The sequence below is a fragment of the Scleropages formosus genome, chromosome 20 (assembly GCF_900964775.1).
Source record: "Scleropages formosus chromosome 20, fSclFor1.1, whole genome shotgun sequence".
NCBI lineage: Eukaryota > Metazoa > Chordata > Actinopteri > Osteoglossiformes > Osteoglossidae > Scleropages > Scleropages formosus.
In genome coordinates this window covers 21218767-21490254 of record NC_041825.1, presented here as the reverse complement: position 1 = coordinate 21490254, position 271488 = coordinate 21218767, and the positions used below count along the sequence as shown (strand labels likewise).

The 271488-nt window shown below is 44.1% G+C and overlaps 11 protein-coding genes across 25 annotated transcripts; 3 read left to right on the top strand and 8 right to left on the bottom strand.

The window, feature by feature from the left end:
• Positions 1 to 6036: 6036 nt before the first annotated feature.
• LOC108939937 (uncharacterized) lies at positions 6037 to 12908 on the bottom strand. The gene is made up of 9 exons (XM_018761625.2): positions 12756 to 12908; positions 11749 to 12078; positions 9031 to 9321; positions 8831 to 8884; positions 8487 to 8582; positions 8224 to 8254; positions 8058 to 8107; positions 7785 to 7819; positions 6037 to 6522 (listed from the first exon to the last, which is right to left on the bottom strand). The coding sequence occupies exons 1-9, from the start codon at positions 12823 to 12825 to the stop codon at positions 6415 to 6417; spliced, it is 1065 nt and encodes a 354-aa protein (XP_018617141.2). The 5' UTR covers positions 12826 to 12908; the 3' UTR covers positions 6037 to 6414.
• An 11680-nt stretch (positions 12909 to 24588) lies between these two features.
• Positions 24589 to 29288, top strand: klf1 (Kruppel like factor 1 (erythroid)). Its single transcript, XM_018761534.2, has 3 exons — positions 24589 to 24594; positions 27102 to 27993; positions 28970 to 29288. The coding sequence occupies exons 1-3, from the start codon at positions 24589 to 24591 to the stop codon at positions 29143 to 29145; spliced, it is 1074 nt and encodes a 357-aa protein (XP_018617050.1). The 3' UTR covers positions 29146 to 29288.
• Positions 29289 to 52189: 22901 nt separating this feature from the next.
• nfil3-3 (nuclear factor, interleukin 3 regulated, member 3) lies at positions 52190 to 56181 on the top strand. Of its 2 annotated transcripts, none has more exons than XM_018761587.2 (2): positions 52190 to 52437; positions 53429 to 56181. In XM_018761587.2, exon 2 carries the CDS (start codon positions 53615 to 53617, stop codon positions 54863 to 54865), a length of 1251 nt encoding a protein of 416 aa, XP_018617103.1. In that variant the 5' UTR covers positions 52190 to 52437; positions 53429 to 53614; the 3' UTR covers positions 54866 to 56181. The 2 variants fall into 2 exon arrangements, with proteins under 2 accessions (XP_018617103.1, XP_018617104.1); XM_018761588.2 differs by having other exon boundaries at positions 52424 to 52437; positions 53432 to 56181.
• Positions 56182 to 63287: 7106 nt separating this feature from the next.
• On the top strand, positions 63288 to 75090 carry nfil3-5 (nuclear factor, interleukin 3 regulated, member 5). Its single transcript, XM_018761363.2, has 2 exons — positions 63288 to 63637; positions 72204 to 75090. The coding sequence occupies exon 2, from the start codon at positions 72804 to 72806 to the stop codon at positions 74550 to 74552; it is 1749 nt and encodes a 582-aa protein (XP_018616879.1). The 5' UTR covers positions 63288 to 63637; positions 72204 to 72803; the 3' UTR covers positions 74553 to 75090.
• A 23350-nt stretch (positions 75091 to 98440) lies between these two features.
• Positions 98441 to 114137, bottom strand: rgl3a (ral guanine nucleotide dissociation stimulator-like 3a). Of its 2 annotated transcripts, none has more exons than XM_029246833.1 (17): positions 113380 to 114137; positions 108433 to 108722; positions 107180 to 107224; positions 106891 to 107060; positions 106421 to 106581; positions 106095 to 106328; positions 105890 to 105993; positions 105677 to 105761; positions 104178 to 104243; positions 103445 to 103531; positions 103228 to 103260; positions 102823 to 102944; positions 102483 to 102578; positions 101921 to 102053; positions 101278 to 101556; positions 100604 to 100718; positions 98441 to 100415 (listed from the first exon to the last, which is right to left on the bottom strand). In XM_029246833.1, the coding sequence occupies exons 1-17, from the start codon at positions 113410 to 113412 to the stop codon at positions 100261 to 100263; spliced, it is 2208 nt and encodes a 735-aa protein (XP_029102666.1). In that variant the 5' UTR covers positions 113413 to 114137; the 3' UTR covers positions 98441 to 100260. The 2 variants fall into 2 exon arrangements, with proteins under 2 accessions (XP_029102666.1, XP_018617618.2); XM_018762102.2 differs by having other exon boundaries at positions 101921 to 102050.
• A 10713-nt stretch (positions 114138 to 124850) lies between these two features.
• On the bottom strand, positions 124851 to 133588 carry LOC108939942 (coiled-coil domain-containing protein 151-like). Its single transcript, XM_018761635.2, has 14 exons — positions 133435 to 133588; positions 133134 to 133255; positions 132773 to 132850; positions 132450 to 132629; positions 130347 to 130382; positions 130114 to 130215; positions 129701 to 129826; positions 129208 to 129318; positions 128774 to 128917; positions 128327 to 128487; positions 127822 to 127978; positions 127360 to 127509; positions 125630 to 125714; positions 124851 to 125062 (listed from the first exon to the last, which is right to left on the bottom strand). The coding sequence occupies exons 1-14, from the start codon at positions 133517 to 133519 to the stop codon at positions 124947 to 124949; spliced, it is 1653 nt and encodes a 550-aa protein (XP_018617151.2). The 5' UTR covers positions 133520 to 133588; the 3' UTR covers positions 124851 to 124946.
• A 3319-nt stretch (positions 133589 to 136907) lies between these two features.
• LOC108940001 (coiled-coil domain-containing protein 151-like) lies at positions 136908 to 144945 on the bottom strand. The gene is made up of 14 exons (XM_018761734.2): positions 144705 to 144945; positions 143333 to 143454; positions 143021 to 143098; positions 142722 to 142901; positions 141855 to 141890; positions 141533 to 141634; positions 140975 to 141100; positions 140471 to 140593; positions 140140 to 140286; positions 139150 to 139310; positions 138833 to 138989; positions 138097 to 138246; positions 137650 to 137734; positions 136908 to 137038 (listed from the first exon to the last, which is right to left on the bottom strand). Exons 1-14 carry the CDS (start codon positions 144790 to 144792, stop codon positions 136911 to 136913), a joined length of 1683 nt encoding a protein of 560 aa, XP_018617250.2. The 5' UTR covers positions 144793 to 144945; the 3' UTR covers positions 136908 to 136910.
• A 2320-nt stretch (positions 144946 to 147265) lies between these two features.
• slc44a2 (solute carrier family 44 member 2 (CTL2 blood group)) lies at positions 147266 to 169418 on the bottom strand. 3 transcript variants are annotated; one of them, XM_018762019.2, is made up of 22 exons: positions 169264 to 169416; positions 159472 to 159520; positions 158814 to 158887; positions 158519 to 158603; positions 158286 to 158370; positions 158085 to 158201; positions 157887 to 157947; positions 157357 to 157480; positions 156957 to 157040; positions 156623 to 156735; positions 155997 to 156128; positions 155727 to 155826; positions 155500 to 155592; positions 154304 to 154388; positions 153885 to 154147; positions 153375 to 153469; positions 152775 to 152878; positions 152560 to 152633; positions 152381 to 152451; positions 151838 to 151926; positions 151159 to 151243; positions 147266 to 148188 (listed from the first exon to the last, which is right to left on the bottom strand). In XM_018762019.2, the coding sequence occupies exons 1-22, from the start codon at positions 169298 to 169300 to the stop codon at positions 148082 to 148084; spliced, it is 2127 nt and encodes a 708-aa protein (XP_018617535.1). In that variant the 5' UTR covers positions 169301 to 169416; the 3' UTR covers positions 147266 to 148081. The 3 variants fall into 3 exon arrangements, with proteins under 3 accessions (XP_018617535.1, XP_018617534.1, XP_029102592.1); XM_018762018.2 differs by lacking the exon at positions 147266 to 148188 and adding an exon at positions 149513 to 150073 and having other exon boundaries at positions 169264 to 169418; XM_029246759.1 differs by lacking the exons at positions 147266 to 148188; positions 169264 to 169416 and adding exons at positions 149513 to 150073; positions 163685 to 164154.
• A 28610-nt stretch (positions 169419 to 198028) lies between these two features.
• Positions 198029 to 202698, bottom strand: acp5a (acid phosphatase 5a, tartrate resistant). Of its 2 annotated transcripts, XM_018761697.2 has the most exons (6): positions 202243 to 202698; positions 200162 to 200255; positions 199774 to 199973; positions 199115 to 199239; positions 198665 to 199010; positions 198029 to 198480 (listed from the first exon to the last, which is right to left on the bottom strand). In XM_018761697.2, exons 2-6 carry the CDS (start codon positions 200253 to 200255, stop codon positions 198220 to 198222), a joined length of 1026 nt encoding a protein of 341 aa, XP_018617213.1. In that variant the 5' UTR covers positions 202243 to 202698; the 3' UTR covers positions 198029 to 198219. The 2 variants fall into 2 exon arrangements, with proteins under 2 accessions (XP_018617213.1, XP_018617212.1); XM_018761696.2 differs by lacking the exon at positions 202243 to 202698 and having other exon boundaries at positions 200162 to 200341.
• A 1436-nt stretch (positions 202699 to 204134) lies between these two features.
• On the bottom strand, positions 204135 to 221603 carry ilf3a (interleukin enhancer binding factor 3a). Of its 7 annotated transcripts, none has more exons than XM_018761912.2 (20): positions 221528 to 221603; positions 219342 to 219502; positions 218309 to 218426; positions 217023 to 217216; positions 216745 to 216925; positions 215986 to 216133; positions 214333 to 214424; positions 213205 to 213300; positions 212173 to 212284; positions 211965 to 212062; positions 211601 to 211712; positions 211339 to 211452; positions 209926 to 210131; positions 209431 to 209598; positions 208992 to 209129; positions 208709 to 208852; positions 208301 to 208430; positions 208090 to 208137; positions 205601 to 206011; positions 204135 to 204921 (listed from the first exon to the last, which is right to left on the bottom strand). In XM_018761912.2, the coding sequence occupies exons 2-20, from the start codon at positions 219437 to 219439 to the stop codon at positions 204791 to 204793; spliced, it is 2739 nt and encodes a 912-aa protein (XP_018617428.1). In that variant the 5' UTR covers positions 219440 to 219502; positions 221528 to 221603; the 3' UTR covers positions 204135 to 204790. The 7 variants fall into 7 exon arrangements, with proteins under 7 accessions (XP_018617428.1, XP_018617431.1, XP_018617429.1 ...); XM_018761915.2 differs by having other exon boundaries at positions 208316 to 208430; XM_018761913.2 differs by lacking the exon at positions 221528 to 221603 and adding an exon at positions 221436 to 221516.
• A 2228-nt stretch (positions 221604 to 223831) lies between these two features.
• ptger1a (prostaglandin E receptor 1a (subtype EP1)) lies at positions 223832 to 267325 on the bottom strand. Of its 4 annotated transcripts, none has more exons than XM_018761921.2 (3): positions 267228 to 267325; positions 228063 to 228966; positions 223832 to 224888 (listed from the first exon to the last, which is right to left on the bottom strand). In XM_018761921.2, exons 2-3 carry the CDS (start codon positions 228921 to 228923, stop codon positions 224619 to 224621), a joined length of 1131 nt encoding a protein of 376 aa, XP_018617437.1. In that variant the 5' UTR covers positions 228924 to 228966; positions 267228 to 267325; the 3' UTR covers positions 223832 to 224618. The 4 variants fall into 4 exon arrangements, with proteins under 4 accessions (XP_018617437.1, XP_018617438.1, XP_018617435.1 ...); XM_018761922.2 differs by lacking the exon at positions 267228 to 267325 and adding an exon at positions 263794 to 263846; XM_018761919.2 differs by lacking the exon at positions 267228 to 267325 and adding an exon at positions 230926 to 231260.
• Between the last annotated feature and the right edge of the window lie 4163 nt (positions 267326 to 271488).

Here is a 271488-nt window from a genome sequence, read left to right as displayed (position 1 = left end):
CTTTCCCGGGAAAAATTCAAAATTGGAAGTACGTTTTCTACCGAACGTCTGTCGTCAGCTAACCATCATAATGGTAAAAAAAAAAAAAAAAAAATCGTAAGTCGAACCATCGTAAATCGGGGACCACCTTTATAGCCATCATGGAACAACATAACGTGGCAGATTCCCTCTATGAATTACTCTAATAGTGTATTGCTGTGAATTTGTAGCCATTATGTATTAACAAATTCGCACAAAAACACACATTGATGCGATGCTTTGTGTTGAAGTATTAATTTAACCTTTAATCCAAAAAGCAAAGCAATAAAGACAAAAGAAAACAACGTAGCTGATACAAGAGAATTCAGAGTCAAGAACCAAAAGGACGTTGTGTCCTACAGCACCAGAGCTGTGCAACTGGATGTGGGTTCAATCCCTGCTTAGTGTGTATGAAGGTTCCACGTTCTCCCTCAGCCCAAAGAGGTACGTTACCAAGGTATTGATTCCAAATGTGTGTGTTGCACGGCTCTGCTGTATAAATGAGTGATTGACTGTAGGGAGTCTAGTACAGTGTATGTAGGATTGGAAGTCACTCACACATCCCATACAGGGTCACGGGGAGCCAGAGCCTAACCCAGCAACTCAGGGCATAAGGCTGGAGGGGGAGGGGACACACCCAGGATGGGATGCCAGTCCATTGCAAGGCACCCCAAGTGGGACTCGAACCCCAGACCCACTGGAGAGCAGAACCCGGTCCAACCCCCTGTGCCACCACGCCCCCCTTATTGTAAGCCACCTTAATAGTAATTATTACAAACTGCTTTGAAGAAAACAGCTGGAAGTACAGTGGTTAGAGTTGCTGCCTTTGGATCCAGAGGTTCGATCCTATCTCTGGCTGTATAACTCCTGAATAAGGTACTTACCCTGAAATTTCTCCAGTAAATGTGTAAATAATTTTAACCTTAACACTAAGTTAGTTGCTTCGACGAAAAATGTCAGGTAAAGGAATAAATCTCACTTTTGCCACTTAGCTGTCAGGAAGGCGAATAAAATCCAAACGTGGCCCTAATAAAATTTAAAAATGCCTTTTAAGATACACTGCGAGTATTAAATGAAACTCATGAAGTCAAATACATCATTAGAATCAGGAGTACTCAAAGTAGCTATTTATGACAAGTAAAATATAGGCAAAGATTTATTATCTTACCAACAGAGAGCAGTAGACTTTGCCCCGCACCCTGTCATATAAACACAGCACAATGAGAACTTTGCCATCATGTTGTCCGTATTGCCCACATTCCACTGAACAATCGTGAATCACCCTGGATGCTGCCAAATAACCAAAAAAGGTAAAAGCAGTTGAGGTGTTGTACACTGCATCTCCACCCTTCACTGCAGTACACGTGCATGAACATGCTTAGGGTAATACCCATTTACACTCCATTGTTATCTGTCGTAATAAATCCCGATAGCAGAGGGCTGCGAGAGCTGACATCATGCTACACGGTTGAACTGGGCCTCCACCATAACAAGTGTCTATATACACCAATCAGACAAAATATCAAAATCACCTGCATAATATTGAAATATTGAGTAGGTCCCCCCATGCTGCCAAAACAGCTCTGAACCATCAAGGTATGGACTCCACAAGACCTCTGAAGGTGTCCTGCGGTATCTGGCACCAAGACTTTAGCAGCAGATCCTTTAAGTTGCAAGGTGGAGCCTCCATGGATCGGACTTGTTTTTCCAGCACATCCCGCAGATGCTCGATTGTACTGAGATCTGGGCAATTTGGAGGCCCAGTCAACACCTTGAACTCTTTGTCATGTTCCACGCACGCACGTCTGAAGCCACTTGTTCCAGGAACTGGCTGTGCACCTGCTGCCACAGTATATCCCAACCCTTGACAGGTGCCATTGTAGTGAGGTAATCAGTGTTATTCACTTCACCTATCAGTGGTTTTCATGTTTTGGCTGATTGGTGTAAAAAGTATTTGTAGGTTTTAAAACTTTGGTTTTTATGGACAGCTTTTACTAGGGTGACTCACAGCATTTGGTTTGTGCATGATGCCACTTCACAATTATTTACCCATTTATACAGCTTGGTATTTTACTGTATGAACTCAGTGTAAAAACCTTCCTCAACAGGATCATGGATTCAAAGCTCATTTCTTGGACTGCATGTCAGGAGTTCTAACCGCTACACCACCTGCTGGCTCGTTTCTTATAGTACCATTTCATAGAGCCATAGTCATACAGTGTTCCTGTTTTTCACTTCTTTTCATAGAGAGGCTTACAAGGGCTTCGTTCGACCAGCTCAGCTACTTACGTAAGGCACCTTTGTGAGGGCCAAACAATAGGTATTTCGGAGCACTGGGGGGTAGCGGCTTCTGGTATAACGTGACACAATAGAAATGATCTGATGCCTCTGAGCAGGTTTCGCGGGAGCGAGAGAGGAGGCGAGCTTCCATCGGCACTCTCGAGCATTTCCTCGAAGAGCCACTAGACCTCGCTGTCTTTAAAGTTCTCCTGAAGCAGAGGAGATGACGGCACCGTGCACGTGTAATGTGACGGAAGAACACGGTTGCCTTGGAAAAGTGAGAAGGCAACGCTGCGTAAGACCTGTGCATGGATGACTGGTGCACGTATTGACATGGGATCTGCTCGTATGAACAGGATGGTATGGAAAGTGTAGAAGGGTCTGGACTGCTCTGGAGCGTCATGTTTCTCTTTCTGTATTTTATTATTAGGGGGCGCGGTGGCACAGCGAGTAGTGCTGCTGTCTCCCAGTGTCTGGGTGGTGTGAAAGGACATGGGTTTGATCCCCACTCAGCCTATGTGGCGTTTACATGTTCCCCCTGTGTGGGTTTCCTCCAGGTGCTCTGGTTTCCTCCCACAGTCCAAAGACATGCTGTTAAGGTTCCCCCATAGTGTGATTGATAGAGAGAGTGTGTTTCACTGATCTATGGATGAGTGACCCAGTGTAAGTAGTGTATCTAGCAGTGTAAGTCACCACGGTGAATAAGGTGTGTGGGCTGATAGTAACACTACATAGAGTTCATTGGAAGTTGCTTTGGAGAAAAGTGCCTGCTAAATAAATGTAATGTACGTATTTGCTCCCTTTGTGTTTAAGCACTTCAGGACCGGGGAGGGAAATGTTTCAGAGTGTGAAAGTTTGATCATTCATTTCTAGTCATTTTTCAATTTTCCAAAAAAAAAAGGAATTGTACAATATTTCCTTTTCATTTTCTTTTTTTTTTTTTTTGAACAAAGAAGTAATGGTTAAGTATTCCTGGTTTGATGTAGGAATGCCTCGTCTCAGAAAGGAAGTGCCCTTTCCTGGAATGTAGAACAATAACGTGTTAAAGGAGCACATTTGAAAAATCAGAAGCCCAGAATGCACGACCTCAGTGACACTTGCTGCGTGGTAAAAAACACCAACAGTAACCCTCCTGACCAGACACTTGCTGTTTGCTGTGTTTGAGCAGTTGGCTGATGTCTCCTACATGTTCCTCAAGATCGCTGTTCCTCAGGAAACTCTGCGTGGCCCTAAAGGTGAGAGTGTGTCTCTGCAGTCGGTGCTTGGCAGAGAACTGTGAGGAACATGCGGTGATGCTCACGGCCCTGGGGAGAAACGCAAAGCATCTGAACCACACACACACACACACACACACATTGTCTGATCCCACTTGTCCCGAGCAGGGTCGTGTCAAGCCAGAGCCTAACCTCGCAGCACAGGACGCAGGGATACACCCAGGACGGGACGCCAGTCCATCATAAGGCACCCCAAGCAGGACTCGAACCCCAGACCAACCGGAGAGCGGGACCCAGCAAAACCTGCTGTGTCACCGCAGCCCCCCCCCCGTCTGAAACATGACATTGAAAACCTGATGTAATGGTAAAGGTCACAGGGCAGGCTGTGCTTTTGCGATACATGCGGGACTCGTTCACACACCTTTATGTTTTATACGGGTTGGTTCGCCCGGTGCAGCGGGTTTGGTCGGGTCTTGCTCTCCGGTGGGTGTGGGGTTCGGGTCCTGCTTGGGGTGCCTTATGATGGACTGGTGTCCCGTCCTGGGTGTGTCCCCTGCGGTGCCGTGCTAGGCTCCAGCTCACTGTGACCCCGCCTGGGAGAAGTGGTTGCAGACATTGTGTGTGTGTGTGTGTGTGTGTGTGTGTGTGTGGTTCATCTGGGCTAAGTATTCAAAGGTGTAATATCAGCAGTGTTCCTTTTGCTCCTTACACCTCTTTGTCATTACTACCCAATCTGTGGGGCACCTCCACACTAATACACTGTATAGAATCCATGCCCATAATTACAGTTTATCATATCTAAAATGTAGTTTTTTTTTCTGGAGCGCGTAAACGCAACATTGCGGCGATCAAAATCGAAAGGAGTGCGGAGAAGGAGCAGGTAAGCGAACAAATTTATTAATGAGCATTTCGCATCGAGGAAAATGTGTGGCGATATACTTCGGTGGTTCGTAAATCTAAGCGAATTGATAAAAGAATCGACCTTCGTTTTCGGTATCGACGTGTTTCGGAATAACCGTGAAGACGTAAAATCTTCGTGGAGATTTGAAAAAAGAAATAGAAACGTAGCAGGTCGGTCACATCGAAACCTGCTTTCTCACTTGTGCATGACCGAGGGCTTGGTGTCAAGTCATCGTCATAAAAACAAAAAACTGTAGAACACGTTTTCATTTCACTTACTTCTTATGTATCCAAATGCTTAATTACGTCTGAACATATTCCTACCAGTGTGTTTTATAAGAAACCAGAACCGCCTCTACAGGAACTCAAACTGTAGCGGTTTGAGCTGCTGGCTTTGGAGCCGAAGGTTGCGGGTTTGAATCCCACCTCGAGCTGCAATACACCTGAGTCAAGTACTTGCCCTAAATTACACCAGTAAAAATACCCTGCTGTATAAAGGGGTAAATAATTGCAGATGCCTTAACACTATAAGTTGCTTTTTCTAGAAAGGCCTCAGCTAAATTAAGTACAATAATGTAAATAATGTAGTTTCTGCATCTCCATTCTTAATGGAATATTCCGGCAACTCGAAATAAACAAACGTGCAAATCCAGCGTACGATATCGCCTTGGCCATGAATCATCAAGCTCTCTCCGAAAGTCCAACAGCCACACTTTACATTTACATTTATACTTGGACGTGTGTTTTCGGCGTATGCTTTTCTCCAAAGCAACCTACAGCTGAGAGTAAAAACACTGTATTTCACAACAGACGGGGCTCAGACACATACGCACAGCAAGAGACGTAGAAATCGGGAAAAAAGGCATACAAACGGTAACAGGTGGCGAAAGACGAATTTATGGAGGTTTCAGGAGCTCGGGAGAGAAATGGATCCGAAAGCGATGAGTTTTGAGACCGTTCTTAAATGCTCATCCCGTCACATGTGGGGCAAGACTGAGGAGGGACCAGCTATAGATTTTGAACCCCTGAAGGGGACAAGAAAGTAACCAGAGGTGGAACAGATGGATGGACCAGGTTCTCTAAGTATGGAGGTGTTGGTCCTATGACTGCCTTGTAGACTTTAACCTTGAATTCAAAAGCTTCATTTCGAAGAGTCCAGCTCACATGATAAAAGTAACTCTGAAGCATAACTTCTCTACCTGTTTTTTTGTCGTTGTTGTTATTTTGGGCTTTTTCTTTCCCTTTACATCTTAGCATAGTACTGAGGACAGCAGCTCCATCAGTCAAACTTTGACTCAGACTGGATGTCATATCTTTATTACGTGAAATAACACAGAAGTTATTATAGAGTAATCCTCCTATAACTGACCCCCCAACCCAACCCCCCACACACACCTGAAACATCTCACTGTGTAGAAAAGCATCTGACACATCAAGGATGTAAATGTATGCATTTCTCAGAAGTGGGACTCAGCGTGGAGTCACGGTCCCAATTCCATGGTTTGAGGAGCCCTCTGGTGACGTGTTCAATGAACTGAACAAGAGATAAAAACCTTCTGAAACCGAACATAACAAAATATAAAAATAGGCAAAGAGGAATCTGGATTGAACATTAAAAAAAAAAAAAACAGAACTTCTCAGGCCAGACTGGACAGTAAGAAATCCTGTTCTGCATCTATAAGGATACAGTCACAGGAATATATTTGATTGCAATAAATATAACTTTTATTATTAACCTGTGCTGTATTTGTGTCCATGGGTATAAAAGGTTTAAGGAAATAGGTGTTGCGCAAGACAGAGCAAAAAAAAAAAAAAAAGTGGAACCAAGTTTTTAAGAAAACATAAATGCATCAGACCCAGTTGCGGTAAAATGTAGAAAAAATGTAAATTAGTCCTCTGAGCATCACACCTACTGGGTCTCAGCGATGAGTGAGAAAGGTGTAAAAACAACCCTAAAAACAGATACGGGTACGGAGATCTGTCCGGGGCGAAGGCACTGCTTTCAGCGAAGCATCGAGTTCCGAAACGTGTAGAAATGAGGGTCGGAAGAGGAAGAGCTGCACTTTCCCGTGGTTCTGCTTCCTTTTTCGTCCTTGACTGGATCCCATTCCTGTGTACAAGAGACCAAAAAAGGAGGAAGATTTCTCGGCTTCACCGATCCCTCACAGCAGTAGCCAACGGCCCGGTTTATGGGACAACGCAAGAGAGTCTTCACTGCCGAACTCAGTCATCATTCAACATCGGCTGGAAAAACGCAACCGTTCAATTCGTCCCTTTTTGATCCTTCCAAAAAATACCGCATTGACAAGCAAGTATGCTCAGTTGCTCCGGCTACTTATTTTTAATAGCCCCCTAATTAAACACCTTAATAAGTGATTAATTGTAATGAGGCTGGATGCTGCTGAGCTGTACAAATGAACTAAAATCAGCTTTAGGGAACACATTTAATTTTCCATTGACACAAGCAAAAATGTCACAGATTTATTCTTGCAGAACTACTGGTGGATGCAAAATCCACATCATGGATACCCATCATACAAAAATATAAAGGTCTGGCTATAGCAAAAGCCAGGACATATAGGGGTCCCTTGTGAAAAATCACGCCCTATAACTTGGCTCCCCTCGCATTTCAACGAGCTCTTCATACACACACTGAAAACATCCCCCGACAGCACAATGTTTGTCATATACAGTAGTTGAAGGCAACGCCGTAGGAGTCAGCAACCAAAGCCGCCCTCTTTTGAAGATCTTCCTTTCTCACACACTTGATCTAACCCTAAAAATTACCCCAGAGGGTGGGGGCACAGTCAATGAATTTCCTGCACGTAAACAGTAGTGCTGCATTTCTCTTGGTTTATACGAATCTGCCCTCATTCAGCCTCCATATGGAGATTTCTCCCTGCTCTGTTAATAATTCACCATGTTGAATCAGGATTCTTAGTGCGGGTCACATGTCGGTGTCTAGAGAGCGTTCACTTAATCAAACAGATTAGTCAGGTAATTAAAGCAAACTTGAAACAGATGCGACGAAAATCTCCGCAGGCAGCAACAAGTGCTGCGCCGCATCCGCCCCGGCGGGGGGTGCGTGCCGCCCCCTGAAGTGCCGGTGCGCTACGATCTTCGTGCCAAAACCCCACAGGTGTACTCTCACTCAAGAGCGCAGGAAAGAGGAAGCGAGATGGTTCGCACACATAGACGGCAATGAAAACAGCTGCTACATGACTGTGATTTTAACGGCCGATGGCGAAAGGAAGGAGACTGAGCAACCGGATGCAAAAGGACATTCTCACACGCAAGGCATCTTTCAAGATCAGCTCGCTCGTTGTGGATATTGACGATGTTACACTTGAAGATGCGTGAGCTTTTCCTCACCTGAGACCCAACACTGACTCTTCTGAGGGTTAGGTCTGAAAAAGAGCACAACACACACACTAAAGCTGAATGACAGTCAACAAGAGGTTTTCAAAACGACGCGTTTTAGAGCTTTCTTCCGCTTTGCATTAGCTTTGGGGCAGGTGATCATTCAAAAAAAAAAAAAAAAAAAAAAAATGTTAAATGACTTAAAAAAGGCGAAAAAGCTTTTATAGACCAAAGCATCAATAAAGAAGAATAAGCACGTATCTACAAAGCAAAGCAAGCGCTTACCGACAACGTGGTCCATGGCGTGAAAATTATGCCAGAAACGGGCCTCTTCCCTAAACACAAGACAAGGCTCTAAGGAACACTTCCACTTGCAGTTAGCTTAGGAATCTGGGAGATGTTGTGTGGACATGTGCAACTCGAGTGTGTCCGTCTATGGTTGTACACCCACCTTTTCTGTCTCTCTGCCACCAGCGCTTTGACTGAAAGATAAAGACAACCAGAAGGTGAGGAGCAGTGGGAGAATGGACAGATCCGTGCTGTGGTCAAGGTTCGAGCGTGTGTACAGAGGCACAAGAGCATGACGCTGTGCTTTCTGGGAAAATGAGCTTGTACAATATTTCAACCAGAGTCAACGTGCTGAAGATCTGATGAGGAATCCAGTTAGCTGATATTGAAATGGTTGCAATGGCGGGAGGCTCATCGTGCATCTACCTTTCCAGCGGACCACGAACCCCAGGGCTGTCAGCACCACCATGACCAGGACGACTGCCGATATGGAGCCCATGATCATTGGCCAGTCTGTCGGTGCTTTTGCCATGAAGAGTGAGAGTGAGTCCCAGTTGGTCATCAGTTTCACAGCCAAAAGATCACAGTGAAAACCGGCAGCACGAGAACTAGTGACGAGGTTACAGCTTGACTGCGGTCAACAAATTGGGCGGCAAAAGACTCGTCAGTAAAGACAACCAAGACTTAGAGAGCGCTCTGTCTTCTTCCACTTTGGAAGAAAGCTTTGGTGCTGTTTTGTGAAACTTTACCCACAGATGCGTTCATATCACCTGTGTGTTCTTCGGCTGGAGGTTGAGCAGCTGTCGAAGTATTCATGGCAGTTTCTGAAGCGTACATGGAAACATCAGTCAGGTTCATCAAGTAGGTCAAACCACTGAGGGGTTGAGTACATGAAAATGTAAGTGCAGGTGCACTCGCGCGCACACAAACACACACACACACACACACACACACACACACGCACACATACTTGTGAAAATAGGAACAGCGAGGGGAGGGCTGCGCTCCGACTCCCTCCGGCGTTGGTCCAGGAGCACACTGTACTGACACTGGTACTCGTTCAGATATTGGTGGTCAGCCGGCACCAAAAAGCTGGCACTGTGGAGCATCGGGGGAGCAGTTTGTCTCTCCAAGGGGTGTGAGGAGCCCAACTGGAGGAGCAAGAACTCAGCCCCAGGATAGGAAGGCGACCCCTCGCACAGCAAGACTCTGTCCGCGGGGTCCTGACGTGCAAAGGAGAGGGTGGGCGCAGGCAACGGCACTGAGGGGGTAAAAGAATGACACGGAGGGCAGTTGGCAGAGTTTGTACCTATGCAGAGGCTCACTTCAAATGTCCTGCCTGATGATCCAAAAAAGGAACAACCAGAAGAAGTAGTCTGCTGGTCACTTCCTGAACATAACCAGAAATAAATGAAGAAAAAGAAAGAAAAACCAAGGCTGCAGAGGACCACAGGGGGAGTATCTGTCCCTCTCCCTCCCCTCACCCTTGACTGTGACATGCATAGGCTCACTGGTGGTGGAGCTGGTTTGGCCATGCACTGACAGGGTGACCTGGTATGAACAGAAATAAAAGCCACCCTTCGCACCCAATGGTGACGGACATCTCCAGGCTGGTTTGGGTGCGGTACCGAGGCAGCGGTGGGACCTGGGAAGCCATCGAGCCCTCAGCCTCAACTGCACTCTTCAGCAGGACAAAAGTGTGCAGGACGGGGCTCTGGGAGGCTGGAAGAGCGCAGTGGAAAACAGGATCTGGCGCCAATAGACCCTTCCACTAGGGGGCTCCACACTTAAAAGCTGCTCAGGTGGAGAGGAGGCAGAAGTATAGGGCTGTAGAATGAGAGGATACAGTAAGAGTAACACAAAGTGAGGGGGGGCTGGAACTGTAGACCAAGAGAGGAACAGAGTGGCGGTGATACAAGGGGGGCAGAGACACTAGTTTTAGTCATCAGATTCTAATGCATTGAATGTGTTAGTAAAGGAACAAAGACACACACACACACACACACACACACACACACACACAGTGTCTGAAACTGCTAGTCTCAAGTGGGGTCACGGTGAACCGGAGCCTAACCCGGCAACACAGGATGCAGGGCTGGAGGGGGAGGGGACACACCCAGGACGGGACGCCAGTCCATTGCAAGGCACCCCAGGCAGCACTTGAGCCTCAAACCCACCAGACAGTAGGACCCGGCCAAGCCTACTGCACCGCTGCGCCCCCCCGAGAAAATAGCAGCAAAAGTTTATTTATATTAATGGGAAAAAACTGCCAGCAAGGCATGTCAGTTTGGACGAAAGCATCCGTTAGACAACTTGAGAAAAAAAAATCAATAAACCTGCCATTAGAAGTATTTCTTAAAGGAACCGATACAGAAGCTGGCATACAAGGATGAGGTATAGCTCTAGGTGTGAATGAATGTGACAAGGGTGCGGTGAAGTTTTGTGTGGTCTGAACGGTTGTGTGCGCTTCCTTTAGTTGATGCAGGAGGTACCGGGGTGCTGCCCGTGCTTTATGACTACCTGCACTTCCTGTTCAACGGTCGCTGAGGCTCCCATTCACAACAACAGCCTTGTGTTTTTCTTTCATCTGAAGATCCCTGGCTCATTCTTTTGTGGTCACATAACCGGCCGTATTGTACCGTGCTGCACTGATCCACACTTTCCAAGGAGTATTGCCAGAGAGTGTAACATCTGTGCGCTAGTGACGGGGTAACAGCGGTTAAGGTTACACCCATGAAGCCTAAAGTCATCCTGCCCAAGAATGGGAAATGATCAAAAAGAGAGGCAAAACAACTAAGAATTAATGAGAAACAGAGAAAATAAGGACAGAGGTAAGAAAACCTCACCCCGCTTGAGTGTGAAATCAACCATATTCAGATTTTTCGTAACGCAGGAAATTGTATTGCAAAAGTATGAACATGCAGTGATTTCATCAGCTGTTCAGACATGCCAACCTACGCTCGTCTAAAGGCCTCCACGACTTCAGCACAAAAGTCATCCTAAAAAAGTAGACATAAAAAGGTTGAACTGCTTTTCCGAGAGCCAAAAATGCAAAAAGGTCCTCACTCATCTCTTTCTGCGATTGAGATGAAATGCAATGCATCTTGATTTCAAACTGTCTCAGCAAGATTCTAGTTCGTCCTGTATTTTGAAAGAGTCGAACGTTACAGCATGAGGAAGACAGCAAAGTTTGAGTCCCGGTACGAGCCAAGCTGCCATACCCTCGAGGAAAATTAACAGCGTCTACGTTTACGTGTACGTCACTTTCGGAGACAAACATCTGCTAAAGGAATAAATGTAAATGTAATTAATTTCATAAACCTAAGTAATTTTCTTATTACTGTGTATCGCCCAGGGAAGCTGCTTTTAAAGGTGCTGAATTTACATTTTTATTAACCTGAGTTATATCAGTGCTTTAACTAGCTGTGTAAGTGGATAAATCCGTTAAGTACCTTTGGATGAAAGTGTCAAAAAGTGAAAAGCCAAGCATCGAAACAGCCAGTCCAAAACCCTGCCAGCTAGAGCTGCCCTCATGCGAACAGAATTAATTTTTTTACGCATACACACGCGTATTTTACACACAAACACGTGCGGTGCGTTCACCTGGCAGAAAGCAAAAAGAAGCTTTGGAAAGCTCCCAGGAGGCTTCCACGGAGCGCACGGATTCCTCCCGTTGCTTTACGCTCACCTGTTGAATCCCTCGGCTCCAGGTACGAACTGAAGGCACTGTACACACCGTCGCTGTTCTGATACAGGCAGCAGTAGGGTTTCCACCGTGCTCCGCGCTCCCTCACCACGCTAAAGCGGGCTTCTCGGGCGTCCTGGCCGAACTCGGTGCTGTTCACCAAATCCCGCTCTCTGTAGAGCTTGAAGAGGATCCCTGCGTAACCCGAAGGAGTGCGACACAGCAGCTCCACGACACGTCCTCGAGATGCCTCCTGGATGAGCACGGGTTCCGGCAGGGCCGCTGGAAGATGGGGTGGGAGCGTCGACGAGTGCTCTGACGCACGGCCTTGAGCTGCGTGAGGGAAGATGGAAGCAATCTATTCGATGGGTCCGGTTATGGTTATGGTTAGGGTTAGGTTACCACACCTGAAAACCACAAGTCAGATGGGCAGGCGGAAGAGCCCTGCTCATAAGGGCAGTTATATCACCCAGTTGTTCAGCACCAGATAATACGCAAGTATTACGGGTGGCATGGTGGTACAGCGAGTAGCATGATGCCTGGGTGGTGCAAAAGGACGTGGGTTTGATCCCTCCTTAATCTGTATGGAGTTCGCATGTTCTCCCCGTGTCTGTGTGGGTTTCCTCAGGGTGCTCTCGTTTCGTCCCACACTCCAAAGACATGCTGTTTGGGTTCCCCCATAGTGTGTGAGTGACAGAGAGGGTGTGTTCCACTGATGTATGGATGAGTGATGCGTTGTAAGTAGTGCATCTAACAGTGTAAAGCACCACAGTGAATAAGGTGTGTGGGCTCATAACACTACATAGTATCCTTGGAGAAAAGCATCTGCTAATTGAATAAGCGTGTAAGTACTCTATCTGAAATCTATGGGCTTCTGATTAAATATAAATTAACTCCACGTTTCAGAGAAGTATACTGTCAGAATTAATATTAATGTGTACTAATAGTTACTACATGCGGTTATTGCGGTTAAACTGCTCAAATGAATGAGTAGAACAGCATGTACTCACCGCACAGCAGTGCATGGCTGAGGAGGAGAAGGAGCTCCTTAAGCGAACAGTCATGTCCAGAGTCTGTCATCCTTTGTAGGAGATCAGTTCGAAGAATCAAGTATGAGACGCGGTCTCGTGTCTGAGAGGGAAGAAAGCCCACGTGAGCGCGAGCGCTCGGCTTTCGAAAACAGGAAAACTGCAGCAACTGTCAAGGCTGTTTTTTTTTTCTCTTTGCGGCTCAGCCTTTCTTAGCCATCCCAGCGTAGGAAACGTGCAGCTGTTTGAGTAGACGTCTCCACGGTCACTCACGACTCGGACCACAAAATTCCATCCGCTTATTAATAATACGATGGCTTCAGAGAGCGAAACACAATCGAAAGAGTAACCCGATGGTGTCGATAGGAGGTAAGCGTCGAAGAGCGTCCAAGGGAAGTGGTTTTTGAACATCTCCTCGAAGGCAGCACCGGGTTCGGTTTTGAATGGAGTTTGAAACACGGTGCCGTGACGACTGTGGGCCCCATTTCCGGTCTTCTCCTTCTCAGTCTTCTGCAGCTTTTTGCCGTTAAATAAGATCAGATCTTTTTCTCGGTTCCAGCGCTATGTGAATGGAGCCCGAGAGAGACAATGCGACACCAGCATTGTTTCTACGTCATGTTCACGGCTGGGAATAGAATGAAATGTGAAAATAGTGAGAAAAAGTACATGGGCTCTCACGGTCAATAACTCGTCCCAAGTTCAGCTGCATTGCTGAACCATCAAGTGCTTCCTGTAGCTGCTGACCAGGGTCTTAAATGGCAAACTGTAGACGAGCTTTAATTTTCTCTGTAGCGACAAGTGGTTTCTGCTTTTCCGCTCTCTTGCGCATCTCATTTTTGCAGTGTCTTATTGTGGATTCACAAAGACCAACTTCATCTAACACAAGAGAGGCCTGTAATTCCCTAGATCGCACTTTGGGATGTCCTTTCAACTCTGGCGTTGATCATTTTACAGCAGGCTCATGCAGAGATTTTGGAAGAATGGCCGTTCCTAGGTAGATCTGTTCCGGACCGTTCCGGACGTTCTCCATTCGCAGAGTACGATTCTGATCGCGGTGCGGCTGAAGTTCAGAGCCTTAGGAATGGCTGTGTTACCCTGTGAAGGCTGCAGCAACTTTTCCCACAAGGTCTTCAGAAAGTTGATGTGAGCGTGGGTGGCATGGTGGCACAGCGAGTAGCGCTGCTGTCTCACAGCAGCTGGGTGGTGTGAAAGGACGTGGGTTTGATCCCCGCTCAGTCTGCGTCGAGTTTGCATGTTCTGTCTATGTGGGTTTCCTCTGGGTGCTCTGGTTTCTTCCCACAGTCCGAAGACATGCTGTTCATGTTCACCTATAGGGTGTAGGTGACAGGGAGTGTGTTCCCCTGATGTATGGATGAGTGACCCAGTGTAAGTAGTGTATCTAGTAGTGTAAATCACTGTGGTGAATAAGGGCTGTGGGCTGATAGCACTACATAGAGTTTGTTGGAAGTTGCTTTAGGGAAAAGTGTCTGCAGCATGTTGAACCTCCATAACCCTCTGTTTCAAATATGACTTTTACCATTAAGGGTTTAAGTAGTTAAATTTGTATTATACTGGACTTGGTCACCCAAGATCAGGCTAGATTGTTGTATTCAAACAGCAAACTCTAATTACCCCCTTAATTAGGCCGATTAATGTTCGGAAGTCAGTTACTTTTCCGACTCATATGACTGCACATTTCATTATCTTACACACCAAGGGGATGAAATAAAAACAATACTGGTGTCTTTTTTCTCTCTCACGCTTCATTCATGTACTAGCGGAGCTGATAAAAAGATCTGATCACATGTAGTGCCAAAAATCAGCAAAAATTGAGAAAAAGCGTTTTCACAGCGCTGTCTGGTTTTTTTTTCCCCCAAAATTATTCTCTATATCACGTTGACATCTGAAACACGTTGACCCCGCTGGCTGTATTCCCTCTTCTGTTTTACCTTACAAGGTGCTGGGGCAACGTTATTAAGACAGGACCTTCTAGCGGGAAAGTCGCCCATCAGATACATTATTGTGTCCGTAGCATGTAGCTGACATTTTTCTCCAAGTTAACGTATAATCTTAGGTTTGTGTACTAAGATACTTAGAATTATTTACCCTGCTGGGTAACTTTTGCCATGTTAATTTAGAACAGATACTTTGCTCAAGGGCACTAAGCAGTAGATGGGATTTGAACCCAGAACTTTTTGGATGCATGGCTCTGATCACGGTACCACCAGCTTGCCCATTATAAAAAGTAGCTCTGCACAATCACCTGAGAAGAGCGTTGGGTTCGAATGAGCGGAACCGTGCAGGCTGAGGGTCGGTGAAAGGGGTTTACCATTCCTCCTGTATTTAGTAACCCGTTCCCTAAATGACTCATTTTGAACTATTTATAAACTAATTGTAGGAAGAAAAAGGAGAAACTCCCCTGAGAGAACTTGGCTCATTTTGCTGATTCACTTCCACATTTTTGAGAACTCGGTTCGCTTTGCGTTCTCGGTATCTTTCTCAGAACGGATACCTAGCATGGGAATAGCAAACCTGGACCTGTCCCATGTTACTACTGCATCTCGTTGACAAACATTTTCTTTTACGCCGCGTTATGTAGCAGCGGAGGTCACGGGCGGACACGTCCGGACACGTCCGGACACCCGCCGCTGTCGGAACTCTCAGGAAAATCACTCGGACGCACTGATCTTTTACGGGAAAAAGGCACGATTGGGAAAATTAAACCACGATGACAAAATAAGGAAGAAAAAATATAAGCAATACATAGTTGTGCAACGAGAAGCACGGAAGCTCTTCCCTCCTTGTGGATTTTCCACGAGGTGGGTGTGGAGCTGCAGGACCCGGACTTGTTGAGAGTCCAGAAAGTGCTGTGGGACAAGGACGGGGACAGCTGCCGTCCAGGGCGCGAGCCAGGGCCCCAGGTCGCGGTGTGCGGGTCAGGTGGACCCTCTTGTGCAACTGGGTTGACATGGGCAAAGCGGGTGTGTTAAGAAGAGAATAACAGAGGGTTGGATATTGGCTTCACCGCTGCTTTTGTTCCATGCAGTGGAGCCAGGCAAACACACTTAGAGATAAAAAGGCCTGTAAATCCTTCTCAGCCAGTTGGCAGGAGGCAGCTAGCCAAGCACACCACCCCAGCCCACAGTCCGCACACCGGGGCACCCTTGTACCCAGCACTCTTCAGTGTGACTCCTCAGCAACAACAGCCACCACCACCGAGCACTGCCAAAGCTATCTCTACATGCATTTTCAAGAACCGCTTGTCCTGAGCTGGGTCGCAGTGGACCGGAGCCTATTCTAGAAGTACTGGGCGCACACCCTGGACGGGACACCAGCCCATCTCCGGGGCAGCCACGCACACACGCTATTTAGGGACACCAGTTCAGCTGAAGGGTTCGGCCAGGGCCCGCTGTGTGGCGGGTCTGGGGTTCGAGCCCTGCCTGGGGTGCCCTCCAGGGTGTGTCCCTTCAGCCATGCACCCTGCGTTGCCAGGCTAGGCTCTGGTTCACCGCAACCCCCGCTTGGGACAAGCAGCTGTAGACATTGTGTGTGTAAAGTACCGTATATTGAAAATGAAAACTTCCAGCTTTCCAAGAGCCCCTAGCTGAGACCGTCTCAGGGTCCTTGGGGGGAGTATCCGTCCCACCCACTATATCTATATAAAAAATTGCATGCCTTTCTGTTAAAGACATACTGAGCTGGGCATGGCCCCCAGAAAATAACCTTCTGTTTACACTGCTTGTCACCATATTGCAGAAAATATACGCAAGATATTTATGGGTATTCTTAAAATTTGTTAGTTTTTAATTTAAAACGACAGAGGCATTATTCTCTCGCTCCCGCTCATAGTTATTTAGCATTTATATTATAAATTTTCAATTCCACAACAAACACAGCGCTTGTTTGAGTTTCTAGTGTACAGAGGCGGTTCAATGAGCAAAATCAAACACCAGACACACTTTTATGTCTTCCTCTCATCCACATACAAACCCCAGAGAAAGAGAATTTATAATGCATAATATAATGAACAAACACATGAAGCAACAAACCCAGATGAAAGCGCCAACTGTTTGCTGTGATCCTTTTCCTTCCCTATGAGGCGCATTCAAATCGAACGAAATCAAAAGAAAACAAATCTGAGATCCCAGGCGGCTAACCCGGGAAGGCACTCTTCCCAAACAAACGCTCGCGCCTCCGCCGCCGACCGACAAAAGGGTGTCACCTGCCCATCTGCGACAAAGGTACACATGATTTGTTGGTTGAGGGACTTTGCCACCGCAGCACCGTGTGAGTGAGTTTCGCTGAGCGTGACCACTGACCACCGCTCTCAGCTTTCTGAACGTACCAGGGAGGCCATGTGGGGGATTTGACTCTGGAATCAGTTATTTTCCCGGTGAGGGTTATTGGAGGAGGCACAGTGGCGCAGCAGGTTTGGCTGGGTCCTGCTCTCTGGTGGGTCTGGGGTTCGAGTCCCGCTTAGGTCGCTTTGCGATGGACTGGTGTCCTGTCCTGGGTGTGTCCCCTCCACCTCTGTGCCCTGTGTGGCTGGTTCGGGCTCCGGTTCACCATGACCTGGCTTAAGACAAGCAGCTTGTGTTTTTGTGTGTGGATATTGGAGATTACGCACACGGGGATTCTTTGTGTCAAAGACAGGTGGACAGATTGAACAACCTCTACCTTCTGCCCAGAGATGACTTCAAGCCAAGGTGAAGAAGCCAGGTGTTGGTGGTGTGACAACTGAACCGTGAGCCTCAGTGTCACCTTTATGGGGGGGGCGCACTACAGCACAGGTACAATAGGGGGCGCTCTAGGGAGGATCACCACTAACGGATGAAGAACACGCATCGCTTCCTGCAGTTTGCCAGTGAAACAAAACACTTTTCACTCACTTATGGGCTGCTGCCGCAATTTTTAAAGCCAAATTATCATAAAGATTTCAAAACACATCTCCTTCATTCGGAGCCTTGATGAAAGACATCTCTTTCAGACTCAGTTCTCTCTGGGTATCCAATATACTCCATAAATGTACATTATGCCATTTGTCACAACTACTTTTGTATTTCCCATCAACTCCATATGCTGCTACTCCATGTTCCACCTGGGGGGTAAACCCTCGACACTCAGGAAGCTTCCAGCAAATCTTTACTGACACATCTCCTCGAACCCTGAGCCGTGCAGCGACTCCTCCTCCTCCTCCTCCTCCTCCTCCTCCTCCTGCAAACTGGGCTCTTTGAGGAAAACCTCCCGCTCATGTGATGGCACAGAGTGACAGCCTGACAGTTTCATACCACACGGAGAAGTGCTGAAATCGAAATAACGAAAGCCTCGACTTCGCAAGCCGCGCAGTTCCGCTGTTGTCGTCACCTGGCACAGGAAATTATATACATAAACCCAAAAACACTGACATGTTTTCCAGGTAAATGCTAACCACCACTATTTTAACATTCCGTCAAAAATATATTTTTTTTGGTAAGTAATAGGAAAATGCACAAGTACATTCCACGTTGGTTCTTAACTGCCGCAAACCCAAACCCAAAGGCGGAGGTCAGACTGCAGAATGACATATTGCAAGGGACGGACTCACACACACACGACTCTTTCTGTAAATTCATTCACTTAGCTGATGCTTTTGCTCTAAAGCAACTGACAATTATTTACCCATTAGGTCAGCTGGAAAACTTCACTGGAGCAATTTAAGGTAAGGACCCTTTATCAATGGCCCTATAGCTGGAGGTGGGATTCAAACCTGCAACCTTTGGGTCCAAAGGCAGCACCTCTAGCCGTTACATTACCGGCCATCCCTGTGCCCTGTCGTCTTTATTTGCCGAAACCGAGCGTAGAAAAGCAGTGCATCCTGCACGAATACAAGAGCATCGCGACAGGGACTACGGACACGTGTGGGAAAGGTGAGATTTAACATTCTTCACGGCAGGAGATTCTAAGAAAAACAATGCAACAAAAGGTGGAGTCGACAAGGCTGTAACTCTCCTCCTGGGAAATTATTCATGAGATGAGCGCCAATGCTGGGGAACGGGGGACAAAAATCTGAATTCCGTTCACTCCCGGGGAAGAAAAATGCTATGTGAACGAGGGAAGATGAAGGCACATTCTTAAAATATTCATGTAGTGACACATCTATAAACCAGAACTAAGGGCCCAAGAGCAAGTTCCAGAAACGGTCCTTCTAGGTTTTTACATTTTAGAACAGAATCTTTAAAACATGACTCACAAACTGTTTTTGACCTAGTTAATCTTACGGAGGCAGAAATGAAAGGCATTGTGAATTAAAACTATAAAAATATGAAAATTAATTGTAATTTGACTTAGTTTTAAAAACACCCTATGATACATTTCACACATTACAATCCCTTAACGGAAGATTTTTTTTTTTTTTTTTTTCCTCACGGATCAAAATGGATCACCAGCCCATAAAGGGTGTGCCTGTCCAACTCGACAGGAATAAATTTCTTCGTTCATCATTTCCGGTAATTAAAATCTTTATTCGATAAATAAATCAATCCTAAAAACTGCCATGCCAATAATAAAATTGAAAATAAAACAATAAAAATCAATAAGACCAGCTAATGTAAAGACCACATGGCAGAACCTTTAAAACACCAAAAAAAAAAATACTCCAAGGCTTGAAACCATACATAATAAATAATTAAACGAACTTACTCGGTAACATTCATCGCTCAAGAAGGGCGGTCCCCTAGCCTTTTCCCAGGGTGTTACCATACACCTTACCTACCATTTTTGGGTGATTCCCTTTTCGCAACACGTCTCCCCTATTGTTGTTTTAGTGGGATTGGTGAATGATAAAATACATATAGAGACTTAGAACACAACATGCACCCATAATGGAAGATACATTTTTTTCCATAGCATTTATTACCACCGTACAATGAGGGAGGCGATTCAGCTAATTTCCAAAAAAGTTAAATGAATTTGGACTGCAACTCCTGGTCGGGACAGTTAGGCAGTATAATTTCCATATATCACGTGTCCAGATTAATAATAAACTTAATTAATGTTTTCCGGTGTAGCGGGACACACAGAAGTTACCAGCACGAAGCGCAAATGTAGTGTATAGTTTATTAACTTCAGTGCAATTCATTCAAGACGTACTGGGGTGTCATGCACAGTATTTTGGTGTAAAATGTAATGAGAAGACTCAGAATATATGAAAAAACCTCACCAGTACTCCAGTGCTACAGTATCCATGAGCAAGGTACTTACTCTGAACTGATCCAGTAAAGCAGCCAGTTTTATACATGGATAAAAATGTATATTACTAATACTACTAATAACAGTAATAATAATAATAATAATAATAATAATAATAATAATGAAGAAGAACCCACAGCAATCACTGACAACACTGTAAATATGTGAGATCAGTTTTAGAACCGTTGTAGATTTATGGTCATATACAAACAAGAATGAGGCAAACGCAGCCCCAGCAGAGCCTTTCCCACTTGGCACAAGAAAACTCACTGATCTGAGGATGTGGTGACAGTTCAAACTGACAAGCTCCTGGTGCAGACAGTGGACCAACAGGGTGCCAACATGCTGGAGATAAGAGCAATGCAGCAAAGAAGCAGGTTCACAGGGGGTGTCGGGGAACGGGGGACCTGACACACCAGGGACCACCTGGACCTGGAACACATGGTTCTGGAGGTGTGAGCAAAGGCAGAGTACAGAACCCCCTGTGACAAAGGCAGCTGAAGTGGTACAATACTGTAAGCTCAACATTAAGAGCACATCACACACACACACACAGTCCCAAGGAGGGTCACAGGAAACCAGAGCCTAACCCAGCAACACAGGGCAGAAGGCTGAAGGGGGGAGGGGATACACCCCGGACGGTACACCAGTCCATCACAAGGCACCCCCAGCAGGACTTGAACCCCAGACCCACCAGAAAGCAGGACCTGCCCAAGACTGCTGCACCGCCACGCCGCCACACTCTCACGCCCCCCTAGGAGCACATCACAGCTGCTAAAATATTAAGTGAGCAAGCCCAGCAGTGCACTGATTTCAGGGCGAAAAACAAAAACAGTGCTGCGATTCATTTAACAGCTTTTTTTTTGCTCAGGACACCTTTACAATGATTTATCCATTCATGTAACAGGTATCTTACCGGAAACCCCTGGTGAAGGACCTTGCGTGTGAGCAGGAGCCATTGTAACCATCATGCGTGGAGACTGCCAGTTCCGTACTGTTTTGAAATTCAAGCAACTGTAACAATTAATAAAAGTTCTATGTGTCAAAAAAAAAGGGACCAAATACTGAGTAAAAACAACTTTTGCCAAAATTTCATTTATATTTTACTGTTCAAAAATGTGAAGGAAAAAAAAAGCGGCAAAACTGCTGTTTAACATCGATTGCCAATGAATTATGAATGAAATTTAACCAGATGCCTTATTGGCGAGTACAATATTTTGTTTAGAAAAATTATTTAAGAGTAATTAAATGACTAAAACCATCAGCTGCTGGAATTCACAGGACCGCTTCATAAGGATCACAAAACTAGCCACAAGAAAAAATGCGTACATTTTTGTGTCATACTTGATACACACACACACACACAGTTTCAGAACCGCTCATCCCATACGGGGCCACGGGGGAACCGGAGCCCACCCGGTAACACAGGGCGTAAGGCCGGAGAGGGAGGGGACACACCCAGGACGGGACGCCAGTCCATCGCAAGGCACCCCAAGCGGGATTCAAACCCCAGACCCACCAGACAGCAGGACCGTGGTCCAACCCACTGCGCCACCGCACCCCGTACTTGATACAAAATATAAGTTATTTATAGGTGGTAAAATGCTCCAAAGAGTGGGAGGCTCAATTACAATTACGTTTACATTTATTTATTTAGCAGACACTTTTCTCCAAAGCAACTTCCAATGAACTCTATGTAGTGTTACCAGCCCACACACCTGATTCACCGCGGTGACTTACACTGCTAGATACACTACTTACAATGGGTCACTCATCCATGCATCAGTGGAACATACTCTCTCTGTCACTCACAGACACTATAATAATCCATTTATAGATAATAATTAATTGATAATAAAAATTCATAGATAATAGGTATTAAAAATCCATCCATCCATCCATCCATCCATCCATCCATCCATCCATCCATCCATATCCACTTGTCCCAAGCGGGGTTCCGGCGAGCCGGAGCCTGACTCGGCAACACAGGACACAAGGGATACACCCAGGATGGGACGCCAAGCCGTCGCAAGGCACCCCAAGCAGGACTCCAACCCCAGACCCACCACACCACCGTGCCCCCCCATGGTGTTAAAAGTACAAACTTCAAATGTCCTCCTGTCAACCAGTAATTCTCCAACACTTCTAAATGAACTGTGTCAGAGTAAAAAAAAAAATGAGAGATACAAAGAAACCACGTAAAAACCCAAAGAAAAGTTTAATGCAAAATGTAATTTAAATATGGAAATGAGATAATTATTGGATGCAACAGATATTTGTGGACTCAGATGAGGCCCTCGAGTAACAAGGTTTTAGCCGCTGCAGCGTGTTTGTGCCGAAGTAGCGCGGTTCGCGTGGGCTCCTTTATCTAGAGCGGGGGCATCGGGCCAGTCGGAGGCCTGTCGGGAGCCAGGTTCCCATTATCTGGGCCCAGGCAGGGCCTTTGGCGTCGCCCTCCGCGCGCTGATAAACACCGGCTTACTATAATCACCGGCCAAGCACAGGGCTTCCCAGAAACGCAACTCACAGTCACGGAGAGAGCGAGCAAGAGAGAGTGAGAGAGACGGGGAGGGAGTGTGTGTTTTCAGCACTGAAACTTGAATGGATATTTACACGCAAAAGGGTAACACACCTAGCGCCAAACTCCCGCCAAAAAAAGCAGCGCGCTCCAAGTAACCAAAAGAAAGGACTGGAACCAGGGCTTCTTAACGTGGCATCAACGGTTCGCTCGGTCGTCCGGGGATGGGCTTCAGGGGATCCGTGGCGCGAAGGCTTCCTTAGAAAGGGACACTGGCAGGATGAAATTTAAACGTAAAATAAAAACACCGCTCCGCTATTATATAGTTCTATGTGTCTTTTTCACGGAGCTCAAGTTTCAGGGCAGTTTTCAGTAAAATTTTCAATTCATGCACATTTTACATTGATTCATTTAGCTGATGCTTTTCTCCAAAGCCGCCCACAACGTTAAGCTACCGTTTACATTTACATTTACATTTATTCATACCAGCAGACGCTTTTGTCCAAAGCGGCGTGCATCTCAGCAAAAATACAATTTGTACATTACATTAAGAGAAAGAGACATAGCTGCAGGCGTGACTCTTAAGTATACCTAGTTTTTTACCTGCCACTTGCTGCGCTGAGGTTCATCGTTCGAGGAGGTGCATAAAACACAGGATGGATGAATCCTGATAACCTCCTACCAATTTTTTTTTATTATAAGATACTCAAACGATCACATACGGTGCCGGAAAAGCGGCTGAATAAAGGCTTATCTGGGAACGCTCATGAGCTGGAGAGATCTTGGGCGAAACGGATCTGGAAAAGGTGGGTTTTCAGACCCTTCTTGAATGTAGACAGAGTTTCTGCAGTTCTGAGTGGGAGGGGATATTTACTCATTTATAGGGTTGGGTAATTTTGAGCAATTTAGGTTAGGTTGAGCAATTTAGGTTAAGTACCTCGTTCAAGATTATCAGAGCAGCAGGTAAGATTCGAACCTGAGACCTTCGGGTCCAAAAGCAGCGGCTCCAAACGCTACTCTCTCTCCCCCTTTTCTAGCATCGGCTCCTTAACCGGAAACAGCACTTTTCTTAGCGACCCGCTATTAATAGCAATTTTAATACAAGGTGCAATAACGGCATGGACACTCCGCAAAACGTGACAGACTTTCACGCAGCATTTTTCAGCACGACTTCCGGATGCACGTTCACAGAAGTAATAAACGCGCAGGAGCGCACTCGCACCCACGGCGCGCACACACTCGGCATTCACGGTCGGACACACAATAAGTGCACAGCGTGCCGAGCCAGATAATGGCCAATCGAGTGTTCCAGCAAGCGCCTGTGCTGTTTACCAGCAGACTGAGTACAGGGGAAGGTGACGCTTGTTTTTCACCGTCATCTCCACTGGCTTCACATGAGCGGAACATGTACACGGCTTTAATAACCCACACGGCACAATCCACACATGACTTCTTGACCATGGCTTCAATCGCAAGACAATTTCAAGCAGGTGCCGCTGCAGTACATACTAATGTGTCTTTAACCGTGTTTCTGTCATAGCAAACATGCCCAGGCGCTGGCGGAGGGCTGCGCCGGTGTCAGGTAGGGCACATGGACCGAGCTGTGGAGAAAACCAGAAAGAAAGAACAGGAGGAACTCTGGTACTTCAGAGGAGGTAGAGGAATCGCTCGGTCGCCAGATCTAGTCGGACACCAGGCCAGCAAACGTTGAAGAGCGTTTATTGAATATTCATAACGAAAGCCCCGCCCCGACTCCGTTTGAACCCTCAGGAGTGTCAGTCCTAAACTTCAAAACTGAGAAAGAAAAACAGAAGAGGGAATGAAGGAGACATATGTAAATGCTTTTGAACTGCGTACTATTTATTCATTCTCAGCACTTGTTACTGGCACTGTTATTTATTTATGGAAATAAATATTTAAGTCCATTTTGGGCCGAACAGAGTTTTGATCAGAATATTCTCAGAGAGATTACTGCCATAGATTATCAAGCGCCGCGTGACGGACGTTGCACGGATGGCCGTAACTCAAGCCGCTCTGCCGTCATTCAGTTCCTTCGCAAACGTTCAAGACATGAAGGTGAGTGCAAATTTTTACAGGATGTAAGGAAAAAGCAACAGGTTTTCTGCAGGGGTGGACAAAGTGTAAGAATAGCTCAGTTGTAACTTAGCTAAATATATCTTTGTTAATTTTTCCTTGGCCATGTAATGTCTTAAAGTGTGTTGTGTCGATACAGGGAATAATACTTCCGTGGTGTGTTTCATTTGTTATTGATATTGGCAATTAGGATGTTTGTGAATGCTTTGCAACGTTATTATGAACCTTTATTCAGCTGATGCTTTTGTCCAAGGCAACATCCAATGTTAACAGTGTCCAAAACCTGCACGGTAAAACAGACTCCAAATCCATATCCTTTTTCCAGGGTTTGATGAGCCAAGTTGCCGGGACATGTCATTGTAGGAATTTCCAGGAGCGATGCTTAACTATTCAAATACAGAGACGCTTATTCGTTGGCGGGACTTTTCCGTCTCTGTCTACGTCACGAATCTCGGGCCCCAGGTGGATTTTGCACTTAATTTTGTACCGAATGACATATAACAAAAACAAGCGGGCCGCATAGAGAACAAGCCATGAGCCATGTGTCCACTGTGACGTGCATTCTACTGTATCTCTTCTGGAGAAGCATGTGCAGATTTGCACTACACACACACACTGTGGGCAGAGCGGGTCTGTCTGTGAAAGCCGGATTATCGGCCCGGCAGCCGTGGTGCCAGTAACTGGCCTGCATGTCTTTCTCGCACTATTTTCCTGAACTTGAAGGCCGACTCCTGGTTGGTCACATACTGAAGATTTTATATTTTTTTGCTGACTAGCATACTGGTAATTAACACTATTTTCTTAGATGTAAGATCTTAAGTTTGATAATTAAACCATTTATATACAACTTGGAATTTTTTTGGAACGAATGATATAATAAATTTTACGTAGGTCCTATAAAAGTAGCTTCTCAAAGCGCTTTAGAGTGAAAGAACATGGTATATAAAGTACAATAATAAAGCAACCAAACAAATCCGTAATGTAAGTCAGCGTTGAAAGTTGCAAAGACGTCATCAGCAAAAGGGAGCAAAATAATATAAATTGAAAATAATGGCAAAACGTAATTAAAGAGGAAAAAATGAGCCCTCGGGTGTGTTATTTGAAGGCAATTCTAAACATGTTGGTCTTAAGCCTAACTTTAAAGGTGCCCAGAGGAGAAGAAGGTGGGTTCTTGGGGAGGGAATTCCACAGTTTATGGGCATGGCAGAAAAAACTTTGAGGGGAGGGACTTGTAAGCCGCCAGATTCGGGTGAATGAAAGTCGCGATGTTTGTGACAAAAGGGCAGATGTGTAAAGAGGTGCTAAGCTGCTTTACCATTCAAAACCCTGGTCGCTGTGTACAAATGCATCAATAGAACTGCTCCCAGCTATTTACAAGACTTGATCATTCGCTACACCCCAACCAGGCCCCTTCGCACGTCTGCTTCTGCTCACTTGGTGGTCCCGCGCACGAAAGGCGAAGCTCGGAGGTTCTCGGTTCTGGGTCCGTTGTGGTGGAACGACCTTCCCTCTGTCACTCAGAACTGCAGAAACTCTGTTTTCAAGAAGGGTCTGAAAACCAACCTTTTCCAGATCCACTTTGCCCAAGATCTCTTCAGATCGTCGATGGTGTAACTGTTCACGCATCATAACTCCATAAGCATCCCCAGACACAACCTTTATTCAGCCATTACTCTGGTATTGTACTGTACTTGTAATGGTGAGAGGGTATCGGGATTTGTCTATCCTGTGTCTTATGCACCTACTAGAACGATGAACCTCGGTGCAGCAAGTGGTAGGGAACAAACTAGGTTTGCTTGAGACTTACATGTCTGCATTTATGTCTCCTTCTCTTAACATAATGCATAAATTGTACTTTTCCTGAGTGAACTTTTGCTGTATTTTTGCTAAATGAATAAATGTAAATGTAAATGCACCGATCTTTAGAGGAAAGCACCTCAGACCCGTACAGAGTAAGGATTCTAAAGCTTACACGATGTGATCACTTGCAGATTCTATCTGCTGAATTCTGGACATGCTGGAGTTTGTACAGAGCAGATACCGACACCACACTGAGGACAGCATTTTTCAGTACCGTGCCTTCTTCTGGGACAGCCAGCAGTCTAGCAGTTAGGGACTCTGACTTATAACCTGGAAGTTATTGCCACAGCTCTATCTCCTAGCAGTGCTGTAGCGCTCTTGAGCGTGGCTCTTAGCCCAAAAGGCTCCAGTAATATCGTCCTGCTACATAAATAAGTAAAAAATTAAGTTTCATCCTATTAAGGTGCCAGATAAAATTAAAAATTAATGCTGTGGTATAGCCTCCTGACACTCAAGCTGACAAATTTACGGTTAACTTTGTCCTTCGCAAGTTTACTATTAGATGCGAGAAATGACCAACTTTGACTTGTTGAACTACTGTTTGTGCTTCAGTTGTTTGGTAATTAGTGACTTGACCATTCTTATTCTATCATCCTTCCTTCTCTCCATCTCTTTTCCGGCCCTCCAAGGTGTCCAAGTTAGACGACGAGTCTCTCGGTTTGGAGCTCGCAGAGAAAAAGCCAGTAATCGGGAGCCACAGCTCACACTACCTTGAGGTCCCTCAACTACTGAGTGAAGGAAATGTGGGAGATGAGAATGGGGCTTGCTGGGACATGGAGTTGTTTCTGTCTAACTGGGGCAGCCCATCACCTGAACTTAACCTTCTTGCAGATTGCAGCTCCCAGCGGCCTATGCTGCAGGAACAGGGTATATCATACCACGCCAATGCTTTGGATGGAGGAAGCCTAAAGGAACAGGCTGCAGCGGACAGACACCATCTGAGCAACAATGGTCTTATGGCCGAACTGCTGTCAACAGCAGAGTCGCTCAGCTCTGCAGTACCTGAGTTCTATAGCTACAGTGAGGAGCTGCAGGAAAAGTCACAACACACACTGCAACTTCCCATGGATCAAATTCCTTTCTCTCCAGGGAGCAACCCTGAAAGGAATGGTGAAAGGAGGGCCGCTGGCTTGAGCAACGGAAAGTCAAGGGATTTTGGGTACTATTATTCCCATCAAACCCCAGCTATATCCTTCCCTGATTCAAGGTTCCTTCAAAATGCGGTGACCGATACAGAAATGTCTTTAGCACTGCCGCGTCGCTACGGCCTCATCTCGGCCTATCCTCAGCCAGGGATTTACCCCGGCCAAGGCGTCCATTCCCATTTCCACCCATCGCGCCACTTTCTTCCTCCACAAACTCTCCTCCCAAGCTGCTCGGTGCCACCTGTGGGCCAAGAGGGGAAGCGGAGCAGGAGGACTGCAAAGAAGAGGGCAGCGATACACAGCTGTGAATATCCAGGCTGCAGCAAGACCTATACCAAGAGCTCCCACTTGAAGGCACATCTTCGCACCCACACAGGTAACGTGGTAATTCACATATTGGGCCTACCAAGGGGTGGAGGAGGGAGTTTAGAACACCATCAAACAGATTGTTCTGGAAAAGGAGGTCATTGCGGCTTGACCCAGCCAACATGTAGAGCCAAATCACAAAGAAAGGGAAAACCGTAGTCCTTCAGAAACCCAGATTCATTTCTCACCTCTCGCTATGCAAGACTTTATGAGTCAGCCACCTAAAGCTGCACTGTATTTGAATCCCCAGGGTTTTTGTTGAGTTCTGAATTGGCTGAGCCTCCCAGCCTACCTGGCCACAGTGAATTGAGACAGCACATCCTTCACTTAGTTGCTTTGTTTGCAAAATAAGATAAAAGTACTGAAAGTACTAACATTAATTTTTGTGACATAGAGCGCACTTGGTCATCCGAGAATTCAAACGGGTTGCACACTAACGTTGTTCTCAGTAAAGAAATACGACTACGAAGCTAAATATTTGCCGTCAGAACGGCCTCTGAATTTAAAGTCAGTTGTCCTGCTTATTTGCTGTCCTGTTCCATCATCTTTTTATGGTGTGTTTTGCATCAACACCGAAAATGCTAAATTAAAACCACATAGACACAACATCTTGCAGCAGTGTAGTAATGTAATGTAATCATAGAAAAGACTACGTGCAGCTACCGGTGTAATGTACACGGTTCATGTGGTGCAATGTGACAAACTGACTGTACTCTAGAATCACGTGTCTTCATTTAAATCTCTCCTTGTATTGATGTAATGCACTTTTTCTGTCGTTCTCTGAGATGTACATCCCTTTGGAGATAAGCGTGTGCGAAATGAATAAATGTACATGCAAATGTAGGAATGAAAACATGTTTCCAGGGGTAAAAGAAGGTGCAATAGCAGCTCCAGAGTGAAGCCCAAGTAACATATAGCAAATGATAAGCATAACTAACAAATCTCGTGTTTATTTTATTCTTTTTTTTTTTGTTTATCCGTCCCAGGTGAGAAACCATACCATTGCACCTGGGAGGGCTGCGGCTGGAAGTTCGCCCGTTCCGATGAGCTGACCAGACACTACCGCAAACACACAGGCCACAAGCCCTACGAGTGTGTGCTGTGTCAGCGTGCGTTCTCCCGCTCTGACCACCTGGCACTGCACATGAAGCGGCACACCTGAGGGCCACTGGCGAGCGGATGCATGCACACGCACACCTTAATATACACTCTACACATGCACAAACACAAGGGACCACACTTCACAGAACTATGCTACATTCATACAGACACATACAGTTTTACAAACTGTGCATAGCACACACACACACACACACACACACACATACAGGTGTATATATGCACACATATGCAAATATGAAACTACAGAAAGCTGAAAGACGAACAAAAATAAATAGTAAGTGACTCAAGAAGTGATTATATAGCCTCGCACAGGAGTGGACTGGGATTATTCTCAGTTTACATGTCATCTAAAGCCAACATCGGCGGACTGCAGCTGTTTCCACACTCACAGCACTCTTCGCATCTTGGCAAGGTAGAGGAGCGAGAGGAGACCAGTACCCACCACGACGACAGAATGGAATAAAAGAGGACTGTACTGTATGTCTAAGCCTTTCGTACAGGCGTTGGGTAGTACATTAGCAGATGGAACGTCACGTTGGGAAAAATGACTTCAAATCCCATGAGTCTTCAACAATTTCTGAGTAGGTACCATGCCAGACGTGTTTCGGAATGAGCGCAGTAACACAGGTACATGCAATGAAGAACACAGTTCCTTTTCTATAAAGTCACGGGCATTACACGAGTAATACAAAATTGGTATAATTGTGCGTACAGTAAAATGAACCCTGTTTGGCCAGCAAAAGAGTTCAGGTTAAATGGACCGCAGGACTTCAGTGCACCACTGTAAAAGGAAGGCAACGGATGGTGACTCCAGTTATTGGCTTTGTGCTGGAAAATCAGAACACGGTCCTGGACACGAGGGTCTCAGCTGCGCAGCTCCTCTGCGTCGCTCAGCCCGTCGCCCCGGTGTCCGAGCACCCACCGGTCGAAACGCCGTCTTTGTCGTCTCATTTTTAGAGAAATGTGTGTTTTCTGTAAGAAGTCACAAAAGAACAAAATACTTTGAATATTTAAGTACTTTCAGAAGATATTTTATTACGTTGTCAGCTTTTCTTCGCCGGGTTTAGTCTGTCAGTTATGTCGTTTTTTAAGGCCTCTGCTTCAGCTTTGCAACTATTTTAAGGAAAATAGTTTTTTAATTTGATATTGGAAAAGTAAATGGTAAACTGCAGCACCTTTTGGCTTCTCAGTTATTTGTCAGGGGATGCGGAAAGACTGCTGAGGTGTCACAAGTAGGCCTATGCAGCAGGGGGCGACACGGCACCGGGCTGTCGGGCATAACGTGAAACTCTTGCGGTTTAATCTCCTCTTATGGTTTAATCTCCTCAGCGACACTATGAGCAGCACCACAGCCAATGATTCATACACGCTGCTGGCTAATTAAACAGTTTCGCTTACGTAACCTGTGGCGTAGTGATTCACGCATTATATAATGTGGTCATGAAGCATATTGTTGTCTCACATCTAACACATGGTGGGGCTTGGAAGACGTGACCCAAAACTCCAACGACCGACCCGCTTTTTCCGAAGTGATTTGCACATCTTAAATTCCAGGTGGTGTAGTAGTTAGCGCTGCTGTATGTAGAGTCAGAAGTTGCAGGTTTGAATCCCACCTCCTGCCGGAACACCTTTCAGCAAGATACTTATCCTGAACTGCTGTGTAAATGGGTACGTCACTGTGGCATTTTAATGTAATTACAGTGATTTTATATCCTGTTGTGAAGAAAGTCACTTTGGAGAAAATAATGAGCTGAATATACATTTGACACTGAGGGACAAGGTTAACTGGAGCATCGAAAGGTTTTGTTACATGTCTGTTACCTTAACCACACTGTAGGTTACATGGTGTGTGAAGGAACGCTTGCAGCGACTTGAGGTGCAACACATGCACATCTTTCACTGCTGGAGAAAATAATGTGCAATACCCTGCTGATAGATGGCTGGTGTGCAAGAGACAGCAGGTAACACAGAGGTAAGCACAGAAAACACACAGGTAACCACAGGTAACCACAGGAAACACACAGGAAATACACAGGTAACCACAGGAAATACACAGGTAACCACAGGAAGCACACAGAAAACACACAGGAAATACACAGGTAACCACAGGAAACACACAGGAAATACAGAGGTAACCACAGGAAAAACACAGAAAACACACAGGTAACCACAGGAAATACACAGGTAACCACAGGAAGCACACAGGAAACACATGGGAAATACAGAGGTAACCACAGGAAATACACAGGTAACCACAGGAAACACACAGGTAACTACAGGTAACCACAGGAAATACACAGGAAACAAACAGGTAACCACAGGAAATACACAGGTAACCACAGGAAACACAGGAAGCACACAAGTAACTACAGGTAACCACAGGAAACAAACAGGTAACTACAGGAAGCACACAGGAAACACACAGGAAATACACAGGAAACCACAGGAAGCACACAAGAAGCACACAGTTAACCACAGGAAACATGCAGGATCCAGCTGCCAACATTCAGGTGCCAGCAAGAGCACAAGTCAGCCCAGTCCTGAAGTAGAGGTTAAGGTCACTTTCTAAACCATGCGACAAGCTCTGCACCAAAGGCGGGCACAATTATGGTATCAAATATATTTGTAAACACTGCCAGTTCTAAGCAATTTTAAGTGCAGCACAATATGTAATTTTCATACTGACACTGCTTTTTATTTTATATCACTTTATGTTATGTAAAAAAAAAACACTATGAAAAAACCATGAGCTGTGAAAATAGAACGCACCTCAACATCAGCTTTGGTTTTCTGAACTCATTTAAAGAAAGCAAAAGTAAGAAGATGGGAAGGAAAGGAAGTCTTGAAATGCCTTAAGGCAGAGAGACATTCCAGGCCCTCTGGGAGAACCTTGGGATGTTTAAATAACGACTCTGGTCCCGCTGGTTGGGCAGCAGCAGCCATGGGGACACTATGAAGAGGAGAGGGAAGGAAGGAAAAGGCTCGCTCCATTTGTCATGGACATGGCTGTCCATTCTGCAGGCATTGAGAGGTGGGTTGTGCTTCAAGGGTGAGTGAAATATTCTGTGATCCCACCACAGCCTGGCCATCCCAAAACATCATCTGGCCTACTTTCTTGTCCAAGCTTAGCTGCACCAAAACAGAGCTGTGTTAAAGCCCAGGCAGGTACCCGCAGAAGAAATCATGGAGAAAGAAACTCTGATCACCACAGTGGCCAACAACACCAACACAGCACTCAGAATGCGACTGAGGCAGGGATCCCACCTGTGGCTATGAGGGAGAGAGAAAGGACAGTGGACTTGAAACAGAGGATCTGACAGGCAAACAAAGCAGTCTGTGTGTGTGTGTGTGTGTGTGTGTGTGTGTCTGTGTGTGTAGTGTGACACGGGGACAGAAGTCTACAGTGATGTCACTATTCCCAGAAACCCTGTCCTGAAGCCACCTCTTGCTGTCCTTCCGCCCCCTTTCATGCTCTGTCTCCCCATCTTTCTGGCCTTTTCTTTCTCAGACGGAGCAAAAATGTATTGCTACATTCGGCAAGGCCAAGCCTTCTGTCCGTCTGCAGCAAAAGTTTGAATTTGTCTGGATGATTACATGATGAGTATTATTACTTTATTGCTTAGTTTCATATTTATGTAAAGCAACACATTATAAGGTTACTTGTGCTATTTCGACAGGATATTTCACTGGAGCAGTTCAGGTTAAGAGCATTACGATCTGTTCTCACTGGTAAAACAGCCTTAACGCAGCCTTAAAACCTACAACCTTAAGGTGCAGGTTGTCCCAGAAAGACCCAGTACAACATAGTTTGTTTGCAGCAGTTACGCAAAAACATGCTACAGTTGATGAGCTCCTAACTTAGATTTTACACTTTGGTGCCCCTGATCACATGTGGTGTCCATCCATTTTGCTTCAGTGTATTTGTGTTGCACACTTTAGCTGTCATCACTCAATTTTTTCAGCCGTCCTCCAAAACATAGTCCCTGATATGAAGGAGAGCAGGTAGTGTCGTGTTCGTGGGCTTGGACTTGTAACCTGAAGGCTGCTGGTTTAAGTCCCACAAGTGCCTGAAGCTTAGAAAAAAAAAAATTCTGTGACATATTGTATAAAGAAAAAAAAAAATCACATGCCATTCTTTAAATTCAAACACATTTACCGCTCTTCCCAAACAATGAGGAGGCCTCACAATGTGAACTAGCCCACGTCTCGTCTGAGTTCCCGGAAGTTCTATTTACCCCGGAGCAAGGTACTTACCCTAAACCGCCCCAGCTGTAAAAGTAGGCCACATGCTTTAAGTTCCTTTGCATACAAGCATCAGCTAAGCAACGCATTAACAGCGAAGCAGCCCATCTCTGCCAGCCTCCTTTTCAGAGAATAACAGAAAAGAAACGCAGAGCAAGCAGGAGAAAAACGGCGTGCTGTCGGTAGTGAAGTGCTCTGGGGACACCTGTGGGGACAGGCACCATAGAAACACAAACTGAACCGAGCTGAAAAGAGTTAAGTGTGCGCCGAAACATATGACACTTAAGTCTCTTTCTGCTGGCCGACGGTTAGCGGGCATTACGGGCACACGCGGCACAAAACCAACAGTAATGTAGATCTGAAAATCACAGAGTAATTGGATGTGATTTAAGGTCATCTTTGTACACAGCACTAAGGGAGCATTCTGGGACAGAGCACACAATTAGCCAATGAGGACTTGTTTACCACGCTGACTGCCAACGGTGGCCTCAGGTTGAACCGGTTGCTTGAGGACAGGAGTCGTTCTGGGTTAAGCTCCAGATACGAGTCTCTGGAAACAGTTTAGCTGGTGAAATGTTGTGCAACAGCACTGACGCTAGGTGAAGTCCGGAGCGATAGGGAGTTCGGTACACTTGCACAAGCCCTGGACTTCACCGCCCACTGGCACTGAGGGAGAACATCTGCTAATTTATCTCGGGCACGCACACAATGTGCCTTACATGGAAATAAAAACAACTGTACATTCATCAAAGTGGCTGTTACTTTTTCTGCTAGAGGCCCCCGCACGTGTAGATGCCAACCAGCAGTCACATTTTAAGGTAAACATTTACCCAGAGTTAGGCCAGAACAAATGTTTCACTCAGCGAGCTTGAGCAAAGAAAATACACGTTTCTCTTGTCCATTAACCAGCATTCCTTTAATATATCATAATACGTGTCACTGTTTTTTCGCTGTAATGTGCAACTCAGTTTTTTAAGTAGCTGATAGCTGGGAGTATGCAGCAAAGCTCTGCGTTAATCACATTTAAAGAACAGAATCCATCTGTCAAGGGACTTCATCATGGTGTCACACATTCAGATGCTACAGGGCTCTCATGTTGTGGTGAACACCTGAACCCTTCATGCATATAAAGCAGAACATACTGTAACTAAATAAATCATGTAAACACGAGCTCTAAATGACAGAAAAACAGACCATGCAAAATAGTATTTTACTTTATCTTGCCAGGGATCCACAAATTGTGAGATGCTTCGCTGTTCTCAGAAATCTTGAAACATTCCCAAAAACAGGAGTCAACTAAATTAAGTGATATTCAAATTCAATAACAGGTCAAAATATTCAACTACAAATGTAAGAAAATATAAAACATGAAATATTCAGTAACTATTGATTTCCCTCAGTCTATAAGAAGCACGAGGGCTTTAAAGAAAAAAAAGGTTTGTTTTAAAAATGAATTTCATACAATATTTTCTCCACTGAAAACATAAAGCTGTATTTATTTGTGGAAAACAAGGTTTTTAGTTTACAACACTTGGAGCAATTAAATATGACAGAGTGACAGTGTGACTCATGAGCCTCCAGTATGTTTTCAAGTGAGGGCAGATTCTTTTTTTCAGAAAAGTAAGCAGTCATATTATATAATTATGCTATTCCCTGTCTAGTATCATAGGAATACTGCTGTAACCTGGTCCTCACATTGGTTCATTTGAGTGTCTGTGGGGAAACAAGGAGGGATTTGATGAGGATAGTTTAAATCACATGGCTTCATATTTGTAGTTCAATGTATGAATAATGTGATGCATTGAGGAAATGAATATGGCTGTGTTGGAAATGCCATATGCTAGGTGTTCTTAACGTCTGAGGTGTGCCTCCCCAGCGGAGAAGCAAAGGGGATGCAGAGGAGATGTAAATCGCCTCATCTTACATCTTGATTGGTTCATTGATTCATTTGGAAGACACTGGGCAGTGTAAACAATAAGATTAGAGAGAAGATGATGCATGTGATGTCAGGGTGTTACTGTTATTCTTTATTTACCTGATAGGTTTATCCAAGGTGACTAAGAATGTCAGGTTGGCACAATACAAAGGTGGTCACAAGGTTTTAATTTGTCAATATTTACTCCTACATATTTCAGTAAAATTACAAAAAAATGCATAAACTTGGGGGGTGGTGTGGCAGCATGGCGGGTTCAGCAGGTGCCTGCTATGTGGCGGGTCTGGGGTTCGAACCTCGTTTGGGGTGCCCTGCAACAGACTGGCATCCCATCCTGGGCATGTCCCCTGTGTTGCTGGGTTAGGCTCTGGCTCACTGTGACCTTGCTCAGGACAAGTGGTTGTTGATGATAGATGCATAAGTTTGTATAATGTTATCTTGGCCTAGTAGGATGATTAGGACTCATGCAAAGAACCAGAGCAGCAGGAAGCACAGTGGTTAGAGCTGCTGGTTTTCACAACAAAAGTCCAAGGGCTAAAATCCCTGCTTCTGCTATAGTACCCTTAAGCAAGGTACTAAACACAAATTACTCCAATGAAAATTTCCCAGCAATATAAATGGATAAATCATTGTAAGCTGCTTAACATTGTAAGTCACTTTGGAGAAAAATTTCCAGCTAATTAAATAAAACTAAATCTGTCTGCTGCTAAGAGCAAGCAAAGCTGAACTGTTCCACAGAAGGGTCTGAGGAACTGTGGAACAAGACGAGTTGTATGCTAAAGGTTCAAAATAGTACAACGCATTCACAGGGTCAAAAGGCCAGAGATTTCTAAGTTACACACAGCGGTTCTTAACCAGTGTTTGTTTATGCCTGGTAAGGTTCCAGGTCTCCATCTCCATGTTCATCAGGGTTACTCATGCCTGTGCTCTAACAGCCCAGTTCATTGTGCTCATATTCCATGTTCTTACATTTCAATGAAAAGGGAGGGAGCAGCACTAATAAAGCCTGCTCCTCTGTCTGCTGCAACAGCTCAATATTTCTTTTTTTTGAATGTAATATTTACTTTAAAATACCTCAGCAAAAAAATCCCCTTGCTTGCTCCAAACACTCTCCACAATGGCAGAAACATTATCAATCATTTGACATATGTGTAAAAAATTACAAGGATGGCTGAGGCCAAGAGTATCTGGCTGTGGGCTCGCACACCACCGGTGCTGTGACAACCGCACTGGGTAACAGCTGTCTGCTTGCTACTGTAAAAATTTACACATATCAAAAACCAGCTTGTACTTTTATAATAAACCTTCACAATCTCACTGAAACTAGTTCTTTTAATGTCAGCAACAAAACTCGGATGAATATTACACAACTAGAGCCCTGATTTAACTATTAGAAATCCTTGGACATACATTGGTCATGCCTCAAAACCAAGCACTTACTAAATGGCAAAATTATTCAGAAATAATTACATAAGTAGAGTTGTGTATTTTTTATGGTTTCTTACAATGATTGTTTTAGTTTTACATTTCATTCTGGATGCAGATCACCACATAGCCATCTTTAAATTAGACAATTAGATCAAAGGAACATGTAAATTTTTCATGTAGGCTATTGCATTTGAATTATTCATTATTACTGCTGCACACTATAGCACCCATTGTTCCAGCCCAATATTTTCTGGAAACATTCTGCTCTTTCTGCAGCTGTATGAGTCAGTTTCATAGCAGAGCAGCTTGGGAGCATGTATCAAAACAGAGATTTGACAGTTATTCCATTTGATCTTGACACATAAATAAAGCTCAATGATTTATACTTCACTTTGGTTGGTTGACTATTACACTTTTGCCCTGACATTTCAAGCAAGTTATAGCATATTTTTATCATTTCAGCTGGAGGTTGACTCAAACGTCATATGATAAATTTCCAAAACTAATTGTACTTTTGATTGCCACTGTGTTTTATGTCAAATGAGGCTTTATAAACTTAATATTATTGGCAAGTTTTCAAAAAAAATAATTCCCACAGACACACATTGTCTGAAACTGCTTGTCCCATGCGGGGTTGCGGGGAGTCAGAGCCTAACCCGGCAACACAGGGCATAAGGCTGGAGGGGAAGAGGACGCACTCAGGGTGGGATGCAAGTCCACCGCAAGGCACCCCAAGGGGGACTTGAACCCCAGACCCACCGGAGAGCAGGACCCAGTCAAACCCACTGCGCCACCACAGCCCCTCTAAAAATAATACCAGATTTAATCTGATAAATTAATAACGATGAATTAAAAATAATCAGATTTATGGACTTTAATCTGTAGTTTGTAAATAGCTTTTGTTGTTGCAGAATACATCTACAGTACACACACACACATTTTCAGAACCACTTGTCCCATACGGGGTCACGGGGAAGTATTTAGTAAAGGAAAGGACTATTTTGGAAGTTGCTGCATCGACCTGTAGTACCTTCAAAGAGGACAACATTTATTACACTAAGCTGGGCCGTACGCTCTCAGGCATAAAGCCCTTACATAAACAAATTAATAAAATACGTGTCATTGGTTCCGTATTCCCGGTGAGCACCATGTTCTTGTAGGTCACTGCCGCAGAAATATGCGGACCTGACAACCTGGAAGTACGTCTGAGCTGCCTCAAAGCCTGTGACCCCTTTTTACATTCACTCCTTCCAGCCAAATAATAACTGCACAGATAACGGACCGAAAGCATCATCTAGTCTGTGCAAAAGAAATCAAAATTGCAGGCATGCTGCAGACAAGAGCACGTGTCGAAGTAGGGAGGGGCATGTATTACTTGTCAATTATCAAAGACGCTTGTGTTTCTGAAAGGCGCTAACATGGCAAGCACCACTGAGGGGCCGGGTGCCAGGAGAGACTCCAAAATAGGAGGTGGCTGTTAACTGGCCCGTATGACCCAGATCTGGCTTTGTTGCAGAGAAAAGAGCACATTAGGCTAAGAGCCATTCGCAGAAAACAGAGGCCGCTTTCCGAGAAAAAAGGTGGGAGGAAGAAAAACTGGGGCACATGGACATTGGAAAAAAACCAACAGCTATTATTTGGAGAAAGGTGCTACAGCAAACATACCTTGACTCATCAAGGACATGGAAACGTTTACAAATCAAACAAACAGTTTTAAAAAGTTGTGGTCATTCTGCTCATTCCCTTTGGTGTTCCCCCAAACGCCTTTTGTATTAATTTCGGTCGTCCTGCCAGGGCGTCTGCCATTCCAGTGTTAGGAATTGAGGTCAGCAATCATAAAACCATGTAAAAAAAAGTTTCTGTTGGACGAGTAAAAAGAAAACAGCGCTGTTTCTTGTAGTCTCCCTATGTGGAGATAATAAATTGTATTACTTGCCATAATGAACTGAAATGAACTGAACTGAACTAAAAGGGACAACCATTAAAAAGAATTGCAGGCAAACTTCTGAACTGAAGTCAAGCTGAAGGAGCCTGTATTTCTGAAAAGCTCTTTAAGTTTTCTGTACAGAATGGCAGGAGGGACAAGAGGACACAGTCCCAAACGACATATCAATATTCACAAATTTGTAGCTAAAATATACACATCAGGTAAAGGAATCTAAGGAAAAAAGAGAGAAACACGCACAATTTTATAATGCATAGTTATTTAGCTACAAATATCATTAATAATATTCTTGCAAGCTCTTCATATCTCATGTGGGACACATTCGATCGAGGTCACATTACATTAGACTAGTGCGAAATCCACTGTCAGACCTTAAAAAAAAAGAAAAAAAAAACCTATTTTAATATAATTTTCCTAGTGACGAGAGGTCTCGCGCACACATTTCCCCCAAAATAATCTGCCGGAGATAACATATTTTTTTCGCCAACACTTTAGAGGATTGTATGTAAAAGCAATGTTTTATTGTTTATGAGTGGCACTGAGAAGCAGCTGACGACGTGCATTAAAACAAAAATAAATAAACAAAATCGGACCGCTTTTTTCCCGCCGTCACACGGGAGCCGCAGCACTGATACCCCGGATGCGCGAGTGTGCCCCAGTATTACAGTTCTAAAATAGAAACGATGGCTGTGACGTAGAAGCGACCCGCGCGCCGAGGGAGTCGAAAGTTCCAGGCGTTGGTGCGATAGGCAGAGACAGGAGCGTTCGCGCGCTCCGCCATTAACGTGGCCTGTCTGTATCCGTCCCGCTGGCCGCATGCTCGTCAATACGCTGCATTATGTAAGCGTGCAGCGCCTGTTACATAACCCGTCATTTCCTCTCTCTCTCTTCCTCGTCCCTCAAACCCCCTTTCTCTTAAATTTTACATAAGCTCTCCTACGTCGTGATCTATAAAAAGGATTTTTTTATTTAACAGTGGCATTTTAGCACAGTTCTGACGTACTTGTCTTACCATATTTATTGTGAGCTAGGGAATTTTTTTAAAATAGCAATATGTTATGAATATCTCATGCCCTATACATTTATATCCCCTACACGAGTATTTGCCTTCCTGAAGCCTTTTATCCCAGTCAAAAACATGACTGATTTTTTCACATAAAATATCCACACTTCTCCATGGTTCAGACATGTTCAGAATGTCCTCTATGGTTCAGACATTCTTGCTGAAAGTAAACCATGTGGCTTTCTTTTTTTAACATAGCCTACTGTAACAGTATGCTGTCTCTGCCTCCAGAAAGGAGTACAGAGCTAATGTCCATCCATTATCAATAAGAGATCCTCCAGGGACATAGTAGTGGTCCGGAGTCTATCCCAGAGACAGGCTGCTTGTCTATTACAATAATTCACTCATTCGCTCATGCACACACTCTTTGGGCAATTCAGAGTCACCGATCCACTTGAAAGACATGTTTTTGGACAGTGAGAGAAACCAGACCAACTGTAGGAAGCCCACGTGAACATGAGGAGAATATGCCAACTCCACACAGACTGAGCATGGTTCACATGTCATAATATCAATGTCAAAACCCAAAGTCCAGGAGCTGTGATTCATTAGCACTACTCATTACCATCACAAAAATAGTGTAAAAAAAATTAAATGGATGGATGGTTGTCATCAATAAGAACAACTGACTTCTGAACACCTGTGCTGGTTGACACAACCTACACCTTCACCCTTGTCTCTTTCCAGATTGTCCATTTAGGGATGGGTTGTGGTTGTATCTCAATGAATGTAGTTAAACTTTATTTTAGGTTACACCTTTTTCAAGCAAATAGTTGTGATTTCATTATAGGAAGAATCTTATTTTTAAAACAAGTTAGTTCTCAGTCTCGCTACAGTCTTGGTGTTACTGACCCTGGTCTCTCATTTTGCAGGAGGAACAGGTTTTTCTACCACTGCTGCAAAGACCATAGCTGCTGTCACGTACCTGACTTGTACCTGAATTCATCCATCTAATGGTCCTGGAGGATTTGTGGCAATGTAAGATAAGCATGCTGCCAAATGGTAGCCTGTCATCTTGTGAGCACAACTGACTTATATCCCAGACTTACAACCCTCTTCCACTGTAATGACCTTCCAAGCAGCACAATAATTAAGGACCTGCTGTGGTAACCAAAAGTGTGTTGCTAAATACTCATTTACTGTCATATTTACATTCATTCAACAGACACTTTTCTCCAAAAACAGGAAATACGAAAGTGATTTTGATAAATGCTGTGATGCAAATTTATACAAATTTATATAGTTATTAGCAGATCAGCAGAGAACTGTTTCCAAAAAAGATGTGTTCTAGGGGATTTAGCAGTTCTCCGTGGAAGAGAGAGCTCATTCCACAACACTGGGGTGAAAACTGAAAACTTACAGACTTTCGCTGTTATGGAGACGTATATGAGGATACAATGACAAAGTTCAAGCAGTGCAGATTTTTGTTTGTGTACTCAGCAATTCACAGCCATCCAGGGACCAAATCCAATGAATTGCATCCAAGTCAAAGTCCAAGTTCTCGTCCATAGCATGTCTTCAGCATACTGTTCTTATTACCCTGTCACCTTTTCAAGTCTCCTTATACTCAATTGCCCACATTTACATGCTTCCATGTATCACTAACTGAATGTATCACTCTAAATAAACTCTGCACTTGAGTTCATCACCATCCCCTACTCAGTATGTTTATAGCAGGGACCCTCAAGCTGCAAGCGCTCTCCATGGAGTGTAGCGCTGTTTCTGGAGTATAGGGAGTGATCAAGTCCTGTAGGTACTGAGGTGCAGATCTACTGACCATCTTGTATGCCATAGCAGATGCTCGATCTTGACACTGGCAGCCACAGGAAGCAAATGGAGAGAGATGAGAACTTTTCTAAGAAGAGTTCTTGTTGTTTTACTTTTTAGCAAGGTGCTTAACCAAGACTGTTTAAAACATGTTTGACCTTCTTTGACCTTCTTTGACCTTCTTTGACTGGACTTAATTGAGAGGGAACAAATAAACTCTGCATTAATCAACATTACCTTTTGACTCAGTGGTCAGGCAGAATAATGTGACTGTGAACAGTGTACACTTAAATACTTATTGTCAGTTTTTGGTTTTTGTATAATTCAGTGTGTTTTTGTGCTAGAATGAAGTACTTTCAATGGCTTTTCACAGAGAGAGCCTCTCATTAGCCCATTGACTCACATCGCTATCAGCACTCACGAGTTCAAATGTTCTCCTAAACATATTGTCACATGTGAACATTGAAAAAAAACCCTCTGGAAAGCATGTAAAATGTACCACACAGCATTTTGTTTTGTTCGATAAGGCTGTCAGTGCTGGTCTCTTGTGGAAAGGGTCCCAGCGCTGTACAGAACACACTGCCCTGGGTGCCATTGTGAACTGAATGACCTAAGAACGCGGGTGTCCAGCAAACCGGTGCCAAGCCCTCAGTTCTGCAGTCACTCCATACCAGGACACCTCAGGACAATTATCTACCCCAATTCCTCCACAGCGAGCACAATAATTGCAGTATAAAGTCAGGTCATCCAGACCGTTTTCTCCACTCTCTCACCCTCGCTATCTCATCAAATTCCTGTATAGTCATCTAGGTCACAAAGACAAAAATTGCTTTGTGTATGTCTTTTTTTTTCCTTTTTTTTTGGCATGATGGGGGACAATTGCCATGTTTATTTAGGTATCAATTTACCCATTTCCCTTGGGCTTAATTAGGATTCAGAATTTATTTTGAGACCACAGCCCAGCTTTACCACATGACTTCACAGCCATAGTTGCACAAATGGGTCTATGTGTTCTGGTTCTGTTATTCCACCTGTGACTTGTGTGTGGGACTTGAACAGTTAAAATGCTGTAATGGGGGGCAAGCTGTATAAAAAGTTGAAGGAACGTGAAGAATTGAGTTCCTTGCATGGGCTGTCATAGCGTTCCCCCCCCCCCCCCCCATCTCTTTCACCTGTTACACAGTTAATGAAAAACAAATAAGGAATTATATTACAATCATAGTGTAAAGGTAAGCAAAGGAGGACTATCTTGTTATGGTTTAGAAGGACAGCATTCTGGGACATGCTGTTTTCCACAGTGAACCTTTGCTTACTCATACCGTGCTCATTTTTGACAGTTTTGTTGTCACTCCCAGAATCTGCTGGTTTTCTCTTAATATGTATGACTTGGTCTTGGCCTTACTGCCTAAGCTTTCAGGTTTCCATCAAAATTAGTCAGACCTGTTTAACATGATGTTTTGAGACTTCTCAAGTCACACATGATTCAGTCTTTAATATCAAATCATAACAATTAAGTGTAAATTATTGTGCATGTATGGCAAACTGCTGCCCCCACAATCTATTAGAATCAAATCACACCAGCAATTTGCTGCATTAGGAGTCATTTGTGATAGATGTAGAAGGCTTATGGGAACCTATCCATATCATCTCTGTATTCACCCGTCTGTAGACAACACAAAGTTTTTGCTTATTGATCTTCTTTTAAGCAACAGTATTCCTCCTCATTTAACATTAAACGCAAGTTTACTGTTACTATCTTATTTTCTATATCTCCCACACAAATCCACCTGCTTTGGCTCCACATCCTAGCAACCAGCAGTTGTTGCTGCAGTAACATGGTGATGTAAGTGTGGGCCAGGAATAGCAAAGGAGGAAGGAGGTCCTGTCTTCAAAAATCCAGTTCAATTTGCAGTGGTTAACACTCCTTTATTATTTTGTGAAAGCTGAAAGTCAAGGTGAAGAACTCATAAGGTTCCCAATTGTGCAAAGGTGCTGGCTGTTTAACAGTGAATGTGCATTCATTACTTGGCATGAATAGAAATATATATAGCTGACAACATAGTCAACATGCAGTATGTGTGTTTAAAGAAGGGTTTTGTTTCCCAAATACATCATACTAAAAAAGCTGTACCTTAATTGTTTTTAAATTGAGCTGCTATCATTGAAACAATCCCATGCAGTGAAAAGGCTCAGAATGTAGCAGAGTCTTGTTATGAAACAGACTTGGAAGTTTACAGAGTGAGTCATGGTCTATTTATAACAACCACCATACATGTCATACATACATTTATTGTGTCAGACTTTAGAGAACATAGACTGCTCCATCACTTTTCCTCTCCTCTCAAGCACTAGCTCACACACACTCACTAAGACCCTACGCATACAATTTTTACAGAAATTTCTTAGAATTAACATATTTTACCAATGACATGTAGCAGAAATAATGGTGTACCATTAATATAATCAAAGGCATGCAGTATTGTACTCAACAAAGGTTTTTCAGAAAAGGTTGACCTTTAAACTCTTTTAAACTTTGAAACTTTAAAAAAGGCACTAAATAATTTTGACAGTAAAACCTTTAAAGTCAAGTTTTGCAGTTGAATCCTTACATCAATATACGAGAAAAAAAAAGAATTATGGCAATATTGGTCAAAGAACAAAAACATTAAATTAGAAGAGGACTGTTGATATTCATGGTTTGGAAATCTCAACCAGCCATGCATTCAAACATCCATTTTCCACATAACGTATCCTAGTCAGAGTTCTGGCTGAACTCAATCATACAAAAATCTTACTATATTTAGAAATGTACTGAGTCTAATCACCTTACCTAATCCTTTATCCCTACCACTGCCAAATATTCCCTTTGATTTGGAACTTAAACCTCTATTTTCAAACATTTGCAAAATTGATGTTATTTTCTTGCTGCATGGTGAATATCAACAAAACAACCATTCAGTCAAAAAAGTATTTCATAAAGTATTGCATGGACATCCCAAAGCTTGTTAGAATACAATGTCTGTCTACAGTAAGGACAGTCAGTTCCATTAAAATTGTAATTCAAAGCTGCTTTCAAGCTTCACCAGAGACAAAAAAGTTTCCAACTGACAAGGAAGCAGCAGAAAGCCACTAACATTTTTGTTTAAAGAAAAAAAACATGATTGTTTGTTTTTGTATTTTGTTAAGGCAATAGTGCCATGCCAAAACCAGCAATTTGCACATGACAGTAAAAAAACTAATGCTGCTTACAGACACAATCTGTAAGGAGATTGTAGGCAAGGAAAAACCAAAGCAGTGGAAGAAATAGAACAGGTGAAATGCTGTTAAAGGATCTCTAGCTGCACAGCGGGAGTTACACTTTTTATTGTCTGTTTTCTCCGAGGTGCAATAGAGCACTCAAGTATAGCAGCACAGCAGTGGCAGTTAATCAACCATACGACACTGGGGCAAGCTATACTGTACTGAAATGCAGTCAACACAAAAAAATAAAAACTGTGTCTTACAGCCAAGGAAAAGAAAAGCAAAACTCCATATTGATTGCAGAAAATAACTTTTACACTGAGCTCAAATACATTAATCTTTCTAGTTAAAATCAACAGACAACAATACTCAAATGCAGATGAAAACTCACTCTGTAGTTAGACAAGACAGAACATCAGGGGAACAGTTGCCATCCCTGTTTTGCAAGTCTAAGGCTGGCTTTCATATGGATCATAATCAAAGTAAATAAGTACTACAATAATGGGTAACAGTGACAGAACAGAATGCATCAGAGGGTAGTTCAGTACAGTACAAATTACACTATGTATATAACAGTTTCTGGCTATTTCTAATAGATTCATGCATAACAAGAAATTAATAATTACATAGAGGGGAAGTGAAGACATTTTGGGAAGGTTTTACTGTGCGTCTGCTTTCATCTCCTTATTTTTACCATCTACATCTGACAGCACTTCTCCACTGGCAGTTTCTACGCCTCAGTTGTCTTAGATTGTTACCCAAACTGCCATAATGTGGAGTCTGGACCTTTGCCAGAATGCAGGATTAGATAAAGCTTCAGAAAAGAGGGGGGCATTGAAGAACAGGAGTGAGGGCGGTTAGGGTTGATCGGGTTGGGGGCAGGGTTTGTATAAGCCATTTCCCTCAGCTGACCCACAATTTCTGTACAAAGTCAAACAGGGCCTCTGCACTTTCTGCTTTGTCTCAGTGGGACACGAACCTCGCTCATTCTGTCGAGGTGCTCTACGGGTGCGCGGTGGGCGAGGGTTCGGGGCAGCAATACCACCTCAGCTTCAGCACATTAATCAGGTCAAACAGATATACTGCAGCTCAGCAGAAAAAAAAGACCCCCCAGAACAGAATGTCTTGGCTGATGGTTTTTTTATAGTACTCTTCCTAACAAAATCAACCTGGTGGATATTTTTACAAGAAAAAGACCTGCACAAACATGCCCAATGTTTTCCACAAAACGGTGGCATCAAACAAGCAAACTGTGCTTTAACAATAGTGCGTCTGCATCTAAAGCTCTTTGTCTGCGTTAAAAGCATATGCATTGAGTTGTACGTTGCTTTGAAGAAAAGTGTCTGCTATCTGAATAAATAGAATGTAAAATAATGTTGATGACTCATGGAGTCTACCCTGGAAACACAGGGAATTAGGCTACTCAGAGTACACCCTGAATGGGATATAAGTTTGTCGCCAGGTAATATATTGATTGACTTTTACAATTCTTTCTGTTTGGCTTTATCCTTGACCTTTATTTAACTGGTTCCTCTTCCAGGGATGAATTATGGTGCAATCTGTAATACAAAAATGTACTTGTAATTATGTAGCCAGTTATGCAGCAGGGTATTCTTACCACATCATTTCCAGGTTAGTACTTTGCTTAAGGATACGACAGCAGGAGAAGGGTTTTAAACTATTAACTTTCAGGTTGCAAGAGGACAGTCCTGATCAATACACTACTTCAGCAGAATCAACATAACTATAGCTTTCATACTGAGGTGGGATGAATGTATTTTTCACTGTTTCAAGAAATGAACTACATTCTGCAATCCTTCTTTATTGTACTCTAGTTTTAGTGAATAATTACATTTATGTGTTATTTACCAGTTTTTTTTTTTGTCACTAACAAAATGCAATTCTTTGTTCTTCTAACATGCTTCAAACATCTAGACCAAAGGGCATAAATTCAATTATTTTGAATTATTTTCCAATAAAAGGATTTGCTGTCAACTCAGCTATCACACAAAACAATCTTTTCAGAAAGTTAATTATCACGGAAATACCAATGAGTTAGTGACGACAATAATATGTATGCAAATTGGTTAGGATTTAAGTTGGCAAATGGCAACGTTTGGTCTTCTGCATAGGACATGGAATTTGGGATTTTTTGTGCGGCTCCACATCTCAGATAGCCACTGATTAACTATTTCCTGTGTTCAGTCTGGCATCACACAGCAGGAGCTTTGCAAAAAGAATCTGTCTTGGGGTAAACTGACCTGGAGTGATAATTTTTTGGCTTATCAGGTGCTTTAAGAGATGCATTTATACTGTTCAAGTACAAAACAATTATATCTTAAACCATATTTAAAACTATTTAACACAGCCAAAACCTTCCCAAAACATACAGTGTGGACAAAATAGCAGGAACACCTAACAATACATTCATATGAAAGACATAATCAGGATATGGCCACCCTTTACCTTCAGAACAACTTCAGTTCTTCTTAGAATCCTGTCATATAAGTCTTGAACTGAGTGTACTGGGATATTGCACTATTATTCTAGAAGATAAGCTTCCAGTTCTTTGAGGAATGAAGGAGGTGAAAATTTACATAACTGCCCATAAAGATTCATTGATGTTTATAACTAGTGATTGAACTTCACCCTGGTGTTGAGGAAACCATTCTTGAATTTGTTTACCATGAGTAGTGAATAGTGCTTGCATCATAGGGTGGACCTGGCCCCATAAAATGGCCTCATATTCCTTGGGTGTTATATGATCATGCAAAGCAATCATCTTATTTAATGACTCCCTTGAGATGGGTGTTCACACCATTATAGATGCCAACCCTGTTTACAACTGGCAACAGACACTGTGGGTTGAAGGTATCCTTTGGAAACATAAGCCCATCTGGATGTGGGAAATAGGGTTAAAGATGACTCTTCAGACCATATGACCTTTATTCCATTGCTCAGGAACCCAGATTTTTGCAGCCCATCTATAAATTCCAGCTTTGTGAAGATGACAAACTGCAGTCTGAGACTGGGAAACAAAGATGTTCCCTGAATTATGTGGTAATTTTTGAGGCTGAACTTGTACTTTTTAGCAACTATCCTGTGAAATGTTTGTCAGTGGGCTGCAGCTTGGAACCACTGTTCCTCTTTGTCCATGTTTGTCATATACTGTTGTTATTTCTGAGACTGTTTCCCTTAACACATTAAATAATTTTGGCAGATTTTATGACTGATGCACCTACAATTTGGCCATGATTTGGCTTCTGTGGAACACATTGTTGTCACATGTTGCTTTGAAAACTTACATATTAAAGGGCTAATTGTCAGACCTCTTTCATACTGTAGCTGACACATACTGCTAAATGTCTGTCAACCTGATACGACTCCTTTGCAGCTGTGTTTGCAATAGTGATTTAGTTATTTCACAGTTAGATTCCTTTTTCAAGTGGTCTTTCTGTGCACCGCCTGTATATATGTGCTGTAAATCTACATGACTTCCAATCCCAGGCTGTTCAACCATAACATTATCTCTTCTGAACATGCTGAGCTGGTTGCTATATTTCCATCTAATCTAGGCACAATTATAACTTTTAATTAATTTTCCTCATTAATAGTTAAAAAGTTTATGTTTACTATACAGTAGGTGTTACTAGCAGGTGTGTTAGAAGAGATCTTTCATATGCACCGTATATCAAAAAAGAAGTAGCCATCTGACAAGTGGGCTTTCTCCTTGATAGCCAAATTGATTTTCTGTAATTATGAAGATAAAATTCTGTAATACATCCTTTCATTAAATAAATATAAAAAAATTACTGAAGTGTTCATTTACGTTTATTCATTTAGTAGACGCTTTTCTGCAAAGCGACTTCCAATGAACTCTATGTAGTGTTATCAGCCCACACACCTTATTCACTGCGGTGACTTACACTGCTAGATACACTACTTACACTGGGTCACTCACTCATACATCAGCGGAACACACACACTCTCTCTGTCACTCACACACTATGCAGGAACCTGAACAGCATGTCTTTGGACTGTGGGAGGAAACCAGAGCACCCGGAGGAAACCCACGTGGACACAGTGAGAATGTGCGAACTCCAAACTGCCTGAGTGGGGGATCAAACCCACATTCTCTAGCACCACCCAGGCGCTGTGAAACAGCAAGGCTACTCAATGTGCCACCATGTTCAATATGCAATTATTTTTAAAAGTTGCCAGTAGCGAAAAAGAACAAGTTAATTTTGTCTCCTGTGTAGAACCACAAGTGGACTTCACAGCCTGTGGTGATGGAAGCAAGTTCGGGGTGAAGCAGGATGTTTAGTGCAGTATGTCAGCAGCCTTGGTTATTATCCAGGCAAGATGGCATTAACACAGATCGCTAGATGAACAGCTGTTCAGCGATTCTGCAGTCATAAATGTGAGTTCATCAGATGGAGCTGCTCTCGAGAGATTAAGACTCCAAACCACCGACTGCTCCGGTCTTGCTGTCACTATAATTTTGGGTCAGTGGTTGAGGTCATATGTTGCATGAATGGCAGGTATTTCTTGATTTTACATATTTCAAAAGGCCTTACATAGCAAAAGTTTTTCATTTTTACTATACATACCGCAGCCTTCAAAAAAAAACACCTTGTGAATACTGCCTAGGTGCCAAGAAAAAGTAGGCAGCCTCTATTTATATCCTTTTCTTATCTGCTTTCTTACTGATGCCCTTACCATTGACCCAAGGGACATAAAAAAGTTTGTTTTGGTGTTCAAGGAGAAGAATAATCCTATGCAGTCCTTATTCTGGCCTACACTAGAGCTGAAGTCCTTGACAAGGTGACTGTCTTATCAAATGTACATGGCCTGGGGTTACTGCTCATGCTGAGTGTTAGCGCAGGTTCAAATCTGCAGAAAGCAGAGGGCCTCCTGAGGTGAAACTGGATCAGTCACGTCCTCAGCTGCCTTATGTAACCACTTTAACTCTTCTTACTTCAAGTGCTATTCTATGCCCATCTTTGCCTGCATGATAAAGGATTGTCGACGTGCTTCAGTAATTAATGGTTATGGACATCATAAGAGGAAAAATGCTTTGCACGTTTACAAATCAGTTACCATGTTCTGTTGCGTGTCCATTGTACACTGTGGTCTAGGTCAAAGCTTCCAGATGATGGCAAATTAAGTTCATACATTTCAAGTTGAAGTTATTCCCTTCAAGATGTGGACTGCTTCTGATCCGTGGCTAGCAACCCAAAGTGGCTGAAATCTTAACTCAAGTCAAGACTGAGTCTTTATGTGGACTGGTAAGGAGATTGCTTGCATCAAAGCAGTGATTAACTCCTGTAAAAAATCAATCTGAAGCCAGGCGAGCTATAGCATCGGATTGGTTTTTAACTCAGATCAGACACATGGCTCAATCTGAAGCAAGAGAATTAGTTTAGGAATTTGGCACCAGTGGAGGTGCTGTAGTGGAGCAATATGTTTAAGAGATTACTGTAAATGGTAGAAATGGGAGCTAATAGTGCCAGTTCTTTCCAGTTTCAGGTCAAATCCATGTTTTGGTCATTTGGGTCTTATACAACCAATTTGTGTCAAGGAAAAGGGTACATTATATGTTTGGAGGCAATACAGAAGCTGCACGAAGGCCACGGTGTTCGGTAATTTCATACAGAATTAATAGTTAACAGCGGACCTTAAATATGAAGTTGGTTAGACGCACAAATTATTAATGAATGTCAGAAAATGATATGGATTCATTTAAGGTCAATGTATAACATAATTGCAGCAAGAGCACTTGTAACATTAATTATAATGCATTTTTGCTAATAATTCATATTTATATGCTATCCACTGTGGGATATACATGTAACATAGGTATTTGTTGTTTATCTGCAAACCTACCTCGCATAGCTCAGTTCTGTGAACAGATGGATATTGGCTAAAGGCAACTGAAGCGTGTTCAAGGGCACAACAGCAGTCCCACTCCTTCCCCCTCCAAAAAGCAGTTTGAACCTGACAAATCCAGGGAATTATCTGCTACACCACCTGCTAACCCCTCCTCCTCCTCAACAACCAAGATAAATAACATCCATATGGACAGCACTGACCCAGAGTTTGCACTGGTAACTGTAGTTACTGGTCCACCTGTGAAAGTCCACCTGATCTGGATAGGTCATTCATTATCTTCTGTCTTGGATAAATCCAGCAGGTGTAAGGCTGGGAGACTCAATGCACAGTATTGATCCTAAAAAAACCAGGGAATCCTAGCCTTGACTGATACTGTCATTTGGAAAGAATGGGGATTAAGATTTGATTTAGGGGCTTCCCTTGACATGTGGAGCACCAAGGAGGCAGGTAGAAACAGTGTCATTGCAATGATTTGAGTCAAACATGATGAGGATTAAGATTAGTACAATTTACATTTACTTTTACAGTTATTCATTTAGCAGACGCTTTTGTCCAAAGCAACGTACATCTCAGCAAAAGTACAATTTCTGCATTACATTAAGAGAAAATTGACAGTTGACCCTGTTACTTCCTTTCTTGTCTGCTGTCCTTGTTCCTGGGGTTTGTCATCATGTAAAGGAGCTGGCTTGTAAGGTGTCTTCTCTATTCAACATAATACCCCTCATGGTTAGAGTGACTTTTCCTTAAAAGGGTCAAAATGCCAACTTCACGTAATTCCACTAAAGGAATATATGCATCGTGTAAACTGCTTCTGTCAGTTTTAATGCTCAAACATAATTCGGGTTACATCTTTTTACTCTTTTTAATTAAGATGTCCAGTGAGGTTCACTGTATTTTTGTTATGTACCTTGCTCGTAGCCCTTCCTGGCACTCAAGTTGGCAACTTTCAGACTGCAAACCCCTCTCCTTCGCCACCCTGCCACCTACTGGCCTCCGAGCAAAAAATGCTAATAGACACAGCATCTTTGTCAGCAATGAGAGAAAAGTAAAAGTCATGAAATGCAGGAGTGATTCTGGATAACAGACACAGCCTTCAGAGGAGAATGGGTGGGACAGGAATGTTTATCTTAGGCCACGAGGTTGTGACCTGTTTACATTTGTTAGGGTGGGCCCTTCTCAGAACACTGTGCTCTTTGGTCTCCATGTGGAACAACTAAAGAACAAACCAAAAACCCTGGAGCCTGGAAGCCCATCCATGTGAAACACGCCATTCAGGACATGTGATCAAATGTCTTACACGGCTCCTCCAGCTAAATATTCTATACATCTCAATACATGAGATGCGTGACAGTGAGATGGAGAAGAAAAAAACATGAAGTTATTACTTATGACTTAACGGTTACGGGGGAATTATGCTGATGAAGGCTGGGGGCGGGGAGAGAGGTGCGATGGAGGACGGAGAAAACACGCTGCTCCGCTACCTCACTCGGGATTGGAGGGTTTCCCTGCGGGGGCGGGCTCTGAGGCGGCAGAGGGGCGGGGCGAACCAGGCCTCAGCGCTCGGGCCGCGGGGTTCAGTCGAGGTGAGGCTGCGTCCTCGCCTGAACCCGCCGGCGGAAGAAACAAATAGGAGCCGCAGCGTTCGGCGCGCACCAGAACGAGGCGAGGCGAGGCTGCGGAGGAGCGCGAGCTATTGACCGACCCGACCCGACCTAACTTAACCCAACCCAGGCATGTGTGCGTGCTTCTTTCATAATACAGGCGAAAATAATCACACGTCCTTTGCTTAAGTAACTGCACAGGAGTTTCTGTCCGCACACAGGTAAGACCGCCGCCTGCCAGCCTGGCGCACTCACTCACTGTGACCGGTTTTACTCTCGAGCGCGATCGTGCGCGCGCCGGCTCTCGCAGTTCACACCCTCACACTCACTGACTGACCTGCCGTGCGTTGCAATGCCGGGAGATCATTTAGTTCGTTACATAGTGATGAAAGTAGGAAATACTATACTTGCAGTGTCAGGAGTGATGGGGAGCGGTGAGCTTTTTTTATTGAACCCAGCCCGAGTTCCTAAGTGCTCATGGTGCGTTTCGTTAAAGACTAGAGTGTGTGAAAACGGAGTGTTCCTGAGTTCCCGGCAGGATGTTGACGCGCTCCGCGGCGCGATGTGCGCGAGCGGGACGCTCCTGCTGCTGTAATGTTGCGTAACGCGACAGTCAGCAGCGCGCGAAGCGCTCGTCTCCCGCGTCGTTTACCGTTAGCCAAATAACTGTGCGCGCAGCGTGCGCCCGTGGGGCATGTGTAGTGTGCATGAAGGCAGTGAATGATAAGTTTGGGTGAGAGCAAAACGCGTGTCGTGCGTTTCAAATTGTTCAGCACTCAACTTTATTTCAAGAGTCTCCGTCAATAACATTTACACAGTTGTAAGATCATATGCTATCTAGCATTTGCCATAATAATGTCGCAGTTGCCTCAGGATTCGGAATAACAGCTGATGAGCTTCTGCCATGAATGAAATGGAGCCATAAAAAGTCATAAAGCCAGATTAATTCTACTTCTTAGGGTATGAGAAGTTCCTTTGACAATATAATCCAGTAGTAAAATGTGGATATCTGTCACTTGTGTGATTAAGTCCAAGTAAGTTATATAAGTTTACCTATATGGATTTAGTAAAGTTTACTTGTGTAGGTTATAATTAGTATACACTTGTACTATAAAGATGCTACTGGGTTACATAACATTGTGCTGTAACAGATCTTACATAACATGTAGGGACATAAATCTCCTCACAAGGGTTCTCTCTCCTGTTTGCCAGTAGGTGGAGCTGTTGGTGTGTAGAACCGGGGTCTCTTCGGGAAGGACATTCCGGCAGTTCTAGCAAGTCAGACTTCTTTCTCCCCTTCATACCATCATTGTCGCTGGCCGAGTCCTTCGGACCCACCGAGTGTGTGCAGACCTCGCAGGACACACTGAGTGTGTGTTAGAGTTGGATATACAAGACATGATGGACCCAAGCACTGGTGCGCTACAGGAGCTGGTGTCACCCTTGCCGTCGTCCGCGGTGGTACCGGAGGCGGCGCATTCCGACGGAGCAGCCTCCTTCACGGATGAGGCCGTGTCCATCCTCACGTCCAGCAGCCTGCTGGCTCGCTCCCTGCTAGGTCGCTCCTCAGCACTGAAACGCAAGGAGAGCCCCAGCGCAGGCAACATGGCACGCCGCAAGCGCGAGTTCATCCCAGATGAGAAGAAGGACGAGGGCTACTGGGACAAGCGACGGAAGAACAATGAGGCGGCTAAGCGCTCACGGGAGAAGAGGCGCGTCAATGACATGGTGCTGGAGAGCCGTGTGATGGCGCTGCTGGAGGAGAACGCCCGGCTGCGGGCCGAGCTGCTGGCGCTCAAGTTCCGCTTCGGCCTGGTCAGAGAACCGGCTGATGTGCCGGTGGTGCCCATGTCCACCACTGGCTGTACGTCAGCGCCATCTGCACCACGATACTTTGTACCCCGTAGCGACGGGGGCCACCCTGCTACGGCAGCCCCGCCCCCGGCACCCCCACAAGGCTGCTTGTACGGTGGGGGTCGGGGCTCCCGGGATGCCGGTAGCCTGTCTGAGGACTCTGGTTTCTCAACCCCTGGCAGCTCCAGTGTGGGCAGCCCTGTGTTTTTTGATGACCGTATGAGCGAACATGGCAAGCTGTCCCCACACGGTGGGGAGGAGCCCGGGTATGAGCCACACCCCTGCCCCATGGGGGTGGATGGAGAGGGATTCCCCAGCGGCACTGGCGTGGGCCACTACTCCGGAGACCTGTCCCGGGAAGCGCCTGGGAGGCTGGACTCTGGGGAGGGCATGAAGAGCCTGCCCCACAAGCTACGCTTTAAGGCAGCAGGTGGAGCCGATGGCAGCGAAGCAGGGGGGGTGGGGTCAGAGAGCAGGCGGAGCCCCATGCAGCCAACGGGGATGCGGGATAGCGCAGGGGTACCTGTGAGGAGCCACACCCTGCTCAGCAGTCCCGAGGGTCCGGGGATGTGGCAGCAAAATGCACGGGAGGAAGGGCGCGAGGGGCGCGTGCTTCACGAGCAACAATACGGTCTGCAACTCTCGGGGTACGGCCTTGCACCCCCCCAGAACCAGGTGGACTCTCACTATCACATGGAGAACCACATTCTGAAGAGCCAGCTGAGCTCCCTGAGTGAGGAGGTGGCCCAGCTGAAGAGGCTCTTCTCCCAGCAGCTGCTCTCCAAGATGAACTGAGGGCCTCAGAAGGGCCCAGTGGCACTCTACCTCTTTTGGCAGAAGTAAACTGGACTGTGCAGAGGACAGGGGAGAGAGCCAGCAGTGGTGATGGGAGTCACTGAAGCTACAGCCCTCCTAAGCAAAGGCCCGGAACACAGAGGGAGACCCCCTCGAGAGACTTCTGGCCATTTCCGATGCACCGTCTGCAAACCGAAATGCCACATTCGCATGTACACCCAGGGGCTGAGGATCAAAGCCCAGGATGAGAAGCCCCACTTCAATACCTCACAGCCAGTTGATGCTGACAGCTCATACTTACACGCAGGACATTGTCACGGTGGGTTGGTGTAAACAGAATCAGTGTATTATCAGCTTGCCTGCGGTTACATTAGGAGCAACATGTTCATTTTGCCTATAACACTGTACCGTTACTACTGTCTCTGCCGCTCTCTCACTGTAAGGACTAATGATATAAGAACACCACTCTCCTCCAAAGCCCCTGCTTTACATATTTTACATGCAGTGACTTTCCTGTCCAATAAGGAAGCTTTCTGAGGCTGTCATATTCATCTTAATTTAAAGTGATAGCGCTTTATTCTCTTATTCTATGTTTGGAGCGATTCCGTAGCGCTGGTGGAGAGTAAGGGCACCACACAAATTGCAGGAATCATTCTGACATTGCTGGAATTTGATCTTTAATGCGTAAGAAGCAGCTGAATTTAGGACTTGCCTTGCACTTACACGCTGGTGTGTGTGCGAACATTCAGCAACAGTAAATATCTGTACAGCCAGTCAAAGCACCCCAGCTCAAAGGCAGGGTGAAATTTAATGCTTATTTCACATGAACTTTGAATATATTTTGGGGGAAGCCTTAACAGTTTGGCTGGATTTGTGGTGAACTTGTGACAGAAGGCTCTGTGAGTTTCCTCCAAGTCAGGAGCTGCAGGATCGGCAGGTGCCCCTAAAGGATGGCAAAGGGTTGTGCTCAGGGCTCTGGCGAGCGGGGGAACGCGACCGCTCTCACGCAAGCGAAGACCGATTCACCGTGACACAAGGACGACCGTTGCTCCGGCTGACAACGCATTGGAATGTCTCGCTGCTTTCTCGTGACGTAAAAGGACACTCAGAGCCATGACATACTGTACCACTTAAAAATAACAACAGTATGACACCAGAACTGAAACATTAGTGCTACACATGAGCCATTGGAACCAGAAGGAAAACACACTTTTTTTAAATCAACCCTTTTGTTTCTTTAACATTACATTGTTTTACCACTGTGGACAGTCTTTTTCATATCGGTGTTAAAAGAGCATATTGTTTATTTTATTTAATAGCCATGCACTGTTGAAATCAATTTTTTAAATGTGAATGTCTTGTAATATAGTACTGTATATTTTCTGAAAATGTAAATAAAATCTTTTTTTTTTTTTTTGGGCAATGTTTCTCCCGAGTTTGAAGTTTACACAAAGCATAACACTCGTGGTTATATAAAGTGAGCTTTCGTTACATAATATTTACCTTTTTTTGGAGATAGAGAAGTATGAGCCACGTACTCGGCTCTGTTGAAGTGCCAGTGATCTCTTTAGCCGGTTTTACTCTGCTGTTATGACAGTTTTTGGTTCATATGTCAAGATGGTGACATTTTGCAAACTTGGGTTTTTAAGGTCAGCGTGAAAGTCATCGATGAGGATGCATAAACAGATGTCAGCATGGGACAGCGGCTTGGTGATGGGAACGGTGGCATCGCACGAGGCCTGTTGCAGATGTTTTCTGCAGGGCTTCTTCATCTCGGCACAGGCTGCGGAAAGCAAACCGAAGGCACTGCTCTCATGCCCCAGTCCTCATCACGTCGTTTCAATCCCGTGGGCTGAAATACAGCACCGCTACATGTCAGTTCACTGATTCGGTTCAGCTTCATATCCTCATTTAGCAAGCAGGGGTTACCACACACTGCTATTTCTGTCTCAGTTTACCTCCAACACATCAAAATTTTATTTGGATTGGGGGGGGGGGTCACGTATTGCACAATACAAATCACTACGCATGTAGGATTAGGATTAATGGGTGTAAACGGCTATCTGTCAAAAACAGGTGCTTGATCCACATCGTGAGCTCCGCCGATGTTTGCACAGGGGACAGAGGTCCGATTCTGGACAGGGCATTTGACACCGCCGTTTTTTTCGTTGCGCAGAATGTGCTGCAAGCAGAAAAGCATCTTAAAGTTCAGGCAGAATTTGGGGTTCGTTGTCAGTGCTGTTTGTTCACCTCTGTTTCTCCTCCCTCTGTTTTAATGCAGTCTTTGGGTCCTGTAAAGACTCTTTATCAAAGTGAGTATGAAATCTGCAGTTTCTGTGTGCCAACTTTTTAAAATTATTATTTTATACGCGGCACAACGGCACAGCGAGCAGCACTGCCGTCTCACAGCACCCGGGTGGTGCGAGAGGACGTGGGTTTGATCCCTGCTCGGTCTGTGTGGAGTTTGCATGTTCTCCCCATGTCTGTGGGTTTCCTGTGAGTGCTCTGGTTTCCTCTCACAGTCCAAAGACATGCTGTTCAGGTTCCCCCACAGTGTGTGAGTGACAGAGAGAGTGTGTTTCACTGATGTATAGATGAGTGACCCATTGTAAGTAGTGTCTCTAGCAGTGTAAGTCACCACGGTGAATAAGGTGTGTGAGCTAGTAACACTACATAGTATCCATTGTAAGTTGCTTTGGAGGAAAATTGTCTGCTAAGTAAATAAATGTAAATTATGTACTCACACATGGCTAATGTCTTTATCTAAAGCAACTTGCATATTTACCCATTTAAATTGCTGGTTGATTAGATTAAGCACTTTGCTAACCAATGTAATGGGGTGGGGGGCACAGTGGCACAGCGGGTTTGACTGGGTCCTGCTCTCCGGTGGGTCTGGGGTTCGGACTGGCATCCCACCCTGGGTGTGTCCCCTCCTCCTTCAGCCCTCTGGCTCCCCGCGACCCCGCTTGGATCAACCGGCTTCAGACGATGTGTGTGTAACGGGGGGGGCACCTCCTGCAACCTAAACCGGTAAAAATCTACCTGCGAGTCCTGTAACTAAACACCACAGTACCTGTAACCATCTACATCTTTTACAATTATATAATTTTTTTATGCAACACAGTAAACTTGTTATGAGTATTCCATAATTATTGGTTGTATAACAGTAGATTCTCTTTCTTCTGTACATAGTTATGAAGCTGCATTTGCAAATCTGGGTTTTCTTCCTTTATTCCCTGTGAAACACAGTGTCATACAGAGGTGAACAAGACTTACAGACCAATCTTTCCCTCCCCTGGGGACCAGGTGAACTTGTATATCACACAGATGAGCTCTGCTCACCAGCTGTCATTCTATGTGGACCTTAGAATTGGGCAAAGGGCCCAGTGTGATCTGGATATCCCACACAGACTGCTTTCAATATCAGCTACTCTGTTTAAAAAACGTAATTTTAGAAACGCTGCATTACATTTGTCCATATGACAGCAAGTGAAGTATATTTTAGCTCTTACTGTAGAATTTTCAACTGTCACCAGTATCTGCAAATGGATGCTATGAAAAGGGCATTATTAAGGCTACCATAGTACAGATGAGAGCTGGTAGGAGGTGGAATCCTGCCACAGAGTAAGACTAAAGTGATGGACGATTCACCAGTTTCTATTTTGCGCCAGCTCTCTGAAATAATACAGACCAGCTACCGCTGACAAAGTATTTAAGAATGGTATAAAGGCAGTTGGTCCGAAGTCTGGTGGAGGGAGAGAATAGGCAGGGCCGAAAAGGGGGTTTGCTAAATGGCAGGGGTGATTTTTTGGTTGTTTTTGGCTGAAAATTTTGAATTTTGGAGTCCACAATTTTCAAGTTTATTATTTTCTTTTTAAAAGGGCCATGTTCACAATTTTGTTGTTTCCGAAAACCATTATGTTATTTAGAAGTCTGGTGTTTGATATTTTTTTAACACTATACGTGCACTTCTCCCCCGCAGTCAACCATACGAGGGGAAGAAAAAGAAGGAACAGGAAAAATCAGAAAAATCATGGAAAAAAAATGTTTTTTAAAACATTGAATATTTGTTCAAATGCATTTTTTTCAGACTGACATACAGTATATGCTGAATAAAGTCTTCTTGTAGTCTTCTTGCAGGGATTCAGTTTTTCATCTCACAGGTTACAAGTTCTACATTTTAACCATTCTAAAACCCGTGCAGAGCTCTTGCAATATTGCATCTTTTAAATGTTTTCTTACTACATGAACAAATCACTATTACGAGAGTGCATTATCACTGAAAATCATCGGAATATTACAGTAAAAGTGGAATCGGAGACTTCAGCGTGACTCCTGAATTTCCCAATAAAGGTGGCGCATTTCCACATGTGTAGAACCTGGTTTGACAGATAATCTGCCCTAATAAAATGTATCCCACAAAGTGTGTTTCAAGCATTTTAACAATAAAATGATCCAAAGGTTTAAGCGTTTCCTTAATTGGACACCTTCTGACCGTTTGTCCTCTCTTGATAAACATGGAGAGTTATGCAATTTATTTCCATGCATTGAGGCTTATGCTGAACTTTCATACACCTGCAGGAGGACTTACACGGCCACTTTTCAGCAGTGGGTGGAATATGCCATTGCAATGTGCAAATTTACACATTTTCTGCAGTACTGCATAAGTGTCCCCCCACCCCAGTTACCTGAATGTTAATGCATGTTGAAAACAACGAATGCACTCTCAAAACATGTAGTAGAGAAGCTGGTGGAAGGCAGAATATTGACACATAACTTGAATGTTGCCAACTTAATCCCAGAAAGAGCCCTGCTGTAGTACTCGTGAACAATCTGAGTCACTCCAGTAAAAAATATCGCTGTTACAACTGATTAGGGTCTGGTTTATAGTGACGGCTTTGCGACAAGATAATCATTGCAAATGTACCGGACATAACTCTTACTCACAACTGAATGACACATTCTACAAAACATATTTTTTTATGTTTTTTTTGCAAATTGTATTATATGCTGGTTATTGAAATTGTTTAAGCTCAAACGGGTTCTAACGAAGAAGACCCGCGACAACATTCCGCCACAACAGTGTTTTTGTTCTGACGGGTAAGGACCAGCTGCTGTGGATACTCAGCATAGTCCACCTAACATCTCAGCGCTTATCTCTGGGCAAATGAACCTTTTTTCCCATTAAGTGGTTTGCGTTTTTTTCCTCACTCTCCAAGCCCCACGAAGTCCTACAAACACCGAGTCATATTCTTTAAGCACTCGCCACGCCGCGGCCAGGGTACGAGTGAAATTAGTGAAAATTAGTTGCTCGTCTCCTATTGAAAGGAAAACCGGATGACATAACACCGCCCGACAACTCTGCCCTCGCTGATATGTGACGTCCGCTCAATGTCGGGTCTCCGAAATGATGTACGAGGTCTCCGTGGCACACTGCATTGAAGGGAGCATGAGAGGCAGCCATCTGAAGAGTCCTGTTTGCTAGAGCCACTCGTACGAGCCTGACGAGGGATGTTAAATAAGTGTAAGTCGGTCCTTTGTCTGCACCCCCCGCACCCTGCCCTGGTCGAAAAGCTTGTTGCTAGGCAGGCGTACGGTGCGACCGTTGCCACGGGAACGCTTGCAGACGCAGCTGGGTGAGAGGGGTTGGGGATGGGAAATTCAGAATAAGCACTGGGGCAAGGAAGGGTGGGGGTGGGGGTGAGGGGGAGCCAAGTTCAAGTCCAACGTTTCAGCTTTGTGTTCTTCTTGCCCTCTAGGGAACAAAGGCACTGGGGGAGGGGTTGATCAGAGAGTAAGGTGCGTGGCGAGGAAAGGCTCGCCCTCTTTCTCATGCCTTGGATTATATGTTAACTAGGGTCGGCCACCGAAAGGGCACAGGACAGACACAGGACAGAATGGAAAGAAGAAGACTCAGATCTCCGCATGTGCCTCCAAAAATACATGTTAAAATATTTCTGCATTTGCCAGGGATGTCAACTGTACCTGAAAGCAACCGGAATCTAATCCATCCCCAGAAATGCACTAAAAAAGAGAGAGAAAAACAATCAAAATGATATTTGTTCATGAAACAAGTAGAAAATGATGGTACAAATAACTGGCAGTGACCATTCTGATAATGGGTGGCTTTAATAGCAAAAATTATCCAGTACTACATTTTTGGTACATACAACCCCCCCCACCACCACACCACATCTGGCCCCACAACTCACACACACACACACATATATACTGACATGAATACAAACATATTCCTCCTCCTTCTGCTTGTTTCGAATCTCGCAGAGTCAGCGTGAGGTTAGTGTGTGACCAAGGCACCCCACTGGGTCTGCGAGATTGCATATTTCTGGTACTCATGGACACGACCAACACCATGCCCCACTGCCGTATCGACGAAAAGCTGCTTCCTTGTTTCTGCCGTCACGTTTGGAGGAGTACGGAAACACGATATGAATACGAAACAGATGAAAGCACCGACACTGGCTTCCAGGAACAGCGCAATTTCTCGACGTTAGCGCAAGCTGCGGAAATTAAACTTACCTATTTGTATTGAAAGCGCCGTTTCTTCATTGGGCAATTGTTTTTGCAACACTTCCATAATGCTGGTAACAGATGTTGTGTCATTATTTTCTAACAAAGAACTGACTTAATCATACATACAAAATGGAGTTTATTACTGAAAAGGGAATTGAGGCAGAATTAGATAAACCACCATGCTGTATCAGATTTCACTGTAAAAAAGAACTCTTTTGGCTCAATATGAGGCATGGATTATGGATGGCAACTCAGTGTGTTCTATGGTGAGGTGCCATTCGATGCAGGAAAAGAAAATGTTTGGCCCTTTTGTAGTTCTTGGATGAAGCTGGATTTTACTCAGTCTTCCAGCATTTAAAAATGGGCTCGAACCTTGAAGATCTGGTTCACCGGTTCATTTCAGTCTTGACCTTTTCAAAAAGAAAAGAGAGTTACCACTGAAACTCTTTTAAATATGAGCTCTATCTCTGCCCCAGACAGTATAACTTTGAATTTTCAGAGGGTAGTAGTCTAAAGCATACAGCTGGTTGTGGGCTCAAAGCCCGCTTTGAAAGTACGAGTGTGAAATCTTCAGAAACGTTGCGTATTATAGAAATGTGAGCGGCTGATTGGTTACTTTAAAATGTTGCTTGAAACAGTTAAAGCCTATAAAAAGCTTTAATTGTACCTTTTTCAATTACATGAAAAGTATCAGTCATTACACTACAATATAAACACAATAAATCAAATAATATGAATTATAATCACAGTGCTACCAACACAATATGTAATACTGTGTTTTTTTTCCAAACAAACAAATAGCAACTTCTAAAACTTCAGCAATATGTGATTGTTGAATTATCATCCCTGATGACGTACAAGAACTACTGTGATCTTCCGGTGGCAGTGACAAGAGGGAGGTGAAGAATCTCGCTCTTGTCATAACCAAAAAGGCAATTGAATTAAATAAAAAATAACCCCTCATTCAAATAAAGGATTTAAATATGCCAGAAACGGTTACATTATTTTTTAAGCAACATACTGTATGTTCTGTCACAAAACCTGAAACATTTGATCTTTGAGATTTAATGGCATTTGCACAGCTATATTATACTGCTGTAGAAAAAAGCTGAATTCATATGTGTTTTGAATATGCTTGCAGTGCTGGAAAACAGTAATGAAGCCTTTCAGAGTTTCCTCTAAAATCATAGTTATTTACCTTCACGCAGTCTGTCATTAACTTCTGAAATGCTACTCAATAGTGTGCATGCCTGCCTGTATGTGTGTGTGTTCTTCTAGTAGATGCAATCTTTTATTGTATTTGCAGCAGTGTAGTATATTATAAGATACAGTAGTATCTAGTACTGTACATACCAGAGAACTCAAATCTGTAGATAATGGACTGGATACCAACACACAATCGACATATCACTATAAACAGCTGTTACTTCTGTTTGCTATCTTTATTCGACTTCATAAAGTACTGTAACGGTTTAGAAGTGAAAAAAAAGAAGAATACAAGTCCTGGCCTTAGTTACTCGGTATCCACTTCCTTTTGCAGTCTTACGAAAGGACTCCCCTTATTAGGCGTTTCATGCCACGCCCATCGCCACGCCCACCGACACGCCCCTCCCAGAGACCCAGAGGCACACGTTCAGCAACAGTCGTCGGACAATACCGCGCTCGGGACGCGGGACGTTTGCTGGGGGACTCATTCAGAAAGATGCACATTTCCCCCAGTGCTTTTTCTGAGTCTCCCCCTTTAACCAGTACTTGCACTACGTACTGTACGTTTATCTGTGGCCCATATCTGAGTTACCTTGGCGTCGTGCCGATCCCCCAGTCCCCGCCCACAGCCCCGCCCCTAGCCCCGCCCACACCCTGCAACAGGGAGAAAACCAAAGGAAAAGAAAGGGGGAGAGGGGGTGTGGGAGAGAGAGAGCGAGAGCGAGCGAGAGAACAAAAACGTGACTAGGCACCAAAGTGTTCTGTTATGCAACTACTGACCTACTAACATACATATCGAGACAGAAAGAGAGAGAGAAGTGGAGCAAGTGGTCAACATAACACGAGGACTGAACGCGAAGGGGAGACACGGGACGCGCACGGTAGAACCGAGGAGGACCACGCAGAGCCCCGCGGCCGGTCAGTGAGTGGAGAAGGACCTGGCTGCTTACACAGGACACCAGTGAGGAGAGAGCGCGACCCGCGGGCACGGCGACCCAACCCTGGGGATCTTCTTGCTTCACGCCACGGACGGTACGTGCAGCGTGTTTGTCGCTCGGCTCGGTGGCGCGCGCGCGGCCGTGCGCACAAAGCCGGCGATGTGCGCGTTCTCGGAAACCGGTGACAATGAATGCCGCGCGGCGTGTCGGGCTCGGACACGCGTCCGCCTCTTTGTTCGCGCGCGCCACCCTAACCCGTCCGCGTGTCGAGCCGATGCAGTGTACAGACGGGTGGCTATTTACCAGGACGGTGTGTGTGTGTGTGTGTGTGTGTGTGGGTGTGTGGGTGCTTAACGACACCTTTGTCACGCGTTCAATGAGTGTCGGGGCGAGGCGCTCCGCCGTGGGCTTCCACGGATCTCCGTGGGGGTGGGGGGTGACATTCCTTTAGAAACACGCTGGGGAGCGCGCGCGCGCACACACATCAGAACACACTTCGCCATAGCGGATGCTCCGTCTTTAACATTTTTTGGAATAATTTGAGCTCGATAAAACTTGTTTTGCCAGCTGTGTCGTGGTCTTTCCTGGGGGGTGAGGAGGTGGATCATTAGCACTTGAAAACAGGGCAAGTACGTCAGTCTTTATTAAAAATAAAGATGCTGAATAGAATAGCACAGGTGCGCTAAGTATTTCATGCCTTGGTGGTGGTGGTGGTGATGATGATGATGATGATCATGTACTCTGCGCTCCCAAGAAGTGAATGAAGTGTGAAGTCGCGTCTCCACGAGGACAAGCTCCATTGTCACATGGGCCCGGGGCCTTCTGCCTAGATTTATGCTGGAGGTTGGAGGGGGGGCGCTTTCGATTTTTCCCCAAAATATGTTTACATTCACTGTGCGGCGAGGCAGCCCGACCTCCCGCCGATGTCTCTTGAGCAGCACGTGCACATGATGTGGGCAAGATGCGTGTCCTTTGTGACGCAAGGGTTGGGACAGCGGCGCTTTAAAAACAAGTCGTGTTGTCTAGACAATCACAATGTGTGTGGGCTATGGTATAGTTTGTCTCGGGACGACGACCCCGCGCGACGTGTTGTTGTGCTCGTTCACGCGCCAGATTGTAATGAAAGTCGTTGCTGGACACTGCTCGGGGACGAGCTGCAACGTTGCAACATTTGCTGGGCGATCGCTGCCTGTGAACTTGGAAGGGGATCGGCGGTGAGTCATAAGTATGGGTTCGAATGAGAGGGGGGGCGCTTCCTGAAGGAGAGCACGTTGGATCCGCGCGCTCCGCCCCGCTTCCCTCCTGAACGCGGACTGCAAGATGTGAGCGCTTCTCTCAGTCCTTCTCCAACTCGTCTACTTCATTTCCTCATAGTTGAGTGACGCAATCCCAAAAAAAGCAGATCAGAAGAGTGGGACCGTACAGTAAAGCGTGGACAGATGTGCCTCAAACTTGGTCTTGGTAATTAAATAGTAATTTCAGTGACCCTTTATTAATTATGCATTCAGATGAGCGTATTATATCCAAAGTAGCCCCTCCAATTTTCACAGCAATCAGCATTTGGGGTGTTGGATTTGAATATCAGAATAAATACCTCTGCAACACTGCAGGTGGCGTAGTGGTTAGAACTCGCTCCTTACAACCAAAGGACCCTCCTTTGAATCCCTGCTCCGGGACTAAAACAATAGAGTAAAAATACTTTTTATAATATGGCGAAATGACCCATCTGTATGAATGGAATATAACTGTATGTAGTATATTACACAAACCTCTCAATGAAAGTCCCGCTGGAGAAGAGCATCAAGTAAGCGAATAAATATAAATGTGTTTGGGTTAATTCATAAATTTAAATCGCAAATGTAGAGAAGAGCTGTCGAACACTAACCAAAGATCAAATGCCGAGCCGAACAATAACTGTGTCCTGTTTCTTGGCTATGACTTAATTCTCTTGGATTGCGCTTGTAATCTTATTCTCTTAGGTGCAACGTTTTAGTTCATTAAGACGCTCTAAATGTCACACTGGTATTTTAGTGACCCTCAGCTGCACTTGGCCTTTTCAGCTTGGCTGGCAGGGCAAGGTGGGCCCGGTGCAGCGGGGGGGCGTGTAAGGGTGCGGCACGATCGGCGACCTTCTCCACAGCCCGTGCTGCAGCCACACGCGAGGCGCCGCTCTGCGTGCAGCTACCTGGATTTTTACGTTGAACCGTATCCAGAAAGCATATCAAAAACGATGCTCCTGCGGCAAGACGGACAGCAAAACTTCGAGGGCTTGCTCGGCAAAGTGCGTTCTGCCCCTCTTCGCTTTTAGCCAACGTCTCGCTTCTTGTGCTGTACACAGATAGTTCGACTGCAGGATCCTGCCCCTTATAGTGTGTAGTAAACATGTTGTAATTCGGTCGTACCAAAGTGCTCCTTCTTATATATAAATTAGGGTTTTGACATGGCCACACTGTGGACTTTACTTAGTGATGTTGCGCAAAAGCAGGGTTGTTGAGGGCTGGGCAGCAGGAGGATGCTGCTGGTGCTACTGTTCAATACAGATTTCTTAGTTTGCGGTCCATGTCTTACTGACTGTAGCGTCCTGCTTCATTTCGGGACGCTGACCCCCCCCCCCCCACCAAGCACACAGGTACATCACGCTTCCTTCTCGCCTTTTGTGGGGTTGCATAAGAAATATAATAATCAAAATCCAATTTATTTGTGCCAGGGAGATGACGCAACTCACGGAAACCCAAAGCGTGCGCGACACCCATGACCGCCAGCTGGTTGCAGCTTAGCCCAGTTGGCACCGTCGGCTTGGACACGCAGGTCAAGCAAGTCATGTGGGAGAGGAATGGGGAAGTTGAGCGAGAGGGAAGGTTGGATTTGACTCTGGCCACTGCCCCACGACATTCGCCTTGCGGGGATTAGAACTGTTCAGAAGTATTTGCTCTACTTTCCGTGACCTCGAGTGGCTCGGGGGACGAGTCAGTTCTGCATGGGTCAGCGACGGCCACTTCTTTTTAAAGCATCACGTAAATGTGAACTTATAGGACTGTGTAGCACTATTTTTATTCATTTATTAATTTTCTTGATTGTTTTCTCCAAAGCAGCTTACAGTGATTTATCCATTTATACAGCTGGGAATTTTTTTACTGGGGCAATTCAGGGTAAGTGTCTCGCTCCAGGGGACTACGGTGGGAACAGGGATTCGAACCTGGGTCCTCTGAGAGCGAGAGCACGGCTCTAACCGCTACGCCGCCCGCTTTCCTGATGCGGGGCTCGGACGCCACTGGAGAAGGAATCTACAACTGCCGCCGAAACGAATGTCAGCGGGCAGAGCTGAATGTGTGCGTTCCGAGTCCAACGGACCATCGCTGCTGACTCACCGGTCAGACGAGTGGTGTCGTAAGCATTGGCCGCACGTCACGCGCAGGAGCAGAAGCTTATTTTCCGACTGCGGTTACTTTTCCAAGACAGGCCGCGGATCCTGCGGTGAAAGATTCGCCAGCTAAATTACATCTCGACATGTCGGCATATAGCTCGCTTCCCGTTTAATTTAAGATGACTCACGTCTTATATAAAGAGAAATTTTAGTGTGAATTCAATGAACATTTCGCATTTTTCGCTGCACATAAACGCTTTGTTACAGTTGCCCTCGCTGTAATTATGCGTATAATTTTGTAACCGTGTTCTTGCAGCGTTGCTCTGGCATTATCGAAGGCTTGTTGCCCTCGTTCCGGCAAGTAAACATTGTGTCACTCCTTGCCCTGTACTTTGTGCTCTCATCTAGCGGCGTCTGGTTTTGCAAGAGACGTCTTAAGCCGCCGTTTAATTCCGAGTTTCCAGACAGGCTCAGCAGGCGCTAGGGCCTCCGCGAGCTCCTGAGCCGCGTTGTCTGCGGGTTCCCTCTCCGCACGCGTCCCGCAGCCGCTCTTTCCTTCGGATGCTGGAGAGCCCAAGGCGGCTGGGCGGCCGCGCATCCCTGGAATGACGCGTGCCGAGGGGCGTGCTCTTCCGTTTTTGTTCGGCCACGTGTTTTTGGGTTTCTCCGTTTTCTCTTTCTTCAGCGTTTTGGCCTCCAGAGTTTCTTCCGTCTTGGAAAGGGAATCCAGGCGTTTTGCGCGAAGGTCCACCCCTCCACGTGCATGGGCGGGGCATGGCACGGAGACGGGCGGTGCGCCGCACGTTGGCCGCTTTGGCACGTAGTCAGGCGGGCCGCTTAGCGCCCGCACGATCTCTTCCTGTTTGATGTGGAGCCGCGTTTGAAACGGCCGCCAAGCCAATTGCCCCGTGCTTATCGTTTCCTTGTTTTTGTTATTTTGGTCAAGTTCTCTGCATGATGTCATAATGGCAGTTTCCCCTTCGGGATTTATGAGGTGCAAACTTTTGCCCACGGGTTCTGTTCTGGCCCCGTGTCACGTCGCCGCTGGCTCAGAATTGAACCCGTTCGGTTCCTGCAGACACGGGTTCGAGTGGAACAGACCTCGCCGATACCGACGGGTATCAAAAGTTCGGGCTGGTGTCGGAGGATTTATTTCAGAAGCCGCGTTACTTTGTGTATCATTTTAAAACCCGAACTATCAAAGGCTTATCTAATAGTTATATCGGGGTTCTGTTAAATTTGCGCGTGTTGCAGCGTGGAGTTTATATTGGGCCGCTTTCTGATTTTCTTGGCTGTGATGTTTTTGGGCAACAGAGAACGCAGCGTGTTGGAAAGCGGGGGAGATGTTCATGCCTCGCTCCGGCTCATCCGAGCGAGAGAAGAAGGAAGCCGACGTGCGCGTTCGGTGACGTTGCTCGTTTATTTTTTTCCCCCCCGGTTTGCTTAAATTCAACCTATTTGCCCGTGCGTTAGAGAGCATTTGTAGGATTAATGTTCGGCGTGATTCGTCGATCCATAAAATGTAACTATTTCCGTTGCTGACGTTTCTTTTGTGTTTATACCGCAGTGCTGGTAAAATTCCTTCCGTCTCGTCCAATCAGATCCCTCCGCAGCGCCTTCCTGCCTCTCCCTCTCGCACTCTATTTTTAGAGGCTGCTCTAATTCGCTCTCTCCCTCATTCTTTATCCCTGTCTTTCGCTCTCTCTCTCGCTCTCTCTCTCTCTCTCGCTTGCTCGCCCGCTCGCTCACTCCCTGCCTCGCACGCAGTCCTACTGACCTATTTTCCAGCAGAGCGCCAAAACTGAAACTGTTGTTTACCGTGCCATCCTGTTTCTGGGTCAGTGGGACACATATTTCAAAATCAAAAACGTCTCTTGGACTTGATCGCCATCACCCCCCCACCTCCCCCCCAGTCAGTTTGCGGGTTGTTGTTCGGCTGGGTCATTAGCTCTCCCCTCAAATGACTTGTGCAGTTTTAGAGAATTCAGGCATCCAGGGTAGGAAGCAGTTGGACATCTTATTCTCTTTGTTTTGTGTACATCACAAGGTGCAACGTGGGTTGGGTTTGTTGGACGTGGGGGACCCGTGGGCTCTGGACAATTTTCCAGTTGTCATTCTGAAGCTTGAAAGATAACTTTTATTTGGGGGCAGTAAATACAAAAGGAACACGTCGTGCTCTAGTTATGTAACATGCTCTGACCGCTTAGATAACGGTCAGATAAAATATTTGCCGGACGAATGTCGGCGCACGTTCGTAAACAACACGTCTGCATCGTAATTGCGATAGTCACGTGAAAGGGTGAATAAAAAGACTTGATCATTACACTGTATTTCCATGATACTAATTTCTGGAGAAGTAATGGAAAGCAGTAGCAGCAGTATTTTATCCTTCTTAGTAAATAATCTAATTCGGGTTGCGGTTAATTGGAAAAAAGTCAGGTACGCCTGGTACCCTGCGTAAGAACTTAATTGGGACGGGGAGCTAGTTCGCTACTCGGTCCATCAATGCGAAAACGGTGGTGTTGGACAAACCGACCGCTGCTTTGAGAATCGCGTGTCTACATTTGTAACTGTTCGTCAGTTGTGAAATAAACGTTTGTTTCCTCTGACTCGTAAGTTGCTTCGGAGAGAAGCGTCCGCTAAAGGGAATGTTTAATGTGAATGTCGGCAGCGGCTGGGTTTTTCAGATGCGAACTGCGCGGTGAGCTCTCGTGCTCTATTACTGAGCAACTTGTGGAGACCAAGCCGGTGAGCCGGGAAGCCTCGTGCGCACGGCCGCATTTTCGGAGTCCCCTGGCAAAGGCGTTTATGACTTGTTGCAAATAAGCGAGCGCAGTAAAGAACCTTGGCCAGAGCTACAGCGGGGAGTCGGGGATGCTCAAGGTAGCACTTATTGTTTGTGACATCTATATGTTGGCCCATCGGGTTAAGCCTTGGCACGTGACTGCAGTTGGTATGCTGACTGTTTTTATGGGAAAACAAAATGTTTCTCAAGGTTTGTAACGTAAAAGTTCATTATTCAGAGGCTTGTAAGCCAGAGCCCGGCTGTGCTGTATGTGACAGCTAAAATAAGAACTTTTATTGAGTCCAAAGTGCATTGGTCCAGCAGCCAGTGGGATTGTAGGGGTGGACAGGAAAAAGGCATTCGAAGCCCCTTAATCGGGTTCCCTTTATCGGATTTGTTTCCCAGCAGTGCCGAACAATAAGTTAATCAGATGTTGAGTTGTTTGGATGCATCATGTCACACAGCTGCATGCCATCCTAGAATCTTGTTTGTCAGCTGGCTTCACCAAAGAACGCAGAAAAGGGAACATCCAAACCCTCTTCTTATTAAACTCATGCTTGCTCTGAGGGAAACCCCCTCCTTGTGTAATTTTTTTGGCCGGCGCTGTTAGGAAATTGGAAGCATAGCTGAGGTTGTTATGCACGCGTGTATTTTCACTGGAGGAAAAACAGGTCTTCTTGGAAGTGCAGCGGCCCGCTCCGGTTCCTTTTCCCGAGCACATCGCAGCTGGAATCGCGGAGTACGGAATAACAGATGCAGACGGATACAGGAGATGACTCCGGGCGATTCTTCGGCTTTCTCGTTTGCTTACCGGGGTACAGAAGGTGGGCCGTGTTTCCCGTAGCTGCTGGAAGCGTCTCTGGGTTGTGTAATACCACGCTGACATAACTTGGCCGCATCGCAGCCTGGAGCCCGGGGCGATTTCGACACACGTAAGAACAGATTGGTAATCACTGACAGCTTTGCTTAACAGCCCTCGTTCCCAGTCAGCGAGGAGGGAACGCGCTAGTGTTTGGCAACTTGTATTGTAAATACATTGGGTGTTTATTATTTAAATTTCTGGGGGGGGGGGGGGGTTGGGGGCGAAGGTGAGCTTGCTGTACTCTGCCCTCTTGCTTCACTCTTATTAGCACAGCCTGGAGGGGCACACAGCACTGGCATTCCAGTCGCTGTGGTTACGTGAGGGTTTGCTGCCTCACACAAGAGGGCCACAGTAAGACCCAATCCCCAGCCCCTCCTTCCTCAACTGACCTATATTACGTAACCCCCCCCCCCCCCCCCCACTCTCGTCCCGCTACCCTAGAGTTTAACCTACTTCTCCCTTCATCTGTTTCTCATCTGCCTTCCTTGTTCTCCTCCCTCTTTGTTCACCCAGCAACGCATACAATAGCTATTCTCTAGGCTCCTATTTGTTGTTTAATCTTAAATGTGCCAAAAGCTTTGCATTTAAGGTAGAAATACACGGTCAGTGCAGGTTACTGACATTTTATTACAGGACTAATTCACTGCGCACTCTGGCATCTGCTTTTTCTCTGCAGTTCGGTTTCCCACCTGTAACGTTGGTACATACTGTATGAGCATCTGTAGCGAAAGCAGCGAGATTCAATACCTCTTTGGCCATGGAGGGGCAATGGTCATAATTCCAGAGCCTTTGCTGATAGACCTCCTTCTGTTGTTATGCTGTATTTGTAGTAAATTTTATACTGTTGGTGTCCCAGATGCATAGAGCTCATGGAATGAGATGTTCCGAGGTCCTCGGAGGTCATTACTGTGCCCACTTCTTAACTATGCATCACTTTTATGAGAACGGGCTTAACATAGAGTAGGTGTAACTTCCATAAGTGTGGAACATGATTGGCATTTTAAATTTACAAATACTTACTGTAATTTCAGGGTGTGTCACATCGGCAAGAAATTCAGACCAAGGTTAAGTGTGAAAAGCAAGTACTTTTTCTGATTAAAAACTTCATAGATGGCTATTGTACACTAAATATTTTACCAGTTAGTGGCAGAATGCATGGGGATAATTCATTATCGATAACCATTTATCGTAACACAGGGTTGTGGTGGTCCGAAGCCTATCTTAGAATTATAGGGCCTTCGGCTAGGTAGTACATTGGGAAATTTGGCATCATCAGTTCACCTGACGTATGTCTTTACAGCGGGGGAGAAAACAGGGAAAACATGCAAGAATTACATAGACTGAACTTGGTGGAAACCCACTTTGAACCCATGTTGTTTGTACAGCCCATGGCTTTGAAGCACCTGCTGTACCATTGTACACAAGCCTTCCTCTCAGAATGGGATAAACTACAAGCACTCATTCGAAACAAGTTATTGATTATAACAGGAGGTAGTCACAGTCTTGTATGAAACTGAAAAAAAAAAAATTGATTTTTTTTTTTAAAAAAATCGTCCCTTTAACTAAACTTCTCTTTTAAATGTTGACATGTTAAAGTTTGTAGCCTTGCACGCTTAAACAGTCCCATCTCTCTTTCTGTCTTCCCTCAGACTTCCTGGTGAGCAGCAAGACGGGGAACAAAAACGTCAGTCAGGAGCGTCTTTACAACCTTGTTATCTGCAAGACATCCCAGAGCAGTTGACCTATTCTCCTGTAAAAACGCTTCTGTGAAGGCCAAACTGCCCATAAAGTGGTTGTGTTGTCTACACAGCCTCCTGCTGATCTATTTGGTGGACGAGAAAATTTGGAAAGTTCTGCGGCGTCACCGTTCATCCGAAAGCCTGTTAAATGAGGAAGCTTTACGTGGAATTCCACCTCTTGTTGATCTTCCTAGCCAACTTAGACACTTGAATATCTGTGCATTGAAAACAAGGAAGGAGGAAAGGAGCCCTACAGCAAAATCAATGAGGTTCCTTTCAAGAGAGGCTCAGATATCTCATCGAGAGTATTTCGCTGATCCTGCGACCTAGAAATCCAACCTGACCCTAAGCTAAGCAAGAAACTTAACTGCATGACAACACTGTTCTTTTTCCTCTTCTGTCCCATCAGTTTATAGATTTTTTTTTTTTTTCTTTTTTTTTTTCCCCTGAAATTCCGTTTCCAATGTCAGCTGGGTGCATCTATTCCAACCTGGCCTCTGCTATAAAGCAATGGAAAGCCTGAATTTGCTTGTCCCAGTAGTCAGTTCCAAAAATATTGACAAGTTGGAAACCTTCTCTAACTATAATCAGAGTCTCTCGTCACCCAACAGCAACCTTTCTCGTCCAGGTCGTCTGGTAAAACCGAAGCCCAATATGACCTGCCGTCGTAAGCGGGAGTTCATCTCCGATGAGAAGAAGGATGCCTCCTACTGGGAGAAGCGGCGCAAGAATAACGAGGCAGCCAAACGGTCCCGGGAGAAGCGACGCCTCAACGACATGGTGCTGGAAAACCGTGTGATCGCACTGAATGAAGAGAATGTGAGACTAAAGACAGAGCTCTTGCAGCTGAAGCTGAGGTTTGGGCTGATCAGCACTGCCTCCTACATGGAGAAGAGTCAGCAGATAGGCAGTGGTAGTGGAGGCAGCACAGGTGGAGTCTCCTCTGCTGGGAACCCCTTTTTTTCCGGCAACAGCTATTCGAGTGCCTCTCAGGTCATGATGAATTCAGATTCTTCAGAGGCTGAGCAGTCTGGACGAGGGGACAGACACACTTTGCTGCCAAAGTATTCCCCTCGTGGGTCCCTCTCCGACATGTCGGATGGCTCTTCCCGAGACAGCCCTGAGCCCGTTACCTATGGAATCAAACAGGAACATGCTGCTATGGATGTCAGTGGCCTGGAAACGGAGATGGGAGGTAGAGTATTTGGCATCCATCGCAGTACGGGCTCCTTGGAACATCGGCATGCCCAGCAGGACATGGAGTCCATCGTGGACTACCACCATGACCACGAGACCACGTCAAGCACCTCTCTCCCTGCCCCAGCACCTCAGAGGAGTGTCATCCTCTACCGTTCCAGTAGCACCTCGTACCCCGTAAATTCCCAGAGGCTCCAGGATGTAGAGCAGCAATCAGCCACGCAGTCGCACCAAAATACTCCCGCTACCCGTCACACCCAGCCCTGCAAGCCGGAAAGCTCAGAGCCAGTGATGGAAGTGGCAAAACAGCTGGAGATGAAAACTTTGGACTCTCCACCTTATACATATGCTCAGCACCAGCAAGATTGCGAAACGCAAGGGCACTACGAGTACCCAAACCATAGCACCCAGAGGGAAGATGGTTCTGACTCTTGTGCCCCGGACCTCCTGAACAGTGTAGAGGAGGGCGAGTCTCAGTTGTACCAGCAGCATCACTCCTACCTCAGCCCCATGGATGAGGAGCCTCCAGTGCTCACCTATGAAGGTGACCTCGGAGCCGAAGGATACTACCAAGAGCGCTCTTCCTCGGCTAAGGACACCTCCTCCAGTGATGGAGAACCCCGTAGCTCAGACAAGGAAGCTTCAACAGACGATGAGTCCCCTTCCTCATCCTGCTCCGACATGGGCAGCTATCACCAGCACTTGTCCGCTGTCAATCACCCTATGTCCCCTTGCACTGCTGCATCGCACAGCCAAAGCGGAGAGGGCCAGGTGGAAGTCAAAGCTACGGCCTTGCCCCACAAGCTCCGGCTTAAGTACCGAACCCTGAGCAATGGCAGATCGCAAAGTGACACGTCGCCTCCAGCTCCGGGCATGTCAATGCCCCAGCACCCCTGTCTGACTGTTAGTCAACGTAACCAGAAGGCTAATGATGTCTCTAAGGAGGTGAGCCATTTAGCCACATCACAACAAGGGGGCGAAGGAGTGGGTCGCAGGAAGGAGGGTGGAAAGAAGGGGTCCGGTGGTCGGAACATCCGAAATAAGAGACGTGATCTCCAGTGAAAGACTGGACTGCACTTGCTTGGGTTGAGGCTCTCTGAACCCTTCTTCAAAAAATCTCCTGCAAATCCTCCTTTCTGTCAGAACTTCATGACTCCTGTGGGTCCCCCCCCCCCCATCCTTCATACATTCACCCTCAGCTGGATCTTTCTCATTTCTTAACACTCACATGTGGCTAGATTCTTTTTTTCTCCATTTAGAATGTAGAAGCTCTTCTGGATCAATGAAGCCGTGTGAGTGAGAAGGGGAATGGAACTCTTTGTCCATTAACATTTTTTTAAATAGATGTTAATAAAAATCTATAGCAGAATTAATTATAGCATAACTGTTGGTCTTTCAAAAGAGAGGCTGTAATTAACTTCATGTGACTTACAGAGTTTCCATACTATGGTTGGTGGTCATATTCATAAGGACTTAGTGGGTGGCCACCCCGTGTTTTAGCCACTCTGAATTTCTGAATTCTGGGAACATATTCTTGACCAAAGAAGTAGCTCTTTTCATGAAGAGTTCCATCCTTCTTCCTTAGTCTTTTCTTTCCCTCCCCTCCCCAGCATTTACTCCTGCACCCTTTAATTTTTCAAGCACTTGGATTGTACATTACTGTGATATAAATATACATACTATATTTAAATATATTTTAAGAAAACAAAAAAGTTAAAAACAACAAAAAAAAATACAAAACAGAGCTGTAAAGGAATGTGCAGAAGGGATGTCAGTTTGTCAGTGTTAGAGTTCTTGTACAGTTCTACAGTATCGTGTGTTGTTACAAATGCCACTTTCAGCAAAACCACCTTCAGTTTTGTTATTATAATTATGGCACTATGAGCTCTAGCTTTCGCAGCAGTAGATTGGTTTTATCAGCCGCGCCACCGTGGACTCGGGCAGACTGAAATCACTTGGCTGGTCCAGCCCTGCTGGAAAGTAAACGTTGGTGAGTAGTCCTCATTAGCTCCAGCAGTACCGAGATCGTTCGGTCGACACTTCCGAGGACTGGCAGATGGTGGAATTATGAACGACTATAAATAATCATGCAAATCAAGACAGGAATAGTTGTCATAGTGCACGTGGGAAATGTTTAAAAGATTAACCCTTTAAACCATTGCCATGTGACCAGAAGTAGACTGGAGCCTTTACAGCAGGGGATTCTGGGAAACGGCTGTCAGGGAGTGCTTTCCTGAAGACCGCCTGCCTTTCTATCTAATGCAGCTGCACTGTGCGTTCATCTATCCCTGTGCGTTTATGCTTCTGTAATTGCCGCAATGGCAGATGCAAAAGGAAGAACTTCCGCAAGCATGTTCGGTTTTAACACGTCCGTTTTAAGTGTTTTAAAAAAAAAAAAAATCTATGCGTGAACACGATTTGCAACCGCACTAAGACGGAAGTAGAGGGAGTTGCTATCAGCGTACAAATATCATACCGAATGACGTTGCTACTGCATGAAAATGTTAGCCTAATGCTCCCAACAGCTAGTTTGACCTCAGACCACACAAACTGTGCTTCAAGCCTCGCGACCAGAACAACAAATTTGTACCGGTAATTGTGAAATTGAGTGAAATCTAATCTCTCATCAAATTCGGATAAAGATACAAGCTACCTCAGTAGAAACAAGTGCTTCAAGTTAGGCGGTACGCATGCACTGATGCTACGTGCAAACGGTGACCCTGAAGTAGCTCGACAAACCAAGGCGCTTGACTCCCAGTTGCGGCTGCCCAAGATTTCTAAGCTCGGTTTTTTTTATATGCAATGATCACAAGTAGCCAGAATAATCGCTCGAATTAGGTTCCAACAATTCACACGAGGGAAAAAAAAAAAAAAAAAAAAAACAGCTCACTTTTGTGAAGGAAAAAAATGTTATTCTGTCTAAAAGGTGCCTCCTCCTTTTGTTGGCTTTGCCATTCTTTGTCACGTCTGGGTTGGAAGCCAGAGTCTGCACTGGATCGAACTGTTTCCCAATGTCGATGTTGAGTGTTTCACTTTTCAGGTGCCTGCCACTGGCCCTCATGTATAAATGTAAAGTTTCTCTCTTCGGACAGTGTTGTAAGGTTTATTTTGTAATATTATTGTTTCGGTTTAATTTTGAAGTTTTCTGTTATTTTTGTCTTTATATTCTTAACTGTGACGTGTATATGACCCATCTCCCGTCCCCTTCCAAAGCAACGTTTTCGGCAGTGCTGTGTGTCCTTGGTTCCGAGAAAACGTGTCCTGTTCAAAGTAATGATGTCGGGGGCTGTTGGTGGCATCACCCACAAACCCCCCCCCTTGGGGAAGTAGGTAAAGACACTAACGTCAGCGGTGAAGATGGGTGGACTTCAAAAAAAAATAAAATTGTTCAACTTGAGACTAATCCTACGCTTGAGTCCTCATTTTGTCTTCGTTGAACGGTGGAGTTTCTGAGATTCTGTTCAAGCAGTGTGCGAAGGCCATGTCTGCAGTGCTTGAAACTGACCCAACGGACGCATTCCACTACCTGCTGCTGGAGATCCCCGATGGTTCTTCTTAACCGTGAGTCACATCAGCCGGTGCTTTTGGAAGTAAATGGGGTCCTATCACTGAGTCAGAGAAGAAAGACAGATAACCTTCTGTTTTTCACAAATTCTTGGCATCTGCTAGGCTATCGAACGTATTTCACTTCGGTAGAATTATGAACATGACCTCTTCCCCGATGTATTTGCGCAGCAAAAGTTTGAAGTCATGTTTTAAGAGTGAGCTGTGCCTGGTAACGTGCTCCCAGTCCTCTCATCCAGAGCTTCGCCTCTCCCTCCGTTTTCCTGGAGAGCCTGCAGTTCGCTGGAAGGAGAGGAGCGGCAGTAACACGCAGGCGGGCCGTGTACCGGCAAAGCCCCCGGTTCGCATTCCTGAGCTAACTGTGGCCTATTTTCAAGTCCCTATCATCCCAAGCGCAGACTTGCTAGACAGTGTTGGGCATGGGCACACACACCCACCCACACCCACACACACATGGCCCATGGCCCACTCGGTCTCTGTGTCACTGACAGACACACATTCTCCCAACAGCTTCTTTCAACCAGAATCACTTCTTCTCAGTCTCTCTGAATATATGTGTCAAAATGAATATTTCCGAGTTAAAATTTAATTTGCATTCAGCTGATTCTTTTCGTTCAAGGTGACTTCCGTTATGCAATATTATCCGTTGGCTGTTGTCTCAGACCTACGAGCAGGAGTTTGGAACATGGTGATAATTTCCACTTTCCACCGTCCAGAGAGGTGAGCGTGGTATGAATTGAATCCGCGCTATGAGTTGTCCGTCCTGAACCCTTCTTCCAAATTTAATGCCGCAGCTGTTAATTTCAGTTATTAATAAAAGAGCCCGTCACTTCTGCCGCCAGCATTTCTCCAGCCTTGCGTAACGTTCTTCAGCAGCTCTCAAGAATGGCTAAGGGTGCCGTACTTCAAAACAGCCCTGCTTAACACTGTTGTTCCTCTTATTTTATTTTTGTACCTAAAACCTAAAGTGCAAATTTTTGGCAACATGCTGTTAACCACTGACATACGGAGTATTTTTTTTTTTTTTTGAGCATATGAGGATACGATCTCGTGTAAGAGTGACAAAAGCTGTACTGCATTATAGCAGTAACTTGGACAATTTAATGTAGTGTGAAATGAACCTTGCACAACCGGTCAACTGGAATTCTGGGAGTGGGATGACAGGGGTTATTACTGGTTTTCTGCACAGCCTGAAAGCGGAAGAGGTCTGCGTTCATGTCCTCTGAAGGACCGGGGCCCGAGGGCCCGGCGCACTGCGCCACCCTGAGCGCGGCCTGCATGCGAAGCAAGCTCTTCGAAAACGGACGCCTTCCTCCCGCACTCCTCCTTTCGTCAGGCTCGTGCTGAGCCGCGGCCATCGGTGCCCGCGTGAGTCACGGCCAGCGGCGATCCACCAGTCGCCACGACACCCATGGCGAAGAATTTAAAGTTCCAGGACGGCCGGCGCGCCCGGCGGACTCGGCTGCTCTTCCTCGTTCCGTGGCCTTTTGGACCCAAGCGGAGCATGCGGAAGCTCCTTAAAAACAGGTCAAGGGAAAAATAGGGCACTGGGTGCGGAGGGGGCAGTGGAACGGAGAGCAGGGCCGCAGGGAGAAGGCGATGTACGTCACAGGGCAGCTTCTGCGGAGTAAACGCTGACACGCTTGGCAGAACGGGGCTCTCGGGTTACCTGGCTTTCCGTCGGAGCCACGGGACGAATGTGAGAGAGGCCACCAGCCGGTGACATGGGGCCACCTGCGTCCTCCAAGAGGCTTGACATTATTACCATGACTTTTGAGGGGGATATGAGGCACGTAGTTGTCGACACCCTGCTATTTGTGGCTGGACGCAGAGTCGGATAAGTCAAAACGAGCGCGAAGAGCTTTGTTTCTTGCTGGGCGATGAAACGAACCTGAGAAATAATGGCACGAACATCATCAGATGATTACGGAAAATTACGATATAAAAAGCAATCCGCATAATCAGATTTGCAGCTGGTTTTTATATTTTTGGTTTCTTATACTGTCACTAAATAAAGATTTTTCCCAGGAAATCCTTAACTGTGTTACTTTGGACGGCTGTGTTCGTAGACAATACGTTACGGGTTTTCAAGAATCCCACATAACAAAAATGTGCCTTTTATGCTGCCGTATTATTTTAATGTTGAACACATCTGAAGATAAATGTAAACACACTGCATAAGTTCCGTGTTAGTTTATTTTGCAGATTTCATTTTCTGCCATCTAATCATAGTGGATTTTTGGAGCACAATCATGTTGTTTGTCTTTGCCTTGGGGAGATACATCACACTGATTACACTTGGTTTCTGATTAGATAACTAAAATTTAGACAACACCATGGTTCAAGACACTCTCTCTCTCTCTCACACACACACACACACACACACACACACACACACACACACTTGCTAAAACTGCTCGTCTCAAGCAGGGTCACGGCAAGCCGGAGCCTAACCCGGCAACACAGGGCACGTGGCTGGAGGGGGGAAGGGACACACCCAGGACGGGACGCCAGTCCATCGCAAGGCACCCCAAGCAGGTCTCGAACCCTAGACCCACCAGAGAGCAGACACAGGCCAAGCCCGGTGCACCACCACACCCATCGTGGTTCAGGATTCCTTCAGCTAAATCACATAATTGATGTTACGTAAACTGTCCCTCATGGAATATCTACCTTTGTGCTGCATTTTGTCAAACAAAGTATTAAGCAAAAATGCGGACACTGCCCATTAACAATAGTGCGTTTCTATTTCTTGGCACAGTTGCGACACGCTTTCCCAGCACTGTAACTCCTCCTTCCCCCCGGGCCTTGGGCTTCGCCCCATATTCCTGGCACCCGCAAGCATCAGAGCCACCGGTATGTCCGTCGCACTTACTGCCTGACATAGCTGGCCGGCGCTGGACATCCGAAGCATACGGCAACCTGGTTACGCAACCAAGGTGCTTTAAAAGTAGGTGAGAGACCCAAACACTGTGTGGGGCGCAAGAACAGAGACATTCAGGGCGGGGCAGCGCAGAGGGGCTGGGCGCTGTACGGAGCACCTACTCAGAAAACAAAGAGCTCACTATCTTTCGCTCTCAAATTACATTCCCGTTAAAGTGAGACAGATCCTGGTTCGATTAAAAAAAAAAAAAAAAAACAGTTGTGTAACACTACTGGGCTCGAACGTACGAGACTGCTGTTGCATCAGTCATGCAATTTAAGGGAAATGTGGGGTTTGGCTCCATGAGAAAATGTTAGGCATGTGCCCAAGACTCCTCGGTCCAGTTTTCCTTGAATGAAAACCACAGAGCAAGGCCTCGAAATGAAATGCTGCACTGTTTCCAATAGGAAAAAGGATGAGCAGATAAAAAAAATTGTAAGAAAACAACGCGTGAACGCACACACACGCGTGCGTAGTCGTTGTTAGATCCTGCAAAATCCGGATATTTTTCTTAAAAAAAAAAAAAAAAAACATGAAAGCGTCAATTGTTGGACACATCGCGGTTAAAATATCCAGGGATAATTTCGTGAATGATTTTGTCGTCCCGTAGCGGAAGGCGGAAGGCCCCGGATGATAACGCGCGTGAATTAGTCACGTTGACAGATTAAAACAAAAGAATTCCGGACTGTTCCGGCTCATTTCGGCAATCCTGATCGTTGGCTGTTTCGTGCGCCTTTAGTCTCAGCGGCAGTTTAACTCAAACCCAGTGTGTGACTCCATCACAGTGGATTACAGAATGATTTAACCCTCTCAGGGCCAAATTAATACTGGCAGCTGGAAAAATAATTACCAGCTGAGGCCAATTTGCAGCGTCTGCTTGGAAAGGGCTAAAGGAGAAACAGTATTTTAATTCGAACGCAAATCTGTCCTCGGTAACAATGCAATATAATTATGAAAGAACTCCCACGCAGTTATGAATTCCCCAAATCGACAATATTTGTACTGAATGACAACACATTTAAAGTCATGCCGCTACAAGCATCGAGACTTCAGGGGGCAGCCTGTAGTGTAGTGGTTAGAACACCTGCCTTTAGACCCAAGGGTTGCAGGTTTGAGCCTCACCTCTGGCTGTAGTACCCTTGAGCAAGGTACTTACCCTCAATTGCTCCAGCAAAATTGTCCATTAGTATAACTAATTGTAAGTTGCTTGGGAGAAAAGCATCAGCTCAATGAATAAATGTAAGCCTGCTGATTATGAACAATTACTTTGAGTGTTTTAGGCCCGGGTTGTCCTAGGATCCAACGCAACCGCGGGAAACACGGAGCCTCGGCTGCTGCTGTCGAAGATGGGCTGCAAACAGAGTTCTCCGCGAATTGGCGTTGCTCTCGACTTTCTCATAGAGTCCGCTGCATCCGAGCACATCTGTAAAATGCACGTTGTTGGCTTGCTCTTGAGCGTGTTTAAAGCCAGTGGCTTCGGGGCAGAGTGCATCGCACCGGCTGCCTCCGTTCCCAGCGTCTCGGGGTGAAGGAATGCGAGAGAAACCCTCGGCGCGGCCCATTTGGCAGCCGCACTGTCAGGGAGACCGGGTTCAAAGTAGAATTACAGCTGCTGTAAAGCCTGATTCTCCTGCTTGTGTTTTTTTTCCTTTCTTTCTTTTTCGTTTGGTGGTTAAAAAATAGGTCACTTTTCAAACTGTGCAGAGCTGGGGTACCAGAAAGGGGGAGAAGCAGGGAATATGATTAAGAGGAGAGGAATGGAGAACCGGGGATGCGAACAAAGAGGTAAAATGTCTAGCGGTCCCCTAATAAAATAAAACCTCAGCGCACCGGAAGTCTTCATCTGGATCTGTCCTGACTGTCCTGCTGAAATTGGGCATAAAAAATAATCTGTTCAGGTGGTGTGGTGAGTAGCGCATCTGCCTTCCATGTGAAGGAGTCAGGTTCAGATCCCACCTCCTGCTGTAGGACCTTTGAGCGAGGTACTCATCCTGAATTGCTCCGGTAAAAATTGCCCAGCTGTATAAATGGGTAAATCACGGTAAGTAGCTTAACATTGTAAGGTGCTTTGGAGGAAAGCCTCAGCTCATTGAGTAAATAACTTTTTAAAGGGACTTTTCAATAAGTGCTAAATAAGCACATGGGCTTTTGCGGAGGGCCAGGGCGTGCGGTACAACTTGGCAGCGGGCAGGGCTCCAGTGGCCGAGGGGGGGGGAGGGAAGGGGTGGAGCGCAGAATGTAGGTCAGTAGCTCCCCTTTCTCCGTGCCGATCTCCCCCCCTCCACACCACGTCCTCCAGCAAACATGTTTTCTCAGCCGCGACCCGGCGTGAACCCTTGCTAGCCGGCTGCTGCTTCTTCACCGGACTGGGCGTGCGCGAGGAAAGGGGCTTGGTCGAAGTAGGTCATCGCAGTTCCAGGTTGTGGCCCTGCTCTCGTACCCACCCCGCCGCCGCTCCCCTCTTCCCAAGAATCCTGACCATATAAAGCTGCACTCAAAGACTGAGGAGGGAAAGAAAGCCCTGTCCCAAATTTAGGAATTCTCTTTTCAAACACTTTGCCTTCCTCTGAATTACATCAATCGCTGCCTCATTTACCATCATTTTAAAATGAACGTGGCGGGAAAACGCCGAACGGACGGAAACCTGTACCGAGTCAGAGATATTGGGAATCGTGTCTGCGTTCAGGGACGTGGAACGAGATCTGGGAACTGCGAATTGGTCTCAGCCTGTCATTCGGCTCCTGGAGGGTGATTCAGGTTCAAACCTGGACTTGAGTACAAACCAGTACTTTATATTTGTTTAGCTGATACTACATTTTCAAACAGCTTCATCAAACTTTGAATGATTTACACATTTATACAGCTGGGTAATGTTGACCGCATCAGATCATGTAAACACCATGAAGAAGGGAACTACAGCATGAGCAGTTTGACTCTATGTGCTTGGAGTGCAAGGCAGCAGTTCTAAGCACTACGCCCCCTACTGTCCTGCTATGATGAGTGCAGAGATCTGGACCGATATCACGTAGGCTCACGATGTGGAGAAAAGGTTTGTGCTGTAAACTCCAGGACAGGCTTGCCATGCTAAGGTATGAAGTTACGTTTGGGCTTTATTCTCAGCTGAGGCTCCTCTTGGCACAAATGATTCATTCCCTGTGATGAACACTGCAGAAATAAAAACAACGCATAAGTTGTGTTGTTGGCCACGGTTTGTCAGCGCAGCAGGTCTGGTGGCTCACAGTCAGGAGCTGCTGTGATCTAATTCACCAGAGCTCGTCTCCCCTAAAGTGTACAAGGTCCAAGCCACAGTATGTACCAGGCAAGTCATATTATATGCGATGAAAGTCTCAGTGTGTATCTTGGAAGTGACGGTACACACCATTAAATTCATAGCGCATAGCGAGAAGGCCGCGGTGTGCAGCATGGATGTTGCTGGGTAAGCTATTTCCGTGGCATTTTTAGGTTGGCTGTGAGAAGAGTCTGCAGCTTTGATTTAATACAACTGTGTTTATGAAGGCAATCTGGAGTTCTGAAAGACTGCATTTTTCTTGGGTGTGCAGAAGTCCTTGTGTAGAGGACATATGGAATATTGCTGGCCCACCTGCTCATTTACGTTTATTCATTTAGCTGATGCTTTTCTCCAAAGCAACTTAGAATGTTGAGGTTACGATTATTTACCCACTTATACAGTTGGGTAATTTTACTGGAGCAATTCAGGGTAAGAGGTGAGGCTCAAAGCTACAACCTTTGGGTCCAAAGGCAGTTGTTCTACCAGCAGTAGCTCAGGCAGCTATAGACCAGTCCCCTGTCCTTCAAATGTTGCCAGTTCTGCTGGAGTTGGCCGGGGCCACTGTCCGGGCCCCAGGAGTTGTTTCTGGCCGAGTCTTGGCCAGGGGGGCTGCGGTGACAGAATGCTAACAGGCCTGATTTTTGGCTTCGGTGACAGCCAGACTTCGGGGCTTTATTTTTGTGGGACGATGCTGGAGCTGGACAAAGGAAGCATTTTAGCCACTCGAGGTTCACCCTGTCACACCCTCCCTTTGTCACAGTCCGACAGGCTCACCGGGCCCAGAAGGCACCAGGGAAGAACGAGGTACCAAATTGGCTACCGGATTAGTGATCTCAGCGAGATGTGAACATGAGAAGCAAGAGGATGAAGGAGATATGAACAGGAAGAATGTGTCCTCTACCTGATACACAGCTCCAGCGGGAATTTAAGTGTCTCCTAGAAGTTCATAATCAGAGGTGAGAACTGAGTGAGGATGAAGGGTCATCAGACTGTAATGATTCAGGGTCATGTTTTGCACTGGTACAGAGCCTTCGGCATGGGACAGCCTGGCAAACGGAGGCTTTATGAAAAGCACACACGGTACTGAAAAACACTGATTGTGTAGGAGTGTATTGTGGGTGTGGTCAGTACACAAACTTACTGCACTCGGGGGGTGGGGGGCGGGGGGCGTTACTTCAGATGCGGTGCATCAGCTCTTCATCGGAAACTAAAAAAATTGTTATTTTTTTCCGACATTCTATGCAAATTTTATGAAGGCTGGTATTGTTAACCAGCATGGCTGTAATAAAATAATAAAGTAATCTGAAGTATTTAGAAAAAAAATGTGGCCTTGAAGTTATAAAACAATGGCCTGAATGGGTTGATAGGGGGTATGATTTGTAGGCTAATGGAAACTCTTTTATTTCACTTTTAATAAAAGTTGATGAAAATTTAATTCTTATTGCATGGCTGTAGAAGCAACATATTTCTGACAACACAGTGAATACACTTTTAGACAAAGTAAAATGAGATTTCGTAGAAAACACTGATTATGTTGTGCTCACTTGTAAAATATATATTCTCAGTTATTTCAATTTTGAATGCACATGCTGTAAATATGCCATGCATGTAAATGTAAGCAGATTTAATATTGTTATTATTATAATGCTGTTGTTTTGAGTGGTACACCACACATCACTTGTTGAAAAAGTTTTGCACGTTGAAGTACGTATTTATCTCATAAATAGTGTTTTAATGGCTCTATGTTAAGGGGGTATGGTGGCACAGTGGGTTGGAGCAGGTCCAGCTCTCCTGTGTCTGGGGTTCGAGTTCCACTTGGGGTGCCTTGTGATGGACTGGTGTCCTGTCCTGGGTGCATCCCCTCCCCATCCAGCCTTATGCCCTATGTTGCTGGGTTAGGCTCCAGCTACCCATGACCCTGTACGGGACAAGTGGTTTCAGATGGTGTGTGTGTGTGTGTGTGTGTGTGTGTGTGGCTCCATGTTTCCATCCCACTGAATCAGTCATACCAGGCAAGTTAGGACTTTTAGAAGAAATTTGATAAGTAGAGAAGTCCAGAATTTCCTACCATCGCAGCACTACAGAGGTTCCAAAAATACATTTTTCTAATATATGTTTGTAAAAGGGGGGGTGCGGTGGCGCAGTGGGTTGGACCAGGTCCTGCTCTCCGGTGGGTCTGGGGTTCAAGTCCCGCTTGGGGTGCCTTGCGACGGACTGGCGTCCTGTCCTGGGTGTGTCCCTCCGGCCTTACGCCCTGTGTTGCCGGGTAGGCTCTGGTTCCCCGCAACCCCTTATGGGACAAGCGGTTCAGAAAGTGTGTGTGTGTATATTATTTGAATCTACAAACCCTTATTTATGGATAGGAGCACATCCCTTTTTTTCTCTAATCATTCTCAAACGTGGCGCCGGGCAAAATATTGGAAACGGAGAGCAACAGAAACGCAACTCAAGATCTTTAGTAAGTAAAACAAAGTCACAAAAGAAGGCATACAGGTTAATCGCATTAAGATAAATACCAACTACCAAGTGAAATTCCTTTTATGGCCTTCCCAGTGACCAAATCTAAACATAATTGCAATTTAGGAGCACAAGGTGTAGAAAACAATGACACCTTCACCCCACACCCGGGGGCCGTGCTCCTTATTATCATGTTAGTTGCTTAAAATTTATATGAATCCTGTGGACAAGTTATTATGATCTGCACACCTGATTCTACTTAACCTACTTGGTTTAACCGATACGATTGGGCTTCACTTATTTTTGCACCTGCACTACTTGCGTCTTTCCGCAAGACGCATCATTTCCTCTAAAGCAACATACGGAAATTGTGATTACACACTTGCTATGTCCTGAGAAACGCTGCTTCTCATTAAATAAACGTTTTGCGGTAAAACTAAAGGACGCAAAGGCTTCACATACTTTCAAGCAGCACTGTCTATTTACTTGTAATACGTATATATATATGGTATAATAAATATGTATTATATTATGTATTATATAAATTATTAACATATATTATTAGGTATTATATCATATAAATATGTATTATATATTATATATGTAGGGGGGTGCAATGCGGGGTCGTGGCTGGTTTGGCCGGGTCCCTCTCTCTGGCGGGTCTGGGGTTCGAGTTCTGCTTGGGGTGCCTTGTGATGGACTGGCGTCACGTCCTGGGTGTGTCCCCTCCCCCTTCAGCCCTGCGCCCTGTGTTGCTGGGTTGGGCTCCGGTTTGCCGCCACCCCACTTGGGACAAGCGGTTTCAGACTGTGTGTGTGTGTGTGTGTGTGTGTGTGTGTGTGTGATCCTTCTTTAACGACATACAAAACCCTTACTGTAATACTGTAACTTTTTGCAAAAGGAATGCTTGGAAATCTAAAATATGCTCTTTCCCGTTGACACTAATGCAGGAGATATTAAATATCCATCTAAAACCAATGTTTTTGTGAAACATCCAAGTGCCCAAGACTTTTGCACAACACTGTACATACACGCAAACAGTAGTCGGTACAGGTGCATCTGTGAGACAGAACTGATGCTGATATCCACCGAGAGGCAAGCTGAGAAAAATTCGGTCCATTGACAGCTGGTTCGTTCAGAGCAATATCCAAATACACATTCGCACACGCAACATCGTTAAAATACGAGCACAAAAAATGACTTTCCGCACCGCGACACTAAACCGTCGGTCGGCTCTCGTTCAGTTCGCAACGAAGCGGAGACGGAGAGGAGAGAACGGCCCAGGCTCCCGCTGAAGATGGAAAGCAGCGTGAAGTCAGCGGTCTTGTCTACAACGCCCGGCTCATGCTGAGGAACATGTGCCGGCGGAACCCGCAGCCCGATTATCTCCTAGATTTGTGTTAGCGACCCCATCTGCTCGCCGGAGTCCGGCTTGCCGAGAGCACGGCGCGAGCGGCCGCATTTCATCATGTACTCTGAAGGTACTTTCTAGACAAACGACGAAAGAGGAGAGACTCCACGACTGTTTGGCAGGAAAACCCCCTTGACGAAAGCCACAAACTGTCCAAATTTACACTTTAAACAACTCTTGACAAGCTGCTGCCCAGTCAGTGTGACACACACATCTTCTGAAACCGCTTGTCCCAAGGTGGGTTGCGGTGAACCGGAGCCTAACCCAGCAACACAGGGCATAAGGCCGGAGGGGAAGGGGACACACCCCGGACGGGACGCCAGTCCATCGCAAGGCAGCCCAAGCGGGACTCGAACCCCAGACCCACCGGAGAGCAGGACCCGGTCCAACCCGCTGCGCCATCGCACCCCCTATTCAATGCGAGACACCTTGCAAAAAAAAGAAATAATTTAAGCTAAGCTGTATGGGAGGAGATGCGTGCAGAAGCAGGAGAAAGCTGCGTATACACACGCCTCTGTCTTTCTCCCTAGCAGACTAGCAGTCCCAGAATCTCTCACACACACACACACACACGCGCGCGCTCACTCTCACATCGGGCGTTGTGTTGGAGTTCTGCGGTCATCTGTCTTAACTTCCCGCTGTGAAATATCACAGCGCAAGTAGCGCCATCGCCAGAAGCACTGAGATGAGGGCGGGGCGGCACGTGGCAGGAGGAACGCGGTAACTGTAACTGACAGAAACAGCAGCACTTAAATCACTGCAGAGAGCAGAGAGGAGGGTGCGCACACCCTGAGCAGCCCTCCTGGATAATCTCCGCACCTTGGCTGTTGGACGGGGGCCATGTGACCGGGCGCTCACACGGAGCGGTGGGGTTGCTGGAGCCCATTCGCCGCCCTCCGTGGCCGCGCTCAGCCGGGATCTCCGCCAGCTCCGCTTTACCGCCTCCGTCCGGCCGGCTCGTCGACCGCGTTCTCGGTGCGTTTCGTCCGGCTCGTTGACGGCTTTGTTCGGTCGCGCTCTGGACGGCTCGTCAACGGCTTTCCCGCTCAAGCTCTGTCCAGCCTGCTGACCGCTTGTTTGGAAACGCTCAGCAGAAGTTGTGGACCTTCTATCTTGGCCTTCTTGTTCGTTCTCATTCTGGGCAACTTGACATCTCTCAAAGCAACAGAGTGAAACAGTGCTTATACATGCACACACACACACACACACACACACACGCACATAGTGGAATAAATATTGGAAACACCAAATGCCGCATGAATTTAAAGCAATTAATAAGGAGTCTGAGAGCGTTTTGCTTTCAGAACGACTTGCCAAGTGAAAAGGGAATTCTAGACTCTTTTTACAGCAGGTCATTGATGTTTTTTGTGCTAATTCGAATATTTACCGGCCCACACAGTTACTCACGATTCAGCTGATACCTCGCAGTTCCTGGGCTGTGGGTTAGATGTGGGTTTGAAAGTTGGTTTCCACATCCGCCCTGTGCTCTTGTGGGTGTCCTCTGGATGCTCTGGTTTCCTCACACAATCCACAGGCCACGTCGGAAATATATAGCTTGCATTAAAGGGCACCGCAGTGGTGCGGCGGGTAGCGCTGGGGCCTTACAGATGCAGAGCTGGGGTTTTGGATGTGAGTTCAAATCCGGCTCGGTCTACGTAGAGCATGCATGTTTATAGGGGCTTCCTTCCACGTGCCACAGACGTCAGTTTCAGGTGAACTGGCGAACTTAAATTTCTCTTTCTGTTTGTATGCGTGAGTGAATGAACGAGTGCGACTGCCTTTCTGTGGACTGGCATCCCACTCATGGTGTACTCTGGCTCACCCTGGTTTCAGGATAGGCTCTGAACCACCACAACCCTGCATTAGCGTTAGGCAGTTATTGACAACTGATGGGTGGACTGCTCGTGATGTTACTGTCAGCCTTACCCAGGGGCTGCAGTAGTAACAGTGTAAATTAGTAATTTGCTGCAAACAGAGTTTAATGTTTGACATCAACATTTTGAGGATGATTTTTCTCAGGATGCCGCTTTTGCCAGTTAGCCTCACAGACAGGCAAGGAGGAGGGGGTGGAAGGCGGGACCGACGGCACCATCCAGGGAGGTCTCAGCATGTAACTCCTGAGGACGCTAACGGAACGGGACAGAAGTGGAGAGGAACTGCTCCGATACGTTACCTGTTCCGAATTCTCGAAGACAAGCCAGACAAAGGGGTAGATACCAGCGCCGTAACCTTCACGCAGCCTCGCCCTGCCTACAGCGCAAGGCTGCATGTCGGCCCGCATGATAACATCGGCAATGACCTTTACAGTCTCTGACGGGGACCGAAATATCGCTTTTCGAATTCCCCATTTCGAGTATTATCAGAAGCAGCAGAGTGCCGTTCGCAGATACGAATCGAAGCGAAGGCGTTAATGCAGGCGGCGAGCGGTCAGCCTCGGGTGTGTGCGGATGCCACGTGTGAGATGTTTGCGCGGACCCGAAGCCTGGAGCCGCACGCTCCGAGGCACTGCGCTCCGCTCGGTGGGCGGCGGAGCAGAGAGCAGCGGACTCCGGATCAGCGGCCAACGATGGCGCGATCGACTGCAACACCCCTGCAATGGGCATGAACAGCAGGTCGCCCCGCGTGTTTAGCCGAACCGGTCCTCCGGCGCATTTAATGCCGGAGGAGTTTCGGGCGGCCGGTAAACGCGACAGTATCACAGGATGGGGAATCAACAGGAGCTCAGGGAAAAGGGTGCAAACTTGGAAGAAAAACGATTCCTCGAAGTTCCAGACTGGCGTTTTTTCCAGGAAGAGGGAGTTGTGTGTGTGTGTGTGTGTGTGTGTGTGTGGTGGCAGTAGCGGAGGGATGGGAGGCCTCGCCGCACAGCGGGGGGAGTGTCAGGGAGCTGCAGGGAGGAGGAGGGAGGGAGCGAGGGGCCACGTGAAGGCTGGGTGCACGGAGTGTGGCCTTCACGTGTGGGGAGAAAGCGTGCCGCCGCCCCCCCCCCCCAGACACACAGAGACGTACTTGGAGAGACGCACATGCGTACACGTACACAGATATGCAGGCACACATATATACACACGCCTCCCTGTTTCTTTGCTGTCTTTTCTCAAGGTTTTCCTAATTTAATGTGAGAAATTATTCGCGACTCCGTCTCGCCGGTAGCGGATAACAAACAAAAGACATTTGGCTTTTCTTTAAAACGCCGAAAGAGCTTCGAAACGACACTTTGTCTGCGTGGGGGTGCCTCTGTAATGTCCTTTCGTACGGGTTTACAGTCATTCTTGACGGAAACGTCCTCTGGAAACATACAAAAACCGCTGTGGTTCGATAAAAATAATATACAAATTACAGAAAAATGACATTTTTCTCATATTACCCATAGTATGTAATATCTTATTTGAGCATTAGAGACTTATTCAGTGAGGGGGTGTGGGCGCAGCGAGTTTGACCGGGTCCTGCTCTCCGGTGGATCTGGGGTTCGAGTCTTGGGGTGCCTTGTGATGGACTGGCGTCCCGTCCGGGGTGTGTCCCTTGCGCCCCGTGTTGCCGGGTTAGGCTCCGGTTCACCGTGACCCCACTTGGGACAAGCGGTTTCAAACAATGTGTGTGTGTGTGTGTGTGGGTGACCAGACTTATTGAGTGCATTTTCACTTCTCGGAGACAGAAAGGGAGCTCAGTGTTGGCACACGGGGTACGTCTACAGCTCTGACCACCCTTCTGACTGTAAACGCAGCGGCACCGTCGCCTCTTTTCTCATCAGCATTCACACACCGAGCGCCACCACGCCTCACACAGCGATGCACAAGTTCATACCTTCTACCCCAGTCACATGCACACAAGCTTTCCCCGAACTGATCTAATAATACACACACACACGGAAACCGCTTATCCCAAGCGGGGTCGTGGCGAACCAGAGCCTAACCTGGCAGCACAGGACACAGGGCTGGAGGGGGAGGGGACACACCCATGATGGGACACCAGTCCATCACAAGGCACCCCAAGCGGGACTCGAACCCCAGACCCGCCGGAGAGCAGGACCCGGCCAAACCCCCTCCGCCGCAGCGCCACCGCAACCCCTTTTCTAATAAAACACCCAACCATAAACATAACAAAGGTACCTGCTGCAGCCGTGAGAAAGGTACGAATCTCAAACCAATGCAGAGGTACGTGGCCGGGTAAAAACAGGTAAGGCAGCTTCTCTTAACCACACGTCTTCACATGCGGAGTCAGATAACAGCAGGAACCAGAAGGGCTGCGGTATGATATTTGCAAAGGAGATGGCCACGTTTTCTATAAAAGCCGACGACTAAAACCCCCAGGGTGTAACAGCAGCGAGAGCCACCTTTCCGTATATCTTATTTTAATCTCGTGTTTACAGAGGAAACTCCAGGTCGAGACCTTCTCTGGCCTTTATGCAGAGGAAGTGGCCCGCTGCGCTTCAGCGGGCCTGGGGAGTATCCAACGCGCTCATCTGATAAAGAGCGCCTCCCGTGTGACACATCGCACGAGCTTTGAGGCCGGGCCGACGGCACGCGGTTCGGAGGGCTACAGAGCCGCAGCGGACGCCAGGGCTGAGGTCACGACCCCTCCCCGTCCGTGTGCTGCTGTTTCCGTCCTGCCTCTACCCTCTGCGACATCGGCACATCCCCGAAGGGCTTTGGGTCCTGGATCCAAGACGCCAGTTTTATCCTGTTCTAACATTAAGATTTTTTTGCTGTCCTCGGCAGCCCCCCGTACCGTTAATGGCTTGCATTTCCATCTGTGACTCTGACACTCCTGCCACTTGTCATTATTGCTGACGTTTCTCGGTTCGTGTCCCCTCGCATTCCGCGAGGGCCTTCTGGTAACAGGTAACGGACAGGAAGGATGCCTTACGAAAACAAACTGAATTGAAAATCATCCATCCGTCCATTATTAATAACGGCCCGTGCGAGGCAGAGTTTCCGTGGTCCGGAGCCCACGGGGCAATCACACGCTCCGGGGCAAGCTGGAGTCATCAGTTTGCCTGCAACACAATGCGTTGGACTGCGGGAGGGAGCGTTATTATGGGATACGCATTAATATGGGAAGGGCATGCAAACTTATCACAGACCGAGCTGGATTTGAATTCACATGCAAACCTGCACTGCCCACTTGCCCCACTGCGCTGTCCCTCAATTTGAATCGTTTATATCTCCCACACACACAGACACACACATTGTCTGAGTCACTTGTCCCATTCGGGGGTCGCGGGGAGCCGGAGCCTAACCCATCAACACAGGGCAGAGGGCTGGAGGGGGAGGGGACACACCCAGGATGGGACGCCAGTCCATCGCAAGGCATCCCAAGCAAGATTCGAACCCTAGACCCACCAGAGAGCAGGACCTGGTCCAACCCACTGCGCCACCACACCCCCCCCCTTTCATATCTTCCAAAATGACCTAAAACATATGGCAAATACTCATGGCCTGTGCTATAATATTATTTATTCTCAGCTGGATGCATTTGCATTAGTCTATAAACGCACTGTGAATATGTGACACTTGTGTGATATATTGCATCACTGTTTGAGGTGCGGCTGTCAGGGTGTAGATACAGAGCAGTGTGTTTACAGCCAGAGTGGTCAGAAAAGTATCTGTACACCGTGTGCCCTGGCTGATCCACCTGTCTGTGGCTCTGGGGAGTGCCCATATTAGCCACTGCAGACAAAATGTACACTGGTCATACTGACACGCACTGTCTCACACACACACACACACACACACACACACACACACACACACACGCCCATCCATGCCCGCCCTGTGCACACCAGTGCAGTCAGTCAGCTGTTCCTGGATTCGCTCACGCCTTCATCGCGGCGTCTGCTCTGACTCATCGCTCCGATTCGCCTCCCTTTATCAGCTAAACCCGGCGTCGTGAGTCACCCTCTGATTAATACGTGCTGCCGTTCGTACCTCTATCCTGCCTCCTTTCCCACTGCGATTTCGCGAACCCAAGTCTCCGTCTGTGTGTTTGCATTCATGCGTTCGCTGGATAATATGCTCAGTTGCAACCGTTTCATGAAAGCGGTCTGAGTCATACTAAAGAGAAAGGAGGAGCGATAGACGTAGAGCCGTTTATCTTCGGGGGAACAAGGTATCATTATGATTTAGGGCCTCTCCGCAGCAGTCATGTGGGAGATCCGGTGACTGGCTGGCGTCGGTGTGCCGGGGGGTCGTTTCCGGGACGGTCGTCCGTAGCGGTCGTTCCCGCTTCATCCGAGACCCTACCCCCGGCCTGGTGCTCCTTCGGCTCCCTCCTCTCTTCTTCCCTGCATTGCTGGGCAGTGGTTCCGGGCAGACCCGAAGAGGTCGGTCCTCCTCCTACGCACCCAAAGCACCAGCTCTGCGTCACCGGCAACCCGGAGGAACCGCACCGGAGGGAGCAACAGCACCTTTCACCTTCGCAACGTGGTTCTGCTGCCGTCAACAGCCAGGACGCACAGAAGGAATCGTCACGAGCCGCTCGCGCTGCTGGACTTACGTTGTCTGGAACGTCGCTTTCGGCTAAAGCTTGCCGAGAAGCCTGTCTTTCAGCTCTCGGCTCAGGGCTCAGATCATCAGCTTCCTGAAGATCCCAGCAGCCAGCGGGGCTCAAGGTAGCGAAACGTGAGGAAGCACGCTTGCGGCCAGAAAGATATGGGGTCAAGTGCCGGAAGGGGCCCCGCTTTGCTAACCTCAAATAGGGAACCTGACCCGGTAATATACCCAACTGTAAAGATGAGTAATGTGTAGGATATGAATATGAAAAATGAGCAGGCTACATGGCTCAATGGCCCAGAAGCAGGCTGGTGACGCATTTTGCTGCAAGAGAACAAAAGCTGGGTTTGTCACGTCAGTAATTAGCATGTCGGTCGCAGAGCTCCAAGGCCCACGCTGACAACAAGCTGACCTTCAGTTAGCAGTGAATCCACACGGTCCTGAACCGGGCCACGCGCCGCTTTTGTTCGGTCGGCAAAGACGGGGAAACGTCTACGGATCCCGCGCATCGGGCGGTACGGACGGAACACATTCACGCTGACTAGTCGTGAATTGGTCTCATTTGTTCACCAAATAGAAAGTTGAGAGGGCTCGCGCCCGGACACTTTTCGCCTGCCCTTTTACTGTAGCGCGCTGTCATGATGCTGGATTTCACATCTAAACAAAACCGCTGTTGTCTGAGACAGGATCCTTGCGTGAGATCAGCAGACCACCCTCCACCATCTCCTGAGCCCCGCCATCCTGGGAGTGGACCACCCCGGTCCATTAAACACGATGCGCACCCTCATACTGCCCTTGGATGGGACTTTCTCTTTACCACTGTGGATCCTACAGAGCTGGTTAGGGCCACCAGGTGGCGTAGCGGTTAGTGACTCTGAACGCAGAAATGGCAGGTCTACATCCCACCTCCCGCTATAATACTCTTAGACCAGATACTGGCTTGAAGTCACCCTGCTGCATAAATGGGCAAAGAACTCCGAAAGCATCGGATAAACGAACAAACGTAAGGACGAATTACGGGACTTGTCCAGGTTCGCGTGTCCAGCTCTACCTCTTTTGTCTCAGAGAGCCGAGCAGCTTGTTTATCTGGTACGGACAACATCTGAAAAAACATGCAAATGGCACACATGATGAACGTTGGTGACACGTCTACATTGAGGTTAGTAGGCAGAGATCCTGTTTATCTGACACACATTTCACAAGGTTTACTCATAGCTCTGACTGGACATGGCATTAGCTCCTCATCTTTTCTCTATGTCACATGAACCACATATATCATTTGTATTAATGTGTGTGTATATGGCTCTATGTGTCTGTGCGTGCGTCTTTGTGGCACTTCTTGATCAATGCCGTCTTTATCGTATTTCCCCCAACCATTATGGAACGCGTTATAAAAATCAGTAAGGGCCCTGTATATAAAAGATATTGAATTTAAATGAAATAGATTGATACATTGGTCTCTGATTTGAGCAACGAAACATGAAAAACACACACAGTACATGTACTACATGCTGTCACTGTTACTGCACACCCTTCACATTAATCTCAATTTCAGTCCTGAAGTGAAATACATGCGAGACAAGCGAGGAAAGAAAATTCCCAGCTCAGCAATGTCCACATCTGTACTATAGTATTACATCTGCCCTACAGAAGCCTTGTGTATGTTTCCTTTACCTTCCTTCATCAATTTCAAGACTCTGGTTACGGCCTACAAGACCATCAACAGATCTGCTCGACCGGCACCTACAGGACCTGATCACTCGCTACACCCCAACCAGACTGTTTAGGTCCTCTCCTTCTGGCCCCATGGTGGTCCCACGCATAAGGGGTGAAAAAACAAACAACATTTTCTTGGAATGCACTCCCTCTCTGCCTCAGGACTGCTGAGTCCATCTCGATATTCAGAAAGTTCTCAGAATGCATCTCTTTCAGATCCACTTTTCTCTTGATGTCCTCAAGCACCACAAACTTACCTTTATTCATTTAGCTCACGCTTTTCTCCACAGCAGCTTACAATGTTAATCTATCAACAACTATTTGCCCATTTATACAGCTGGGTAATTTTCCCAGAGCAACTTTGGGTAGGTACCTTCCTCAAGGGTACTACAGCCAGAGGTGGGGAGCAAACCTGCAGCCTTTGGGTCCGAAGGCAGCAGCTCTAACTACTACACTAGCAGCTTGCATCACATCACCTGTCATGATCACCTTTGCAGCACGTACGGCTTTGGGCTCCGATGGGGCAAAGAAGGATTCTTGGACAGCATTCATGATGAACGTCTATTGGAACACTGGCATCCAGCGAAAGGTATCGGCGACTCCCCAAGGATAAAATGCTCTCGGCCCAAGGACACTTCTTCCGTTGTGCTGGATGGCGACTTTTATCTCGGGGGGACAATCTCATGGCTGAGAGACAAACAAATACGTGTCTTTCTTTTGGATGGAATACAGTACATACAGTAGGTGAGGCCCAAGTCTGGTGTATCTACCTTTGTTACCTGCTCAGGATCTCCTACCATCCAAAGTTCTGGTGTCACGAAAGCAGTGCTGAAAGCATGGGAATGTGCTGTTCAGAGAAAAGTATTCAAGTGAGGATAATCAAGCAGTTGGTAGTGTAGTAGAGTTGCTACCTGTGGACCCCAAAGTCACAGGTTGGAGCTTCACCTCCGGCTGTACTCTTGAGCGAGGTACTTCCCCTAAACCGCTGCAGTAAAATTACCCAGCTGTATAAATGGGTAAATAATTATAACCTAACACTGTAAGTTGCTTTGGAGAAAACGTGTCAGCTAAATGAATAATATGTTTTTTCTTTCATCTCCTGCCCAAGAAAAGGTGTGAAAACGAGCGGAAAGGCAATGCAGCGAGAACAAAAACCAGGAATGGCACCAAAATGGGTCGATGCGCAATGCGTTTGCTCGTGCGCACCGCCCTGTTTATGAGAAATAAAGCGTTTATACCACGTTCCCGAACGCAACAGCGTCCGAAGCGATCTGATTAAGCGGTTATCGAAACGTTTCATTCGGTCGTAAAAAGCGATCTACTGCCATCTAGTGGCCGCTGCACCACAGCGCCACGCATCACAGCCGCCCAGTTCTGACGTGTAGAGGACCGGTCCGACGCGCCTCACACGTGTCTCTGTTTCAGAGCTGTGGCGACACCTACAGACCAGATGTTGTAAGTGTTCATAATTTACTCCACATCTACTGCTATTCCGTGCCACTTCTCAGAAACAGCTGTTGATTGATTGATTGATTGATTGATTGATTGGTTGATTGATTGATTCTCGATAACTGCCTGTCCTAATGCAGGGTCACAGTAGCCACACCTTACATGTCAAGCTTTAATTTAGGGTGTAAGAGGGGTAACTGTCTAATTTATTTAGAGGGTAAAAGGGGTAACATTGGTTGTTGCCATCCGTGATTAGAGCAGCTACCTTTGAACCAAAAGGTCACGGGTTTCATTCCCATCTTTGGCTGTGCTACCTTTGGGCAAGGTGTTTACCCAAAATTGCTCCAGTAGTGTTACTCAGCTATTTAAATGTCAGTAATTATAAGTACTATGACACTGTAAGTTGCTTGGGGGGCATTATAAGGTAAACGTAACTTCTCCAAACCGTTGCTTCAAACAGTTGCACCGTTGCTGCAAACAGGCCTTCGTTTGTTTGTGTGTAACACCTGCAGTTGTACCCACCGGCCACTGGGGGGCAGAGCTGTGCTCTCACGTAGCCATCATGGGTCAAGGTAAAGTGCAGGAACCTCTCGTTATGCTGCTCTCTTCTTAATTCTCTATCAGTGATATATTAAGCAGACTGTATTTATTGAAACTCCTTTTTGCAAATGGGGGTTCCATATGTTTGTAATAATGATTGTGCTGTTGAAAGATGAATTTTTTTTTTTTTTCCACTACGGCCTGGGTGTCTCAGTGAGTTATGGCGGGATAAAAACTGGTTCCTAGTGTTACGAATATTCAGTTTACACTTTTTTGAAGACAGTTTCCAAAAAATTCTTTCTTTTTTTAATAGCATTTTCTTCCCTTTAAAGCTTTCTAAAACTTGTCTGTCTGAGTGTAAGTGGGCAGGGAAACACATGCAAATCTTAAGTCGGCAGTAAATTTTAATAAATGTAGTAGGTTTTTTTTAAATTTATTCTAGATTTATCTGTTTTAACAAAATCCAACCCGTTAATAAATGGACTGCCATCTGTGTTAAGCTTTTGTTGATTTTCAATTAGTGGTAAAGGTGACTTTTGGGGGGTTTGTGGTGGTGCAGCAGGTTTGGCTGGGTCCCGCTCTCTGGTGGGCCTGGGATTCGAGTCCTGCTTGGGGTGCCCTGCGATGGACTAGGTGTGTTCCCTCCTCCTCCTGTGCTGCCGGGTTAGACTCTGGTTTGCCACGAGCCCACTTGGGACTAGCAGTCCCAGCCACTGTGTGTTTCTGTGTGACTTTGGGCTTATAAGTAAATCAAGCCCATTTTTTTTCTGCATTGCAAGCTCAAAAGGTGCAAATGGTTTCCACTACAAATGTAGAAAGAAAAAAGGAGAAAAAAAAAACCTTTTGCAGCTGCTATTTCAGGTAATGCTAAATGTACTGAACTATTTCTTATTTCGTGAGAGACTGGCATCTCATCCAAGATGTACTGACTAGCTGTGCCCTGTGCTTTTGGGATAGGCTCCGGACCACTGCAACCATGACTTAAACATACAGCTTATAATGGTGGGTGGGTGAGTGAGTGAGCAGAATTTTATTTTATTTTTATTTTTTTTGGTAAATCAGTGAAATAATACGGAAGAAAAACTTCTGGAATCAACATATTCTTTTATTTGCCACTTACATTAAATATTTTAAAAACAATGACACTTAATGCCTCATGTGGTTATATAAGACTACAAAGGTAATTAGACATAAACCAAAAAAAAAGAATGGAAACACTGGAGACGTATTTCCGTGGCCCTGTTCGAGGCTCAGTAGCATAGAAATTTAACACAGTTAACAAAGCCAAAGTACCCCGCTCAAAGCTTGACTCGAATACCAGCTGAGCTAAACGACAGACAAACTGTATCCGTCACAAGCACATTCCTAAGACACATTCTGGTTGGAAAACACTTCACTTCAAGCATCTCTTCTGGACACCTTTGTACTGCGCATCACCATGGAACCGTATTTGACTGAGTACAGTATTCCTACCGGATCTTCTACGTGAGCTCATTAAAGCAGTGTCATTACTTCATATCTTACAGAAACTAGTGGGACTAGACACAATGGACAACAAACGAAGGCAAAGTGAAATCTACTGGGACTTAAGACCGCACTGCTGTGTGTGGGACAGCAACCAGTGAATACCGAATGAGCAATGTTCACCAGCCCAGCTGTGCAAAGCCTTGTTCGGAAACGCCAATCTGGAATTGCAGAAAAATGACACTCCAACAGATGCATTTCTCTGCCCTTTTAATACGCAGATCCGTGGTTATAACAGTACCACCAGGAAAGAGGTGTAAAAACACTGTTCGCTTATAGTCGTGGTTACTTCAAAGACAGGAAGAAGGACTCCAGCACTGTGGAAAAACTAAAACTATACATTTCTCACACTCACTAACACTGAAATGCAACACCCTGACAGAAACTCCTCTTGATGGTGGGAATGATAACTGTTGCCCCACTGGAATCTTTCATGTTACACAGCATCTGCTGATCCCCACGTAGTGACCTTCTGCTTGAGCGAAATGTTGCTCATCCAGTTTGGCGGCAACTCTCCATCTCCTTCGCCACTACCACCACCCTCGACTACAGGACGCTCAGATCCCGCCTTTGGCATTCTCAGAATGCACATCCGCATTCCAGCTTGGAAAACAATACTGCATCGCTACATTTCTGGTTTTTTTTTCCTTTTTTTTAAATAAATTCCTTGCCTGCGGCATTTTTACTTGAGCTCGTTCTTCGCACCAGCAGGGAGGCTGAATAGAGCTGTGCGTGGATTGTGAATGTCATTCCTCAAACACAGCATACGCATTTCTCCAAATACTCTTCAGCTAGTAACCACATTGTTACCTGAACAACGAAAATGACAAAAACAAAACCTTCATAAGTACCGCGTTCACCATTTAGAGTGCATTTATCGTAGATGTATCCACAGCAAGTGGCTCTGACACAACTAAGGAGATATAAATAAATAGTGTTCAAGTTAGTGGGGGGTCTATTGAGTCTATGAAAATCACTCAGTTCCAGTTGCCTCCTGAGACGTCCAATGGAAGTTTCATCACTCCCCATCCTCAGACTCGCATCCATGTACATATGTTCTTCATAAAGTGCTTCTTCATTCAATTATTTACAAGGTAAATTCCTGCTAAATAAATAAAATGTGTCCTTCGGGATGAACTTCAAGTGTGCGATGTGCTTTGACTCGTCTTGCACGTCATAATATAAAACCACTGTAAAGGCTTGCAAGTTTCTAGTAGCGTGTCATTCTTTTTAGACATTTGAAAGTTATTCCGTTCATTGTTTTGTTACAGTCGTTATCATTCTAAGCTAGAAAATGTAGAAACATGCACACCCCTAGTTGGTGCATAAGTATGATGTGTTCTGTAGCTTTTCTGAGCCAGTCTCTTCCACGTTCTTGCAGGAATTCCTCCGCACCAGAGAGGGCGCTGTCACTTGGGGTGATGCCACCCAACCTCCGCCCCCGATCCACACCCATATCCCGGTGGTTTCAGGTGGCTCCTCCACTTCTGGCGCAGGATGAAATCGTAGTTGGCCGAGGTGCACATGGCATAGAACACATTGGCTTTGTCTGGAATTCGCAGCTCTGAGACGATGAGAAACGCGACATTAATACAATATTCATTATGAAGCACACAGCTGTGAAAAATAATAATTAAATTACCATCAATTTCTTTGGTCACACCTTTGAAACCAGAAGCAGAAATACAAGGTGGAACCTTGTTCACGCTCTCTGTGTGAGCATTCTCTTTGTGTAGCCTCCCTGTCCCTCACCTTTTTCATGAGGCAGAATCTGACAGAGGGTGAAGTCCTGGAAGCTCACACCCTCCAGGCTGTGCTTCTCCAGGGCCCTCTGGATCACCTGGGGAGTCTTGTCCTGACTGGTAAGCTGAAAGGCAAAGAGAGACACTGCCTTGGTTAGGGCAGTTTAATGTGACACTTGAAAGCAGCTCATTTTAATCATCAAGTTTTGTGAGGTGAAGTCAGCATTGGGAATAATAATTTGGTAACTGGATATCCAAACAAATGGCTGGAGGTTCAAAGCCACTTAATCCCTGATTTTCTGCAGGAAGTATATGATGTCAATAGATGGCTGAAATTATAGGCTAAACTGTTTACTTTAGATGAGACTTGAGCAAGCCACAAAAGTTGTTTCTTTGCTTGCTGGGCTAGGAATGTGAAGCCTTTCTTCAAGGTGCCTTACAAAACAAAGTTAACAAGTACTTGTGATTTTTTTTTTCTTTTTATTCCATGTTACATTTTCCAAGAGAATAGTACTACCTAAACCAGACTGCATTAAAGGCAATTCTTGTTTTACACAATCAGACTTACAGAATGAATAGAGCATGCACCTGCTCACCAGCCTTTGTATCCCATCCCACTTCCTCCCAAACCAAAGTTCTGCATGCTTTTGTGCTTTTTTTTTTTTTTTTTTTAAACCCTCTTACCAGTATGCTTTTGTAGACATTGCCGTTGCTGCTACACTCCACGCTGACCCGCACAATGCAGGAGTCGTCCACCTGCCTGTTGTACACTGGCAGATTGACCATAGAAACAGAGCGTTGGTGCTGACAGGTGGGTCCAGGATTGGGGCCTGAACCTTGGGTGGCTGTAGAAGGCGTCAAGAACTCAGACTGGGAATTAGCTGAGGTTCTGGAATGGGGTGAGGATTCAGGGCTGGTGGAATGGGTGGTCTCAGCCATGTCATGGCAGGAACTGGGAAAAGACTGAAGATGGGGGGGTGGACATGAGCATCTTTGGGAATTCAATTTAATGTGTGTGAACAGGATTAGAAAGAGCATCTTAGTGGACTAAGTGCCTCTGTGGGAAACATGAAGGCAGAGCCAGTTTCAAGGGGAAGGTTATCACCCTATCTCATTGTCTCTTTATTTATGACATCAGTAAGTCATCAGCATGTCTCAAGAAGAATGGCAGAGTCTGTTTTTTGACTATGAAGGGCGCTAGGGATGGACATCATCTGGATCAAATGTGGTTTAAGTGCTGAGACAGTGAAAAGAACTGAATCTGGAAACCAAAGCAACTCGAAGACGCGGCAGCTACAGAACAGCCACGCAGAAACGAGCTGAATACCTTGGGTCTAATGGGTGAGGACCTTGGGGAGGTGAGGTCTTCCATCTCCGAGCCACTTGAACCGGAAGAGGACACACTAATCTGGTCAGCATTGGCCTTCCTGTCTGATCCTTCACCCACGGCAAGCAACCTGCTGTCCCACACATAGGTGAAAAAACACCAGTTAATACATTTACATTTCTTTATTTAGCAGATGCTTTTCTCCAAAGCGCCTCCCAATGGATACTAATACTACTCTGCAACCTCCGACACAAAGCTGTTCAAAATACACAAGTCATTAATTATGTTTATGTTGCTCAGTTAGCACTTTGTACTCATGAATACTACAGTAATAGCCATGACTGTGGCTTGAACTAGCAACATTCAGACTACAAGTCCATGTAGGCTGTACACCCCTGTGCCTATGAAAATGATGACTATGATAACTGAGCTTCATGAAAAAGCCATTTACAAAGAACAAAGCAGTGCATTATGAGAAAAAAGAAAAACACATCCAGAAACATTTAGTACTAGTGAGTAGAGGACCAATGCTGGAAAAAGGACGGAAGACATGGGGACTTACGAAGCAAGTTTCTTGGCGAGGAGACGATGGCTCCAGAAAGGGGGAGAGTTGGGGCGGGAGTCTACTGGGGGCTCCAGCTCCTGAGAAAGCTCATGGCTGTGGGACAAAAGGATTCATTCAGATTTTATTCAAACTGTGATAATTCATAGATCCCACCCAACATGCCTAGACCTTCAGCCTCTTCATTAGCATCTTCACCCACATATCTACCCCCCCATCACCAAAAACTATACACCTCCTCTTACTTCACAACCTGGTTCCTTCTTGTTACACACAACTGAATGCAACCACATGCACCTGGCCCCACCCGCCTCATACCCTCGGCCTGTCCTTCGTTTACCTCTCTTGGTCAGACAGCAGCCGGAGCCCCCGCAGCCAGGTGGTGACTCGGGGCTGAGGGGACAGATTGTACTGGGAGCAGGAGGCCTGCAGTTGTCGTATCTGGGAGAGGATCTCAAACTCCTAAACAGAAAGGGACAAAGAGAATCATGGTCTGAGTCACCAGCAAGCAACCGCAACAGGTTTCCCTCATTGTAGCAAACACAATGGCCACACAAATGCGTATGAACTTCTCTTGTAATATGTTCTGGCAGTTAACCAGATACACACCCCAAAACACCGTGAAAATACTGTGACGTCTCGACAGCTGTACCCACATCTCCGCAGGACACCACTATACATGAAGCTATGACTGGAGCCATTGAGGGATTTAAAGAGTGGATAGATATGGACAATAAACACTTACCCTCCTTCGTTTCTCGAAGTTGATGAGCCCCCCCTGAGAAGCGAACCAAAACAGAGGCAGAGAGAAAGGAACCCATGTCATCAGTGTGGAAAAGAACATTAACCACGTTAACCACACCCCACCGCACTGAGCGGAGACCATCTCGCTGCACTTGCACTAAATTCTGGTGTGTGCGAGTGAGGCCTGCTGCTGGCTTTACTCAAGTGTGTACGCTCACCTCCAAGACATCAGGCAGCGCAGTGTCCAGCATAGTTAGAACAGTGAGGTAAGTGCCCAGGTAAGGAACAGTGCCACCAGTCGTGCTCTGCAAAAGGGGAAGAAAGTGCAAGTGTTCAGCAAGAACAAAAACCACACTCTTCATCCTTGTCAACTAGGCCATTCATACCGCAGAACGAAAGGGAGATGATAAGCACCGATTTGAGTCACATGCAAAACATACAAAAGCCGCAGTCCTGCAATATAAACTTAGGGTTATTATGCAACAAAATGGAAATAATGAACATTTGTTTCCACGGCATGTAAATCATCATCAATAAGGAAGCTGAAGTCTACCAGAATGGAAACTGGGGCTTTCCTTGCAGAAGAAGATTAACATAAAATGCTCAAAGTGCTTTTAACAGGAGTTAGTCTGAAAATAGAAGGCGGTTCCGAAGAAGAGGAAATGTTTGGCAGAAGAATAGGGAGAGCTTCTCTGGCACTCGATCATGGCTGCTGGCCTCTCCGCACAATTTTTACGTTTCACTTTGTGAAAAGTTTTTTTTCATTCTTCTGCAATGAATCAACGCTCGGTGATGCAGACGGAGGTTAGCGAGATGGTGACATGGGTCAGAACACTCCTCCGGGATTGCTGAAATTCTTCAGAAGCCGTTGGGTGAGAAAATTGCATTCGCGCACAACCTTCTGTGTGCCGTGCCTGTGTTCGGAAGAAATTCTGCGGAGGGCAGCCTTACCATCTGTCTTGTGCAGATCCTGGGAGGCGGGTGCACTGCTTCGCCCTCCACTGACTGGCCCTCATCCTACAGGAAGAGCAAACGGTGTCACGCTTCTTCCCGCATCCTGCAGCTGTTTATACAACTGAGCTAGGGCAAAAATTGGAAAAACTCCCAGGTCTGGTCTGCTCTTCACATGTCATTGCCTGTTTACATGTGTCAGCGAAGCGGGGGTGGTACCTCTAGGTCGGTGTGAGTGAAACTAAGACACTAATAACCAGCCCCGACTACTAGACACCAAAAACAAAACGTTCCCGCCACATTTACCCCGCATGTGGTATTAGCCTGCCTTGACACTATATATATATATGTTGATAGGCTGCACGAGGAATCAACTCAAGAAGACGGCACAGGACAGAAATCTTCGGTAAACTACTGTTGGCGGCCTGTAGCCCTGCCAGAGTGATAAGCAGAACTAACTTTTGAGGTTTGTGTTCTACTGAAGTCCTCCTACAAACAAGAAAGATCAACAGACAATGATTGAAAAGCATGATTTCGAAATATGTTTAACGGGACCCATCCAGAACTACATGAGACTGTCAACGTTCAGATGTATAACTGAGAGCTTGTTCTGGGTGACTCTTTGTTCACTTGCACGTTCTCAGGGACTTGAAGGTAGTCCACCGATTGTCCAAAATCAATCACTCAGTACAAAACACTGGGAACATCCTGCTCACCCATGACTGTCAAATTGCTCTTTGACTTGAAGGACAGCATGCCATGTGGGGTTGAACCGCTCGTCAAAGCTTTGACAGCAACGTGAGTCAGAGAGTCTAACACCTAAGGCTGGAAGCTGCTCCTCATGCAGCGATTCCAGTGATTCCACCTCTCCAGCAATGTCTTTAATGGGACACCACCCACTCTACTAAATGGGGTGAATCACGCAGCCCATGGGCTGAGAAGCACTGCTTGTGCTTGGTTTGAATTATAAACAGCTCTCATTGTGAAAGTTATAAAATACACCCAAGCACACCCTGCTCATCCGCACACCAGAAATTCCTCGGTGTGCTCAGTGTGTGCGTGTGAGCATGTGTTTGTTTGTCCCTGTTTCTACAGGGACGTGAAGACGGTTTCACTTTTGTGTATGCCTAGGGCAGACATCACAGCAGATATTGAGAAGAAAGGAACAATTCAGTGTAAGAAATTCCTGGTTTAAATCTCAGAACGCAATTAAGACCCAACCCTTAAACAAGCCGTATAACCTGAACTGCATCAAGAATGATCCAACTATATAAAGTTTCACAAAGATAAACACTGCTAATTAATTCAGTTACTGAGAAAAAGTAAAAATTGCAGTATTATGAGGTAACTTTCACAGGTGTCATGGCTCTGTAAGGAGACTCATCTGACATACGTGGACATTTGCTTCAGCTTGGACATGACCCTCTGGCAGATGCATATTCCTCCACTGAGACATTGTCTACCCTGGCTTGACAAGGGTTTGAAGCGAAAGCTCTCACCTCCTGCAGGATCTCCCTGCTGGTCAGCACACAGTTCTCATCGGGGAACGTCTTGCACAAGTTCTCACAGGTGGCAATGAACTCCCTGCAAGAACAGAGAGGATGCACCCACTACTGCGGCAATGTCTTTGAGTGGCTAGATGAAGTCAACAGAACGTAAGACTGTATGTTATGAAACTACCTGTCACACTTCAAGAGAAGCGCCACACCCACCTGCCGACAGCTGCCCAGGTCTTCTTCAGCCTGTAAATTGCATTGGACTGCAGGGCTGACAGGATGGCCCACAAGGAAGAGAAGTTCTTGAGCTCCCTGCACTCCTGGATGGTCCAACACAAGCAACTGTTGAGTTCTACAGATATCCTTGGCTTTTGAACACCTTTCTCTTTAGATGCTTTCAACCCCTGAAGAGCTTGCTAACCTGAGCCACGCTGATCCATTTCTCAATAATGCGAGCCCTCTGAGCAGGGCCAGGGGTGGGGCAGATCACACCTGCAGGGCAGCACAACAGCGAGGCGGTGACCCAGCCGGTAATGGTGTTGAACTGGGCAATGGTGGCACGGACACTGGGTGCCAGGCTGCGGTTCTCCTTCTTGTCCCGCTGGGACCAGACGCAGCCCAGACAGTGGAACGGAACAACCTTTACAAAGAGCTCCTGCAAGGCAGGCAAGGACAGAAGGTCAGAGTTGGGATCCTGCACCGCAGGTGTGAGAACAAGCCTGACGATGGAGTGTGAGCCACACTTACAGCATCTAAGCGGGTGAGCTGCTCTGCGATGTCTCTAGCAGGGAAGTCCACAAAGTCCTCCAACTCCACTGCACTGTCCCACAATAGCCTTGATTGTGTTGGACCGTCCTCGTCCGGCTCCTTAGCCAGCAAGTCTTTCCCTTTGGGGTTACTATTTCTCTCTGGGCAGAGAGAGTCAAGGCTTACAGTAGATGTAATGATGACATTTCATCTAATAATGTCTAACCTCAGACTGCTCCTTCAGCTCTGAGACCGAAAACTCTGCAGTCTTGTAATACAACAGATACTTATGGCACAGTGGGTCATTTTCATTATTAGAAGGTCACCATTTTTCATTGTTTTCATTATTCAGAAACGGAGGGAAAAATAAATCTGTCATTCAGAGTAATAAGAGCTTTGTACCCTTTCTGTAGCTCTTCCTGTAGCTCTAGAGGTCATGTTAATAAAATAAATGGCAGGCAGACAGGCACCTTGTTCCTGGAACTTCTTAAGCAATGCTTCGGTGTGTCTGGCCAGGCGGCGGAAGCACGGGCGATGCAGCAGGTGGGCGGACAGCAGCCGTAGGGCTTGGTGCTGAGGGGGCTCCCGGAAGTCCTCGCTGTACTGCTCCAGCCAGGTTTGAAGCAGGGGCAACATGGTGCTGTATGGAGGGAATAAAAAAACAGCCATCGGATCATCTGCGGTTTCAAGCGCAGGATCTCATAATAAATTTTTTTAAAAAATTATAAAAATGAATAATAATTAGTAAGGAAATCTCACCTCTTTTGGCAAGCACAGTTGTCCAGCTCAGAAATCATATCATCCCTGCGGAATTGACCAAGAGACAGTGAGTTTGTCTTGACGTACCAAGGAGCCCAATTGTACCCGAACAGGATTTTGCAAATGCAGAAGCAAAATCGATTCAGAAGCCTGAAAAAGCCTAACAAACACTACACTTTTGTTCTGAATGGGATTTACATTTTTCTTCTTACATGGTTAGTCATACAAGTACTTGTATGAAATATAATTTATATTCCTCTTCAGTATGAGGGATATGTTTTGGGGTGTCTTACGCTCTAGCCCAGGTATCTTCACCATCCAGATGAAGTTCAGTGAGCAAACATACCAGAGACTACCTACAGCACATTGTATGGATATTTGCCAGTTTAACTTCTTTCCAGCAGCTTTATTAAATTCCCATATTTATTCCGCATCACTGACATTCTTTGAAAACCTGTTGGATGCAACAGATCACGCTTTCCACGTACAACTTGGCAAGTATGTATGGAGCATACTTTATCCTTTCAATGAGGAATTCTCATTCTAAGCCACACCAATCACCAGCTTTGCTCATCTCCAAAACAATATTCTTTCAGTGCTCCCTGAAGACAAGAAAGCTAATCCTCCCATTCATGCTGCTGTCTGAATGGAGAGGTTCTTCTCTTCTTAGCCACTGAAATCTATCCAGACTTTTAAAAAAGAACTAAACAGGTAACAGTAAACAAACCACAGCTATAGTGGTGGTAGTGTAAGCAGCGGATCGCATTTCCAGGACGCACGTAATGTACACTCAAACTTTCCAGGACTACAGTTCTGCTTATGATATCACAAAGACGGGCAGCACAATGACACACCGCTATTACTGCTGTTGCGGGTTTGAATCTGGCTCAGTCTGTGTGGAGTTTGTATGTCCTCCCCACGTTCACAAGGATTTCCTCCAGGTACTCTGGTTTCCTCCCACAGTGCAAAGAAGTCTGTATCAGGTGAATTTGTCCATAGAGTGTGCATGTGCGAGTGAAGCAGTGTGTGTGATTTCCCTGCAATGGAATGGCATCCTGGACAGGTGTACCCTGCCTTTTTGCCCTGCATCGCCAATATAGGCTCCAGACCACTGTGACCCTGAACAGGATAATTATTATTAATGATCATTATTGATATTAGATGAATGGCATGGTGAAATAACTACATTAGCTACTGAGAGAGGAACAAAGAACATTTGCAGAAAGCCTGTCTCGCAGGCTGCTAAGCCATACCTTTGGAAGAGCAGCTCTATGAGTGTGCTGGTGCTGGTAAAAGCCCGGTACGTGGACAAGAAAATGTGTGCGTAGTCTTGCTCCTGACATGCTGGGTCCAGCAGGTGGGTCACCAGGTGCTCAAGGGTTCCTGCTTTCAGTCGCCGCATCTTGCAGGTACGGTACTGGATGAAGCCTTGGTTCATCCCGGCCTCTTCAGGATCAGGGGACACCTGGACGGGCTCCCTGCGCAGGGTTATCCCATAAACTGCACCATCCTCCACCTCCTCTCCCCACTCCTGCACTGGATCCTGGAGAACGGAGGAAAAGAAGTGGGTATTGGGAACGAGGAGACCAGCGCCTTGATCACACTGCCAACTGGTGTGCAGTGCACGTTCTGCTCTCCACGCTTCTATGTGCAGGGATGCACTCCTCAAACCGAAACTCTTTAAACTACATATTTGCATACATTACTGCTGAATGACACCCTTCAAACATGCATACAGGGCACATGACACACTGGCATGCTGTTCCACAGGGCTATCGAGTCATGCCCCTTGACGGCTGCAGGATCTTTAGATTTTTGTCGTCTCTCAGAACTCAACCGATGAAGTGAAATTGTCATTCCAGCAATATTTTCCAACAAATTGGAAATAGCAGCTGATTTCAACAGGCGACGCATCATCGACGCTGAAAGCCTCGGCACTGCCAAGCCGGAACAGTGAGATGTTTCAGACACAGAGGGATTTCACCTCCATTCCACGGAAGCGGTTGAGCTGACTGGAGCGCAGTAATTATTTGGTGCGAAAGGTCCCGGTGCCACGTTCACAAGCGATTACAGCGCATACACAGGATATCATGGCCATGTGGGTGTGCAGCACCTGATTCCATGAGCAGCAGCACCTGACCTTCTCATACCACACATGCGGGACACACGTGGTTTTGGTTTCTCGACCGCTGCTAGACAGGTTTGAAGTGCAGACCCGACATACCAAACTTGCATGACCTTACATGCCGAATTTATAAGAGCGGGTGAGATTCGAATCCTGAAGAAAAATTCAAGCCATTCTGAGAAAAAAAAAAAAAATCACAGAAATAATTTGCACTTCAAACGTCAATAACCGCGGTGTCTTTTGCGTGAGCTTGCGAAGCAGCCCACAGTGGAGAACTGGATTGTGGGATTACAAATTCATGCAAAAGTGCATCAGAGCGAAAGACGGCTCAGCGCAGCATAAGCACCGAAAGCGCCAGAGATCAAAGCTGACGCTCATGTACTATTCTGCTTTGAAAGCCATACAAAAGGATCAAGCTGTAGATGCACAGGACTCATCAATAAATCGTAGCGGCTAGAGTTGTCTTGCAGGAATGACAAAGCTCCCAATTAAATCAATGCATATTCATGCACGGCAAATAAACGAGGGAAACGCAAACAAAATTGCCGAATCGAGCAGTGCACCTCCACACAGAAATTCGGGATTGCCACTCAGGTAGCCAGACAGAGACCGACAGACAAAAACATTACTGACTGAATGTTATTGATCTTCAAGGGAAATTGCACGAGGCTACAGGAGCACACAAGGCAGCAATAAATAAACGTGAAAGACTAAATCACAGCATAGAAAAAAAACACTTTATTATTAGAAAAACAATTACAGTGGATTGTTATCCTATAAAAACAGTACACTAGACTAAATTTACACACACATCTAACACTGATGGTCGAAGTTAAAGCGGTTAAATAAGACCACAGTGTTAGGTGTGTGTGTAAATTTAGTCTAGTGTACTGTTGTTATAGGATAACAATCCACTGTAATTGTTTTTCTAACAATAACGTGGTTTTCTTCGGAACTCTGAAGATAAATATAAATTCTGTCATTCTTACAGTAATTTAAAATGTTCTTAATCCTTGTCTAAACTGCCTGTCAAGTAAAGGCACATTGCAGCAGCAAGTCTATTCCTGCACCTCTCCTTTTACTTTCTATTAGACTTCACATCATCTTTTTCCTAATCTTCTGCTTCTGTCATGTTACCAAAAACGTAGAGCAATTTGAAAATGTCAGATCTTCACATAGTTTGATAAAGGTTTAGTTTGAACACATTACATTAAACGCTTTAAGATCAGCAGTAGATTTATGGTTCAGATCCTCCTGAGCCAGCAGAAGATAAGGCCAGCATCAACACCGAGAGCAATCTGCGGGAATGACATCTCGGACTGATTTGCAGGCGGCTCTCGGTTTCAGCCTGTCGGTATCACATTTTCAATTGACTTGACGTTTTTCATTACATTTCTGCATCAGCTTCGTGACGCAAAAGCAGGACTATCTGAAAGTGGTTTGAAATCTTTTCCGCTCCCTAGTGAGAAAATAATGTTCCGTTACATGATGCAGGTCTCGGGTGTTAAATCGACACCATCGAGAGTTTCACCGTAAGGCAGGAAGGGTGGTGTTGAGTTATGAAAAGTCCTGAACAGTATCAAGTGAATCCACCTGACAACAGAACACATGAAGCCAGAAATTTTAAGGGTCAGCTTTATGTTTGGCTTTTGTACTTTATGGATTACAGATTTAAGACTGATTACAATAATATTCAAAGGAAATACACATTTCTGTGCTCTAATTATTCCCAACAAGAGAATTATTGAATCCCGTACCTTAGATCTCGGCATAATTCCTTTAACAGCCTTACAAAATCTTTCCACCTCTTTCCCAATAATATATAGTTTCAGGTAAACAGATGACAACAGCCAGAGTGATTTAACTGGGCTCTTGTTTTGTAAAACTAAGGCCTTTGCCAAAGTTCCTGGGTATCTATTCATAGAGGATACTTAAACTTTTTAGGCCACATGAAAATTCTAGAATATTTTTAAGTGGAAAATAAAATAAAAAATAAAAGAATATAAAAACACGTTGCCCAAACAGATTCCTATCTATACTGATTGTTGACCGTTTCATCACGTAAGGACACACAATTTTAACACCTGCAGTTATAGCCAGACACCCTGAGTGACTACTACACTACCTTCCCTCCTAGTTCTCAGCACTGAAGGGGAAATAATATCACTGCCAACAAACATCTTGCAAAAATCAGTCCAAACACCACTTCCTCTAACAATTACCGGAAAGCACCGACGTAGCCCGGAAGCAACACGCTACAGACTGTTTTTTCAGAATGAGCCGAACGGTCAGGTTCAGCTGTGCCAATTTTTGGAGCCGGCCACATCGTGCTTCAGGACACAGATGTGTAACCTGAAAGCCGTCAGGTCATCTCAGAATGAACCCTCAAGCCAGGTACTTAACCCTTAACTGTCCTTATAGAAGATGTAACTTGCTTCCGACGGAAAAGTTCCCTTGGCAAATACAATCTGTTCTATGACAGTACACACACAGTCTGAAACTGCTTGTCCCATACAGGGGTTGCGGGGGGAGCCGGAGCCAAACCCAGGGCGCAAGGCTGGAGGGGGGGGAGGACACACCCAGGATGGGACACCAGTCCATCACAAGGCACCCCAAGCAGGACTCGAACCCTAGACCCACCGGAGAGCAGGACCCGGTCCAACCCACCGTGCCACTGCACCCCCTTCTATGACAGTACTATAAATAATAATAATAGTAATAATGATGTAAGCTTGCTCTCCAGGAGCACACAGTGAACCTCCAGTGTCCTGTGTCCATAAGCTCCTCATTAAAGCATCAGGGTAGTGTTTGAGTCATGCCCACATTATACAACACTATCCAGTGGGAAGGGAACAAGAAGCAACTCGTATCTACTGTAGACGCAAGAGTGGCTAAGGTCACAGAGAAGAGCGCAGGCTCAGTATGGGTTCGCCAGAGGTGGAGCGATGCACAGCCATTCGTGTGGAGATGCCTCGGCACCAAACAGACATCTGTTCAAACACCTGGTCATCACGTGCAACCCCAAAACTGACAGACCGTCCCTAAGTGTAGCAAACTGCTTTTGGATGAAAATATGCAGGTGTATCGCTTCGGATAAGAACATTCGCAAAGAAAAAGAAACGTGAATATTGCAGCATTTAGACATTATTTCAATCTACAGTTGGTGTCAGGAGCACCGGGTGAAGCCTGTAGACGGATGCCATAGCGAGCCTAGGATCACTGGAATGAGCCTTCTGTTGGTGCCTGCATTCTTCCATACTGTATTAGTAACAGGCTGAATAACTTTGCGTATAAATTATATTTTAAACTAGTCAAAAGTATTTGGAAATCCATGTGACAAAAGCTATGTGGCAAAAAAAAAAACATTCCTCTACTAGTTCAAACCTGTATAATTAAAAGGAATATATTACTGTCACATTACTGTAATTATTGTTATCAATAATTGGAAGACTGCTGATCATCTACAATAGATTTATCACTAATAATAACAATCCATCCATCCATCTAATCTCAAAAACCACTTGTCCTGAGTGGGGTTGCGGTGATCTGGAGCCTAATCTGGAAGCACTGGGAGCAAAGCTGATGGGGGGTACCTCTCTGGACTGGACAGCAATGCACCGCAGGGCGGCCAAACACACACTTCCCCCATTCAGACTTTACGGGCAGTTTATTATCACCAATCGACCTGAACTGAATGTCTCTGGATCGTGGGAGGAAATCCACGCAAACTGAGCGGGGATCGAATCCATGTCCTCTCACACCACCTATATGTTGTAAGAGGCGACAGTGTTAATCCTGCACCACTGTGCATGTCGCCCTTAGCACAATTACCTATAATAATAATAATAATAATAATAATAATACATTTATTTAGCTGATGCTTTTTTAGTTTTTTTCCCAAAGCAACTTCCAATGAACTCTATGCAGTATTATCAGCACACACACCTTTTCACCAGGTGACTTACACTGCTAGATACACTAATACTGGGTCACTCATCCATATCAGTGGAATACTCTCTCTCTGTCAGTCACACACTACTATAATAATAATAATAATAATAATAATAATAATTACCATAGTTATCTTCCATTTTCCCATGTCTCGCATGCGTCCGTGGCCTAAGTCCTTCAATTCAAAGTTCCCGTTCTTAAGGGTTAGTCGCTTCCATCTTCCTCTTCTTGACTTTATCCTATTCTAATAATAATTCTTGTGTCAGCATGTGAGCTTCCACTTCCCGATGCTTATATATAGGACGTGTGATGCCGAGAGAAGTATTTTAAATATGATAATGTATCTACATTGAAGTCCGTCGCTTAGTTAACGCATCTGCTAAATAAAATTAAATCGTAAATATGACGGCTCAATCGTCATAATAAAAGCACGGAGGAAAAGAGCGGTCCAATGAATGGAGAGATGTTGCAGTCCACTGTTGTCATACTTAAAAAAGTGCTGCCGAGGAGGCTGAAATGAACGCGAAAACTCACAGTCCGCGCTGTGCCTTAATGGCACTTGGTCGAGTCTCGGTCTGTGCGAAGGTCCCCGCGCCACCGTGAGCGCACCTGTTCTGCGCGCGACGCGCCGCCGCACCTGCGCTTTAGAAGTGAACGTGAGCGCGCGCCGCCGGTGGGAGGTGATGGCGCGTTTGATCGCGTGGGACGAGGAGGCCTCGCGCTCCTCCTCGGATTCGACGTATCTGCTCGAGGGCGGACTTGGCGGGGAGTTTCCCCACCTGCGCGCTTCTGCACACAGCTTGTCCAGCGGGAAGACGCTGAAACCGTTTGCACTGTAAAACACCAGTAGGAGCCGAAGAAAAGTCTCTAATACCATGTTTAAGTGAACCAGTTGCAGCATTTAGGTTTACGAAAAATAAAAGAGATTCACTGACTACTAACCAGGATTCCTTATGAAGTTCAAAAACTCCAGAACTACGTGTATTGAACGCTGTTTACGAGCACTTTTTGCACGAAAGAAAGTGAAAAACATTGCCTCAGCCCTTTGTTTTCGCTCTCGTTAACCTAGTAAGCAGTGTGTTCATCTAGACCTTGTCTCTGGCACTTCACAACTCAACTTTTTATTCAACGTTTGTAGCATTAATGAGTCCCTGAGCATTTGACATCTGGTAAAAAAAATTCAGCAAGTGTTCATGAATGGAGTATGTAACTAGCCACCTTGCACATTAACTTAGAGGCATACAATAACAAAACAAGAAATGTCTTTTTTTTCTCATTTAGCTTCATGCAGCCGACACTCAGTGAAGCCTCATTATGGGGTGGGGTACATAGTGAGCCCTTGGGACATGAGGTGGAAAACACTATGTTCAACAGACTGGAACACTGAGTACACACACACACGCAACAGACACTCATAGTTTCTGCAAGCTATTGTCCCAAGATCTGGTGCGTTCCCTGTGTCCCTGTGATGTCAGAGCGGCGGTGCTCTGAAGGTCACAGTAAACAAACCTGTTTTGTTCTTTCAGACGCTCTAATTCATCTGTGCTTTTCGGCTGGGGTGCGGCTCAGTGATGGGAGTTACCCCAAACACACATTCACGTACTTTTCTGTTTCCATGGTATTTCACTACACTGTAAAATAGCATCAGGTCAAGAGGAAAAGTTGAAAAGATGTCACCTGTTAAGAAAATGTGTCCTAAGGCACTTTAAACAGTAGATTTCTTAAAAAGAAATAGCCCTTTACAGAAAACAAATAAATATTGCCTTGGATACTTTGGATAATTTACTTAAGAATCACAAGCCTGCAACTATGTCTGTCTTTCTCCTAATGTAATGCACAAATTGTATTTTCTCAGAGATATCTGTCGCTTTGGAGAAAAGCGACTGCTAAATGAATAAATGTAAATGTAAAATGTACTTTTAACGAGAAGAACTTGCTTTAGACATAAAAAGAAATAATCGATTATTATGATTCCTTAGGCATCATTAATATCTTTCTGTTGTATTGTACTCTATGAAGCCCCCAGGTGCCAAACCCTCATTAGGAGGTTTTCGGGCTGTGAGAGTGTAAAAGAGGACCTTTGTTAGCTAACGAGAGATCAAGAACTTATTTTTCATGTGGAAAAATAAAACTTTTCCCTGTTCACCCAGTGGGACTAGTTATTAATATAGCACCAGAGTGACTGTGAAGCAAGGGACACTGTGATTTTTAAACCCTAACGAGAACCATAAAATAAATTCTACTGAACGGACTTTTTTTATATTCATTTCAGAACTAAAACTTCATTATGCTTCCTAAAGTTTTACACACATTTAAGTTTTTCCATGTAAAATTTTACATATTTCTAATGACAATCATAGTCACTTGAGAATTTGTTGACTGAAAACTACAATAGCAGAGCTGCTTGCATGTATTAGCAGCTGGGTGTAATTCAATTTTAATTGTAAAAACTATTCATTAAATAATCATTGATAGCTTGGATAAAAACAATTAAAAGGAAAAGATAAATTTAGTGAAACAATTGTGTTTTTAAAAGCGCCTGTGGATTTCTAGAAAAGTCTAAAGGTAAAGTAAAAACAGGTGGGTAAAATAAGAGTAATGTTATTTTATTTCCTGCCAAAGGTCCATACTGACCATGCCATGGTGCTCTTTCAGGAGCTGGAAACTGCGGAGCCAGATTCCAGGGTCCAAGTCCAGCTGAGCATCCATGCAGTCCATGGGCCACAGGGACAGACTTCTCCTCATCTGGCCCATCCTGGCCCTCAGAGCCTTCTTCCCTCTGATCAGCATCAGCAGAGACTTGCTGCACGCTTTCATTTTTCTTAAGCAAAGATGTTGGGATCTTGTTCACATCTCAGTCTGGTTACAGAGCTGCTGGTTAAATATTGACATCCACTTTCAGCTTTGGCCAAAACAGATTGTATCGGAAATTATGAGCAATACTTATTTTTAACAAATGTAGTCCAGTGTATATAATATAGTAGTGCATATGTAACAGTTTATATGTAAAACATATGCCTTTGTTAAATAAAAATTATTTTTAAAATTAATAAATTATTAAATGATATTTTAACTATGTGGGGAAAATTAAAGGGTTATAACAATAGCAACAGCAGTAATAATAATCATCATCATTGTTACCACATTGTTGTCATCATCAACATCAAGTACATGAAACAGTGGAACTACATGCTTGAAACTACATTGCATGCACCTCAGTACACATACTGGCAAAAAATATTTGCTTATTTTCCTAATATTTCCATGATATAACCCATTCTGTACATTTATCTTTATACTGTTAATACAGTGTTGTAGAGCAAGAAAAAGCTTCACACCTTTCAATGTTTAATTTGTCTCAATGATGTCTGCTTTTTCAGTCATGTTCAGAAAAGGTTAAGTAGCCTACATTTTCATATTTACATATTTTCTACTCTTTTCACAATTGGATTTACTCAGTTTTTCTAGGCTTTAAAACCTCTAATGTACTGGCAAGCTCTTAGAAAACACAACCCTGCCGAACCATAGAAACAAAATATGAAGAGATTTTTAATCTCACAAAAGTTCACAATGATAAAAATAGATGACCTATTTGGAAATCTGAGGAAACAAAGGGAACAATCTGAATATACCAGAGTAAGAATTCAAACTCCACCTATATGGCACTTTTGTTACTCACTTCTTTACGCATTTTCTTATGTAATGCAAAAGAGAATCTCAAACCACCAGACAAGAAAACTGGGTTAAGAATTGTTTAACTATGTATCTATGGAGCTATTACATCCTAAATATCACAATACTTGATATGTTATTGCTTTAGATTAGACATAATATTCTTAGAAAGAGAGCTCTGCTGTGTTTTATGCATAGAACTGTTGTGTAAGTTCACTTGGAGGAATTTCAGATGATTATCCTTTCAAGACAGTAAAAACAATCTGGTTGCTTTTACTGCTACAGAGTACAGCTCTGGTCAGTATTATTGGCACACTTGCATTTTAGGTATATCATCTAACACCTCTTCGGAAAAAAAGTGGTAAGGGAAACAGCATTGATCTACATTCACTCATTTGTTTGATAGAGAGCATCATAGGAAAACCAATAAAAATTAAAAAAGGGCATGCATGGAAATAGCATAAAAACTGAAATGTTGCCATAGCACAATTATTGGCACCCTTTTGAAAAAGTCAAATCTGTTTGATTAAAAGATCCAGATTCCCACTGTGGTCAAAATTAGACTCACCTGTGATGATTGGTAATGCTTACATTTACATTTATTCATTTAGCAGACGCTTTTCTCCAAAGCGATGTACATCTCATAGAAAATACGAAGTGTACATTACATTAGCAGGAAGAGAAACATAGATGCAGACGTGTGATTCTTAAGTACAGTTAGTTTGTTTCTTCCCATCATATGAACCAATGTTTATCACACAAGTAGTTGCATAAAACTTTATCCAAATATCGCCAATTCCTGATCACCTTCCTAGTAATCTTTTTTTGAGATAGACATAAACATTATTGTTACATGCTTCACATGAATTCAACAGTGAATAATGGCTTTAATGTTTTAAAAACTGCTTTTACACTGGTGAAGATGAGAGCTTTCTGAGACCATCAGAAAAACTTATTACCAAATGTAAAATTTCAGAAGGGTACAAGGCTGTCTCCAGAGACCTTGGCATCCCTGTCTTCACAGTTTGCAATGTGATTAAGAAGTTTACAGCTCAAGGAGCTCTCAAAAACCTTCCAGGACAAAGTGCTAACAGGAAAACTGATCAAAGAGGTCTTCAAAAGTTGGTGTTAACTCTTGAAAAATATCCAAAGAGCTTCAAGCTGACCTGGAGCAATCTGGAGTGAGCTTTACAGGCAAAAGCCAAGGAAGGTTCTGCTATTGAAAGACAAAGATAAAAAGCCATGACTAATATTTACCAAACCTTAACAGAGAAACCAGCATCCTTCTGGAAACATGTTCTGTGGACTGATGAAGCAAGAGCTCTTTGACAAAGACAGGTCACCAGTGATTTATTTTAAAGGCAACAAAATTAAGCTTATAAGGAAAGGAAAACCCTACCTACAGTTAAATATGGTGGAAGTTCCATAATGTTTTGGGGCCACTTTGCTTCCTCTGGTACTGGAGGCCTTAAGCATTAAAAGAATCATGAAATCAGAGTGAAATGTGTTACCCAGTGTCGGAAAATTTGGTATGCGTCAAACATCATGTGTCCTTAAGTATGACAGTGACCCAAAACACACATCCAAAAGCAAAAAAGAATGGTTAAAAAGGAACAAGTGGACTCTGTTAATTGACCAGCAATGAATCCTGCTTGAAATGTTTTAGAAAGAACAGAAATCTGATACTGATAAAAAAAAAGAATGCAGCAAATTTTCAATAGCTGGAAAAAACTGGAAATGAACAGTGGGAGAATCCCCCAGCAAAAAGGTGCAAGAAGCTTAGAGATGGCAATGACAGCCTTCAGATGTTTCTTGTAGCCAAGTCTTGTTCAACCAAGTATTAGGGTGCATTTAATAGCATCCAGGCCATATTTAACAATCCTCTTATTTCCGAAGACAAAATGCAAGCGTCCCAATAATGTTGGCCAGAACTGTATGTCACTACAAGTTTAATTCAGCTTTATTTCCACTATTCTCACAGACACACAAACGTTACAGAGGTTACTTACCACACAGTCCAAGTCCAGATCAAGGAGTAACAGCCACTGCTACAGTATTTCTTCAAGGTCCCACTGCACATTTCTCATATAGTATCTCCCCCGTCTAGGGTGTGTCCCCTCCTTCTTCGGCCTTGCGCCCTGCATTGGCGGGTAAGGCTTCGGCTCGCCCCGACCCCGTTCAGGACGAGCGGCTGGGGACAGTGTGTGTGTGTGTGTGTCTGTTCCCCCGTGTACAGCCTGTGTGTGCAGTAGCAGGTGATTCCCCAAGTGAAACAATTTTGAAACTGACTCATCTCCAGTGATCTGTCAGAACAAATCATTCCACCTCATGCACACGTTTATTGAACTGAAGGTCCATTTTGCTCATCCGTTCTCCTACGTGTCGTACTAAGCTGTCTGCAGCAACAAGTGAGTTTCGTAGTGAAGCGTGTTAAATCCCTACGTCTGCAAAGGGCGATAAGGTTTAACCAGGCAAACATCTGAATCCCTCTTGAAATAGAAGAACAAAAGAATTTTTTAAGAAAATTAAGTACAGGTACTATGACTTTTTGTGTAGAACTCCCAGACTGGACACTTATGGTTTAGGGGTAACTGCTCTGCAACGTCTAAAGGTCCTGTTACTTTCCTGTGTTTTTGTGAGGCTGAAAAGCAGAAAAAAATTAGGCTGTCTTCTAGAAAGGTTTAAAGGACAATGGTCCCGTCTCTTTCAACAGGGAAACAAGAAAAGATGGGAAATTCTGCTGTTTTTCCTAACAGAACAGGGATATTTCCATGTTCCTCATACGTTCATATATTATATACAGTTTAAAATATTTAGCTGTCAATGAAAGGCTTTTTTTTCCCCCAGAAATGACAAAAATTTTTGAAAGTTTTCATTTTAGGATCCGTTTTTCTCAAAAGAAAACATCCCTTTTTTTACTGTTTCAAAACTTAGTAGTAAAAAATGTTGTTTTATTAAATCAGTAATGCAGTTCAGGACACTAAGTTTACATCTGCTCAAAAGTGCAGGTTATGAAACCAAAACAAATGCCAAATGTTATGGCTGATTTATCGAGTAAAGAGGATGTGATACCAGCCGAGCACCAAAAAAGAATCTTTTGCTCATGCAGATAATTTTGGCTACTGAAAGATGCAGTGGACATGTATTATTGTCCTGCATTATGGAATTGTCTAAGTTTAATTCACTGTGTGTTTTTGATCTTTATTCGCTCATTTACAAACCATTATTGGACCGCATTCTGTTGTCCAGAACAAAAAAGGCTCAGACGGCATGTGGGTCTGTAGTTTGAAAATTGAACAAGCCACTTAATCAATTTTGACAAGATGAAAAGCAAATTATGGGGGAATACAGCACTATGCACACAGATCCTACTGTATCCACCGTCTTTGTACAAATAAATCATTGTGCAAGATTTAGGACTCTGTGTTTATTAACCTATTTTGGGTTCAAATCAAAGCATCTAATTCAAACAGACATTAAGGTTTCAGCTCCAGTAATCAGCAAGAATGTGACAGAAAATGTTCATCCTCATCTGATGCTGAATATTGAAAAAAAAAACTTGAGTCGCACAACAGGTTTGACAAGGCTCGCATGGTGTCGTTGCATCTAAAGCAGGGAACATGTGATTTGCTGTAGAAGAAATGAGGGACGTCATCAGAGAGACGTCACCTAAATCAAATGTTTAATGCACACCCTTAGTTCCAGTGTAACAGAGAGGTGGGGTGATATGACGATAGTAAGATTTTCTGGAAAATCTTTAGGAATAGAGTAATAAAAAACAAATACACAAAAGTCCTAGCAATGAATGTATGCCATAAAATCTGTATATTCTAAGAAGAAATACTGTTGTAAAAAATTCAAATTGCAAATATATGAATTTGTGCATTATGAATAAATTAATACATTGACACTATGTACCAGAACAGAAATTGATAAGAACTGCTTCATATATGAAGAATACAATCACAATTTTGATTAAATTAATGGAGATGGTAAAGCCATTCTCTCTACTCTGAACATCAAAAAATTAATAAATTGTATTTATTGTATTTATCAGGCATGCTGATATTAAAGCAAAACAATACAAAATTCTCACTGGAATATTCCTGGCTGCTTTATAGACAGATCACACTGAGATTAAAGTCTATAGACATCCTTACAAACCCATGTCAAGAAGACCTGACATTACTGTATTGACAAGGACCGTGTTATTTTTAAACATGTCAGTTTATGTATCTTTCTCAGTCATGCATGTTATTGTTGAAAATAGAAAATGTCTGTGCAGGCAGTGGGTTGTGTGGTTAAACTTGTTATGTTTGTTACATCAAACATCACTCTCTTTGAGATGCACAGAGTACACAGTATATTCAAATGTGTTCTTTTCTGCACTTCTTTTATTTGTTTGTTTAGCAGATACTTTTCTCCAAAGCAACTCACTGTGCTAAGCTACTTGCAAATATTTACCAATTTATAGAGCTAAGTAATTTTACTTGGGCTGTTCAGAAAAAAGTACATTGTTCACGGGCACTAGAGCAGAAGCAGGACTCCAGCGGGGTCCTTCAAGTCCAAAATAGTGGCTCCAGCCTCTGTGCTGCCTGCTGTGCCCTTTATATAATGGCTTGACTTCCATGGTGAAGGACTAAAGATTGTCTAGAACTGGACACATTGGTATATCTTCAGTCTTCATCTTGTATTCAGTTTCACTACTGCTTTAGCCAACGAAGCACATGGAAAACATTGTTCTTTTTAAAATAGTCTGTTTCAACACAAAAATTATTTACTTTTATTTATCAGAAACTTTTACCAAACTATATCAGGTACTATAGCAGGAACTAAATTGGGCGGCATGTTGTATGTTGGATATGAGGGCAGCAGTATAATCTGAAGGTTGCAAATTAAAGTCTCAGGAGGGGACCTCTGATTAAAGTCTTTAGAAAAATATATAACCGGGCTGTAAAATTTTCACTGTACTGCATAATGGTTTTTCCGACGAAGTGATAAAATCTCACTGAAACTCTCCACATCTATTTTCTGCTTGAAGTCTGCCATCAGATTAGTAGGGAGCATGACTAAGAGCAGGTGATTTCCAACATGCTCTGCAACAAAGAAGTGTGGTACATACTTTTAGAAACCAGGCTCTATAGGAAGAGTCCACGCGTACTGTCCGAAACCACTTCTGCCAAGGAGGGTCAAGGCGAACCGGCACCTAACTCGGCAGCACGGGGCGCAAGGCTGAAGGGGGAGGGAACACGGCCAGGATGGGACGCCAGTCCATCACAAGGCACCCCAAGTAGGACTCAAAACCCCAGACCCACTAGAGCGGGCACAGGCCCAACTCACCATGCCACCGCACCCCCGTCACTGTGATTAAGTTAAAAGTTAAAAACATAGATTTTTATACCTGTATGAAATCTGAGCTGTGTCCATTGCTAATTTACAAAAATACAGTATGAGCTTAACTGGAATAGTGCACAGTATACTCTATATTAATGATTTACATGAGTACAAATGCCTTGCTCTACTAATATGCCTGTCCGGAAGAGTGTTTAAAAATGTCTCCAAGTGTATGTCATAGGGGGGTGCGGTGGCGCAGTGGGTTGGACCACAGTCCTGCTCTCCGGTGGGTCTGGGGTTCGAGTCCCGCTTGGGGTGCCTTGCGATGGACTGGGGTCCCGTCCTGGGTGTGTCCCCTCCCCCTCCGGCCTTACGCCCTGTGTTGCTGGGTAGGCTCCGGTTCCCTGTAACCCCGTATGGGACAAGCGGTTCTGAAAGTGTGTGTGTGTGTGTGTGTGTGTATGTATGTATGTATGTATGTATGTCAGTCAGGGACACCAAGAGCTACAGTTCTGGAAATTCTGGTGATAGCAACAAAGATAACAAATTAATCAAACTCCAGAGTCAAAGGCATGAATGACTTTATCTCACATTCCATAAGTTCTTTCCCAGTCCTTACTCCAAATAAACAATTACACTGATTTACACTACTGCTCAAGAGCTAACTGCCTTATTTGTACCTCCTTAATGGTAACCATGAAAGCATTATATCAAAAATGCTTGCAGGAACACCCAGATTTCAAACTGAACAATAACTGTGTAATGGTGAATGTGAAGGGGAAAGCATAGAAATGCATTAATTACAGGCTTTGCCTATGAGAAATAGTGGTATTCACCATCAGGAAATGGTTACATGATTCCCCTGTCAGATTTGCTGTCACCTGAGTTGTGAAACTATTGCAAGCATGATTGCATTGAATTCTGTTTTTGGTTCATAGCCTTGTGGGCTCACCACTCACAAGGTAAAGCGTGAAGATCAAGTGCAATGCCTGTCAAAGGGTGGAAACAAAGACAGATCTATATGGTCTAGTCACACAAAGGAAATTGGCTCTTGAGAGATGCAATGTTACCACACTGGTAGAGAGAAGCTCTAGTTGTAGAAAATTACAGATTAGATAGAGTAGGTTATACTTTCACACACAGTATACTGTAGGTTCTGGTCCCAGACTTCTCGATAGGAAAAGATCTCCCTCTTGCTTTGGAGTTGCTCTATGTGAGAGGCCCCACTCAGGTGTGGGGATTCCCACTAGGAAACAGGATGAATTTGTCCCAGAGGGTGAGAGAATAACCTCGGTACAGCTACAAGTCACACTGGGGAGCAATCAGGCTGTCGTGTGTGTTTATGTGAAAAATACTAGCTGTACAGTTTCAAGGCTTTCTAGACACTGTGGATGCAGTGACAGAGAAGGTACCATCTACGGATTCTATTGTCCTGCTGGGAGATTTCATTGCACAGAGGGGTAACTGTAAAAGCCTGGAGCTGTGAAATTGGGAAGAACAGCCTACCTGATCTGAACCCAAGTGATTAGCCATAACAAACTCCATGTTCAAGAAGAGTAGATTACAAAGGTACTTAAGAGTACCTAAGGTTAAAGCTTGATGATCAACTCTTTAGTGTTTTGGCTAACCTCAGGTCTTTTGTTCTGAACGCTCGACACTCAAGTAAAGAGGGGAGCTGTACTGACAGCCAATCATCAGGTGGTGTTAAGATAGATGAAGAAACTGGGGTGTCTACTATACAGACCAGAAAGGTAAATGCAAGTAGAAGGTGTGTCCTGAGAACATGCAGTACAAAACCCTTGCTTGGTTAATTGCTGTTTGCAGATGTGGTTGTTAGTCTCACTTAAATTTGATCTTCAACATGCACTAGAGTGGTCTGAAGCTGAGCGGGATGCATTTCGGGTGAAGATCAACACCTCTAAATCTTTGGTGATGGTTCTTTAAAGACATAAGGCAAGTTTTACTCTGCATCCTGGGGTCCTTTTGCAAAGCAGGTGACTTGCAAGGTAGACTAACTGCAGTATTCTAAGCGCTGTACAGAACTATGAGGTTGAAATCAGAGTTGTGTCCTTGGTCAAAGGTCTCAATTTTCCAGTCTTCTTCACCATCCTCAACTGTTGTCACAAGCTTTGAGTAAACTCCAAAAGAACAAGATCATGTGTACAAGCAGCAGAAATGAGATTCTTTGACAGAGCAGCAGGATTCATACTCCATGATAGAACTGCAGAACTCACTGGTCAGGAAAGCTTTTGGAGTAGAGTCACTGTTTATCAAGATTAACAGGAGAAAGTTAAGGAAGTTTTTGGCATTCAGATAAAATGCTACCCAGGTTCTTCCTGCAGAAGGTCTAGCAAGCATGTCGCCATGCTTATACTGGAGATATTACATCTCTGGGCTGGCCTGGGAATGCTTGGAGATCCCATAGTAGCAATTTGAGATTGTTATTGCATTAAGGCAAGTATTATCTATCTTGCTTGGGTTGTTGCCACCATGACCATGACTAGGGAAAGTGGTTTTAAAATTGATGGACTGGTGGAAATAACCAAAAAGGAATCAAACTTCAAAGGGAAAGAGACTTTATTTTCCAGTGTAACTCTAAACATGACACTATGAAGGACTACCAAAAAGAACACTTTCATGCTGGGCTTGCCACTCGTTGACCCATGAGTGGTAGACTGGTTTGCTCTAATCCTTCTTGGTACCTGTCTTCTTCTTTGTCTTGGAATCTATGATTATTTGGGACTGACGCTTAAGCTCGGCCCGGGTGATGACATCACCCTTGTCGTCCCCAATCTCCTCTTCTGTCAAGTAGGTAATAATAAAGAGAGGCAGTGAGTAACCAAAAAGTAAAGTTATCTGCCAATTCCTGATAAAAAAACAAATGCTTTGGGATACAGCTCTACTCAATGGACCACTTCCAGAATAAAACTTGTCTGATTAATTGCTTAAAGCTGGAAAACCTACATCTACACCAGCCATTACTAAATCAGGTTTTTCCAAGGACATTGGTCAAAGGGTGAGTTAACAAGATCATTATGTGATCTGTTGAAAAACCTATTATCTTTGACAAGTAACTAAAACCTGAACCATTAATTACTCAGCAGCACCCAAGTCAATGTCCCATGCAATGCATGCTGTTGCTGGCCATCAACTACATACCAGCTGACTGCATGAGTTCATGTGTTTGCTGAAAAAAATGATTGCCCTTCATCTTCCCATCAAACATATTTCCCTTCCTAATGATGAAATAGCTGAAATTTACAAACAATGTACCACAGTACACAGATGTACAGTCTGGATCTCTCAAGGAGGATCACACCCACCCCATGCACATTGTTAAAAGTCATGAGATCTGAGGAGTGTCTCACCTTCGTACAGGTCCTGAGCATGGGACTTTGGTAATAGTATACGGATATTGTATTCTGGGAGCTTCCCTTCAATGCTGGTGTAGAACTGCAAAGCCAGGAACAGTGGACAATTGTGAATCAGCAGTCAATGATCAGTATATATACAGTTCAACTGTCATGAAAATATTGAGGAAATGGTGTGATCCAGTAAACCAAGGTACAAATAATTTTTTTTTCAATTTGCAAACATTAGTACAAGTAAAAGAGGTTTTATTTATTGATAATTCCATCAGCGTGTCCATCCAACAATCACCACTTGTCAAATGCAGGGTCACATTGGTCTAAATGTTTATCCCAGAAGCCCAGAGCATGAGTCAGAGCATACCCTGGGTACATTCATTCATGCATACACAAACTAAGGGCAATTCAGTCAACACACACACACACACACACACACACACACACCTTCTGAACCGCTTGTCCCATACAGGGTCGCGGGGAACCAGAGCCTATCCGGCAACACAGGGCGTAAGGCCGGAGGGGGAGAGGACATACCCAGGATGGGACGCCAGTCCGTCGCAAGGCACCCCAAGCGGGACTCGAACCCCAGGCCTACTGGAGAGCATGACCTGGTCCAACCCACTGCGCCACCGCACCCCCCATTCAGTCAACAATTGATCCAAAACACATCTTTGGACAGTGAGCAGAAAGTGGAGCACCAGGAAGAAACCCATACAAATATGTGGAGAACATAAACTCTGCACAGACTGGGCCAGATTTGAACCCACATCTGATCCCACAGCGCAAGTGTAATTGTTTTTAATAAGCATTAAAGTACTAAACATTAAATTATCATAATTGTATTCATAATGTAATACATGACTACAGTAATCCCCCAAGATACACCCGTTTGCATTATTAGAATGCAACTTTGCGGGGTAGCATGGTGGCACAGTGAGTAGTGCTGTTGTCTCACAGCGTCTGGGTAGTATGAGAGGACATGGTTTGATCCCCGCTCAGTCCGTGTGGAGTTTGCATGTTCTCCCCATCTCTGTGTTGGTTTCCTTCCACAGTCCAAAGAAATACTGTTAAGGTTCAGAGTGTGTTCCACTGATGCATGGAGGAGTGACCCATTGTAAGTGGTGTACAGTACTATCAGTATAAGTCGCCTCAGGTGAATAAGGGGTAGGCTGGTAATGTTACAGAGTGCTCATTGGAATTTGCTTTGGAGAAAAGCATCTGCTAAATAAATGAATATAACTTTACAAGGAGTTTCATGCCCCTACTTCAACTTGAGAGGCATTTCTTTGTTTTTACGAGGACCAGATCTGGATTTTGCACACCTCCCAACAGTTGAGCAACACAAAACACTACATTTACATTTATTGACTTAGCACATGGTTTTTCTCTAAAGCAACATGAAATGATTGTTACATACTTAGTGGGCACCTTTATCCAAGGTAACTTACAATGCTACATCCACTGCACTATGGGTATTACAGGCTTCAGTCATAGACTGAAGAGTGTTTCATTGTATTTTTAAGGTGTACATCAAGTCTCAAAATTCAGGAAAACTTTTGTGATGGTTAAGCAGGCCTACATATTACTCTGCAGTGATCTGATAGCTCCCAGCCTCATTTTGGCTGCAATAGCAACAAAATCAAGGGGTTTTCCTCCGAATGCTACGCTCAAAAATTTACAGGGGTCAAATGTGTCCACCAGGTAACCAAGTGCATGCTGAGTAAGCTCACCTCTTCCTTCTCCATTTCTCCCATGGCTGCATCAATGTTCTTCTCCTGTAGCTCCTCCTGCACAATCAGGAGCTTCTGCTCCACCTGCATCAGCAGCTCCAACACATAGTCCTCTGAGCTGGGTTCCAGCTCCACCACTGGGGTGTCCGTCTTAATTTGTGGATATAAGCAGAGAGCAGGAGAAAAGACATTAAGAGGGACAAAACCAGAGTAGTATCAAGATGACTTAGGTGAAATTGATGGGGTGCTCAAAAATCACGCTATACCGACCTGCCAACCGCTGAGGCTGGAAAAATACTTGTTACTCTTTTTTTGCGTAAACAGCTTGTTTTGATAACACTAGTCAACAACGCAAAACACACAGCTCACACTGTTGACAGACCAACAGAAGGCTGCGTCATGATGTGCTAAGTGGAAAAATGCCCAGATGATGTGTAAGTGAGTGCTCGGTCGGTAACGCACCGGAGTGATGTGCTGCAGCTTGTTGCTAAGGATCTCCACAACTCCACGGACCATATAAAGCGTATCGGTCACCCGGTCTAGCTGCTCCCTGGCCTCTTTCCGTCTCTGCTGCTCCCTCTGGAGATTGGCCTCATACTCTTCCAACATCTGCTGACGACTGTGGGAAAGCAAGAGGATCTCAGCACACACATTAGATTCTAACACCCAGCAGCATCCGTGCTCATGCTCTCGTCAAATTCAAAAACCATTCCTCGGTTTGAACAGGCAATTTCAGGATTCAATTAAGCCTCCATAATCGCTCTAGTTATACAGCTGGGTAATTTTACTGAAGCAATTTAGGGTAAGTACCTCACTCAAGGGTACAACAACTGGAGGTAGGATTCAAACCTGCAGCCTTTGGGTCCAAAGGCAGTAGCTCTAACCACCAGCTGTTCCTACTCTCATATGTATTATATGTCTTGTCCACATTATACACCAATGCACCAGTACACAATGCTTCCCTCACCTGGACAGCCTGGTATCCCCAGAATACTTCATTTCCTGGAAGCGGGCTTGCAAATGGTCACGCTGTTTTTTCAGATGCTGCAGAGTTCTCTCGTTCTCCTCCTTCAGGTTCTCCAGGTGCTTCTGAGTCTTCCCCTGAGCAATAAACCTCTCCACCACCTCCTGCTCACACACACATACACACATGCAGAGATTGATGACAGTACAGCAGTACAAATGTCAGGAAGGTGTGTACACTCCATTGCTCAGAAAAGCAGGTTCATTACATGAAATCAATTCCAAGAAGGGCTTCATTTAAAAAATCCACAGTGTATTGACAGCAATAGGTCTTCAGAATTACCTGCAGGTGCCTAGACAGGATTCATCACTTAACAAAGAAAACACTTCCGCATCTACAAACCACATGTCAATGTATGTATGTTTGTATGTGTGGCTCCCAGGCATTTACATGTGTGTCTCTGTCGCCAGTGGCTTCCTTGATGCGCTGGAAGGCCTCCTCTATAGCAGAGATGGTTCTCTCTTCCTCTCCACCGGTGGCGCTGGAATGGGACTCGCTGCTCAGCTCATCGGCGTGCATAGCAGCTCGCTGCGCCTGAGCAGAAAGAACGTAAACAAGACCGCAGCAGCTGACCGCTTGCTTTGTGTGCGTCATAGTAATTTCATCTGAACAAATTTTCATGAGAGAAAAATGGCTTCAGTATGGAATTTTTACAGCTGTAGCGCAATAACAACTTGGCAGGTGATGGAGGGGGAGCAAACAATTTTAGCAATAGAACTCAGTGAAGCACTGCACAAATATTGGGGTGGCAAATCAGGCATGCTTAGACCCTGGAGAGACACATCCCCCATGACCTTCTTGTTACACCCTAGACTTCTCTGCACCTTCTTGGTGTGGGCCTTGCACTCCTCAGCCTTCTTCTTGTACTGGGACAGGATGCTCTCTCTCTCCTTGTGCTCCTTGGACACTGACTTCTCTTGCTGCTGCAGCTCCACCTGGACATGAAGGAGAAAAAGAGAACCAGGTAGGTGGGGGCACACAAAGGCAAAGAGCAACACAGGCACAGACATTCACAGAATACTTGATGGAATCCTTACAACTTTACAGGTTTCTATTAAATCTTAAAAAATATACCCTATATGTGAATAACTCAACTGCTGAATGTTATATTGCTTATTGTATTTTATAAAATTGCACGCAGACAAGCAAAACTGGACATAATAGTCAACACTGGATTTATCTATGAAATATCCTTTATTTATAACTTTAAAACTTAATTCAGAAGAATTAATGATCAGTGTATCAGAAGTAGTAGAGCAGTGCCATGGGTATACTGGGTTTGCTACAAGCTCTGATGCCAACACTGGTTAAACTCACGTAGGCCGCATCCCTGGACAGCTGTGCATCATTGTTCATGACCTGCAATTCACGCAGCTCCTGTCTCTGCTTCAGGATCTCAGCCTCCAGGGCATCCAGCTGAGACTGGTAAGTTAGACTCTCATCCTGCAAGGGAGAGAATGTGAAAAGGGTCCATCAAGAGTGAAGAGGATGCTGATCAGTCAGTATTTGGATTAACAACATGGAGACAAGTGTAGCTAAAAAATGTTACTTGCCTCCACTTTATTAAGAAAAAAAATACTTTAAATTTAAAAATTTTTCTTTGTAAACTCTGAGCCCAATCCCCCACTCTAAAGATCCCCGAACAGAATAAACCACAAAGCTTTTATAGACTTAAGGCTGGGGGACTCCAAATCAAATAAGATCTGAGCAGACATACTATGCAGGGCTACCTGCAGATGGCCCTTGATTTTCAGATATCCCCTCATGATGTATTCAGCCTCCTGATACTTCAGTTGGGCTTTCTCAAGCTGGTTCTCCAGGATACGTAATTTCTGTAACACAAAAAACGTGCACACACAAAGGCAAGGAGCCAGACATGGAGTAACATGAGGAATGGTGAACACTGCTTACACAAACACCTCAAACACTGGGGTTTTGTGCTGATAGAAGAAGTGTCTTTGACCTGTTGGGGTTGGTCTTCAGAGATCTCTCCTTCAATCTGTGGACAAGGGCAACATGTCAGGGACCATTAAAAATGTAGAGCTCCCATCTTTATAAAACACAACACAACTCCTCCCATGAGTGTGTTTCAAAGTAAACAAGTCCAAGTGCTTGAGTGGGATGCACCAGTTCCTGGTCTTTAATAAATAATGTCATTTGGACCCTATGTGACACATGTGCTATGGTATAATCACAGGGGATAGATCACAGGGAATGACAGGGTGATCTCTCTCTAGGCCAGTGTGTAAGCAAACCCCAATGAATCCTCTCAAAATTTGCACACAGAACCAATGTTTACTGCTGCCAGTATGTTTTGGGCCCCCCAATATCTGAAGAGTTGTTGTATCACTGTCAATCACTTTTCATATGAGAAGTATTCCGTTCATTTAGTGTTGACTGTTTTACAACTGTTTCAGAGTTACGCTAACATCTAAACTCTCTGGTCACTTTATTAAGTATACTTAGCTATTATTAGCTAATATTAGGTGGGACCTCTTTTGTCTCCAGAACAATATGAACTCATCAGCAAGGTACTGGAAACATTTCACAGGGTTTTTGGGCAATGCTGGCTTGACAGCTTCACTGTTTCTGCAAATTCTTTGGCAGCACATTTATTCTGCAAACATCGCATTTCACCTCATCTCGAAGATGCTCTGTTGGCTTGAGATTGTGCAGGGACTGTTCAGTCCACTGGAGTACAGTAAAGGTTCTTTTATGTTTGTAGAACCATCCTCAGATGATGTATACTTTGTTACATGATGCACTATAGATCCTGCTGGAAGTATCAGCTTGAGAAAGGATGCACCTGCAGGTATAGGTCTACCAGGATGCAGGCAGTCTGTGACATTGAAACAATGCTCAGATGTTACTGAGAAACTTAATGTGTGCCAAAAAACATTACCCATACCATTACACCACCACCACGCTGTATCATTAACAGCAAGCAGGAGGAGTCCATGGATTGATTATTTTACGCCAGTCTCTTACTTTGCCATCAGTACGCTGAAACAGAACCTGGGATTCGACAGACCAGCCAACATTTTTCCAGTGTTCAGTCATCACCAGTTTTGGTGCTGCAGGTCCACTGGAACCTCTTATTCTTGTTATGAGCTCACAACAGATGAACTTGGCATGGTCTTCCGTTGCTGTAGCCCATCTATTTCAGGACTCCAAGTTGTGCACTCTCTTGTACTTAGCTGTTATCTTGTGATCTTCTTGTTAGCTTTGACACATCTGGCCATTCTCTTCTAACCTCTTTCTTTAACAAGGGGTATTCCCCACAGAAGTGCTGCTGAGTGGATGCAGCAAATTCTAGAAATATAGTGGGTGAAAATCCCAGGAGGGTGCTGGCAGCAAAAACAATCATGCCATGTTCAAAGTCACTTAGATCACACACACACAATGCTCAACATTATAGCAGCGGGGGGGTGGGACCCTTCCCAATATGTAGTATTGTCTTCATTCTTTTTGTGTTCCTGATGGCTGAGTCACTGGAGCGGGTTATTGTGTATTTGTTGTCCAATGTCAGTATGTCTTATGTCATAGTCGATGTCCACCATGGGTTTGGGTATGTTTTGAGAAGGAGAACCAAGGGTTTGTGCTTATGTTGCACCTTGTAGCACATGAAAACAAGAGCTTGAAGCACAATCCTTGGCTCCCTGAGGCTTCTGTTGTCACAATATACTGAGTCAAAATCACATGTCTCGTTAACTGTAGGGTGTGAATTGTACCTGTATACAGCCAGGTTTACATAATAAGATGACTGGTGAGTGTATTTAGTTGACTCCAGTGTGACTTTGAGTGTTAAGTCATTGACAATGAATTACTCATTTATACAGGCTGGTCATTTTTACAAGAGCAGTTCAAGGTAAGTACCTTGTTCAGTGGTACCACAGTAGGAGATGGAGTTTGAACTTGGGTCGAGTGTAAGGTGCCTGTTCTAACCACTAGACTCCATGCTGCCCCAACTTATTCACAGGTGCTTATTATTGGGCCTGTGTCTTATCAGTATTGCTGAGATTCCCTTCTTAGCAAGGAAGCACCACCACGCATGTGTACCATGTACCTTGTCCTCCTCCCTTCTGTCCTGTGCAGCAAAATGGCTGCCTTCACGCGCGGACTTCGCTCTGCAATATTGCAGCTTCAGTTCCTCCAGGTGGCGTCGGCGAGTCTCTGTTTGGTGCTTTACGGCATTCAGTTTCTTCACTTTATCACAAACTTTTTGGTCAAGTTTCCTGAGCGCTTCCTGTCCAGCAGAGGAAGACATAACCAGTTTAGTAGTTTCTCTGTTCGTACTGCCTGTGACAAAGGAAAGTTTATGTTCTACTTTCTGTGTTCCTTATACAGCAGAATATAATTTAAACATAGAAATAATCAGAAAAGGCTCACCTCCCCTGATTTATTCTTCAAGCCAGATTTTTCCATCTTTCTGTCTTGAAACACATTGCTCATCATCTGTTCATCCTCCTGAATTGCAGCAGACAGCAGAAATGAAGACGGAGATCAGGGAACCCGACTCAGACCAATGGGTTTGTTCCAGCTCAGCTTCTCTACAGGTATCACTTTGTTAAAACTAGCCAGCAGCTGTCCATACGCTACAGGAACTGTGCTATGTTCAAGATCAGGGGTGACATATTAAAACAGTGTTATGAGAAAGTAATTAATTGTCAGGGTTATGAATTTTCATGACCACAATGGACTAGGTACACATAGCTGTACTTTTTAAAACTTTTACAATGAGGATACGCACAGTGTGTGTTTCAGCCAACCTCCTACGCAGCTTCTCGTTCTCCTGTCGGAGATTGTGTATGGACTCCTTGTTCCTCTTCATCGTGGCCTGAGAGCTCTCATAATAGGCACTTTTGTCCCACTCTGTCAAAAATATATTTATCCATATATTATGCATATATATTTAACTGCATGAATTCTAGCGGATAGATATTACATTTTTTAAGAACTACCTACATAAAATAGACGCTTTGCCCTACTGTACATTATCAGTAACGAGGTGTATCACAAACAGCTATGGGGAAAAATTGATAGTTGCATACCAAGCAGCTGAATTTTCTGCTGCATCTCCGCTATTTGGTCATGAAGGGGAAGCTTATTGTCCTCAGAACTGAAAGGGCCTGGCATTTTGACTTCTAATATGAAGCAGTGCCTTTCAAAACGAAAGAAAGCTCTCTATCTGCCTGTTGTGGACGAGAAAAGTCTCAATAAAAGCGTAGTCCTTGGGTTGCCTAGTAACCAAAGGCGGTCCCCAAATTTAATACTGGCTAGCAAACCAATCAAAGCCTCCGATTATTGTGACGCCACATGTTAGCCGTTTTTATTATTATTTAAGCAACAAACAACAACACAGAACACGAAACACAATAAGAGTACGTATGACATTTCACAGCCGTACCAAAAATAGAAAGAACAACATCAGGGGTACGTATTACGATACAAAATTCACATGAAAAAAATATTAAACGGAATGAACAGTGCGCCTCGCTTTCATATTTTTACTTGCAAATAAGAATCATTACATCTAATTTAAATTTGAATTGTTCAAAGGTAGGACTGTTCCCTGACCATTTTGTATCATATCATGTAGTAACGTACTAATATGATAGTTAAGTCAATTCGAAAAATATTTTCAATGAAATAAAAGTTTACCATCACATCTATTTTTTTAATTAATTACTATCAATATTAACCTCTTTTTATATAACATTGCAGTTCAAGAGTTTTTAGCAGGGGAAACAAATGTTGAATGGTTAGGGCTACTTTCACAAAAAATGCATTGATCGGACAAATACTTAAATCTTCGCAGGAGACCAGTGAACCGTAATTATATGTAAATATCGAGGTTCAAAGGGCTCCGTGACATCACAGTCAAACGGAAAAACCAGCCTGTGTGTGAAAAAGCGATTGGCGACCGCATAGTTGCACATTAATTGTTGCATATTGTAACGGCGCTGAGAGGAGTCATACCAGCGTCGTGTAAATAGATAGTTGATGTTAGTGTTCATGTGTGTACATAGTTGTGTGTGTTGTGCTGATTGGTTGTGGTTTTCTTGATGTTCGGTGTTGGAGAGGGGAATTCTGGGAGTTCCAGGGGTAGCCCTTAACCGTGGGGCGCAGTAGCGGAGCTGGGAGTGACCGAGGGAGATTCTCGACTGTTCTGCATCTTTTAGTGCTGTCTGAAGCGCCTCTCGAGTCTGCTAGTGAAAGCTATGATATATACTTCTTTCGTGGGGTTTGTTTGATTGTGGATTTTAATGTATTGTATTAGTTGTGTATTATTGATAACTTTATCAAATAAAGTTTGTAAAAAAAAAAAACATATTTCTAATAAAGAGTATTCTCGTTTTACCCTGACTTCTGAGTAGGCTAGTGTCTAGTAGTTCTATGGGGGATGCTACAATATTAGTAAGATAGACAAATCAAGGACGTATCCGCAGAAAACCCGTTTGGAGAAGATTTCCATTCAGAGGGGTGAACACACGTACTCTGTATATTGGTTCTGTGTTCTGTCTCTGGTCACCAACCATGGAGGAGGTCGAAGCGGCGGCGCGTGCTGTGTATTACTGACACGGTTCGCCACGAAGAAAAGTGACTCGTTACTCCGCACAGCCCACCGGGCTCTCTAACTCCAGTAGTCATTCTTCCTCCCTCAGACTTATCGCACAGTAACAGTTCAGCATCAATTGCACTGTCCACGGGTGTCCCAAGTAGCAAGAATTACAAGTGGCCCTGCAGGACATATGCAGTTACGATGAGGGACACGTGACGGAATGGAAAATGCAGCGTTTCTAAATACTAAATTATTGAGGAGAATTATCTGCCCTTTTGCCGTGAACACTCAGGACGATTTTTGAATATGAACGGTTTACTAGGCTGAGTCCGCGTTGTCAGAGTTCGTGGACAGTCGATTAAACTCCTCACACTAGTACAACCTCGAAATAACAAGGTTTTTAACATGTATTTCCAATGTATCGTCTGCGAATGCGGAAATTTCTCAAAGCCGGTTAAAAGGAAGGCTACGTTCTGGGCGTGGATGGATGGTGATATTTTAAGAATACAAGAAGCGACGCGTTTCTGTCGGTTTCTTCTTGCCTAAACACTTTTGGTGCAAATGAGGAGTGTCTTGCAACATCCAGCGAAGAAATTGTGGTGTGAGTTTGTAATAAACCGCAAATTTTCTCAGTGTTTAGAAAGCAAGTGCTTTCTGTGTTGGAGGGGTGAAGGTCATCTATCTATTTTACATGACGGGATTATTATGAGATTAAAGGTGTACTGTTACTTTAAATGAGTGCCCTCCCTCACTTAGTGGTAGGAATCATGTGCTGAAAGTGTCACTGTTCTATGAAGTAAGTATGATTTTGCAGATGAGAATTTAACAACTCCTTTATTTCTGGCATGTCGTAATTTAGCTAGAACTGCTTTACAGATTTTGGTGCAATTTTTGTTATTTAAATTATTACTTTTCTCATTTATTTTGATCTAACTCAGCATCAGCAGGACTACGGCTAGCAAAGAGAGGTTTCCTTAAGTAGGAAAGGAAGAAATGTCCTGTATTTTTTGCAGAAGGACAGAGACATTTCAATTTCTTCTCCTAAGGGCTTGGAGTATAAGAACAGTTGATACACACTCCCTCACTCACTTTCCTTAACTGCTTGCCCAGGGCCCCTTAAGGCCACAGAGGGTCTACTCTGGGTGGGACCTAAATCCATCGCAGGGACAGTTAATAGTAGTGATTCTGATTTGTTTTTTCACCATGACTGCTAGAACCATTATTGCCACAATAAGCTCTTCTGAAAACAGAGCAACCAAACAGGCTTTGTGAATAAGCATGAAATGTATCAGAGGATGAGGGGTGTGGTGGCGCAGTGGGTTGGGCCATGGTCCTGCTCTCCGGTGGGTCTGGGGTTTGAGTCCCACTTGGGGTGCCTTGCGATGGACTGGCGTCCTGTCCTGGACGTGTCCCCTCCCCCTCCAGCCTTCCGCCCTGAGTTGCCGGGTTAGGCTCCGGTTCCCCATGACCCCATATGGGACGAGCGGTTCAGAAAATGTGTGTGTGTATCAGAGGATTTCAAATGATAACTGAAGGTCAGTAATGCAAAGACATTTTTCAAGCTTCGCGAACAGTCCGAACGTGCTTTCTATTTCCACCTTCTAAAATTTCATTTCAGTAACTACAGAAAAATCAGAAAAGTAAATAATCCATTTAATTGTGAAATTGAGGTTCCTTCTTTTCTCAACATGTTAAGACTGAAGATTTTGAAAATAAAACTTGAAAATGCCTTAATGCCATCAGTGGTATGCTACCTACAATAGGATTATGCGCTGACTCTTTCTTCAACACAACTGAAATATGTTGCTCTTCTGCATCCTGCAAATTACAGCCAGAAAAGGATCAAACTTCAGATGGACAGAAAGTGACTTTATTTTCTGATATGGATGTAAAAATGACACCGAGCAAACACCAAAAAGCACATCTTCCTGTGCTTCGTGTTATCCTCTGACCAGAGCGGGATGGTCATAACTTGCCCTTTTTCTTCTTGGTACGTGTCTTCCTCTTTGTCTTAGAATCTATAATTATCTGAGACTGGCGCTTGAGGGCAGCACGGGTGATGATGTCGCTCTCATTGTCCTCACTTTCCTCTTCTGTTGGGGGGTTGGTTATTTGGGAGGACAGGTGGTGAGTAAACAAAACACTAAAGTTATCTTTCAATCCCTGATAAAAATATGGTGTTTGGGATACAGCTCTAGTCAATGGTACAGTATCTCAATATGAAGCTTGTCTGGTTTAACTGCTTAGAGCTGGAAAACTTACATAAGCACCAGGCCTTACCAAATCAGGATTTTCAAGGCCATTGTTTTCACGGTGAACAAACGGGGGCATTTATGTAACCTGCTATTTTCTTTGATAAGTCCTAAAAGACAGAGCCTTGAATTTCCCAGCAGCACCTAGGGTTGTGTCATCTGCTGCACAAACTGAAGCTGCCTGTCAACCACATACTGACTGATCCTCTGAGCTCAGGAGTTATGAACAACATGTTTTGTTTTTGCATAACATAGCAGAATAATTGTTGTTTTGTGATTAACATTGCTCGTGATAACCGCATTTCACATCCTACTTACTACGGTACAAAAGAAAGGGATGTACATCTGAAAGTGACAGACAAAAACATAGACACAGAGGCACAAAAATACACTTGTCTGACCACAAGCCACACTTGTTCTTATTGCCATGATGTCTGAATAACACCTCTCACCTTCGTATGAGTCCCGACTCTCCACCCGGGGCAGTCGGATACGGATGTTGTACTGTGGGATCTTCCCTTCAATGCTGGTATAGAACTGAGTAGCAGGAAAGAGTGAATGACTGTGAGTCAGTATTGAGCTGGTGATGAATGAACTTTCCTGTCCGTTGAAGAGAGCACTTGCTAAAGGCACGGAAAATTGATTCAGTGTCCAATAATTTCAGGTCACTTATTAAAATACTGTGCAAAAAATGCAATCCAGAATACTAATGTACAACTGCTTCAAGCTCAGAACACGCAATAGCTGCTTAACTGGATTTCACTCATTCGGATAATATGGCCAGGTTTCATTTTGTATTATATATTATAAGGGGCTAAAATGAGGGGGTGTCAATCATGATGCCACACACTAAAATAACAGGAAGCAAGCATGTCTGAAAGGTAAATAAATGTTCTCACTTCTTCCTCCTCCATCTCCTTCATGATGGTATCCATGTTCTTTCCTTGCAACTCCTCATGCAGGATCAGGAGCTTCTGTTCTGCCTGTGCCAACAGTTCCAACACATACTCCTCAGAGCTGGGGTCCAGCTCCACCACCGGAGAGTCTGTCTTCATTGAGCATTTAGCCAGAGACGGAGTAAGGACATCAAAGGGTATGAAACCAAAGGAGAGTAACAGATAAGTTAAGCTAAATGGACAGAATACTCAAAAATCACTGTTTCAAACTCAATATCAGAGGAATATATACACACACAATGGTTATAACCGTGGGGTCGCGGCAAACCGAACCCTAACCCGGCAACACAGGGCGCAAGGGACACACCTAGGATAGGACACCAGTCTGCCATAAGGTACCCCAAGCAGGACTTGAAACCCAGACCCACCACAGAGCAGGTCCTGGCTAAGCCTGCTGTGCCGCCGCACCCCCCTGGGAAACATGACTATTTTAAACCCTAAAGAAATAACTGGACCTCACATTTCAAATGTTTTCTATACCAGCTTTCTAAACACACAGCCTAGAAAAAATGAATTTGCACATTGCCTTGCCCTATAAACTGCTTGTTTTTAAAAAACAGAGTCAGTCTGCACGTTTATAGTCCAATAGAAAGCTGTGTCATGGTGTCCTAAGTCGAAAAATGCCAAGCTGACGTGTGTATATGTGTGTGCAAGTGTGTATATGGGGTTGGTAACAAACCAGCAGAATGTGCTGCAGCTTGTTGCTGAGGTGCTCCACGCCACTGCGCACCATCCGAAGCATGTTGGTCAACCATTCCAACCGCTCCCTGGCCTCTTTTTCCCTTCGTCGCTCCTTCCGGAGGTGGCCCTCACACTCTTCCAGTGTCTGCTGACGACTGTAGGAAAATAGGAGGCCCTCACACCTTAGCACACACATGGAATCCTTACAATCAGCAGCATCTGAGCTCATGCTAATAATAAATTCAAAGCCTACTTATGATTTTCACACCTTGTACAACTTATACACCTGAGCCAATACAGAAGTTATTCCCTCACCTGGACAGCTTGGCATCCCCAGAATATTTCATTTCCTGGAAGCGGTCTTGCAGCTGGTCACGTTGCTCTTTCAGCTGCTGCAGAGTTCTCTCGTTCTCCTCCTTCAGGTTCTCCAGGTGCTTCTGAGTCTTCCCCTGAGCAATAAACCTCTCCACCACCTCCTGCTCACACACACATACACACATGCAGAGATTGATGACAGTACAGCAGTACAAATGTCAGGAAGGTGTGTACACTCCAGTGCTCAGAAAAGCAGATTCATTACCTGAGATTCATTCCAAGAAGGGATTAATTTAAAATATCCACCGCGTATTGACAACAATAAGTCAGAATTACCTACAGATGCCTAGACAGGTTTCATCAGTTAACACAAGTATCAGTCTGTGTGTAACTTTTTCTATGTCTACAATCTACAACGGTGAAAAAAATTGTGAGCCCTCTCATCTGGATTTTTGCATCAATGGCTCCTAAAATGTCACCCAATCTTCATTTAAGCCAAAATAATATGAGTCCTGTGTAACAAACAAATTTCACATTTTATTGCCTTCACATTACCATGGAGAAAGCCACTGTTCTTTCCATAGCACTACTGGAAAAATGTTACGTGGACAAATTAAGCAAAAGTTGAACTTTTTGGTAAATGCAAACAGTGTTATGTTTGAAAACCACTGCACACCAGCACCAAAGAGTAATAATGTGGGGCTGCTTCGATGCTAATCATACTATATTATACTCTACTAATTATGACGATTGGCATACTGTACTTTTTTCCAGTTGTTCAATTACGGCATGGCAATGTAAAATGAGTGCTGTTTTTTGAAAAACACTACTTATTTACTGTTATGGCTTCAAATGTGATCAGGTCATATTTTCAAAGCCATTTCTGCAGAAATCCAGATCATTCCAAAGGTTTCACAAACGTTTTCTCACAACTGCATACATACATCTTCCTGTGTGTGTATGTGTTGCACTGGCCCCAGGTGTATCTACCTGGGCATCTCTGACACCAGTGGCTTCCTTGATGCACTGGAAAGCTTCTTCTAGAGCGGAGATGGTTTTCTCCTCCTCCCCCACACCAACTGCACTGCGCTGGGCCTCGCTACTCAGCTCATCGGCGTGCATGGTAGCCCTCTGGGCCTGAGGAGAAAACATACAAACGTGACTTCAGAAACCAACCCCTTGCTCTGTGTGCTCACTGTAACTCCACCTAGACTGATTCCTATAAGAGGGTTTAAAAATGGCTTTAGCACCATTTTTTGAGCATGATTTCCTTTTCCTCCTCTCAGTCACATTTTCCTGAAAGCACAGGAAATACACCCACCCTTCTCTCTAGCTTCTTGATGTGAGCTTTGCACTCCTCGGCCTGCTTCTTGTATCGGGCCAGGATGCTTTCTCTTTCCCTCCTCTCCCTGTACACCAACTCCTCTTGGTGCTGCAGCTCCACCTGAACATGGAGGACAGAAAGAGAAGCAGGTAGTCATAAACATAGGAAAATGGATGAAAAGAGCAACTTGGACACTGACACTCACAGAACACACAGGTTCTGTCACTGCACTTTTACAGGACTCTATTAAATCTAATAAAACATACTGTACATGAAAATAAGTTCATAAGTGCTGAATGTTTACAGATACATTTTTGCTTCCTTTGTTTTAAAAAATTCTGCAGAGAAACACAATTGCATGGAACTTTGTTAGCATTGTCTATCTATGGAATTATTCTATAAAAAATTTTCATTTAAATTGATGGTTGATGCGTCAGCACTTGTAAGGCAGAGGCGATGGGGTTTATTCTAGGCAGTGAGTGGAGCGGTTGTTGTGCTCACCTTGGCCATATCCCTGGACAGCTGTGCACCATTGTTCATGACCTGCAATTCACGCAGCTCCTGTCTCTGCTTCAGGATCTCAGCCTCCAGGGCATCCAGGTGAGATTGGTAAGTTAGACTCTCATCCTGTAGAGAAGAGAGAAACTAAGAGAGGTTCCAGAACTAGTACTGGTGGGCAAAGTGCCATCGCATCTAGAGAGGCCATCGTTCGAAAGGGAGAAGGGTGTGATGACCGAAGTTCTGCACTACTGACCACTAACAATCCCTGCATAGTGCTGAGAAAAAAATTATTATTCACATTCTAAAATGTTTTGGCCCAGCAGAACTCAGCATTCAAACTAGTTTCTTTGTTAGAAGTACAAGTAAAAGCTTTCCTTGACCTCATTAGGAAAAAATGAACCTCTGGCTGAAATTTATTTTTTTCTTTTCAAAGTTTGAGCAAAATCACCCACCCACAAAGATCTCCCAACAGGTCACAGAATAAAGACAGAACTTTCATAGCCATGAAACTTCAAGTAAAAAAATAATATCTGAACAGACCGTGTATGCAGGGGTTACCTGCAGATGGGCCTTGAGTTTTAAATATCCTTTCATGATGTGCTCTGCCTCCTGACACTTCAGCTGAGCTTTCTCAAGACGGTTCCCCAAGACACGCAATTTCTGTAACGCAAAAAACACATGCACACACAAACACAGGGAGCCAGACATAGTGCCACTGTTTACACAAACACCAGACAGCATTCACACAGAACAAACACTCGCATGACACTTGCACGATGCTTTCTTTTCCTAAACTTTTGGTAGTTTTACTGTGGTAACATAATACTGGTAGCATGGTAAAAACTCTGGTACTGTGCTGATGGGAAGAAGCGTTTTTAACCTGTTGGGGCTGGTCCTCAGTGAGCTCTCCTTCACTCTGTGGACAAGGGCAAAATGTCAGGGACCACTAAAAGTCTTTATAAATCATTACAGAACCCATTCCAGGTGAGGGTGCTTCAAAGTAAATATTGGGTTTCCTCACATAATAGATGTAATTTCATCCTGAAATTTACTAATAAAGGGAATTACTTTACAATGTCACCAATTTCAATGATAAAAATAAATGTGTTCCTGAGTCATAAAAGATTTGTTCATTTTCTTCGCCAAATGTGCACACTTCCAGCCTCAGCTCTGAAACAGAAGGAAGATCTAATTCAAAACCAAGTCCAAAAAATCTGAACTTTTCTGGAAACCTAAGACCACATGTTCAAAATCCCTGAGATATACAGTATAGTGCTGAAAAAAAGCATTTGCCCCTTTCCAATCTTCTCTATCTTTGAAGGTAAGGTTTTTACATTAAATTTGATCGGATCATTTTTGCCAGTTCTACTAGAAATGAACAATGAATTTATTCATAGTGAATCAACGGATGCACCACCTTTAGCTGAAATGACTGCAACGAAACAGATTCTACAGCTGTTGTCTCAGATCTCTATAGAGGAATTTTGGCCCACTCTTCCACGCAGAACTGCTTCAGCTCAAGCGACATTTGCAGGTTTAGGAACGTGAACAGTTGTTTTCAGGTCTTCTCGCGACATCTCGGTCGGATTCAGGTCAGGACTTTGACTAAGTCATTCCATCACTTTTATTTTCCCTCCTTCTTTTTTATAGTACTGATGTGACATTACTAGTAGGCATTGTATGGTTATTAGTGCCTCTTTCCCTGCTCGTAAGTTTGTCACTCACTATCAGTGTGTGCACCATATACCTTGTCCTCTTCCTTCCTGTCTTCAGCAACAAGATGGCCGCCCTCACATTCCGACTGTGCTCTGTTGTACTGCAGCTGTAGCTCCTCCAGGTGGCGTCGGCGAGTCTCTGCCTGGTGCTTCAGGGCATTTAGTTTCTTCATCTTGTCACATACTTTCTGATCAAGGATCTGGAGCGTTTCCTGTGCACCAGGAGGAGACACAACCAGTTGAAAAAACACAAATGATACACATCTCCAGTCTAAAACCTACTTGTACCTTATACAGTGTGTGTAGCATTTAAATTATGAGGAAACCTCACCTTCCCCGATTTATTCTTGAAGGCAGCTTTCTCCATCCCTCTGTTGTGAAATGCATCTTTTACAATCTTTTCATCCACCTGAATTGCAGCAGACAACAGGAAAGGAGATGGAGATCAGTTAACCCCGCTAAAATGACCAGCTTTGCTCCAGCTCAGATTCTCTGCGTGCGGTTTTGTGAAACTAGTCAACTGCTATGTCATGGTTTATTCTTATTTGTCAAATTCTAAGGCATGTTACAACTTGATTCATCTTACAAATTTCCAGACTAGGCTGCTATGCGGTTTTCACGCTTTTTAAAGCACGATACATACGGTGTGTGTCTCAGCCAACCTCCTTCGGAGTCTCTTGTTCTCCTGTCGTAGATGGAGTATGGTCTCCTTGTTCTTCTTCATTGTGGCCTGAGAGCTCTCATAATATGCCTTTCTGTCCCACTCTGTTGGCCAAACACAAGTTTATTTTGAATTGCAGAAATAGCGTTGCAATTAGGGACTCCATACTGTTTGGAAATTGCTTTATATTTTTGTCCAGACTGATGAGCAGCAGCTACTGCGTCTCAAAGATCGGAGACAGTTTTTGACTTTGAAATGCTGTGCTAACGCAAACCTGAATGCTCCAGGTGGGAAAGTGTCTGCTTTTTCTATATGTAAAATGGCACCTTCTGATGACCAGCTACTCCTGTGCACCTGACTAGCACACCTTGGTAGTGTAGTGCTGCTACCTGTGGACCCACAGGTTCAATTTCCATCTCTGGCTGTAAGACCCTTGAGAAAGGTGCTTATCCTAACTTGTTCCAGTAAAATTACCCAGCTGTATAAGTGAGTGAACAATTGTAAGCTTATAATAACCTTAACATTGTAAATAACTTTGCAGAACTTGGTTATAATTGTTTGATAATATTCCTTTCTTTCTTGCTCTCCGTCACACACACAAACATATTAATTCAATTATAAATATTCTTTTCATTTTTCATAATTGTGCAACTGCTGAAAAGCCTATGTGCAGCTACTGGTGTAATGTACACTGGATCATGTGGTGCAATGTGACAAACTGACTGTACTCTAGAATCACGTGTCTTCATCTAACTCTCCTTGTATTGATATAATGCACTTTTTCTATCATTCTCTGAGATGTACATCCATTTGGAGATAAGCATCTGCTAAGTGAATACATGAAAATGCAAATAAGAGTAACTTTTATTTCTTTTACTGAACTGCAACAAATAAGAGTGTACTGTCCCAAACTGTCTGTCACCACTGGCTGGCTTCCTCAGGTCTGGGGTTCGAGTCTCGCTTGGGGGCCTTACGCCCTGTGTTGCCGGGTTAGGCTCCGGTTCCCCGCGACCCATGGGACAAGCGGTTCAGAAAATGTGTGTGTGTGTGTGTGTCCCAAACTGGCAGCTCAACTGAGTGGGTTACTCACTTACTTTACACACTTCATATAATACCCCACATAATATTATTATGATGATCATGATGTCTTTGAATTGCAGAAATCACAGTTTTGCACTTGATACTTCTTGGAAATTGCTTATTATTAGTTATAATTATTTTAAGTCTTAAAACATCATCATAATTCATACTTTACTAAAATTTACTAAAGCTAAAAACTACAACAAATCTGCTGTTACAGTATAGAGCATCGTAAAATAATTATGTACAAAAATGAGAATCAAGAATTACGTACCGAGCAGCTGAATTTTCCGCTGCATCTCCGCTATTTGGTCATGATGAAGGGGAAGCTTATGGTCTTCGGAACTGAAAGGGCCTGGCATTTTGACTTCTAATACGAAGTGATGTATTTCCAGCCGAACGGGAAAACAAAATCATAAAGAACACTTTGGCTGCGGCGCGCGAGAGAAGTCGCGAGAAAATGTAGTTCGCAGGAAAAGCGGCTGCGGACGCGCAAGCAGCGCTCGGGCCCTTCGGTCTCCAGGCAAACAGTGTCCGTGCGCATGGTTACCGCTGCCCGCTGCGTTCGCCGGTGCGGTCGATGGGCGATTCTGCCGCTGGGGGGCGCTCTCTCTGCGACGTGGACCGCGGAGAGGTGCGGTGTGCTGGAGCTCAGAGAAGGCCGGTCTGCCTCAGAGCGCAGTACGCACTTCATCGAAAGTGTCGTACATGTTTATTGTTGACAGAGTGCATGCTTGTCTCTGCCTTTATGTTATTTTTCCTGTTGTACTCTCATTTTGAAAGCTGATGGTTAGCAATTGTGCAGTTTGTTGAAGTTGTGGTTTAGAAACTGAGTAGTAGAAGAGCAATGGAAGCTACAGGCTACAGCCTGGTGTCACTGACTGAAGAAGTTTTGTTTTTTTGGTACACACTCAGTTTTGTATGAGCGTGAACTGCGTTTTCACAAAGAAGAAGGCTGCCTGACATAATAAAGTTTTGTTGCTTTACTGGACTGGCAGTTTCTGATGTGTATTTAATAATGAGTCAGGTAACTGAGGACAGAATCATGCTCTTCCCCACACGTTTACATTCTTTCATTTAGCTGATACTTTCCTCCAAGGCAACTTACAGAGTTCAGCTACCAACAACCATTTACCGATTTATACACTTGAGTAACCTCGCTTGACAGAACGACAGCAAACCTGATTGAAACCTGCAACCTTCAGAAGTTCAGGTCTGAAGGCAAAAGCTGAAACTGCCGCACTATCACCTGCGTAAATTTACAGCCGATTTACCGTACATTTATTTAAAGCAGATACTTTTCTCATATTCAGTGAGTACAAAAGTGCATTTCGCAACAGCTTTAGATCCAAACATACAATTATCAAAGCACATTCATTCATTTCCCTGACGGTTTTGTCCAAAGCTACTTATATTTTTTCACTCATTCCTACAGCTGGGTAATTTTACTGGTGAAATTTAGAGTACGTTCCATGCTCAACAGTACAACAGCTGAAGTGGGAGTTTGAGTCTGTCACCCTGGGTCCAAAGATAGGCACTGTAACCGCTATGCCACCAGATGCCTCTGCACAGTTTATTTACATGATACCACAGCAAAAATATTTGTACACATTACTCAAGTAAGTGGCTATAGAAATGAGAGTCAGATTGGAAACATCATGACAGATGATGCAATGAAAATGTATGGAGTTGTTTTGAGAGAAGTGGGTGTGGAAGAAATTGGGTTTAAGACAAAGCTTTAATGCTACAAGGGATTCAGCAGTTCTGAGGGACCAGGGGAGTTCATTCAACCATCAGAGCCAAAACTGAGAAAGTACAGATTTTCAGCTTTGGACCCCTCGTGAGTGATCAAGTGGCCATAGGTGGAGGAGGGTACTGTTGCTGGGGTACAGGGTGTGTAGGTATCAGCATTCACATTTTTGACCATCTTATAGGCCGTAACCAGAGTCTGGAATATACCCCGAAGACCACTGAAGCCGGTAGCTGCTCATGTTTATCACTTTGTAAGATGTAGGGTTGCCAAGAGAGGGCCGCCAGTGGAGTAGATCCATTGCCTTGTAATCTGGTTCCCAGTTTGAGTCCAAATTGCTCCACACAGAATAACCTTTTGTATAAATTGATAAACTCTAGTATGTTCAGTATTATACAAATACTATAAATTGCATTCAGTAAAGATGTCTAGTGAGAAGAGTACTCTATAAAAACTAAACTGAACTAAATGACACCTGAATAATAAAAACTTAATGAAAGAAATTCATTTATATATATATATATATATATATATATATATATATATATATATATATGAATGTCTCTAAAAGTCAAAACAAGGGACATGAGTCGTGAATAAAGGGTTCTGGATTCAAATGAAAAAAGTGTCCGTCTGGGTTTTAATATGAATTGTTCCATTATAAAACAAATTGTTGCAGAACAACTGTAGAAGTAAGAATCAGATCTGGTCTCTGAATATTCCAAAATGCAAGAAAATTTAAAATGACAAAAAAATAGGAACTTATGCAGCAAACGAGGTAAAAACATGCTATTATTTGACAACATTTATTTAAAATACAAAAATACACAGAAATCCAGAAAACATGTAAAAAGTACTGTACTGCTTTGCTATTACCAGAGGGTGCAGTGGCATAGTGGACGTGGCTGGGTCCTGCTCTATCGCAAGTCTGGGGTTCAAGTCCTGCTTGGGGTGGCTTGCAATGGAGCAGCAGCCTGTCCTGGGTGTGCCCCCCAACCCCAACCCCAACCCCAACCCCTCCCCAGTCTCACACCATGTGTTGCTGGGTTAGGCTCTGGTTTGCCACAACCCCACATGGGGCAAGCTTTCTCAGACAACGTGTGTGTGTGCTATTACCATGTTTTACAGATCTGCAATTTTGAAAATGTAACTTCTAGTAAACACGTCACACCATTTTAAGGCAAAAGCGTATAACCATTACTTAGAACAGAATGTCTCAAGGCTACAGTAATAATATATAGACAATTTATTTACAAAGCTCAAGAAATATCTGTTTTAGACTAAAAGTGTACCTTAAATATTTGCCAGTATTTGTGTTGTTAATGGCTTTTAATCCCAAACATTGTGCTTGTATTATGGTGTAATATTTCCACAACTAAAAAATAAGTAACAATTGCAAAGCTGAAAATATGCAGTCTCTTATTACAGTGTGCCATATGCAAATTATGAAAAAATATGATTAATTGTCCTGATATCACTCATATTAAAAACCACATTTCTTTGTGCATACTAAAACAAGGACACAGCCCATACAGATAATGGTTAGATCCTTTTTATCACAGTGGTAGAAAGCTGTCTGTTATATTTAAAAAATATATGTCTTAATAAATGCACTTTATACCCGAAAAACTAGACTGGTCCCAAGAAACAATACTTGTGGTTTTCGCCAGCATCACACAGATCTCCACAGAAGGTGCGATACTGCTCTTCCTACATATTGCTGATACGGAATGATACCTGTAGCACAAAAGACTCTACATGGTGTATTCTTACAAAAGGTGAAGACGGTTGCAACAGAGTTAATTGTTCTTCAGAAGTATTGCTCTAATGGCAGCTGCACCGGATGGATTTAGTCTCCGATCCCGAACCTCAACTCCTTCCTGCCTCCAGTAAAAAGAGGGTTAATCCACAGCCTTGGCATCGTTCCTCTTCTTCAAGACCTTCAGAAGGCTCTCCGGCATGTAGTATGGCCTCTCCATGCTCCCGTCGTTCCGCTCCAAGTCCTCCACTGTCCCGGTACAGAGGGGAGAGGGGTACGGGATCAGAGGGGGAAGACGTAGGGGCAAAGGGTAGAAGGCAGATGGTGAGGGAATGAGACAGATGGTAAAACATTAAACAGATGAATGTATTTGTTATGCACAAAGTTAATATGAAAAGATCAAGAATTTGTTTCAGTCAATTAATGCAGTTAATTCTATTAACATGCTAAAACTCTACGTCTACATCTCTTCACGAACAGATCTAGAAGTGCCAACACTCACCCGACGTATGAGCTTTACACCAAACTAAAAGCACCCTTTCCATTCCCAGCTTGGACTTTGATATAAAGCAGGGTACTGCGAATGGAGTCAAGCCGAAGCCAATTCGCGGAGACCACTTGCATGGTTTTCGTGGAAGTGGTTTACCATTGTTTCCTTCCACACATGTCTTTCGACTGTGGGAGGAAATCCACCTGAACACGGACAGAACATCTAACTCTAGGGACAGCTGGTAGCGTAGTGGTTAGAGCAACTGCCTTTGGACCCACAGGTTCAAGCCTCACCTCTGGCTGCAGTACCCTTGAGCAAGGTACTTATTCTAAATTGCTCCAGTAAAATTACCCAGCTGTATAAATGGGTAAATAATTGTAAGTTGCTTTGGAGAAAAGCATCAGCTAAATGTAACTCTACAGAACCTGAGCTGAGTTTAACCGAATATCAAACCACATCCTGGGTGCTGCAGTACATGGCATGTACTTGGTGTCACGAGAGGCTTTTTGTCCTTTTTTTTTTTTTTTAAAGACACCTGACTTGTTCAACATGCTGTCAGACTGCAGAAAGAAATGAAAGAAAACAGATCATAGAAAGACAGTAGGCTTTAATATAGCACACGAAAGGGCTTGTTGGCCACATGCAACAGGACAAGCTGTCAGACAGAGGAGCCCACGGCACACGGCCTGTAGATGGGACTTTGCTACAGACAGCAGTGGGACACTCCAAGGCAAATATGTGTTACATACAGTATCTGAAGCCCAGCTCTCGCTATTTGGCGCAGCGTGTATTGTTCTCTCGCGTCAGATTTTACCATTTGGCTTCAGCTGGCATCAACGCAAATGCAAGGAACACGCATGTGTCATTTGTGTTCTTCTGTAAAAAGTGTACAAACTGCATTAGTGCAAGCAGTATTTTTGCATATGCGGTATTAGAAGGATCAAAACAATAGGGACTTTATAAATAGACAATGGGTATTAGGCACACGTCCAGCTCAGTGTCACAAGCACTTGGTCATCTGAGACTGTTTCAGATGGAAAGAAGGGGGGGGGGGAGAGAAAAAAAAAAAAAAAAAAAAAAAAAAAAAAAAAAAAAAAAAAAACTTGGCCATTCCATTTATAGAGCTTCCTTTTTTCAAAATTAACAGGAAAATATGTAATACCAAACATTTATAAGGATAAAACGACACAATGAGCGTACAGTTCCTGGGTCCAATGACTCCTCCATCAATTGCGTGAATGTATTCCCGCTCTAGGAAGGATAAAGGCAACCCGTGTCCATTGTTATTCCTCACTGTGCTGCTGCACGGTGGAGTTCCTGCTTCCTTCTGTTCGCCAGGCCTGCACACCTCCTCTCTTCCAGGATCACATCACTGCGGCTTCTCCTCGCCTGATTCTTGAGGTTTTTCAGCCTCCTCCTCCTCCCCCTCCTGCTCCTGAGCCTGCCTCTCTATGACCTGTTGCTTCATCTCTATGTCCTGGTCTTCCTCTCTTTGCTCCTGTGCCTCTGCCTGCGCCACATCCTCATCTTTCCTGGGTTCTTCTACGTCCTCATCGGTCTCGTTCACAGACAGAATGTCACGCAGCTCAGGTGACATGAAATAGGGCCTGTCGGTTGACCCATCGTTCCTCTCCAGGTCCTCGCCTTGGAAGCGTGCGCACGCACACACGTATGCGTGCGTGATTTAGAATGACCCGAGGACAGGGCAGGACAAGGCAGGACGGAAGAGGAAAAACGAAGAAGGGAGGAAGGAAGAGGCATGGAAGGTTGTACAGCGCCATGGGAGTGAAATCAAGCGGGGGAAAAAGAGACAAAGAGAAAGACAAAAGTGAGAAGCAGAAAGGAAAAGGTCCTACACAGACACTTCAAGCCGTTACACTATTACAAAGCAGTGAGAAAAAGCTTCCTATGTAGACTTGTAGCTCCTGTTACGAATATCTGACCTACGACTTTGAGGATATGAACATTTCCAGGTTTGTCTATTCATTTATCGTTTATTACATTTCCTTCACCTGTCTGCTCTCTACTGCAGAGCAGAAAATGGCCTGGAGTTCCAGATTCCAAACTCTAGAAAATTTTAAGCTCATTTTTCCTTTATCTCATGTTTTTCACCTCTCAAATAATTAGAAGGATTAAGCCGTATTATTTAGCTTTCATTAGTCGTGACGCAGTGGGTGCACTTACGAACAATTCCAAGTTACGAACTGACCTCTTGTTGAGTTGAGGTACAAGTGTAGAGGGGTTAGTAAAAGGAAAGTTCAAGAAGCACCGTGACTAACAACACACTTGTACAAGCGACGTGTAGCGTTTACAAAACACTCGGTACCTACAACTGGATCTTATGCGAATTTGTGGAACGTACAGTGGAGACATTAGAGACGAAACGTTTAGAGGCACCTTTTCAGAAATGAAACAGCTGCTCAAGTTGTCTGTGATGATTTTAATTTTATAACCATCACCGCTGCAGATACCGCACCTAAACAGACCAACTCTTGGGACGTCTGAAAAACCCACATCCCATAGGAATGAGGATTTCCCTTCGAGAATCGCGTCCAAAAGCTCTCATTCATCCGTGGGAGAATCCCTGACGCCTGCTCATTCTACTGAGGTTGGCTCTAAAGTTGTGTTCCACGGTCTATATGCTATACTCTCCCTTCGAGGGCCACCTACACTTGTGAGTCTGTGGGGAGATCAAGGCAGCCAGATGTAAGGACATGGGTGGGACTTACAGAAGCAGAGGAAGAGTGTGTCCACACACATGGCGTACACGCTGAAGAAGCCATGAGCGATGAGGTAGGAGCCGACCACCACCGTCTGAGGACAAAGACCAGCACAGCGTTACTCTGTGATTCACCACAACCATGTCGTCCAACCCAAGGAGAAGACACTCATCAGAGACGCATAACAACTGACTGAAACAATATCATACACGTCTCTCGATTTCATTTGTCTGCTGTGTTTATAGTTATTATTGCTGTGGTGTATTTTTATTATATGAATTACACACATACTGTAAATATGAATGCCACCAACAGCGGTACAAAGAAATAAAGAGTCAGACTGAAAAAATAGCTGGGGTCTTCAAACATTATCATCATCATCATCATCATCATCATCATCATTATTAATTGGTTATAACAACTGGTTAGACCTGCTTTTGAACCCAAAGGGCGGAGTCTGAAATCCCACCTCAAACTGTATAAAAGGGTAAATAATTGTAGGTTGCTTTGGAGAAAAGCATCAGATAAATGTACAACACTATTTTAGCTTATTTTGCAGTTGCCTCTTCATCCTGACCGGGCACTCTTTAGCGTGAAAAACGAGGCACGTCATCAGTAATGAATTTCAGTGTAGTGCGGCAGAGTAAAAACCTTTCCACAAGCTCTGATCACCACTTCTGCCACTTACCAGAATCGGTACCCAGTAGTAGTTAAGAGTGAAGCCTACATCCTCAGTGGCCTTTATCCTCCCCGAAAAGAAGAAGAATGAAAAAATCCCTGGGCAACGACAACAGAAGTTGGGGTGTCACAGGTGAACACAAAACATAGCAGTAATAACTGGGTTCACCTGAGCACAGTTGCCGGATTGCGAGAAACAGCGAAAAAACACACTTTGTACTTTGCATCTGAACTGGAAAAACAGCGTAAGGCTGTATAGTGTAGTGTCGAGGTACTTTAAATCACCTGATAACCCTATGCTGAGAATGAATTCATTTTCAAAGCGCACCGTCGTACAAGAGGGCGAACCAGACAGCTGTCACATATATTCTGAGATGTCGAAGGGACGAGATGACTTCTCACGTCGGACTCATCAGGCTTTTTTATAGTGGATCACAAATCAGATCTTTGTTTCTATGTTCCTCGTGCCCACAGATGATGAGGGAAAAATACGATGGCTCATTTTGTCTAAAATGATCATAATGATCATCGGTGTAACTTTTCTGTCACTCACCAACAAGGCCGACGATTAAAAGCTTGCCCAGAAAGAGCAGGAAGTCTGTCACCTTGTCCAGCACAGCCACCCTGAGGACCCAAGGATGCCCAGGATGAGCGAAATGCAGACTGATGGAGGCACTCTGCAATACACCCTGTCTACAGCAAGCATTCAGGGCCATTCCTTGAGGCTCTCACCTGACAATGTTCCTCATCAGGAGGAAGAAAGCATCCCGGGCAGATGAGCAGAAGTTCTTCCCATATATCGCCATCTGGAGGAAGACAATGGTACGTGACGCAGGCCAGCTGTCCATCAAACAGGCCAATTTATACCATTACGACAACTTCTTACTTGCCATTTGTTTAATAACTTCGCCACTCTACACGGATATGCACACACACTACACACATACCATGATGTAGGCATTCCTGTTGAGAAACTTGATGAATTTTTCCAAGCACCAGAAACAGCATTTGAGACAGCTGAGCAGGAACTTGGCAAACTTGTTCTGGGCTCCTGGGAGACAGTGGACAAACAAGGAGAGCACAATGCTTTCATACAAACACCAGACTACAGACAGCGTTCTGCTTAGTAACCCCACTGATTAAATGCTTTTACATGTGAGCTGAACCGAGTTTAATTTCCCTCTAGAATAACATTTGGGGAGGCTCAGAAGATGCCACAGAGTTCTACTCTATCACCAAACACCTTTTCATTTGCATAGTCACTAATTACAGGATTTTTTCAGAACAACAAATACCAATGCTGTGCTGTAAATGGTACATGCTGTTCCACTGTGGAAAAAAACAATCAAAGGGTGCTACAATAAGTTTGAGTGCATACAAGCGGAATGTACAAAAACCCCTGACAGAATACCCCCATACATCGCTTGAATTTCATAAGCAATTTGAAATGTGACAATGAGCAGGATGTATTAAAGCAGTTTATTTGTCATGGAAATGTGTCATGGACTTATGGCCGCATTCATCTCAGTTCCCTACTCCTGCCTCACCCTTCAGTTTGTGGTCAAGGTATTCCAGCAGCACCCTGATCACCTGGACAATGGACAGGATCAAAGCTCCGAAAGCCAGGGAACCTGTGTGGTACCTGAGCAGGAGGCAGAGAGCTGAGGTGACGCAATGATGGAAATGGGAAATACACACAGTTAATTAATCCATTCATTTACATTGACCACTTTTTGGGGGTGGTCACAATTATTATAATCCCGGGAATCACTGGGGGAATAAGGCTGGTTATCTCCTGGACAGGACACCAGTCCACCACATGTCAATCAGTCACAGAAACAGTTACTCAAAGAATGTGGGTAATTCAGAGTCACCACTTTACAATAGGAGTATATCCTTATAGTGTGCAGACGAACCAGTTGCCAAAGGGATGCTATGCAAACACAGAACAGGTTTCACTTATTTCAGTGTATCAGACCCAAAAGCTCTGAACAATTTCAGTCCGGTCAGAATTAGCCAGACATACGGTCACACAAAGCATTTTCCGCCCTGGGTACCTGAGTGCCCGTCCGAGGGATGAGAAGATGGGGAAGGCTGGCAGGTCATCAGGCTTCTTCAGAGCCCAGTAGTAGGAGGCGAAAGCTCCTGCGAGTGTCACCTGCCCCAGTGCTGTCACAAAGTTGGCACACCAGAAGAAGAGGAAGAGGTTGTAGAACTGGAAAAGGATGAGGTACTTGTGGTAGTACGTCTCTCCTCCGTAGAAGGCAAACAGACACTGGGCATCGGGGCAAACGGCCGAGATGTTGGAGGTGTTGAACGTCTGGGAATGAGAGGGGGATGAAGGCTGAAGCAAGGCGTTCCTGGACATGACTTAAAAATCCACACTAGGAAAGAAATATCTGCCAGAACTCATTTGTCAATTTATGTCATCTAGGTGATAAAGTAACAATCGTGGACCCAAAGTAGGAGAACTCACCTTGGGATCACAGGTCTCACGGGAATGTGGGCAGTCTGTCTCATTGAACACCTTGTAGACGGGTTCATTCGAGGTGGAAAGGAAGCTGAAACGGTCAGTTCAGGAACTCGGCTCAAGGAGGGACAACGCATTCGTTCAGATGTGCGACAGGACATTTAAATTTACATGGCTTGCAAACGATACTTTTGCGCTCCCTCCGAAGCACGACACCTATATCTTTAAAATAACGTAAAGCAGCAAGCATAGACACAAACTCAGATCTGGGCCTGGATACCGAGCTTAGCTTCCACAGACAAAGGCTCTTTCGCAGACAGACCAATCTTTCGTACTGGACATACGCACACACATCCCTTGTCCGAACACTAGGATGCCCGAGGTATTTGGAACCCCAGAGGTTCGTTTTTCTCCCCTTCTTCACATTGGGAGTTTTTTTGTTTTCCTTTCCTCAGCTGTCACCTGACATATCCTGATAGTTAACTGTAATTGCTGCTTACTCTGTACTGTATCTTTCCCTGGAACTTTTTGTTTTCTTTTTTCCCGTGCCCTGTATCGTAAAAATAATCGGAATTGAATTTAATGGAATCTGCATGCGGTCAGCCATTCGCAGCTTTTCAGTCTACAGGTTGCTCATTTTATGGGGTCATGCACCACACTTGGAGGAAAGCGCTACATATCCAATCTCTCCTATTGATCACTAACTCTCAGGAACAGTAGGAATTACTGTTAAGCGGGTCCATACTCCTATTCCATTTCAATGCGTTTGACTGACATTTACTGACTGTTTGACTGTTTACAAGTCAATTCTGTTCTGTAACAGACAGAAATTTTAGAAAAGAAATAAGTTAAAAAAAAAAAATAAAAATAAAAAATTTTCATTAGAAATAAGTCAACTGGAAAAATGTTTGGAGATTTGAAAATTAGCTCATAATACAAGGAGTCAGTATATTTCCACCTCCTTGTTGTTGAGCTTCTACAAAGTACAGATTCATCAGCTACAGAAATTGCTTTATTTGCGAAATAAAACAATTCCTGCGACGAAAATGAACAGAACACAGCAGGTCATTGCTAACAGTCAGACACGTGGGTGTGAATGTCTCCACCGATAACAAAGGTCCTGTGTTACACTCTACAGGAGATCACATCCGCATGGAATGTGAGGACAGTGGGGCCAGAGGTTCGACTACATCAAAGGATACACGGCAGTGATGGCCCAGTATGCAATCACCAGGGCGACAAGGGCAAACGTGAGCAGAGGGTAAAAGAGTGAAGACATCACATAACCGATCGCCCTGTAAGTAACCAGATCAGGAGGCATGTTAAAAAGGCATTTGGAAATTAAACTGCATCAGAAAGTCCTTATTGATGCGATTCCCAGTATAAAAATCCACCATTTCACATGCGCAGGGCTGTCCCACTGCCTCACCTGCTGGCCTCCTTGATGAGGGCGATGGCAATAAGGATTCTCTTCCTGAGGAAGATGAGCAGCAGAACAATGATCACCTCCAGGATGCACAGAATGATCACTATGGCAAAAAAGCGAGGGAAACAGAAGCTGAGCTCTTCACAATTACTATCTAATCTAACAATCCAGTTACGTGAAAGGTTGTGGGAGGACTGTCTTACGAAATTCCCGGCAATCACTGCTGTGCCGAAAAGCTGTTCAAGGTGATCGAAGACAATGATTGAGACTCACTGAAAGCGAGCCAGGTCTGGCGGATCTCCAAGTAGACGGCAAAATCGGTCTGCAGCCCGATGTCTTGGAGGGTGATGTCAGAGCCTGGCTGCTGCTTCAGTCTGGCGTACTCCATGTAGCAGTGGACAATCCCTGCCGTGCCAAGCACAGAGCAGCCATAAGAGGGAGACACCAGGGAAGACAGAGCTGGATTAGAAAGGCGGTGGCAATGTCTTCCTAGGCTTTTTCATGTTGATCTGCACTGCTCGGTGCCATTAGATATCACAACCTACATGAAAACAGTGGCGTAAAGATACGAATGCAAGAAACACAACATCAGTTAGAACCAAAATCTATGGACCTATATGGACAGGCCAAAATAACAGGTGCCTATAACTCTAAACACAAATAATTCAAGGATGGAATCAGTTATATATTTTGAATTTTAACTGCCTCTTTACACTAAGTTATAAAGAAAAATTGAAAAGAAACCTTAAAAAACCATAACATGCTTCTCAATACCTTTACAGTACAATATGAAACATACAAAGAGTAATTTAATATCAGTGGTAATTCTGCATTGGAACACAACGGTAAGTATTTTAATAGATTAAAGGCAGCTTTAGTGTTCTGGACCTATATCATACCATATCCAATAACAAGGATGGCCATGACGATCATAACCCAGACCATTATTCCAGCCAAGTAGCGCATGAGGATGATGAAAATGAGGCTGACGACCATGGCAATCACCAGACCCCTGCAATAAGACGAGGCAGGAGAGAGCCAATGAGACATTCAGAATGTATTACATCACTATCCATTTGCACTGCAATCCATTATTTTATAAGTGCATTAGATGCAAATAATATCCCAGAAAGACGGAACTGAAATTAAACTAAAAGCGACTGTGATGTCTACAAGGTCTGCATATTGTGCTGGGTGGTCCAAGTTGGCCAATGCAGAGAGGGCAGCACTCACAGAAGGATCCAGTACCAGGACCGAGTGTAGTCCTCAAAGATCTTCATGGCCACCAAACGGAGCTCCTTAACTTTGTTAGAACTCCTGCAGCAAACACAACACCAATGAGAACCCAAACTCTCTGGACCTCTGTGGGAGTCTGATCTGAGTCTGTATGTTAATACTAATAAATCTGAACACAAACAACTGAGAAGATGATTGGAGCAAGAAATTACAACTGTGTGTTTTGAATTTTAATTGCCTCTGTAGAGTGACAAAGAGCAAAAATATTAAGCTTCAAAAACCATAACATAGCGCACAATACCCACAGAGTACAACATCATGACCTCTTATCCTGTAACTTGTATTACTGCACAAATAAACCCAACAAGTGATACATGTTTAAGAGCCAAAAACCAACTTTGCGCCTTCCAGGAGGTCTGTGGAGTTTATCATGTCCGACCCGTCATCAAACACGGTTCTGTTGCCCACGACGACCGCACCGGCTTTGTTTTTGCCGAGAGCCGGGAAACACCTGTGTGTAACTGAACAGGAGAAGAGAGGCCACCGAATCAAGAATAGTTCACAGCTGTCGCTCAGTTCTATTCATTTAATCATTTATTTGCTTCTTTTCCAAATACTTGAAGAAAACACTGTTGGCACTATCCATTAAAATGTTTCTCCTTCACTGTTTATCTGCTTATAGAGAGTGACATTTGCCTAAAATATGACTTGTTTTCTCACACGAAGCTCTGCGGGAGCCCATACTAAGCACTGGTCATGATGTTTCTTGGTTTCTTAACCACAGCACTAACTGAAACCTACTGAGCCCTCCCCCACCCCTCCACTGCTGGTGAATAGGAGGAAAAGGAGAGAGGAACAAGAGGACAAGGCAGAGACAGATGGAGGAAGGCGGGGCACAGGCTGGGGTTAGGAAGGCAGATGACTCACAAGGCCTGCTGGGAATAACCATGGCAGGACACAGGCCATCCTTCAGAATCTGAAGAAGGTTCTGGAACATAAAGTGGTCATGCAGGCCATTAATGCAACAGTGGCATCTCCATCAACCCAATATTTGTGAGTTTATTAAGATCACATATTAATTTAATTTACGATATTTATTCACTTCGATCCACCTCCTGTGCTCACCGTTGTTGAAAGGTCGGTCCCTTCCTTGCAGTAGGCCTTGTAGTAATCCTGGTCGTTCTTACTCGAAACGACCTTCTTCAGGGTCAAGAACCGGTCAGGACACTTTTCCACACAGATCTGACAAAGCGTACAAGCAAATGGCACAGCAGTAAGACAAAACCCCAGCGAGGAGTCATCGGGGGGCGTAGGGCATTGCGTTACCTGAGTGGTGGGACACTGGAACTCCAGCAGCACCAGGGGGCTGGCACACTTCATGATGTTGAAGTAAAACAGAAACGGCTTCTTCCTGCAGCACATTTCACTCGGTTACACAGAGGTACACGACGCACGGCAGCGCACACACACACACACACACACACCATCGAGGGGCAGCCGGAGGAGCGACACATGAGGACAGCTGTTTCAGAGAACAGGTGGGACGGGGCCGTACTTACTCCAGCCGGGTACCTGCTTGGCCACAGAACTGACCGCTGCTGTCTGTGGGGTAAATCACCTTCCTGGGGTCACCCTGGGACCAGGCTAATAAAAGAGAGGGCATTGGTGTTCATTTAGAACAATAATTAATAATAATCCTACAACGAGCACATGCATAGGAGAAAAACCAACATGTTATTTCCCACTGTAGCCTGCATCAAATTTGCCTTGAAATACATACATAAAAGTAAACTTTTCAATTAAAAAAACGTAATATTCCTTGTTTTATGCAAAATGGAAGAGCAAAATTCTCACCCACTATCCCCACCACAAAGTAGCCCAGCAAGGCCAAAACGAACAGGATGCAGCAAAGGACATCAGTGCAACCCCTGGACAGGTGAGACACACGAACAGGTGACATGTTATGCTGTGACACTATGTTGCGTACATTCACAGCGCTACAAAAGACGGCCGCGACTTGAAACGGTCAGAAAAAAAACGACATTTCTCCTTACTGTACGTTGAATGGTCTACGAACACTGAAAGGTCAATGGGAAAATGAGCTATTGTTGGGTATCTACAGACTTCTCTACAAATCTTGGCCCCTCCCACCAGGTAAACTCATCTTTTCTAACCACCTCTCTTGCGCAAGAAAACAAACGTCAGTCTACGTGTCCAAAACCGTGTATGACTTTTTTGTGGTTCTCAGTAGCACGTTACTCCTTTAAACTGCACAGCGGTGCCCAGGAAACAGTCTGCAGGTCAACAACCTGTTCGTCAGTTATTCAGTGCTGGTCAGTGGGAAGAGCGTGTCCCACGCCACACCGTGGTCAACGTCCTGCCCTATAGAAGCCACAGGATGCCTTAAACCACCACTTCCATTACCGCCACCAGCAATAGCATGGAGACTGCGGGACACACAAGGTGCATCATGTCTCTCTCCCCTTGGCGAGGGATTGGAATGGACTCTTACCGATTATAGATGGGACCTTTGAAGTTGGGGTCGAACTTCCTAGCCTCACCTGTGCAAAGAGAAAGAGGAAAAAGTGTCATCTTATGGGTGACAGGAATCAGCGTCTGCGGCACTAAAACCATCAATAACGCAGTAATCCTGATTTCACATCACCAGTACGGGTGTGTGTGTGTGTGTGTGCGACACACACTCATATTTACACGTATCCTGCCAGTCCACACAAAAGATGGTGTATCAAAATGGACCTGCTATAAGAACTTAAAGTGTCAGGATGGCGACTGGCCTTGCTGCCTACTTTAGGCACTCAGGCGTCAGCAGTCAGGACTGAATGTGGGCCTGCAGCACATCTACGCCAAGTCTGGTTTTGAAGGTCGAAGGCATGTCTGAAATATATTCATGCACTTTTTCCATCCACGTTTATGAGAAAAGTGCTTCTAGTCTGTTTTGGACTCATTTCCTGTGAACCGTTATGCAAGATTCTTTAAAAAAAAATTTTTAAAAAATTAAAAACCTGACATTACCATCTTTTGAAATCCGTTTGGACAAAAAGGTCTGAAAAATATTGATTCAGGAGCTACAAACAAAAGGTATTACCAGAACAGATAACAACGGAAAAAAAATTCTGTGTACTAATGATAGTAATTTAGCGATTACTGTCAGGGGAATAAATGTAGGGAGTCGAGGGCTGATTATACAATATTTTGCACTCTGTTCCACTCATGTAAAATTGTATCCCATCCACAGTTGCTGAAGCTCCTTGTCCCAAGGAGCTGGAGCCTAACCCGACAACACAAGACACAAGGCTGGAGGGGGAGGGGGAGACACACCCAGGACGGGATGCCAGTCCATTGCAAGGCACCCCAATCAGGACTCAAACCCCAGACCCACCAGAGAGCAGGACCCAGTCAAACCCGCTGCGCCACTGCACCCCCTTCGTATCACATCCTTATTTTGGAATTTGGGCCTGAATTTGCCCCTGGAGCTTTATATGACAACAGTCTGCAGGCTACAATATGTTTAAGTAGTTCTGATTAATTTTATTTGACACAGCTGCTACTCCTGTATTGTACGTAAATGTCTGTGTACCTTACAAAAAAAAAAAAAAAAAATGTAGGAAGGTGATCAGGAATCCTCTATTCTGAGTTTTATGCACCTACTGTCACGCCACGCCCTCGACAGCAGACGACCGCACCCGCCGCTGATCAGCAGGACTGGGTATAAAAGGAGCACCGTCACCACACCGGGTTGCGGAATCTTACAATGTCATCCTGCCTGACTTGTGATTCAACGATCTACTGCCAGTTCCCTGTTCCCTGTAGTGCTATTGCTTTTCCTGGTTTCTGACCCCTGCTTGTTCCCTCGGTTACTGAGATCTGCTTTGCCCTGGATAACGATGTCTGCACCTTGGAAGACCCACACCTGTCCCCGACCTCCGTTTCTCTGCCTTATCCCGCGACTGTCCCAGAATAAACGTACCCGCACTTGGGTCCAAACCCCCACCTCCTGTTTCCCACCTCTGTTCGTGGCACCTACTCTCATACGATGAACATCGGTGCATAAAGTGGAAAGAAACAAAGTTTACTTAAGAATCACACGCCTGCAATTACGTCTTATATCTCTCTGAGATGTACGTCGCTTTGGAGAAAAGCGTCTGCTAAATGAGTAAATGTATGAATATAATTAGCTGAAACCCTGTAGACATTAGCATGACCCTCTCTTAAAAAAATTTACATAATGTCGGCAGCAAACACAATGATCACGTAAAGAACAGTAAAAAAAAAAAAAATGTACAATTGTTTAAAGAGGATCCCCTTAAAACGTAAAAATTTCCCGCTAAGCTCAGACAAGCCTATTTTGAGTACCGTTATTTCATTCTGTGCCCGTTATAAGAACTCAACATGACATAGCTAGAAAAACTCAAAAAAGAGAACTTGCATGACTAATACTTTACATACACACGCACACATTTTCTGAACCGCTTGTCCCATACGGGGTCGCGGGGAACCGGAGCCTACCCGGCAACACAGGGCGTAAGGCCGGAGGGGGAGGGGACACACCCAGGACGGGACGCCAGTCCGTCGCAAGGTACCCCAAGCGGGACTCGAACCCCAGACCCACCGGACAGCAGGACCCAGTTCAACCCACAGCACCACTGCACCCCCCACTTTACATACAAACTCGTTCTATTCATGGATGAGTTACAAGAAATACTGTAACGAGCCACGTTACTGGGGAGTGTCATCTTTGAGTGGGAAAATGGGTTTATTGTAAATAGTGGGGGATTGTGGGTAAAATAGAATTATGTGTTCAACCGTTGTGGGAACTTACGGGGAATATAAGGGGGTGAGTTTGTCAGGCAGAAAAAAAATTGAAGAAAAGCCTGAGAAGGGGTCTTTTAACTTGTATGGGTTTTATTTGCATAGCATTTTATCTACAGATTTTAATGGCCTTGTTTTATCAGGTGATTCTGTGCACTTTGAGTTTTTGTAGTGATGACTACTCATATGTATGTCTTTTGTATTTATTTGTCTGTTTTTAGGGGTATGATCAAGTTTTATACTGTAATTTAGAAGTATTTCATGTATTCTGAAGGAAGCATGTATTATGATACGAATGGTTGTTTAGTAATTTTGTTGACCAACTGTAGGAAAATGGTGTTGGGTTTGTTTGATTGTGGATTTTTAATGTATTGTTTTGGTAGTGTGTATTATTGATAACTTTATTAAATAAAGTTTGGAAGAAAAAAAAAAAAAAATTTCCTTGTGTTCGTGCCAGCATTCCAATAAACGTTCACAATGAATGCTGTCATTCTTTGCCCCGTCCGAACCCCGTGCACAGCGTGCTACAATATGTATCTGAAGGCAACTGCTGTCTACTGAAATGCTACTAAAGTAGTAACATATGAAAGTGGGTTATTCACTCATGAATCAAAAGAAGAATAAGGCTGTGTGTACACACTGCTCACGTCTGTTACATAATATGGAAGAAACTAATTTCTATTTCTATATTCAACAGGAACTACATTCAAACTGAGCCAAATTATTAAACATATCTGTGTTACATACTGAAAATTATGCACATCAGTGTCATCCAGTGCAGAAATCACACACACATTATCTGAAACCGCTTGTCCCATATAGGGTCGCGGGGGAGCCGGAGCCTAACCCGGCAACACAGGGCATAAGGCTAGAGGGGGAGGGGACACACCCAGGACGGGACGCCAGTCCATCACAAGGCACCCCAAGCAGGACTCGAACCCCAGACTTGCCGGAGAGCAGGACCCAGTCAAACCCACTGCGCCACCGCACCTCTCCTAGAAATTAAACAAAGCTTTAAAAATTTGGACAGCTGCTCCCATAGTCATTTGCGCTGTTGCCTTTTGACCCAAAGGTCGCAGGTTCCATCCCCACCTCTGGCTGTAGTACCCTTGAGCAAGGTACTTATCCTAAAATTGCTCCAGTAACATTACCCAGCTGCATAAATGGGTAAATAATTGTAACCTTAACATTGTAAGTTGCATTGGAGAGAAGTGTCAGATAAATGTCAATGCACATATTTAAAAATGCGACAAGTACCCAGTAGAAGCAACAGTTTGCCTGTCGTTTCCTTTGCTAGATCTGCAAAACATCCTGCTGTGGCTTTTCTCACGCTTACATACTTGCTAAGATCGTGGAGCATCTGCTCAGCGTAGTAAACGGCTTGATTACATAAGTTCAGCAAAGAACCTGCAGTCCTTAACCAGCGTCTGAAAACATGGGCCGAGCTCACAGGTCCCGCAGGTGCTCGGATGGGTGAAGGGCGTTCATCTATCTGCTGCAGCACAGTTCCACTTTGTACACACATGGCTGCGTTCATGATCCCGTCTCTCTTATTGCAGCTGCCGGCATGTGCCGCATCCTCTCCGAGAACGTGTACGCACACACACAATGCCTAAACCACTTGTCCCATACAGGGTCGCGGGGAGCCAGAGCCTAACCTGGCAACACAGGACGCAAGGCTGGAGGAGGAGGGGACACACGTCCGTCGCAAGGCACCCCAAGCGGGACTCGAACCCCAGGCCCACCGGAGAGCAGGACCCGGTTCAACCCACTGCGCCACCATGCCCCCACCTCTGAGAACGGTTAACACAAATACGAAAAAAAGGCTGGCACGGTCGCACAACGGTCAGGTGTGAAGGATGCTGTAAAAAAGAACCATGACCCATAACTCTTACCGTTTTTCTCCTTTGGCATCGTCATAGTACGTTGTTCTATGTACGCGTTTACTTAGAAATGAGCAGCCTTTACCGATGCCACATCTTCTTCCTTTACACGGTTTCTCGGTAGCTGTAGGAGCGAAAACACGGTGCGTTTCTGAGGGCTCTCGCTGAAACTGCTCACTTCCTTTTCCGGCAGAGTCTCAAGACACACAACCCTTCGCCCTGAAAAGGACCGAGTCCTGCCCTCTTTCTACAAACTGGCTTGCGTTTCGTTTCCAGCTCACTTTCCTCCCCCCCATCTTCTCAAGCGGCGCTTCGGTTCTTCCCCCGATGGGAACCGAACGCTCGCTTTAGGGTCATCGAGAAGGGGTCTTTGCCAAGGGTTGGACTGAACAAGGTCTGTCAAAAACACGGGTTAAGCGGTGTGTCTCGCACATATGTTGCGGACTTGTGTCCCCCATGCCCCGCAACGCCCCCCACTTTCAGAAGGCCGCAGTGTTGGAGCAGACCCCCCCCCCGCCCGCTCTTCGAGACGCTGACTGCACCCTTGGCTCGCAGTTTAGCGCTACCCTCCAAGACCGTCCACGGCAGTCTAATTTTAGCATGGAGCTCGATCCTTCGAAAACAATGAGAAAACAGCAGTTCTGTCTTCCGCCTTTACAGTAAGAACAAAACGTGTCACTTTCAGTATCAGCCGCCTGCCTAGCGTGCCCTGGGTGCCCTCGTCTTAAACGCCGGAACATGTTCTTTCCATCGAACCCCACGCGTCAAAAAATAAACTTCACAAGGAACGTGCTCATTTTTATGTCTTTTTTCCCAGTAAGTCACAAGCTGACACACTGTTGCTCCTCCTTAGAAATAATAAGCCAAGTAAAGCACCGGTCATCTATACATGTCCCTCCTTTACCAGCAGCCAACACCGGTTCTGCTTTTTGCAATTGTCGCACGAATTTAGATTTAATGACGTAATCGTTAAAATGCCTGCGCCGGGATTCTTCTCCCGTCAGAAGACGTGCGATGATACGATCACAGAGAGTTGCTTACGAATTACGAAAACTGCCTGCCTTGGTAGGATCCCTCAAACAGCTGCTACAGCCTGAGACATTTCACATTCACAGTACATTGCAGAAGAAGCAGGTGAGCGACACCTGGGAGAAAAGACCTGGGGAACGGAATCAAATTGAAATACCCATTTCGACTGATCAAATCACAACGTCGTCGTAATCCAGAACGAATGAAAATGCCCTTGAGTGCGTAGAAGAACACACCGGATGCATGGGGCAACACCCACATTAAGGAAGGACTGGATCTTCATCAGGCGAATGCTGATGAATTACATTTACTTGTTTGGCTGATGCTTTTTTTCTAAAGTGACTTCCAATGAACTCTACAGAGCGTTACCAACCCACACACCTTATTCACCGTGGTGACTTACACTGCTAGATACACTACTTACACTGGGTCACTCATCCATACATCAGCGGAACACACTCTCTCTGTCACTCACACACTATGGGGAACCTGAACAGCATGTCTTTGGACTGTGGGAGGAAACCAGAGCACCCAGAGGAAACCCACATAGACACGGGGAGAACATGCAAACTCCACAAAGACTGAATGGGGATCGAACCCACATCCTTTCGCACCACCCAGGCACTGTGAGACAGCAGCCCTACTCACTGTGCCACCCATATGGATATGCAGAAGTACCACACAGACCCAAAACACCCCTTTTGCACCTCTCTCCAAAATAACACACCCCTCCACAAGAATCACATTCTCCCTCTCCTCAGAAGAAGTTTCACTGCAGTCTTTGACAAATGTCCTAATGATGATAATTAAACCATTAAAATCCCATACGGTTCTCCATAGCAGCATGAAACATCACAGTATGCAAATAAAATAAATTTTTATGCATACTCCATATCCAGTGTAAAGGATTTGGAGAAGGAAAGAAGAAAAAAAAAAAAATTAGTTATTTTTAAAGGATGAAGTGAAGAACATCATAAAAGAAGCTAGTCTTCGTGTCTTGAAGTGTCCTTCACTACAACGATCCCAGAAAGGATCTCTCGTTAAACATGATCTAGAAAACATTCTGAGGATTTGCTTGGAAGACACGTTTCTCGTCGCAAAGGGGACGTTCACAGAGCCTTCTTCTTCGACGCAGAAGAGCTGCAGGACCCAGAGGGAGGGTCCGGTGAACGCGAGACGCCGAGGACTGCAGGGGGGAAAAGGGAAGAAGGCGAGGAGACAACATCCACAACTCTCTGACAGCTTCGCACAGAACTCCCGTGGTCCGGCGCCAGAAACGAAACCGAGACCACGCGCCAAGGAGTTCGTTCGCTCCGTTCGCAGCCTTCCTGCCGCTTCCCTTCCTCACGCGCCACAGAAACGTCACCCGACCGCTTGGCCTTCCGTCAGTCATCGCGTTTCAACACGCTCGCTGCGTGCCACGAGCAACACCAACCGCGGAACTGCACGACACGTCTCGCGCGGAACCCGCCGGCACGTCCTGCGTCCGGGTCGCCGCTCCGCCTCCACCGGCAGTGGTACTTCGGTGCTCCCCGCCCACTGAAACGCTCATTTACACTTCATAGTAAACAACCGTCAGCGGGCAAGCAGACACTTCTTCCCTACATTTAAGCGGAACATATGACTGAACAAGATGAAACGGACGCAGACTTGACTTCGGTGCCGTGACGTGCGGTGTCAGACGAGAGTGCGGCAACAGGGCCGTGAGTCACCGGGGGAGGAGGGACCGAGGGTTTTAGCGGGAGCGGAGCCACATGACTTGAACAAACACACACGTTATCTGAAACCGCTTGTCCCCTACGGGGTCGCGGGGAGCCGGAGCCTAACCCGGCAACACAGGGCGCAAGGCCGGAGGGGGAGGGGACACACCCCGGACGGGACGCCAGTCCATCACATGGCACCCCAAGCGGGACTCGAACCCCAGATCCACCGAAGAGCAGGACCCGGTCAAACCCACTGCGTCACCCCGCCCCCTCCGCTTGACTGCCAGTTCCTGAAATGAATTGGCGCCTTGTGCAAGTGGACACGCCGGGCACTTGCAACACGGTACCCAATACAGGCTCCGCCCCGCTGTCGAGAGTTGCCTACGGAACCAAGCCCCAAAAACTCAAGACCCCAAAATGCTCCCGGTGTGTGGATCTACCTCTGGAGAAAAAAAAAAAGAGGAAGAGGGAAGGAATTTCTACGTGAGCTTCTGCTTCCACATGTTCCAGCTTGTTGGTGCCAAAGCAAGCCCTGCTCTGCAAAGCCCTGCCCTTCCCTTCCATCGCTTTTCCTTGCGGCGCGGCGCGATCGGGCCTCACCGATGCGTCCGTGAGAGGACTCGCAGCGGCCGGCGCCAACAATGGTTGTCTTTCATCGCCTTGCCCTGACCGTTCCCTCTCTCCAGCTGACTTGAGCACGCTGTGCTCCTCGGCCCACTCCAGCCAAAGCAGGAATGCACAGACCTCGTCAGTCTGCTTTCCGGACCAGGTCCATGTGTGCCACAGATGGTCATAATGAAACCACGATCAACAGGGCCTTGAGGCCTACCCACAAACCACCGGGCCTCTCTGATCTCTGATCTTTCCTTGAGCGCACTGGGACTGTGGGAGTAGCTGCAGAGTCAAGGTCTCAACCAACACTGTCATGTGAACCAACACCGTAACAACTAAATACAGACAGCAACCTTCCTTATCTGCGTCATTCTTCTGCTTCTAACGGGGATGCTGAGAGGATCCCCAAAACACACAAATTCAGTTCAAATTATTTAGCATCTCAGCACAGTTAAAACCACAATTGCGTGAAGAGCAATTAAAGCATGTTATTTTGAGGGAACAAAGTTGAGTAGAATTTTATTCTAAGCAAAGAAGCCATAAGACGAGGGTGGCATCAGAGCGAGGAGCGTACTTGAGCGTGTCCGCTTCTGTGAAAGAGAGCTGGAATAGGCCACTGCGAAACATGACATTTAGCAGACACTTTCCTCCAAGGCGACTTCCAATGAACTCTATGTAGTGTTATCAGCCCACACATCTTATTCACCACGGTAACTTACACTGCTAGATACACTACTTACACTGGGTCACTCATCCATATATCAGAGTGGAACACACCATCTCTGTCACTCACTCACACACTATGGGTGAACCTGAAGAGCATGTCTTTAGACTGTGGGAGGAAACCAGAGCACCCAGAGGAAACCCACACAAACCGAGCGGGCGTCGAACCCACGTCCTCTCGCACCATGCAGGTGCTGTGAGACGGCAGTGCTACTCGCTGTGCCACCGACACGTTTCTCCAAAGTCACATACAACGTTAAGGGCCTTACGACGATTTACCCATTTATAGAGCTGGGTAATTTTACTGGAGCAATTTTTAGGGTAAATATCTTTCTCAGAGGTACTACAGCTGGAGGTGGGATTCAAACCCGTGCCCTTTGAGTCCAAAGACAGCAGTAGCTCTAACCACTACGCTTCCAGTTGGCCCGGACCCACATCAGACACAGTGAGGAGTGGTGTCCTGCGCAATGGGGAACAAGAGAATAGAAACGCGTAACAGCGCAGAGCTCCAGGTTCAGGGTTTGAATCCCGACTAAGCCCTGTCTGCGAGGAGTCAGCATGTTGTGGCCTTTTCTGAGTGAGTCTCCACCCCATTGCTAAGACATGCGGTTTACAACAATTCCTGAGCGTATGAGTCCGTGTCCAGCGTCCAGGATACACCCCGTGTTTCCTGCGAGGGGCTCACACTCTCTCCTTTCTCCGACGAGCAGTCGGCGCGAGCGGATGGACGTGCGGCACCGGTGCACGGCTCACAAGGGTTTCACCTGATGCGGTTTCATAAGGTTTGAGAAAGGGTTAGAGGAGAGCAGGCGTGCGAGAACACGACACACGCTGCGCATCATCTAGAACGTCCCGGGTGTGCGTATGGGGAGAAGGAACACTCAAAGTCATTCGGAAGGCCACAAGTCACATGTATGGAAACTTAACGTTGACTCAACACTCAACAAGACACCATGATTTAAAAAAAAAAAAAAATCACATTTCAGGAAGGGGATTTTGTTAACCGTGACATTTCGGAAGTGAGGCCATATCATATGAGGAGAAACACAGAATGGCACAGCAATTAACATCAGGATCATCATGATCGACATCAATCTCTTCTTTGCACTCATTCATTACAGCAAGGGAGGGTCAAGGGAATACAAAGTATATCTAAGTCACATGACGATGAGTTGTTGTACAAGAAAACTGCATTACATTTTAACAGCAGGGAGCAAACAACAGTAAGTAAGTGATACTCGTGGAACCGAGAAGATCCCGCGGATCCCAGACACGCCGTCCCACGCGTGGCGAAAAAAATCGCCTGATCGCACTGGTCACGCACTAATCATTAATACACTTCGCAGTAACACAAGACGAGCCTGCGTGTGTGTTTCCATTCCCCACCCGGCCCGGGGTCCCCACCCACCAGCCACCCATCCACTCATCCATCCACGGCGGCGCATTGTTTCCACGACCCCGCCTTCCCTTCCTACCACCCGCAGAAAAACAAACTGGGGAGCAGCACGTCAAAGATCCTCTTACCATATTTCGACGAGTCTTTCTTTTCGTCGGGATCCATAGCGCAGGATTCTTACACGCGTGTCCGAAACACTGTAGAGAAGGAGCGAAGATCTGAGAGCCGCTATTGAGCTTAACGTGATTCGCAGCAGCGCCGCCACCGGAGGGGCCGGGACACACGGGCTGTCCCGACACAGAGCGCCTTCAATGGCCAATGACCGCGCCCTTACTTTGATTGACACGGAAACGCACCAATGATTGGAAGGTGTAGGTGGGGACTCTCGAGTACTTTTCTTCGCAGTCCTGCGCTGGAATGTAGACAAAGCGCGCACGTTTGTTTTTTTGCGCGGATGGGGAACGAAGCGCTTTCCAAACTTGGAAACTGCGCACCGAAGCGATTTTTCTCACACTGCCTTTTGATCTGTGAATATTTTAATGTTTCTGCACATGAAGGGTTTCAGAAAGTCTTTGGAAAGAACTGGCAAGTCTGATCATTTCTAATTTTACTTTGAAGACTTTTTGCCAGTGTCCTTCACTAACCGATTCATAAGTTGAAAAGTCTTTTTTTCAGTAAAGAATACCTAATACATTCTAAGACCACATTTGGTCTGTATTCATTATCGTTTTTTTATGAAGAAAACAATCTGTCTGCAATGTGCTGGGCTGTCACCCAACTGACAGTTATTCATTCATTCACTAAAGTCGCGGTGGTCCGGAGCCCATCCCGGAGTCCCCCGGGGGGGGGCGCTAAACCCTGGACGGAACGACATTGTACATATTGTGTGACACATTGTGGTGCACCTATGTTGAGCATTACATGAACCACATGGATGAACTGTCTGTAGCAGCATGTGTGTTAAGTCAAGTGCACTTGAGGGGGATTGCTCACACCTAATTGATCGTGGTATGGTGTGTGTGTGTGTATGTGTGTGTGTGTGTGTGTGCGCGCGCACGCATCCTGTCCGGGGTCACTTCCTCTTCTGTACCTGATGTTACCAGGATGGGCTCTGGATCCCTGCCTCCATGTGCTGAATAAAACTGCTAAAAGACTGCTACTCTCTTCCACATCTGCCCGCTTGGTGGTCCCACGCACGAAAGGTAAAGTGCGGAGGTTCACGGTTCTGGCTCCGATGTGGTGGAACGACCTCCCCCTGTCACTCAGAACTGCTGAATCTCGGTCCACATGTAATAAGGGTCTGAAAACTCACCCCTTCCAGACTCACTTAACCCATGACATCATGCCTGTTAAACAATGGATAAACCTTCACACAACTACTCCTGTAATGTAATGTAAAGGTTTATATGTATCTCAATAAATAAATGAATACTAGGAAGGTGATCAGGAATCGTGAATATTCGGATAAAGTTTTATGCAGCTACTCATGTGATGAACAGTGGTTCATATGATGGAAAGTAACTAACCCTACTTAAGAATCACGCATCCGCATCAACGTCTCTCTTCCTACTAATGTAATGAACACTTTGTATTTTCTAGAGAAGTATGTTGCTTTGGAGAAAAGCGTCTGCTAAATGAATAAATGTAAATGTAAACAACTGTGTTCAGATGATGAATGAACATGTCCAGAACTGATGGTTTAGAAAAAGATTGCAGTGGACTTGGGAAATAGCAAGACCTCCTCCCTTTGTAGAAATGCTGCTTCAGAGCATGCTGAATCTTGAACTAGTATGACTCTTTGATGAAATGCGTCACTGTACTGTATGAAGCATTAAGTACATGTACACATACACCATCTGAAACCGCTTGTACCATATGGGGTCGCGGGGAGCCAGAGCCTAACCTGGCAACACAGGGCGAAAGGCTGGAGGTGGAGGGGACACACCCAGGACAGGATGCCAGTCTGTCAAAGGCACCTCAAGCAGGACTCAAACCCCAGACCCACTGGAGAACAGGAACCGGTCCAACCCACTGCGCCACCGCGCCACCGCGCCCCTTGCATTAAGTACATTATGAGTAAAGAATATAACTAAATTTGCCTCTCAAGTCCCAATTCCAAAACAATTTCACATCTTATTTGCGGCAGTGATATGGGTATTTGGTCTTGTAGTGTAGAACTGCTGCCTTTGGACCTGAAGGCCATAGGTTTGAATCCTCCCTTGAGCATGGTACTTACTGTGAATTTCTGTAGTAAAAATGACTGAGCTGTACAAATGGTAAATAACTGTAGGTAGCTTAACATTGTTAAATGCTTTGAAGAAAAGTGTCAAGCTCAGTTAATCAATGGGTTGTTTTTAATAGTTTTCTGTCTGGTACGCATAATGGGTGGATGGGGGCAGCATGGTGGCACAGCGAGTAGTGTTGCTGTCTCACAGTGCCTGAGTGGTGTGAAAGGATGTGGGTTTGATCCTCGCTTAGTCTGTATGGAGTTTGCATGTTCTCCCCGTGACTGTGTGGGTTTCCTCAGGGTGCTCTGGTTTCCTCCCACACTCCAAAGACATGCTGTTCAGGTTCCCCCATAGTGTGTGAGTGACACAGAGAGAGTGTGTTCCACTGATGTATGGATGAGTGACCCAGTGTAAGTAGTGTATCTTGCAGTGTAAGTCACCTCGGTGAATAAGGTGCGTGGGCTGATTACACTACATAGTATCCATTGTAAGTCGCTTTAGAGAAAAGCATCTGCTAAGTGAATAAATGTAAATGATTTCACAAGATGGTGATGAACCACAAAGGCATGATGTGTGGAAGAGTTGCAGCTCAACTGAGTGCTGAGAAAATCCGCACAAAAGCCACAGCCTGAGCAGGCGGTGCTGTGCGCTCACTAGGATGACTTTGTATGTGTTTCCCAGTCACACACTGCATGGGTTCCGGTACCGTCTCCTTCCACACACAGGCTGCAGTTTCAGGCAACCGATAAGTGTCAGGCTCAAGTATCCAGGTTATGGCACCGATGTAACAGGTGTGGAACTACTGGGGCTCAAATGCAGGTCTTCAGTTACTGTAAGTCACACAACAGACAAAGTGCTTGTCACGCTACAAGGAGCAAGATGACACAGCCACATTTTGCTCCTGCCTGTGCAGCTCACGGAGGAACCGTTTTCTGTAGCCAAGGCCACTTGCGGCCAGCCTCCTTTACCGCGGTCAAACGCAGTGACAGGTAACACAGTGACTAAGCGCAAGTATTTCTACCACTGAACTATGACAGTAAAAAGAAGTGATTGTCAATACAGAGGACTTGCATGCAATCCCACAGATCACTATGTTTTGTGAGAGGAAATCACCGCTCACATTACTTCAGGTAGGTTTTTTTTAAAAAGGACATCGAAATGTTTGATAACCGGCACTTCGAGCAGCAGTTCATTTGCACACCGAGTTGCATGCATCAACATCCCAACATCCTATGTTTTATAAATGACTTTAAACAAACGTTCAAGTTCTGTGTGTGCCTTATGTTATAATTTTGCATTTATTCCTTCTTGTTATTATCATGGGATAGAACCTATAAAGGGGTAAATAATGTAGCGTAATGTAATATAGTGCGTTGACGATGAGTCGGAAGTTGTCAGTGTCTCGCAGTGTGGTTAGTGGAGCTGCGGTGCCAGTGAAGCTATTAGACAGGAGAAGAGAAGGAAGCAGATATAGTGTTACATACTTGCTATTGTCACTGCTGGTAAATTATGAATGATGGATCATCACCAAGCTTCATACCCTTCCCATGTCTACATGTGTACCCACTGGGCAGGGCTAGTAATGCGCTCGCTGTGTAAAGTTACCTCGCTCATTCTGCAAGACATACCAGTGTTAGATTTCCAAAGTTCTTGGAAGAAGTGATGAGAATGGAGCGCACTGCCGGTACAGCTTCCTACCAGTGGAGGATTCAACACCATCTCGCATCTCATTTACTGAGTTACATCTTCCCAAAAATTCTCTCTCTCACATACACACACACAGTTCCTATCTAAAATGAATAACATTACAATATGAGCCAAACACATTTAAATGTACATGAGGTTCTATATTTGATCATTTACATATTTTAACTTCTTAGTTATTTGTAATTTCAAATATCATGAATATTGAGACTACGGTGATAACTTGTTTGCTTGGTGGCTTCCCTGAGCAAATATTACTTGTAATTTGGATGTTCAAGCACATATCAATTAAGAGATCATTCCAGTGTACTGTAATTGACACCACTTTACCCCAACATACAGTGTGTCCCTGCAGACTACAGTCACACTGCACAGTATAGTTTATGTATAGTGTCTATTTAATAGTCTCAGCTGCTAGTGTTGTTGCAGGTGAAGCCCTCTAGTGGACAGTACTGTGAATTACCATAAATTGTATATATTAAGTTATCTAAATTACACCTTCTGCTGGAAAGACCAACAAATAGATGCTGCATCTATTAACATTTACAACGCATACATCCCGTTAGAAATTTAAAATGTCCGTGAATAAAAACTATTTTTTAACCTTAATTTGGCTTTTTTTGCTCAGGAACAGGACTCTCTTTTCACAGAGTTGACATTTGCGCGTCTTTTTTTTATTCAGAGATAAGTTCATGTCATGTGATTCATAAAGTAACTCTCCAGCTATTCTGAATAAAAAGAAATCCCTAACCGTAAAAACATTTTTTGACAAAAAGTTTGCAGTTCTGCCACATTCAACATGGCCGCCTTTCTATGTCATTAGAAGACCGTCGGTTCGCGAGCGACGGCTTATCAAACCGATATTTCATTGGTTGACTGTGATGGCGTATAAACAACAGAAGTGGCCATTGGTGAATGGTGGAGGCGTATGAAACGGTTCCGATTTTCAAGTGTTGCGTTTGAAATTAACACAGAGTAGGAGTATGCAGCACAATAAAATTCTTTCAACATTACTAGCAATATAACCATCCAATATCATGTGCAATTGTTTTTAAACTTTAATATAATAATGTAATATAAGGTGTAATTTCATGTGCCGTGTCACTTTCTGCCTTCCATTTTGCTTTCTTACTTTTTTTTGTGTACTTTTTTAAAACTTTTATATTTAATTGTTGTGGTTAATCTCTTTGAGCAATCTCTGGCACAAGAATTTCCTTTGGGATGAATAAAGTTTTATCGTATGGCATGTGTCTGTGGCTACTGGACTGGTACACCTCCCTCCATGATCCTGTCGCCCAGTAATTCCGGGATAGGCTCCGGACGGCTGTGACCCCTGGCCAGGATTATAAGCAGTTATTGTAAGGGCCTCCACTTGGACCTGAGGCCAAGAAGCTACTAGTTCTTGCTTTTGCTTGCCCTCCCGAATCGCTCTCTAGTGAAATTACCCTCCTGCATTAAATGGTTAAATGCCTGCAACCTCAACACTGTAAGCCGCGTTAGAGAAAAGCGTCAACTAAATAAATCTGTAAAATGTAAAATGTTCCGCGTCCTCTGGAGAGAAGGAACAGGTGAGGTGCGGGTTACACACGAGTTTCGGGTTCTGACCGCAGCGCGTTCCTTTCGCGTGTCTGTGCACTTTCTCACCAGCAGAGGGCGCTACAGCCGCAGGTTTCCTCGTGGAGCGCAAAGCGAGCACAGCAGAAGGGACGAAGCCGGCATTTGGTCATCAGTCGAGAGGACCGAGTCACAGCTCCTTAAACTTTCAAAAATATACGAGCTGTTGGGATCTCAGGTCCCCACGAGGTCCATGTGTGGATTCTGAGCAGAGTATCGCTCCACTGCAGCTGTTGATGCTGGTGCAGAAGGCCAGTTCCCTCCTGACATCTCACTGCTCTCTGTGACATTGAGTCCCAGTGGGGAACTGTGTGTGGGTCTCTACTTTGAAAGCAAAACATGGAAATAGAAATCATCATCATCGTCACCATCTCTTCATGACCTTCTCACAGAATGTCTACGCTACGCACGGTTAGGATTAGGTTCAGCTGAAATGTTCCCAATGGCTCAGTGGTTACATTTATTCTGCAGCTGTAAGGTTGAGGAGGATCACAGAAAGTCACTGGCTAATTTTGGGATTTACTTAAGCGCTGCAAATCCACATTGCTTTCCCCTGTAAAGTAAAATTTAAACGAAATGGGTTATGGAAAATTTTCTGTCTCATGTATTATATACATATAATTAAGCATATAATATGTGTATGTAAAAGTACTCACATTATCATAAATGTGTTTCATGCTTTGAGACATCATATTTAATGCACTCTACCATTAACAGCTGAAATATTTTGTTGAAGTAAAACTCCATGAATAATAGGTAATTTTGTAATTTAAAGTGCTTTCTGGAATAAAACCTTTTTCAGTATCACGATTGGGATTGTTTTATGTTCAAATATCAATATAATGGAGGGCATTCATTAGAGCGTAAACAGCTGCATGCAACCCTGCTGTTGTAAAAGATTAAGGATGCAATCCACGTGGCATTTCGCCGACTGTACCCGTCGTTTTTAAGCTGGGTGGGGGGAAAAATGCTTCACTGGTCGTTTTAATTTACGTGACTCGAAGAATTTCACATTAGCAAACACAATTACTAATAGGTGATTTTCTATTTTTGGCAGAAAAGTATGAAATGATGTAGGATCCAGCAAAGGATTTGACCATTAATCAACTTTAATGCTTATATTTGTTGCTGTGCAGAGAATATCCAAGACTGCTGAATATGCTGCATACGTTCGGCCGAAACCGGAACAATTCTTGCCCGTTGAGGGGTGGAGGCGCTCACTGGGCAGGACCAGCAGGTTTGTTCAACAAAATGTAAAAACATGAACCATTAACTTCCAGTGATTATAAATAAAAGAGAAGGTGCAGCGCTACATATTCGTATCAGATGTTTCTACAAATAGCTGCACATTGTTTGTAAACTAGATATACACTTCATAGTTATCATAATAGATTCCCAACCAACACCTAGAAACTGTCTCCCTAGCAATTATCCTCACCTCACTCCCAGCCCCCACTGAGCTCGTACCCCACTCCATAATACCACTGACCACTGTCCTTCACGGACTCCGCTGTGATACAAGAGCTCCCAGCCATCTCAACGGCTGCAGTTTTACTTCCGGTTTGCACCTGATTTCTCAGCTCATGCAAGCATGGGTCCAACTATCTGAGCGCTTCCTTTTCTTTGAATGCATGCGCAAATCCTGATCAATGTTCTCACCAAGGGGATGCGGTGGCGCAGTGGGTTGGACCGCAGTCCTGCTCTTTGGTGGGTCTGGGGTTCGAGTCCCGCTTGGGGTGCCTTGCGACGGACTGGCGTCCCGTCCTGGGTGTGTCCCCTCCCCCTCCGGCCTTACGCCCTGTGTTGCCGGGTAGGCTCCGGTTTCCCGTGACCCCGTGAGGGACAAGCGGTTCTGAAAATGTGTGTGTGTGTTCTCACCAAGACAAATTCCTTGTATGTGTGAACATACTTGGCAATAAAGCTCGTTCTGATTCTTCTAATGCGCCCAGAGGCTCTGTTCTCAGGATATATAAGGCATTTTTCCCCGCACCGTTGTTCTACAATGCAACAAAAAATGTGTATTTAATCTAACAGTGAACTCTTCACAATAGCTGTCTTTTCATATTTTCAAGTACACCAGTAAATGCTCCTTTATAACTTTCATGAGTTGGCTATAAAATCAATTTAATTATATAAAAAAGATTAAAGAACACTACAGAAGACATCAAGTAAATAAATATAGGGCAAGAACAACTAGTATATTGACTATTTAAGCTGGATATACACTAATGTAAGCTTTGAAGGCAAAAGTTGGACTTTTCTCCTATGGCCAGGTTCCAATAAGCAGGATCCTAAAGACAAATGAAAATTGTAGGTTTAGGTGAATATAACATAAAGTTGTCAGAATGTGTTCAGTAAGATCAGCGAACAACTCTACATAAGGGAGCAGTGTGTAAAAGAAGCCAATGCTGCACATCATTTCCGCTCTCTGAAATAAATAAAAGCGTCGTGGGAAGCAGTGCCATCGCTTCAAAATATTCTTCCTTGTTTTTGTGGAAAAGCCTAATGCGAACAAAATGTTCCTGGCTGTTTTGTTCAGGTTGTTCATCACTTGTGTTGCACATCTGATGCATAGAAATAGTTAAATATTTGGGAAATTTTGGTTGAGTGGGGAAATGTGTACATCTAAAGTGAATTGATAATATTTACCTGTCCAGTTGACATGTATTTTTTCACAGTTTTCTGATTAACCTGTGCTGACTGCTGAATAATTTACTGGAGCAAAGCAGGTAAAACACAAATTGCTGAAGGCCACTGCAGTGCAGCTTGTCCTGGGACACGAATCAGGAGCTTTTGGGTCTTTGGGTAGTACTGTGTTTATGCTTAATTACTATGGCATTACGGCAGTAAGACATATCGTTGCCAGCAGCAACTGCTGTACGCTGTATTGTTGTGCATTTGATAAATGAACCATTGATTGATCGATCGATCGATTGATCGATTGGTATACGCTATTTAAATGCAGCTACACAGTGCGCTGTCCGCATTTAAGTAACACATTAAACACAGAAATTCTATTTAGATTATGGGAGAACAGGGAAACACAGGAAGTGTTACTGGCAGTGCCTGAAAAAGAAAAAAAAAAAAAAAACAGGTTTTTAATCTCATCTTTAATCACAGTGGAAAGACTGTAAATATAAAAAATAAAACTTGAGTGTGAACCATTACACGATGGTTCTAAATGCTTACCTGAGACCAAATTGCTTCAAATCCTCAATCCTCTCTCAGGTCCCGACCTTTGGGTTTTGAAACCAAAGGAATGGGACAAAGCACGAATAAACATAACCTCATATGTTGGGCTTTTAAGAGGAGGTGCAGAAGGGTTTAATCTCTAAATGGAGGAGATAGAGCTTGACCTAATCAGACTTGAATGCTATTAATGTAAAAAAAAAAATTATAATGCAGTCAAGTTATTATGTAGAGAAAGGGAATAAAAAACTCTACTTCCATTGTCTACACATATTTGCATTTATTTAGTAGATGCTTTTTTCATGTAGCGTTATCATTGGCATTTAAAGCAACATAATGTTTACTGTCCAGATAAACCAATACAGATCGGTAAAGGAGCAGCTTATCAATACCTATATACCATGTTCCAAACTTCTGAACAGTCTGATATAATTCAGCCATCAGTGTTTTCCTTGTCAGTAGAGATATCATTATATTGAGTCTTTCTGACATCCAGAGAAACCACAGATGCTGCAATTATAAAAGTAATGAAATATTTGCAACACTTTGGACAACTTCTTCAGTGATCATTTCTCATTTATTGAGATCCATATTATTAACATAGTGTTCATTTTATTATTATTTATTCAGCTAAATATTGTCTTCATGCAAACTACATGTAACCAAGAATTTTGCATTTCATTGATTTATACATCTTGAGATTTTCAAAATTAATCAAAGTTACATAAAGCAGGTAATTGTACATCCGAAGGACTAGCTTCAGATTTCAAACTGCCATCTAGTTGATTAAAACTGAGCAGTTTCTCTGATTGTAATATTCAAATAATATAAATTAATTAGGTCAAGAGAGATGAAAAAGTTGATGGTTGTCTGGGGAATGGAGTATGATTTCCTTGAACGGCCAATTAGATAGATGACCTGAGCAGATCATTTTGTTGACCACTGACAATTAATTAATATATTTCCTGTACACCTCGTTTTTACAAGGGGGTTAGCGGTGTATCACCGAGGGTAATTTACTTCTGAGCCAGTGCACAGGTCAAAATTGTTCAAGTCCTTGCAGTCAATTTTGGATTGAAATCCCTAATACGACTTCACGCATAACCCTTCTCCTGGGAAAAAAAAAATTGTTTATGCCGTCATTTCATGCAATTTAAAAATAAATGTAATCAAAATCCCTCACAAATCCATATAATCTCTTGTAGTCCTTTAACTGCTGGAGCTTTCACATTTTGGACAAGTCCTGAGAGAACCGATGAGTAAGCATTTTGTAATTGGAGATTTTATGCCAGAATAGCCTCCCAGCGGCGTGCCTAAGGCATCAAGGATCAGTTTGGGATCTTGTCTCCTTCCTGGTAAGGAGTCTTTGCTTTAATACGTTTCCTAACTCCTGTATATTACAATATACGTACACGGGCACAGTCGTTACAATACACTCTTCACTCTCAAAATACACCAATTAAATACACACATTTTGGAATAACCAAAAATACTTTTTCAAATGATCTTTTTACACAAAATTTATAATTATTTCACTAATTTTCTTGTTTTACTGATACTTTTTCATTTATCTGACACTCTAGAGCAACTTACAAACTTAAGCTTCTTACAAAATTGCATATACATTTATAGAGCTGGGTCATTTTTAACTGGAGCAATTCAGAGGACAGATTACCACAGTATCTCATGCCCCAGATGTTTGGCATATAACAGGCCCTAGACTGTTCTCCGTGTTCATTTTTGATTTGTTTTAAGTTCCCTCACAGAGCCCATAATGAGTCATTTTCAAACAACAAAGTGGACTTTACCTGTTCCAGGGATCACTGGGTAACTACTGCTGTGTAGCGGAGATGGAGACAGAAAACGCTGTAAGAAAACTGGCTCTCTTTAGCATGTATAGTTTATTTATAATGCAAATGCTGTAATACAGAACATAGCATGACAACTTGGGCAAATCTCTGCAATGCATTACTGACAAGAGGCTATGATAAAAGTCAAATTTTGTCATTTGCCTGGAAGAGTCTTTACCCAGTTGTGTCATGTACCCTTATAGCACTCATTGTTAATAAGATCTCATTGTCTCTTAGATGTGTTCTAACCACTTCTGGAAATATAATAATCTACAGGGATGCATAAAGTTTGAGTAAACTGGAGACTAAATTCTCTTAGGTAGGTATGAGCAAATGAGCATGTGTGTGTGATTGCCTTGCATTAGACTGGGATCCTGTCGAGGCTGTACCCTGGCCCATACCCTAAGCCTTCAAGATAAGATCCACACCACCATGACCCTGCTGCAGACGAGCAGTCATTGATGATGAAGGTATGAACAGATGGATAAATGGGGTGACAGACAGGTGCAAGGTTGTGCGTACACAACACAACAAACATGCACTTGTACAGGTTGGAGTACACGGGCCTGTAAATTTTACCATGCAGAGTTACGAGAAATACAACATACTGGCGGCAGTAAAAGCGCATCCCCTGCGAGGTTATACTGAAAATAGGAACATGAACCGTACTGTTTCACAGCCCTTTCGAGTGTTCAACCCTGGGGTTGGTGGCTTGTATTCAGAACAACTGTTCTGTCTTTCATGGCATGAGAGAAGGGGAAGATGCTGATAATGAGGTTTAGCGAAGGACGTTAAACCACTGACCTCTCCTGACTGCCTCTGTCGGTACCTGCTTTAGAAGTGCAGCATTACGAAAGGCCTAAAGCCGGAATCCAGCGCATTATGTAAGGGCACATTAAAATATCGCTTCGTGCTTTTTTCATTTCATTTTGCCTCCTAAAGCTAGATTAACTCGAGGCAGCGGAAATACAAAAAAGTGCCCAAGCAGATTAAACTTTTTTATTATTAATGAGGCTATTCTTAAACTTCAGCTAAGGCGCTGACGGTGCAAGTTATATTCGCTAATCGTGTCGGAAAACACTGCATGTTAATTGAGGAAGTTTGTGAAAAATTGAGATTATTCCTCAATCTGCTGCTCAGATGTGTACACACACATACACACACACACACACAGTGACTGAAACTGCTTATCCCAAGCGGGGTCGCGGCGAACCGGAGCCTTACCCGGCAACGCAAGGCACAGGGCCAAGGGAGGAGGGGACACACCACGGACGGGCTGCTGGTCCGTTGGAGGGCACCCCGAGCAGGACTCGAACCCCAGACCTGCTGCGCAGAAGGCACCAGCTGAACCTGCCGCACTGCCACGCCCCCCGGCCTCTTTTTATTATTTATTTAGCTAAAGCTTTTCTTCAAAGACTTTTATAATGTGAGTTTTCTACAACAAGCTGCTGTTTTTCCTGTATCAGTTCAGGGTAAGTACCTTGTTCAAGGGTACTAAGTAGGAGAGGGGATTTGGGGCCTCTGTTTGCAAGGTAACGGTTATAAAACCACTAGGCCACCTACTGCCCCTATTTTTTACATTAATGATTCTTCACTTCTTCACTGTACTGCCCTTGGCAACTTTGTTTTGTTAGGAATGAATTAAAAAAAATGTTTTATGGACAAACCCTTTCTCCCAGCCTTTTAGAGGGTGAGTTTTCCTACTGCTGCAGTACAAATACAGTGCTCTTATAAAGCTTCTTGTTTTTCTGTTGTAAAAGCTGTTTGATTTACATTATATTTTATTTATTTATTCAGCAGACACTTTTCTCTAAGGCAACTTCCAACAAACTCTATGTAGTGTTATCAGCCCACACACCTTATTCATCAAGATGACTTACACTGCTAGATACACTACTTACACTGGGTCACTCATCCATACATCAGTGGAACACACTTTCTCTGTCACTCACACACTACAGGGGAACAGCATGTCTTTGGAATGTGGGAGGAAACCAGAGTACCTGGAGGAAACCCACACAGACACGGGGAGAACGTGCGAACTTCACACCGACCGAGCGGGGATTGAACTCACATCCTCTTTAAATAACCGAACTCATATCAGTATGTGTATAACTTTTTTGAAAAGTACTGAATCTACTCTTTAGGCTGTGACCTGTGATAAAACGTTGGAAGTACAGTACATCCATGTTATGTGGTTATGGCTGTGATCATAAACTGCTTTCAAGAACCATCTGTCTCTATCCAGAGCTTTTATTAAAAGACAAGCTGACAATCTGACCTTCACCTTTTTGCACCTAAGTGACACATGCAGTAACCAGCGTGTGCAATGACTTTTCAGGTGACATTGACTGAAAAATACATATAAAAAATGAAAAGACTAGGATGTGCAGTTATTTCCTGACAGGTTTTGCGTCACTATTATTACTCACTCAATCGCTCTTGCTCTCTTTTGTTAACTGTTTGTCCAGGTCACGGTCAAGGAGGTCTGGAGCCTAACCTGGAATCAATGGACACAAGGCTGGGAGGAGTAAACTCTGGACTTGTCCCCAGTCCATGACAAACCATTATTATTATTAAATCTTATTTTGTGACAAAAACACTGAAAATGAGAATACTATTCAGATTCAGTCACAGACCCTACAGTGGTATTGACAGTGTTAAATTAAAAAAAAAAATTATAAATTTAAAATTTAGTAAAAATTATTATACTAAATTCAACTGAGAGTGGAGTTCATTTGGAAACCACTGTCAATTTTAATGCGACTTCAAAACCCTAGTTGACAAGTGCTCGTGAATCACTAATTGACCGGTTCCAATAGTCCTCAAGAACAGTAAAGTTCACTGTGGTGCAAAGACACACTTTGCAACGTTTCTGATTCACAAACAACATCAGTTACTGAAAAGGCAGACACTTTAGCCTGTGTCAAGTTTAGGTTAGTAGGTATGTACATCTGAGTGTTTTCCCACTGATCCCTGAGATCAACTGCTCTACAAAGCATGCACATAAATTCATATACAGTACTGCATTAAAATTATGTTTCCTGTACATAAGTGCTGAAAAGCATTAACATATGATCATTATCACAGCAACCAACAACAGGTGTCCCGTGGTAAAGAAAAGCCTTTCCATTTAAATCTAAGATTTATATCTATGATATAAGAACACAAACAGGGCTGTAACTCCCAGTATTCAAGCAAACCTAATATTCCCCCCAACATTTATACACAACTCTACTGATTCAGACATTTTCACATTAGGTTTGTTTGTGACGGTGGGCGAGTTGGTGACGAGGCGTGGCTATGTGCAGGAGAGAGGCGGGGCAACAGGAGGCATCCAATCAGTGAGGGCGGCTGGCCATCTAATCAGTGAGGGCGCCTAGCCATCCAATCAGTGAGAGCGGCTGGCCATCTAATCAGTGAGAGCGGCCGTCCATCCAATCAGTGAGGGCTGCTGGCCGTCTTGTCACCGCCCACCGATTTGAGTGCCGTCGCCGCCGGTTCTTCGCATTTCAGAACCGCGGAGAGCGACAGGCGGGTGGGCGGCGGTAGCGGTAGGAGAGGAGAGGAGAGGAACGGAGACGAGAGGAGGGGAGACGCTGGGCTGATGTGTGAATAATGCACTGTTCCGTCAGTGTGTATGTCAAACATATTTCATTTCTGCCGTTTACAGTAACTCCCCTGCCGCTCTGCTGAGAAGAATCAGAAAACTTTTTTTTTTTCCAGATGGAATAACTTCTTCAGAATTTCAAGAATTATGCTTTACAGCCATCGTTTTTTCTTACGAAATAAATTGGTTTCTTCAAAAACTTTAGGTATGTTTCCCCATCTTTTTTCATTCTCTTACTGTTACTTTCTATCTGCATCATTTACTTACTTACTTAGTTACTTACACCCCTCCTAGGGCATAGACCAGCAAGGGCTCTGAAGGTATCTCTTCTGAGATGTCTTCAAGTTTCCTTGTTGGTGTTTCTGTAGCTATCCCCACGCCCAACCCTCCTCCTTTCTCAGGCAGGCTTGGGACCATCCATGGCGAAGTTGCATACGTTATTAACAACCAAAATATGAGTGCCAATAATTTACTGTTCGCTCAGGAAATTAGTATAGAAAGTCTATGAAGTGTTTTCCAGCAACGATTTTACGCTTAGAAACTTCAGCTTAATATTTTGAAAACTTTACACGATCTGCTAATACTTAATATTTTTCTGCTGTTTTTCATTCCACAATTTCTGGTTGCTTCTAGGTATGTTCTGTGTACCACGGTCATCAAATTACTGCCAAATTTGCTAGGTTGCACAAATAAACCTACTGTGTCCTCTGACAGTGATCTGTTTAACTTTTCACTCTTTTCAGGGCAAATAGGTTTGGGAAAGACCAAGAAATGAAGGAGTTGTGGAGAAAGTGTGGAAGTAACATTGCCCCAGTGACCACACCCTCCTTTTCCAGAATGTAAGGCAAACTGGGGACAAAAACACAGTCCTGCTGGAGCGGAGTTCACCGAAACCCTTAGGATCATCACCTTAACTGCAATGGAGTCAGTGAACTTCACCAGCTTCAATCTGACCGACGAGGCAGGCCACGCGTACCAGTACTCCTTCTCCAATGAGGACCCCCTTTACAAGGACTACAAGCCGCCAGCACGGGATCTCATCCAGCTGCCCAAGGCTGTGCTCTACTTGCTCATGGCTGCCTTGGTGGTGGTCGCCGTCGCCTACGCTATCGTTGGTCATCTCATCAAGGACCTCGCACATGACATTGCAGGTATTGCTAAAGAGATCAAAAGCAGGCCCTGCTTTGAGCTTTGGCTATTTAGCACATAAAGCACATTAAATGCATAAGAATTAGGAGATACAGGTGGAGATACAAGTTGACGTTATAGACTGTCAGACCTCACGTGCATGTGTCTCTAAAATTCACACAAAAGTAAAACCCCAGCTGTCACATGGCTCATTGGAACAGGTTAAAAAGGACAAAAAACTGGGCTCATTCTCTTTCACTTACTCCTTGTCTTGGTCATGGTGGTCTGGAGCCTATCTCAGGTTCACTGAGCACAAGGCTGAGGGGGGTACACCCTGGGCAGCATGCCAGTCCATCACAGGGCAGCCACATACAGACAATCACTCACATATCCACACACTACAGGCAAATTTAGCACCGCTAGTCTACCTGAACTGCATGTCTTCAGACCACGGAAGGAAACCGGAGACCTAGAGAAAAGCCATGCAGACATGGGGAGAACATGCAAACTCCACACTGGCTGAACCAGATTCAAACCTATGCCCAAGCAGGCTGTGCGGTGGCAGTTCTATAAGCTGTGCTTCGGTGCCACTTGAAACATCACACTGTTCTAGATTTAAGCATACGGCTACTTCGTAGCATTTTGTTGTCTGAATGAGTAGACAACACTTCACATTCATTGACTGACGTATACTCAGCTACAGGCCTGTGTCTTTCTCAGCGTGTAGGCTATTCTAAAACTGCTGCCCAGATCAAATTCAAGACCCTGGTTATTGCCTACAAATGCATCAAGAGAACTGCTCCCAGCTATTTACAAGACTTGATAATCTGCTACACCCCAACCAGACCCCTTCGCTCGTCTACTTCTGTTCGCTTGGTGGTCCCGCACACGAAAAATAAAGCACGGAGGTTCTCGGTTCTGGCTCCGTTGTGGTGGAACGACCTCCCCCTCTCACTCAGAACTGCAGGCACTCTGACTACATTCAAGACGGGTCTAAAAACTCACCTCTTCCAGACTCACTTTGCCTATGATCTCTTAAGTTCATGTAAGGTGTAAATGTTGATGAACCATAACTTTATGATCATGCCCAGATAAGCCTTTACACAGCTGCTACTCCTGTATTGTATCTAAATGTTTGTGTATCTCAAAAAAAAGTGTCAGAAGGTGAGAAGGAATCGTCTATTGAGTTTTATGCAGCTACTTGTGTGATGAAAATCGGTGCATATAGTGGAAAGAAGCTAACTTCACTTAAGAATCACATGTCTGCAACTTTGTCTCTTTCCCCTAATGTAATGCACAGATTGAATTCTCTGAGATGTACAGTACGTCTCTTTGGAGAAAAGCATCTGCTAAATGAATAAATGTAAATGTAAATGTAAAACTCAGAGGTAATTTGTAATGATCACTGCACCAGATTATCAAAACAATTACCAAAAATTTGAAGATACTGGACATCTCTTGAATATGATTTAATGACTCAAAAAAGGTCTGGGGATCTTAGGTAGCTGAAGGACACCGATACAAATTAATTTCCAGTGGTTTATGCTTTAAATGATCTGTACAAAAGGTCAAAATCTGAGGAGTTTGCCAGTGAAATATCACCTTTGCTCTTTTGCAGACTGCATACTGGGTCCAAGTGAGGATGACCCCAAGGAAGAAACTGACTTTAACACCCCCAAGAACATGCCCAAGGCTCTGACCCACTCGCATCCAAATGCCTTCCATGTGTGGGACCAGGATGATGTGGTCATCCCAATGTCTCCAGAGGAGAGCCCCCAGGCGAGCCCCTCACTGCTGGCTGTCATCCCCTACATCCCATCCTTTTTCCCCACACACATCACCGGCAGCCCTGCGCTCAACCACTGCATTCCTATCTCCATCGAAACCTAGTGCTCCAGCGAATGTGCAGTCACGTTAAGCCGAGACTCGTTTCTGAGACATTAAAACACATTTAGACATATCGTATCAGCATTTATTATACTGCACTTTGATAAGATCACCGCACAGGTAAATGTTATGCTGCAGCAGAGATGCGGAAACACTTTGCCATAATTAGCTGCTCATCATTTTCATCTGAAAATGGTGAGTCTTAAGATGAAAAGAAGAGAAGCAAGATGACAGAATGGGGAAATTCATCAGACTACAGGAGAGGAATTTTCTTAGGTTTATGCATCATGCATCTTGATCTAGATCCCAGCTCTTCAGTATTGGTCCCAAAAATGTGAGTTCACAAAGGATTCCCCCAGCTTAAATTTGGGACAACCTACTACCTGTGTGCCAGTATGTACAAGGTGTACAATCAAGAAGAGCATTTGAATGGAAACCTTTGCTCTTGACTCTGCTAATAAAGCAGTTGTATTACTGCACAGCAAGGATTTTGGGGGTTGCATGTTTCCAGCTCTTTTCATTTTCATCAATCTGTGCCAACTGAGGATCATTTTATTCTTCACAGTAGAAATAGAGGTCAGACTGTATTAAAATTCCACTTCTTAATATCAAGATGATTGCCATTTTCAACCATGTAATAGTAATGTCTTGCAGTGTTATATTGACTTTTTATATTCTTGAAAAACTATTAAAGAACTGATAGAATCGTGTTTTGAGTTACAGATCTTGAAGAATTAAGATAGAAATGAAATACTGAGATGATCAAAGTGTTTGATGACACTTATCTAAAAATAAAAATATTATGGAAAGAAAATTTCCATTTGCATACACACTTGCTTACTTCCAGACAATTTAATCAAGTTATTGCATCATTGCTTGGACCGTTGAGAAGTCCTCTGGAGGGCTTTTGGCCTTCGCCGTGTCATCTAAGGTTGCAGAATCACATGCCTCCAGCTAATTGAGATTGATTTTTAAACGTTATTTTTAGATTTCTGAGGATTGTCTTAACTCAGTGTCTTAAGTCGTTTAGCTAATTCAGTTCAGAGGGGTTGATCGAGGCGAAGGGGTACGACCTTCAACCTTCCTGACATGCAGCCAAGTCAAAACTGCAGGTGAATAACTACGAGTAGAGCCTTGCATATGAGAGGTTAGTCAACAGTGTCTTTGTTACACTGATTAAATATTTATATGCATTTCATGTTCATTACAACTTTATTTTATCATATGTTGTATCCCTCTAAACAAATTGTAAGTGACATTGGATAAATGCAATGTATGAGAAACTAAATTATAGTAATGGCTCTAAACAGAGATTTCTGAGTCCCCAAAGGAGCAGAAAATGACTTTAAAACTTCAAGTTCAGAACTTCAAGCACTTCGGTTGCTTTTTGTCACATGCAAGCACTTTTCTTCTTGTTTTGTTGCTGCTGCCATTTGGCCTAACCTTGAGACCCAGAATACATTTGTCAGATAAATTCATGCTTCTGAAAAGAGAGATTATGGAAAAAAGATTACACACAGATTATGGCAATGCAACATCCAGTTATTACTGAGGAACCGGAAAATGCATTAAACGACGATTAGTCGGTCTCAGTGACTTATCTAAATGTAAGATGTGTTCATGCGTAACAAATCAAACAGAAGCACGTCTTGGCAACTACAGTGGAAAATCTTCCCGGCAAGATGTTACAACTGAAGAAACATGGTCTTTATAGTTGGCTGTAAAGCCTGTTTCGCTCTTCCTGCCTTTAGCGGCTTTCCTACAAAAGGGGTTGGGAGGATTCTCTGGCTCTACGGAAATGAACACCCTCACATGCCCCTTACTACATGAGCAAGAGGTCAAGAGATTGAGCCTCATGGGTACAACACAGACCAATATTGGGAAGAAAGGGGGCAACAAAGACGTGACAAAATGTGACAAGCTGTCAGGGCAGCAGGTAGAGTGGTTGTCAGTGCTGTTGCCTTGTACGCTGAAGGTCTACAGGTCAAATCCTCAGTGCTGCTGTAGTACTCTTGATCAAGGTACTTACCTTGAATTGACACAGTAAAAATACCCTGCTGTTTAAAGAAGCAAATCATTGTAAATTTTCTGCAACTTACTGCTTCAGTCCAAGGCATCATTTCAATAAAAGGCCAACATTAGTGGTGTGAACAAGTGCCAGGGATAACAGACAAGATGTGATGTGATAAGGGGTGGAGGTTTCACACTTCAACAGACTCTAAATTTTCCCCACAATGTGGTCCTTACATGGTCAGGTGAACTGGTGAACAGACAAAAGAGTTTAAGGTTGAAGTATGGTTGGAGATTTCACAGCGATCTGAGTAACCGAGGACAGAAGACATTATTTGCAATTTTGGCCACTGCTGTTTTCAGAGTAACACAAACAGATTGTGCCCAATTTTAGTTGAATGAAAGTCTATTTCAATCCCATGACATTATGGGCTTGGAGGCTCAGTGGATCGGTGTAGTGAGGCTCCTTTGAATCGATGCATAGAAACAATGAACAATGAGAGAAACAACAGTCAACGCAAGCTTAGACTTTCAGAGCATCTTCAGGAATTTTTCCTTAAGACTTTTTAAGTTATGCTTTATGGTGCTAATCTGTACTTCTATGAAAGAACTGCCATCATTGCTGCCTCCTTGGTCTTCACAGAGCAGTATACTTTACATGGGCCCAGGTGAGACCACCAGACCATGGGGACCCAGTAGATACCCCATACCTCATGGAGGTGTTCTCTCTCAGTTCTCCTGGTCTTAAATTTATGCATCATTTCTCCATACAAACAGTCTGAAAGTGGATAATGGAAAGAGGGGAGTGGGTTACGTGGAGGGAGGAGTTCAATCCCCAAGCCCATACTATGGGATGACATGACAGACAGTGAAAACTGATCAAGGATAAACTGTGTTCTCACTGAGACGTGGTAGAGAATCTAGAAGGACCAGGCAGAGCAGAGTTATTTCCCATCCTCAGAGTGCACCAGGCAACCAGAACCGCACCTCCAGAAAGGATTCATCGCTGTAGTTCATTCAGTAATGATTCATTTCGCTATTAAACGTTTCCCAGCTTGTTGAGATCTTAGCAGCGCACATTTAAACACTATGTAAAAATGTAATAATTACAGTGAAAAACTGTGCTCGTAACAAAAACTTTTCCTGACTGGAAGCTAATGTTTTAAGCATTTCATGCCATACGGCTGGCAGAAGGTTTTAGAATTTCAGTCCATTTGTATGTGATTTGTTTCGGCAACATTGATGGACTCAGTCTCAGCAACAATGGACTTTTCAACTATGATGTTTGATATATCCAGGAAACACTCACACGCACTTCTATTTAGGTATCGACTCGACAGGACTTATTATACTTATTATGTATGTACATATATATGATACAACATTTGTTATGTATGATATAGATGATAATGAGTAAGAATAATGAACTGATAGAGGTGTTTGTTTGATTTAATCTTCTTAACTCTGCAAGTTCTCTACCCATTAACCCCCCCCCCCCCCCCCCCCCCCAGCTTCTTCCTCAGGATTTAAGAGCAATTAGCAAATATAAAACCTCATTAGATCTAATGAGATTGTACTTCTCCTACCCCTGGCAAACACTGCCAAAAGACACGCACACTTTACCTTTTGCGCTAGTCTTTTTCAACACAGTGTCACTTTCATGTTGAGATTTTAGAAGCCATGCTGCATTAAACAGTGGTCAGGAACAGACACAAACAAAAAGCAGGCAAGTATAGTGTGTGAGCGAGAGAGAGTGTGTTCCACTGATGTATGATGAGTGACCCATTGTAGGTAGTGTATCTAGCAGTGTAAATCACCGCGGTGAATAAGGTGTGTGGGTTCATAACACTACACAGAGTTCACCGGAAGTCACTTTGGAGAAAAGTGTCTGATAAATAAATAAATGTAAATGTAAAATGTAAGTAATTATGCTTTAATGAAGGTTAATGTGACCACTGGTGCACAAACAAATAATTATTAAATTACTTATGATAGAGGATCGGAACAGAACTGTGTGCTCCTAACTGTAACTTGTAACCCCCCCCCCCCCAGTGCCAGTAGTGTATCGCAGCGTATCCTTGTGTGTAAAGTGCTGTGACATTCTGGGATGAGCCCAACTGGGACAGCAGAGGTGGACATGTGACGAGTAGATTACTGCCATTTGATGGTCCTTCCTGTTCAGTCAGCACCCTGACCTGATCTGACCAGATTATGGTGCACTTTCTAATCGCTAACAGACTGCAGGTGAGGGCCGTGAGCACAGACACCGCTGCAGGGCACCAGCCGATGGAATCCAGCACATGACACAGGAGGTCACATGACACGGGAGAGCGGGTCACCGGGGGCTAACCAGCAGCTTTGTTCCAGAACACTCCATGCCTGTGCTCCACAGCCTTACACTGTGGGCGTACACACCCTGGATTTAGAATTCTTTTAATGTGGTATTTATTAAACCCAGTACAGGCAGTTTCCGCTTTACGAACGAATTCTGCGTCCTCAGTCTGTCTTTAAGTCGGATTTTGACATAAGTCAGAACAGTTAGGTATGGTGGGTATCTAATGTCAGTTATTCAAATGTTTGTCTTAGTATATCACATATCATGTACCTCTCTAGAAGGGGTGCGGTGGCGCAGTGGGTTGGACCACAGTCCTGCTCTCCGGTGGGTCTGGGGTTCAAGTCCCTCTTGGGGTGCCTTGCGATGGACTGGTGTCCCGTCCTGGGTGTGTCCCCTCCCCCTGTGGCCTTACGCCCTGTGTTACTGGGTAGGCTCTGTGACCCCGTATGGGACAAGCGGTTCTGAAAATGTGTGTGTGTGTGTGTGTGTGTGTGTGTGTGTGTGTGTGTGTGTGTGTGTGTCTTTCTATGCATAATATACACACACATTTTTGGAACCGCTTGTCCCATACAGGGTCGCGGGGAACCGGAGCCTACCCGGCAACACAGGGCGTAAGGCTGGAGGGGGAGGGGACACACCCAGGAGGGGATGCCAGTCCGTCGCAAGGCACCCCAAGCAAGCAGGACTCGAACCCCAGACCCACCGGAGAGGAGGACTGTGGTCCAACCCACTGTGCTACCGCACCCCTGCCATCTTTAAAATAACAATACAATAATAATATTAATAAAACAATGTAATGATAATAAATGTAACTACAGTATTTATAATAGAGAGGGACATAAAAAGAGATAATAAATGTCACTACTGTCATGATGAACAGAGGACACGGAGGAGGCTGGACCCAAGTGTAGGATCGTTAATTCAGAATCAAAGGATTAGACGTGTTCTCGTGGCTGGGGATGGGCGAACGGTTGATCAATCGGTGAACTGAACAGAGGCGAGGATCTGAAATGATTTTATTGTTACCTTAGGGTGACAAAAAAATTAACTTCCGGTCAGTAAGGGGATCGTTCGTAAGTGCAGGTTGTATGTAAGTCGGATGTTTGTAACCCGGGAACTGCCTCTATTATTAGGTGGTCTGCTCATAAAAACACACACACACATACAGTTTGAGACCACTTGTCCCAAGCAGGGTCATGGTGAACTGGAGCTTAACCCGGTTAAGTAGGTTAAGCTCTGAACAGGATGAGGGTGGTGTATCCTGGCAAGGGGTGTAAGCAGAACTACGTTGTACAGAGGAGCACATCTGACTTTTAAAGGCGGTAAACAAGATAAATGAGGGACACTGTGCCACTCTGGTCCACAGCAAGGGCCCTTCTGAGGGAGGTCCACGGTGCGCAGTCCTACTCCTCCGTTTTTCCAATGTAAGGAGAACACAGGAAGCACCACCTACCTGGTCGAGACCTTAGGAGAGTAGGATCTCACCCAACTCACAACAAGATTACATCTTTTTACCGGTGTCTGACGAAACACACACCTGACAGTTGAGCTGTAAAAGTGTTGTAAGTGGAAATCGAAAAGAAATATCCATATAGTTCTAGTTGTGATGCATAGCTGTATATTATAAATATAAATAAACGCATAGAAAGAAAAGGTAGTGCTATCGGGTTTAAAATCTGACACGAGTTATGTGAGCCCTCTATCCAGAGGTTCGGCATAGACTGGGTAGTCTCTCCACATAAAGACTCTTACATAAATGAAACTGAAAAACCTTTTGCATTATTACTATGCGCAAGGACAACTTGTGCTGAATATTTTTAGATTTTAAAAAGCGAATGGAGTCTGGATTGCAGTTCAGGACGCGATTATGCAAAGGTTTTGAGTTTGTATTAGTCAACCAGTGCAGAATACCAAGTAAAGGGATCGTCTGAATTAATTCACAAATCCGGTAATTCATCATATTTTTAATATTATTATTTTTTTCGTTATCTAAAAGCTTCTTATTCCTATGATGAGATCACAGAAAAATTAATCCGTTCCAAGTTTTCTAAGTCTAGTCTTGGGGATTATAAAATTTTCTTTTTTTCCACACAGCCAGTTTGTAGTTACACGTTATCACTAACATAGGCATGAATGAACTGAAGTTAAAACAAAGATACTGTGGAGATCCCAGCATTCACAAGGAGACGAGACTGTAGGACGCTGCAGATGTCTGCGGTAAAATGAGTACAACATGTACAACAGCATCATTAAAAACCTGACCATGTAAAGGTTTGGAAAGGGAGAATAATTTTAAAAATTTAAAAAAAAAAAAACTCATTGCACTATATGTTTCCCTTCAGTCACCCAACCGGATCATTCTGTCTAAGACGACCACGAAGAACCATACAACAATCTAGAACTAGAATATTATTTGTAGTTAATTATGGCCTTAAGGCTGAATACCAGCAACCAGTCCATGACAACAAAGATGCACAGAGAAGGAAGGGGGACAGAGAACAGCAGAGGGACACCACTACATCAGTCAACTGTGATACCAGTAAACCCAAATACCAGTAAGCTGCAACAACAATAGACTGGAAAGCAGTCAACAAGGTGAGTAAACTAATTGCAAAACGCTCGGTTTACTCATGTGCGATGTGGCGGTGTCAGTGTCATGAACTTTAAACCAAAGCAGATGAGAAAATTGCCTGCTACAGTAATAAGAAGTTTGTAGGTTTTTTGTCTCACCATCTTTGGCCCGTCAAAGTGTTTCTACATGATCGCTTTATTTGAACTTCCTTAAGATTTTCAACAAGATCCTGTTACGGTCATGAGAACCCATGGTGTTACAGGGGTTACAAAAGAAAACGACGACATCTTTAAGGAGCAAAAAACAAAAGATCAACTCATCATCTCAAATCTTCATTACTTGATGAGGCACCACGGAAGAATAAAACTATTGAAACTCGTCTTTAATTGTGACAAACTCTTGAACAAATGAGAAGCATAATGAGAAATGTTGCCAGACACCATCATTTCACTTAAAATATTTTATTGCTTAGAGTAGATAAGATGCTCAACAACAGTTAAATGTTTGAGATGTTTAATAATATTTATGCATCACTTCACATTTTTTACCCATGTTTCCAAGTTGCTGTAAAAAATACAAGCATGTACATTTGATTACAGCCATTTTAAATCTGGGTGCATTAAGGTCACAAGATTTTTTTAAATAAAAATGTGATATAGTTTAAATTTGATGTTTATCTCTAAAAACCTAAAAATAGACTAAAAGTCAAATTAATGTTTATGACTGGTAGTTTACTTGAGGTTAAGTAATTGAAATCAGCCCAGATGTCATTGATGATTGGGTTCATGAGATTGACTCAGCTGAGGTCAGCTCAGGCCACATGTCTGGCGCTGTGGCCCGTCACTGACCCAGTCACAACAAATGGACAGTAGTCTTAGAACCCCCGTCAGGCCATCTGGACACAACCCTGGGGTCACTTCGGAAACATGCAAAGACACTCAAAATTCAGACAACTTCTCTTTGCTATGAAACGCTCTCTTTCCTGCATCTATGACTTTAGTTCATTCACGCTCCTATCTTCATCGAACGAATCCACACAGCACCTTCTGAAATGCTCCAGCTCGTCCTCAGAATTATATGACAGCACCTTTCTCAGTCGTGTGTGTGCTTCAAATGCAACTGAGAAAAAAAGCTTTCTTTTACATAATCTATTCTGTACCATCCGTGCAAAACCCAAAATGTGTCACACACCCCCACAACCAGTAAACACTGTTCCATCAGCAAATCCTATCACATCCTGCGGACTTCACTGTGGTAACATGGTGATCTGGCCTGGTCCTGGTAACCCCTAGAAGAGCTTCCTCAGCAGGACTCCTGATACCCTGTTGTTCCAGGTTACACTGAAGCACTTCTACTCCCTCCACCTGGCAGACAAGTGTCACTACCCTTGACCCCCAGCGGAGGTCCTGTCATCATGACAAAGTCACATTGTGCCCGTGACTGCGCTGCAGTTCCAAGAGTGAACGCATGAAGGCCAAAATATCATAGACCATGTTGAGAGCACTAACCCCCGACCTCAGAGGTAATCAGCCTGACGTGTGTGAATAGGGCCCCCCCCACCAGGAGTGTGAGGCTGACAGCACAGGCCTTAGGTGATCCCTTGCAAATATGTTCCTAAAATGTCTCAAAATGTGAAGCTTCTACTGTTGAAAGGCTGAAAATGCTGACCGTGCCAAACATGCAGAACAAACTGCCACAAAATATCGGACTTGGCCCAACTGAACCCTTCTGCATATGTTCTGTGCGTGGAGAAGAGGCAGCAAAGCAGCCCTGGACCCTCAAAGATGCCCCCCAGCCCCTCGCTTTCTTCCCTTCTCCAGATCCCAGAGTTCTTTTACCAAGACTGCTGTGTGGTTCATTTTACATCTGCTTTTCGAAGGACCCCATAGTGACACCGCACTGTTTGGGAGACGACGGAAAACGGAAGAGAAGTGACCGGAGCTGAATAAACTGTGTCCTCCCCAACCTGGAAGGTGCGGCTCCAGTAGCCTGGGCGCTGATGAATATTAAAAATTGCACTAAAGCTTCATAAGGCCTCCCTTCTGGAGCCCTTCCATTTGGGACATGGAAAAACACCTTGGAGACATTTGGCATCACAACAAATGTGCCTTACCGCCTCTCAGATAATGCCTCATGGACAGCTCATAGTCTTCTAGAAATATTTATGCATATGTTAATATTAAAGCAACCGCAAAGTCACACTCGGAAACTGCGAGTTACATGGCTGTAAGCAGCGTGACCATGACGTACAGCAGCACCGGCCACAAGTAGGCCAGATCTTACGCTGCAGATTGACACAACACCTGTACACGTTTTTTTATTGCAATAAAATGTGAATGACCCGAAGCACAGACTTTGCGGTAGAGATCTTACCAGCACTGCGTGAACTACAGTCAAGCCTTGCGAAAGTCTGCAGACCCCTCAGATTACAGCAGCAGAGGGGTGTAAAATGCAGCAAATCATTTATTTCAAATGCTCCTGTCAATAAATGCACCTGTGATTTCAGCTTGTATTTCTAGCAAGTGTTAGGTAACACAAGCCCAGAAATAAAAAGCACTGAAACAGAACACACTTCATAATGGTGATTATTTTGTGTATTAAAGAGGATGTTTTCTATTGTCCTTCATTAAGTCCACACACACACACACATTTTCGGAACCGCTTGTCCCATACAGGGTGGCGGGGAACCGGAGCCAACCCGGTAACACAGGGCATAAGGCCGGAGAGGGAGGGGACACACCCAGGACGGGACGCCAGTCCATCGCAAGGCACCCCACGCGGGACTCGAACCCCGGACCCACTGGAGAGCAGGACTGTGGTCCAACCCACTGCGCCACTGCGCCACCGCACCCCCTCATTAAGTCCAATTTAAAAAAAAAAATCAAAAAATAGAAACACTATACAAATACACAATTCAACATCTGCAAACAAAAAAAAACATGATACCAACACACAACTCAATCAATGTACTCGAAGTTCGTTTCTGAGTAGCATCTGCGCGACTTCAGCAGTGCGGAGGCGCAGCAGGTAGCGCTGGTGCCTCACAGCTCCTGCCTGGGCTGTCATCTTGAACCCGGCTGCCTGTGTAGTTTGCACACTCTCCTCATGTTCACGTCGGTTTATTCCCACAGTCCAAAGACATACGCAGAAGGAAACGATGGAAAAGCCACACGCGTACCGCCTTTACTGTGAAAAGCACAAGCCCGACTCTGCACTTACATACGGAACAATTAGCTTGTGCTGCCCTCTGCTGGTGAAAATGAGAACTTCAACGCACCAGGTAAAGAAAACAGGGATGTAAAAGGCAACTAATATTTTATTTCAAATGCCTCTGCCAATAAACGCACCTGTGATTCCAGTTTGTATTTTTTTGCAGCAGTGTAAAACTGTGTAAACAGCACCTGCTGTAAATGAGATCTGACAGCTCCGAGTTCCACTAGAATTTGTGACGGGGTAGCTGGAAGTGCTGTGGTTAGAGCTACACACCTCTGGCTGTAGTACCCTTGAGTAAGGTACTTACCCTGAATTGCTCCAGTAAAAATTAATCGGCTGTATAAATGGACGACTAATTGTAAATCCTTAATTTTGTAAGTCGCTTTGAAGAAGAGTGTCAGCTAAATGAATGAACATATAAATGTAAGTTTTGGATGTCCGGCAGTACGTGACGGTAACTCAGCAATCCACTCAGAGCCACATGTTCCAGTGACCGACAGTGCAGCCAGAAAGGGTCAATGACCAGTGACCTCAGTGACCTCTGGTGCTGCTCTAGAAATAGAATTGTTCAGCAGAAGACTTCAGCTGCTGATTGTTCTCCTTCTATACATGGATTGATGGTCTATCTTTTGTCCAGAAACAGACTGTCACAAAAAGTCTTCTGTGCTCTCACTCCTGCCATGCAGAAGCAAAAATGCAAAGTTCACACATTTTTAGCCCTAACCAGATTAAAAATATGTATTCCATAAACTTTCCCTTTAAAATTTGACACGTGAGAATCTAGTTTTATAAATAACACCTAGATTACCGTTTAAGACTTTTTAGTAGATCTTTCTCATTATTCTGGTGTCAATCACAACCTTGGCTACACATAAATGTGGCTCAGAAAATAGTCTTTACGCATGGAGAAATGGAATGAGCATCTTCTAGGGTTCACTTACATATACAGTACACAACCCAACATTTGCAGGGATCAGGGTCCTAGGAAGACACCTGCAGCTTGTGTGGCAAATGCAAAACAAGGGCGATTTATTCGCTGTATGGACGTCGTCAGCTTGGTTTTTAGCTGCATTTTGTCCAGTGTTGCAATGTCCCTGCCCAACATCAAGGCAGTTTGCTGAAGATTAGGAATTGATACTGGGCACATTTGTCATAGATGTTCTTAAACTGGATGCCAGCCAAAACTTTCTTTCCTCTGCAGTTCTCAGCAACCTTTATAGAAGGTTTGCAAGTACATACTTCTACCGTATTTTAAAAAAGGAAGGAAGCACATGGATACTTTAAAGTGTGCCTGAGGCAGCCCTTTATTCAGACACAGGTTGTGCAATTGTTCTTCAGATTCATTTCAATCTTTCGTTGAGTAGAACATTCATTCAGAGAAGCATTGCATCTTAATTTATAGGTATACAATTACTAAATTAGTACAACAGTTGAAAAATTATTTGACATAACTTAAAATCAACTCAAGTAAAAGAAGAATCCTGTCTACCTGTAAAACCAAAGATTTTTTTTTTTTTTTTTTTTTTTAAATCAAGCATGATTAAAGTGGTCCCTCATTTGATAGCCAAAAATGTAATCTTTCACATAAGTTTGAAATTAATTGGTTTAAACTGGAAGTTCTGTAAAGCTAGTGTTTACCAACTGCATTTTCACATCTCTCTCTCTCTCACACTGACTGTGAAGTTTTCATCTCTCAGCGCAGGCATGTTTGTACGATTGTTTCCGGTTGCTGTCCTTTTCCATGCTAGATGTCAGCTGAGTTGGAGTCATCTGGGTCCCGTCGGGACAGTGTTGTGCGGTACAGAGACGACCCCTTAGCCTGGATGTAGGTGATGACCATTTGCTTCTTGGTGACCTCCACGTGCACAAAGCCACCCAAGGTAGACTCCTGGCCACTGAAGAATTTCAGGGAGCCATGGGGCACACAGTTGCGGTGACGTGTATCATCCTCCATGAAGTTGCCAGCCCCACTGACCACATAACCCACACCGGTCTCCTTGAGGTACTGTGGGGAGGGAGGGAAATCACACTGAGGTATTGCGTTTGATTTTCTGACCAGTTTCTCTGAGAGGTTAAAGGCAGTTCCAACACTAATAGTACATCAGTGTATTAAGACTAACAGATGGCTCCCTAGCCATTAACCTGACTTGGGAACTGGTAGGAAGGGGGGGATCCTGCACTAAACAAACCTGCAGATTGTGATCATGGCCACAGAAGTAGGCTGTGGCCTTATACTTGATCAGCAGGGGGCGCAGTCTCTTCAGCAGGCATTCTGTGGGGCCATGCTCTGAGATTGACCACACGGGGTAGTGGCCAGCCACCAGCAGAAAATCAGACTTGGAAGCGGCCATACGCTGTTCCAGCCACTGCAGCTGCCGGTTGGCCTCCACGGCGCTCACAGGACCCTGCGGCTTCTGGTCTTCAAAGTCATCCGAGTTCCCGCACAGCAGCACAGTGTCCACCATCAGGATGGTCATGGTGGAGTCTGTCCGCGGCACACGGAAGTTCAGCTCGTAGTAGTAGTAGGGGAAGCGCCTGAGGCCAGAAGTGCAACAAAGATTGATTGAATGATGAAAAAGGCACAAAGTCAGGACAGAGTGGAGGACAGGAAAGAAGCCAGGAAAACAGGAGGTCCTCACCATCTTTCTGAAACTCTGCTGTACTGAATCTGGGCCTTCACATTACCAGCATGGTCATGGTTCCCAGCAATTACATACCAAGGGATGTTCAGAGACTGTGCTGTGAAGACATCCGCAAAGGTCTCCTGGCAGAGGAAGAAGTCACTGTTTTAGTTTGATTTACTATGATGAGTTTAGCCAGCAAGCTGTCACCAAAACCATCATTTAGCAGTAGCTGAAAAACAGAATACAATCCATTAGAACATAACTGAGCAGAACTCCATGAAAATGGTATGTTTGCCTGTGGCAGCCTGGTCATAACATATTCAAAGGAACTGCCCTAAAATCAATATGAAACTCTGCTTGACAGTACTGCTATCTTACCTTCTTTGAATAAGTCACTTAATCAGTCAGGATAAACAAAACTTGTAAGTGGCCATAAGTCCAAGACAACACAACAAACCTCCAAACAGCCAACCTAACGCAACTGTGCCCAGATTATCTGAAACTGACATATCACAGTGCTCATTTTCTAAACATGGCTGTGCTGTGACACCTAGATGACTGACAGTTTTCCTTCCCAACAAACATAACAAGCACAAACACTGTGCACATATGATCAAGTCAGGCCTGTGTCATTCCGCCACTTTCTCTTTTGTCTAAAAATATGTTGGGCCCACCTTGAACCTCGGGTCGTTCACATCTCGAACCCCCTTGTAGTAGAAGTTGTCACCCAGCGCCAACACAAAGTCAGCACCCATCTGCTCAGCAATGCGACCCATCTCCTTTGCAGTTGCTGACTCAATGGGGGTGAAGAAAGGAGGATTGGGAAGTCCTCCCCAGTCTCCTACTGCCAGGAAGCGGATCGAGGTCCTGTTACCTAAGTGCGACCAACAACACGGTCAGCTTTCTCTGTTGTTCCGTGAATCAACACCATGAACCGTGCAAAACACGCAGCGAGACGCCACGCAGTAGCTGAGGACTCTATGAGCGTAACATACTGGGATGGGTGAGTGGACTAGACCATGCAAGTACACTAATGTCTTTGAAACACTGGGAGAGACCTACTGTGTTCATCATCAAGGTCCATAAAAGAGCCTGGGTAGCAGAAGACCATCGGGACAGCCACCAACACAGACAGGAGGCACATCAACACAGCCATCTGTGGAAGCCAAAACAGACGATAGACACCCATCTCGCACTGTAAGGCGATCCAAATGACACACGTTTGCTCACCGCCTACGGGTCTTTCTCCTCTGGAAAGAAGAGTGATAAAAGCACAGCTTTGTTTTAACATAAAAACAAGCAGAAGTTCCCAAATTCAATAAAGCTTTTGTTAAGCTAACCAAGGACTTGAACTCTCAATCCTTCCACAGCTCTAGGTCCTTAACAGTAGAAGGTCAATGACAAAGCTACACAACATAGTTAAGTCCTCACAGGTCATCACAACAATTTGCTTCTCTGATAAACAACTCACTTTGGGCAGTGAATGATCTGTCCTCTACTCTTATCCCCAGTCCGTGATCAGCGCCCTTTCTCTCTGCAAGTCCCACAGAGGCACCGTGCTCTGAACTGGCCCTTTTATCAGCTCCTGAGCCACGCCAAGGTACAGATAAAGACGGACACGGCCAGGCCAGGCGGCAAGTGCATGCCTGCGTGCTGCTGACCGTGAGTCAGCGCCTGCTCCAAACAATCACGGCGCACGTGACTGCAACGCATCCCGATGAGGGAAATGCTACTCAGTTTGCACAATTGTTCCTTTCCAGCCAACCCCCAGTCCTGTCACAAACCCACAGTCTGTACAGCATTTCATGGAACATCTGAGCCAAAACTGAACCAACAGCACGGACCAAAGTGTAGCACAAGGCAGGCCTTTAAAAAACACCTCATTCCAACAAACTTTACCTCTACCGCTTCCGTCACCGTATCCTTCACCTATCTGAAGGGGAAAAGGTTTTAAAAGGGTTTATTAAATTTGCTACACGAACACATTTACATTTATTGATTTAGCAGACACTTTTCTCTAAAGCAGCGTACATTAGGAGAAAGACGCGATACTTAAGTACAGTTACAGTACTTTCCACCATACGAACGAAATGTTCGCCAAACGAGTAGCTGTACAGAACTTTATCCAAATAAAGATTTCTGATCACCTTCCTAGTAATTTAAGAGATACATATAAACACATGGTACGAATCTCAGCGTTTCAAAAACGTCCAAGCCATTTCCCTCGTCAGATCCGAACGCGAAACCTCCCGAATGCGAGAGCTCGCCGTTTTTGACAGGTCACCATGACCAACCCGACGACGTTCCCCTCAAACAGCCAGACCTTCACATGTAGGTGTGCTCCTTTTACCTTGTTTATGCAGTATGCCAGTCCCACCCTGCATGTGCACACACAGGACTCACACCAGGGGCATGAACCCTTATCTGGAGCTGGTGGAGCTGTTAGTTAGTGTCCCACCTCGTTTATTTCTAATAACTCTGGGCACGAGACAGCAGGGCGGCAGCCAGCAACACTATGGAAAAAAAAGCACAAAGGACGGTCCTTTCTATCTCGCCAAGTCCTTTTTTTTCCAGGAACAACTGTTTGCATGTCTTCAACTCCATCCCCCCCCCGCAGGAATGGCAATTTTCCACTTTTGTTATACATAGTGTGGGGAAAAGACTAGAGTTTGAGAGCAGAGGACACCTGCCGCCCATAAGGGGAAGTTCGGCCTTCGCGAGGCGCTTCTTGTGACAAAACGCACGTGCGGGACACGGCGCGAGACACGTGGCTCACGTGACCGGGCAAACGCGTGCACGTTGTGGAGCTCGGCGGTGCGGATCATCGCCAGTTTTTCAGCAAAAGTAGTTCACATTTAAAGTTACTGAACTCAGCACTAACGTTTATAGTTCACAACTGCCTCTACATTTTTTTTTTTTTAAAAAAAAAAGAGAACTCGGAATACTACTTGCCAACCCTAGAAAGATATTTTCGCTTGAGGTTTTGTCGGCGGTGTTTCGTTAGTGGCCAGAGTGTTTTGCAGACAAAGAATTATAAATTATATGTCTGTGAAATGATGAAAAAGAAGGTGAAACGCACCACAGATCATCTTTCATATAATTTAGATCACTCGAAATATGCCCAATCAATGCCCGTGACTTACCTGTAGAAAGAATGACGTTGTTTTAACAGGTAAAAACACAGGATCCTTCTTCACTTTATGATATCGCTTGATTACAGGGATTATTTAGCGCCCGCCATCTTGAGGCTTTTCGGTCAAAAAAAGTTCAACAAGTATGCCGAACAATTTTTTGCTAACTCAAAAACCCTTTCATGCGCTGTCGTGGGAAATACATTTTCATTCTTTTCATTTCGAAAGTCAAACTCCGAAAGCGTAATGGCCCGAAATCTCCAAGCTCCCCTCCCTGGGCTCGGCGTCGACTTGCTGTGCTGAAGCGCAATAGGACTTAAGGATTTGCCGACGTGCAGAGAGCTCCTTGAAACTAAACCAGTGTCACACTGTTCCCGCTTATTTAACCACATAATGTAATCAATATACCCCAAAACCTGATGGGTAAATCGATTTTAAAAAAGGGACGTGACCTCCCACGCCTGGGCCACGCGGTGGGCAGTGTTAAAAAGACTTAGGAAGCATGACATGAACATCTGACGTGGTGGAACTGAGTAGGACGCAGATCAATAGCTACTGGCTCATCGATTAGCTCCAGCAGCTCAATACCTTCCTTGTATAATCGACTAGTGAGACTATGGACCACCCATTCTGTTTTTTTCCCCCAATACCATTTAAAGGTTGGATTATCAACCCTTTGAACGGTACGGGTAACTGAGCCACTGAAACAACTGAAAATAGGAGTATTTAAATGACATCTTTCTAAACGCAGACTACGATGTAGCTGGGTGACGTTTGGATAAACTCAGGGAATTTAGTTGCAGATTTTGGAATGATGATTAAGCCACCACAACAGTCCTGGAACAAGGACGTTTATTCACGTAGCTGACACTTCTCAATGCACCTTCCTTGGTGTTAAGATACCTAGTTAACTGATTTATACAGCTGTGTTCTTCTACCGGAGCAATATCGGAAGTATGTTGCTCAAGGGTACTATGTGGGATGCAAGGGCAATAGTTTCAGCCACTATGCTATCAGTTGTCCCAGTGAACCGGCACACAGCCCATCAGGATGAACCAGCACAGTGGTTTGACAGAGTGGAGCAGCAGGTAGAGCTGGTGCTTCATAGGGAAGGGGCCGTGGGTTCAGTCGTGGGTTCGAATCCAGCTCAGTCTGCATGGCCTCAGTCGACGTGTCTTCTTCCCACAGTCCAAAGACATGTATCTCAATGAATTGGCAAGTAAAATTTTCCTGTGTTACATTGATCTGCAGTATGAATGACTAGTGCGTTTAAGGTAGTGTTTTCAGCTTGGGGAAAAAAACATGTTACAAATGCAAAAATACAAAAGCAGTAACCTGTGCAGTGTCTTGTGCAGAGGAGCATCTTGAAGAGGTGCCTGGAATACAGATGCTGTCAAGTTTCAAGGTTAGTGAAACAGTACAGTACATGGCTCCAGAGGATCTTGTTCAAACCAAGTTGATTCAGAAAATGGCAAATTTCGTTCAGTGGCTGAGTTTTAAAGAATTTACAAGGTGGTTCTAGAGTTTTCATTTGTGTTTGTGGGAGCACTAGGGTCACTTAAGAATCAGACTTTTATAAGTTTAGGTTTTAAGACTAGGAGGGAAATAGGAATACCAACAGGTATTATCAAATGTATAGTCATATACTCATGGGAATATATGCATGGAGCTAGCCTGGCACCTTCCGCTTCTAGGATAGGCTCTGGACCCTTGCAACCCTGACTTAGGCAGGTCGTTACGAATAGTGAGAGTATTTAATGGGGACTAAAATTCACAAAATGTAGTTCCTCCAAAATAAAAATTCTTTATTGGTACACACTACATACAAATTAATACATTAATCAGAAAACCAAAATGCTTTTCTTTTTTTTTTTTTTTTAAAAAAAAAAAAATTCCTGCTAGCATCCTTAAGGATGACTGGCTTAAATGTCAAACAAACAATCATATATAATAAAATAACTCAAATGTTAAAACATTGCAAAAGAAGTTAGTGGGGAAAGTTTTCAACCGTAAGGCATCCACACAAGCAAAATCAGCCTATATAGGAGGGTCATGTAAAAAGGAAATCACAAAATCCTTTTTTTAAAACTTAGAACTAGGAAAGATTTAACTAACATAGTCAACACTATCACCACTGATCTGTCAAGTGTTTTATGGGATTCTGGCCATCATCCTGCAGATTTAAATTTTATATTGTAATGTATGTACGTGCTGATATGAGCATGCCCAACATTGATATTACAAATGGTGTTACTTTGTCAGAAATGGAAATTAACTGTAGGACTGATTGACAATTACCAAAACAATTTACATGTGCTTTACAGCCTCATTACAGTAGGTGGACTTAAATGCATCTGTAACAGTAACTGCAGCATAAAAACTTGAATTTCAACAGAACAGTGCTATGCAAACTTTGCATGGAGCTTTTAAATGCTGTGTTTTGAAAGGCTCTGCCTTTCTACTAAATGGAAGAGAACAAATAGCACAAGCAAGCCATTTAGGCTTTTGAAACTGGGATGGAAAAAGTCATGGCAGCAGAGGGCTCAATGTCTTGCAGGGTCTATCTGTACTGGTAGTTCATGCCAGACTCACCCCTCCCATATCCTACAGGGCTGTGGAAGGAACCCTGACTTCCCCCATAATTCTGACCAGAACTGCCTTGTGTCACAAAGTTTGACTGACTGCTGTATCCTGTGAACACAAAGGAAGACAAATAAGTTGAGTTGGTTAATACTGTGGTCTGCCGGAAAACATCAAAATAGAAAAATCCCAGATGTGGCTATTGCGCCAATCTCACGGTAAAGACCTCTATCCTCCTGAGACCCAGCTATTCATTTACATTTACTCATTTAGCTGATGCTTTTTTCCAAAGCAACTTACAATGTTAAGGTTACAATTATTTACCCATTTATACAGCTGGGTAATTTTTACTGGAGCAATTCAGGGTAAGTACCTTGCTTAAGGGTACTATAGCCAGAGGTGAGGCTCAAACCTGCCATCTGTGGGTCCAAAGGCAGTTGCTCTAACCACTACACTACCAGCTGTCCCAAAATCTGTTTGGTCATTTTCCATCCACTCAGAGGATAAGTTTATTTCCTAAACCATTGGTCATACTGTTTAGTCCTAATGTACAGTATGCAGAACATTCTACCCTTAAAAAAAAAAAAAAAAAATTAAAAAGATTGTTAAGGGTAGGGCTAGGGCAACTTTCTAGAAATCCTGCAAGTATATCCAGAAACCTTGATTTTCCTGGGTCTCAGGAAAATTTAGTACTCAAAGGCCTTTGTCTAATATTCTACTGAGCATAACATTCAGTTTAAATGCCTTAATATCATCCTTTACCCCCCTGAAACAGAACTTTGCCTCTCACCTTCATAGCTATATTCCTGGTTGGTCCCTCCCCCTGTCACCTGACTGGGGTAGGCTGTGCTATAACTGGGGTAGCCCCCACCTCCTTGGTGTTGGCTGAAGCTCTTCTTGCCCTGGCCAAAGCCTTGGCTGTACGAACTATAGGCACCTTGTCCTGGGGTAGAGGTGGCCTGGTAACCCCCTGCTGCAGCACCAGCCGTTCCCATTGCCCCTGTGTAGGGCTGCTTGCCTCCTTGGTGAAGAGGCTTCTTGTTGATGTTTTTAGCAGGTGGATGTGGGGTGGTGGAAAAACCATCATCGCTCTGGAAGGAGCCACATCCACCAGTGCTGCTTCCACCTGACGAGTTGCCTAGGGAGCCCATGGTCCCAGAGGACTCACCATCATTTGCTCCACTTCCATTGTTGTAGTAACCTAAAATAGAGTGTTGGCAGTTGAATCAGATAGCACATCTAAGAGTTTATGGGTTTTAAACAACCACTTTGTCTTCCATGAATTCTTTTGACATAAATGCTTATATTTCATATACCCAGTAGTAACTGTTCTATTAGAAAGTGAGACCCCTTCTTCCTTAGGATGTTCAGATGAAACCATGTTATACTTCAGGACAAAACATCAGCAGATTCAAGTCTTTTGGCTTCTGCTAGTAAAGACATTATTACAGAAGAAGGGGGGGGGGGGGGGAGAAAAAAAAAAATCCAGCACCAGTAATATTTCACTTGAACAAATCTGATTGTGGGGGTATTGCACATTTCAGGATTTGAGATTTAAAAACTAATGCTCTAGAGTTAATACAACAGCATGCATTCATCATGTGAACTGACATTTATTCATTTAGCTGATGCTTTTCTTCAAAGCAACTTACAATGTTAACATACCTACAATTATTTACCCATTTATACATCTGGGTAATGTTACTGGAACAATTTAGGGTAAGTATCTTGCTCATGGGAACTACCGCTGGAGGTAAGAATCGAACATGCGACCTTTGGGTCCAAAGACAGCAGGTCTAACTACTACGCTACCAGCTGTCCCATATTTATGCAGTGTCATGGCTGACTACTGTCAAAGAAAAGCTGGACATCTCACTTTGATAGTTATTAAAATGAGCAGAGGGTAGCTTATGACACTACATAGTGAGCAGCTTGACACTTCTGTAGCAGTACACTAGACAATGCTGTTATACAAGCTCATGAACACTCAACGGAGCCACAGGGGGCAGGGAATATTAAGAATAAAAACATAAGAAACAACACTGTTAAGGCATTTCTTACAATTAAAACAATGCTTTAATACAACTGATAGACCAGCAAGTCCTGATTTCCTGATTTGAAAGCAACATTAAAAAGCCCAGTAAGTCTCCATCCTCCCTGTACAGTTTTGACTCCATCAGAGAACAGTGTTTCATGTTCCACAAAAAAAGGCAGTGGTTTGCAAGAGGTCCCGTTGGCCGATAAGGTTGGGTTCCATAGTGTTGACAGAAGTCCTTGAAGGAACATGGCATCCAGGAAAGGATTTTAGTTCACTTATAACAAAGGGAGTTATTATGAAGCTCTTTTCTTTACACGATTTACAGTGGACTGGATGCTCTATGACGCAAAATCGTGGTAGCCATAGCAGTCTGAGACAAAGTCACCTAAAGAGTGAGACAGAGCAGAGAAGAAAATAAATTACATCTTCTGCCATAAAAAGGCACTTGTCAAATTGCCAGTTTGGAACTGTTTGTGTCTTTTTTCTTTTAGATTTCTCTGCTCTGGTCGCCCTCAAGATGGCCTCTTCCTCAGAACAGTTGTTAGGGGAGGTTTCAGGTTTTCAAAGGGATGGGGGATGCATTTGAGTCCTGCGGCTTAAAGCAGAGAAATATAAAACTATAACACAACCTTTAATAAACTAAGGAACATGAAGCCTTCATGAGATCTCCATAACCCCACTTCAGTTTAGAAACTGAGGTTCTGGAAGACCACTGAATTAAGGAACATTCCCAACTCTTCCATTAAGAACTGCCAAGTCCTTGTTTAAATCAACGAAATTAATACAATTTTTAAACAGGCTTTGAGGATATTCAACACTGCATTTTCTATTTTAATAATAACCCTTAACTATACTGCCTGGTGGATGGGAAATTAGAACTGGGTTAACCAAACTAAGATTAAACTCATTCGTGTCTTAAAATCAAACTTATATTTACATTAATTCATTTAGCAGATACTGTTCTCCAAAGAGACTTCCAATGAATAATATTTAAACCAAAAAAAAAAAAAAATTATTTTTGGCATGTGATGTAAACTGTTACTTTTCTGAAAATTGGTATTGGTGGCTGCAGCTTTGGAAAGGACTCTTGATGTGAGGTAATCTTGAGCAATTTCTCTACTTCCCCACTGAGTCTGCTGTGCAGAACACCTCACTCCCCAATATCAACAGCTGTAGACCACAGAGCCAAAAAAAAAAAAAAAAAAAAACGTAGAAAAGGAACATTTTAAAAATTCACTTACTATATCCAGTGTTGGCACTATTCCCATAGCCATATGTTCCATAACCTCCTGCAGAGAGCAATGAGAAGAGTACAGTGTCAATCCTTAAGACAAAACACTGAGGACCTATTTTCAGGCTGAAGAGAAAAGCTGTTCTGTAGTTTCAGCAATACGTGGCAGTGCTAGGGACATTGATGTTATTACTGTGCATGAGTTTCATCGTTTCTAATACCTTTATTATAGCCACCTGTATTAGCGAAACCTCGACCCCTGCCCCTGCCACGACTTCCTCTCCCTCTGCCTCTAGGGTTGCCTGTTGGATCTGGTGGAGGTCCGCCCATCATGCCATATCCCAGATTGTGCTGTGGTGGTAGAAATAAGATCGTTAATTCTGTCTTCAGATCAAAGCTTGACCACCTAGTACTTGTGATGAACGTCAATCCATATGGTGAAGGAAACTAACTGTACTTAAGAGCCACATCTACAGCCGTGTCTCTTTCCCCTAAGGTAATGCTCAAATTGTATTTATGAAATGTACATACCTTTGGAGAAAAGTGTCTGCTAAATGAATAAATGTAGTACAGTTTAACTGCTAAATGAGATTATTTTGCAGCTAGAGGATGAAAGGACCTCAAGTTACCATGGGAGGTGGTTTCTTTTTCTTGGCTGCATCTGCACTGGCACCATCAGGGAAGAGTTGCTCCAAAGCAGCAAGAGCTGCATAGGCTTTGGCTACTTTCTTGTTGGAGCCAGTGCCTTGGAACTTCTGCCCGTTGATCTCCACCTGTCAATAGGGGATAAATACCTCTTAGCCAGAAGTGGCACAAACTTACTCAACATGCACAAGACAGCAGCAATGATCAAAAAAAAAAAAAAACCGTTAATGAAAGATTAAATAAACATTTTTGATGTCCATACCCTACCTCCATGACAAAGCGCTTGTCATGGCTGCCCCCTGTCTCAGAGATGAGTTCATACTTCAAGCCACGTTGCTTCTCATTCAGCTCCATAACAGGGTTCTTGCCGTGCTTGGTCAGGATGGGGCCTTGCTGCCTGGAGCCCTAGAGAGCAGACAGGAAGGAACCCAGTGGGAGAGAGGAGCAAGTCAGGCAAAGGCTACAAGTGGGTATTTCCTTTTACAGCAGTGATGAATAAAAGTTGAACCATCCAGTACCCCAGTACTCCTATACCATGCGTCAACATGGGATATTCTATGGAATCACCTAAAGGAAGATGTCCATGTTTTTTAGACATCCAGTGCCAGCTTCCATTTGTGAAAATAATTTTTCTTATACCAGTAAGTCCTGTAAACTACTGCAGCACAGCAGGGAATGGGAATGCCTTAAACAGCATCTGAATTACCTCAGAACTATCTGATGTTTCACATTTACTGGTGCTGCCCAATGGCATGTCAGCTGCCCCAGAAGCTGTGGGCTGGGGGTTTGTCTCTACATCTCCAGTCCCCTCTTCATTCTTTGTTTCAGCTGTCTTCACCTCCACACCTGTGGGCAGCCCCATATCTTGTAGGACCTGGGGTGGAAGACATACCAGTTATCAGTGGATTATATGGAGCCAGACAGAAAAAGCAGGCTAGGGTTTACAGTAAGGACCAGAGGAAATGCTTAGTCACACACATCAATTTGTCAAATTAAAATCTGAATACACAACTCTCACCAGAACCAGAGTGCAGTCATGTTACAGGACATTATCACCGATATTGGATCAGCTTGGTTTGAACAGCAAGCATTTAACAGGAGCATATCCAGTTGTGAGACACATGAGGAAATGTACTGCAGTCTAGGCAACAACCAACTCCCCTAGCACCAAGGTGACCAACCCCTTTGTGAAAAGGCTCACCTTGACAGCAACGTGCAGCTTAGCCGTTCGTTTTGATGGCCCTGAGGCTTCATAGTTCTTGCCATTGACCTCTACAGCCATGGTGAATACAGGCACATGCACAGGTCCCGTCTGAGAAACCAGCTTGTACTGTAGACCTGGTTTCAACTGGTTTAGTCGCATCAGAGCATTCATGGCCTGTGGTGGTTCAGACTTCTCATCAGAAGCTGTATTGAGTAAGGGAAAACCATTCAGAAAATGCCTTTCAACATATCCAGTGCTGTATTTACCCCTTTCCAATTTTCTATTTCTGCAACACCAAATTTGATCAGATCTTGTCATCAGTTCCAGTAATATATGAAAGAAGCCTGAAAAGGTATTATGTCTTGTCACTTCTTTGGTGTGGACAATAATGAAATGTGTCACAGTAGGTGTGGGGAAAAAAAAAAAAATAAGTAACTGGTTGTGCCAACTTGAACTGCAATGACTGGAACTAAACACTTCCTGTAGCTGTTGACTAGGGTATCGTAATATTATGAAAGAATTCTGGTCCACTCCTCCATGCAAAACTACTTCAACTAAGCAACATCTGCAGGTTTTCAAGTATGAACAGCTCTATTCAGGTCTTGTCACTATATCTCATCAGGGCAGCACTTTAACAAGGCCATTCCATAACTTTAGTTTTTCTCCCCAGCGTTGTGATGTTGCTGACAGGATCATTGTCTTCCTGTAAAACCCAATTTGTAACATTATGTGTCAACACAATGTAACAAAGAGGTTTCCCTTCATTACTCACTCTGTAGTACTGTATGGCCATCATTCATTTCTTTTGTAGCAATTACATGTCAAATCACAAAAGAAATACTCAGTGTTTATGTATTAATATTAACAGCTAACAAAAAAACAGTAAAGACAAAAATTAATGAAAACGCCACAAATGAAGTCCCTTTCGCTGAATAAGCTGATGACATTTGCATAGTCCAAACAGGGTCTATGACCACAGACTTTAACAGACAAAACTAGCAAACAAGAAGTAATAGATGTTGGGAATTAAAAGAAGAAGCAAACCATAATGGTAAACAAGAGCACACTTCGTTGCTCATGAGGTGTGCGAAATCCAAATTTGATCCTTATATATTGCAAACCATTGCAGGTCCCAAATGTATTCAAACAGCTGTCTGTAATTAACCCTTCATTAGGGTGAACAAAGTTAGGGGCAATTCATGTTTATGCATCATCTTTCACTCCTGAAAATGACAATACTGGTTTATTCCCCCCCCTCAGGCTCCATTTACTTTACATATACTAAAAAAACTTATTAAATATAATGTCAAAAAGCTGCAACAGAGAAAACTGTAAAGGGGGTAAAAGTACTTTCACAGCACTGTACAATTTGTATTAGTCCCACCAAATAAAAGGACTTGAGAATCTTACATTTCTTCTGGAGCTTCTTTTTCTTCTTGTTTGGGCATTTTTCATCCCCCCCCTCATCTTCCTCAATAGTCCTCTTCATCGGACAGACACAGGCCAAGCTAGGGGGAATCTGAACTATAATGCATGACAAGCGAATTCAGTCCCAAATCCAACATCACTTATTTCACAAGAACTCCAAACTGCCCATTTCAGTTCAAATTAAGCAAAGAATTATGTAAGGTTCACCCTGTGACTGTGGGCCTTCTATACTGTAGAAATTTACCTATGTAGTCAATAGGGGTTTCACTCCTGGCCTTCCTTGGCATCTTGGAAGGAAGGGGGTCCATTCCTAGGACTTTGTGAAGCTGCCCAAATGCAGCCAGCCTCAATGCATGCTGAAGATTTAGAGACAATAAAGTTCTATTACCTGCATATTCTTCCACATTCTACAAAGAGGGAAGAATACTAAGCTGCAGCAAATTTAAAAGAAACAGGCTGAGTCCATCTTGCATCAAGTGGAAGGAAATCACACGCTGGTGACAGGAGTCAAGGAGCAGGTAAGTTTACAGCTGTCAACAACTGTGACCCTGTCCATCAAGGCAATGGGGACAGCATAAGGAGGTTGGCATTATAGACAAAGGGCTTACCTGTGCACTTTGCGTGATGTCCTCCCGCTGCTGGCGGTTTAGGTGACCGATTGCATCTGTGGGCTCCTTCTCACATGGATCAAAGATGCCCGGACCATCTTAGGAGAAAAGAACAAGCACCTACTTTACTTCGGTGTTACAGGACTTTGGTATAAATAACTAATAAGGACTAAACACAGGCACAAGCATATGTAGACTCCAGGCGCACCTGCCATGAGGATTCCAGATGCCAGACATTCTAGTACCCGTCGAAAAGCTTCTCCAGCCCCCATTGGCCGGTTTCCAGTTCCAATGGCCTTCTCACAAAGCAGCTCCAAGGGCTGTGCAAAGGCAGAATTCCAAAATTTACTTAATGCTTTTAATGGCTCCACCCAAGTCTGAAATTTCACATTAAATTGTGGGCATTTTGACAGACTACATTGCACATTTTGTAACAAAAATTACTCTTGACACCTCGGCTCTAACTTTTTCCACTTTATTTTTTTAAAAACTGGAATACATAGACATTTTGACCTTTACTGAATGACTCTTCAAAGACATGAGGCAATCACATTTCTATTGCACTGTATTCTCCATTATTAACAGCATGAATTCATTACAAAGTAGTTAACTCAGTCATTTTTCAGGCAAGTCACTTCACATTGCAAATAAACATACAAAACAGCCTCAGACCCATGACCAAACCTTATGAGGTTAACAGGCTATCAGACTGGCCACAAGTCAAAACCACGTTCTCTGCCGGCAGCCCTTCTCTCCTGTTAAACATCCAGCATAAAGGGCAGAAAATTTTTCAGACTACTTCTGATGCCACAGTATAGACATGCCTTCAGCTGGTTTTCATGTGTTTCTGAACAGCCCATCAAAAACTTTAGTCAATCAAAGACATGCGATACAAGCATTTTCCTGCATGCCTGCTTATGGTGGGTCTCAAACTACAGCTGAACAAGAGGTACCAAAGCAACAGCACAAATAACCATAATGTAACTGACAAAATTAAATGCAACTGTTCATCAAAATACAATAAAGAAATTACTATCAAAAAACAAAATTACATGGCTTCTATGGATGGTTCCATGCAGCTTTGCAACAGCTGAACTGTTACTAAAAGCAATGTTTCAGGACAATGGATTTCCACATCTACCAACAGATACACATGACCTGTAAATGTGACTGCTGTTAGACAAACAAAACTGAAGTCACAGCTAGAATGGGACAAGATGGGCCTGAAAGAGACACTTACCCATGATCGCAGCGGAGTCCAGGTGGGGACCCGGCAACACAAGTCTCTCAGAATACGGATAACAATGACACAGGACTTCAACCCGTTGGCCCTAGCCTGTGGAAACAAGCAATGCAAAAGGATGACAGTGCCCACTTAGCTAGAGTCATTCAAGAAACACCAACCAGCACATGTCCATTGCCTGCTCTCGGAGGAGCTGACAGTGCACTTGTGAGTCCTGTCTTAAAGCCACTGGGCCTGGTAATGCTGAAGCTGACAGAGGTAAACATAGGCGTCTGCCACTGACTTACTTTCCTGACAGCATTTTGCATCTGTGATATGATCAGGGCTTGAGTTCTTTCTGCAGTCATATTTATAAATGAACTTATGCATGATACAGCATTGTTTTGTGTAGGATTTACTAATTTGTTTTAAGGCAAATAAAATCAGCACAAAAATGCCTCTAGTATTAGCCTCGCACAGTCAATGTTGAACTCAGTAGGGAGGGCAAATGTCTATGTGGTGTGACAAATTAATGCTGTAGTGTTTATTAGTCAAATACCCTACATATTGACAAAATGAACAGTTGTGTAAGGTGGAATGACCTATGAGCAGACAAAGAGCTGCAGTGGAAGCCGAGACTGGTGGAGTTCTGAATGCACATTATACAGAAACACCACTTGAAAACAAAAAAGAGCAAGAGGCTGAAATGATCCACTTCACATCTGCATGTATGCCTACTATAACAGTGATGGATGTTCTGATGTTAATGCAAGGACAGCTTATAAAAAGCATCAGCTCTTGCTACTGATGTGGGGGGAAGACACCCAGCACAACCCACTTAAAATATTGCACCTGGATTCAGCACGTGCAAAATATTCCAACACATCATTCAAGCAGTCAAGATTTATTCATTTAAACCATCTGTTAGAAATGGCCGTAAAAAGGAAGTGTGACTTAATGTGGTTGCACACTTTGGTAAACAAACAGCAAGGCAAACCTATAACTCGAGAGCGGGGGGCATCCACAGTACACTCATTTCAGACAACCCAATAAGTGATACAGTATGAACGGTGAAACATTTCAAATGCACTGAAATGGCAGAAAGAGATAACACTACTTTAAGGCAAGTAAAGGCGAGATGCAAACCTGGAACCACTTGGCGTGGCGGAGAGACGCCAAGGCAGTAAGGCATTTCTGCCTGTCCAGAGCATCCGGGGGATCGTTGCCTGATAGCGTTTCTATTGGCGGGTGGAATAAGAAGACAAGGCACAGTTTGACCAAGGGGGTTCTGTCACACGGCCAGGGGGAGCAGGCAGCTTTCCCAAACTTCGGGAGGGGAGGGGAGAGGAGAAAACCCTCGCAAAAAAATAAAAAAAAAAGCTACGATTGGAACTGTGCCCATCCCACCGCAAAGGGAAAGTACAGAGCTGGAACTCACTGTGGTATGGGCCATTAGAGCCTTCGAGATCAGAAAAGACTCGCTGTTTGTGCAACGACACAGGAGCCAGTCTTTCGACCAGTCAGTCACAGCACAATGCACCCATCAGCATTCTCTCAGGTGTATGAAGACTATAGCTTTATACTGGGTGCAGTATTTTTAATGAAAAGCATGTGAACCGGAGGGGAGGTGGGGGATGGTGGTGCAGGTAGCTTGGTCAGGTCCCGCTCTCTGGCAGGTCTGGGGTTCAAGCCCTGCTTGGGTTGCCTTGCGACGGACTGGCGTCCCATCCGGGGCGTGTCCCCCTCCCCTTCCAGCCTTGCACCCTGTGTTGCCAGGTTAGGCTCCGGTTCGCCGCAACCCTGCTTGGGACTAGCGGTTTCAGACAGCGTGCGCGCATGCGTGTGAACCGGGGGTAAATCCCCCTCCCCTTTGCCCCTTTTTGGGTTTTGGGTGTGCTGCCTTGCCCTTTCCGAGACAGAGAGCGTCCAGTTGGTCAAAGGTCCAGCGTCCCTAAAAATTGACAAACTAGAAGGCTTGATAGAGAGAATCAGATTCTGAACCACAGGCAGCAATAATTAGATGCACAAATGCATGTTTAAAAAAATAAAAAAAAAATAAAAATATCCAGTATACACTGCAGCAAAAACTAGCACCACGGGCCTAAAAGTGGCCTCAACTCGCAGCCTGGAATATAGATAACGCAAGGCTCCAGTGAAATTCCAGAACTAAGAATGCACTACATTAAATACCTGACAAACAAAGGTGACCAGTCACAAAGTGTGAAAATGTATTTAAGAATGTCTTGCCCTACCTCTGGACCCCTCAGAAAACATCAGGAAAATGCATTAACTCCTCTCATTTGTTTGTTTTTTTTTTTTGACTGTGACTGGGTGAATTCCCATTTATGCATGCAGAGTCAAAGTGCCTCTACATTATATATAACCCAGGCCACCCTCCATAACAAATTAAGTCAGCAGCCTTGCTGGGGCTAATGACCATAATACGACTCATTTTTGCTGCAATACAAACTGTTGGGACAACCTCAATCTAAAAACATGCAATCACTTTTTTGTTCTTTAATTCTCAGAAAGCCTTCAAACTGTATCTATCTTGAATCTTGCACTATAAGGAAAGAGAAAATGTTTCCCCCCCTCATACTCTTTTTACTGTATATTGGGCCATCAAAACTACTACAAGATAACTATGAATGAACTTAAGCTGTAAACATAGCATAGTCTCCTCCCTGCACTGCAAATGTCAGCCAGCTCTGTTGAAGGCCCAATAAACAATATCTTCCTGGTGAATGTCTTCTGTGTCAACCCTCAGCTTAGCCAGGGCCCTGGAGAGCGCGCGCCTACCTCTGGCCACTGTCCCATCAGCCTCCTCTCGCACGGCTGGCGAAGTTAGGTAGATTGTGAGCTTCAGCACCAGCTCCTTTGTGCTCTTTACAACGATGGCGGCGTCACGGGCAGAATGGCTGACATCGTACTTGTCATCTGTGATTGCCTGTATGGTGTTTGGTGGAGCAGATGGTTACACTGGCATTGTGACGTGAAATTATTTTTTCTGATTAAAATTGCCTACATTTTGCCATCAAATTTACATTTAGCAGATGGTTTTCTCCAGAGTGACTTCCAATGAACTCTATGTAGTGTTATCAGCCCACACAATTTATTCACCAAGGTGACTTACACTGCTAGATACACTACTTACACTGGGTCACTCATCCATACATCAGTGGAACACACTGTCACTTACATGAACAGCACGTCTTTGGACTGTGGGAGGAAACCCACACAGATACAGGGAGAACATGCAAACTCCACACAGACTGAGTGGGGATCGAACCCATGTCCTCTCACACCACCCAGGCGCTGTGAGACAGCAGCGCCTACTCACTGTGCCATTGTGCCGCCCACTTAATAAACTATAAATTTATTGGAATTAGAGTTACTATTTAATCCTTTATTGATTCAAACCTTTGCAGTAATGGATATAATCTGTTTTCAATATTTTGCCCTCAAAACAGGTAATGGTCAACAGATAAGTGAAGATCTTTCCAGATGTATAAAGGTTAGAATGAAAAGACTGGATGCGTCAGCACAGGGGGAACTTACTGATAGCTGCACTGTGAGGTTCTCTGCCACCTTCTTCAGCAGGGAGATCGTGGGCTTGTCTTTGCACAGAAGCACCAGCTCCAGGTCCAGGTCCCCCTTCAGAAGGAGTCCCTTGGCAACCAAGCCTACCCTCATTACACCACGCAGAGTCCGCGTTATCTGCTCACAGGGCTTTGGCTCACTTGGGAGGAAAAAAGGAAGGGGTTTTACAATATACGCCAGTAAGAGAGGAGTCATCTCATGTCCCATTTGGCTTTGGCTACATCACTCTACTTCACCTGTCTCTCTCGCTCTCCCTCTCCTGCTCATCCAACCAATCGGAGACTGCCTTGAGAGCACGCTCTACGTGGGACACCATGCTCTGCACAGCCTCAAGTTCCTCCTGAGTGGGGTACACAGCTGAGTGTTTCGCCATCACATGGCGATCATCATTGATGAAGATCCGCATGGGTCGCTGGCGGAAAGGAGGGGGCTGCAACAGAGAGAATAATAAAGGACATTATGAAGAGTCACAAAATGCAGTCAGTCAAACTACAAAAAGTCACAGAAAAAATAAACAGCCAGGAAGTACAGGTAGCAGTCGAGTTATGACATATGTGATTTGTAACCACCCAGGCTTATGACAGCTGCCCCATTAACTATTAATGGTGATGAACATTGGTGCATATCGTGTAAGAAAAACCAACTGCACTTAAGAATAACACGTCTGCAAGTATGTCTCTTTCTTTAATGTAACGCACACATTGTATTTTCTATGAGATATCTACTGTTTTGGGGAAAAGCATCTGCTAAATTAATAAAAGTAACACTATTTTCAAGTCCCAACATTTGGTCATAATGTCTGATGACAACCACTCCAGCTCCTGAACATAATGTCAGCTGGCCACGCTGCTACAAAGGCACCTATATTTTTTACTGAATGGGTCTCCAGCAATGAATCCTTTACAAAACTTTGTGATTCTCTTCAAGTTAATTTTATTTCAAACAGCAAACAAGCAAAAAGTCATTATTCTGGCACTGCTGAAAAACATTAAATGAAACATTTTAGAATGAATAATGTAGGACATTTGTGGGGGGGTGGGGGGACCAGGCCCATTGTACAACATAGCATTCAAGCATGTTTATATATCCTTATGGGTCACATAATATACAGTAAGGGGATTTTGAACTTATGACTAAGTTCACCTACAATAGGGTTGTTGAAATGGAACCCTGCTGTAACCCAAGGACCACCTCTATACCAACAGTTAACATATAAAACAGGTTTCACAAAAAGGATTTGAAGCTGCTTATAAGACAGATTTACACAGTTTACATTTTAATGTTAATTACAGTTCTGAGCCAAATGTGTTTACTGATTCAGTTTGGACAGAATGAACCAAGCATCCTCTTATATTGCTTACAATCTTAGGGCAAAATGTTCAGTTCCAAATATCCAGTGTAAGGTAAAATATAACTAGCTCTTACAGAACATAGACTCAAAGTATCACACAGTATGGTAGAAGAAAACAGCTAAAACAGTGGTGTACACAGTATGGCAGGAGGGTAGCGGGAAAAGATTCACCATGACAGATTGGGAGGGACCCTCCTCAGACTCCTGCACAGTAGTGATGTACTGCAGGTTAAGCCCCCGATGCTCTGCGTGGTAGAGGCACTCGTACCAGTGGAGCAGTTCCTCGTACCTAAAGCCAGGAAAGAAGAGACATTTCACCAAGTCTTGTACTACCTGTGCAGGAGCACAAATGGAGTACATTTTCAGCATGATTCACCATGGTCAAGTCAAAGGACAAGCCCTACTGCTTTTACTCTGGGTATGATGCATCAAAATGTTCAAGTAAATATACTGCTGTATATGTGTAAATTATTTACAGTATAGAACTGCAAGCTAAGCCACTGTATAGCTTTCTTTGCCGGCGGGGACCTCTTTGACACACTTATCCAGAGCAAAAGCTCAGGGCTACTGTGGTACAACCAACTCAAGTTGGTTATTTGTCACCATAAAAAAGTAAGGTGTATGTTCAAAACCATTTTAAAGTGATTCTTGTGCCTCCCCAAATAATCATCATTTAGACACTGGCCATTTATGTTTTTTTATCCCACAAAATGACTAACACCGCTGGAGCAGACACAGCAACGATTATTTTTGCTGAATCTTGAGCTCATTCAAAATGTACCTGTAAATCAAAGCAGAAACCATGTTTCTGAGTACCAAATCTTTGTGAAAGGATCCACTTAGAGAAACATGAGGGTGAGTCTTAAAAAGCCAAAACTACATTAACCTGTTCTCAGAGGAAAATGTGTGTTACTGTAGTGAGATCCAAAGTCAAGAGGCATCAGTATCATGTTCTGGACTGGTGCCCAGCTCATTTACACACTGTTCAATGTGATGAAGTGAAACATTTGCATGTCAAGACAGCTTAAGAGTGACAGCCTCTCACAAGAGAAATATGTATACACAATTGAAAAGCACTAAAACAATTCTCAATAGACTCAAATTTGAAAATCCCAAGAAAAACCAATTCCACTGCTAAGCAATGATTCTTAAAAGTTAAATCAGTGCATATACCCTCAGCGTGAGACATTTCCCTCGCAGTTACCTATGGAGGTCCTGCGGGTGAAGGCTCTGCCCGTGCTTTATCAGGCTGTCCCAGTAAAGGAGCTCCTTGTATGCCTGGCGCTCGTCCCAAAGCGCCATCAGTGTCAGCTTGGCCTGCTTAGCAAAAGCCCCCCTTTCCAGACCGCAACCACTGCTCGTCGCCTGAAATCAGACAGGTCAGCCTTTCAACCCACAAAAGTGCAAGGCAACCAGGCAAAAGCCTGCATTTTAGACTCTTCAATAAAAATGCATATCAGTCAAGATATTTAACCAAAAACTGAAAAGAAATTACTTAAAAATAAGAGAAATATGCCATTTCAAATCTTATTTTAACTCTGGAACTCCACCGCTGCCTTCAGGTATTGTTTGCAAGTTCCCTAGTGGATTGCTATGGATAGGGATACCAACCAGTACATCAACGTAAAAGGAGTGCTTTCAGGCTGCATAGAGCAAAAGTGCAATATTGACCAGTGTTTCCTAAACAAAATTAACAAACGAAATCCTACGGCTGGAGCCATTTAAACCGATTTTATAACGCGTGAGGTACGGCACAGAAGGACTTCTCGGTAGCACGAGAGCGCGAACACACCACGGCTTTAGGCAACGTCACCGAGTGCTGTCACGACTCGCCATTCCTGCGAATCCAGAAAAAAATAGATACAACTTATCCCTGGAGAATTCAGTGCTAAAAACAGAGACACCCAGAGCTACATAAGATAGAAACAGATTGCCCAACAAATGACTTCATCTGGGTCTTGGTGCAGCAGACCTGGTAGCTTCATATGCCATCCCTCAAACACTAAAACATTTCAATCAGTAACACCAAACCACAACTGAGAAATCGCACACGTTCAGGCTGCACGCCAGCTACTGATGCTGGATAAGAGTGCGATGACACGGCTCGGAAGTAACGGAAACTTAACCATCAACCAAGAATCCCTCATCAGAAACGCCACACAGAGGACTGACAAGACAATTTAGGCGAAGGCTGAGGGTCCTCCATCGGAAAAGGGTCCGCAGCTCTCGACGCAGGACTGGGACCGCGCATCTCCAGGGCGTCTCGGAGACACGACCCATCAGCCGCAGCAAAGGCAGGAGCTTATCGAGTGGATATGAAACAACAAACATGAAACGTCATCTCAGAGCACAGAGATGGAACAACCGACCGCAGCATGATGATATATAACCTTCAGTACGGCTGCGCAGCTCACCTACACCCTACAGTTACAGCCTTTCTTTCCTCAAACGCTCACTGCTTGGGCCCCAGAGGAGAGCACACCTGAGCTCCAGATGAGAGGGTGTTTCAAATATTTATGAGGAGCACACTGATTTTGCTATTCCATGCCATGGTTACCTGGGAGACGGGAGGATGCAAATCATGACAGCTGCTGCGGTTTTCTCGCACACAGCCAAGGGTTCGTGGAAATCAGTCGACATCCATCAATTGAATGATCATCAAGTACTGAGCTCTAATTCGACGACTGACGGACACACTGCTTCGAGATTAACTTAAGCCTCTCTCCTCCACCACTTGAGCCCCTTCGAAGCTGCATTTCCCCCCCTACAGCTGTGTGACTATGCCTATGGGCCATGGGTGACAACGGCCCGGGGAATGGAATAAAACAAACATGTAGATGTGCGGCCTGAAGGGCAGGCCGGGCGGTGGAAGCTCCGTCTCCGGCTCCGCTACGGCGCCATTTTGCCTCCGCACCTTGACGGACGAGCGACAAAACACCTTGAAAAAGCCGGCCGGCGACGAAACCCTTCTGCCACAAGTGACAAGAGTCACAACACCGACTGCCGTTGGTGCACTGAGAAACAGTGAGTCACACACCTCCAGCGAAGTTATATAAAAATGACCAAACCTCAGCAACACACTGCCGCAACAACGGCGGCCCGGGGGGACGCTAAGCTTCACCGTTTCGCCACACATTTCTGTAACTGTAATAATAATGTAACTATTACTCCGTTGCTGAAATCTAATTTATTAGTTATCTGGTCAAGACTTGACTCAAGTCCCAGCTAATTTTAGCGAGCGAGCAGCCTCCATCTTCGACCTGCTTCGAGCAGGACTTCGAGTTACTTCGCAAATTACCTATTAAATTAGCTAGTAAAAAGCCTGGAATCGCTCATTTTGCGGCGCTTCCGCCGCGTTAACTGCTCAACTTCTCAATTAATAAACGATACCTGTTAATTGTGTCTTCACTCTTTAGGCGGAGTCCAGCTCGACGTTATTCAGCCCTCGCGCACGGACGAGCCTATGGGATCCGCGAGAGACGGGGCGTCATGCAACACGTGAAGGAGATTGTGGCGAATCCCGGAGCGGATTTAGCCGGATGTGACGTCACTTATTTGACGACGCTTCCGTTGCGCTCAGAGTTGCTTTTGGTGTCGTTGTTGGCCCTCGATATAAAAACATGGAAAGTGAAATCTTGCTTGAACTGAAGCTAATATTCCTGTTAATTTCATTCGAGCTTAATACCACCGAACATTGTTTTTGAGTAATTTAAGACATTTTTTAAATTTCTGTGGGTGTGTCTTAACGATTTAAATTTAATACGAATGGTTATATATAAGTCAGTGTATTTTGTTTATTTATCGAAACTACTCTACAGTGCGTTAAATCAACAAAATGCGATAGTATGATGTTTTGCGGTAATTTAGTTTGAGAACAGGTTAGGTATGGCATATAATATTACTGTAATAATGTTATTTGCCCGAAATTGTGATAGTAAAGAATTAGAGAACGTGTTGGGGGAAAAAAAAAATTGTGTTAATGCGTTGTCATAATTTTTCACGCATCAGAATGGCTCACCAGCCCACCAAGGGTGTCTGTCCAACTCGACAGGAATAAATTTCTCCATTCATCATTTCCGATGATTAAAATCTTTATTCAATAAATAAATCAATCCTAAAAACTGCCATGCCAATAATAAAATCTAAAAAAAAAAAGAGTAAAAATCAATAACACCAACTAACATAAAAAACTGCATGACGGAACCTTTAAAAGACTAAAAAAAACATACCCCAAGGCTTAAAACCATACACAATAAATAATTAAAAGGTAACATTCACCGCTCAAGAGGGGCGGTCCCTTGGCCTGTTCCCAGGGTGTTACCATACACCTTACCTACTGTTTTTGGGTGTTTCCCTTTTCACAACATGTCTCTCCTAAGGATGGAGGATCTAAAGCGGCACATTTAAAACCATGTTTTCCAGTATGAAGTAAAAAAAAAATCTCCAAAGTGGACATTGGCTTTGTCGCAGTTCTTTTGTTTTCATGGATGTTAAATCCTCAGTTAACGTTTAAGTTCAGGTTGTTGAAGAAGATTATAGAAATGGCCTTTTCCGGGGGGGTGATAATAAAAGAAACAAAGATTAGGCTGTTTTTGTTATCTCCGCTTTGATTTGTTGGGGAAACGGTGCCAGTCGTCTGCTTACAGTAATTTCCGTTGCAAACAGTGGAAGTGAGTCTGAGTTCCATCGTCACTACACAATTCACTGGATCGCAGAACAGTCACAGGGTCAATAGCGGGGAATTAGCTTCAAATGAGAGTGAGTGATTCAATGAAGGATGAAGGGTTATTTTGCTAAACATAAGCTCCAAAGTACACTCCCACCACAATTTTTTCATACTTTTTCTCATGATGTTATAACTCAAGTATACTGGATATGAATTTCACATTTCTTCTAAGGCCTCAGTGTGTACATGCCCATTTATAGATACCAGCATAAATACTCAGCTGTTACCTTAAAGAAATGTTGAAATGATGAAGCATTTAGAAAATACAGTCACTTGTGATTTTCTTTTTTTAATTAATACCTCCTGACTTTATCATTCCAATGCTTTGGTCCATTATACTATAATATAGTCTTTTAAATGGCATATCGAATGGGTAAGATGAGTAAACATTAACTTTTGCTTTTGTAGTTTAATCCCATAATTAAAATGAAAACTGAAATGTTACGTAAAAATGAAAAGACTGCCGTAAAGTCATCCGATGAAAATTTGATGGAAACTTCATGCTTATCCCGCTAAGGCCATTCTCTTCAGCTTCATGTTTTTGAGATGCACAACAGTGCATTATGTCCCAATCAGCAGTCAACAGCTTAGGAACTTCACTTTAAAAACTGTGCACAATGAGTCAAGAATGATGGATGTTAAAACGGAGGCTCGGTAGCAAGCGAAAAATATTCAAACAATTTTTCATCTGCGACATCTTGTCAAAGAAATTTTCCACAGCTTGGATTTGGCTTCCATGAAACAGTGTGCTGTGTTGACCTTGGCCTGTGTGCAATCCACTCGCTTGTTTATAGTATGCCTTGAACTGAATTAGGCTGTTATATCCTTCTGTTTATATGTTGAGAAGGAAAATATGAATTGTTTAAACATGATGAATATATTTTTTTTTATTTAAAATTAATAGTCAATCAATTTACATGACATAACTTACATCCCCAAAGAACTGGGAAAAAAAAAACACTTGGGCAGTAAACATTGTATTTACAACATGTATGCATTTTATATACACTAATGTACACAAAACAGCTTTTTCACATGTCTAAAACATAGCCTTTACTTTTAACTTAGCATTCATTTTTTATTTTCAGTTTAAATGACAAACAGCACAGGCTGCTCATGAGAACTAGTACTTCTCAGTAAAGAGTAATGAGCCTAAGCTTCAAAAATACTTGAAAAATTCAAGAATGCACACAATTTAAATATAGTGTCTTAAGTTTGCAGCGTCTCTGGCTCTAACCATGTGGACCAATGGCTGTGATTGTGCGCAATCTCATTGCCAGGTGTTAGTCAGTGGGTTGGAATGAGCTGGAGGCAGGTCCTTGGCATCAATAACAGAGATTAATGCTGGCCAACCCACACGAGCCACACCCTCTCCATCATTTTCAGGTGTCTGGATTCCTCAGAGAGCGGAGGCCACGTCTCGTTATCTTCGGGGACGTGCACTCTTCATTGAGTCTGCCCATGCTGTCTTCAGGTGGTGAAGCTGCCGGTCAAAGGGGGTTGCGTGTAAATGCTAGTGTCCTGTCCCAATATCTCTACCCATCTGTATAAGTAGAGCCATTGTTTGCCATGCAACAACAGAATCCGTCTTGAGTCCAATTCCTGTTTATAGTACACACAAAGAACGGGGACGAAATTTGACTATTTCAGTAGAGTGGCTGGCCGGAGACAAAGCAAATAAAGGGAAAATGCCTCCTCGCTCATCCCATCACCATCCCTCCCAAGCAACCTCGCCCTGGGGGCTGTTTGTGCTTCTCAGATCCTGTTTACGGCATTCTTCTCAGAGCTCTGGAAGGAGCTAACCTCCCAACGGCGGAAGGTGCTGCCCCTCAGGTCTGCCTGCTGCTTGGTGATGAAGTAGATCTTCCTCAGCACAGCCCTCCGCAGCAGTATGTACACCCAGGGGTCCAGGATCTGGTTCCATGATGCCAGACGGACCCCCATCACCATCAGGGTCTTGTAGACGTCCACATCCTCCCCAAGGGAGCTGCTGTAGGAGCGCGTCACCGACATCAGGCCAAAGATCTGGGAACCAGAGACACTGCCCTGTTCAATACTTATTTCATTACTGCAAATCCTTCATAAAAAAATTAAACACCACAATGAAACTCTGAGTGAAATGCTTCCGTAACCTAACTGTTTCTTTGAAGAGGAACACGAACAGGAACACAGGGAAACTATACAAAACATTCATTCATTCATTCATTCATTCATTCATTCACGGTCACTCACTCAATACTGTTAATTGCCGGTCCAAATCAGCCTTGTGGTGGTTTTGAGCCTATCCCAGAAGCACAGGGTGCAGGGCTAAGGAAGGTACACCCTACATGGGATGTGATGGGTGGCATGATGGCACAGCGAGTAGAGCTGCTGTCTCACAGCACCTGCGTGGTATAAGCAGACATGGGTTTGATCCCTGCTCAGTCTGTGGGGAGTTTGCATGTTCTCCCCGTGTCTGTGTGGGTTTCCTCCGGGTGCTCTGGTTTCCTCCCACAGTCCAAAGATGACATGCTGTTCATGTTCACCTATAGTGTGTGTGTGTGTGTGTGTGTGTGTGTGTGTGTGTGTGTTCCACTGATGTATGGATGAGTGACCCAGTGTAAGAAGTGTATCTAGCAGTGTAAGTCACCTTGGTGAATAAGATGTGTTGGCTGATAACACTACATAGAGTTCATTGGAAGTCACTTTGGAGAAAAGCATCTGTTAAATAAATATAAATGTAGTCCATTGCAGGGTATAAAACATATGCTATCCAAATAAATGAACAGTAAATCACGAGCGGTGCAAACACTGTCTGCAATCCAAACAATGCTAAATTAAATTCGCTTATGAAACGCTCGAAAGTAGCCAAAATCGTGTAAATATGACAAGTTTACGTCTTTCTTCACCACACAGTGATTCAGTGTAAGTTATATAAAAAAGATGATAGTATGTTTCATATGGGACAGCTTTCCCCCGAAACAAGGAGTGTCACTAGGATCACGAGTATAAAATTCATATAAAATTAAAATTCAGACTATTTCACAATGTTTTCCAGCTATCCTATAACTTTACTACAACGGTGCTGTGAAGCATCATTTTTTTAAACGAAAACTATCTTGGCAATTTTTTAAAAATCTAACATTTTATCAGCTTTGATTTTATTCCTTATTCGCTCCACTAAGAGTCAAGCTGATGATCGTATATGAAGAGACGTGAATGTAACATACACACAAATGCACACACTGAAGCCCCCCGGTATTGGTTAATTACAAAAACATGGACAAGCAGACTGTCTACCTTATACTAAACATAATAGCGCACAGATTCAAAAATTCATACATCAAAAAAACATACTGTGTTTCCAAAATGTATTTTTGTTACACGAAATATAAAAAATAACAAAGCCACATACTCAAAATGTATAATAATACAGATACACATTTAAAGTAGTTTGGTATGATTTGGCTGCTTTCTCCGTTTTTGTGTCCCATTATGACCCTTTGAATGATCTTCTTTTAATTTTTTTCCCAACACTTATATATTCCATCCGGGGGGGTGTGGGGGGCGCAGCGGGTTTGGCCCGTGCCTGCTCTCTGGTGGGTTGAGGGTTCGAGTCATGCTTGGGGTGCCCTGCAATGGACTGGCGTCCCGTCCAGGGTGTGTCCCTTCCCCCTCCAGCCCTGCGCCCTGTGCTGCCGGGTTAGGCTTCGGTTTGCCGCAACCCTACTTGGGACAAGTGGTTTCAGTCAGTGTGTGTGTGTGTATTCCATAATAGGACAGTAAACAGCAACCGTCCAGATTTTCTCCATCAAATAGTCTCAAAATATTTTAATTTCTTCTCTGTGTGTCAGTAAGACGTGATTACTTGGGCAATTAGTGTCCCTTGAACTTGTTGTGAACTTGTTGTGAACCACGAGGTGTCTGGAGTTATCAAACATCCCCAGCGGCTGCAATCTGCTACCTTCACTTTGGCGTGCTTCCTAGTGACACAGCCGGTTACGGTAAAACAAGGCTGAGAAGCGTAGCGTGAAGGTGTGCGGTGAAATCACAGACTCAGAAGCACTGGATCCCTGTATTTTAAACATATAATTTAAAAATACTTTGTTTTAATCTCATTGTTGGCTGCTGCAGCTGCATGGGATGTTGCAGGCTGTGTTTATCTTTACTTCTGTATGTTTGTGTTAAGCTTATTGCACAAGCCAAACACAACTGAGTATCGCAGGTTTAACCCTCTGCTTTACTATTTAAAAAAAAGGATATGGCAAGGTTTCCAAAAAAGATTTTCAAGTCCTAAAATCCAAAGAAATCAATTCATAAGCACACGTTTTTTTTTGTATCCCTCTTAGACAAGCAATTCAAAATCCTGTGTGTACTTGATAAGAATTAAGTTAATGATTTAATTCCCACTGTTTGCATGATGATGCATCTGCTGATTGCCTTAATATGGACAGTACTAATATTTTGATTTCACAACCGTTTGTAAAAATAAGATAGAAAAATGCTTTTTATGAATTCATAACGGGGGGGGGCAGCAGGTTTGGCCAGGGCTCGCCATGTGGTGTCTAGGGTTCGAGTCCTGCTTGGGGTGCCCTGCGGCGGACTGGCGTCCCATCCAGGCTGTGTCCCCTCCCCCCTCGGCCCCGCGCCCTGCACCGTCAAGCTGGGATCCGGCTCGCCGCGACCCCACTCGGGACAAACGGTTGTAGACATCGTGTGTTTGAATTCATAACCTTTTCATTTCCTTGAAATCTAGTAACACACTAAAAAACATCTTATGGAGAAACAGTTAATGGCTTTTTCAGCTCAGCACAAGAAAGAGGAGAACTCGTCATGAAAATCCATTGAAGCCCATTCCCCTCGAACCTCGCTGGAGCAGCTACTCACCAGCAGACACAGCTGGCCCTGTAATGTTATTGAGCTGCGCAGCCAGAGGAGCCTAATTTAATTCCAGTTGTTTGAATTATGGATCTCCCTAATCTCCCAAATCCTAATTAGAATGTTTCAATGGCGCAGCAATTCCTAAAAGGAAAACAAAAAAATTGAATTTCTGAAATCCTAACCTTCTCACTTCCTTGAAATGGTGTCACACGCAGAAGAACGAATCCCACTGAGACATGGTCAATGGCTTCTTTCAGCCCGGAATAGGTAACATAAGAGCTCAGCACGAAAATCCATCGAACGCTCTTCTCCCTGAACCCTGCTGGAGCATCTACTCACCAGTAGGGGGCTCCAGCAGATACACGATGTGACCATGATGCCTACGAGCTGTACCACCATCTCGATGTCATGGGACTTGGCGGAGCGGCGGTTGGAGAGCTTTCTCCTCAGCCTGGCTAGTACCAGGGTGAGTCCACTGATGGTGTTGCAGACCAGCGCCACGGCCAGCGAGGCCAGGCCCAGGCCAGAGAACAGCAAGACGAAGGCCACATCGCTGCCCCTGGTGTTCTCCAGCACTTTGATGAAGCACCAGGTACCCGGATACTGGTAGGTGTAGGCGCCCAGTTGGAAGCTGGGCAGCAGGGCAACAAAGAGCGCGGCCAGCCAGATGGCGGACAGGCAGAGTTTGGTCCGTGTTTTGGTGACCAGCGCGGCGTGAAGCAGGGGCCGCGTCACACCCAGGCACCGCTCCGCTGCCATGGCACAGCCCAGGAAAAGCGGGCACAGGCCAAAGAATACCATGCTGCCACCAAGGAACTGGCACAGGGCATCGCCCGAGTCATGCGGCAAGGACACTCCGCCCGAGAGGTAAAGGTGCATCACCAGGGCACCGGGGATGATGTGCCCCGCAAAGTCTGTGAGCACCAGGGAGCTGGCGAACAGGAGGAAGGTGGCCTTGGAGCGCCGGCGCATCTGGGCGTAGGCCTTGGCAAGGATGATCAGTGCCACGATGTTGGACAGGACGCCCAGGGTCATGGAGAGTGCGGCCGCCATGGGTTTGCCAGTGTCTTGCGCACTCTTCCCCGCCGTCAGGTTGTCCCGTCGGGCCACGGCTGACATGAGCGCCACGCCTTGGCTGTGGTTGGAGAAAGGCCCAAGCGCGGCAGGGCCCGACACGTTGGAGCGCTGCATGGATAGCATCACTGGGCGCGGACAGTCAGAGCCCCTTTGCAGAGAGGGGACGCTAAGGAGAGGAATAGGACACTCGATCAACCAATCGATCAATACGCAGAAAAGTAATCACGCAGCATCGTCGTGAAAAGTGAAACGCAAATCAACGCCAGCAGCCAAAGTCATCCGTCCCCTACTGTGTCACAGACGTGACGAAACGGAGACATGCAATAATACCCATCTGTCCTGTAAAAACCGACCCAGCGCTGTGAAGCATTATGAAATCATATTATCAATCATCATATTATCAATCAACAGCTTTTACTTAAAAGTATCACTGTGCCTATTAATAAGCATAGTTAAGCATTGTAAATCTTGGTCTGTGGACAAAAATTTACATTAATAAAAATACAGCTTGGATGAAAGCATTATATTGTGATGTCACAATGCAGCTGTTGCGCCTTTGTTTCGTTTATGGCATTTTTCTGATATTTCTCACAAACACAACAAGTGAACATGCCAGGGGCAACGCGTTAAAACGATGAAGGAGGCCTTCATCCCTTCGCACTGGATTTTGCTGCATTTAAAGGCCATGAAAACGCGGCCACTGCGACATGCGCAGAACCGCATATGATTTCACATATTTACACAGGTGGTTTTTTGGAAGAGCAGCGTCCAGCGGAAATCCATCGGGGCCCTTTCCGTGACCTTCAGGTCTGCAGCAGGGCGCTGTTAACCGCCACGTTGCCTTCAAGCATTACTTCTCTCGAGACCAAAGCAGAAAATGTACAGTTATGTTTACTGCTCAGCCTTCGAATCAGATTGAAAAGGACAAGTTGTAACGTGTCCTGCTGAAAGTCCCTGGAGCGGAGTGTACATTCCACCGAGCTCGGCCTCCAACATCACACCCCGGGGCAGCGTTTTAAGACATGACGCCCGCACAAAGTGCAAAATGTGACTCGGAATCCATAAATGATTTTTTTTTCTATTTTTTTTTTTACCCATCTGATACAGTATATTGTTGTTTGTGGCCAGAAAACAGCACCTTTGATCGGCGAATAGACACATCACCAGCACAGCACTTGCACATAAGTGCTTAATAATTATTCAGTCAGATTAAAATGAAAAAGGTCTTCTTTGCCTTGAGGTTTTTGTAAAAAAAAAAAAAAAAAAAAAAATTTATCAAATTATTATATTGTGATGCAATAATGGTTCTCTTTTCACTTTTGTAAATGAAAATGTTGTAATATTTCTGAACGCTAATGAGGAATATGGCATTTTAAAAATACATTAAAGGCAGTAAGGGAATTAGTTTTCCGTGCAACATGTGACATAAAATCCAGTTGTAAAATTGGCCGTTTCCTCGCGCAAAAGCGATCGATTAATCGATTTCAATTTACTACGTCATCCCATCTAAACCGCTGTTTTAGCAGCATAACCGTGTACTTTTTTTATCTGAAACGCGCCTTCCATCCATCCTTCCACAAATCTTCTCATTTCAATCATAATGTCATGAGAGTAAAAAAGTGAACATTAATTTAAATTCTTTAAATAATATGGTCCACCTAATCTACCAGTAAACACTCCTCGGTCGCAATTCATTAAAAAAAAAGATAAATAAACAAATAAATTTGTGTTTTCTGAATTTAAAGAGTAGTGGCATTATTAGCAAAATAATTTACAGTGAGATTACTAGTATTTAAGCAGATAATTAATAATAACCGTGCGAGAATAGAAAGGTTTCAGATCCGCACTGATCACACAGCGATGACGCCAACGACGAATTCTTGAATTGGGTGCCTGTGTGTGTTAAACAGGTGGTCGAGCGTGTGCGGGATGCCCTTCACGCGCACCACACGCACGCTCAACACACGCTCGAGCGCGGGACTCACAGCAGCGCACCGCGTCCGTGTCGCGCGTCACGCGCACGCCAAGATAGATAAGAAGAGTCGCGTCCGTCAGTCACCGCGCGCGCGACTCACTGATAAAAAGAAACTTAAGCTCTGAAAAGGAATTACACGATTTACAGTACCTGCTGCTGCGTTTCAGAGCTGTTTGCGGGATTTAAAGAGCCCATACCAGGCACTCGGGGCTGAGCTGGAGTTTGGATCGCTGCGAAGTTCGGGAGGCTCCACGGTGACAGCTGCTCCCGGGCTTCCCGGGTCGATCCTCTGTCCTGTCACCCTGCTGAACGCAGCGGACCGCCGCGTCCCAGCGCCGCACAGCCGCGCCGCATGTTGCTCCCCCACCCGCTGCGCCCCAGCAGAGCCCGGCTGTTCCTGGACAGGCCTGGCGCTGCGGGCTGCACTGCGGACGGGACGTGGGAGGACCGATGCGCAGCGTGCGTGTGAGGTGTGACGAGTGATGTGTGTGAACCCCACTGTCCTGTACTTATTGCTCTCGGGTCCATCACTCGTCTCATTTATACGCGGCGTGTGCGAGGAGCGGCCGCTAGGGGGCTTTGCGAGTCACACGCAGCGCAGCGGCGCAAAAGCGCTCCGCGCTCACAGCAGAGCTCCACACCTCAGCCTCCAGGGCGGCCTTTCCCTTCCACGCTGTGATGCTGAAATGAGCACATCTGCACAGGCAAGAAGGACCGAGAGGAGGAAAATACTTAAGCGGTCCAGCTGTTTACGTGCAATGGCAGCGCTTATATTTCTTGCAGAGTTAACCTTGACTTGCATGAGAACGCACGCGTCGACTGAAACTGCTTACCCTTAGGAGGGTCGCAGCAACACAGGGTGCAAGGCTGGAGGGGAAGGGGACACACCCAGGATGGGACGCCAGTCCATCGCAAGGCATCCCAAGCAGGACTTGAACCCCAGGTCCACCAGAGAGCAGGCACAGGCCAAACCCGCTGTGCCACCACATCCCCATTGCATGAAAACACACACACACACACACACATTTTCAGAACCGCTTGTCCCTCACGGGGTCACGGGAAACCGGAGCCTACCCGGCAACACAGGGCGTAAGGCCGGAGGGGGAAGGGGACACACCCAGGATGGGACGCCAGTCCATCGCAAGGCATCCCAAGCAGGACTTGAACCCCAGGTCCACCAGAGAGCAGGCACAGGCCAAACCCGCTGTGCCACCACATCCCCATTGCATGAAAACACAAATGAGCAATTCATGTGTGAACATGCATGGGGGAGGTGGGGGGGGGGGGGGGTGGTCAGTGTCAGTATCAGTGCAAATGGTACCGGTGCCAGATGGTGGTGATGATTCTAGGGGCCTGATTCTATATAAGGGGAGGAGAGCAGAGCAATATTCTTGCAGAGGGCCCAGAATTCCCTGTTACACCCCTGGGGAGTGTCCCATCAATGCCCAAGCGAGCCAGATCTCCCCCCGCTCCAAAATTTTTGCGCATGACTCTACGCAGTACTATTGCTAATATTTTTTATTCCCCCAACACCTGACAAGTTGTTAAACTTCTGGGCATTTGCTCAAGAAATGGCTGTCATTCATCAGGTCATAGTTACTACTATAAACTGCGATTCTGGAAAATAGCTTTGCTGGCATATCTATATAATGAAAAAGAAACTGAGTGGGAACAGGCAGCCTAATGGTAAAGGCAAGAGAGCTATAAATGATACATGAAATATTTACATGCAAAGCAACTTCCAATGAACTCTGTGTAGTGTTATGAGCCCACACACCTTATTCACCAAGGTGACGTACACTGCTAGATACACTACTTACACTGGGTCACTCATCCAAATATTGCGCACAAACATCGCCAAAGTCAATACTTCAGTAAATCGAGCAGCCTTCGTTATGATTTCTCTGCACGTTAACATAAAAATGCTGCAAAGGATGTTCTTACACTCAGCTGTAGGGCTCAGAAAATGTTGACAGGCTTACGTCCATTGCCCTCCTAATTTGTCATATGAATGCTAGGGCCCAATAACTTCTTCCTGATAAGTTACCTATGAGTAAAGCCTGAGGACTGAGGGAGGGCATTGTGTGCAGCACCACGAGTTCATCCTCGTTGCTGGCCGGCTTTTACTCAGCACATCCCTGTTTTACTCCATGCGTTGGATAAGTTATGCAGGGCCGAAGCCTCCTTGCATTCCTGTGGTGTAGTACTCACACATTCCTAACAGTGCTCTATATTTAATGGTTTGATTGCTTGTGCATGTGCCTCTTCATTGCATGATGCTCACGCACTAAATCCCTTAATAACACAGACACTTTCATAAATAAAATTGTACACAAAATCTAAAAAGCCTTGCATGTTTCCTCTTAAATGTTATAGCACTTAATTAAAACCAAACTGAGTCCCCACAAAAATTCCCAGACATGACTGATGCTCCAAAAAAAGGGGTACGCCGAAGGTCACAGGCACAATAGCTGAAGATTTTCCATGATAATACTGCACTCGATTCCTTAACCAGTATTTTTAGCGTATAATTCTGAAGTTCAGTTGTTTGTTTGCAGCTCTTAACCCCCCCAGGAAGCTGACCGCAGCTCAGTCATGCATACACGTGCAGCCAGCAGGTCATAGGCTCCTGGTCTTTCGGAGCTACTGTGAATCAGCCAGTTGAGATACCCTAGCGATCCATCCCTCCCTCCTGTGGAATAGCGTCACTTTGCTCTGCTGCCCAGGAGTTCCAAGTTACAGAGTAAATTACCATGATTAACATGATCAAAAGGGGTAAGCGAATAAATGATTTGACAGCAAACGTTTTGGAAGTATACCAAGTATAGTATAGTGCATGATGTTCTGCAACAGCCTCTAAAACACTATGCTATTTAGTCATGCCAGTCAAAGCAAAAACACAGGTGGAAAATTTGTCTTAATTTCCTGCATGACTGAAAACAACTTCTAATTATGACTGCATGAAATACCTTCTTGTCTGCAAAGTACACACACGTTAACTAAAACTACTTATCCCATGCAGGGTTGTGGTGAACCAGAGTCTAACTCAGCAGCACAGGGCATAAGGCTGGATGGGGAGGGGACACACTCAGGAAAGGATGCCAGTCTACTGCAAGGTGCCCCAAGCGGGACTCGAACCCCAAACCCACTGGAGAGCAGGATGTGGTCAAACCCACCGCACTCCCCCTACACTTGCGAAGTAGATTATGTGAGATTTTAACATGTTGCTAAGATATATGCTTGCAGAAAGCTTTTAAGTGTGGAGCATTCTTAAATCACTGCAATACATTAAGTTGTCACACTGAACTAATGAGTTTGCTTACTTCTGCAAATTAATGAGCATCTTTGTGTAGGGGAGGGGGCGAAGAACAAAATACCAAATATGCACAAATATAAACAATTTCTTAAATTTCTCATCCCGGTTTGTTAGTCCAGTTCCACTGAAATCATTTCGGTGGTGAAATTAAAGCTATGAGTCATTTTATAAAAGCAGAACATGTTCTCTAACCCAGTGACAGCAAAATTAGTGTGACCGTAGAGGAGGACTGCCAGGAAGCATCGAGTTCCCATCAGGAAACCAGGATGTAATGTTTGACCTCAAAAGACCCCCTGCGCAGGACAGCAAGGAGGTGAGAAGGAAACTGGTAATTTCTGGTAATTGGTAATGTCAGAAACACACACACACAGCAGAGACTGGCTGAACGCTTCTAGTTTGGTGTGACTGGTATTCACCAGACATCCACAGTCACACCAAATGAGAAATCCTTCAGACCCATACTAGTTTCTTACTAGAGGCTGCTACTCAGCTCACTGTGGATATTCATATTAATTCAGTGACTCACTCACACACACACACACACACACACACACACACACACGCACACACACACACACTGTCTGAAACTGCTTCTCCCATGCAGGGTCGCAGCGAACTGGAGCCTAACCCGGCAACATAGGGCACAAGGCTGGAGTGGGAGGGGACACACCCAGGATGGGACACCAGTTTGTCGCAAGGCACCCCAAGCGGGATTCAAACCTCAGACCCACCAGGGAGCAGGACCCAGTGAAGCCCACTGCATCGCCCCCCCCATTGATTCCAACATGTTAAAACATACATAATTCAGTGCAAGTTCATATGGAAAGAATATGCCAGTATGCCCACTTTATTGCATCATTTCACTGAAATATTCTAAAAAAAATCCATAAATTGGATGTACTGGGTTAACAGCTTATATATGAAAAGGGTCGCAAGAGTTCTGAAAATTGTAGTAATACATACACAACATTTACATGATCCACATACTGCAGATCTTTCCCACATGGGAAGGGGGCAGCTGATACACTGCTGGTTTCCACACTGTACTAGAAACGCAGTTTTCTGTTCATAATTACCTTATCAAAAGTACAACATATAGAATTATTTATATCCAACACTACAGAATTAAAACAGTCACTGACTTTTACTGCTATTTGATTTTTGCTTTGAAATTCAATTTTTTTTAAACTCTAAAATAACACCAATATTTTTTTGATAATGAATGTTATAAATGATACTACATGTAGAAATGTACGTTCATCAATGTGGGTTGAATGTGTGTATGTGACACGGACTCCTGGCTTACTGCATACTGGTTTGCACAATGTACACAGATGTACTTAATTCTGTACGTATGGTGAACTGTCCCTATAGAACAATATCTGACCATGTACGTGAATTTCATTAAAGTGATGTAATTAAAGATTTATCCAGTGAAATTACGATATAATGACAGGACTAATACGGGCTACTGAAAAGCTGCAAACGAAGAAGTAGGAGTATTTGTCAAATTAAGGCTGCATCAGTCCTATGATCAGGTGACTATCAATATATCATATTTTACATTGATTAGGGTATGAAAGGCAAAAACTGCTCGTGAATAAACACGCATTGTGAGGAGACTGCTACATACACTTCAGACCTAAAATGTGCAACTGCATGCAGATTCATCTAGATCATCCCTATGTGCCATATGAGTCCATTTAACAAGAACTGTTCAGTTATTTCGCAAATTTCTCACTTGACGGCTACTTTTATATTTTTGGACAAGCAGAAAACAGAGGGCTTCTTGTCTTGAGGCCGACAGCTTAGAAAATATGTCAAATTTATATATTGCAGTCTTCACCACATGTGTTCCAGACATGGTGCAGTGTGCTGGAGATACAGTAGGTGAGTGTGTTTATTTGACTTAATCAGTCAGCCTTGGACTAACACTTGTGGCTTGGAGGAAAGTTGTCTGAAACATGTTATATACATCTCAGTTTTGAAGAAAGAGGGAGAGAATGAGGAAGAGGAGAATTAGTTGTGCTAAAGCCATATTTATTTCAGGTTATGATTGTAATGATGCTGACTTTTCTACCTCTGTTTTCCACCTAAAATCTCTCAAAAATCAAATTTGCTGTGTGTGTATATGCATCCATTTTTCAGCAAAAGTTATTCATCAGAAAGAAGTGATTCCTTGGCATGCAGTTGTATTGACACGGCTACATTAACAAGACACTCAACCACAATGGCTGTGAAATAAAAGATGAGGATATCATAAGCAATAACTACAAGCAAACGTATTGCTGTGTTCAGAAGACCCAAATAAATTCACACCTACAAAGTGAGAATGGTGAAAAAGTCTACACACCTCTCGTATGCACAACGTTTATAAAAGCCAATTGAACTCTTTGGCAGAAGAGTAGATGTTCAGACCGAAACATCTAAACCTTCCAAGCTTGATGGGTGAGAAGATTTGTTTCAAAGCTTTGTGTGAGGACTCCTGATCTGATAACACATGCTGAAAGGTACAATGACCACATCCAGGAACGATGACTTGCCACTGCATGAAGCCCTTACATCTAACATCTATGAGAGGTTAGGCTTAAGTCTTGGAGTAGCACATTTTTGGGATGTTGATGTTGGAACACGAAAACCAAAGCTGAGACAGCTCTGTTCTGCGGCCACAGCGCTCGGACAAGAGGAGCACTAGTCAAGCGCTTGGCGGCAGAAGGCGTCTTTCCACATCCCTCCATTCTCCCTGTAATTATCCCTCACTTAGAGTTGCCATTTGGCCCCCACACGCCAAGGGTCCTCCAACACCACGTCTGGTTCATGATATTCCCTCTCTGGTCTCTTAGACCACAGAATGAACCCAAAAACCACAGTCTCACTCCTTGCTCAACCTGCTGTGCTTTGAATGTGTTCCAGCCAAAGAAGAGACGGGCGTTTTGAAAGGGGGCATTTTGAAAGGGGTGTCTACAGTGCAATTTGGAGAGCTTTTCATAACACTTAGATCTCAGTACTGTGGTAAAGTTTCATTTCTCTGATTGTAAGATAAAGTTGTCAAAACATTGCTTTCAGTGCCTGTCATTAATTTTCTCAGACTGCCTCGAAAGTTTGTTTCAGTTCTCTCCTTTTTCTGTTTGCAGAAGCCCTGGAAACATGGTACTGGTGGTTGAGGATTCCCAATGGCAACCTCAACGTTACTGGTTCAGCTCCCTCCCAAAGCCCTCCACTTACAACAGATAGTGAGATTTGTTTTCCAACACCATCTGCAGTTGTGCAGGTAAGTAAGATTGTAGATAGAAGTATCAGCTAAGCAATGACCTAACTACGAAATGCAAAAGATAACAAGTCATAGGCTCCAACAGAGTTTTGAATAATCACATCACACCACTGTCCAATGCTTGACTGATACTCAGCTATTCACCTGCTTGCTCTTTTCAAATTGGTTTTAGTTACCACTGATCAAAAGCTGGCTTCGGTGCTCCAGGAGAACATTTGTAAGCGATACCTCTATTTCAGTTGTGACTTTCAACTGGTAACCATTTACATTTATTAACCCATTTATACAGCTGGGTAATTTCACTAGAGCCACAAGTACATTGATCAACAGGACTACACCTAGAGGTGGGATTTGAATCTGCAACCTTGGGTCCCAAAGCTAAGAGTGCTATCTGCTATGCTACCCACTTCCTCTAAGCACATGCACACACTGAGTGAAGCCGCTTATCCCAAGCGGGGTCATGGCGAGTCAAAGCCTAACCCAGCAACATAAGGTGCAAGGCTGGAGGGGGAGGGGACGCACCCCGGACGGGACGCCAGTCCACCGCAGGGCACCCTAAGTGGGACTCGAACCCCAGACCCATCAGAGAGCAGGCACAGGCCAAGCCCACTGCACCACCGTGCCCCCGTTTTCTTTAAACAACCGCATAATAATTATATTGACAAAAACATCCGTGTGTACCATTGTAGATTCAATCATACTATGGTACTTCAGTGGTGAGGAACACAAAGAAAGAGTCTTGAGGTTGGCAGCCTGTCCAGAGGCACCATGGGCTCAATAAAGGTTTAAAACAAACACAACACAACAGCAGGACATAGTTTTACAACACCGTACCAGGACATATTCTGAGTCAAATATCATGCTGTATCTACCATCTGTCTCTTAAATCCACATGATGATCAAAATAGTCTGGGATGTCTGTGTATGAATATGCAGATCAGCATTCAGGATGGACATTGATAAACGCATGACTAAGACTGGAACGAAGCTTGTTTGTCCTGGAAACATAAAGTTTGCCTCACTGGCAGCTGCTCTTGGGTTCTTCAGAGTAGAGGCCGTCAGATGCAGACAGTCTCTTGATTTACCCCACAGCTGGAATATTCCTCTCCCCATAAGATATGCAAGTCTTCCACTGACCATATATTTTACATCAACTGTGGAATTCAAATTTGCACATTTATCATGGCTCGATGTCTCCAATCTGGTTGAAATCAAGCAGAGAATTTGGTTTATCAATTTGTGGCTGCCTGAACTGCTTTTTTACCTTCAGATTGAAAGAACAGTTTTTAAAGGCAATGTCTAAATGAATAATGTTGAAAATAGAAAAATGATTATTGGTTGAAGAACTGAGAGCTCTTCAGATGTATCTTATCGGAAGTTATTCAGCCGATGCCTCCAGCCAAAGAACCATACCGTTGTTTACCTAGAGTATTTAGACAGTAGGGTTCTTCACTGGAGCAATTGAAGGTAACTACCTTCCCTAAACATAATCTGTAGGATGACAATTTGCACTGGCAATTTTCAGATTATAGGGTGACACACAACCGTTGTGCTGTCTGGATCTGAAGATGTCCTTCTCAGATGACTTTTTACTTGGAATATGTAACAGATTCTCTGAAAAGTATGTGACGATGACATAAAAAATCTCTGTCCTAACTGGCAGTTCTTCCAGGAAAACCTGAAGTTTCACAATACATTTAACTTGTACTTTCTGTAGAGGAAAACCTATATTTTCTTCTAACTCTCATTATTGACAGACAATGGCTTTGCAAGACAGAAATACTCTGTACACGTGATAAATTGAGTAATGTTAATCAAAGCATCCAGCAAATTCCCAAAGCATAAAGAATTGTTTGCCAGAGGATTCAAAGCCGGTGTGTTTTTTTTGGGTGTTGACAGCCAACACCTCTTGTGAGCCTTGGGCTCCTGCCATGCTCAGAGAATCATTGCTGAACTGAACCCTCAGTCATGAACTGGTTTAAGTACTTTTATATCACACTTTATTTTATGAGCACATGAAGTCTGCATAACTAAAAGGGATAGTTTTCAAAATACAATTGTGTGACAAGATATATAGACTTTCTTCAGATTTATATATATAAAAAAAAACTTACATAGGGCCTTATCAGGGTCTTTTAAAGTTTAAAGTCTTTAAGTGGTTCTGGTCTTGGAAAAATTTCCAATTTTGTGTAAAATTGTCTAGATTTTTTTTGGAGCGCAGTTTTTTTATAAGAATAAATGTCACCCTACTGCAAATTATTGTAAGTAGCTGATTTGTAAATTCGAGGAGGTACTGCTGGGGGACTGGTGGAATTGTTGTTTTCTCTGGAAGAGAGAAAGCTGTATAATTTATGCACTCTTCTCTTTTTAGAAAGTTATGTTTTTATGCTGTTTTGGTTTGGATTGGCAAATACCTTTTATTCAGGAGGTGATACTTTTGTTCTTTGTGCCAACATTTTCAGGGGGGTTTTAAAGTAGATGTATGAATTCTTCTTCAAGTTTACAACTGTATATTTTCTATGTGGCTAAGAGTTCATATTATCCTTTGCTACATAAAGATAATGGTCTGAAGCCCAGGTAGTGAAGAACAGTTGTGTAGCATGGTCAGTATTCGACCAAGTTTTAGATCTGGTAATTGCCCGATTGTTTCTTGGAGCACCCCTCATGGTGAAACACATTTCACAGAAGAAGACAGGTTTAAAGCCAAGATCCCTTCAGTGGAGGCTATGAGCTTAGCTACGTTGACCCGCCAGGTGCCTGCAGGGTGCTGGCTGCCAGCAATGAAAGCTTTCATAATTCTCGTGCTTAGAGGGTGAAATATCCTTAAAGGACTCAGGGGGAACAGAGTGGAGCATTCATGAGGATGGTGGAACCAAGGATGGAGAATGGCAGAGAAGCATACCCGTGCATCAGGGAAAATTAAAATTGGAGGGAAAAGGCTGAAATGGTTAGGAAAATTCCAATTTAAGTGTGGCCAAGGGCAAATATAGCATTAGAAAAAGCTTTCGGCTGCCTGTTCCAGTAAAAGGTCACTAAGAAACCATCAAAATTGACAATCTTTATCTAAGAGTATGAGGCTTGAATGAATACCTTGCTGTTAAAGCATTAACACATTTAGGACTTGCCGGGAATGAAATTTCTGTGAGATACACCGTACTCTGCTGCATCAGGATGCTCAGGAGGATTTTCTCAGATGGACCCGTGATTGCGGATAAGAGAGACCGAGGAAGGGATGGATTTGAAGGGTATAAAGTTAAGTGTTTAAACTATGCTGGTGCACCCTGGATTCCTCACAGCCACACAACTCGCTAATCGAGACCGCAAGCATATTACAATGTCAGTGCTTTTGGAAACCTTCCTCTCCAAAACACAGCCCGCTGGGGGGAGGCCAGTGTGGTCAGAGGTCTGTAAAGGGGGGGGTGAGGCAGCCGGACGCTCACAGGGAGGAAATAAGAGTTCTTGGTCAGGCACCAAGAGAGACATGGTTTTAATTTTGGCACACTAACTGTGCTAACTGGGAACGCTGAACTGGAAATTATCATCCGGCTATAAGTCCAAGTAGTTACTGGTGTCTTCTGTGTGAAGATTTGTATAAAAATGTGTGAGTGAGGTGATTGTAAGGTTTTACAAATCTTTCAGACTATCTGAATCTACCATGTGTGGCAGAAGGTTATTTGAATATTTGCCCCTGATATTTTTTTTAACCTTTTAAAACTATATAAATAAACAAAACCAAGAGGACGTGCGACTATGCTGTCCGCACTCTCCGCATTGATAATGTAAATATATCTATTTTTACACAAACAGATGCTCTGAGCACAGCTGCATTTTCCTGTAACTCGAGCGCTAAAAGATGGGAGCATTTTTTTTCTAAATTTATTTTTACAGTCAAATATAATTGCATGGGAGTGAACTTGCAGGATGATAGAAAAACCATGAGCATAAGCAAGAGAGATGGAATTAGTATTTCTGTTACCACTTTTGTTCCTAGGAACTGAGTGAGTGAAATAAACAAAGACAGTGGAATAAACTGTAAGTGAAGTGAAATTTATGAGAGAAATAAATTGTCAGTTAAATGAATTGAGCCAGGTATATTTTTTCTTTTTGGTGTTATGTCTCTGTGTCAATAAATGAAATTATTCAATAAAATTGGTACTAGGCATGGTTGTTCAACTTATATGTAAGCATAATATAAAGTGCAGATGTATATATATATATATATATATACGTATACATATACACACACACTGTATATATGCATGTATATAAAAAAAAAAAAATTCCCCACTTGCCCCCTTTTGCGGGCGGTCTTATTCCTTCAAGCTCGGGTCCTCTACCAGAGGCCTGGGAGTTTGAGGGTTCTGCGCAGTATCTCAGCTGTTCCTAGGACCGCGCTCTTCTGGACGGAGATCTCGGATGTTGTTCCCGGGATCTGCTGGAACCACTCTCCCAGCTTAGGGGTCACGGCCCCAAGTCTTCCGATTACCACGGGGACCACTGTTGCCTTCACTTTCCACATCTTTTCTAGCTCCTCTCTCAGTCCTTGGTATTTCTCAAGCTATAGCACTCCTATATATATATATATATATATATAGCATATATGCATATATACAGATGAATATTTGTTGCTCCATTAGCAACAAAATGATTTATGGAGGTAAAAGGAAAATTTGATTATTTGCAAATCTTTTACACTGCTGTTACTGTATGGCATAAATAGACTGTCTTGACGCAAGTCCATCCTGAAGCTCAACCTCAACAAGGTGGAGCTTTGCTACATCCAACACAGACACTTGTCTTATGCTGACTTGTCTGTCTCCATTAACGGTGTAACTCCCTATAACACTGATACCGCTAAAACCCCGGGCATCAGTTTTCACATCTAGATCACCATTTCCCTCCACGTAATGTATCAGTAGTAAGCAGGAACATGCAGATCATTCCTCTACAGTATTAACATCACCATGCAAATGCTGGTTTGGATCTGAACTGCTGTAACTCCCTTTGGCTGTGCTTCCAGCATCCTAAGACTTCTTGAGTCCTTCCACCTAGAATGTAATTTCCTGTCTAGTCTTTAGCTGTCACCCTTCTTTGTATCTTCACTGCAGTTAACTCCAACTAGGACTAACATCAAAACATTGGTGCTGGCTTATCAGGAAGTAAATATTGTTTAAAATGGCAAACTCTACAGAGCATCCTAAGCTTCAATGTCCACCCAGGACACTCCAATCAGCAAATGCAGGGTGTACAGTGTTTCTGACCTTAGGCAGTCAACCTTATAGAATTACAGTTTCCCCCAAATGGAGAAATGCATTCCAGCTATCCTGGAAGATGCCAATGGCTTGATAAGACACTGAAGACTCACTTTAAAAGCTATAGTACAATATTTTCACCCCAGAATTAAACTAAGATGTAGTACTAAACTGTACTTTCACAATGCCAGTACTAATTACTGGTGATCTATGTTATTTAACTTAATTAGCATGGAAGTCCTACACTGCTCACGTAGAGAACATTTGTTGGGATGAGAATGTCAGGAACATGAACAAATGCAAATAATGGGAGAAGAGCATAAACAAAACAAATGAAAGAGTGAAAGAGTCAAGAGCATAAGATGACGGTCAACTAAAACTGACCATGATGCTCTTAAGCTGTATGCCTTCCAGCCTATGTGAGGCTGACCACTGGCTCCAGGTAGTTTGGGTAACTAAAGAAAACACCTGAAACAGACAACCTCTGTCCCTCAGCTGAGCAGACCATTAACCACAGCCTCCTCTTCTGCGTCACAACACAGTCCGTTTCTTCGGTGGAGACTGTTAAGAGTCTCCTATAAGGACAGAAGCCATCGTATCACTGTGGTGCAGAAATGTAATAGTTCCACCTTGTGGTCAGCAGATACATGGGATAGCCTCCGAACCCTCATGCAATTAGACCTGTTCCTTCCTGCAGGGCAGCTATTACAGAAAAGCCCCGTGCCAGGAGGCCACAAGATGAATCTTGATGTACATCTTAATGGGTAGCTAACTTGGGCACCTTAATGAACTTTAATGAGAACTTGCTGTTCCTTCCACAGCCCTTTGGGATTGCAAGTTTTATCAGTTCATTTTTTGTGAGACGCTGCAGACAAATGCTTCCATGCTATTTTCAACTCAAAGCATTCACAAACAGTTATTGAAGTAACCACTTTGATTTATAAAAGAAGATATTAAAAAATTCCATATCCTTGACCTTGTTGCCTACAACTAGTAACATCATTAGTTAATGATACCTGAGTTGTTATCAATTTAAATGTATTATGGATGGTGATTTATTTTTTAAAAAAGAAAAAGATTTAGGCCTAATATAATTGGGAAGTACCATACAGTTGGGCTCTATTTAATTTCCTGCATTTAAATGTTTCATTTTATATTATTGTTCATTATTTCACACTCTATTGGGCTCCATTAGTCTACTATCACATAACTGCTATCACTATGATTGTATGTGATTTCATCTGAAATCTTCTGGATAACCTTTTCTGTGAAATGGTCAAGAAATTTATTCTCACTAATACAATTTTTAGCACCTGCTTAAAAAATGTTAAGGTGCTCATATTAAAGGGGTTAAAAACCCAATACAAATTTAAAAAAAAAGATAAAAATGTATCTCTTTCGTGTGTCAAGCTTATTTCTTTGTACTGGTATTACTTTCTGTGATTTTTTGTTTCTTTTCTACGTGATTGGGCTGCAGTTGTAAAGGAAATGTTTATATACAATGTACGAATAGTGTAGTATGCTAAGTCAGCACAATGCAGTGTGTACAGTAGCCGTACAGCTCCAGGGATGGGTGACTGAATTTGACTCATAAATGATGAGTTCACTTTTGCACCCATTTCTCTTACGGGTTTCATCTCATTTTCCGAAAACATACTATTCTGGTGAAGGTGAGACTCCAACCTGCCCGTACCATGTGTGCCCTGAACTGGCCCCACATCACCACTGTTTTGTCTGGACAAGTGGTCTGTAGAAATTAATGAATCAATAAATATTTTACAGAAAATGATAACACCTGACAAAATCTCTTTCCTTAACTATACTGCACATGTGGAAACTTTTCTGTTTAATGAGCGACATTCTGCATGAAGCGCTGACCTCGAATGACCTATTCCCCGAAAGCCAAACCAAACAGTGAATGCGGCACTCGAGCAAGTAAAGAATGCCTTCTGCCATGCGTGCAAACCATTTCGATCCAGTAGACTTTACAATTTTTGTAATGTACACTGAACTGGTGCTCTGACACCTTCATCCTCACATTTTTGCCACATCATGTATGAAACCTTGAAACCTTCAGGAATTATTTTGCACAAACGTAGTTATTCTGCGGAAATGTCTTCGTGTACGTCAGGAAATCCCGACAGCAACTCAAGCAATGGGGAGGACTGCGGGTTAATTATGGCAATAAAAGACAATATAGCTTTCCTGTAAACTGCTGCTCTCAATTTATGAAATAGAAAAATGTGGTAGTATATACATTTCAAATATTGGGACATTACCCTCAGAAATATCAACTCTGCGCCCTCGACAACCCCATAGTACGACATGGCTTGTCAAAGAAATAACGATTAATGTCATTTCCTGGGAAGTAATTACTGACAAGTTGTACTTCTTAAAGGTGGACTTTCTCGCCACCCCAAGATCGGGAAATGCACCAGCAGAGTGATGAGCGACGGATGTTTCCAATCATTTCTCAGCTAATTGCTGAGCATTGGCAGCATTCCCTGTACACAGTCACCATTAAAAGTGAGAAATCATCTGTTAAAAACATAAATCAGCAGGCGAGAAAGGATGCTTTCTGAGTAATGTATGCTCATGGGTACAAAGAATATTTCTGACAGCTAAAGTGAGCAATTATCTGAGAGGTTTGCTCTACTGGGAGGCAAACAAAGGGCCTGCTGTTTGGCTGTCAAGGGACACACAGGTTGTTGTTGAACCACTGTCCACGTATTCTACCGTGGCGTGCGGCTCAGCATAATTAAGACACACTTAAACGAGTCTGAAATGACACGGAAAACGGTTATTGAAACTTTAAAAAGCCAGATGGTACTGATGGCTTCCAGACTCTGAGCAGCAGCACACAGAGGGGTGGAACCATAATGAAATAAAAAGGGCTCAGTTGCACTATGTGATTAAACGCTTTCTGTTGGAAGCAAGACTGCTACCCTTTTGAAATCATCGAAAGTAAATTTAAAGGTCATTTTTCATTAATAAGTTAACATGAAATCCCCCTAAAAAAGTCAGGTGAAATAGAGGTGTAATGTACTCTGGGAAGAACACCTAGTACCCACATATACTACTTTTTCTTAGTGTAAGGACAAGCACAATAACTTAATTTAGATAAAGTGCGACACGTAAAGGAACAGAAAAAATGGCTGATTAACTATGGTAAAAAAATGCATGTGAACCTACACAACTGTCTTTTGGCAGAGATTTGAGTTCAAAAAACTATTACAGCTGAAATAAAACCAAATTCCACTGGAACAAAATGCATGTATGTAAAAAAAAATAGACATATTACCCTAGATATCAGTAGGCTGGAGGATCTGGACAACTCTTGGAAACCTCTATAAAAACAATCTCCAATTTAACAGTTGCAACAAACAATCTGAAATGACCAGCACAGGGACAATAGCTAATTTATTCGATTCTAACATCAATACATGTTGCTGTCATTTGTTTTTTCCAATATGTGGAAGACGGGATGTTGAATTGCATTTGGCCATGGGGTATGGAAATTTTCGAAGATCATACATCAAGACCTTAGAAGATGAAAATGCTTGGAAATCACCTTAGCAAAAAGCAAATATATAATAATTAAAATAATCTCTTTCCTCCCATTCACTGTCTCAAATTCCAGCCACCAGAGGCAAACACATAAAAATTCTTTTTTCGATTTTCTGGATTAGGCCCTATGTGTCACTGTAGATAATTAAGATGTGCGATGTAACATGATTAAATACAGGAGGTACTCGCATTCACACTCCAAACGTGATCTCGCAGCTGGTCGGCATTTCCCCATTTGTGAAATTCTCTGTGTAAGTGATTTCTCGGTGTCTTGCGACTCTCTGCTTTAGCCAGAGTCCTCACTAGAAGCAATGTGACATTATGTTCCTGGACAAGGACCTGGAAGTTCCCACAGACTTCCCCAGCCGTCTCTTTGACAACTAATGAGCGCTTCCCAGGAGTGAAAGTGCAAAGTAAAGCCGTGCGAGGACAACCAGTACAGGGGTTTCAGGTGTAAACAAGCACACACACACTTTCTGAACCACTTGTCCCAGAGGGGATCACAGGGAACCAGAGCCTACCCAGCAACATAGGGCATAAGGCCAGGGGGGGGAGGGGACACAGAATGGGACACCAGTCCATCACAAGGCATCCCAAGCAGAACTTGAAACCCAGACCCACTGGAGAGCAGGACCTGGTCCAACCCACTGCACCCCTTTGAACCGTTTGTCCAACACAGGGTCACAGAGCCTACCTGGCAACTCAGGGCGTAAGGCCAGAGGGGGAGGGGACACACCCAGGACGGGACACCAGTTCACCGCAAGGCACTCCAAGCAGGACTCGAACCCCAGACCCACCAGAGAGGAGGACCCGGTCCAACCCAGTGCACCACTGCACCCCCCGCTATAAACAAGCAGAGAATTACAAATTAAACCTCAAATGACAACATCATCAAAAAAAAAAAAAGGTCACAGTTCTGCCTTAGGGTAATGAAAGACAAAACGTTTCCATTCCAAAAGTTTCGAGTTTTGCATTTTTAAATGCAGCTTGCAAGCTAAATGCAGTAACTTCATTATCTAATAAACCTGCATAAGTCTGGTGTATTTTACAGGTTTAGGAATAAAGGCTTAGCATTTCACAAGCAAGTACTTGATTTAAAACCAAACATTTGGCAGTGTTAGGTTAGAGCTGCTACCTTTGGACCCAAAGGTTTGTCTGTCCACATGTCAGAGCAGAGCCTCCAAAATGATGAGAGAATTCACTCACACACCACAAGAATGAAAAACAGCTTCTTCCCCAGAGCTGTGAAACGGCTGAACACTGCTTAATTTTTATTATATTATATTATATTACACTGTATTATCTATTTATCTATTCATTTACTGTAATATCTGTTTAAACTGTTTAATTTCCTATTTTTAGACTTTAGTGTTGTGTTTTATATGGTTCTCTAAGGAACTCAGGGAATACCTCTATAATTTCATTGTATTGCACAGCAGTACAATCACAATAAATTCTTCAATTCAATTCGATTCAATTCAGTTCAAGGTTGCAGGTTTGAGTTTCAGCTGTAGTATCCTCGGGCAAAGTACTTACCCTAAATTGCTCCAGTAAAATTACACAGCAGTTATAAATAGTTATAATAGTTATAAATTACTATATTATTATATTATTATTATAAATAGTTATAATAGTTATAAATTACTTTGGAGAAAAGTGTCAGCTAAATGAATAAGTGTATTAACCTGAGATTAGTTCACATCTTTCTCCAAGGCGAGTTACAATGCTAGATACACAAAAGCAAGCTATTTACATTTACATTTTTTCATTTAGCAGACGCTTTTCTCCAAAGCGACGTACATCGCAGAGAAAATACAATGTGTACATCACATCAGCAGAAAGAGACATAATTGCAGACATGTGATTCTTCAGTAAACTTAGTTTCTTGCACCGATGCTCATCGCACAAGTAGGTGCATAAAACTCAGGATAGCGAATTCTGATCACCTTCCTACAATGTTTTTTTTTTTTTTTTTTTTAAAAAAAAGTGCACACACACACTTTCAGAACCACTTGTCCCATACAGGGTAGCGGAGCTTACCCAGTAACACAAGGCGTAAGGGGACACACCCAGGACAGGACGCCAGTCCATCACAAGGCACTCCAAGCGGGACTTGAACCCCAGACCCACCAGGGAGCAGGACTGTGGTCCAACCCACCTCTATGGTACACAAACATTTACACACAATACAGGAGTAGTGCTGTGTAAAGGCTTATCTGGGGATGATCGTAAAGTTACGGTGCGTGAACATTTACACCTTACATGAGCCATTTACAGTTATCTACACAAAACAATTTTCAATACCTTCTCGCACACTACCAGCGAGTCACCAGTTCAGCTAAAACGCATGTCTTTGGGCCGTGGAAGGAGACCCACACAAACATGGGGAGAACATTCAAACTTCGCAGAGACACAGCTGGGTTCAGAGCTATGTCCAAACCAGCATCTGAGAGCTGTGAGCCACCAGTGCTACCTGCTGTGCCGCCACATCGCAAAGTGTCACCTGCTGCTGTCTAGTGCCTGATAAAACCTCAACAGGGTACAAAGAGCTCTATAAGCTTTACTGTTTTCCATTTTAATTTGTTCTCCTTGTTTCATGGCTTTGAAGCAGGTGACATGATGTTTACATATTTGTTGTTAAATTTCTGAACAAATTTACCTGAACGAACATTCAGTCTATAGACGGCTTCCAGTCCTACAGCCTCCGCTCTTATCTCTGTCTTTTTTGGACCACATACCTACAATTTGATAAGGCTATTATTTAATACAGTTTGGTATTTAGAAAATCAGCAGAAAGCTATTTTTACTGATGAAACAGTAGGGTTTGCAGTTCTATGTACTGAATAACTAACGTAAGGTCCACTGGTATAAGAAGCAACTATGATGGACTTCTGTACAGTGGAGGATCGTGATGTGGTCTGGAAAGTCATCATTTTTACTGACATCATCTCCTTAAAAAATGGATGCGCGCACATGTGGAGACAGTTCAGGGAGCTCTCTGGTACTGAGTGTCTGGTTCCAGCAGTAAAAGGTTCTTGTGGTCATATAATGGTGTGTGCTGATTTGCCCAGAGTGGCCTGGACCCACTCATTCCATTAGATGGCAGAGTTAATGCAGTGTGATGCGTTAGCATACAGCGATGCTGTGCTCATCATCAGCAGTGCTGTGCCAAGTGGAAGAGGAAGCGAACAGGACAAAGCATTTTTGAGACAACGAGAGCTTGTCACCAACATACAGCTGACAACTCAAGAAACATTCACACAATCTCATGTGACACTTGTAATTTCTCAAATTCTCCATAAAAGTCACGTACAGCACTATGTTTTAATATGTTGCTCCTGCCAAAGCAGCAGATTTGCTTTTGAGAAGGGTGCCGATGAAGCGTATAGTTTAGCAAGCTTAATTATTAAATTGCACACTTCTTGTTAAAGCAAAAATAAAGACAAAGTACCAGGTTCTGTTGCTTCTGCACCAAGATTATCCAAAATCTCACAATAATGTGTATTTAGAAGTTGACAGTTCCGCAATTTAATATGTTTCTGTAATAACCTCAATGGAACACAATACCTGCAATGTTTTTCCCAACAGTTTTCTCTCTCCGGTGCTGATGTTAATTTTTTGTACACAACCTCCAGCCTCTACATAACACAGGACACAAGAGAAACTTGGTCTTCAGCATTTAAATTATTACTTAGTAAACGGGAACAGAAGGTTAATAGCAGTGATTTATTACAGATAAAATTAAGTACCGCTTGCCACCTTTGCCTGACTTTACAAAGACACAAGTAATTTTCTCATTCAGTCATTCTTAACATACTCTTGCAACACTTCATTCACTAAAACGGAGCAAAGTCATCATCCAGGTAAAAAAAAAAACACTGGCGAATTAGCAGGACATGCCAAAGCACAGAGCTAATTCATTACAATATGTTCTTTATTTGGTCATCATCCTTGGACACGTTCAAATGCAGTTTGCACTGTATAATATCACAGTAGCTTTCCTGACAGATCCTGTTAGACTTCCCCTTTATGCTGAACTCGGTTGTACATAAACGTTACGTCCGTTCAGCTCTCGTTTTATTCCAGTTACTAACACACGGAGCACTGCACATCACTTTGGAATTTGTTCCATCCCTCTGTCCTGGGACTGGACTGTAGCATTGTTAACACAGCCCTTGCTTTGTAAACTGTTAACTGCTCTACGTAGGTGGCCCTGGATAAAGGCGTCAGCCAAATGAATAGGAATGATGAAACCATCAACAGGTTGAAAGAAAGTGTACTTTTTCAAGAAAGTTAAACCAGTAGGGAGAGATGGGCGACCAAGGTGTGAGAGCACACGTGAAGACAAGCAACTGCAGCTGCGGACCCACAGACTGACACGGAGATAAACGCCAGCATCAACACACAGTGTGCAAATGGAATCTCCAGGTTTTCTGATGTTGCTGGAAACCTGGGTGTGGGGCACATCCCGTCAGACTCGTGTGTAACTCACACTTGGACCAACATTTCATAACAGCCAAGTGATGGGAAGCCAGCTGGCAGATGGATGCTGGTCCCTAGGACTACGAAACGGAAAGCAGATGGCTTGGCGGCCTCTCACCATAGTGGCTCTGCAGGAACATAACACGGCTCTCTTGCTGGGGTGGGACCAGCCAGGCCATGTTTTGCTTGGAGTGACTGACCTGACAGACAGGGTGTTACATTTCTGGTACTAAGATGTCTACCAAACATGACATGCAGCAGCTGGTAGCATAGTGGTTAGTGCTGCTGCTTTTTGACCTAACAGTTTGCAGGTTCAAACCCTAGCTTTTGTACCCTTGAGTAAGGTTCTTACTCTAAATGGCTTCATTAAAAATGCCCAGCTGAATAAATAGTAGTAGGTATTTTAACGCTGTAAGATAGATAAATGTAGATGCACAAGGGCTTGATCAGATATATGACATTTTCACAGTCTCTTGCCTTAGTCTGCTGTGGTAGTTGAAGAAAGATTGTAGACGTACCAGTTTCAAAGTTAAGGTCAAAATCTTTTGTCGAAGATTTTCAAGGGACTCAAAGATTTATGATAAAACAATTGTGACCACACCACCCTGATAATGCCTATTCTTTATACATCTCAGCAGCTAAGCAGAGAAGGACCTGCTTTGTACTTGCTAACTGAGTGGAAATGTCAGCTGCTGTAAACTTCTCAGATTTAGAGGACAGCAGATAGTGCAGTAGTCTTGTAATCTCAAAGTCCCTGGCTCAAATCCTGCCACAATGGCATTACCATCAAGCAAAATATTTAATGTAAAAATAGCTCAAGTGAGATACATGGGTACTAGGTACTTCATGTAAAATTTGAAAAGTACTTTCTTTGCGGCTTTCTCTATTTATTCAGTTTGATATAATTTGTTTCATTCCTTTTTGCCAGTCCGAGTGGTAAAACAATTGAAAGTGATATGTGACACAAGTATGTCTGGTAAAAACCAAAAATGACATTTCAGAGTAAGAACCTTCTGCTAGCAGGCAAGCACGGTGGTGGCAGTATGATGGTCCGGGGATGCTTTGTTAGCTCATGACTTGGGCACCTTGCTACCACTGAAGGAATCATGAATATTTGAATGGAAATATACTTTTTTACAGCACTGTAAGCAACCGTTAATATTCTTATAATATTAAGAATCCTTTCCCTGATGCTTCTGAAATATTAACTGTCTGCGACAGAATTCAGAAGTTTCAAACACAAGCGAGTTGCCTGACTGAAAACTTGAAACCATTTGGAAAAGTGGAATGCAATTTCTAGTGCTTGTGACCTGATTGGATTAAAATGGCAAAACTATAGCGGAAGGCAAAAAGAGCTTTCTCCTGGAATGTTTGGCAGGTGTTTTTCTGGTGGGGATGAAAATGAAGAAGAATACCTAAAATTTTATATGAGTTACACAGAGGCCATCTTTATCCATTCTTTCTTCATTAACTACTGACTAGAATCAAACGAAAAGGCACACAACCAAAAAAACAAGTGAGGCTGCTGATAGTAGCATTTTTCATTTTTTTTGGCTCCAAATGCAATTATAAATAAGAACACGATGAAAATATACAATGGGGCAAACAGTCAATGTTCAGATTCCAGAAACTGAATTGAAATGAAATTATTGCATTACCAGTTAGAGCTCTGTTCATAGTATAATATAGGTTACTAGACAGGAGCAGGCAAAGTTATAAACATGAGGAACCTGCTACCTAGAGGTACTAAGTTGAAGACCCAGGATATATACTGCTAAAACACCCAAGAGTCCAGCAAAGAACCCAGCAGTATAAATGTGAAATATCATAAGTTGTTTTGGAAAAAAGCATTCTTCGAATGATAAAATAATAATAATAAGCACCTTGCATTCAGCACTGGATGTTTCAAGTGTGAAGTACATGTAGCATGACTAAATTTCTGTTTCGGAACAATTTTTTACACTATTTTCAAGAGATAGTTGCTCAGACAAGCACATGTTAAACACAGACATGAGAGACTGATTTTCTATACAGCATAATTCCATGGAACACAGCAAAATAACAATTAGGAATCTCTTCACATGCTACCTCTTCTTCTTTAGCCAAGCTGCATGCAATGGCAAAGTCCAGGTCCATAATATTTTCAGGTCCCGGCTATTGGACAAGTTCAGCTGGATGGCTAGGTGAAATTTCTTATTGCGGCCGAGGAGCGTGATTGCAGTTATTTCCTTGCAATTAGAAGGCCCTGGGATCAAATCCCACAATTGTTGTAGTACCCCGATCAAGGAATTTACCTGAATTGATACAAGAAGAACACCCTGCCGAATAAATAGGTAAATCATTGCAAAGGTGCCTACCTAATGTTGTTAGCATACTTGCAGAAAGGTGTCAGCTAAATAAAAGTTAATAATAGTCATTATTAGAAGCAAAAACGGGGGCATGGTGGCGCAGTGGGTTGGACCGAGTCCTGCTCTCTAGTGGGTCTGGGGTTCGAGTGCTGCTTGGGGTGCCTTGCGGCGGACTGGCGTCCCGTCCTGGGTGTGTCCCCTCCCCCTCCGGCCTTACGCTCGGTGTTGCCGGGTTAGGCTCCGGTTCCCCGCGACCCCGTATAGGACAAGCGGTTCAGAAAATGTGTGTGTATTAGAAGTAAAAGTTTTAAAAGATCAAAGTATAAGGGTTGCTCAGTAAGTAGTGCTACTATCTCACAGTACCTGGGTGGTGCGAGAAGATGTGGGTTTGATCCCCACTCAGTCTGTGCGGAGTTTGCATGTTCTCCCCATGTCTATGTGGGTTTCCTCCAGGTGCTCTGGTTTCCTCCCGAAGACATGCTGTTCAGGTTCACCCATAGTGTGTGAGTGACAGAGTGTGTTCCACTGATGTATGGATGAGTGGTCCATTGTAAGTAGTGTATCTAGCAGTGTAAATCACCTTGGTGAATAAGGTGTGTGGGCTGATAACACTACATAGAGTTCATTGGAAGTTGTCTTATCTTTTTAGCATCTGCTAAATAAATAAATGTAAAAGTTACATGGCTTCTCACTGCAAGAAGCAATTACTTTGTTATTTAGCTAATGTTTTATTCAAGACAACATAATTTTTCCCATTTATTCATCTGGGTCTTTTACAGTGACACTTCAGGATGAATGCCTTTCAGTGCAATAGCAGAGCACCTCTTAGAACATAAACAATCAACCTTAAGCTTATAAATCTGTGTCCTAAATTGCCGCGCTACCAGCTGCCCTGCCAAGGCACTGTTTCTTTCTTGTGTCCTTTTTAACACCATATTAATTATATCACAGTTGTAAATTTGACAACTGAGTAACAAAATAGAAAAACTAAAATTTATTAGAAAACAAACTGTCATATTTTTATCTTTAAATGTACACCTTTTCGTATGTATCTTTGCATATTACTTTTTCGCTCGTCAAAGCGATCGGGTATAGTTTTTTCTACGTTTCATTTTTTTTGTCGATAATGTCACGGTATGTAGAGATTATGGCTAATTCTCTAATAAATAAATTCTCTAATTCTATAATAAAATTCAAGAAAGTGACGCAATGACACTGAGAGGAATTTTACGAATTCCTTTCAGAGGCCAGCTGCACACTGACAGCTTTAATTCATTCGTAGGACCCTGTCCCGAAACAGCTTCCTTCTCTCAGTACAAATTCCCTGTATTTCCGTAAATACTGACTAACTAACCAGGGGAAAAAAAAACGAAGTCTGTCTGCCAGTGAAATTCAAACACATTTCCATGTTAGGACAGCAGACACAAAGGTTTGGAGAGGAACGCTGGGCCAGCCGGTGGACCTAGGGAGGTGATGACAAGTTCCTTCAACACCAGAAGGAAGGCACTCAATGGAATCCCCGGTGTGCAACGGTCTTGCTTTTCACGCAGATTATCGTTTTTTTTTCCCGTTATAGCCATTCACCCTCTTTTTATGGATGCCCTTCGGATCCGTACATCCTTTGCGGTCAATCAAGGCACGAAGGGACACGCCAACGTGTGTGCCGTGAACCACCCGCTGCTTTTCATTCTGCGAACTTAAAGTTCTATCAGGTGCTGTTAAATGCTTCGAAGGAGTCATGTAGGCACCCCACAGAACATAGATACTGCTGTGAGCAGTCAGATGGACGGACACACGGCCGTGTCTCCCGCCCAAAGGGACACTATGTTTTTTATCGCTTAGAACACCTCAGTACAGATGACTAGCGTGACACAAAGCGTGCTGATGAACTGCTGGGGAGGGACCTTCGGAGTGATCTTTCTCAGCCAGATGGGCTGTGACAACCACTTGGCACAGGGAGTATGGTATTGACTCCAGCTGTTTCCTCAGGCTCCACTGTAGCCAAGTGGCGATGGGTGGGGGGGGTGAGGGTGGGGTGCTCTTTACTCTCTTTTACTTTCAGTAGTTCCCTAAGCAAAGCTTATAATGGAAAACATTCTAAAGAAATTAGTGGAAAAGAGGAAGCTAAGCATTGTCTAGTCCCTCGAACCTCCTGGTTCACAATTCCTCAGAAGTGAACTGCACAGCCCAGGTATAGAATAAACGAATAAACAAATAGTATCGCAACATGCAATCCGAACAGGAAATGTCCAAATTCCGTTGGTCCGTTTCCTCGGGGAAAGAACTGTGTGTCGATATGGAGATCGCAGATACAGAGCCGAATGTTAATTTGTAGCTGACCAGTAAGGTATGTTTAAACAGCTTGTCTTTAAGAAGATCCACATAGCAGGTAAGTCCATTTAATCGTCTTTTGTTATGCAACGCAAACTCCTGGCAGTATTGCAGGTGTTATTCCCAAAAACGATCCTGTTATTCCCAACAATGAGAGATCCCAGCAGAAAAAGCGAGTAGCGCTGCATGTTCTCCCCGTGTCTGTGTGGGTTTCCTCCGGGTGCTCTGGTTTCCTCCCACAGTCCAAAGACATGCTGTTCAGGTTCACCCATTGTGTGTGAGCGACAGTGAGAGTGTGTTCCACTGATGTATGGATGAGTGACCCAGTGAAAGTAGTGTATCTAGCAGTGTAAGTTACCGTGGTGAATAAGATGTGTGGGCTGATAACACTACATAGTATCCAGTGTAAGTTGCTTTGGAGAAAAGTGTCTGTTAAGTAAATAAATGTAATAAGGGCTATTTCTAGCATTCTGGGCTACCAAACCACTTACCCCGGAGGAACACATGCACTCCACACCTTAAATAGAAACTGTCATCTTGAAAACAAGTTCAAAAAGATTTTTTGAGGAAAGGTATAGTGTATAGTAAGCAAGATCAATGTTGTCACTGCCAAGTCTCTGGTGTTTCTTTAGAAAGCATTACAGGATATCGTAATTTACTAAGTACACTGTCTAACAGTTGCAGAATTTTTCACAACACGATGCATTTAGTGTTTGCATTTTGGTAGTTTTTACATTTAAGCACAAATGTCAATTAACCGTCATTAACAATTGCAAGACTAAATAGATAAAGAATAAACAACGTGTTTGTGCGACCAGAGCTTATGTAAATGCAATAATAGCCCTAACAGGTGACTCACACAGCTCTGTGCTTGACCTTCCCCAGCATCAAGACATTCCTGGTTTCCTTCAGTAAACTTCTGCTTTATGTGTAAACCCTGACACCTTCTATTTGGTGACTTATAAACACATCGTCGTCATCCGAACCGCTTGTCCCATACGGGGTCATGAGGAGCCAGAGCCTAACCCAGCAACGCAGGGGGTAGGGCCAGAGGGGGAGGGGATAGACCCAGGACAGGACGCCAGTCCATTGCAAGGCACCCCAAGCGGGACTTGAACCCCAGACCCACTGGAGAGCAAGACCCGGTCCAACCCACTGTGCCACTGCACCCCCCCTTATAAACACATTTAATATTTTAATCCATACTTTACGTTTCGATTTAACACAAAAAAACAAAACGGGAAATTCGCGATGTAACGCACTCATTGCATTTTTCTGTGAGATGTGCGTTGCTTTGGAGAAAAGCGTCTCTAAAACAAATAAACGTAATAGTGAAGTAAAGGAAACTAGCTAGTATCCAAATTAGAAATGAATAAAATCGCGTCTGTAACATTGCAACTGACCAGTTCAGTATTTTGCAGTGCTGCGTGGCTTAGACAAAATGGAATATTTGCAATTGTTGGTTAAGAACTTAATCCACGGATGCCGAGCGGAATGCTGCCTGTTTTGTGTCAGCCAGTGCGCTGCTTTTTTTTTATGCTTCGCTTGTCACATGTAGTGATCTAACACATTCATTTCTTGCTCTTATAAACTGATACGAGGTTACTCAAAAAGCACTATGTGATTTTCTCATATTTTTAGCCCAGTAGACACTTTTTTATTCATCGGGTACGTTCTAATATTTTCCATAAATTCAGTGGTGTCTTCAACATGTGATTTTGTGAAAGCGACAGCGATCACTTTTGATTTTTACACTATATTTTAAAACAAATGTATTTCCGTTAAGATGGAACTATTTCCATTCAAGATACACAGGACAAGATGTTACATCCCATACGTATATTACAAGGACTATGCACAAGGTCCCAGTCCAACCGACCCGCCATGATGCCAAGCGTGAAGTCCTTCAATTCTACTGGGTAAAGAGTACAAGTAGAGATGAACTGGAACAAGAAAAACATTAAAGAAATGATCTATTGTATGAATTCCCCCAAGTAATGTTTACTGCTTAAAGTGTTTAGGTCAGAGTGAGTCGAGGTTCTATTTAATTTTTTTCCCACATGTCCAGTGTTCCCTACGCATGTTCCTCAGCCTTGAGCTTGTCTTTCCTGCAACTGGGATGAAAAGTGAGAGGGTGGAGGGGGGGGTTGTTTGAGAACACATTAATCATGAATATAAATCCCTCCAAGAACACAGAACAACATCCAGTATTGACAATATACATCTCCATGACGAAGAAGCTTAACTTCCAACCCTAACCAGCACAACCACAAGGTACCGGCATGGGTATATCATTGAGGTTCTCAAGTGGGCACCTACCTTTGTCTGTGTTTCTTTGAATTAGGCCCACGACACCTCCGAAAGGATCAACAGTGCAGTCTGGCATCCAAGACCATGCCCTTCACCCTCTACGAATACCGCAACTTCACACACTCGACTACCCCAATTAAACTACAGCTCCCTACATACCGAACCAACCATACCAACCAATGTCTACAACCACTTGTTCTGAGCAGGGTCGCGGCAAGCCGGAGCCTAACCCGGCAACACGGGGCGCAAGGCTGAGGGGGAGGGGATGGGATGGGACCCTGGACGGGATGCCAGTCCATACATACCTGCAAATGCATAATTTATATAGTTATATACACACACACACACACACACACACACACACACACACACACACACACACACACACACACACACATTTTCTGAACCACTTATCCCATTCGGGGTCACGGGGAGCCAGAGCCTAACCCAGCAACTCAGGGCGTAGGGGACACACCCAGGACAGGACGCCAGTCCATCGCAAGGCACGCCAAGCAGGACTCGAACCCCAGACCCACCGGAGAGCAGGACCCGGTCCAACCCACTGCGCCACCACGCCCCCCTCCTATAGTTATATAATTAAATAATTTATTTCAGTTTCCATTATACATGTGTGCATTATAACAACAGTTTTAGAGAGTTTTTAGAAACGAACACATGCATAATATATCTTGTTTTATGTAAGGAATAAATCATTCAGCAATTACATGTAAGGCCATTACTTGTTGTGCAGGATATATAAAAGCATGTTAAATAATCTTGTGTCAGAATGAAAAAATAACAATATAGCTCATGTTCATGTCAAGACTCTTTTGCATGTTTCCAATCATTATAATAACAAAAATTTTGGATATCCAGCCAAAGATTTCAATTACCAGTGCACCCGTGAACTGCAGTAAAAACTTTATTTGAGTTTGTATTACTGCAATTAAGAATAAATCATCACTCGGTCCATTGAAGGTGATATGAAAGTGTGAAATTATACCGCAACACTAAGGATTTGCTGTTGAGCACTTGCAGTGCTGTCAAATATCTGTAAATCTCAAACTTGAACGTATTTTATTTTTAACCTTAATAAATTTATTCAACACCACTAGTAAAAACCGCATGTAATTCTGCAAAACTGACCTGTTCGCTTGTTCCCATGCCAAGCTGCTTTTGTACTGGAACTGTGTTGATCGCTGTTGCTTTTCTTTTTCCTGTTTTGCATAATCAGAGAAAATCTGAAAGCGTGAAGTCCTTCAATTCTACTGGGTAAAGAGTACAAGTAGAGATGAACTGGAACAAGAAAAACATTAAAGAAATGATCTATTGTATGAATTCCCCCAAGTAATGTTTACTGCTTGAAGTGTTTAGGTCACAGTGAGTCGAGGTTCTAATTTTTTTCCCACATGTCCAGTGTTCCCTACGCATGTTCCTCAGCCTTGAGCTTGTCTTTCCTGCAACTGGGATGAAAAGTGAGAGGGTGGGGGGGGCGGTTGTTTGAGAACACATTAATCATGAATATAAATCCCTCCAAGAACACAGAGTGCAAAGAGAGGGAAAGACAAAGAAAGAGAATGTGAGGGAAGGATTTGGCTCAAAGCATGAAGCATCTGCATCTGCATTCCAGGTACTTCAAAAATTCTGTCCTAAGGACATCAGCAGTTTGTTCATTTCTTAGGATGGTATGAATTAATGATGAATCTGTGGTTTTCAGATCTTATCATTACCATAAGGTTCTGCCAGGAAAACTGGACTACGATTTCCAGCAGATCTAGTTTTGATCACATATAATGTGCTAACATTGTAAGCAGTGCTACACAGACATTTCGCAATGAATTTAATCGCTTGGTGCGATTAGTAAAAAAGGGGATACTATTGGAGATCTGAACTATAAACCATTTTAATCCATCCAATTTCAATAACCACTTGGCCTGAGCAGGGTCATGGTGAATCGGAGCCTATTCTGGAATGACTGGGTTCGAGGCCAAGGGGAAGAGGGGGAAGGTACCGTGCACTGGATCCCAGTCCATTGCGGAGCGGCTACACAGACACACGGTCACTTACCCATTCGTACACCAACGGCAATTTAGTGTCACCAATCCACCTGAACTGCATGTCTTTGGATTGTAAGAGGAAACCAGAGCACCCAGAAGAAACCCACACAGAGACGGGGAGAACAAACAGACTCCACACAGACTGAGCCAGCATCAAACCCATGTTATCTCGCACCACCCAGGCGCTGTGAGCCGAGCAAGATTACTCACTTTGCTCATATTTCTTGATTAAGTTCACAATTCAGATTTGTAATTAACATTTTAAAGTGTGCTAGGGCTGGAACTGCTTTTTCAAGACCCGCTCAGATGATGCCGAAAAAGGAAACACTCAATTCACCTTACTTGCTTAACCCTGTCTTGTCTACTCTACTCTGCACAGGTCCCAAAGCATTAGACCTTCCTGCTCCCTCTGCAATCATGACAACACCTTCTATCTATAGTAAGACCTGGATTTCAATTTTTTGTGAGTTGCTCAACATTCCTATTTCCTCATTTAGCCGACACTTCTCTCCAAAGCAGCTTGCAACAATTGACCCGGTTATACAGTTGAGTAATTTTTTAACTGAAACAATTTAGGGTAAGTTAATCAGGTTGTTGCTCAAGGCTACTAAAGCTGGAGGCAAGAACCAAACTTACAACCTTTGGGTGCAAAGACAGCAGCTCTAACCACTATCCTACCCATTTCCCCTAGACTACGCCCTGTGCTGACCATGCCGGACTACGGTGTGTCATCACAACACCTCGCTCAGTACCCTCTGGACAGTTACAGGTCACTGCACCATTGTGCAATCCACAAAGTGAAGACACTGCCTGGAAATGGATACTAATGTGGAAGGGAGACCTATTGAAAGAGCCTCTTTTATTTATAGCCCTATTTATAGACTTCTGAGGAGGCATGCTGTAGGAAATACTGAGCTAAATGTCAGCAAAAATATACGGAGCGCTAAAATATAATAGCAGTCTCCATCGCCAGCCCGTAAAAGCAGTATTTTGTTTCCCCGACACTCTCTCCGCACGGTGCGCAAACTGCAAACATGACAGTAAACCGGGGGAGCAAGTCAACACAGAAAAGAAGGGAAGAAGAACAGAAGACACGAAAAGGAAATAGAAACAAATTAAAGACTAATCTTTTTTTTTCCTTTACGTGAAGAAAAGTACATGAGTCACATATAGTTGGGAAGCCAGGCTTTTTCCATTTCTCCTTACCCAGGTTTTAGCCTCACATGGGAATTCAAGACAAGGTTATGAGCAAACAGATGCTATGAAGGAGATTGGAACACAGCGTAACCATGTGTCATCATAAACACCCCAAAGTGAATACCATTGATGATTTCCTGCTATATTAGTCTCAATGAATTATTTTAACATATTTGACACTGAGAATATTTTTACCACTTTGTTTAAAATAGGACCACACTGTTTAACATCATAGCTAAGAGACTATTTATGCCTGACGTAATAAAAGGTCACTTTGCTCCTGTAATTCATAGAACTTCATTTAACTTCTTGTCTTTTTTCTAAGGTTACCGAGTCTGATGTTTCCGTTACTTCACTGAGTAACAGAAAGGAAAAATATTTCCAATCTTGATATTCTTTAAATGTTCCACATCTTTAACTGAAAACCAAATGGTACAGATTAGCGTAGTAAGTCAGTGGTAGTGATGACTGAAAAATCATAGGATATTTTTAAATGGGGAAACATAATCTGCTATATCCTAAATATCCCTTCCGATATGACAAAAATATGACGCCTTGGCATGTCAGTAAACGAGGCTTAACATAGCTCGGTTCCAAGGCAACACGGCTTCTGAAATGGATAAACACATCGAGACATTATACTGCACAAAGCAACTTGAAATCAGAGCATATCTTTCCATATTTGTAATCACACACACACACCACTTCTCCCAAGCAGGGTCACAACAAGCCAGAGCCTGACTCAGCAACACAGAGGATAAGGCTGGGGAGTGAGGGGACACACCCAGGAGGGGTCACCAGTCCATCACAAGGTACCCCAAGCAGGGCTCAAACCCCAGACCCACCCGAGAGCAGGCCCAGGCCAAACCTGCTGCGCCACCACACCCACCTCTTAAAAAGCATTTTTTTCCAAAAGAAACAATAGCGGACATTAATCAGTTTTTTTCTCTGTCTCCATCTTCAGATTTCTGACAAATTCATGCAGCAGTTAATACGGTGCTTCAGGTTTTCCACGTACAGCCGTTGCGGACAATCGCATAATTTAGGCAGAGAATGAATAGCCAAAAATAAATTCCAGTTCTGGAAGCAATGATTAACAAGCTGCTGTAAGCATCCCTGCTGGCACTGTCTGGTCTTCAGATCCACCGGGTTTCCTGCACTTACCTTTTCTCAGGTTGGAACTCTGCTCAGATGACCTGTTATTCACTTTTGAGGGCTACAAAGAAATCAAAGCCCAACACAACCCTAACAGTCTTTCTCTTATTTAAACCACATCTCAAGGGGACAGATCAAGTAAGACATTTCTGAAGATTTCATGTCACGTCATGGTCAACAATCATCTGTCGCAAGCAGGGTCACAGTGAGCCAGAGCCTTACTCAGCAACACACGGTGCGGGGGACACACCCAGGACAGGAAACCAGTCCATCACAAAGCACCCCAAGCAGGACTTGAACCCTAGACCCACCCATCAAGCCCATCACATCTCCCTCTAAAGGATTCAAATAATCCTGCAAAATCTTTCTATATTTGTAATCTAGGTCAATACACACCCATTGAGCACCGCTTTAAGTATTTAATATTACAAATTAAGACACCTAGATGCCTGGGGTCATAACAGCTGCTCGGACTCTGTTGAATTTCCTCCGAGCAATGCGTTTCATGTGAATTGGTGACTAAGTTGCCCATATCGTGTGTGGATGAGTGTGTTACGTTACTCTGCTGTACAGTATAAATGGGTGAACGACTGCAGTAAGTTTAATGTAGTGCAGGTGGCATTATGCAATAATGGTGGAGCAGATAATGCAGGTGTCCTACTGCTAATGGGCTGTGCCTCCGGACATGGTTTTACATGAAGCTCCATCTATGTGAATTTTGCGTGTTTCCCCTGTGCTCGTGTGAGTTTTTTCTCCCAGTCCGAAGACATGTGTTTCAACTGAATCCTGACTGCAAAATTGGCTGTGATGGACCGGTGCCCCATCCGGCATTTACCCTGCCTCACCCTCTATACACCTGGGATATACTCCAGAGTAGCATGATCCTTCTATGGACAAGCTGTCATTCATAATGGTTGGATAATATTATGAAATAATGTTTCTCTAGTTATGAACTAGAGGTTGGTCGTTCCAGTGTCACTGCTAAAGAAGGAAGTAGTTCAACAGTCAAAAATATTGAATTGTACCCTGAAAGTCTCTGGTTCCAGCTTCTCTCATCACTGTAGTAGTCTTGACCACTCTATACACACACACTTTCTGAAACCACTTGCTCCAGACAGGGTCGCAGGGAGCCGGAGCCTAACACAGCAACACAGGGGGCACCCCCAGGAGCACTCGAACCCCAGACCGACCAGAGAGCAGGACTTGGTCAAACCCACTGCACCACCATACCCCTTGACCAATCTACTTACCTCGAATTACTCCAGTAAATATACCCATGTGTATATTTGGGTAAGCGCCGGATAAGTGAGTAAATATTTTGAGTACCATAATTTGCAACATATACTTTAACCATAACTGAGAATTTTGTACTGTAGATGCGTTCTGTGTTTAAGCTCACAGGAGCAAGAAGACGAGTGTCTGAGTGAGTCATGGAGGAAAGAAGGAGGACAGTTTATCGATTCAGAGGTTTTCCTGGAACAGAAGTCTGTTTCAGAGCTTCCTGTTACCAAGTCACTGAGTACAGAGAGAGACGGGCTTTTAAAGACCATCAGACAACCGTATCCCAAAGTACTGAGTCACATTACATACAAATTTGACCCTAAATCTCCACATCAGCAAACATGCATCAAACATGCTGTGCAGCAGAGCTTTATTGTCTTGAACAGACTGACTCTGCTGAGAATGATCTGTTCCTTGTGAAACACTGAGAGATACAGATCAGCTTTGCTACCTGCAGAGCAGCCATTTGTCTTGGCTTTTCCTTTAGTCTTTCCAAATTAGTCACACTAGTATCCTGATCCGGGGGGTGCGGTAGTGCAGGGGGTTGGTCCGGGTCCTACTCTCCAGTGGGTCTGGGGTTCAAGTCCTACTTGGGGTGCCTTGTGATGGACTGGTGTCCTGTCCTGGGTGTTTCCCCTCCAGCCTTACGCCCTGAGTTGCCGGGTTAGGCTCCGGTTTCCCGCGACCCTGTATGGGACAAGCAGTTTCAGGTGACGTACGTGTGTGAGTATCCTGACCTATTGTGAATTTTAACTGAGAAACATCGCAATGTTCATTGATGCTATAGTCATTTAACATTTGCCCATCACTGTCTGCAACACTGAATTTCCTGTTCCAGTTTCAATTACTCCAGTAATTGTACCAGCAAAATTGACATCATACAAGATTTGCTTTAATTATTGTGTGTCTGTCTATTTAAAGCTCTCCTACCCTGAGCTGTGCGCTGCTTCGGAGAAAATCAGCGGCTAAATGAATAAAGGAAAATGTTGGAGTTGCAAGGAAAAAATTCTGAACCCTTTGGAATTGGCTGAACTTCTGCATTAATTTCTCATAAAATGTGGTCTGATCTTCAACTAAATCACAATAGTAAACTCACACACACACACACACACACACTCTCTCTCCGTGACAGGGTGAGGAGTTCGGCCACCCAGGAGGAACTCAGAGTAGAGCCGCTACTCCTTCACATTGAGAGGAGCCAGTTGAGGTGGTTCGGGCATCTGATAAGGATGCCCCCTGGGCACCTCCCTTTGGGGGTATACCAGGCACGGCCAACTGGGACGAGGCCCCGAGGTCGGCCCAGGACCCGCCGGAGGGATTATATCTCACAGCTGGCCTGGGAACGGCTGGGGATCCCCCAGGTTGAGCTGGAGGAAGTTGCGGGGGACAGGGGCGGCTGGGCCCTTCTGCTCTTCCTGCTGCCACCGCAACCCTTTCAGGACAAGCGGGACAGAAGATGGATGGATGGATGTTTTAAATGATTTTTTCTTCTGCTTTAAATTATAAATAAATGCAGAAATTATTAGATTTGTTATTTGTACGGCTGTAATATAAAGGGTCTAGTCACTGTGCTATAAATAGAGTAATTTTTTTTTAAATTTCAGTGGGAAAGGGAGAGTGCCAGAATGCAACTCAGAGCGGGGGTACACACTTTCACAGGCTCTCACAGTCTCTCTCACACTGCTGAAAATTTCAAACATGCCCTCAATTTCATTTTCAATGTTCAAGACCAAAGCGCACGGGCCTGACCAGATATGGAAGCCTAGATACACGAAAAAGTGGATATCGGGAGACTGAAATTAGTGTATCATAAAAAAGGGAATTAGAGTATTATAAAAAGAATTCAGGGACCTCTGCTATTTGTTATTTTTTAATGAAAGAAAAAAAAATCCTGGCATTTTGTCGTAGAAAATGTTTTTCAGTTCCCTTCCAAACTGCTGTGAATGTAGTTTCTTGCCTTTTCACCTTAGCTTATGACACAACTAATGTCGCATCATTGAGAATGGAATGAATTTTACCTGCAGCTGTTTTCCTGCTGGCCAGACTCAATTAATATCAGGCCAGACATTAAATGTCCTTTATCTCATTTTCAGAGCACTTGCACCAAGAAAATGTATTGATTGCATCAGTATTTGTTTACCCAACATTCATTTTCAAAAGCACATTAGTGTAATTTATCCGAACGTTAATTCTTTGAGTGTTTGTGTCTTCAGTTGTTTTTTTAGAACTTCCCTAGACTCTCTTCACAGCTTTGATACTTTATGAATAAATAAATAAATGGCATATAACAGCACAGGGTAATAAACATACATCTCACTTGATTTCTGAGCCTGTTGACAAGAAACTTCTAGGAAATACTGTCCTCTGTCTTCTTCAATCTTTCGGATCACTTAATTCATTGGAATCGCTTCATGTCGCTGCCAAACGTTTCAAATATGTACAAGCATATGGTGACCAGCCTAGAGCTTACAGAGGACAACAGTAACATGGAGTTTGATCCATAACGTTGTCTTGATCGAGTCTATCAACCACACATCTCACAGCTTCAGAACAATAAATAACCATTGTTTACACCGGTGTTTCCATTAAATTATCCAGGTTAAGTACATGCCACGGTCAAGAGTATTATACTAGCATAACTCCTTGGACTTTATCTTGCAACCTCATAGTTACAAGCCTGTGTCCTTAACTATTACACTCCCTGCTACCACATCCAACATGGAATGATGCCAAATGCAGTCACCGGCTCAGAGGGACAAATCCAGCAAGAGCCGACCGAGCAGAAGATTGCAGAGGAGAGCAGTACATGGGGAAGACAGAGGCATCTTTTGCCCCTTAATGCACATGTCATGTTTGACTTTTTAGTTTTACCATCATTACATTTCGTATGCCTACTTTAAGTAGCTCAATAGCATCATTCAAGCTCAGTGCCCTGGTTTCCTTCCACAGTACAGATACACACACACACACACACACACACAATGTGTACAACTGCTTGACCAGAGCAGGGTTGTGGAAAACCAGAGCCTAACTCAGCAACACAGGGCGCAAGGGACACACCCCAAACAGGACATCAGTCTGCCGCAAGGCACCCCAGGGCACCCAGACCTGCCACACAGCAAGCCATGGCCGCACCCCTGCACCCCCCCCCAGGATACATATATTTCCTGGCTGAACAAAATACTATACATTTTAAAGGAAAACAAAACCAGTGAAGTGTAGCGCTCAGATTAAAACAAGTACACCTTCCGCAGCATCCAAATTAATTAGTTCCTAAAAACCCATCTATAAGGTGAATGTGATACTAAAAAAGCTGTTATTAGATTTTATTGCAAAAATTATAATACCTCCCCAGACCTGCACAAGTACGCTCAAAATTCAAACTTACCCAAACATTAAAGTTATTTTAATCTTTAAAAAAAAAACATCCTCCATTATCACAATAATGACCCATATTGCTAAGTTTCAAAATGTGCCAATACATAATATAAATTTTAACAGCTTATTTGTTGACTGATTAAGAAAGTCATGTGTGTAGCTCACATCATATAAATGAAACTTCAGTGTGGTGAAGGAAACACAACAGATGAAAGTGTGGGTACAGAGACAGGACTTTGGAAACCATTTAATATTAGAAAACAAGTTGAAAAATGGTTTTTACAGTAGTTAGAATGACATTTTATAGCTAACATCACCACCCACTTGTGTTAAGACACTTGAACTCTTGCGATGTAACAGTTTAATTATTCTTTCTATAGCAGAGGCCTTGCACAAGGCAACTTACATTGACAATCAAATCATTTTGTACATTAAACCTCATAACATTGCTTACCCATTTATACAGCATTGTACTGTATGCTTACTGTATCAATTCAGGGTAAATACCTTGAACAAGAATAATGAAGTAGGAGCAGAAATCAGACAAACTTTTAGTTCACGAGGTTCTCCTGCCTGATTTTCTTGCTTCTGCCACGAAGCCTCTCCAGCAGATACAGAACGCCTCTGCACAAGTTGTGCTAGATTCTCCATGTATCTTCCCTCATCATCTGGCTTCCCGTAGCTGTCCGTATCACGTTTCTAGACATAGCGTACAAGACAGGAAAAGGATCTGAACGTCTGAACGCTCTCAAAATTCAAAAGTCCAAAGGTTCTGGGTTTTGACTCCAGTGTGGTGGAATGAGTTCTCTCCCTCAGAACTGCTGAATCCTTCTCAACATTCAAGAAGGGTCTCAAAATACATGTCTTTCAGACCCACTTCGCTCCTGACTTTCTTTCTGCTCTACAAATATGCACTACGTTTTCTCTCACAAATACCTTTGTATTCCCTATCAATTCCATATGCAGCTACTTGTGTAATGTCTGCCAGCAGAAATGGTGATATCACACAAACTAACTGTACTTCCTAAATTGCCAGTCTGCACCTGTAGCTCTACATCTGTGAGTGGAATCTACTTTCGTTCACTCTGAGTGGAATGTCACTTTGGGGAAAAGTGTCTGCTAAATGAATAAATGTCAAAAAAGTAGATATAAGATGATACCTTTAACCAGGACACTATCCACTAGTTCTGACCAGTCTGTCTTTCCTTTTGCTAAAACTTGAAGCTTTTTGATTCCTCTTGGCCCTTGACGAAAACAAAGCAAACGGAAAGCTCAGAAAAGATCAGAAATCAATGAAAACAAGGGTGTGCAAGAACACAACACAGCATTTCATGTAAAGATAGTCTGTTCTCAGCATCCTCAGCCTGTACCTACAGCTCCCTGTGTGTTCATCTGCCTGGCCTAGTTATCAGATTTAACAGGTAGTGGATGACTTATTTGGTCAGTGCTGAGGAATTTCACTGTGGATCTGAAAAAAATCAAGGACTGAAAACGATGTACAACTGAGGTGAGGACCTTTATACAAGGATGAGCTGTTCAAATTCTTGAAGTCTGTATCAGTGAATGTTTATTTCATGAAGGATGGGTGCAGATCTTTTTTTTGCTAGCGAACATGATTTCTACTTCTGGATGAACAGTGCAGCGGGTAGGAAATTAGGTCACACCCTCAATCTCCCAGATTGATGGGTTACAGCCATTAAACCAATACAAGTCTCAATTTAAATTAAAGACTGGGAAGGCAAAAGAAAGATGGTTTCTGGAGTGATTAGTAAATGGAATTGTCAGTTTTTAAGTTTTAACTTGTTGCAGTTAGTTTTTTTTTTTTTTTTTTTTTAAACAAAGTTACAACGTTAGATGTTTTGTCACAAGCTGTAAAAATAAATACCATGAGTCCACCGATTGCGACCTCTTGCCTAGTCACTGCCTGGACCAGACAGGCCACGGAATGACACAAACAGGAACACATCTCAAAATATAGTTGCAATTCCAAAAGAGGAAACAGGACAAGGAACAGGAAACTTAAACTGGGATTTTTATTTTTAGCAAAATAAATCGGCCTCCTCTGAAGGGTTTCAAACAAAGAAAACAACATGCAGACATCAGGTCTCTTCTGTGATGGTCTGTACCAAGTTGTCATTCACAAAACCTTTGGATACACATTAGTACAAATCTGAATAAGCACTTTTATTTGCTGCTTGTGCACAGAGATTTGCTTTTACATTGTATTCTGGCATCTTTCAACAGTCCCCTGATGTTCAAGAACAGTATGCCACAACATCCCACGGACAATAATTTCATGACCTCTGGACAAGGATTTTGGGCAATTAATGCATGGACCTTGATTGACTAAAAACATGAAATCAGAAACAACTGCTTCAAGAAAAGCAAGCTCATGACAACGGGTAAAACTAAAATCATGACTGTAAAAGTGACTGTCCAGAAAGAAGGATGTTCAGTGAAACAAGAAATACATGATTTTTCACATATGGTATCAACCGCTGATAATCAGCATTTCAGAACCTAAAATTTCATTTTCATTTCCTCGAGTTGTGTTACAAATGCTCAACAACATTCCCTTTCCACCAAGCCTCGCATCTCTAGATCTCTCTTCTAATACTATTTTGTTCTTTTGGTTCCTGTAATGATAGTCCTGTGTCCACTGCTGTTAAGTAGTGTATGGTCCCAGTCTGTACCACATCTGGACAGTACACAGAGAGTAACTAAGTGAAAACTGTTTTAGAGTGAACTCCATTCACAACTGATTCCAGCTGAGTCACCTGCAACAAAAGTATTACACAGTTAAGACACAGCTGAAGGGGATCACTTAGAAGTATTTTAGCTTTGAATCTGTCTGCCAACCAACAGATTCTAATCAGGAACCACATGCCACTTACACAGAAGAAGAAAAAAGGCTCAGTAAGTGAAAATGACATCAGTACACTGCCTTCCTTAATAGCGTCCCTCAAAGGGTTGTCACGGGTTGACATGGTATATGACATAAATGGGCAAACTGATTCTGAAACAGCTTCTTTAGAGGAGATTGGAAATAAACATTGAGTCATTGTGGTCATAATGATGGAAGTAAGTGGAGCCTAAGGTGTTAAATCCCATACCTATAACCAGTCAAACACGTCAACAGCCTGATCACGTCAGCACATTCTACAGCACAGTGTGACATTAGAGCTGCAACCAGATTCCCTGACCCTAACATAACCCAGTGTACAAGAGTCAGCTTGGCACTGAATCAAAACTTTGACCTTCCAGCAAAACATAATTTATACCTTTAATCTTTTTTGCAGCAGGTGACTAATGGATGTAGTCTAAAATGCAGAACTTAGGTTTTTAGGTGTTTGTTGTTGTATATAGCCTGGAAACAGATAAGACTAACCTGCTCTATAAATGGCTAAATAACTGTAAAGAGTTGTTTAATACTGCAAGAAATAAAAATATAATCCAGAAAATGATTTTCTTGCTCCTGTCTTCAACCGGACAATGGAAACAAAAACTAAATTGAATTAGTAGTCTTCCACTGTCCAGCATTCATCTTCTGTCAGCACAGACTGTGAAGCCACAAGACATGGGAGAAATCCTGAAAAGTTGCCAAGTCTCAAAACTTATAAATATTTCAGTCCATATTAAAAATTGTGGTTAAAAATTGCCTATGACTGTCGCTGTGGAAAAGGGAACAGACATATCACAATGAGATGTACAAGAGATTATCCCACATCCCCATCCACCCTTTGAAAACCACACTCAAACTCCACTTTGACCTCTATAAATCTCCATGTGCTATTTGTCGGTGGTATTGCTTACCGCAATCGCAGCAATCCAAGGAGTGAAATCAAGGAAGATGTACACTATACCCGCAGCTGCAGTGTACTTTTGCAAATGAACACTTCTAACTGTAGTGCTGATTTATTAAAGCTGGCATGAGGTTTCACGATTAAACCCTACCCATTACCATGGGGCAGGAACAAAAGAGGCAGGAACAAAAAGAACGATCCTAACCAACAGCACTAACAACAATAATAATAAAATGTTTTATTTGTCCTCTGTGGTGTCCCTCAATATAGGTTCTTCCTGATCATTACAAAAATAAATAATAAATGATAGCTTGGAGTATCCCTAGAGTTTACAATGGTGATCACAAGGTAAAATATTAAGGCCTGTAGGTTCACCTCAAGGTCTACATTTTCAAATGCAGGAAATGCATTTCTTTCACTTGTCCGTGTAAAGCTGATACGCCATAGATCTTTCTCCAGGACCAAAGACCATCAACAAGCAAAATATGGAGATACTGTAACTGTACTTTTCATTTCATAACGTGTGTCAGATTTCAGCGTGAGGTTAATTGAGATAAATCTGATTTCACATTTAAGGCCCTGTAACTTACCACCATAAATGTTTCATTTAATTTCTTCAAATGTTCAGACATATGTAAGATAGGCCATGCCTTAGTTTATAGTACACATAAGTTATAATCACTATACAGATAAGCGCTGTTTGAGTCATGCACATACAACACAAGCAAAGCCACACAAAATTCCGGAAAAAAAAAAAAAATCTTCAGGACTATATATAGTGCTGTATATGTGTCATGTTTTATTGTGTATTATCTGCAACTTCTTTGGTCTTACCCAAAGAGCCAAACGTGAACTTTTTGGGAGTGAGCTCAAACATATTGCAAGGTTTGTAAATGAAGTCGTGTAAAGAGAAGGAGAAAGGGAAATATTTACAGAAGTGGCTTACATTCAGTGTGCCAAGACAG

Excerpts from the sequence above, each read along its gene's own strand:
- LOC108940001 (XM_018761734.2), bottom strand. The coding sequence starts at position 144,792 with ATGCCAGGCCCTTTCAGTTCCGAAGACCATAAGCTTCCCCTTCATCAT. Across the intron at positions 140,287-140,470 it reads TCAAGAAGCTAGAGAGAAGG|GCCCAGAGGGCTACCATGCA; the intron begins GTGGGTGTATTT and ends TTTTCTCCTCAG. Across the intron at positions 138,247-138,832 it reads AGCTGCAGCACATTCTGCTG|ACAGACTCTCCGGTGGTGGA; the intron begins GTTTGTTACCAA and ends TGCTCAATGAAG.
- rgl3a (XM_029246833.1), bottom strand. The coding sequence starts at position 113,412 with ATGCGAGACATGGGAAAATGGAAGATAACTATG. Across the intron at positions 107,061-107,179 it reads AACTGTGCTTGCCAAAAGAG|CACCATGTTGCCCCTGCTTC; the intron begins GTGAGATTTCCT and ends CCCTCCATACAG. Across the intron at positions 100,416-100,603 it reads GATTCTGCCTCATGAAAAAG|AGCTGCGAATTCCAGACAAA; the intron begins GTGAGGGACAGG and ends TCATCGTCTCAG.
- nfil3-3 (XM_018761587.2), top strand. The coding sequence starts at position 53,615 with ATGATGGACCCAAGCACTGGTGCGCTACAGGAGCTGGTGTCACCCTTG.
- nfil3-5 (XM_018761363.2), top strand. The coding sequence starts at position 72,804 with ATGGAAAGCCTGAATTTGCTTGTCCCAGTAGTCAGTTCCAAAAATATT.
- ptger1a (XM_018761921.2), bottom strand. The coding sequence starts at position 228,923 with ATGCTATCCATGCAGCGCTCCAACGTGTCGGGCCCTGCCGCGCTTGGG. Across the intron at positions 224,889-228,062 it reads TCTGCTGGAGCCCCCTACTG|ATCTTTGGCCTGATGTCGGT; the intron begins GTGAGTAGATGC and ends TCTGGTTCCCAG.
- acp5a (XM_018761696.2), bottom strand. The coding sequence starts at position 200,288 with ATGGGTGTCTATCGTCTGTTTTGGCTTCCACAGATGGCTGTGTTGATG. Across the intron at positions 199,011-199,114 it reads AGCAGAGTTTCAGAAAGATG|GCGCTTCCCCTACTACTACT; the intron begins GTGAGGACCTCC and ends TTCTGGCCTCAG. Across the intron at positions 198,481-198,664 it reads GCCATGATCACAATCTGCAG|TACCTCAAGGAGACCGGTGT; the intron begins GTTTGTTTAGTG and ends CCCTCCCCACAG.
- klf1 (XM_018761534.2), top strand. Across the intron at positions 27,994-28,969 it reads ACATCTTCGCACCCACACAG|GTGAGAAACCATACCATTGC; the intron begins GTAACGTGGTAA and ends TATCCGTCCCAG.
- LOC108939937 (XM_018761625.2), bottom strand. The coding sequence starts at position 12,825 with ATGACAGACTCTGGACATGACTGTTCGCTTAAGGAGCTCCTTCTCCTC. Across the intron at positions 12,079-12,755 it reads CAGCCATGCACTGCTGTGCG|CTCAAGGCCGTGCGTCAGAG; the intron begins GTGAGTACATGC and ends TCCCTCACGCAG. Across the intron at positions 8,255-8,486 it reads GTTCGTGGTCCGCTGGAAAG|TCAAAGCGCTGGTGGCAGAG; the intron begins GTAGATGCACGA and ends TTTATCTTTCAG.
- ilf3a (XM_018761912.2), bottom strand. The coding sequence starts at position 219,439 with ATGGCGCTTTGGGACGAGCGCCAGGCATACAAGGAGCTCCTTTACTGG. Across the intron at positions 214,425-215,985 it reads TGATGGGACAGTGGCCAGAG|AAACGCTATCAGGCAACGAT; the intron begins GTAGGCGCGCGC and ends ACCCGCCAATAG. Across the intron at positions 211,453-211,600 it reads AACCCCTATTGACTACATAG|TTCAGATTCCCCCTAGCTTG; the intron begins GTAAATTTCTAC and ends CATGCATTATAG.
- slc44a2 (XM_018762018.2), bottom strand. The coding sequence starts at position 169,300 with ATGGATCCCGACGAAAAGAAAGACTCGTCGAAATATG. Across the intron at positions 157,948-158,084 it reads GGACCGACCTTTCAACAACG|AACCTTCTTCAGATTCTGAA; the intron begins GTGAGCACAGGA and ends TTTATGTTCCAG. Across the intron at positions 157,041-157,356 it reads GACCTCCTGGAAGGCGCAAA|GAGTTCTAACAAAGTTAAGG; the intron begins GTTGGTTTTTGG and ends TGTTTGCTGCAG.
- LOC108939942 (XM_018761635.2), bottom strand. The coding sequence starts at position 133,519 with ATGCCAGGCCCTTTCAGTTCTGAGGACAATAAGCTTCCCCTTCATGAC. Across the intron at positions 133,256-133,434 it reads GCAGAAAATTCAGCTGCTTG|AGTGGGACAAAAGTGCCTAT; the intron begins GTATGCAACTAT and ends TATTTTTGACAG. Across the intron at positions 132,851-133,133 it reads GGTTGGCTGAAACACACACT|GAGGATGAACAGATGATGAG; the intron begins GTGCGTATCCTC and ends GCTGCAATTCAG.